The 288,358-nt window shown below is 37.3% G+C and overlaps 6 protein-coding genes across 8 annotated transcripts; 1 reads left to right on the top strand and 5 right to left on the bottom strand.

Annotated features, from left to right (window-relative positions):
* Positions 1-4,035: 4,035 nt before the first annotated feature.
* On the bottom strand, positions 4,036-12,194 carry LOC148837694 (proteinase-activated receptor 1-like). Its single transcript, XM_088912277.1, has 2 exons — positions 12,035-12,194; positions 4,036-5,190 (listed from the first exon to the last, which is right to left on the bottom strand). The coding sequence occupies exons 1-2, from the start codon at positions 12,114-12,116 to the stop codon at positions 4,103-4,105; spliced, it is 1,170 nt and encodes a 389-aa protein (XP_088768403.1). The 5' UTR covers positions 12,117-12,194; the 3' UTR covers positions 4,036-4,102.
* Positions 12,195-14,221: 2,027 nt separating this feature from the next.
* On the bottom strand, positions 14,222-21,832 carry LOC148837693 (proteinase-activated receptor 1-like). The gene is made up of 2 exons (XM_088911722.1): positions 21,660-21,832; positions 14,222-16,351 (listed from the first exon to the last, which is right to left on the bottom strand). The coding sequence occupies exons 1-2, from the start codon at positions 21,730-21,732 to the stop codon at positions 15,315-15,317; spliced, it is 1,110 nt and encodes a 369-aa protein (XP_088767848.1). The 5' UTR covers positions 21,733-21,832; the 3' UTR covers positions 14,222-15,314.
* A 42,854-nt stretch (positions 21,833-64,686) lies between these two features.
* Positions 64,687-71,385, bottom strand: f2r (coagulation factor II (thrombin) receptor). 2 transcript variants are annotated; one of them, XM_088911042.1, is made up of 2 exons: positions 71,245-71,385; positions 64,687-67,295 (listed from the first exon to the last, which is right to left on the bottom strand). In XM_088911042.1, exons 1-2 carry the CDS (start codon positions 71,330-71,332, stop codon positions 66,136-66,138), a joined length of 1,248 nt encoding a protein of 415 aa, XP_088767168.1. In that variant the 5' UTR covers positions 71,333-71,385; the 3' UTR covers positions 64,687-66,135. The 2 variants fall into 2 exon arrangements, with proteins under 2 accessions (XP_088767168.1, XP_088767167.1); XM_088911041.1 differs by having other exon boundaries at positions 70,935-71,293.
* A 2,946-nt stretch (positions 71,386-74,331) lies between these two features.
* iqgap2 (IQ motif containing GTPase activating protein 2) lies at positions 74,332-190,226 on the bottom strand. The gene is made up of 38 exons (XM_088910362.1): positions 189,932-190,226; positions 171,812-171,911; positions 141,678-141,834; positions 138,417-138,494; positions 136,881-136,957; positions 131,311-131,378; positions 130,576-130,689; positions 130,058-130,236; positions 128,942-129,029; positions 128,678-128,841; positions 128,117-128,204; positions 127,162-127,325; positions 125,844-126,004; positions 123,493-123,617; positions 122,965-123,128; positions 109,157-109,247; positions 108,381-108,548; positions 106,996-107,138; positions 106,537-106,707; positions 105,806-105,889; positions 104,727-104,798; positions 103,967-104,036; positions 100,823-101,031; positions 100,406-100,555; positions 99,567-99,730; positions 95,965-96,189; positions 94,637-94,777; positions 94,124-94,208; positions 93,580-93,812; positions 90,921-91,053; positions 88,299-88,401; positions 87,709-87,850; positions 79,295-79,382; positions 78,712-78,924; positions 77,662-77,822; positions 76,628-76,771; positions 75,495-75,603; positions 74,332-75,194 (listed from the first exon to the last, which is right to left on the bottom strand). Exons 1-38 carry the CDS (start codon positions 189,975-189,977, stop codon positions 75,081-75,083), a joined length of 4,986 nt encoding a protein of 1,661 aa, XP_088766488.1. The 5' UTR covers positions 189,978-190,226; the 3' UTR covers positions 74,332-75,080.
* f2rl2 (coagulation factor II (thrombin) receptor-like 2) lies at positions 112,753-120,696 on the top strand. Of its 2 annotated transcripts, XM_088910363.1 has the most exons (5): positions 112,753-113,008; positions 116,108-116,212; positions 117,415-117,525; positions 117,887-117,994; positions 119,101-120,696. In XM_088910363.1, exons 1-5 carry the CDS (start codon positions 112,942-112,944, stop codon positions 120,162-120,164), a joined length of 1,455 nt encoding a protein of 484 aa, XP_088766489.1. In that variant the 5' UTR covers positions 112,753-112,941; the 3' UTR covers positions 120,165-120,696. The 2 variants fall into 2 exon arrangements, with proteins under 2 accessions (XP_088766489.1, XP_088766490.1); XM_088910364.1 differs by lacking the exon at positions 117,415-117,525 and having other exon boundaries at positions 112,898-113,008.
* An 8,274-nt stretch (positions 190,227-198,500) lies between the features above and the next one.
* On the bottom strand, positions 198,501-275,267 carry sv2ca (synaptic vesicle glycoprotein 2Ca). The gene is made up of 12 exons (XM_088912058.1): positions 274,665-275,267; positions 246,062-246,242; positions 235,675-235,826; positions 221,149-221,282; positions 218,941-219,030; positions 217,439-217,549; positions 216,498-216,586; positions 207,308-207,472; positions 205,232-205,365; positions 202,740-202,943; positions 201,838-201,997; positions 198,501-200,617 (listed from the first exon to the last, which is right to left on the bottom strand). Exons 1-12 carry the CDS (start codon positions 275,245-275,247, stop codon positions 200,434-200,436), a joined length of 2,187 nt encoding a protein of 728 aa, XP_088768184.1. The 5' UTR covers positions 275,248-275,267; the 3' UTR covers positions 198,501-200,433.
* Between the last annotated feature and the right edge of the window lie 13,091 nt (positions 275,268-288,358).

The raw sequence follows: 288,358 nt of genomic DNA, 5'->3' as shown, positions 1-288,358 counted from the left end.
GAAACTTTGTGAGTTTGGTCTTCCCCATATAGGCTAGGAAAAAGTCATGCCATGATAAAAAAAAAAATTCAGTAATAGAGTAGTTGATGCTCATCAGTACGGCGAGGGTTACAAAACAATTTTTAGTCATTTGGAGCTCAATTCATCTGCTGTCAGAGACTACAAATGGAAAATATTCAAGACCATGGCAAATATGGTTGTCTTGACCTCTTGTTTTACTATGTTTTCGACAAAAGCAACCCTAAAATCATTCACAAAGTCAATAAAAACTCCCAAGTAACATCTAAGAATCTGCAGGCCTCTTGCTTCAGCTAATGCCAGTGTTCATACTTTAGTCTCCAGGAAAGGATTGAATGGGTATGTTTATCATGGGAGAATAGCCAGAAAGAAACTGGTACATATTGTATCATAATGTTATGAAACACTTTTACACATGACTATGATTATTTATATGTGTTTATCTTAGTGTTCCTTGTCCTGATCATTTAGACCTTCAGTTTAGTTTTATTGCTTTAAACAGCTTCTCTGTTCCCTCAAACAAATGATTGTTGGCAGCTAACTAAATTTCTGATCTAAGACACAGCTATAAAAAGTCTCAAGTCTTAAGAGTCACACTGACATGAAGCTGAAAATGGATTTATTAAGAACTGAACCTGACAAAGTGTGGTTGCATTAGTTGTGGCTTATCTGTAGGTAGTCCACAAAGTGGTGGAGTCAAGAGGGATAAGGATGAACAGGTCCTGCAGAGCGAGACAAAGAGAATAAGAAGAAAAAGGAGGTTTAGTTTAAGGTGATGGGAGAGCATCCAGGTGATGGTTGTAAGACAAAGAAAGGAGGAAACCTGAGCATCATAGGGAAGAAAAGAAAGTTTTGACAATTACCAGAATAAAAACAATATGGAAGGTCAAGAGAGGACCTAGAGAGAATATGCATTGAGAGAACAATATGGAATCCAAGACAGAGCTCTGTGGTCACCTATTGCAAGTGGAGCAGGCAGAAAGTGAGCCCCACTGGAGACCTAATACAGTATGTGTGCCCAGTGTCGTAGAAATGAGAAACTTTGAGAGGCTTGAGCAATGTCAGAATTTCCCTGGTCAGTGACAATGAAAGATATCAGAGAGATTGAGGAGAAATAAGATAGAGAAAAGGGAGGCAACATGAGATAAGTGAAGAGGAGGAACACACTGGTAAGTTCAAGTAAGCTATTAATAAAACCTGCAACTGAAATGTAATGTTTCACATGATGACCAGTTTATTATTTTTGGCATGTTCGATGTTTTTTTATTTACACAATCAAAGAATGAATTACTGTATACACACAAAGGTATTTAAATCTGACATGAAATTTCCTAGTGTAAAAGCAATGAAGTATCCAGTATACACTTGTTATTGCTGTTGTAACAGAAAGAATAAGGTTCTAGATCCCAAGATGAAGTTAAACAGATGAGTTTATTGCATGCAAGGAACAATAAAGCTGAAGTCTTGTTTCCCACAAGAAACAACAAAACCGAAGTATTGTTCGAAGTGCCGGTACAAACTTTCAGTTTATATAGGGTTTTCCTGCCGCTTCTGATGTCACTCGTTATTATGGTAAAAGGGGAAGTTATGGTGTTTGGCCAGTTTACAGCCTTTTGGCCAAATGGTCAGGGATTTAAGTTACCCTCTGGGGTTTCATGGCTGGCATCTGGAACCCTTATCAGTTCTCCCTTTCCTGCCATAAACTCCTGTTGCTTAGAACAATCTTCAGGCAGAACGGACTTAAGTTAACCCTTTTTACATCTTGTATCTTACTTCATTGCCAAGTAGGAAATACTCTTGCATCTGTACACACTACAAGACATACATTGTGAATTAATGTGCCGGTGTTAATAACAGGTAACACATCCCTTTTACCCTTTTATTATTTGCACATAATAATAAGAAACTTTATTATGATACAAAATATTACTAGATATGCAGAATTTTAATAAGTAACAATAAATGAAAAGAAAAAAAAATCTTATCTTGCCAGTAATACTGAAATGAGAGTTTTCTTAAACAGTGAGACTGTAATTCACTGTGATAAACTAACATTTAAGCCAGAACATTAGCATGTAAACAAAGTGCTATGACTGTACAGTTTTCTTCTATGCACGCATAACCCAGAAGTTATGACTAAAAAAAGTAATCTTGCTATTAGTACTTGTATTGAAGAACATTTCAATACAAGCAGAATCCAAAAACATATTTCTAATACCTTCAAACGTAACAATTATAAGTAAAATCTTGAACGGCTTCCAAAGATGAAGCATATCATATAATGACTTTAGGTCCTTTGCAAAAGTATTCACCCCCTTCTAATGAGGTCCCTCATTTATTGAATTACAAAGGTCATTTCTTCAATTATAAATCATGTGTGCACATCTTTTTCAAAGTGACCATTTTTAATAAAACATGAATTCTCATCATGAACACTTTAATGAGTGAAAGAAGATACAAAGAAAGAAGAAACTACACAGAAAAATCCAAAACCAAAAACATCCATTGGTCATTGTCCTGTTGAAAGGTGAACCTTTATCCTAGTTTTCAGACTTCAGAAGACTGAAGCTGATTTTCCTCTCAATTGGCTTGTACTTTGCTCCATCTACTGTATTTCGCCCTCATTCTTGAGCAGACCTAAAAATATACTGCTGCCACCACCATACTTGGCAGCTGGGATGATGTGGATTGGGAGATGTGCAGACTCAACACTTTGAAGTTACATCAGTGGTTCTCAACCTCTACTGCAGCCTGCAACCCTTTGATTCTCAAAATATGTTCTTGCACCCCATATCAAAAAGTGTCAAAGGAGGTCAGTTCTATAAACCTTAGATACATCATAGCTATAGAATGAAAGAGACAGAATTACTGTATATATAATTTTAGATTTGCAGTAAAATTAGGGATACATTAATGATTACATACAGTACTTCTTATGATTACCTTAAAATACATAGATTTGGAGAAAACAAAGTCGTTGTATTCACATACCTGTGCTTAATTTGTTTTAAGTGATTTACCTTCTAAAACAGTCTGGCATGTCTCACACCCCAAAAAAGGAAATGTTGTACCCGCAGAGAGTGTGTGCACCCCAAGTTAAGAACCACTGATTTAGACCAAAAAAGTTCAAATTTTGCTTTGTCTGACCACTAAACCTTTTGACACACTTTTTCAGTATCAATTAATTTTTCTGTTGCAAAATCTAGGTGGGATTTGAGATGCGTTTGCTACTTTGCTATATGAGAATATGACTGAGATAATGTTGACTCATGATTAGTATGTCCCAGAATAATGTAGCTCTTTCAAAGTCAGCATTAACTTCACATCTCCAGCCAGTTTCTTCTTGCATGGCAGCTCAGTTTGGAAGAACAACCTGATCAGCAGTGTCTGTGAGGGATGATACATTTTCAACTTCTTTTTGATAAACTTAACCATACTCAAAGGGATATTCAATGTCTTTGATTTTTTAGACTTTTAACCTGGTTCTGCCTTTCTACATCTTTATGTCTACACACTACCAGAAGCTGTTCAATGAACTGAGTGATTCTTAAAAGTAAATTCTTTACACCTGCACTAATTTAGGTTAGCCACAGTAAAGGGGGTGATTACTTAATATACAGTAGTATACAGTATGAATATGTTGAATTTGACTTTCCAGTGTTTGATGTTTAAAGGGGAACTGCTACACTATTTTTATATTTCAGGGTTATAAAGAATCAGCATTGATAAGTGCTTTTCAAAAAAACAATAAAAGTAAAAGGTACACAGTGACTTCCAATTTACATCACAAAACATACAAAATTTCCACAGTATCTCCAGGTACGCATTCCATTTGAGTGTAATAAAATTATATAACTGAACACATGATTTATTTATCTAAATCATTTTATCCCACCTCCCAGGTCTTCACCGGTAACTTAAAGAGAAATATAAAAGCTGCTAGACCTCCAGAACTCGACAAACACAAGTATATACTACAGTATATATAAACTTTCTTATTACTATTAAGTCTAAAAATAAAAGTAAGACTGTTTTTCATTGTTCAAGTAAAAGATATTTCTTAAACACATAAAGGCATAAAATATTAATCCACCACCTTACTGTATATCAACTGCTCAAGGTTGGATTGCAAGGTTGCCTTTTTACTGTTTTGGTTGCTTCTTGATTGTGAACTGCTGGCCATCCCTCGGTTGCTCTTACACTGCAGGAGACTACAGACCTTCTTCTGATATTGTGAAGACCCAAAGTAGTAAATTACAGGGTCCAGACAGCAGCTCACACTGCCAATACACATGGAGAGAAGATAGACCATGTAGGACTTATCACTGTACCCAGTGGCAAACTGAGCATAGTGAATGAGCAAGACAATGTTAGTTGGCAGGAAACAAACAACAAAAACAGTGAAAACAGTAATGGCCATGAAGATTGCTCTGGACTTCTTGGTCATGTTGGCTGCATTGGAAGCCTTGAGGCACCGAATGATACGGACGTAACAAACAGTGATACAAATCAATGGTATGAAGAAAAAAATGGAGCAGAAAATTGAAAAGAAGTATAGGTAGTAGCCTTTAAACTCTTCGATTTTCAGTGCATCGTGGCAGGTAGTAATCCTCAGCCGTTGTAAATAAACAGTCTGCTCAGATAGGAGAATGGGCATGACTCCACCAATGGCAAGGAGCCACATGGCTAAAGACACAACCAGGGCATTCTGTTGGCTGCGCCAGGTGAGAGACTTCATGGGATAAACCACAGCCAGTAAGCGGTCCACACTCATACACATCACAAGCAGAACAGAACAGTACATGTTGCAGTAGAAGGCAAAAGTTACTATGCGGCACATTGCAGGTCCATATCCCCAGTTATTGCCATTGAAATGGTAAGAAATCTTAAAGGGAAGGAGAAGGACAAACAGCAAGTCGGCAACTGCTAGATTCAGCATGTATATCGCTGCTGGCTTCTTCGGACGAATTTTCAAGATGAACATGATGACTGCAATGGCATTCAAGGGACAGCTGATGATGAACACCAGTGTATAAACAGTAGGGATAAGAATGGTCGTCAGAGGTCCAGTGAGGTATTGTGTGGCTTCTTTTGATGTCGACATGTTGGTGTTGCCATCTGCATTTTGAACAATTGTGTTTGTGAAGACTGGGAAACCTTTGGGAACCAACTCTGACATGGAAAGATCAAATCAACAAATTAAGTTAAAGAGGAGCCTCTTTTGAGGTAGGCAGCAGAAAAGATTAATATTATAACAGAAGTAAATACTAGCTTATTTGCTATGACTTTTTCAAATGTAAAGTTTACATACAGTGCCAGTGGACATTTCTTAGCCTACACAAACTTAATGAGCTTTTTTTTATTTTTGCTCTGTAGATATCAGTACACAGGAATGTCTTTACAGAGTCCTTATAATACTGACAATAATGTTTGAAGCAGTGGCAGTTAGCAAAATTCATGTACAGAAGATGCACTATGATGACGTTTTTGATAGCTGTGGAGCTGTTAGTTCAACTGACAAGGTACTGCCCAGTTACCTACCTTGGTGATGTCTGTTGTAATTAATATAATATCTTTAAATATACTTTAAGTAAAAGACATACTGTGTATATAGTATAATATTAGTATTACATCAAGAAAACATCTAATATGTTCAAACAATATTTTGTCATGTTAATAAAAGGGTTCCTGCTATATAGTGCACTGTATAATCCATCCATAATACTAAACTGCTTTTCCATACAGATGATCAAGGAGCCTAATCTGCCAAACACAGGGCGCAAGGCGACACTGCATTATGGACAATGGACAGTTCATCACAAGGCACACACGTAAACACACATAGGGACAATTTATAGACACAAATTAAACTAGCCACCACATTTTTAGAACAAAGCAGGATAAAGAAACACTAGCAGAAATCCCACATGGACATGTGAAAACATACAAATTCCACAAGAAGGTACATCAGGCTATTATTGAACCTAAGCCCCAAAGGATGTGAGGAAGCCATACCACTGTTGTGTTCTATATCCAATCCCTGATCCAATATCCAATAATAAGTATTTATGCCTCTTATGAATACACAATTTAATAAATTGCTTCTTTGCATATATTACAAAAAGTATGGAACATTTTCTTTATTATAAAAAGAAACACTGTCACTATGTCTTCAATCTCTAACTTCCATCTTCCAAGGTGATTGTGTCTAGATGCCTAGATCCCACTCTTCCACTACATACAGCAAGGCCCTCTCACTTCCGTATGAAGTGTGCACGAAAGTAAACTATTTAGTGACTAGTGAGTCAGAGTTTTTGGCTGAAGTATCTAACCTGGCCTTTCCCTTCCAAACGAACTGCTTTAACCAGATGCTTTAACAAGTGCTGACATGCCCAGCAGTGGCAGAATGGCTGATATGTCCCAGTCTGAGTATGAAAGTAGGCTGCAGCTTCATCTCTAAACTTCACTTAGTTACTTTCTAGCAATGTGAAGGACCTAGAAGAGTGAAGATAGTCCTTCACGGACCTTTACTAATCAATTTGTCATTCCTAATGTGAAAAACTACCTAAGAGCACTGTATTTTGCTGTGGTCTTTCTGTAGTTTCTATTTATCTATTTGTTGGCAGTTCAACAGTGTTGTCGGGTTAAAGCAAAACTTTAGCTCTCTTCTGACATCCATCTGCCACTATATGTAATATCTAATATATATGCAAACACAATTAACAGCTAGAGTCGCTGTCCAAGCAGACAAAGTGACATCATCTTTTTCAGGGGGACTCCTCCATAAATAAGGTGGTGTTCCCAAGTTGTTACCAGGGACACAAGTATAGATGAAACTTGATCTGATGAAAAGGCCTTACTACTAACCATCCTCTTTCAGTGTTGTATCATCTGCTGTCATCTGCTTCCACTCCCACTTGTACTGCTGTAGGACCCATTGACTGACTCTTTCACTTCTTGGTCTGGATCTCTGTCCCCAGCTCACTCTCAATTCCCAGACAAGGACTAGTAACCATCAGGAGATTGTGGATGAACAGAGACTGACTCCAAGTCTCCCAGTCTCTCTCCTGTGCTGTGAAGTCTGGTGATATACTCTCTACCTCTGACCCAGGAGAGCCTGGAATATCTCCCCACTTCAGAGCTGTCTTCACCTCTTAGGTCAGTCACATGGGGAGACCACCAGCATGCTCTCCTCCTCTGGGTCAAAAGTTAGGATGCCCACTCTCTCATGGCTTTGAACAATTACACATTTTTCTCAGAGAAGCTTTCTGGTGGTCTCACCAGAGCTTGAGGCTGCCACACCTCTTCAGGGATGCTGCAAAATCTTCAGGTGTTCTGCTGCCTTCTGACTGGCCAGGATGCACACAGTTACTGCAGGGGGTTATGCCTTCTTGCATGCCTCACTGCTACAGTTACAGTATACCAAGCTCTGTTACTGATGGGCAGTTCAGCCAGTCTGGAGGAAAGTTAGTCCCACATGGGACTCACCCACATCACCACATGTGAAGTCTGACTTCTCCCAGTTCTTCCAACTTGGCTCCTCTGTCCAGCTGACTAGACTCTGTATCTCATGTGGGCATCTCTGTCTCCAGGACTTAATGGTAGGTACTGTACACCTCTCCTAACTGATCTGGCATTTTCCACTTCCAGGAAGCTTCCAGACATCACTTCTGATTGCTTGCCACTCTTTAAACCCAAGCAGTGAGGTCTACTTCTCTCTTGATATACAGTCTTCTCAATGTGAACATCATTGTCACCACCTAAAAGTCCACTACAGTATATATTAGTCTACTCAAGTCAGTCTGGTAAATTTCTAAAGGTGTGCAATTTCATCCAATACATCACTGAGGGAGCAGTTCCTCATTTGCTGAGGTTGCAGGCTTCCGTTTCACTATTTATATCTCCCAATTTTCCATAGATTATCCATTTTAGTATTTTGTTCCATTAAAACTGCTCAGGTAAATGGTCCTGACAGGAACATTTTTCCTAAGACTTACTTTCCTTATCTATTAATACAGTATAAAGCATATGCACAAATACTGTTATAGCAATGGCAATGTGTACATTGCTTTGTACAAATAATGTACCAAAAGAGTCCCTATAAAATCTGGCAACATTTCAGATTCACTTCCATGATAATACCTTGATTCCTACTCCACGGCATATTATATTATATATTACTTGTCCACTTTTTAGTTTTACATTAGTTTTACATAGCTGTGTTGCAGATGATCAGGATTAAAATCAATAATGCGTTAAGTACTTTTGTCTGGCTTTTTCGCCCACGACAAAAGTGTATACACTGTACTTCATCATATGAGGAGTCTACGGTACTAACTTCTACTTGTGCTCTTTCCAGCATTACTTAGCCAGATCTATTAAGTCTTTTAACCAAAACAATCAAAAGCTGGAATTGCTTTTGATACATTGTTGGTTCCTATTATGCGATGTGTTTTAATGCCTGTTTATATGCTTTCAATTTCAGTATGGAAATAACTCTACTTGTACTTCTATTGGAAGATAGCAGGATATGGTGAGCTACTGTAGTATTGTATTGATAACCTGAACCAAGCAATAAATGCACCATATGAACCTATGTGACTTCACTCACAGAATTGGTTTCTTTGCCTATTATTTCTTAATTTAGTTTTGCAATGTATTTTAGATATATTTGGGATATATTATTGCATCTGTTACATTATTTTATTATTAGTCTGCTCAGCATATACATATCCAGGGAAGATTATAATATATACAAAGTTGGCACTTTATGTAAGCACAAGAAAAGCTACCACGCAAGTAAAATAAAAGAACGATCTCACAGTTTAGCTACAAAGATGGTACTGCCACCCACATGCTCGGCAAAACAATACACAAATGTAAGAACTAAAAAATAACAGACAGCATGTACTGTGTACAAAGTAGAAATGTAATCACCCTATTGGTATGTTTTCAATGTTCAATGTTCAATGTTCAATAGGAGAACTGTAAACCATTAGTGTAACACAAAGCAGTCGTTGGGGATATAACTGAGTTCACAGACACTGTCTAAACAAATGAACTGATGCTGTTAGGTGGGCAGGGACTGAGCAGGTCCAGTTTCAGTGGGTAGTTTCTTCCAACGCTGAGGAGCAAGGAAGGACAATGAATGGGCTCCGATGTGGGTGAATGGAGTTTGAGTACATTAGAGATGATGCCGAGCGAGCTGGAGAGGGTTTAAGGAAAGAGGAGGGACAGAAAACAGGCCATTTCAAAGTGACAGACGAGATTTTGTTTGTTCTTGCCTACCACTCGTTCTTTGCCCCAGTTGTGCTAGTTCTTTACGACTGTAGCTCAGATTCAGATGTACTGCATATCAAGGTATCCAGCAGAGAGAGTGAGGAAATGGGGTGAGAAAACCAGGAATAGAAAGGACAGATAGACAGGCAGATAGTGCTGACTAGGAAGCAGGACAAGGGGGAATTTACCACAGCGCAGACCAGTCTTTGCTCAGAATCGTTAATAACCAAGGTGGCGGATTTAGCAAATATTTACTCAAGGAGAAGAAATGACATGTGCACAGCAGTGAAGACACGTGTTGGGAATAGGAGAGGAAGCAGCTGAGAGTGACACTGACGTTCTTGGCAGAGGAGGGGGATAGGGTGGTGGTAGAGTGAAGAGGAAAAGAGATCAGCAAAGGGGAGGCAGAGGAAGGAAAGGAGCGGAAGTCAGATTTTGAGTGGTTTCATTTGGGATGTGAGGGATTCCAGGTGGAAATGGCTAAGAGACAGGAAGAGATATATAAATAGACATCCCAGAGTCCCAAGTATCCCAGAGGAAAGAGAGGAAGAACTGAGCATAAAAATGAATTGAAGAGCTGAAGGAGGTGAGAGGAGTCTATGAGCAAGTGTAGAGAGTGGAAATAGCAGGGAGCCCACTGTGGTAGAGGCCTGTCTACATGTTTTGGGGATCCATGTTGGGGCACATAAAGACCAGTGAGTAAATTTTGAATCCAATGTAGGACATCTAGGAGTTCCAGTGACTTCAATCCTTCAAAGCAATGGACAAGTAGAGTGCATCCTCCTCACTTTTTAGCTCATCGGTGTGCAAGCTTGTATGCTGGTTATCTGGTTGAGTAATCTTGGGCGTAACCCTGGAGCACTGCAGGCCTGTAGACATGCCTCATAAGTGCATTGAAAGTAATGTGTTGAGAAATAAAAGCTTTGTTCCAGACCACATGATTCAAATGGAGTGAGATAAAAAGGCAATTGTGAATACATTTTGAGACTGGAACTTGCTCCTCCTAGATGAAGTACAGCCGAGCATTTTGCACCCATCAGAAGCAAGATCACTGCCTAGGGACTGGCCTTAAATGTGCAGGAAAAGATCTCTGAAGTACTTTATAGCTCGCAAATAAGGGCTTGTCAGAGCTGCACCCTAACCAACAAGCTCACTATATTGTCCATTGCAAAGAGTGGGGAGCAGAAAGAACTGAACTCCGGCTCTTCTGGTTCAGTGTGTGGTGGGGGAGCTGGAGAAGCAAAAGCAGGATTCTGCATCACTGCTCTTAGATGTAAAAGGATGTCATAGCCCCATTGACTAACCAGATTTAGTTGTTGTATGAGCACAATGAAGCAACCATAAAGGAGCAGTGGGCTAATGGTGCAATAAGAACAGATACAATATTTGTGCAGACTCGTGCAAAAATTTGTATAACCTGGAATGCTGTAAATTATGGGTAAGACTGATCTTTTTGTATTCAGATGAGGGGCTAGTGGTTAGTGGTTAGTGCTGCTATGTCACAGCTCTTGACTTCTGTATTTGTGTCTGAGCTGCCTGTCTGTGTAGACGTTGTATGTACTCCCAACAATCATGTGATTTTTCACCAGGTGCTCTGGTTTTCACCCATAGTCTATTATGATGCGGTCTAGGCCGATTGACAAGTCTAAACTGTAATGTGTGTGGGTGCCCTACTTTGGATCCTGCTTGACAAGGGCTCCAGGATATAAAGATGCAAAACAATGCCAAGACACAATGCTTTTCTCCCACAATATTTACAGACGGCATCATTTGTTTTTTCCAAGGTGAGCTGCCTCTAATTTTATGCCAAACATAAGATTGTTTCAGTAACTTTACAGTAAATGGCAAGTTTTAGTCACCTCTTCTTGTGGTTCACCCTCAACAAAGCCTTCTCACTTGAAATCCTGTTGTAAAATTCACATTGAAGTGAATGAGTGAATGGTGGTTTTCTATACTTTATATCCTGGGGATGCCAGTGTGTATTCAAGACATTCAACTGTTGGTTTTGGATTTACAGTATGTTTGCATTGCAAGCCACTTGTTTCAATATGCTTACATCATCTTCCTGGAAAGGTTGTAACTCTACCAGTTTCCTTATATTTCTTAAAATATAAGCACTACAGTAGAAACTTGCAGATTAATCATTCTGAGAATTCTTTTATAGCCTTCTTCCAATTTGTGGAAGTCAATGATCATTTCCCTGCAGTCTTTGAACAGCTCATTGTCCTCAGCCATGAAGATGATCCTACTATTAAAATATTTTTTACTTCCTTTCACATCCCAGTGAAACATGAAACCTTTAGAAGTTTCTACATAGTTGACGACCCATCCATTGCACTTTCAAAGAGCAGAACGAGTTTTTGATTAGCTTTTGTTGAATTTTATTTAAAGTAATACTTAAAGATGTAAATAAATGTGATTCTCTTTTTTTTCTAGAGTTCAGCTAATTGTTTTTTCAGGGCAAATATGATTTTGTTTGATAGTCAATTGAAAATAAAACTGATGGGCACTGTATAGAATTTGAAATTAAAATTGTATATATACAGTATATGCAACAACTCCAAAACGTTAAGGCTTTTAAACACAAGAAAAACGGTTGTGACGACAGACACTCAGTTATATTAATAATTTACTACTGTTAAAATATTAAAACAGTGTTTTAGTTTAAAATAGAAATTTAATAACTCATGCAAGTAATTTTAGTTTGTTAACATAAACTTTGTAAAATAGTACTCACCCTTGTTACTTTCAGTTGTAGCATTATGTGTGATACACGTTGGAAAAAAGGTCGTTGTTTGGAAATCCATGACAGTGGTCATTTTATCAGTCCCCGACAAAAATAAGACGTGAATAAAGAGGCGTCGTTTATAAATAGTCCAGTGGTGAAAATGTAAGAAATAAACCTACCAGCACTATATACTGTATGCTGTAATCTACAAACTGTGCAGCTTCGTAGTGAAGTGTCTTCGCGGACGCTTCGGTTCTCTTAAAAAATTGTGTCGGCTGTAAAACACCCACAGTGCATAAAACAGTGATGTCAGTGTAGAATCTTGAATCAGACTATGATATACGTGACAAATGATATTGCAACTACGAATCTCTAGGAGATAAGAATCAAATTACCAACAAAAGGGGATTTCAATGTATGCAGGGAAATATTAAAGTAATTGCCCTCTCGTTCTCAGATGTTTAAACTCCTTCTTGTTAGCAATCAAACACACTTCTAAAGCCTCACAGATATAATTTATGTCAGTTGTATTTTAAGGTACGTTTCTAGCACTGCGCTAATCAGGGAGGTTCCTTAAATAACCCCCGACTTCATAGGAAAGACACTTTATTTTTTTTCTGCTCATACAGTAAATATTTGCATGGGGTTTGTAATCAATACTGACCTGTTACTAACGTACAGTACGAGTTGCAAAGATACGGTGGTTGCTGAAAATATAGCTTATATAAATATAAGTGGACTTAAGGAAAAAGCAAATGTTCGTTGTGTAAATGTATCGATACGTTGGATTTGCTACGTGTGTCTTTTATCAAGAGTTTTCTAGTCACAAATAAGGGTCCCAATTCTTAGTCATGAGAACATCAAAAACGAGAGGAGTCCGTTTATCCCATCTAGCCCTTTTGGTTATAAAAAAACAGGGCGTTGACTACAGACGCACGGCAGGTTAGTTTAGTCAGCTCTTACACAGCAAGTCAGCAAGTTGAGGACTGTATAATCTTCTGTGTGGCGAAGTTATTAATAAATAAAAATCAAAAAGACACAAGGCCATCCAGAAATTTCTGGAGAGCGTATTTACAGGTTTGTGATCCTTTCTAGTGCTCTCTCAAGATCATCAATCAACACTTCATTGGAGTTAAGGTCAGGGCACTGGTGAAAAGCATGTTTACTTTCAGGTTTACTCTGTTTTTAGAGGCGTTATGTTCATCCATTACTTAAGTGCTGCAGGTGGTTGGGGCGTTACATGATATAGGTTTCCATGTGTTGCAACACCTTATATCATAACAGGATTATAAAAATAGTTTGACTTCTCTTTTAAGTAATTTCCTCCTGCTGCCATGGCCACATTCATTTCCATGGTTATCATTTTTTCTGTAACTACAGGTTGCAGTCTGCACATCATAGGACTTCTTTGACCTTCCAGTCTCAAGAAGGTTTTTGATTTACCAGTGTGAAATAGGATATATAATGAAAACACAAGGTTCATCCATAAAGGGCAAGTATTAGTAAAAGCAAAACAAGATTTCCTCATTCATATTCTTGTAATACACAAGCATAATACACAATGTGATCTAAAGAAGAAGAAATTGTCTCTAGTTTAATCTAAATTTATTAGAAGTTGTTTGTTTCTAAATTCAAAAATGTATATTTTTGCTTTATTACATACCCACCCATTCTAGAATTTTCTATTTTGTCAACATGTCATGGCCTTTTCCGACACACTTAGCAGAACTAAATTAATTGCATACGGCTGCTTGGCGAATCTGTAGGCTGCTGCGGAAATTGGCCTTTGTGTCTATGTGTAGCCTAAATGGACTGGCATCCCATCCTGGATTGGAATACATGAAGCAGATTTTCATCTCTCGACCACCTTTTCATTTCCCCCATACCCCTTCTCTTTCTTTATTTTCTTCCCTGTCTCATTTCTTTGCCTCCTCTTCCTGCTTTGTCCATTTGAGCTCCCCCCTAACCTCTCCAGACTACTACTGTATGTGATATGCAAATGTGAGAGCTTTTAACATTTTCCTTCCCACATTTTATTATCAATGATCAATTTGAAAGTTTTTCAAACTTTAAATAAATACATACACATGTACCTGTAAATGTGCAAGACAGCTAGTGGAAGCAGGGATTTATTTTTCTGGAAACTAATAAACAACACTTACTACATGAATCTGCAAATTGTTTTTTATTGTTTTAAACAATTTAATTTTTCTGTTAAATGATTTATACATAGGAATCTTGCAGAGCTCTCGAAACCACTGTTATCTGAGTAAAGCATTACAGGAGTACATCTTACACAATTCTCCATATGCAATTGTATTCTTTACGGTATAGCAGAATATACAATTCATGAGGCAAACACTGGTATATTACATGCTGAAAAGAGAAGAAAGAAAACACAACGTTTCGGCCGTGTAGCCTTCTTCAGGTGTGAGAAAGACAGGGCAGTAAGCAAAGGTAATGTAGCGGGAGAAGAAAAGCTGGGAGAGAGGAGGAGCGAGAGGCGGGAGCAGGGGACAGAAAGAGAGGCCAATCAGGAGGTGTGAAGTCGGGATAGGTGAAGAGAGGTGTGAAATGAAACCTACAACGAATAGAGAGAATTTAGAAGAAAAGTAGCCTGTCATTAAGAGAAGGGGGAAGGGCGAAATAACATTATGACCTAAGTAATGCCAGCCACACGCTCAGATTTAAAAAAAATATTGTAAATGAACAGAACCATGAAACTGAGGTTTTTACTAATTCCAGAAGGAGACTTGGGCTCAATAATAACCTGTTATCTGGATCATTCAACACAAAATGAAAGTCAAATCAGAGATAATGAAAGTTTTGGGACCAAATTTTTAATTATTTAAAATTTTAATTTGGAAATATTTACCAAAGCCCTCTATTAAGCCCTCTACAAAAATGAAGCAGATCACATTTCTTGTTATGGTAAATAAACACATTACAAATCCATTTGGAAGTCCAGTATTGATTACATTCTATACTTAATATCCATTACTTACACATCATTCTCATTTATAATTAATATTACCATATGTATGGTGAAATTGCATTAAAAGAGACAAGCCCTGTATTTGGAAAGCACAACTCCTTTCACAACATTTGACATTTATAATTATTTACATCAATATGGCTTATAATTTAATTATAATACACCGGAATAAAAGGAGAATATTTCAATTTATCCTTGAAACCATTTACCATGTTTTGGGTGTATCATATTTCTATCAACAAATCCTATCAAGCCGAGGTGTTCAAACAATCACTATCTTATGCTGATCAACCTTTATTTTAAGGTTTTCATTTCACTGCTCCAGGTTCTTTCGGATTGTGTGCTGCTGGTCGTCTGTAGATTACTCTTACACTGCAGGAGACTATGGACTTTCTTCTGGTATTGTGAAGACCCAAAGTAGTAAATTACAGGGTCCAGACAGCAGCTCACACTGCCAATACACATGGAGAGAAGAAAGGCCATGTAGAACTTATCACTGTATCCAGTGGCAAACTGAGCATAGTGAATGAGCAAGACAATGTTAGTTGGCAGGAAACAAACAACAAAAACAGTGAAAACAGTAATGGCCATGAAAATTGCTCTGGACTTCTTGGTTCTGTTGGCTGCATTGGAAGCCTTGAGGCACCGAATGATACGGACGTAACAAACAGTGATACAAATCAACGGTATGAAGAAAAAAATGGAGCAGAAAATTGGAAAGAAGTAAAGGTAGTAACCCTTAAGCTCTTCAAGTTTCAGCACATCATGGCAGGTAATAATGCCCAGTTCCAATACACTGACAGTCTGCTCAGATAGGAGAATGGGCATGACTCCGCCAATGGCCAGCAGCCACATGGTGCAACACACAATCATGGCATTCTTCCGTCTGCGCCAAGTGAGAGACTTCATGGGATAAACCACAGCCAGTAAGCGGTCCACACTTATACACATCACAAGCAGAACAGAGCAGTACATGTTGCAGTAGAAGGCAAAAGTTACTATGCGGCACATTGCAGGTCCATATCCCCAGTTATTGCCATTGAAATGGTAAGAAATCTTAAAGGGAAGGAGAAGGACAAACAGCAAGTCGGCAACTGCCAGATTCAGCATGTATATCGCTGCTGGCTTCTTCGGACGAATTTTCAAGATGAACATGAAGATTGCAATGGAATTCAGGGGACAGCTGATGATGAACACCAGTGTATAAACAGTAGGGATAAGAATGGTTGTCAGAGGTCCAGTAAGATATTCCTTGGCCTCCTTTGTTATGTTCCCACATGTTGTATTATCAACAGGGCTGAAAATCAATGGAAAACTTCGAACTTGGGTCCCTGAAATGGAAAAATACAATTAATGGATTAGTTCAAATTAATTAAAGTAATAAAATGTATTCATTGTCATTACCACTTTAGGAGGCAGGGGTAATGATAATGATGATGAACAAAACTAAGCATTAATAAAAAGCAATTGTCACGAATGTCGGAAGGGACGAACCCATATGCATAACAGCGGAATGGGGGATTAGCCCGGACTCAGCAGTTCAGGAGTCGAATAGAAACTAGGGCTGGGCGATAATTCGATAACGATAATTATCGCAATATAATTTTCCTCGATATAATTTTAACAAAAGTTCGATAAATGTTCGATATATATGTTTATGCTTTGCACATGATATGCGCATGCGCACAAAATACTGCACGAGTGCGCGTGCGTGTTGCAGACCGGGCAGCTAATGTGGTGTTGTTTACCCACACGGTGGTGGCTGACAGGATTGTAGTTAGAGTGGAGAAATGAGTGACACTGAAGCAAATGTAGCGCTGCCAACGACCAGTTCGAAGGACGGTGACATCGTCGACAGAAAAGGTCATTCAACTTCGGTAATTTGGAGATATTTTGGCTTTTTACGATAAGACATAAAACAGAGCACTTTAAACTTTGCAGTCTTTCTGAGCCATCTTCTATGTGTGTTTTATCACACTGCAGTATTTAATTTTTCTATTAAGATATTTATTTTGTAAATTTTACTCATGCATATTTTGACATAAAAAAGACTTGAATACTCTCTACCTCAGATTTGTTTCTGCTGTTTGGCAAGTGTTTGTTGTGTTCTTAAAATAAAGAGTTGTTTAATTTACCAATTAACTGTCTGGTTTCTTCGTTACCACATTTATCGTGGTAATTATCGATATCGACTGATATGAAAATATTTATCGTGATAATGTTTTTGGCCATATCGCCCAGCCCTACTAGAAACCAAAGCCCTCAGGCAGCGTACTCAGGGTCTCAGGACATCCGAACATCAATGCTGAGCGAAGGTGAATCAGTGACCCGGAAATATATAGCCCCAGAAAGAGAGACACCAAAAGGACAGCAAAGCACCGGAAGCTAGGGACAGGACAGAGTAGGAGCGCCCTCTGGCTGCAGAAACATCTTCATGTTAGTTAAGAGATTTGCAAATGCTCAGGTTGCTCAGTGACAACTTTTTTCTTTTTAATTAATTTTTTTCATTTGCTTTTGAAAACACGACTGTTTAAGCAAATTACATTATTGATCCCGCATCACGGTACTGCTATAGTTTTCAAGTTCGTAATGTATAAAAAGTAAAATCAGAACAGTAAAAAAGAACTACTGTATATGTGAGTTTCCTATCTTATGAAATAATTAAATAAACTTCACAACATGGGAAGCACTGCAAGACAGATCATTTTACCTACACATTTGAACTGCGTGACATGAAATATAATGAAGGGAGAGAAGCGTAGAGAATAAAATGAATTAATCTGTCAATATTCTTGAAACTGAGTGAAATGTTACTGGGTGGCATGGTGTACTGTATATATTCATTATATATCTAAGACTAATAAAAAGGAGTCTCATTCTATATTCAAGCGCAACCAGTAGGTTCCTTCACTGTCAATTTTGCATAGAACACATGTGTTCAGAGGGGTGGCAGGGTGGAAAAGTGGTTAGCATTGTCTCCTCGCAGAGCTGGGACCCTGGGTTCATTTCCTGACCTGGGGTACCATCTGAGTGGATTCTATATGTTCTGCCCATGTTTGTGTGAGTTTCCTCTGTTCTCCGGTTTCTGATATACTGTACTGATAGGATTGTTGCCTTCTGAGAAAAAATGTCCCTGGTGTGTGCGTGTATCTGCGTGTTACTCTCCTGTGACCCTGAATTGGGTGAAGGGGCTAGAAAATGGAAGGATGGATGATCAAATGTTTAGCAAGTCATCAAAAGACGAAGAGAACATCTGCACACTCACAGCTTTCACATATTCAATGCTGACCATCCACTGTCCTGCTGCAATCACTGTACTCCACACCAAAGAAGGACAACAGCCATCTCCACAGTCAGAGCTGTATAAGTGCATAGAACTATTTGCATTTCAAACAATGATTATCAACTACTGCAAGCTTCCAGCTACACAACTTGGATTACAGGTCTTGCAGAAATCCCATCCTAATATTTTCAGTAAAAGCAATGAAGCAACAAATCCATGACCATTATAAAGTAGTTAGGAGGAGCTACTGGATGTCTACCGTCTTAATCATGCTCATCAAGTAGCAGCTTAATGTAGTTATACATTTGTGCAATTAAGTAAATGGTTTATCAGGTCTTTTCAGTCAACAGATCTTATGCTCATTGCATCTATCTGGCTCTTTCAGTTGCGAACCTAGGTTTCAGGCTTGGGAAGGCAGGGACAATCTTATTTTTGGAGTGCAACAAGAGCCCTCTTACAGTTTGCTGGTGTGGTCATCTGAAAAGGAAGATCTAGCAGAAGGAACGAATTGCTGGATAGTGAGACATTGGTGGGTAAAATTTCAAAAACTGTTAGAAGCTCTTGCAAAAATGTACTTAATTCTTTTCAGGAAGACACAGTTTAGGGACGTACATCACAGAATGGACACTGATTTTCCAACATACAGTTTATGGCTCTTAACCATTTTGTCTGTGGCCACAAGGCAACCATTATACTGCCTGGAGAAGGGGTTACACCACTACATTCTAAGTGTCAGGACACTTAAACATTAATGTCTTGAAATTAATGATCTGTTCGCACACTATCATGCACAGGCTGCATTCATAGTCCTGCATTATCCTAAATAACCTGTGCTCACTGTCCTGAATATGCTTAGGACTGGACAGATATTCAAGTAATTACCTCCCAGAGGGAACCTGGATGCAAAGGCAACACGAAAGGAAGAGGAAGAGGAGGGAGGAGGATGGAATTCAAAACACTTAGACGTGTGTGTTCGTGGTTAGGGATTAAATAGGAAGGAGAAAATTGAATCACAGAGGAAGGGGTTGAGCACACAGGGAACCAATAGGTAGAACGGGAGGATCCTTATGCGTAGCCTTGAATCCTGCAGAATGTAGAGTAGCGCAGGGACAATATCCAAAACACATAATCCAGGGGCTTGGTTGATTGGAGAAGCAATAAGTGCAGTAACCAGGGAAATCGGAGAAAGACAATCCAAAAAACAAAATCCAAAGAGCGTGGTCAAAAAAGGCAGGAGCAAAGATTAGGAACCAAGAGGTCAGTCAAAAAGGTTGAAACACACACAAGAGAATACTACAGGAAGCTTCTCAATAGTGAGCCTGGGTTGGTGCATGAGGGAACTTTAAATACTGAAGGGAGAGGGACATGGTTGGATAATTAGTCCAGGAGTGAGAATTTGTGGAATCTGGTGCATGTGAGAATGTGATGGGTTCAGTTTAGGAATGAGATTGTGAAACAGTGGGTTTGGGAATGTAACGGTGTTTGAGAGAGAGTGTGCTGGGCATGACACATAATGTATAAGCCTAGTAATGAGTAACACCAAAGAAATATACCCTCTATTTTATAATGTTCTTACAAACCACTTCATCATACTGCAGGCGTCTCCTTTGCTTGAGATGGACTATCTACTTTTAAACACTTTGGGAAAATGTCAAGTTTTGTTTCTTTCAAGGAAAAGAGAAGAAGTTTCATTTCATGAGTTTCAGAGAACCGTGTAGGACTGGGTCATTTGGTGGGCAAGTAATTTGAGAAAGTTACAGATTTGTATTAACTTCACAAGGAGAGAGAAAGGTTGACTTTTGGGAATGAGGCTACCATTAATTGCAGATTATAATAACCTGTCTTCAGTAATACAGAAGAAAGTTATACATGGTAGTATAGTTTACAGGGTGGTGGAGTTGGAGTCTACAACGATAGCTGGGGGGAGGGGTGAGCAGTCAAGTTCAAATGATCTTCAGCTGTCTTAAATCGAAGTAATTTCCTAATTTTCCGTCCATCCATTATCTAACCACTTTATCTAATACTGGGTTGCAGGGTAGCCAGAGCCTACACTGGCAAACAATGGGCACAAAGCAGTTTACACCTCAGATGGGACACCAGTCCATTGCAGGGCACACACAGACACAGACACGAACACGAACACACTCACACCAGGGCCAGCTTTCCCAGAAGCCAGTAAACCTACAGTATGTCTTTGAACTGTGGGAGGAAACCGAGCACCCAGAGCATGGGGACTGAATACAAACTCCACACAGATATTCCATCCCAGGTCTGGAATTGAACCCACTGCCCCAGCACTGCAGGGCAGCAATGTTAACCACTGCACCTCCATGAAGCCCTTTCCTCAGTTTAAAAAAATAATACTCTGTGGAAGTCTTTTTCTCCTTTGTATAAGTCTTCTGCATTCCTGCCGTACTGTATGTACCTGTAATCTCTTCCTTTGCAGCTATCTCTTGGTTCAAACCTCTCTCTGCTTGAGGGTCCCAGTTTCCTCCTTCTACAGCAAACAGGTTGGCCCTCAGTCAAATTTACTATTGTATAAGGAAACACTCAATACACTTTTTTCAGTAAGTGTAATGCTTAGATGTTGCTATGCTTGGCAACATTTGAATTAGTAAAGAAGATTTGAGAAAGCAATGACACAGCAATGCATTTTACTTATTATTAGGCTTTGTTTTTCAGATTCAAAATGACTTGCTTTTTCTCAGAAGGGAAAAAACTATTGGAATCTGAAGTCTTTGTAATATTAAAGATAATTATAATGATATTTATATTATTTTTCAATTATTATTATAAATATTTACCTGTTATATTGCTTTCGGCTCATGCTTTAATTACTGTAGATTTGACTTTTTTTTACCAAACACTATCTCTAAGTATAAAAAAAATTAGAAGGTATTTTCATTGTATGCATATATTATATGTTACTGAAGCCACATAACAGTGCACAACAGCAGCCAAAAAGGCGCTCAGGCCACTTTATGAGTGAAAATGTTGAAAACTGATAAAGAAGAGCTGATAAACGTATTGCAATTTTACTTGTATTCATACTTTGTTGAATTTTATTTTCAGTTTTTATCAAGCATGTTCAGACAAGTCTAAGGCATTTAGATGTCTGTTTCTGAGCTCATTTGAGTAAATTCATATTTACATTGTGTCAACTATAGTTGTTAACTACACTGTACAACATACAGTATGTGAAGAAGAAGCATTTCATTTCCCGTTTCAGTCTACAAGTACTAATTTAGCATATATAAATATAGGCATATGCGATTTGTACAATCCATTTGTTTAATAAAATATGCACGGGAAAGTACTGATTAAATAACAAAAAAATGTTTAAAAAGTTTTCTCACCTTTCAATTGCTGTTCAGTTTTGCCAGAAAGTGTTACAAAAATTAAAAGAAAGATTACTGTATTGAAGCCCATGGTCGTTGTGTTTGCAGTCCTTCTGTTACGTAGTTCTTTGGAAAAGGAAATTATGAAGCCTACACGAGTAATCAACAAAATTATAGCGCGGAGATACTGAAACGCCCTACATCTCTTGCCAGTGCGCTCTGCGAGCTGTCAGTATTACAGTTTCCTTGTATTTATAGCATTACGCAGTGCTGGTTTCTACCTCTGGGATACAAACTGAATTACACGTAGGAAAATAAATGACCATCAATAATGAATAGACCTCAATAGACCGATTTCGTCAAAGTTTCCCATTAAATAGAGTATACAGAACAGTATAGAAAGACCATATGAAAGAAAAAAAGACTTAATTATTCACCTGTGTTCAAATCAGCTGAGAGTAGTAGAAGTTACAGTTAGTAACCACAGTACATATATTCACGTATACAGTAATATTGTAACAATATGCATATTATTAAATATTAATACACAGTACCTTCCAGGGTACTGAGATATTTGATAGAAAGACTAGTTTCTTGAAAAACATAGGTAGAAACAAAATCAGAAAAAAGGAGAAAAAATCATGTTCTAAGTTATGAAGGTTTATCTTGGCTATGATAATTTTTCTGTGGTTGTAAACTTTAGGTTTGGTGTTTCATTAAATATATTGAATTCCGGACCTGGGGTGCTATCTTCATGGGGTTTGTATTTTCTTCCTGTGTTCAAGTACGTTTCATCGGGGTGCCCCAGTTTCTCCCCTCAGTCAAAAAACATTCTACAAGGTTAATTGGGTTCTGGGAAAATTAACCTAGGTGTGAGGTGTGTCTGTGCCAATGTACAGTATGTCCATCTGCCCTGTGATGGACCGGCGTCCAGTCCAAGGTGTATCTCACCTTGCACCTGTTGCTTATATTATTATTATTATTATTATTATTATTATTATTATTAAAATGAGTGGAAGGACGGATACATGTATCATAACCGATTCCTGAGGATAATCAATATTGCCCCTTTCAGCTTTACTATTTCCTTGTTATGCCATAGTTTCTTTTGAGTCCATGTTACCATTAATTTGCTATACAGTACCTATTGATTGGGGTCTGCACTTAACTGTGAAAAACATTGCCTTAATTGCAATTGCTTTCACACAACATCTCCCCTTTTGAGAGATGAATATCATTTTATCTCCTGCCATTAAGCTCTTTCTTGGACATATTTAAAGTGAAGTAATGAATTTCGGTAATGCATGAAGGCACTCCAGAGAGATTCTAAAAGCAGTAGAATGGGAAATGTTGCCCAAAACTAAAACTTTGGGTTTTTAATGTGTTGCATAATGCTATGTCTAAAAACCCCCCACACTAATGGGAAAGGTCCATTTAAGCAGCAAAAACATTATTCAAATTATTTAATTAAAATGAAAAAAAAATAGAATGACATTTACAAGAATAGGTTGAAACTTGTAGCTTGATGTTGATGAAAGAAATCAAATCTTTGTACTGACTGATCATGTAGGTTTAGGTTGCATTAATTTTGGGCGGATGACGAACTTTTATCATAAACAAAATTTTGTGAAAATCCAGTTCCATTATTTATTCAGTCAGGGTTATTTATTGATTATATAGTTCATGGTCACATTTTCCAAACTGTGCTTTCTTGCACATTGTGCTTTGTTGACTGATTTGTCAGAGTTCCTCAGAATTGAAAGTTATAGGAAAATAAATCATAGACTAAGTAAAAGAACTGTATTCGTATTCTCTGCTTTCTGAGTGGGTAAAGAAGGAAGTGTCTTTTCCTTTTACACTTTTTTTTCCTAGAGATTCATAGTCTCTGAATCATAGTGAACATCATAGTAAATGTCAGAAGGTTATCCTCCTGTAAAAAACAGGATATTCTGATATTCTACTTACCATATCAATGTGCACTTAAATAGCTACAGTACAAGTTGTTTAGAAGCATGGTTTGTACATTCCTAAGTGTCAGTAGGTGGGTATATCTAAAGTACTTGTTATTTTTCTTCTCACATCTATCAAACTATTAACACAAAATTTAAGCTCTATCAGTCTGCATGTGTGATGATTGTTGTTGGCATACCGAAATACAGACAGAAAATCTATCTTGTAGGTTTGAGTAGTAAAGAATGGTAGTAATATAAATAATTGTATTGTTAAAACTCTGTACATGCTGCTAGTGCTGAATATTTACCAGCTTGTAGAAATGCCTTTCTTTCTTGTGATATCTCTGTGATCAGCCCACTTTGCTTTGTTTTTCGGTGTTAGTAAGCTCCATTGTGGTTTTTCGTGTTTTTGTTCTATTTGTTTATATGCTGAGAATCTCAAATATCATTCAGTGCAACTTCATAAGTTACAAAAGATAGATACAGCTACAATAAGGAGAGATATTGAGCCAATATATTTTGATGCATTGCACCCATTGTAGAATCTTTGAACACAATAACACAGGGACACGCTAACTAATGATACACCATGGACAAAATAAACCTTGAGTGCCGTGTTCTCTCCTGATTTAGGTTTCATGTAAGAGTAATGACTTAAAGGATCCCAGCAGAGTAAAGAATGAACTGGAGAGACCTGGCCCAGGCTAAACTGGCAGATGCAGGAGATGTAGAAGAAGTTTAGCAACAAGCATTGTAAGAACAAGTAGGTTGCAGTGGTGATGATGAGGAGATCCTCAAAAGGTACAGCATGAGTCAGGGTTGTGTGAAAAACCTCATTACCTGGTTGTGAGACAGCGAACAGCATGTAAAAGCTGCTTCCAAAAGCAAAGGACAAGGAAGACACCAGTACGTGAAACATACTATTTATATATCGTATACAGAGCCTTGTAAATGTATGAGTTAGAAATTATTTACTATATACACATTTTTTAAAGAGAATATGCATCCATCCATTTTTTAACCACTTTATCCAATACAAAGCTGGTGGAGAGCCAGAGCCTATTCCAGCAAGCAGCAGGCGCAAGGCAGGATGCACTCTGGACAGGACACCAGTCCTTCACAGGGCACACATTAACACCTTGGGTCAATTTTCCCAGAAGCCAATTAGCCAATTACCCTACCAGTCCTCTTTGGACTGTGGGAGGAAACTGGAGCATCCAGAGGAAGCCTATGCAAACATGAGGAGAACATATTGTCACATTGCATAGTTTAGGACCCTCTGCAGATGGTATAATCTGGAAGTGACTGGAAAAAGACTTCTAGGGAAACACAGCAGGAGCAGGACAGGAAGACAGAAAGGGAGGCGTGACGGCTGTGATCTCGTGCTCAGGGGGTGTGGTGTAGGCGAACAAGTCCAGTGGGAATCCAAAAGGGAAAAACAGGGCGCAATCCAAAATCCAGGTAGCCGGGAAATCCAATCTGAGACAGACAAGATTAAAACCTGAACAGGATCTGGAACAGGGTCAGGGAACCAGGAGGATGAAAACATTAACAAGGCCAGGCGCTCCGAGCCCTGGACTCAGCAGGTCTGGACACCGATCAGAAGCCTAAGCCCTCAAACTGTGGACGTAGGGCGACTTGATGCTAGGCGGGCCTCCGGGCATCCGTCTTCCAATGCAGAGCCCGCCATAGTGGGAGCACCCGCCTTAAATAAAGACGGACAAATCAGGGGGCAAGCAGGTGCATGAAATCAACTAAAATACGAAAGAGCCGGAGTGCCCTTAAGAGGAGGGATTACTATCATGACACATGGATTCAACGCAGATAACACCTCAGGTTCAGAATTGTACCCAGGGCTGCAGTGCTCTGAGACAGCCCAAAAACCATATTTCAGTTTATGAAGTGTTTTCTAATCCTAGGTTAGTGTGAATATAATGAGTTTGTACCTCAAACAGGAATCTAGATTATTGATACAAATTAGCAAGTGCACTGGTGCCAATACAGGTGCCTGAAATACTCCATTTTAATTAGGTAACCTTAATCTGTAGTCTTTTGGAAACCATCTTCTTACTGTCCATTAAGCAATTCTTAATCCAGGTACAAGTACAGTATATGCATTGCTTTAAGTGCCTGCTGCCTGCAAGATGAAAATCAATCGTATGTGAAGAAAAGCCTTCTGAAAATCTAAATATTCAAAGCCTTATTCCTGTTTGTAAGCATTACTGTTGTCATTGTTTAAAGAATTCCAGCAAATTAGATACAAAACACCTACAGTACCTCTTTTACCTCTTGACTGTCCCGTACAATATTACTGCCGTACAGATGACCCTCTACTGGAGTTCTAATTGTCACCTACATGGCCTTGCTTGTGATAGAAGTAAGACTATACTGTAGGTCTATAATTACATGGTTTGGTTTTGTCACCATTTTTATGGATATGCACTATTTTAGCAATTTTACAGTTTGTGGTTTGCAGTTTTGCCAAAAAAAAGTATTATTTTTTCCTTACTTGAAAGTCAAATTAAAATTTCCAAGTGTTCTATTGTATTTATTTTAGACTCTGTTTTAATATGTAGAGTTTCTCTTTCTATCTTCTATTCTATTCTCTCTCCCCCCGTCTTTGTTATGTTAGATGTTGTCTTTGCTTTCATCTGTTTCCTACTGTATGCTGGTGTGGAGGGTCTTCTGTGGTTTCCTGTGTTACCTTGTGTCTTCTTTACTGACCTTTTCCTGTCTCCTCCATGTTCTCACCAGCTGCTGTGTGATCCAGTTCTCCACTAGAGACAGAATAGAACCTATGTGCTGGGATTTTGTAGTCTCATTGATTGCTTCAACATATAAATAAGGAAGAAACAAAGACAATGTATTTCAGGACACAGAAGTGATTTTATTTCATACACTGCTAGAGTTTTCTGCTCTGTTATCTTCCCTGGTGTTGAAACTCCAGTTGAACAGGTCCCAGGGCTAAATGCAGTGCAATTCCACTTGTTTTACCATACAAATAGTGACAATTTAATACAGCTAAGATGAATACTGAGGGGAAATGGACTTTTAGAAAGCTTGGATTTTACTACTAACAGCTTTTAGATTTCACATTTTACCTTCTTCTGTTTCTTCTTCTTCTTTACCATCATCTATTTTCCTTCTGAACCCAAAATTCAAATCTTTTGAGTGCCCCAGAGAACAAAGAGCTGCCTGAGTTCAGGTACAAGGGTATTCTGTTGATGCCTTGTGTACGTTATGGAGATATAAATAGTCCAGCATTTTGACTTATCTTCGCTCTCTTGAGAAGGTGATGGCCAATTTCCAGGAGAAGGGGAAATGTCATGGATCCTCTTCAGAGCTGCCTCACTGAGTGATAAGGTATATCTCTTCTTCAGAGATACGCTCTGGGCTGCACACTCTCACCGTATTGTGAATCTTGATTATTTTCATTTTAGTGGTACAATCTATGGGTAATAATTGTTTTGAAGTTGAGCCACCATCAGACTGAAACCACCAACATTAGAATTATTGGTTAGAATGGTGGCTGGTTAGAATTGGTTCATCTCAGTACTTTTGCTACTGCTTTGGTACCGTATGTTTTTTTTTCCCCAAACCGTCAAGGTCTTTTAAATTAAAATTAGGTCGAAATGAAGGATGCTGATCTCGTCCAGGTTTTGGCAAAAGACGACATACAACTAGAATGCTGCTCAAACAGGCAGGCTACAAGTAAACTGAGTCAGAAGAGCTCAGCACAGACCTGTCTGCCTGTTAGTGATCTCCCATACCTTCAAAACGTGTGTTCTCTTTCAGTTTGATGTGTGATCCACTGAAAAAAGGTTCACCATCCTGAAATCAATAAATGTAGTATTTGTTTATTTATTTAATGCTCGAAAGCAAATATCCATTTTATTTAAAGTGTGAGAGATGTTGTGTTTCATAACATTAAGAACCACTACTTTTTTTAAATGAGATTTGAGAAAAGTCTACAAAATCTTTAATGCAGTATTTTACAAACTGCTGTAGAATGTAATGTTGTAATACAATACAAACAACATTAAGATTGTTAAAGTGTTCACTGCACAATTTTTCAAGTAACGTCAAAAACCTAATTACACAAATCAAATGAACAGTCTTACTTGCATTTACTGCAAGTATTTTCTCTCTCAGCACCATTAGAAGAATCAGATTAACAGCAACTATTCACTAGCTTTAATGTATAAAATTGAATAAAATGGAAAAGGATTTTTCCCTTTGTGAATAAACTTATTGTAGTAATGATTTCATAAGGAGTTAGTAAATTTAGTGTAGATGTACATTTTCAAGATGAAAAAATGAATGACATTTAACAGGTAATGTACAGTAATACTGCTAAAATGTGCAAGGTCATATTGAAACCAAAACACTTACATTAAATTACAGTTACGCAAAGCATATTATAATGTTCAAACTGATAACATAAAACTTTTTATCATCTATAATAGTAAACAGTTAAGCAAGACATTAAGAGAGCTTTAACCTTCATCAAGCTCTAATCTCTGGCAAATGAAATAATGTGGTCTTGACGAAAATATTGTGTATCACTGAATGCCTTTGTGGACAGAGGTACTGTTCATTTAGAAAAATCAAAAAAGTGCTCATTTACTAAAAAAAAATCTTTTTAGGTCTTTATAAAGAAATAGAAAAGAAAATACTCTGTAATGAAATAACCGTTTTAAGGAATTCCTAATCTTCTATATTGATGATGTTGATGATGATAATGATATTATATGGGGTGGGTGTCACGATCAGGTTCTTTCCGGGCCCTATGTGGACGACACGATCCAGAATTGTGAAGACACAAGGGAAAAAATAGTCATGCAGGAGAAGGATCAGGAGACAGGGGGTGTGTCTGAGGAGTGCAGGTGTCCAGAGGGAGTGAATCCAGGGCGAACAATCCAAGGGTAAATCCAGAGGGGGAATCCAAGACGGGAGGTTTAGTCCAAGACCAGGGGATCCATCCGAAGTTAAAACCAGAACCGGGTCGGGACCAGCAGGGCAGGGAATCAGGAACAAGGAACTAAAACCATAACGGAGCCAGACGCAGCAGGACCCCGGGCTCTCACGAAATGGGATTCAATGAGAAGCCTCGGGCAAACGCCTGCGTCTAGCTTTAAAGGTGGAACTAAAGAGGGGTTGGAATAAGGAACAGGTGTGGGTAATGGGACAGAACGAGGAAGGGCTGGAGCGCCCTTAAGAGGAGAAGTAACGATCGTAACAGTGGGTGATACAGTACCATTGCACAAGTGCACATTTCTTCTGGGGTTTGTGAAATGTCTTGTTTATTCTGATAATATGCAACAAATCTCATCTCCCTTTGTTTCCATGGCAGCCACTTGGCAGCTTGAGGTGCAAGACCAGGCTCAAAAATGACACCAAGATTCCTGATGCAAGTACTGGTTTAAAAACCTTCAATAGTAAAAGTAGACCTGACACAGATGCAGAGTTAATATGAACATCAAACAGTGATTGCAGTATGAACGTTCAGAAGTAGAAACAAATGCTGCATCCATTTTTAATATCTAAGTATGACAAAGCAGATAGTTCATATAAATAGATCAAATCTAGTTGTGCAATTATTAATTTGGGTGCTAATGGCATTGAAATTAAAACCAATACAATATCAATGAAGACTTGAATCCGAGGGTCCATATCCATCCATCCATCTGGCTGATTTTTAAGAGTAAGGAATTATTATTATTATTATTACTGCTACTATTATAGCATGGCCAGGTCCAGAATTGAACACAGGGCCCACAGAGCAATGGTAACCACTGTGTCACCACGCTGCTGCCTTCCAATGGTAACATATACAGTAGCTACTAAAACAAAAAGGACCAAGACCCAAGCCCTGCGGGACACTAGGTGTGACCCACTTTTTCAAGGAGAAGCAATGCCTCAATTGAATAAATTGTTTTTAAGCTGTTTTTTAATAACTAAAATGTTGAAAGCAGTTTTGGTTAAACCAATAAATCTCTCTAATCACAGTGGTTCTCAAACTGTGGTACGCGTACCGGCAGTGGTACGTGGAGTGCCGCCAAGTGGTACGCCAAATGACCCTGGAACTGTGTCGTGTGCGCAGAAAAATAGGGACGGGTTTTCATATTTTGTATTTTAATACGTGTCGAATACGCAGCCTACGTACTACGATACAGTGCGCGTTAATAGTTCAGTGGACACAAGAGATACTCTGTAATTCTATACCACTCTATAGGAATGCCTGCTACAGATGCAAATGACCAATTGTATTTAAAAAAAGCTACTGTATCTCCAGCAAATAGGGAGAAAGGAGAATGTGCGTGATTTTGGAACAATGCTAACGTTGTAAACACAGGAATGCATAGAAATACGTGTTACGAACGCAGGTAATCTTCTGAGCACACGAATGCGTGATAACAGAAAAATATTTCAGAACTGTTCTAATTTGAGAAAAATACACCGAGCGTCTCTGTGTTTCGCTCCCATGCGCATGAAATAAAAACTTTAAATAAATACGGAAATAAAAACGGAAACGCGGAAAAATGCAAGCTTGCGGATTGCTAAAGCAGGTAAGCTACACTATTTTTGAAGAACCTTATTTACCGTTGGCAAAAGAGCTGACACGTATTATGTGTAGAGAAAAAGATGCTAAACAGCTCGACCTGCTGCCCCCCTCCCCCTGAAAGACACAGTCATTCATAGAATTATTGAAATGAAGGATTATATCAAAAGTACACTGATAGAGCGCGTTAAGATGAGCAGATGTTTTTCACTGCAATTAGATGAGTCTGTAGTCGATTTGGCCAATTTGCTCGTTTACGTTAGATACGAGTTTGAGGGCATGTCCCATGAAGACTTTCTGTTCTGTAAACTGCTACCAACAGGAACTACAGGAGAGCACATATTTCAGCTTCTGAATGAATTTATCGAAGAGAATGGCCTCGACTGGATAAAATGCGTCGGAGTTTGTACAGACGGTGCTAGAGCAATGACAAGCCGACATAACGGTGTAGTTGCACGAATTAGATTGGTTGCTCCAGAAATTAATGTACGCATTACAACATCCACCGCGAGATCTTTGCCGTCAAGAAAATGCCTGACGATTTAATATGTTAGACTCCGTTGTGAATTGTATCAAGGCTCGAAAAATTAATTCACATCTGCTTTGCTCAACTAAACAGGCTCACCCCTCTCACTGAAATGGTGCTTTTTTATTAGTTGTTGTTAATGTTTTTTTTCTGTAAAACACTTTGAGAAGCCACCTTTAAAGGCGCTATATCAACTTAAGTTTATTATTATAATATTTATTATATGTATGTGTGAGTGTGTGCACGCGCGCTCATGTTGGTCATTGAGAATTTCTGGGGTTCCTATGAGAAGATGACTTGTAGGTGGTACTTGGATGCTTTGGTTGGATTAGGGGTGGTACTTGGTCCAAAAAGTTTGAGAACCACTGCTCTAATCTATTCAGCATGATGGTATGGACATTAGAAATCACAGTAAACCATTAATGGTCTCGAGCTGTTTCAGTGCTATGCATTGGTTTGAACCCAGACTGAAATGACTCATACTGCTCATTTGCAGATAAGCACAGTCCAAAGACATACTTGGTTAGTTGGCTTCTGGGAAAATCTTTAAACTGTACAGCCTGTCCTAGAATCTTTAAATTCTACGAATCTACAATTAATTTTATAAACTAGATATTGGATGGTAACAACTGTGTTTGAGTTGTTAAAGTTGTTAACGTTTAAGTTCTTAATTGCAAGAGACATTAATTTAGGCTTAACCTTCATCAAGCTCTAATCTCTGGCAAATGAAATAATGTGGTCTTGGTGAACTTATTGAGTATCACTGAATGCCTTTGTGGACAGAGGTACTTTAAATTTAGAAAATTAAAAAGTACTCATTTACAAAAAAAAAATCTTTTTAGGTCTTTATAAATAAACAGAAAAGAAAATACTCTCTAATGAACTAACCGTTTTAAGGAATTCCTAATCTTCTATATTGATGATGTTGTTGATGATGATGATATTATATGCGGTGGGTGATACCATTGCACAAGTGCACATTTCTTCTGGGGTTTGTGAAATGTCTTGTTCATGCTGATAATATGCAACAAATCTTTAATTTCCTTTTGTTCCCATTGCAGCCACTTGTTTTCTGTTGATCTGTTGATCACTGGTGTGTTAGCACTTTATTGTACTTTATAGCCTCAGGAGTTTAAGGGACTGTAATGATCTACTGTAGGACACAATGTGACACTAAAACTTACTGGGAAAAAAGCAGTTAAGAGCTGCAGTGGTTTTTATCAATGATATCATTTCATTGTTTAATTTCGGTAATTTAAATAAATTTCAGTTGGATGTAAAAACTGCACTATAGGTTGAGATGGTGACATCACATGATGCCCCCAAACAACAGCATGTTAAATTTTTAATGTGCTGCACAACAATATTTCCATGACTGCCAGTTCACAATCATTAAATGACAAAAGACATTTTGTCTGGAGCCTTCATTGTAAAGAATGCTTTAACGAATTCAGCAAAATCCATTGCTTAGTTATATTTTCTTTGGATACTTTCATTTTAGAGTGTTATGATCCCTGCCTCCCGGCAACGGAAGAGGCAGAAGAAGGCATAGCCTTACTCCATCAGTTTACCTATCAGTTTTCTTATTCACCACCACACCCCCGTCTCATCCTGTACTTAAACACCTGTCTTTCCCTACCTCCTTGCTCAGTATTGGTTTACCTTTCGAGCTTCCTAGTTGCGCTACTCCTTCTTCTGCCTTGTGTCCTTCTTGGTTTTCGGTTTACGGTTTGTCCCCCTTTTGACGACGGTTTTTCGGATCACGGCTTGTCTTCGGTACTCACGCTCTGTTTTGGATCTCTGGCTTCCCCTGGACTATCGGATTGCTCTATTGTCTACGGTTTCGGATCACGCTTTGGCTTCGGTAACTCGTTCCCTTTTGGATCTCTGGCTTCCCCTGGACTCTCGGCTCGTTTCTCCGACTACGGCTTTCTTTGGATCACGGCTAGGCTTTATCAGCTCCTGCAAGTGGGCTCATTCTCTGGTTTCGGTTTCTCTTACCGAATCCGTAACAAGAGTTTGAGAAAAATGCTCTGAGGATGTCTATTTATGGAAGTAACAATCATATTCTTGAAAATATTTTGGAAATTTATTTTAATCTCCCTATCAGTCATAACAATAGCAACAATAATAATAACCTTTATTTTATCAACTGTAGCACATTTAAAGTTGGCTTCTCAAAGCACTTACTGTATGTTTTATAAAAACATACTGTTGTAAAGAGTGTACCGTTCTGATGAAAACTGAAAAAAACAAATGAGAAATTTTCTAAAAAAATTGTTTTTAAACATTGAAATAAATGTTTAAAAACATTGGAAACTATTGCTTATCTCCTAAGTAAAATCAAAAATGGGAGAATTCAGAGATCTGGGATTCATTTCTAAACTTTCTAGGGAATCATAGGGGTAACATCTAGAGTGAAGGGGAGTAAAGGCTTAAATTAAGGGAACTACTTTATGAAAGGTAATACATTTTAAGCCTTTTATATAACGTGTATTTATGTTAAAAAACGAACACTTACAGTACAGTATGTGACTTGTGTTTTGAATCACTGCCATTGTATGAGCTATTTGTAAGTATGCAAACTGTCTGGATGTTTTATCACATTCTTCCTTTTTATTGGTGTTTTCTTTTTTTGTTGTTTGTACATAGTTCATATTTTCTCATTTCATATTTGATATGGAAAAACCCATAAAAATGTTTTAAAACGTTTTTTAAACATAATCAAGCTGTGATTTCATTTGTATGACTGGCCAGAGCCACAGACAGGACCAACTTCGGCTGTTGGAGAGTGGCAGACTCAGCGGGTTTGAAGGACATAGAAGGGAGCAAGGTGTCTTTCCGGTGTTCCTGGTTTCTCAAATGGTGGGAAGTCCCGGGGGGGGGGTTCTGAAGAGGATACTGTTTGGGTGTTTTTCTCACGCTACCCTTCTTCCCACGCTTCCCCCAAACTTTTTGGTGGAACAGCCCAGATCCCAGAAAATAACAAAAAGTGAGTCTTTAGAACGGAATGTGACAGGAATATGTGATTGGCAGCATTTTAGCATACCATGGAAAAAACATGGAAAAGTTTGTTTCTTTTCTACAAAATATAAACTCATGTTCTGACCCTTTCCGCCTAGGAGGGAAAGAGATCTATGTATGGCTTCTTTTGAGCCATAAATTGTGAGACCCATGCCATTTTTTACACAGCTTGCCCCCAAAGCCACCCCCCCCCCCCCTCCTACAGTGAAGGCTTGTATTTGTACTCTACACTGTATGTATCCATACAATGCTGAAGCCATATGAAAAAGATGGGTGATAGACAAGGAGACACAATTCTGTTAAATCAGGCTTGCCTCCTCGATTACAGCATTTTACACATAATAATAATTAAAAATAATTGCTTACACTTATATAGCGCTTTTCTGGATACTCCATTCAAAGCGCTTTACAGGTAATAGGGACTCCCCTCCACCACCACCAATGTGCAGCATCCACCTGGATGATGCGACAGCAGCCACAGTGCTCCAGAACACTCACAACACATCAGCTCTCAGTGGGGAGGAGAGCAGAGTAATGAAGCCAATTCATAGATGGGGATTATTAGGAAGCCGTCATTGGTAAGGGCCAATGGGAAATTTGGCCAGGACACCGGGGTTACACCCCTACTCTTTTCGAGAAACACTCTGGGATTTTTAATGACCACAGAGAGTCAGGACCTCAGTTTTACGTCTCATTTGAAAGAACGGCGCCTGTTTACAGTATAGTGTCCCTGTCACTATACTGGGGCATTAGACCCACATGGACCACAGGGTGAGTGCCCCCTGCTGGCCCCACTAACACCTCTTCCAGCAACAGCCTTAGTTTTTCCCAGGAGGTCTTTCATCCAGGTACAGGCCAGGCTCACACCTGCTTAGCTTCAGTGGGTTGCCAGTTGTTAGTTGTTAGTGATATGGCTGCTGGCTCATAAAATTGTATGAACTTCCAATCAGGAAGAGGTCCCAGAGAACTAGAAACTAGGTGGAATGATACAGTATTCCTCTGTCGAAGTACAATAATTCATCTACAATGTGTTGAGTGCATTGCGAACAACCTTCCTTTATTTCAGCTGTATTATGTACGTCAGTTTGTACTTAACCTAGTTCTGTGTATGCTATAGCAACAGGGGTATTCAACTTTATTTCACAATAGCCCTCTTCAAAACTTAATCAACTGCTCCACCTCCTGGTTAAATTTTGAGCAGTGATAAAAAGGCAATGCTGATGTTCAGAACTTATTAATTTAGTGCTTATTATTGTTTAGTGCTTATTATTGTTTAATTTATCACATTGATATCAATGTCAAACAAAATACCCTTATTTTAATAAACATTTTTCTCAAGTTAAACATTTCGAATGAAGCCTCAAATGACATTAACTTCTATATCTTCTTAAAAAATTCATCTATGGTAAGTAAAGGCTTGCTGCATCAAAAGGAGTGAGGGTGTTACCCCAGTGTCCTGGAGAAATTTCCCCTCGCCTTTACCTATCATGGCCTCCTAATAATCTCTGTCTATGAATTGGCTTCTTCACTCTTTTCTCCTCTCCACTAATAGCTGATGTGTGGTGAGCGTACTGGTGCACTATGGCTGCCGTCGCATCATCCAGGTGGGGCTACACATTGGTGGTGGTGGAGGGGAGTCCCCATTACCTGGCTGCCGTCGCATCATCCAGGTGGGGCTACACATTGGTGGTGGTGGAGGGGTGTCCCCATTACCTGTAGAGCCCTTTGAGTAAAGTGTCCAGAAAAGAGCCATATACTTTAAGTGTAAGGCATTAATTATTACAAGCTTGAGATGCAAGACCAGGCTCATAAGTGACACCAAGATTCCTGATGCAAGTACTGGTTTAAAAACCTTCAATAGTAAAATTAGACCTGACACAGATGCAGAGTTAATACGAACTCTGTTCAGAAGTAGACGTTCAGAAGAAGAAATAAATGCTGCATCCATTTTTAATATCTAAGTATGACAAAGCAGATAGTTCATATAAATAGATCAAATCTAGTTGTGCAATTATTAATTTGGGTGCTAATGGCATTGAAATTAAAACCAATACAATATCAATGAAGACTTGAATCCGAGGGTCCATATCCATCCATCCATCTGGCTGATTTTTAAGAGTAAGGAATTATTATTATTATTATTACTGCTACTATTATAGCATGGCCAGGTCCAGAATTGAACACAGGGCCCACAGAGCAATGGTAACCACTGTGTCACCACGCTGCTGCCTTCCAATGGTAACATATACAGTAGCTACTAAAACAAAAAGGACCAAGACCCAAGCCCTGCGGGACACTAGGTGTGACCCACTTTTTCAAGGAGAAGCAATGCCTCAATTGAATAAATTGTTTTTAAGCTGTTTTTTAATAACTAAAATGTTGAAAGCAGTTTTGGTTAAACCAATAAATCTCTCTAATCACAGTGGTTCTCAAACTGTGGTACGTGTACCGGCAGTGGTACGTGGAGTGCCGCCAAGTGGTACGCCAAATGACCCTGGAACTGTGTCGTGTGCGCAGAAAAATAGGGACGGGTTTTCATATTTTGTATTTTAATACGTGTCGAATACGCAGCCTACGTACTACGATACAGTGCGCGTTAATAGTTCAGTGGACACAAGAGATACTCTGTAATTCTATACCACTCTATAGGAATGCCTGCTACAGATGCAAATGACCAATTGTATTTAAAAAAAGCTACTGTATCTCCAGCAAATAGGGAGAAAGGAGAATGTGCGTGATTTTGGAACAATGCTAACGTTGTAAACACAGGAATGCATAGAAATACGTGCTACGAACGCAGGTAATCTTCTGAGCACACGAATGCGTGATAACAGAAAAATATTTCAGAACTGTTCTAATTTGAGAAAAATACACCGAGCGTCTCTGTGTTTCGCTCCCATGCGCATGAAATAAAAACTTTAAATAAATACGGAAATAAAAACGGAAACGCGGAAAAATGCAAGCTTGCGGATTGCTAAAGCAGGTGAGCTACACTATTTTTGAAGAACCTTATTTACCGTTGGCAAAAGAGCTGACACGTATTATGTGTAGAGAAAAAGATGCTAAACAGCTCGACCTGCTGCCCCCCTCCCCCTGAAAGACACAGTCATTCATAGAATTATTGAAATGAAGGATTATATCAAAAGTACACTGATAGAGCGCGTTAAGATGAGCAGATGTTTTTCACTGCAATTAGATGAGTCTGTAGTCGATTTGGCCAATTTGCTCGTTTACGTTAGATACGAGTTTGAGGGCATGTCCCATGAAGACTTTCTGTTCTGTAAACTGCTACCAACAGGAACTACAGGAGAGCACATATTTCAGCTTCTGAATGAATTTATCGAAGAGAATGGCCTCGACTGGATAAAATGCGTCGGAGTTTGTACAGACGGTGCTAGAGCAATGACAAGCCGACATAACGGTGTAGTTGCACGAATTAGATTGGTTGCTCCAGAAATTAATGTACGCATTACAACATCCACCGCGAGATCTTTGCCGTCAAGAAAATGCCTGACGATTTAATATGTTAGACTCCGTTGTGAATTGTATCAAGGCTCGAAAAATTAATTCACATCTGCTTTGCTCAACTAAACAGGCTCACCCCTCTCACTGAAATGGTGCTTTTTTATTAGTTGTTGTTAATGTTTTTTTTCTGTAAAACACTTTGAGAAGCCACCTTTAAAGGCGCTATATCAACTTAAGTTTATTATTATAATATTTATTATATGTATGTGTGAGTGTGTGCACGCGCGCTCATGTTGGTCATTGAGAATTTCTGGGGTTCCTATGAGAAGATGACTTGTAGGTGGTACTTGGATGCTTTGGTTGGATTAGGGGTGGTACTTGGTCCAAAAAGTTTGAGAACCACTGCTCTAATCTATTCAGCATGATGGTATGGACATTAGAAATCACAGTAAACCATTAATGGTCTCGAGCTGTTTCAGTGCTATGCATTGGTTTGAACCCAGACTGAAATGACTCATACTGCTCATTTGCAGATAAGCACAGTCCAAAGACATACTTGGTTAGTTGGCTTCTGGGAAAATCTTTAAACTGTACAGCCTGTCCTAGAATCTTTAAATTCTACGAATCTACAATTAATTTTATAAACTAGATATTGGATGGTTACAACTGTGTTTGAGTTGTTAAAGTTGTTAACGTTTAAGTTCTTAATTGCAAGAGACATTAATTTAGGCTTAACCTTCATCAAGCTCTAATCTCTGGCAAATGAAATAATGTGGTCTTGGCGAACTTATTGAGTATCACTGAATGCCTTTGTGGACAGAGGTACTTTAAATTTAGAAAATTAAAAAGTACTCATTTACAAAAAAAAAATCTTTTAAGGTCTTTATAAATAAACAGAAAAGAAAATACTCTCTAATGAACTAACCGTTTTAAGGAATTCCTAATCTTCTATATTGATGATGTTGTTGATGATGATGATATTATATGCGGTGGGTGATACCATTGCACAAGTGCACATTTCTTCTGGGGTTTGTGAAATGTCTTGTTCATGCTGATAATATGCAACAAATCTTTAATCTCCCTTTGTTCCCATGGCAGCCACTTGTTTTCTGTTGATCTGTTGATCACTGGTGTGTTAGCACTTTATTGTACTTTATAGCCTCAGGAGTTTAAGGGACTGTAATGATCTACTGTAGGACACAATGTGACACTAAAACTTACTGGGAAAAAAGCAGTTAAGAGCTGCAGTGGTTTTTATCAATGATATCATTTCATTGTTTAATTTCGGTAATTTAAATAAATTTCAGTTGGATGTAAAAACCGCACTATAGGTTGAGATGGTGACATCACATGATGCCCCCAAACAACAGCATGTTAAATTTTTAATGTGCTGCACAACAATATTTCCATGACTGCCAGTTCACAATCATTAAATGACAAAAGACATTTTGTCTGGAGCCTTCATTGTAAAGAATGCTTTAACGAATTCAGCAAAATCCATTGCTTAGTTATATTTTCTTTGGATACTTTCATTTTAGAGTGTTATGATCCCTGCCTCCCGGCAACGGAAGAGGCAGAAGAAGGCATAGCCTTACTCCATCAGTTTACCTATCAGTTTTCTTATTCACCACCACACCCCCGTCTCATCCTGTACTTAAACACCTGTCTTTCCCTACCTCCTTGCTCAGTATTGGTTTACCTTTCGAGCTTCCTAGTTGCGCTACTCCTTCTTCTGCCTTGTGTCCTTCTTGGTTTTCGGTTTACGGTTTGTCCCCCTTTTGACGACGGTTTTTCGGATCACGGCTTGTCTTCGGTACTCACGCTCTGTTTTGGATCTCTGGCTTCCCCTGGACTATCGGATTGCTCTATTGTCTACGGTTTCGGATCACGCTTTGGCTTCGGTAACTCGTTCCCTTTTGGATCTCTGGCTTCCCCTGGACTCTCGGCTCGTTTCTCCGACTACGGCTTTCTTTGGATCACGGCTAGGCTTTATCAGCTCCTGCAAGTGGGCTCATTCTCTGGTTTCGGTTTCTCTTACCGAATCCGTAACAAGAGTTTGAGAAAAATGCTCTGAGGATGTCTATTTATGGAAGTAACAATCATATTCTTGAAAATATTTTGGAAATTTATTTTAATCTCCCTATCAGTCATAACAATAGCAACAATAATAATAACCTTTATTTTATCAACTGTAGCACATTTAAAGTTGGCTTCTCAAAGCACTTACTGTATGTTTTATAAAAACATACTGTTGTAAAGAGTGTACCGTTCTGATGAAAACTGAAAAAAACAAATGAGAAATTTTCTAAAAAAATTGTTTTTAAACATTGAAATAAATGTTTAAAAACATTGGAAACTATTGCTTATCTCCTAAGTAAAATCAAAAATGGGAGAATTCAGAGATCTGGGATTCATTTCTAAACTTTCTAGGGAATCATAGGGGTAACATCTAGAGTGAAGGGGAGTAAAGGCTTAAATTAAGGGAACTACTTTATGAAAGGTAATACATTTTAAGCCTTTTATATAACGTGTATTTATGTTAAAAAACGAACACTTACAGTACAGTATGTGACTTGTGTTTTGAATCACTGCCATTGTATGAGCTATTTGTAAGTATGCAAACTGTCTGGATGTTTTATCACATTCTTCCTTTTTATTGGTGTTTTCTTTTTTTGTTGTTTGTACATAGTTCATATTTTCTCATTTCATATTTGATATGGAAAAACCCATAAAAATGTTTTAAAACGTTTTTTAAACATAATCAAGCTGTGATTTCATTTGTATGACTGGCCAGAGCCACAGACAGGACCAACTTCGGCTGTTGGAGAGTGGCAGACTCAGCGGGTTTGAAGGACATAGAAGGGAGCAAGGTGTCTTTCCGGTGTTCCTGGTTTCTCAAATGGTGGGAAGTCCCGGGGGGGGGGTTCTGAAGAGGATACTGTTTGGGTGTTTTTCTCACGCTACCCTTCTTCCCACGCTTCCCCCAAACTTTTTGGTGGAACAGCCCAGATCCCAGAAAATAACAAAAAGTGAGTCTTTAGAACGGAATGTGACAGGAATATGTGATTGGCAGCATTTTAGCATACCATGGAAAAAACATGGAAAAGTTTGTTTCTTTTCTACAAAATATAAACTCATGTTCTGACCCTTTCCGCCTAGGAGGGAAAGAGATCTATGTATGGCTTCTTTTGAGCCATAAATTGTGAGACCCATGCCATTTTTTACACAGCTTGCCCCCAAAGCCACCCCCCCCCCCCCCCCTCCTACAGTGAAGGCTTGTATTTGTACTCTACACTGTATGTATCCATACAATGCTGAAGCCATATGAAAAAGATGGGTGATAGACAAGGAGACACAATTCTGTTAAATCAGGCTTGCCTCCTCGATTACAGCATTTTACACATAATAATAATTAAAAATAATTGCTTACACTTATATAGCGCTTTTCTGGATACTCCATTCAAAGCGCTTTACAGGTAATAGGGACTCCCCTCCACCACCACCAATGTGCAGCATCCACCTGGATGATGCGACAGCAGCCACAGTGCTCCAGAACACTCACAACACATCAGCTCTCAGTGGGGAGGAGAGCAGAGTAATGAAGCCAATTCATAGATGGGGATTATTAGGAAGCCGTCATTGGTAAGGGCCAATGGGAAATTTGGCCAGGACACCGGGGTTACACCCCTACTCTTTTCGAGAAACACTCTGGGATTTTTAATGACCACAGAGAGTCAGGACCTCAGTTTTACGTCTCATTTGAAAGAACGGCGCCTGTTTACAGTATAGTGTCCCTGTCACTATACTGGGGCATTAGACCCACATGGACCACAGGGTGAGTGCCCCCTGCTGGCCCCACTAACACCTCTTCCAGCAACAGCCTTAGTTTTTCCCAGGAGGTCTTTCATCCAGGTTCAGGCCAGGCTCACACCTGCTTAGCTTCAGTGGGTTGCCAGTTGTTAGTTGTTAGTGATATGGCTGCTGGCTCATAAAATTGTATGAACTTCCAATCAGGAAGAGGTCCCAGAGAACTAGAAACTAGGTGGAATGATACAGTATTCCTCTGTCGAAGTACAATAATTCATCTACAATGTGTTGAGTGCATTGCGAACAACCTTCCTTTATTTCAGCTGTATTATGTACGTCAGTTTGTACTTAACCTAGTTCTGTGTATGCTATAGCAACAGGGGTATTCAACTTTATTTCACAATAGCCCTCTTCAAAACTTAATCAACTGCTCCACCTCCTGGTTAAATTTTGAGCAGTGATAAAAAGGCAATGCTGATGTTCAGAACTTATTAATTTAGTGCTTATTATTGTTTAGTGCTTATTATTGTTTAATTTATCACATTGATATCAATGTCAAACAAAATACCCTTATTTTAATAAACATTTTTCTCAAGTTAAACATTTCGAATGAAGCCTCAAATGACATTAACTTCTATATCTTCTTAAAAAATTCATCTATGGTAAGTAAAGGCTTGCTGCATCAAAAGGAGTGAGGGTGTTACCCCAGTGTCCTGGAGAAATTTCCCCTCGCCTTTACCTATCATGGCCTCCTAATAATCTCTGTCTATGAATTGGCTTCTTCACTCTTTTCTCCTCTCCACTAATAGCTGATGTGTGGTGAGCGTACTGGTGCACTATGGCTGCCGTCGCATCATCCAGGTGGGGCTACACATTGGTGGTGGTGGAGGGGAGTCCCCATTACCTGGCTGCCGTCGCATCATCCAGGTGGGGCTACACATTGGTGGTGGTGGAGGGGTGTCCCCATTACCTGTAGAGCCCTTTGAGTAAAGTGTCCAGAAAAGAGCCATATACTTTAAGTGTAAGGCATTAATTATTACAAGCTTGAGATGCAAGACCAGGCTCATAAGTGACACCAAGATTCCTGATGCAAGTACTGGTTTAAAAACCTTCAATAGTAAAATTAGACCTGACACAGATGCAGAGTTAATACGAACTCTGTTCAGAAGTAGACGTTCAGAAGAAGAAATAAATGCTGCATCCATTTTTAATATCTAAGTATGACAAAGCAGATAGTTCATATAAATAGATCAAATCTAGTTGTGCAATTATTAATTTGGGTGCTAATGGCATTGAAATTAAAACCAATACAATATCAATGAAGACTTGAATCCGAGGGTCCATATCCATCCATCCATCTGGCTGATTTTTAAGAGTAAGGAATTATTATTATTATTATTACTGCTACTATTATAGCATGGCCAGGTCCAGAATTGAACACAGGGCCCACAGAGCAATGGTAACCACTGTGTCACCACGCTGCTGCCTTCCAATGGTAACATATACAGTAGCTACTAAAACAAAAAGGACCAAGACCCAAGCCCTGCGGGACACTAGGTGTGACCCACTTTTTCAAGGAGAAGCAATGCCTCAATTGAATAAATTGTTTTTAAGCTGTTTTTTAATAACTAAAATGTTGAAAGCAGTTTTGGTTAAACCAATAAATCTCTCTAATCACAGTGGTTCTCAAACTGTGGTACGTGTACCGGCAGTGGTACGTGGAGTGCCGCCAAGTGGTACGCCAAATGACCCTGGAACTGTGTCGTGTGCGCAGAAAAATAGGGACGGGTTTTCATATTTTGTATTTTAATACGTGTCGAATACGCAGCCTACGTACTACGATACAGTGCGCGTTAATAGTTCAGTGGACACAAGAGATACTCTGTAATTCTATACCACTCTATAGGAATGCCTGCTACAGATGCAAATGACCAATTGTATTTAAAAAAAGCTACTGTATCTCCAGCAAATAGGGAGAAAGGAGAATGTGCGTGATTTTGGAACAATGCTAACGTTGTAAACACAGGAATGCATAGAAATACGTGCTACGAACGCAGGTAATCTTCTGAGCACACGAATGCGTGATAACAGAAAAATATTTCAGAACTGTTCTAATTTGAGAAAAATACACCGAGCGTCTCTGTGTTTCGCTCCCATGCGCATGAAATAAAAACTTTAAATAAATACGGAAATAAAAACGGAAACGCGGAAAAATGCAAGCTTGCGGATTGCTAAAGCAGGTGAGCTACACTATTTTTGAAGAACCTTATTTACCGTTGGCAAAAGAGCTGACACGTATTATGTGTAGAGAAAAAGATGCTAAACAGCTCGACCTGCTGCCCCCCTCCCCCTGAAAGACACAGTCATTCATAGAATTATTGAAATGAAGGATTATATCAAAAGTACACTGATAGAGCGCGTTAAGATGAGCAGATGTTTTTCACTGCAATTAGATGAGTCTGTAGTCGATTTGGCCAATTTGCTCGTTTACGTTAGATACGAGTTTGAGGGCATGTCCCATGAAGACTTTCTGTTCTGTAAACTGCTATCAACAGGAACTACAGGAGAGCACATATTTCAGCTTCTGAATGAATTTATCGAAGAGAATGGCCTCGACTGGATAAAATGCGTCGGAGTTTGTACAGACGGTGCTAGAGCAATGACAAGCCGACATAACGGTGTAGTTACACGAATTAGATTGGTTGCTCCAGAAATTAATGTACGCATTACAACATCCACCGCGAGATCTTTGCCGTCAAGAAAATGCCTGACGATTTAATATGTTAGACTCCGTTGTGAATTGTATCAAGGCTCGAAAAATTAATTCACATCTGCTTTGCTCAACTAAACAGGCTCACCCCTCTCACTGAAATGGTGCTTTTTTATTAGTTGTTGTTAATGGTTTTTTTTCTGTAAAACACTTTGAGAAGCCACCTTTAAAGGCGCTATATCAACTTAAGTTTATTATTATAATATTTATTATATGTATGTGTGAGTGTGTGCACGCGCGCTCATGTTGGTCATTGAGAATTTCTGGGGTTCCTATGAGAAGATGACTTGTAGGTGGTACTTGGATGCTTTGGTTGGATTAGGGGTGGTACTTGGTCCAAAAAGTTTGAGAACCACTGCTCTAATCTATTCAGCATGATGGTATGGACATTAGAAATCACAGTAAACCATTAATGGTCTCGAGCTGTTTCAGTGCTATGCATTGGTTTGAACCCAGACTGAAATGACTCATACTGCTCATTTGCAGATAAGCACAGTCCAAAGACATACTTGGTTAGTTGGCTTCTGGGAAAATCTTTAAACTGTACAGCCTGTCCTAGAATCTTTAAATTCTACGAATCTACAATTAATTTTATAAACTAGATATTGGATGGTTACAACTGTGTTTGAGTTGTTAAAGTTGTTAACGTTTAAGTTCTTAATTGCAAGAGACATTAATTTAGGCTTAACCTTCATCAAGCTCTAATCTCTGGCAAATGAAATAATGTGGTCTTGGCGAACTTATTGAGTATCACTGAATGCCTTTGTGGACAGAGGTACTTTAAATTTAGAAAATTAAAAAGTACTCATTTACAAAAAAAAAATCTTTTAAGGTCTTTATAAATAAACAGAAAAGAAAATACTCTCTAATGAACTAACCGTTTTAAGGAATTCCTAATCTTCTATATTGATGATGTTGTTGATGATGATGATATTATATGCGGTGGGTGATACCATTGCACAAGTGCACATTTCTTCTGGGGTTTGTGAAATGTCTTGTTCATGCTGATAATATGCAACAAATCTTTAATCTCCCTTTGTTCCCATGGCAGCCACTTGTTTTCTGTTGATCTGTTGATCACTGGTGTGTTAGCACTTTATTGTACTTTATAGCCTCAGGAGTTTAAGGGACTGTAATGATCTACTGTAGGACACAATGTGACACTAAAACTTACTGGGAAAAAAGCAGTTAAGAGCTGCAGTGGTTTTTATCAATGATATCATTTCATTGTTTAATTTCGGTAATTTAAATAAATTTCAGTTGGATGTAAAAACTGCACTATAGGTTGAGATGGTGACATCACATGATGCCCCCAAACAACAGCATGTTAAATTTTTAATGTGCTGCACAACAATATTTCCATGACTGCCAGTTCACAATCATTAAATGACAAAAGACATTTTGTCTGGAGCCTTCATTGTAAAGAATGCTTTAACGAATTCAGCAAAATCCATTGCTTAGTTATATTTTCTTTGGATACTTTCATTTTAGAGTGTTATGATCCCTGCCTCCCGGCAACGGAAGAGGCAGAAGAAGGCATAGCCTTACTCCATCAGTTTACCTATCAGTTTTCTTATTCACCACCACACCCCCGTCTCATCCTGTACTTAAACACCTGTCTTTCCCTACCTCCTTGCTCAGTATTGGTTTACCTTTCGAGCTTCCTAGTTGCGCTACTCCTTCTTCTGCCTTGTGTCCTTCTTGGTTTTCGGTTTACGGTTTGTCCCCCTTTTGACGACGGTTTTTCGGATCACGGCTTGTCTTCGGTACTCACGCTCTGTTTTGGATCTCTGGCTTCCCCTGGACTATCGGATTGCTCTATTGTCTACGGTTTCGGATCACGCTTTGGCTTCGGTAACTCGTTCCCTTTTGGATCTCTGGCTTCCCCTGGACTCTCGGCTCGTTTCTCCGACTACGGCTTTCTTTGGATCACGGCTAGGCTTTATCAGCTCCTGCAAGTGGGCTCATTCTCTGGTTTCGGTTTCTCTTACCGAATCCGTAACAAGAGTTTGAGAAAAATGCTCTGAGGATGTCTATGTATGGAAGTAACAATCATATTCTTGAAAATATTTTGGAAATTTATTTTAATCTCCCTATCAGTCATAACAATAGCAACAATAATAATAACCTTTATTTTATCAACTGTAGCACATTTAAAGTTGGCTTCTCAAAGCACTTACTGTATGTTTTATAAAAACATACTGTTGTAAAGAGTGTACCGTTCTGATGAAAACTGAAAAAAACAAATGAGAAATTTTCTAAAAAAATTGTTTTTAAACATTGAAATAAATGTTTAAAAACATTGGAAACTATTGCTTATCTCCTAAGTAAAATCAAAAATGGGAGAATTCAGAGATCTGGGATTCATTTCTAAACTTTCTAGGGAATTATAGGGGTAACATCTAGAGTGAAGGGGAGTAAAGGCTTAAATTAAGGGAACTACTTTATGAAAGGTAATACATTTTAAGCCTTTTATATAACGTGTATTTATGTTAAAAAACGAACACTTACAGTACAGTATGTGACTTGTGTTTTGAATCACTGCCATTGTATGAGCTATTTGTAAGTATGCAAACTGTCTGGATGTTTTATCACATTCTTCCTTTTTATTGGTGTTTTCTTTTTTTGTTGTTTGTACATAGTTCATATTTTCTCATTTCATATTTGATATGGAAAAACCCATAAAAATGTTTTAAAACGTTTTTTAAACATAATCAAGCTGTGATTTCATTTGTATGACTGGCCAGAGCCACAGACAGGACCAACTTCGGCTGTTGGAGAGTGGCAGACTCAGCGGGTTTGAAGGACATAGAAGGGAGCAAGGTGTCTTTCCGGTGTTCCTGGTTTCTCAAATGGTGGGAAGTCCCGGGGGGGGGGTTCTGAAGAGGATACTGTTTGGGTGTTTTTCTCACGCTACCCTTCTTCCCACGCTTCCCCCAAACTTTTTGGTGGAACAGCCCAGATCCCAGAAAATAACAAAAAGTGAGTCTTTAGAACGGAATGTGACAGGAATATGTGATTGGCAGCATTTTAGCATACCATGGAAAAAACATGGAAAAGTTTGTCTTTTCTACAAAATATAAACTCATGTTCTGACCCTTTCCGCCTAGGAGGGAAAGAGATCTATGTACAGTATGGCTTCTTTTGAGCCATAAATTGTGAGACCCATGCCATTTTTTACACAGCTTGCCCCCAAAGCCAACCCCCCCCCCGCCCCTCCTACAGTGAAGGCTTGTATTTGTACTGTAATGTTTCATAGCCGTTCAGGGACGCCAAATATGTAATGTAGTGGCTCTCTGAAGGCACCAGTTCTGTAGGGTTTGGGCATTTACTGAGACAATTATTAATTGTAGCAGTAAATCACAAAGTTGATTCTTTTGATGGCTTTAGAATCCAACCATGCGACATAACTCAAACAACGCACACACACAGGTACTAATACACGAGGATACATTTATTAATACATAGAATATGCATGTAAACCTAACAGATCTTATCGAGAGGGTTATCAGAATACAAAAGATATATATTCAATCAGTTACGAAGTGTTACACATATCAAGAGGACATACGTTCAGTATATCATTCATTAAGACCGTTTCATAAATGAATTTGGTTATAACTTCTACATTAGATACTCAAAACAAGTACATAACTCTTAGGAATTAAATTGATATCAACTGGTTGGGATAACAATTGAATTCTCGAGCTGTAATGCATTGAAGTTGAATACTCATCCAATTTCTGGGGATTCAGATCTCCTGCAGGCACAAACAATCAGCTGCAGGCTTGTTGCTGTCCAATCCGCGCTCTCTGGCTCTGTGCCAGGCTGTGCTGTGCGGCTTGCGACGGTGCGCTGTTGATGCTCACTGACCGGCTAGTTAGTGTTGGCTTTAACTAGCAAAGTTTGTGCACAGGAGAAAAGATGACTGTGGATCCCAGCAAGTCAGGAAGGGGACCGGTTCGTTCCTGGTGAAGAGCTAGTTCTGAATAGTGATTCAGCTGTCCACAGTTCCGACCTGTTCACGAGGCTTGCTGCTGGTGCTAACCTCGGGTGGATCCTCTGGTTACTCTCTGGCAACCTCCGCTCTAGACTCTTAGAACAAAGGAAAGTTCTGGCACTCGGACACACTGGCCGTTCCGTGGCTGTCCGGGCTGAGTCTCAGGATGGTCAGGAGGCGCGCTGCGAGAATGTCCTGCCCTTGGGAGCCTTCTGCTCCTGGGCCGTCCTGCCCTGGAATTCTCCTTTGAATTCCCTTTAGAACAGTCCACAGAATCCTCTCCAGAATCTTACTGAATCTCCCCAAATCTCCAGGCCTGTGTTGCCTGTTTTTACCTGGAGGAACTTCAGCTCGTTGATTGGCTGAAAGTTCCATGGGCATCAGAGTCCCACGTGGGTTACTCAGCCCTACCAGTCCCTGATTGGTTGATCAAGGTGAGATATGAGTCACAGTCCTGACACTTAGTAATGCAGTCCAGATGTCCATCTGGCACTCCCTAGACAGATAGGCGCCAATGGATGACCATTGATCATGATAGCCAGACTTAGCTAAGTGCATCCCCCTTTGGGAGCTGTCCTAGGAAACCTTAAATCACCCTGCACTAATGGTCTCTCTGTGGCTGCACCACAGAGATGAACAGAGAAATGGGGCCTCATTTGGGAAGCTCAGAAACACTTAATTCTGCCTTATTATTAAGCCTCGCCGCTACAGTACTCTACACTGTATGTATCCATACAATGCTGAAGCCATATGAAAAAGATGGGTGATAGACAAGGAGACACAATTCTGTTAAATCAGGCTTGCCTCCTCGATTACAGCATTTTACACATAATAATAATTAAAAATAATTGCTTACACTTATATAGCGCTTTTCTGGATACTCCATTCAAAGCGCTTTACAGGTAATAGGGACTCCCCTCCACCACCACCAATGTGCAGCATCCACCTGGATGATGCGACAGCAGCCACAGTGCTCCAGAACACTCACAACACATCAGCTCTCAGTGGGGAGGAGAGCAGAGTAATGAAGCCAATTCATAGATGGGGATTATTAGGAAGCCGTCATTGGTAAGGGCCAATGGGAAATTTGGCCAGGACACCGGGATTACACCCCTACTCTTTTCGAGAAACACTCTGGGATTTTTAATGACCACAGAGAGTCAGGACCTCAGTTTTACGTCTCATTTGAAAGAACGGCGCCTGTTTACAGTATAGTGTCCCTGTCACTATACTGGGGCATTAGACCCACATGGACCACAGGGTGAGTGCCCCCTGCTGGCCCCACTAACACCTCTTCCAGCAACAGCCTTAGTTTTTCCCAGGAGGTCTTTCATCCAGGTACAGGCCAGGCTCACACCTGCTTAGCTTCAGTGGGTTGCCAGTTGTTAGTTGTTAGTGATATGGCTGCTGGCTCATAAAATTGTATGAACTTCCAATCAGGAAGAGGTCCCAGAGAACTAGAAACTAGGTGGAATGATACAGTATTCCTCTGTCGAAGTACAATAATTCATCTACATATGTTGAGTGCATTGCGAACAACCTTCCTTTATTTCAGCTGTATTATGTACGTCAGTTTGTACTTAACCTAGTTCTGTGTATGCTATAGCAACAGGGGTATTCAACTTTATTTCACAATAGCCCTCTTCAAAACTTAATCAACTGCTCCACCTCCTGGTTAAATTTTGAGCAGTGATAAAAAGGCAATGCTGATGTTCAGAACTTATTAATTTAGTGCTTATTATTGTTTAGTGCTTATTATTGTTTAATTTATCACATTGATATCAATGTCAAACAAAAGACCCTTATTTTAATAAACATTTTTCTCAAGTTAAACATTTCGAATGAAGCCTCAAATGACATTAACTTCTATATCTTCTTAAAAAATTCATCTATGGTAAGTAAAGGCTTGCTGCATCAAAAAGAGTGAGGGTGTTACCCCAGTGTCCTGGAGAAATTTCCCCTCACCTTTACCTATCATGGCCTCCTAATAATCTCTGTCTATGAATTGGCTTCTTCACTCTTTTCTCCTCTCCACTAATAGCTGATGTGTGGTGAGCGTACTGGTGCACTATGGCTGCCGTCGCATCATCCAGGTGGGGCTACACATTGGTGGTGGTGGAGGGGAGTCCCCATTACCTGTAGAGCCCTTTGAGTAAAGTGTCCAGAAAAGAGCCATATACTTTAAGTGTAAGGCATTAATTATTACAAGCTTGAGATGCAAGTCCAGGCTCATAAGTGACACCAAGATTCCTGATGCAAGTACTGGTTTAAAAACCTTCAATAGTAAAATTAGACCTGACACAGATGCAGAGTTAATACGAACTCTGTTCAGAAGTAGACGTTCAGAAGTAGAAACAAATGCTGCATCCATTTTTAATATCTAAGTATGACAAAGCAGATAGTTCATATAAATAGATCAAATCTAGTTGTGCAATTATTAATTTGGGTGCTAATGGCATTGAAATTAAAACCAATACAATATCAATGAAGACTTGAATCCGAGGGTCCATATCCATCCATCCATCTGGCTGATTTTTAAGAGTAAGGAATTATTATTATTATTATTACTGCTACTATTATAGCATGGCCAGGTCCAGAATTGAACACAGGGCCCACAGAGCAATGGTAACCACTGTGTCACCACGCTGCTGCCTTCCAATGGTAACATACAGTAGCTACTAAAACAAAAAGGACCAAGACCCAAGCCCTGCGGGACACTAGGTGTGACCCACTTTTTCAAGGAGAAGCAATGCCTCAATTGAATAAATTGTTTTTAAGCTGTTTTTTAATAACTAAAATGTTGAAAGCAGTTTTGGTTAAACCAATAAATCTCTCTAATCACAGTGGTTCTCAAACTGTGGTACGCGTACCGGCAGTGGTACGTGGAGTGCCGCCAAGTGGTACGCCAAATGACCCTGGAACTGTGTCGTGTGCGCAGAAAAATAGGGACGGGTTTTCATATTTTGTATTTTAATACGTGTCGAATACGCAGCCTACGTACTACGATACAGTGCGCGTTAATAGTTCAGTGGACACAAGAGATACTCTGTAATTCTATACCACTCTATAGGAATGCCTGCTACAGATGCAAATGACCAATTGTATTTAAAAAAAGCTACTGTATCTCCAGCAAATAGGGAGAAAGGAGAATGTGCGTGATTTTGGAACAATGCTAACGTTGTAAACACAGGAATGCATAGAAATACGTGCTACGAACGCAGGTAATCTTCTGAGCACACGAATGCGTGATAACAGAAAAATATTTCAGAACTGTTCTAATTTGAGAAAAATACACCGAGCGTCTCTGTGTTTCGCTCCCATGCGCATGAAATAAAAACTTTAAATAAATACGGAAATAAAAACGGAAACGCGGAAAAATGCAAGCTTGCGGATTGCTAAAGCAGGTAAGCTACACTATTTTTGAAGAACCTTATTTACCGTTGGCAAAAGAGCTGACACGTATTATGTGTAGAGAAAAAGATGCTAAACAGCTCGACCTGCTGCCCCCCTCCCCCTGAAAGACACAGTCATTCATAGAATTATTGAAATGAAGGATTATATCAAAAGTACACTGATAGAGCGCGTTAAGATGAGCAGATGTTTTTCACTGCAATTAGATGAGTCTGTAGTCGATTTGGCCAATTTGCTCGTTTACGTTAGATACGAGTTTGAGGGCATGTCCCATGAAGACTTTCTGTTCTGTAAACTGCTATCAACAGGAACTACAGGAGAGCACATATTTCAGCTTCTGAATGAATTTATCGAAGAGAATGGCCTCGACTGGATAAAATGCGTCGGAGTTTGTACAGACGGTGCTAGAGCAATGACAAGCCGACATAACGGTGTTAATTAGATTGGTTGCTCCAGAAATTAATGTACGCATTACAACATCCACCGCGAGATCTTTGCCGTCAAGAAAATGCCTGACGATTTAATATGTTAGACTCCGTTGTGAATTGTATCAAGGCTCGAAAAATTAATTCACATCTGCTTTGCTCAACTAAACAGGCTCACCCCTCTCACTGAAATGGTGCTTTTTTATTAGTTGTTGTTAATGTTTTTTTTTTCTGTAAAACACTTTGAGAAGCCACCTTTAAAGGCGCTATATCAACTTAAGTTTATTATTATAATATTTATTATATGTATGTGTGAGTGTGTGCACGCGCGCTCATGTTGGTCATTGAGAATTTCTGGGGTTCCTATGAGAAGATGACTTGTAGGTGGTACTTGGATGCTTTGGTTGGATTAGGGGTGGTACTTGGTCCAAAAAGTTTGAGAACCACTGCTCTAATCTATTCAGCATGATGGTATGGACATTAGATATCACAGTAAACCATTAATGGTCTCGAGCTGTTTCAGTGCTATGCATTGGTTTGAACCCAGACTGAAATGACTCATACTGCTCATTTGCAGATAAGCACAGTCCAAAGACATACTTGGTTAGTTGGCTTCTGGGAAAATCTTTAAACTGTACAGCCTGTCCTAGAATCTTTAAATTCTACGAATCTACAATTAATTTTATAAACTAGATATTGGATGGTAACAACTGTGTTTGAGTTGTTAAAGTTGTTAACGTTTAAGTTCTTAATTGCAAGAGACATTAATTTAGGCTTAACCTTCATCAAGCTCTAATCTCTGGCAAATGAAATAATGTGGTCTTGGCGAACTTATTGAGTATCACTGAATGCCTTTGTGGACAGAGGTACTTTAAATTTAGAAAATTAAAAAGTACTCATTTACAAAAAAAAAATCTTTTAAGGTCTTTATAAATAAACAGAAAAGAAAATACTCTCTAATGAACTAACCGTTTTAAGGAATTCCTAATCTTCTATATTGATGATGTTGTTGATGATGATGATATTATATGCGGTGGGTGATACCATTGCACAAGTGCACATTTCTTCTGGGGTTTGTGAAATGTCTTGTTCATGCTGATAATATGCAACAAATCTTTAATCTCCCTTTGTTCCCATGGCAGCCACTTGTTTTCTGTTGATCTGTTGATCACTGGTGTGTTAGCACTTTATTGTACTTTATAGCCTCAGGAGTTTAAGGGACTGTAATGATCTACTGTAGGACACAATGTGACACTAAAACTTACTGGGAAAAAAGCAGTTAAGAGCTGCAGTGGTTTTTATCAATGATATCATTTCATTGTTTAATTTCGGTAATTTAAATAAATTTCAGTTGGATGTAAAAACCGCACTATAGGTTGAGATGGTGACATCACATGATGCCCCCAAACAACAGCATGTTAAATTTTTAATGTGCTGCACAACAATATTTCCATGACTGCCAGTTCACAATCATTAAATGACAAAAGACATTTTGTCTGGAGCCTTCATTGTAAAGAATGCTTTAACGAATTCAGCAAAATCCATTGCTTAGTTATATTTTCTTTGGATACTTTCATTTTAGAGTGTTATGATCCCTGCCTCCCGGCAACGGAAGAGGCAGAAGAAGGCATAGCCTTACTCCATCAGTTTACCTATCAGTTTTCTTATTCACCACCACACCCCCGTCTCATCCTGTACTTAAACACCTGTCTTTCCCTACCTCCTTGCTCAGTATTGGTTTACCTTTCGAGCTTCCTAGTTGCGCTACTCCTTCTTCTGCCTTGTGTCCTTCTTGGTTTTCGGTTTACGGTTTGTCCCCCTTTTGACGACGGTTTTTCGGATCACGGCTTGTCTTCGGTACTCACGCTCTGTTTTGGATCTCTGGCTTCCCCTGGACTATCGGATTGCTCTATTGTCTACGGTTTCGGATCACGCTTTGGCTTCGGTAACTCGTTCCCTTTTGGATCTCTGGCTTCCCCTGGACTCTCGGCTCGTTTCTCCGACTACGGCTTTCTTTGGATCACGGCTAGGCTTTATCAGCTCCTGCAAGTGGGCTCATTCTCTGGTTTCGGTTTCTCTTACCGAATCCGTAACAAGAGTTTGAGAAAAATGCTCTGAGGATGTCTATGTATGGAAGTAACAATCATATTCTTGAAAATATTTTGGAAATTTATTTTAATCTCCCTATCAGTCATAACAATAGCAACAATAATAATAACCTTTATTTTATCAACTGTAGCACATTTAAAGTTGGCTTCTCAAAGCACTTACTGTATGTTTTATAAAAACATACTGTTGTAAAGAGTGTACCGTTCTGATGAAAACTGAAAAAAACAAATGAGAAATTTTCTAAAAAAAATGTTTTTAAACATTGAAATAAATGTTTAAAAACATTGGAAACTATTGCTTATCTCCTAAGTAAAATCAAAAATGGGAGAATTCAGAGATCTGGGATGTATGTATGTATCCATACAATGCTGAAGCCATATGAAAAAGATGGGTGATAGACAAGGAGACACAATTCTGTTAAATCAGGCTTGCCTCCTCGATTACAGCATTTTACACATAATAATAATTAAAAATAATTGCTTACACTTATATAGCGCTTTTCTGGATACTCCATTCAAAGCGCTTTACAGGTAATAGGGACTCCCCTCCACCACCACCAATGTGCAGCATCCACCTGGATGATGCGACAGCAGCCACAGTGCTCCAGAACGCTCACAACACATCAGCTCTCAGTGGGGAGGAGAGCAGAGTAATGAAGCCAATTCATAGATGGGGATTATTAGGAAGCCGTCATTGGTAAGGGCCAATGGGAAATTTGGCCAGGACACCGGGGTTACACCCCTACTCTTTTCGAGAAACACTCTGGGATTTTTAATGACCACAGAGAGTCAGGACCTCAGTTTTACGTCTCATTTGAAAGAACGGCGCCTGTTTACAGTATAGTGTCCCTGTCACTATACTGGGGCATTAGACCCACATGGACCACAGGGTGAGTGCCCCCTGCTGGCCCCTCTAACACCTCTTCCAGCAACAGCCTTAGTTTTTTCCAGGAGGTCTTTCATCCAGGTACAGGCCCGGCTCACACCTGCTTAGCTTCAGTGGGTTGCCAGTTGTTAGTTGTTAGTGATATGGCTGCTGGCTCATAATACTGTATGAACTTCCAATCAGGAAGAGGTCCCAGAGAACTAGAAACTAGGTGGAATGATACAGTATTCCTCTGTCGAAGTACAATAATTCATCTACAATGTGTTGAGTGCATTGCGAACAACCTTCCTTTATTTCAGCTGTATTATGTACGTCAGTTTGTACTTAACCTAGTTCTGTGTATGCTATAGCAACAGGGGTATTCAACTTTATTTCACAATAGCCCTCTTCAAAACTTAATCAACTGCTCCACCTCCTGGTTAAATTTTGAGCAGTGATAAAAAGGCAATGCTGATGTTCAGAACTTATTAATTTAGTGCTTATTATTGTTTAGTGCTTATTATTGTTTAATTTATCACATTGATATCAATGTCAAACAAAAGACCCTTATTTTAATAAACATTTTTCTCAAGTTAAACATTTCGAATGAAGCCTCAAATGACATTAACTTCTATATCTTCTTAAAAAATTCATCTATGGTAAGTAAAGGCTTGCTGCATCAAAAAGAGTGAGGGTGTTACCCCAGTGTCCTGGAGAAATTTCCCCTCGCCTTTACCTATCATGGCCTCCTAATAATCTCTGTCTATGAATTGGCTTCTTCACTCTTTTCTCCTCTCCACTAATAGCTGATGTGTGGTGAGCGTACTGGTGCACTATGGCTGCCGTCGCATCATCCAGGTGGGGCTACACATTGGTGGTGGTGGAGGGGAGTCCCCATTACCTGTAGAGCCCTTTGAGTAAAGTGTCCAGAAAAGAGCCATATACTTTAAGTGTAAGGCATTAATTATTACAAGCTTGAGATGCAAGACCAGGCTCATAAGTGACACCAAGATTCCTGATGCAAGTACTGGTTTAAAAACCTTCAATAGTAAAATTAGACCTGACACAGATGCAGAGTTAATACGAACTCTGTTCAGAAGTAGACGTTCAGAAGAAGAAATAAATGCTGCATCCATTTTTAATATCTAAGTATGACAAAGCAGATAGTTCATATAAATAGATCAAATCTAGTTGTGCAATTATTAATTTGGGTGCTAATGGCATTGAAATTAAAACCAATACAATATCAATGAAGACTTGAATCCGAGGGTCCATATCCATCCATCCATCTGGCTGATTTTTAAGAGTAAGGAATTATTATTATTATTATTATTACTGCTACTATTATAGCATGGCCAGGTCCAGAATTGAACACAGGGCCCACAGAGCAATGGTAACCACTGTGTCACCACGCTGCTGCCTTCCAATGGTAACATATACAGTAGCTACTAAAACAAAAAGGACCAAGACCCAAGCCCTGCGGGACACTAGGTGTGACCCACTTTTTCAAGGAGAAGCAATGCCTCAATTGAATAAATTGTTTTTGAGCTGTTTTTTAATAACTAAAATGTTGAAAGCAGTTTTGGTTAAACCAATAAATCTCTCTAATCTATTAAGGTTAATGGTATGGACATTAGAAATCACAGTAAACCATTAATGGTCTCGAGCTGTTTCAGTGCTATGCATTGGTTTGAACCCAGACTGAAATGACTTATACTGCTCATTTGCAGATAAGCACAGTCCAAAGACATACTTGGTTAGTTGGCTTCTGGGAAAATCTTTTAACTGTACAGCCTGTCCTAGAATCTTTAAATTCTTCAAATCTACAATTAAATTTATAAACTAGATATTGGATGGTAACAACTGTGTTTGAGTTGTTAAAGTTGTTAACGTTTAAGTTCTTAATTGCAAGAGACATTAATTTAGGCTTAACCTTCATCAAGCTCTAATCTCTGGCAAATGAAATAATGTGGTCTTGGCGAACTTATTGAGTATCACTGAATGCCTTTGTGGACAGAGGTACTTTAAATTTAGAAAATTAAAAAGTACTCATTTACAAAAAAAAAATCTTTTTAGGTCTTTATAAATAAACAGAAAAGAAAATACTCTCTAATGAACTAACCGTTTTAAGGAATTCCTAATCTTCTATATTGATGATGTTGTTGATGATGATGATATTATATGCGGTGGGTGATACCATTGCACAAGTGCACATTTCTTCTGGGGTTTGTGAAATGTCTTGTTCATGCTGATAATATGCAACAAATCTTTTATCTCCCTTTGTTCCCATGGCAGCCACTTGTTTTCTGTTGATCTGTTGATCACTGGTGTGTTAGCACTTTATTGTACTTTATAGCCTCAGGAGTTTAAGGGACTGTAATGATCTACTGTAGGACACAATGTGACACTAAAACTTACTGGGAAAAAAGCAGTTAAGAGCTGCAGTGGTTTTTATCAATGATATCATTTCATTGTTTAATTTCGGTAATTTAAATAAATTTCAGTTGGATGTAAAAACCGCACTATAGGTTGAGATGGTGACATCACATGATGCCCCCAAACAACAGCATGTTAAATTTTTAATGTGCTGCACAACAATATTTCCATGACTGCCAGTTCACAATCATTAAATGACAAAAGACATTTTGTCTGGAGCCTTCATTGTAAAGAATGCTTTAACGAATTCAGCAAAATCCATTGCTTAGTTATATTTTCTTTGGATACTTTCATTTTAGAGTGTTATGATCCCTGCCTCCCGGCAACGGAAGAGGCAGAAGAAGGCATAGCCTTACTCCATCAGTTTACCTATCAGTTTTCTTATTCACCACCACACCCCCGTCTCATCCTGTACTTAAACACCTGTCTTTCCCTACCTCCTTGCTCAGTATTGGTTTACCTTTCGAGCTTCCTAGTTGCGCTACTCCTTCTTCTGCCTTGTGTCCTTCTTGGTTTTCGGTTTACGGTTTGTCCCCCTTTTGACGACGGTTTTTCGGATCACGGCTTGTCTTCGGTACTCACGCTCTGTTTTGGATCTCTGGCTTCCCCTGGACTATCGGATTGCTCTATTGTCTACGGTTTCGGATCACGCTTTGGCTTCGGTAACTCGTTCCCTTTTGGATCTCTGGCTTCCCCTGGACTCTCGGCTCGTTTCTCCGACTACGGCTTTCTTTGGATCACGGCTAGGCTTTATCAGCTCCTGCAAGTGGGCTCATTCTCTGGTTTCGGTTTCTCTTACCGAATCCGTAACAAGAGTTTGAGAAAAATGCTCTGAGGATGTCTATGTATGGAAGTAACAATCATATTCTTGAAAATATTTTGGAAATTTATTTTAATCTCCCTATCAGTCATAACAATAGCAACAATAATAATAACCTTTATTTTATCAACTGTAGCACATTTAAAGTTGGCTTCTCAAAGCACTTACTGTATGTTTTATAAAAACATACTGTTGTAAAGAGTGTACCGTTCTGATGAAAACTGAAAAAAACAAATGAGAAATTTTCTAAAAAAAATGTTTTTAAACATTGAAATAAATGTTTAAAAACATTGGAAACTATTGCTTATCTCCTAAGTAAAATCAAAAATGGGAGAATTCAGAGATCTGGGATGTATGTATGTATCCATACAATGCTGAAGCCATATGAAAAAGATGGGTGATAGACAAGGAGACACAATTCTGTTAAATCAGGCTTGCCTCCTCGATTACAGCATTTTACACATAATAATAATTAAAAATAATTGCTTACACTTATATAGCGCTTTTCTGGATACTCCATTCAAAGCGCTTTACAGGTAATAGGGACTCCCCTCCACCACCACCAATGTGCAGCATCCACCTGGATGATGCGACAGCAGCCACAGTGCTCCAGAACGCTCACAACACATCAGCTCTCAGTGGGGAGGAGAGCAGAGTAATGAAGCCAATTCATAGATGGGGATTATTAGGAAGCCGTCATTGGTAAGGGCCAATGGGAAATTTGGCCAGGACACCGGGGTTACACCCCTACTCTTTTCGAGAAACACTCTGGGATTTTTAATGACCACAGAGAGTCAGGACCTCAGTTTTACGTCTCATTTGAAAGAACGGCGCCTGTTTACAGTATAGTGTCCCTGTCACTATACTGGGGCATTAGACCCACATGGACCACAGGGTGAGTGCCCCCTGCTGGCCCCACTAACACCTCTTCCAGCAACAGCCTTAGTTTTTCCCAGGAGGTCTTTCATCCAGGTACAGGCCCGGCTCACACCTGCTTAGCTTCAGTGGGTTGCCAGTTGTTAGTTGTTAGTGATATGGCTGCTGGCTCATAATACTGTATGAACTTCCAATCAGGAAGAGGTCCCAGAGAACTAGAAACTAGGTGGAATGATACAGTATTCCTCTGTCGAAGTACAATAATTCATCTACAATGTGTTGAGTGCATTGCGAACAACCTTCCTTTATTTCAGCTGTATTATGTACGTCAGTTTGTACTTAACCTAGTTCTGTGTATGCTATAGCAACAGGGGTATTCAACTTTATTTCACAATAGCCCTCTTCAAAACTTAATCAACTGCTCCACCTCCTGGTTAAATTTTGAGCAGTGATAAAAAGGCAATGCTGATGTTCAGAACTTATTAATTTAGTGCTTATTATTGTTTAGTGCTTATTATTGTTTAATTTATCACATTGATATCAATGTCAAACAAAAGACCCTTATTTTAATAAACATTTTTCTCAAGTTAAACATTTCGAATGAAGCCTCAAATGACATTAACTTCTATATCTTCTTAAAAAATTCATCTATGGTAAGTAAAGGCTTGCTGCATCAAAAAGAGTGAGGGTGTTACCCCAGTGTCCTGGAGAAATTTCCCCTCGCCTTTACCTATCATGGCCTCCTAATAATCTCTGTCTATGAATTGGCTTCTTCACTCTTTTCTCCTCTCCACTAATAGCTGATGTGTGGTGAGCGTACTGGTGCACTATGGCTGCCGTCGCATCATCCAGGTGGGGCTACACATTGGTGGTGGTGGAGGGGAGTCCCCATTACCTGTAGAGCCCTTTGAGTAAAGTGTCCAGAAAAGAGCCATATACTTTAAGTGTAAGGCATTAATTATTACAAGCTTGAGATGCAAGACCAGGCTCATAAGTGACACCAAGATTCCTGATGCAAGTACTGGTTTAAAAACCTTCAATAGTAAAATTAGACCTGACACAGATGCAGAGTTAATACGAACTCTGTTCAGAAGTAGACGTTCAGAAGAAGAAATAAATGCTGCATCCATTTTTAATATCTAAGTATGACAAAGCAGATAGTTCATATAAATAGATCAAATCTAGTTGTGCAATTATTAATTTGGGTGCTAATGGCATTGAAATTAAAACCAATACAATATCAATGAAGACTTGAATCCGAGGGTCCATATCCATCCATCCATCTGGCTGATTTTTAAGAGTAAGGAATTATTATTATTATTATTATTATTATTATTACTGCTACTATTATAGCATGGCCAGGTCCAGAATTGAACACAGGGCCCACAGAGCAATGGTAACCACTGTGTCACCACGCTGCTGCCTTCCAATGGTAACATATACAGTAGCTACTAAAACAAAAAGGACCAAGACCCAAGCCCTGCGGGACACTAGGTGTGACCCACTTTTTCAAGGAGAAGCAATGCCTCAATTGAATAAATTGTTTTTGAGCTGTTTTTTAATAACTAAAATGTTGAAAGCAGTTTTGGTTAAACCAATAAATCTCTCTAATCTATTAAGGTTAATGGTATGGACATTAGAAATCACAGTAAACCATTAATGGTCTCGAGCTGTTTCAGTGCTATGCATTGGTTTGAACCCAGACTGAAATGACTTATACTGCTCATTTGCAGATAAGCACAGTCCAAAGACATACTTGGTTAGTTGGCTTCTGGGAAAATCTTTTAACTGTACAGCCTGTCCTAGAATCTTTAAATTCTTCAAATCTACAATTAAATTTATAAACTAGATATTGGATGGTAACATCTGTGTTTGAGTTGTTAAAGTTTAAATTCTTAACTGCAAGAGGATCAAGACAGAGTCTGATGTTTCAATTTAGAATTGAAAAAAATAATAATCTATTGCACTTGTCAATAGCCAATTGAAGAGTGGCATTCCAAGAGTCATAAGATTCTTATAGTATACAGAACATCCCGCCTTACAGCTGTTACAGGTTTACTGTAAGATTATGTTGCTTGAAGGCAAGTAAATTAACAGACAAGCTGATATTCCTCCAGTTCACTCTAGCCTGGGTCTATGAGATTTCATGGAGGATAACTCCAGAAGTGAGGTGAGAAGAAGAAGTGAGGCCTCTCTAGTTTTTATCCACAACTAAACATGCCACCAAGGGGTGAAATATGAACCATAATGGAGTCTTCACTAGTTACAGTGGTGCTAGAAAGTTTGTGAACCCTTTAGAATGTTCTGAATTTCTGCTTAAAGTTGACCTAAAATGTGATAAAGAGATAAAGAGAACCTAATAAAACAAATATCACACACAAAAGGATATATGTTTTCATTCATTTATTGATCAAAATGATCCAACATTAAATGTCTTTGTCGGAAAAGGTATGTGAACCTACAGTATGCTTTTAGTAACTGATCATATTTTAGGTCAAATTTAAGCAGAAATTCAGAAAATTCTAAAGGGTTCACAAACTTTCTAGCACCACTGTAGCTGAGGGGCAGTTGCAGGAGAATTTAAAATGGATTGGGGAAAAACACATCTGAATTACCAGACCTGATGCAACAAAACCCAATGGTTTGTGCATAGGTACCAGAACCTGTTCTTTATCTGGACTATCTTCTACATCTAATAGGTTATTGAATGTGCAGGGTTCTTACAAACAGATGACACTTCACTTTTCTAACACTTACAGTAAAAAGACCTGTAATTTGAATAAATAATTAAGCGTCTAATCTTACAACATGAATATTCATTTGATTTCAGCCTTGTGTACCTTTTGAAAGAATATACAGTGCTTTTTTTCAACTGTTGTCATATGTTGAGTGCAAAATCAAATGTATCAGAACCAGTTACTGTATGTATTTGCTACTACTAATGTTAACCTCAAATGTATTAGAAATGCAGCACAGTGTCCCTATCATTATACTGGGGTATTAGAACCCACACAGACTGCAAGGTGAGCACTCCCTGCTGGTCCCACTAACACCTCTCCAAGCAGCAACCTTAGTTTTTCCCAGGAGCTCTCCCATCCAGGCACTGGCCAGGCTCATATCCACTTAGCTTCAATGGATTACCACTTGTGAGTTGCAGGCCAATATAGTGGCTGCCTATGGCTTTTGCTTGAAATGCCATTACATATCTTTTTGCATTTTCATAATGTGAGTGTATCATTTTTTTTTCCTGACTGACAAAGAAGAGTTAATGCATGCTTTTGTCTCCTCCAGGTTAAGTTATTGCAATGTAATGCTTGCTTGTGTATTCACACATATTCATTACCCAGCTGATCAGGGTTGAATTGGAACTGAAACTAGCAAGCATTTCTCTCCTGTTTTAGTCTCCCTATGCCTGATCCCTTTGTGAAAAGACACACGCTTAAGTTTAATGACTCTAGGGATCTGAGCACATAAATAACTCATGAGGACGGTTACTTAAGCAGCAGGAGATTTTATTTTGGAGACATAGGAGAGCTAATAAGAACAGACCTTTAACTAAAAACTCCAACAGCCACCCCTAGCTTCCTCATTATATCCCCAATTATCAGCATGCAATCCCTTTTTATATATTACTCTCATGTGAGAATATGCACTTCAAAACCTTTAACCAATAATCAATTAGCATTTAAACTATCAGAGGTCATTTAAACTAGCTACCAGAGTTAGAGGGCCCTTGGCGTCCTCGTGTGGTAGCTTATCTGCTACTGCAGTCCTTCCATGGTCCTGCCACACACTTTGCATTTCAGAGTGAGTCTAGCTTATGCTTCCTACTGTACCTTTAAGGGATGTACGAACGTAAAGTTCACTTTCTAGCTTAATTGGTTTGTTAGTAGTTCATTGATCCGAACATCCCATTCAGCTCTGCATACTCTGGCCTTCTTTCAGTTCCCAAAAACACTAGGAGATTGAACTATCTGTTCTGTCACTCCAAATTGTGGAACAATCTTCCATCCTGATTAGATTTTGCAAGTGATGCAGTACTTTCCAATTCTGTCTTAAAATTTACTTTTACACACCCTGCTAATTCCATTAGGTCCTGGCGTTTTGATGATGATGATGATGATGATGATAATAATCATCATCATCATCCTTGGTAGTGGTCTGTGCCGCCTACTTTGTCACTTTAAATAACCTGTCAAACAAAAGTGAAGATACTAGAAATGCATCAGCTGAGTTATTGAAACTACAGGTACTACTATTAACCCATTAAGTATTTTTATACTTTATGCTTTTTTCATGCTTTATGTATTTTTATGCTTTATACTTCGTGCTTGGTTATCAAATCCAAATATTGAGTGAAGATGGTTCCTTCTGGTTTGTTTTTCTAGCCTTTTCTGGGGGAGAGATTCTTTACCATTATCTGAATCAAAGCTTTCTGCAGGACTGCTTTTGTTTATTCCTGTTTATAGACACTTCCTTGATTCTTTCAGTCTTATCTGATTGTACTTTCCCTTTGGCCCCTAGAGTAATCCTAGAAATTCTAAGGTTTCCCCTGGGATTCCAAAGATTCCAAAAATGGTGGTCCAGCCCATGGGCTGGGAACATCTGTTGATGGTTTTTCTGAGAGAAAAGTAGAAGCCTTATTGGACTTCATTTATTACCTAATAATATTGTCGTACTTTTCTACGCATCAGGCATTCAGAGTAAACCCCTTTTCCATAGAATAGAAATGAACCAATACAGTATGTGCATCTGTGAGTTCTATTTGATATATTTTACACATTGCTGTAGTAGCCCAGGAATAAGTCTGATGCAAAACCATTCTACTCATTATTTTGTCAAATTTCTGGTTTTCTGAGATTAACCTGAAGGAGGGTGGTGCAGTGGTTAGCGCTGATGCCTCCCAGTGCTGGGACCCTGGGTTTAATCCTAGGGTGCTATTTGCATGGAAATTCTATGTTTTCCCTGTGTTTGGCATAGATTTCCTCCGGTTGCCCTGGTTTTCTCCCGCAGTCCAAAGACAATTAATTACGTTTTATGGAAAACTAGTCTTGATGTGTCTGTGCCAGTTTATGCCCTGCACTGGCCCAGGGTGCCATGTGCCCATTGTTTGCCAGGATAGGCCCCCGGCTCCCCAGCCACTCTGAACTGGATGAAGCAGTTAAAAAATGGATGGATGGAAGTCTGAAGAGACATCTCCATTAGTGAAAAAGATTGAAAACTGTGTTTTTTGTATACAAAACGTTCAGAGAACTATAATAGAGTAGTCTTTACTATAGTATAGTATAAGTATATAGTGATATAGTACATAGTAAATATAGTAATCATATTTTGAAAGACAACAAAAACGAAGTGAGTGAAAAGGTTTTCTAGCTTCAGGAAGCTTCATCGACCTGTTTTCCATTTTTATGCTACAGATCTTACAGTGCTCATAACAGTCAGCATAGGTTGAGAGAGTGATACAGCTCTCACCGATAAAAGTGAAAGTTCACAGATGCTAGGAAAGTCAGAAGAGTCTCACCAAACCAATATACAGTATATATATGGTTCTTGAGCATTTGTGCTATCACTGCTTAGTGTAGTCTCATCAGTCTGCCAGTGACACGGATGTGCTAGATGAAAATTCATTTTTTTTCAGATGGAGCATTTGTACAGTCCCATTTGATGGTACATTCCGGTGAAGTCCTGTATATCTATCATAACACACTACCTCTTGTGACTATGTAACTAGAAGAGAAACAGAGGATCAAGCCGAATATTATTCAATGAATGTTTTCAGGGTGGCCATACTGTATGTGGATGAGGCTGCTGAATCCACCTACAGACTGCACTGTAGACATCTATTATCTCTTAAAAAAATAAAATCATTTACAACGCTGTACATTGTGCATTTTTTTCTGTTCTTTTGCGATTTACTGTATTTATACATTTACTGTATATTATTTTAATTATATATCACATTAAAGTAATTCTCCAACATTGTTCCCCAACACCACAATTAAATATGTAGTTTTTATTAAGACCACATCATACACTAAAAACAATCAGTATATAAGAATACAAGGATTTGGCTTGAGAAAAGTATACTGTAGATACAGTATGTTACCAAACAACTGCTCAAGGAAATTTACCATTGAAATATTGTAAGGATATACAGTACATGAAAAACCTGTGTATTAAATACAAGATTAAAAGTAACAGAACAGGTTTTAAAAATACCGCACGAAGAATCATATTACAATACAACAAATGTTAAGAAAATAAAGAAACTAGCAGGTCATATTGGAACACATCAACATAATTTGGTAGCTGAAAACAAAATTTGATTGTTTTATCTAGTGTTCACAAGACAAATATCTTGTGAAGACAAATATCCTATTTCCAAAATTAACAGTCTGGTTTTTCAGGTCATAATACAAATTCATCTTTATCCATATTTAAATGGGAATAAAGGTATGCAAATAGCTTGGTCATGATATATTTTCATCAATATCGCAATATCAATATCACTATTTTAAATGCTGGAAATTGATCAGCCCCTTGTATGCAAAATGAAAATGGTTTTAACAATCAGTATTATTTGACCGCTTCTTGAAACATTAACCAAAATCACGTGTCAAAGAATAGGTAGGTTAGTCTCAGGCCCGCCTGAGGGATACCAACCTTAGAAAGTATGTTGTAAACAATAAAAACATTTTATATACAGTATATATAAAATCACACTGGTATTTTTTTTTATCATAGCGTGACTCCATATTGACAGATATTCCAAAATGTTGATATACACTGGAAGAAGACAATAATTGAGATATTGTTAATTAAAGCCCTCAAATGAAATTGATCTTTACACGAATTTGGAACTGGTTCTTACTTTAGGCATGTAATAACACACATTTCATACAAGAGTACAAATGCATAACCATAATGCTAATGCTTTGATTAAAACACTGTTAAAAGTATACTTCTGAATGTGTTAATAAGCAACATTACATACAGTATGTTTACTTGGTTAATATAAATCATCAGCTTACCATTACATATACAGTATAATTAAAGTAAAGGCCTACACTAGAGGTCGCTTACTCCAATCCTTGAGGGCTACAGCTTCTTTTGAATTTCATTCTACCTGGTTTTGTAATTATGTCATTGCATTACTTGTTTGCTGACACACATATCTCCTTTTCCAGGTCTGAAAATGTCAGAGAATTGAAGAGATCCATCAAACACTCTGGCCTATACAATCAGCAGGATAACACCAACTATTTGAAGATTAATACTGTTTAGGCAAACATTTATATGAGATTTAAGTATAGAAAAATAAAATCTAGAAATATAGCTTAAAACAAGAGTGTATCCAGCTTTGTCCTTCAAAATGTTGTCCTGTATTACTGGTAGAACATACTTTAACTTTCTTGACACCGACCACCAAGCAGACATACGTACCAGTTTAAGCCGTCAGCTTCTTATATTGGCTATTAAGCCTGGATTGGAAGGTTTCCATTTTACTGCTACTTTCAGATTGTGTATTGCTGGTCATCTCTTGATTACTCTTACACTGCAGCAGACTAATCACTTGCTTTTGGCACTGTGAAGATCCAAAATAATAAATCATGGGATCCAGACAGCAGCTCACACTGCCAATACACATGGAGAGCAGATAGGCCATGTAGGACTTATCACTGTACCCGGTGGCAAACTGCACGTAGTGAATGAGCAAAATGATGTTGGTCGGCGTGAAACAAACAACAAAAACAGCAAAGACCGTAATGGCCATGAAAATTGCTCTTGTCTTCTTGCTCCTGTTGGCAACATTGGCAGACCGGAGGCACTGAATGATACGGATGTAACAAACAATGATAAAAATCAGCGGGATGAAGAAAAAAATAGAGCAGAAAATTGGAAAGAAGTATAGGTAGTAGCCTGTAAACTTTTCGATTTCCAGCACATCGTGGCAGGTGGTAATCCCCAGCTGTGGTAAAACGGCAGTCTGATCAGATAGGAGAATGGGCATGACTCCACCAATGGCAAGGAGCCACATGGCTAAAGACACAACCAGGGCATTCTGTTGGCTGCGCCAGGTGAGAGACTTCATGGGATAAACCACAGCCAGTAAGCGGTCCACACTTATACACATCATGAGGAGAATAGAGCAGTACATGTTGCAGTAGAAGGCAGAAGTTACTATGCGGCACATTGTAGGTCCATATCCCCAGTTATTGCCATTGAAATGGTAAGAAATCTTAAAGGGAAGGAGAAGGACAAACAGCAAGTCGGCAACTGCTAGATTCAGCATGTATATCGCTGCTGGCTTCTTCGGACGAATTTTCAAGATGAACATGATGACTGCAATGGCATTCAGGGGACAGCTGATGATGAACACCAGTGTATAAACAGTAGGGATAAAAACCGTCATTAAAGGTCCAGTGAGAAATCGTGTGGCCTCTTGCGACAGCTTTTTGTGGGATCTGGTATGAGGGTGGACGTCTTTTTCAGGCTCTTCAAATCCAGAGCCACTTCCATCCCCGCCGTTAACATCTAAGTAAGTAAAGTCTATAGGTTCATAGGTTGCTTTGAGATCAACCAGGGAGAAACCTCTTGCGATGCTTCCTGAAATGGAAGGATAAAATTTACGGAACCATAGGATTTTTTGCTGTGGTTAATCAAAATAAATAGGTACATTAAATAAATGGTTTAAGCGGGGAGCTACCTCAGCGTGTTTGCTACAACGGAAAAAAGGTAGAAAGAAGTGGAAAAAACAGTTTTTTTCTTCCTTTCTATGTATTTAATATGAAATTCACTTTCACTTATTCCTTGTTAAAGTCTTTGATTGTTATTCAGAAAACTTTAGTTTGCTCAGAGATTCATTTGTACTGTATGCTCACTCACAGAGTTCCTGTAGATGAATGCACCTCAAGGCTAATTTACAGATCATGGAACATTACACATTATTGACCTTTATTGAAGCCTCTTTCTACAGAACGCATAGAGGTAGAACTAAACTATTTATTTCAATCAACTTTGTCCTGTTTTTGTTCCTATGGCTGAGACGATAGAAACACTTTGCATTTCTGAAACCACCTTTCTAGGTATTGGTTTACTAGTTTAAAATGTAAAAAGCAAATGAGAGGAGTAAACCACTGTAGAATGAATTGTGCTGCTTTAACAATAAGTAGAACATTATTCTAACCTCTCCAATACACGGTCATGGGGGAGCCAGAGACTAATCAACTAATGCAAGGCATGATACACTTTGGATGGGATGTCAGTCCATCACAGGGCACACACAGACACAAACAAAGACAAAAAGAGACAAACACTCACAGCAGGGCCAGTTTTCCCAGAAGACAATTAACCTACCAGTATGTCTTTGAATGGTGAAGTAAACTGGAGCATCTAGAGGAAACCCACGCAAACACAGAGAGAACAAACAAACTCCACACAGATAGTACCCCAGGAATTGGGCTTAGGGCCCCAGCACTGTGAAGCAATGCTAACCACTGCAACAGCCATAATTAGACAAGTCCACAGAATTTATTTGTGGCAGGCTGGTCTTTGAAAGGAATTTAATAGCTGCTGACGTACAGTACCAGTAGAGGCAGGTTAAAGGTGTCTATCACTTGCAAATAGGCACAGAGGGTTGTGATTAACCCATGCATTAGCAGACAGACTGATGCTCACATTTGGTGTGAAAATGATCAGTCCATGGAGGCAGTTCAATGGTAACTTTAGTAGCTGAGAGACTAAATCATCTTTTTTTGAAGTAGTGACAGGGAGAGTGGTGGAGTGTTCTTTTATTTCCACCAGAGAGTGCTCTGTTACTATGAGTAATCTAATGGATGACAAAGTGTGTCCTAATGATGGTTACTAAGTGGATTCTTGGTTTGCTTAAGCCAATTAGTGAGGCAGTTTAAGTGTCATGATATGGAGAACAATTTGCTTTAACAGATAAGCACCTCTGAAGGCAACTATACTTCTGTTGAGCTGCTGCAAACAAATCTCAATTGGAAAATGTAAGCCTACACAATACTAGGCTTACAAAGACACAGCCTCAAGAAAACATGTCCAGGTTTTGCCATAACTAGCTGCTTCTTCTGAAGTGTGTGATAGAACATCTGTGGGACCAAAGAACCAACCAGTGAACACCATCAACATCAACAGGATACTATCAAGACCAGCAAGACATGTCCTGCAGTAGACTGCATGAGGATGCTGATCAGATCTGTCAACACTACCAGGGTTGTATTCATTCTCAGGGAGGTCATGCCTGATACTAAGTTTGTAATGTTTTCAATTTGACAGGTCATAATTCATAGCGAAAAGTTGTCATGATGGTTTGATCTTTTCTTTTTGTGTGAGATGATGAATGTTGCAAGTCAAATTCACTTGTGGTATATTTACATTTTGTTTGGTGCATTCATTTACCAGATGGATTTGTAAAACTGGTGATATAAATTAACTCAGACACAAACACAGATTATCTTGACTGAATAGTTAGATCCCTTGTAGTTTCTCTTCAAGGGATGGTTTTAAATCTTCAGATCTTTAAATTTGTAATGGTAACATATTTATTCAGATCTTGTTGTCTTGTTTACACAGTTGAGGCTGTTAGTGAGTTTAAAAAAAGAACACCGTATAACTATATTTCAATCAATTTTTAGTTATTGTTATTGTTATTTCTCAACACAAAGCTAAAAAAAGTATTTGAAGTGTCTTTGAGGATCACAAAAAACATCAACTGTATTACAACTGAAACAATTCAAAAATGAAAAACGGTGCCCATTCTCCAAAGATGGTCCCACGAATTGACTGCATTATCAGGGTATTAGAAGTTTAAGGGTTTTCTCCTTATTGGTCCTCCAGTGCTGGAATACTGGAGTTCTTGCATCAAGTGTAATTTCTATTTATTTTGGCAGCAATGTAGCCTGCTGTATATATCCATCCATTTGGTAATCCAATACTGGGTCACAGGGAAGCCAGAGCCTATACTCGCATGCAAAAAGTGTAAGGCAGGACACACTCTGGGTGGGACACCAGTCTATCGCAGGTCAGACACATACTGTAGACACAGACATGCACTCACTCACACCACGGTCAATTTTCCCACAAGCCAATCAACCTACCAGTATGTTTTTGGACTGTGTGAGGAAACCTGAGTACCTGGAAAAAACCCATGTGAACAAAGGAATATCATAAAAACTCAGATAGCATCACAAGAAGTGAACCCTGGGCCCCAGCACTGTGATGCAGCAATGCTTACCACAGAATCTGCCACCCCCTTAAACACTATGTACTGTATAATTTTTGTTTATTGTTTGTTTTCAATTACTTTCATTTTCTTTGGTACTGATTTTCATTAACATTAATACTACCTTTTACCTTGAAGTTATATACAGAACTGTATTAATCAACATGACATCATCATGAGCCTATCCAACGCAAGGAAGCAACATTGTGGAGCAGTACTTTAGGGCTCTGGACATCTAAAATAAAAGCTGTGGGGAAATGCAGATAAAGACGCTGCTGTTGCTAACTTGAGTACAGTATTTAACTATATCGCTCACATTAAATACCTAGATACAAAAATTGATGTAAATTTAAAACGTTTTTTTTAATAAAATCAACAAATTCAACGAAAAATATTTTTTACCATTACCATGGCTGGATATGAGTACTATAATGTACATGAAGTTGTTGTCACATATTCAGCTATACTGTATATGTATGTACAGCATACATAAGGTATAGTATAGTAATAATATTCATTAATACTATTGTTGAATATATTGTTGAATTATTATACGTTGTATCAATAAACTTCTGAATTCCATTTGGATATTTGTTTTCGATTTTCTGCTGCAAGTTTTGTATTTACTAAGAAATTGCATTTCAGCTACTTTTCAGCAGATTACATTACATTATTTGTAAATTTAAGAACTGTTGCATTCATTTAAATATTTTTCATTTATGGCACAAAATTAAAATGGACTGCAAATGAACATGTTAAAACGTTTCAAAAGAAGAGACTTACAAATACAGGAAAACATGAAGATACGAATAGTATGATACATGTTTTTAAAGCAATAAACGATTCGTTTTACTGTTACGTTCAGGCTCAGAATTAGAAAAGCTGTCTTAACTTTGTTATCACTATCTCTAACATACATACTTTTGAGAACTACAGGAAAAGTATAGTTGATAAAATGGACAGAAAGAAGAAAAATAGTATTAATTAAAACTGTCACTCACCATTATGTCCTTCAGAGCAGGCACTATGTGCGATAAATAGTGTAAAAAAACTAAAAAACACCAGCGCTTTTAGCCCCATTGCTGTAGTGATTGCAACTCTTGTCACCGACTCTTTTAAGTTTGGGAAAAAAATACTTTCACTCAGAGAAATTAAAAATTTTAATTTTAATGTATTTTTATATTACATGAAGCCAAGAACAATCGGTTTTATGAGGCAAAGCAAAGCAGAACACAAGATCTGGAATTCGATTCAAAAGAGAAGACAAAAAGTTCCCAGTTTTTCACCGAGTTTGAAATGTATAGAACAGACCTGTTATTCCTACGCCGTGGTACTGGCGTCTTCTTTCTCTATGGCCTGTCAAGGAATAGTTCAAACTATTAATCAGTCGGCTGCACATTTTTTTCCAGTGATGTCAGCATCCTAATTTGAGAGCTTTACCAAAGAAAGGGTTTAAGGAAGAGCAGCGCTGACAGAATTCCGGAGAGCTTTTTCTCTCGGTGATAAGAGAACAATTATCACAAAGTAGTTTTAAATACACGTACTGTACAGGGGAAATAGAAAGCATTCATTCTGCAGCATGACTTTATTAAGTACTGTACAATAAACCACTGTACATATGTATGAAGCTGTTACATTTATTTATTTGTGCAATATTTATTTCATTATTACACATTTAAGGAAGACAGTCTGTGAAATATTTTATAAAAGAGGACCCACCTACTGTAAACTTCTATCAGTGCTATACCAAGAGCATGATATTTTTTTATTTTAATTACAAATTACCATTTTAAACATTTCTAAAATGTATAAAGAGTTAACAAAGCTAAATGATAAAATATCAAGACATCTGGCTTTAACTATTTCCAAACGAGATGGAACTACTCTTAAAGAGCCAGTGTCTAGACATGAGTAGGTCATGGTGAAAGGAAGTAAGTTAACATGCACACTACATTCCTTAGGTTCATTTCAGAACATAAATTGTCCCAGGGATCAAAGACAGACTGCATTTATTCATGATGTAGGCCAGTCGTTGTAGTGACCAAACAAAGTTGCATATCTTATTTGAGTTTTTGAAAAAATAAGAAAAAGTAACAGAATGCACCTTTTGCGGTTGTCTTACTGATGGGTTTTCTCACTGAAAAAAATAACTCTTGTAATTACTTGTACTAAGTTATACAAACTACAGTTCACTTGCAATTAATGTTTTTTACTCTTTAAACAACACTTCTAGAGAATGTTGTTTCATCAGTCTTTTTCACTGCTCAGCTGAGTTCATCCTCTGGCATTCCAATGAGTGCTGGCGTGATGACCCTCATTCATCACTTAGTCTGTTTAAAAACAACTGCGTTTTCCAGAAGTCATGTCCATAGTGGAGAAGTGAAAATGAAAAATTTGACCCGTCATTAGCTCTATTGTTCTAATATTTCCCAGGTTACCTTACAATGTTGTCAATATACACTCAGAATATACTGTACTCAGACACATATACTTAAGAGATATTAAAAAAAACAAATGCTTTTGATTCCCATTATATATCTCAGTATATATGTCTATTATATTGTAGCACACATGTGGGGCGCTTAACGGCTGCTCAGTCCCCTTTAGCCATGCACACGCAGGGTGGGCTGGCAACAGTGCCTGAGGGGCGGGACTTGGGGGAACCAGACTGTACAGTATATAAGGGGGCGGGAGCTGTGATGCAGCCTCTTCCCTCCCGTGTGTGTGTTAGTGTAGGTGCAGCGCTGTAATCCCTGTCCCTGTGCGTGTACCTTTCCCCAGTTCTGGTTAATAAATGTGTTGTTCAACCCCTTTTCGTGAGTCCTACGTCTGCTCCATTCTGTACCAAACCCCGCTGTCATTACAATATATATATATATCCATCCATTTTCTAACCACTTCATCCAATTCAGGGTCGTAGGGGAGCCAGATACTAGCCCAGCAAGCAACAGGCACAAGGTGGGGTACCGGCCCATCCAAGGATAGACATATATTGTACACTGTCACACCAGGGCCAGTTTTCCCACATGCCAATCAACCTACTATACCATTACAGTATGTTTATGGACTGTGAGAGGAAACCAGAACACCTGGAGGAAACCCATGCAAACACAGGGTAAACATATATATAGCACTTTTCATCCCAAAAGATCCCAAGGCGCACTAAAGTACATACAGGAAGAGATTCCTCGACCGCCCTCTCATCCTCACCACCAAACCTAGACAATGAGTAATGTAGGGTTAGTCTCCACAAAATGAGGTACAGTACTTCAGTTCTTGTACTGTTTCAGTCACCATGAAAACCTGGCATCCTGCATGCTCAAGAAAAGGGGCTCTAGCAACCACGTTCTCAACAGCAGAAGAGAGAGATGCAGTGAAATAAGCTCCAGTGGTGTCCATTGTGCTCCCTCCAAGTGTGGAAGCTGGTGGGCAACAATTTCTCTACAAAAAGCAAGGCCAGGTATTTTTCATCCCTGCCTCATTGAAGTCCTTAGGCAACCAGTTTATGGTGACGAGAGTAGGAGGCAATTGTTGACAGAAGGTTGTCAAGCAATTAGACTGGGGCAGAAACTGATTTCAGCAGCAGTAACTGTGACAGAGCTGCCCTTCTCAGGGTGCTTCCTGCTCATCCTCATAGGGAGATGGTCAATCAAGGTACCCTAAACATGTGGCAGTAACCACCTTTATGTGGCTGAGTATTGTATTGTACTTCAAGATTCTACAAGCCCAGAGTGGAATGAAACCAAGACACAGAGGTAAAAGTGCCAGCAGTGGAGCCAAATCTTCTTTAACTATGATAGCAGGTTTTGTGCAAATCATCCTGATGGCTATTGGCATGTTTGTAACAGATGAATGAACTGCCATTTTCCTGATAATTTCTTTGCAACTGTGTTGTAGTTGTAAGTTAAAACTTGAGAAGTATTGTTGATGTCTAGTATAGAAATAGATTGCCAGGAAGTCCCTCCTTACAATTATCTCAATGAGATGCTCGAGCTTAAAAAAGTAATCGATATACAGACTGCTTTCCAATTTGGTTGTGGAGAAAAAAAAAGTTCTTACTATCAGGATTGACAGCCTTTCAGAAATTAATGCCTCAGTAAACTTTAAAATCTCATGTAAACAAAAAGTATTTGTTTGAAACCATTAAATAAAACACATTCTTCAGCCAGGAAAGAAGTGAGTCACTATGGGAGTGATCAGACAGTGCCCAATTATGAAACAATATTTAAGCCCTCTTGTATTTTCCACTAATGTATCAATTCTACAAGATTAAGGACAGTGATTATTTAAAATCTGACATTTCAGCTGGCAATAACAGGACAATATAGCATAACACCCTTTGTTTGGTGCAATCGATCTGCAGAGTAAACTTTATAATTGGGAAAAAAGAAACCAATGCATGTCAAAACTCTCATTTATTTTAACATTAAACATGTTGGTCAAGTTGTACTGTTTCAATAACCAAGAAAGCTGCAGAACAACCCAGTTATTTTATAGTAAAATGTATAGTAAATATGCATAGACATTTGTTTTACTTTTGCGAAGTTCAAAGGCACAATTTAACACTTAAAAAGCAGAACATATCTGGGCAGACAGTAATGTTCTGTTTTACTACTAATGGCATGACACTCCGCATTCTTTAATGACGGTGAGGCAGTAGTGCATTTTACAATAAGAATTCATTCATTTTTTACATTAAGTGAAAGGAATGGTGTTGTCGCTCATATATCTTTGTATATAACATTTAATTTTTAATAATTTTAAAATATATTCCATATACAATCACCGGTAGAATAAAGAAAATAAGAAACTCTAAATCAAACGATGTGCAGATTTTGGTTGAAATTTCACAATTGTTTCCAGTTAATTAAAAAAACATTAAGGATTTATATTCTTTTCATTACTGACCTATGCATTCACATGGATTCTCTCTCAAACCCATTAGCATTGCATATACTGACAACTCTTCAGTATTAAATCAATATGCTGAAAACCAGTTAAAGTTCTGAAAAAACATTTTCTCTGACAGAAATTAAAGAAGGCACAATCTATTCTTTCCCCCCAACCTTTCTTTACAAATTAAACAGTAAAATATTTAAGACATAAGGTTAAATTAAACCTGGAATCGGGAAGCACAAATGAAAACATCATTTTCCATAGAACTTCTTATTCAGAAGGAATATCAGCAGGTTAACATTGACTTTAGCTTTGTCAAACATCTTCATCACTGATACTCCTTCGTACTGCAGCTGAAGTAAATCCTAAAAATGTAAAAAGACAGCTGTTATAAACCTAGCTAATTGCTCATTCCTTTGTTAGTCTGTTTTAATTTAAGTATACCACAAAAATGCTGGATAATGTTTATACAATAAATACAGAGGCTACCTTAAAATACAATACTAATATTGCTAGCACAGATGTCTTAGGCATTAAAAACAAAATGCTATGATTTCAAATGTACTGCAAGCTCATTGAATTAGCTTTGACTCCTCCTTTCAGATTCACAGGAATTCTTAAAGGGTGAAAATGCGTTTAATTTGGAATTCACTGCTATACTGTACCTGAAAATGCAGCTGGACTTTTTCCATCTCAACCCCCATAAACTTGGCTTTAACTTCGAAGTCACCAACTTCCTCAGTGGGTGAAATGTCAAACATGACATTCTTAAACCTGATAAACAATGGAAATACAGGATATTCGTATTAACACTCGAAGTAACTACAGTGAAACCAACCATGCCAAGCAATATTTTTCCATTACATCAACCCCTGCCGTCTGCACCTGAAAGAACTTCACTGCAACCTGACTTGCTTAAACATGAAAGACTATTAAAGCGAAAGCCAAAAATTGCAATTGTGTTTTCTGTTTTGGTGTTTTCAGTAAAGCTCATAGCTGGAGTTTTAAAATATAATAAACAAAAAGTAAACCTAAAAAAAACATAAATAAAAAGAAAATATTAAAGAAAAAAACAAGAGCACACAAGAAAATATCCATCAAACTCTTTTATTATCAAATAATTCATAAATAACACTTTCACCAATGGCTATTGGTGCAGAGGTTAAGCTCCTATTTTGCAGTCCTGTAATCTGGCTGACTTTAATTCTCTTTTATCCAATATCAAGATTGATTTATTCGTCGATTAGCGATGGCATTCAGAATCTAATATGTGTGGTGAAGTTAAAAATCAAACAAAGACCATTAGAAAGTAGGATACAGTGTCCAGATAATTTAGAAAGTACTCTGAAATGCTCTGGGACTGCACTGCTTCTGTACCAAATTTTCTAATTGCATGTTCTGAAAAAAAAAGGAGCCCCTTTTCAAACAGTATTTATAAAATAGATTCCAACTAAACAAGATGTTTAAAAAAAACTGGCAAAATGATAAAAAGACATTTCACAAATTCACACTGTTTGCAGTACTTTTTGTTGTAATAACATCCACGTCTTTTGGGACTACAGGTAGGTGTGTGATCTACCATATGTATTCTGGTAGACCTGTGGTTAAGTAACTCAAATCCAGGAACTTGGATAAAAATAGGAAATCTCAGACAATAAATGAAATAAGAAAAAGAGGCAATACTCCCAAAACCTGGCTTTGGCTTCACAAAAACCTTTAACAATGAAGCTATGCCTCATGTAAGCGAAAGGCAGTGCCCAGTGAGTATGGCAGAAAGTAGTTTGTGCTCAGCACTTACTGGTTTGTCTGCAGACCTTCTATCTCTAGAACAACTCCTTTCTCATGCAGTCGGGCTGCGGAGTACTTCAAGGACGTCTGCTTAGATTTCCGGCTGCCCTTCTCCTCTCCCTTCCCATCCAGCTTTATGGACCTTCTCACATTCCTGCAATCAAAACAAAGACAGGGATATCTTTCTAAGATACCAGTGGCGAGACGGATCACCATAAATAAAAGTGTATTATGACTACAATTCTGTGACTAGTGCGGTGTTCGACCTGTGCCACTAGTTCAAGCTTGCTCTTGCTGTATTTTAAAGTGCTCCTTGATGTCTACAATCAGAATACTGCAGATTTTCTAGGTCTCTTTCAATACTTCCTCATTTAATTTATCCCTGAGAAGGGATTAATAGATCCAGTTTACAGGATCAATTTACAACTTTTCCTCGGTGACAAACTTTTTAGAATTTTATGAGACCTGCTTAATTCTGCACCAGAGGACTGGAGTGGGGAACTCTTACACATCAAGCCACACAGTGTAAGACCTACAAGGTCCACCCACAAAACCATTTACAGCTGTCTCTCCATTTTGGATAATTGAGATGTGAAGTAAATTCATGCCAAACATTTCCCTTTGCGTTTCTTACATGACAAGTACAAAATGAGTCTGTCTGATTGTCATTCAAACTTCACAATTATAAGAATTGCTGGAGTGTTTGGAAGCTGCTCCTAGAGGTAGAAGTTATTCATAAACAAATCGGTGTACGATACGAGTCATGTGGGGTGGACTCAAACAACTTGTCCATTAATACGATGTTGCAGTTTAGCTTTTTAAATTTTAAATGAATACTAGATTTAAGCCATATACGTAGTGATTCAAACCACCACACTATGTGTGACATAATTCAGCAGGTGACAACACGATGAATGAGAATGCTGCTGAAACAAGGCTATGCAAAAGACTCTACAGCTGTCTAAATTCACAACAAACAAAGCAGGAAAGTGGGGGAAAAAAGTGAAGAGGATTCTCTTGGGAGCAATGAAACAGTGAGCTTACTTTCTATTTAGGTTGTCCAAGCAGGTTTTGATGTACGTGTCATAATAATTGATCTGATCTTGATAGAAGGTCGTCTTTGAGTTGAGTGCGTTCAGTGTCTGCTGCAGCTTCACCAGCTCAGCCTTCCTGCGCTGCCGATACCGTCGCTGGTTTCTTATGTCCTGCAAACCGCAACAACTTCCATTTAACTCCTTAACAGAAACTATTCCAACGTACTGACATCATGGCATCTTTAGGTCAATGCATACTTGATGCAAGTGCAATAACTATAATATACTGTATAACTATTGGTTTTAACCACACAACTGCAGTTTCAATGCACAGTTGCAGTGATGTCCAATGCTGTGAAAATAGCAAGCAAATGTCAGTAGTGCTCTGTTGTTGAGTATCAATACTGAGACAACACATACTGTATAAGCTATGCTAATACTAAGCTTTATATATTGTTACCTTGCAAACATGCAAACATTTTCATATAAGAAATTAGAACAGAATTAAAACTAGTAACTCATATTTCAGCTTAGCTCCAAGATCGTTGTAATATTTGAAGACATCTGAACTAAATTTCTCAGTGAAAATAGGTTGAATTGTTTTTCTTAATTTGTCTCCATAAAAGTCAAGAAGAAATAAAGAATTTCTCCTTGTCTTGCTAATGCTTTTTATTTTACTCAAGTGTGTTTGACTTATTTTGTTCATTGAACATTGTTCTTGAGTTCACTTACGCTTGCATTCAATGGCCTTTTAGTGGAAAGAAAATTACACTTTTAAGTCAGACTGTAGGTCCAACATACGTCAGCCAACAAACTATTTCATACATGTAATAAATACATTATATATTACGAATGGACCTATTAAGCAATTAAACTCTCAACTATGAATCAGTCTATTCTCTTAATGTTTGTTGTAGCTTCTACCAACCATATAATCTCAGTTTAACAGACAATTACTAGCAATGATCCTGGAACTGATTCTTTAAATAAACAAAAAGGATCCAAATCAGAATCTGGTGAGCTCTCAATTAGCTTTTAATGTCTTTTAGAGAGCAGATACCTTTGAGATGTCATTGATGATGTCTTGATACTTGTTCTCTGATGAGACCACACCAGCCTGCTCCAGTGTTCTCAGGTTCCTCAGGATTTTCCGCTTCTTCTGCTCTAATGGGAGCTGTCCATCTTCAAGGATGGACTGACTGATCTTCATTTTATCAGGGGTTTTGGCATCTTGAACAGCACGTTTCTCAATTATTTTTGCGTGTTCAGATTCCTGGAGGAACAAAGCATTTGCCAGCTTTATCGACAGTGGGAACCCTTATATCAAGAAAAAGTGTTTCCCATTCTTGTCTACAGCCACAGATGGAGAATGACAAACTTGAAAATAGTCCTGAAAATGAAAAACCCAAATATTGGCTCAACCTGTAATGTTTTTTGACAATATTCTGGACGTCAGTGAAATGAATTAACGAGGAACACCAAACCACTTCTCCAAAAACCTCAGAGTGCAACCCGTTTTTAATGATTCAAGCAGTATGCTTAAAAAAATCTTTAAGCTTAATAAACAAAGAATGCAGATCACTGCCCTTGTAGAAGCAGCACCATTACTGAAATGCCGTGGTGGCAAAACCACAACACTTCACCTGCTGTGCAGAGGCAGGAGTCTCCAGGATCTCGATCAGTGTTTCTCCCGGCTGGATTCGCACCACATCCACAATCAGCTTCTTTGTCCTGTAAAAACCAAATGCAAAAATGTATTTACTATATAGAGAACCAAATTCAGTTTGATGGTGCACATATGTCCAATTCTGTGCCCTCTTTCACTATTAACCTGTAGACAAAAGGGTAAGTCTATGCCAGCGTGTGAGCTACAGCAGAATTGTAGCTAGGACTTGGGTAGAGGGATGAACTGCAGTCAGACAAGTGGTGCATCTGTGAAATGCACCCATTCTGATCACTCCTACAACCTCCACCACAGCCTCAATCCTATGGTCTTGATTAATCCCATAGTGCACATTAATATTTTGTACATTTAATAATAATAATAATACAAGAAGAGGTCACATGTAAATTAAAAAAAATATTAATGCCCTCCTTACTTACAAAATGCTCACTCAATGCAGAGAAAGTTCTGACTTGGTACATTGGTATATACCAGTCACTCATTTCCATTTTTTATCAGTATACATAATGTTGCTCAATATTTAATCTACAGTTGCATAGCATACTGTATATTATTTTGATGCATAGGATTCTGTGGCTTGTAAATTTAGGCATTTACTATATATTAAATAAGCTTCAATCCTCTTAGCTTAGAATGAAGCTCCACCTTGCACAATTCTAAACTGTTTAGAGGAAACTTTTTTGCCCACATGCTTGAATACTTAAAAATGTCAAAAGTCGGCTTAGCTAGTGAAGGTTATTGGTGCTTTCACCTGTTTAGGTCACACTCAACACTCTGAAACATATCCAGGAGAAAAAAGGAGAGGACAAATGTGTTCTGTCTGTGGTTAATAAATGAATTGCACATACTTGGTTGAAGTGTAGCACCTACTTGGTTTCGCGGGGCAGTCACTGCTCCAGAAGATCGGTTAAAGAATTGAGCAACTGCTTCACCAATTGAATTAATGGGTAACTTTAGGTGGACCAGATGGTGCAAGCCCAGAGCAAAATTTAGTCAGGACTTTGCGATGAACACTCCTACATTTAGAAACACTGAAAATCAGGATGCTCTAGAGGGAAGAGTTCAACCTGGGGATCCACCAACACAACCAGATTGCTGTTGTCTGTGTTGCTTGAAGTTTAACTATCCCAGAACTGAGCAGGTCCAGCATTGCTTTCTAAATCTGATTAGATCAGCCTAGAAAATGGCAACGCTACTGTCATAATGCATTTATAAGACTCTGACAAAGTACTTCCCTGACGCAATCTCTGCTGATCTCTTCCCTTTAAAAAAACCAATGTGAGGGAAAAATGTTTATGCTGTAAATGTAGGCGGAAAATATACAGAAAAACAATTTTAAATGTCTGATGGAGTTATTACTCTACACACTCTAAAACTAGGTCTAGTTAGATACTCCAGATTAAAAAAAGTTAATTGTTTAAACCAAATGACTTTAAAGAACGTTACTCTAGCAGTACTGTATTTAATTGAATCTATACCATATAAGATGGAGATTGAATTATTTATTCACAGTACAGATTGCTCAGAAATCATACAATTTACAAACTTTGGCAGAGGTGACCATATTAAAAGGTTTGGTGAGTTGTAAGCTTACAGGGATTTATATTTGCTCTAGATATTCAAATATCTCTAGCAAATGTTGTGTATTATATTTTGTCCAGTGAGCATACATAATATGCAGTATATCACATCCATTTGTACAGTACACACACATACTGTACATATTCTGTTCACACTAGTTTAAATTTCCCAGGGGAATCTGAATATCCATCACAAATGTTGCATAGGATATTTCGCAAATGTATACCCAAAAAAGTGTATGTCACTACTATAGCTACTCAGATTGCTATGCACTAGCTATAGAAAAGGATATGTGGAGATAGTAATGTGCTCATGGAGACAAAAACATTACTGAATATATGGGCTACAGCAAAATCACACTTACACCATTGGTCAGTATTGTGTACATAGCTCATGGCGTTTCTAAAGTTAGGAATAATGCAATAGATTTATGTTTAAACTACAGTTTTGGTCAGTGAGATTTTGAAATGAAGGGCTTCAGTTTTCTCTGTCACACAACAGTAAATTAATTTCTACACAACAAACTAGAAATAAGAATTTAAACAATATTCCAGTTAGTGGAAACTTTCCCAGAAAGAGCTGTTGCATGTCAGAACAGTAATTTATTCAGCCAGGAAACATCTGACAGAGCATCGTATAACCTGTTATGGGAGTTCTTACTCAAAGGCCGATATCTGCATAATCTTTGCTCCCATGCTCAGTAAATAAACAGAAAAATCACCTGGAAATATCACAAACAGCATACAGAGAAAAATCCCACCTTAAAGAACATTTTTTAATCTAATTTTGATAAGTATTACTGCAAATGGACAATCTATGCTTTGGTTTCAGGATTTTGGAATTGTTATTATTTTTATTTTTTAATTTGAACTTTTGAGCAGAGGGAACTTACATAAAAACTCACAAACAGAAACGCAACCAAAGAGTATCAATATTTCTATTTAAAAACTTGTCAGTGTCAGCTGTTGCTTCAAATGTATAAAGCTGAGAACAGAAGTCAGAGAACTGTACTTGAACTGTAATTGATGGATATGGAGTCCTCCTTGTTCTTTTTAATCTGTGGCGGTTTAGACCTTTTCAAACAGGAAGCAAAAGAAAATTGTGCAGCATTGGATTTAGCACTTTGCCACATCACAAACAATGTGAGAGATCAGCTCTGAGGATACATCAAGCAACAGAGGTTCTCCAAATCTCTGTTAAATGCTGAATGAAAACTATCTCTCAATAAAAAAGTATCCGCATCTCTACGGCTTAGCCTATTTTAAACTAAAGGTAAAATCAAAAGTGTTAGACACAGCAGCATAACATGAAGTTGAAGTCTTTAATATTTGTAGGTATCTGTGACAAACCCATTTTCTGTTCTACTACATATTATATTCCTTTCCAAAAAGAAGCTATCCTGAGCACAAGGTTGTCAGGGAAGTCAATAGTTCAATAACTGAATATACTTAGGCAAATTAGAAAAAAAGGGGTAAAAACAGGCGAAATGCATCTAATGCTAAATTGAATTTCTGAATTTAAGGCCCTGCTAATATAATTTACAAAGCTAATTTAAAATGATCTTGGTAGAAATATAAAATATTTGTATGTTAAAAACACTTGGGACATATATTGTAACATGGAATCACATACATTACATGTAGTGGACAGAAAAAAAAACACCTGCGGAAATAAGAGGCACCAAGTATATTCAAAGCAAACACACCGAACACGTGTGGCTCATGTGTTAATCAAATAATCCCAGCATGTTCAGGACCATGTATGTAACATTGGACAGGCTTAGCATGGCTGCAGGAGGAGACCTCAGTGACAACAAAAAAGGGGTGATTGAGGAGTGTTGGACCAAGACAGCTCAGCATTGAAGTTCAAAGGAATGATATCATCAGTGAAAAGCAATAGTGGGTGAAAGTGCATACTCCAGAATTGTGATATCTATGCACAACTTTGCAGTGAATGGTAAAACAGGTGAGTAACTGTACTGTAGATCAAGTGACTGCAAATTACAACCTGCAGAGTAAGCAGACAGTTTCACCATGACTCCAAGAACAAATCTTGAGATCGATGTGCCTCTTTCCAAGGGTAAGAGCACCGTATGCTTCTTTTGAGAAAAATAATATGTAATAACCTTGTAGTGCTTGTTTTGAAAATGTGCGATGTTGCTCGACAGTAATTGCGTTTCCTGTAAACAAGAAATATCATCTCTGCTCCTAATGAGAAACACTGAGCCTCTAAAACGATAATTGGCCAATTTTCATTCCAGGCTTTAAACCATCATTTATCCCTGATTAAAAAAATAAGATCAGAAGATTTGGAAAAATTAGATATCTCACTTGGCAGCCAACGGACTATGGTGTTATGAAGCCACCACAACACAAAACCCTTACCTGCAAGAAAGCTCCATATTCTCAATAACGAGTCATAATTTCTCACCCCAACATTCTATCTACGCACACCTTTGCACAGCCCTCTTCTTCCCTGGTCCCTAATGCAATCAACCACCATCAAGCACTGAGTGATCACGAAGGGGCTTGTTGTGAGCTTGTTGCCTCTTTTCCAACAGAAATGATATTTAACATGAACTGGTGCCATTATAAAAAACATGTACTAAGTTATTCATATCTGAAAGCTGCCATGAGATTGTCTACTGTAAAAAGTCAATGGGGTTGTTTCCTTCAACACTCTTATTCAACACTTAACTATTCTGACATTACAAGGCCGACTCCAGATTCCAGACTCGCCATCTTGTACTGCAGCACATCAAGGCAGGGGTTGCATTAACCGATACAGACTTTCTGCTGGTGAAATTTGGCACGGCTTTTATCTTGCCTGGCACTGTGCTGCTTCATGACTTCTGCTATAGCAGCAACCTCCTGCTGTAGAAAGCCATATAAAAGCAATATTAAAATGAGCTTGCAGTCTGTCAGACAAGTCTCATCTAGGCCCTCTGTTTTCTTAATGCTCTAACTCTCCAGTGTGGATAGAGGGGAAGAAATTATGCTCTTTACTTGTGGTGGCAACACAAAATGTTAGGCAGAAATCTGAATTAATTTTACTATTGTTGTTTTTCAGTGCATTTCAATGAATATAACAGACCTTTTTGAGATGGGAGCAAAGCTCTTTCAGCAAGCAGCCATTTCTGATTCTGTCATGTGTTCTCATCACTGTTTTTGTCCGTTTACAGAAAAAAAATCAATTAAGAAGGAAAATTCATTTGATAAAAGGTGTTGATATTTCAGTAGTCTGGGAATATCTCCATTCTCAAGGATTGTTATTAGAATCTTAAGAGGAATAAGTGATGAATCAAGGGCTGATTATTGAAAGTAATTAACAGGAAATTAATGGAAGTTAGCTGAGTGCAACACTTCTACTTCATCTTTATGTAAGTTACTTACTGTTCCTTGTAAGAATAATAATATTGTTACCTTGTATGTATAAATGTCTATGTAACACTTTCTAAATAGTAATTTGGACATACTTTGTCTATGCATGCAAGAGAGCAACTCCTCTGAAGGACTGACATCCTTATGCTTCTCGAATAGACTGTCAGAATGTCAGAAGAAATAAGCAGCTTATTCCATCCATTCATCGTGAAAAAAACAAATGGCCCTAGAACACAGTTCAATAGCAAGAGTAGCAGGCAGCATAGGAATTGTCAGGATTTATGTCCCTGTTTAAACTAGACAGCCAAAACTGTGTGGCTGAGCAAGTGAACTCCAATGCTGAAATGTGATGAATGTGATCTTTTAATTGTTAATTTCAGTTATGTTTTTGCACAATGAAAAAAGGTTCTTTAATGTAATAATTTAAGAAACTTTAATTACCGCTTAACTGATGCGTTTCTCCTATGCAAGACTTCACAAAGAGCTCATTCTGGATGATGGAGAAGCATATTTCAAACACTTTGAAGAATATAGGAAGGTATTAGTGATTTTCTTAAAAAGAGTTTTTTCTGAAGAAACTTTCAAGAATATTGTTTTTGAACACTTAAAAACTATTGTGTTCCCAACTAAATGCAATAGTACCTAAGAAAGTTCTTTGTGTTATCATGCTCCTGGGTTTTCCTTCTGTCCTTATCAACAAAGAGCTGGTTACTTGTATGTGCTCTTTAATATGTAAATACAGTGTTTTTCGATGAACTCTCATCTCTTAGTTGATACTTTGTATGAATGAGATTTGCTCAAAAAGCAACATTCGCACAATGGGCAATTATTTCCACCATTTCCTGCCTATTTCCTCTCCTGAAATGACCAAAATGACAAACAAAAATCATGTTTCGTTCTCTCCCCTGGGAAGCTAAGGTCAGCCAATCTGGTATCGATGGTACTTAATAATGATAGACACTAAAATACAATGGTTGATACTTTCTTCATATATTTGTCTTGGTCTGCTCACTTGTATTTTAGTGTAAAACAAAGGTTTATTTGAAGAAACGTGGACATTAATTTTCAGGTATCAACATCTATCTACAATAAATATTCATAATGGGAATAATAAGTGGTTTAAATATACAGGGCTAACGACATGTCAACAAAGTGAACCCAGATGAAGAGCTCTGGGAACGAAATAATAGCATTGTGCACAAACAAAAATACTTACATTTAAAGAAACATTTAAACCAAAGGTGTTATAAACTCTGGAAAATGAATTCTAAAAATCTGAAATCCTTAATTCCTTAAGCCATTTTTAAGGCTGCAGCTTAAAAAAAAAGTTCATTAAACTGGTACATCTATAGTTTAATACAGTTTGTCTTATAAAGGAATTATTTCATTTTAATGTGTATCATATATCTTGTAAGGCCAAGTTTGCACTTTGGATTGCTTATTTCTGTTGAGAGTAACTTTTAATAGTAAATGAAATCCACAGTTTTTGGTAAGTGAGAAATATAAACTGTGAACAAAATGGCAAAATCACTTGTAGGAAGAGCAATAAAAGTTAAATACTGTTTAAAAACGCAACACTTGCAGTTTAAAAACACTCGTTATCTTTGCATATAAATACAATGTGTTAGGCAGCATTGTACATTCTATTAGCATACAAGACGTAAACGTGTTTTTTAAGATGTACTTCTGTTTATCAAGCTCTAGACAGACTCTGAACACCATAAAGGAAGTTAACAGTCCCTTATCAGAGGAAATACTACAATGTCACAATCTGTCATCTCTCTGACCATGCCTATGTTTACAGGACCTTCCTTTTAAAAACGAAACATTACTCAACGTTCAGCCTGCATGTACATTAATTTTCTCTTCTTTGATCTGAGTTTTGGTAAAACATTTAACATTTGTTTCCAGACACTTCGTTTCTTTAACATACTAAGCTTCAATTTCTAAGTCGATTGTAACTTAAAACAAACCCACACAATAAATCTGTATGCACATTCATTTAAAAAGATCATTTAAACTGACATACACAGGTTATTATTGTCACAAAAGTCAATGCAACACTTAATCTGTTTTTTTATCTTAATATTCCCCTTGGTTGTACTTGGTTGCTGGAATCTTGGTTGATTTTCTTGGATTTTACACTTTAGAAATCAATCAGTTGGGAACTAATCTAGATATACTTAACTTCTCTTACGCTGTCATTTCGAGTCTTGTAATTTTAAACTCAAATTATTCCAACATTATATTTTCCTGGAAATGTCCCATGAGCTCAGTCAAAAATTAAACTACATTCTTTTATTCAATTTTCATTAAGCAACCATCATTTGGGCTAGTTAACAGCTGGAAATAGTTAACATTCATTAAAGGGTTTGGGGATTAGTACTGTATTAACACTGTTACAAAATAAGAACTTGTTCCTGCACATATTAGTCTTTTGTGGCAAATATATGTACAAAGTATTTAAATAATATGTAAAAATGAAAAGGAGACATTTCTGAGTTTTGGAAAAAAGCACTAATCTGCCTCTTCTGGTTAATTGATAAACATTCTAAAGGGCTGCTATTGGACTTGCAGGATTAGATGCTGCTAATACTGCACTAAACGTTTATTTACATGTTTATAGTACGATTTAAGATTTCTTTTCCCAGTTTCATAATTTACCAAGTATTTTTCATTTTTCTTATTTTTCTCTCATTTGAAACTGGAAATTTAATAATGAATGCCTTTTATATTGGGAGGTATAAGCACAATTTACTGTATGCATTCTTTTATAAACTTCTGTTCTCAGAGTCATTGGTCATTTTCACACACATACAGCAGCTCTCACTACCCTTACTGCTCATCACCCTCAACACTTCTACAATTAGGATTTACCCTGTTCAGGTTTTCTTAATAACTCTGACTTGCAGTAGAGAACCTTTGCCTTTATGAAACATAATCCAAAGTTAATTTGGGATGACTTTAATTCCTTCATAACAGAAAGAACGGCCAGATATTTTTTATGTTTCACATTTATCAGTGTGGAGAACGTTTCTTAGAAAGCCACCTTAATAATTCCAAACAGCCACAGAAACGTGTGGCCTTTATGTACTTCATACATACAAACTCACTATAACTTAATGCAGCCTGGAACTGGCAACTTCATTCATGAAAAGCATTCTATTGATTTATGTTACTTGACAACACTATCTTGTATTTCTAGTGCCTCAAGCTGAAGGATTTCACCAGAAAATATCTAATGTCATCCTTTTGGTCATGTTCACATTCAGTTATTCATTGAACACAGAAATATTACTGCGGTTTAGTTGTGTTTCTTGGAGTACAAAACCTAATTAAAGAGGCTCTTAAAACCTCTTAAAACACCATTATAGTGGGAATTAGTCAGGGCAGTCAGAAAGTAGACACTTACTTTATCATGAGACTTTTCATATCTTTGTCGTCTCCTTCCCGTAACTCAAACTTGCTGGTGAGGGTGAGAGAGATTTCCGTTTTGGCAAGCTGACTTAGTGCATTCTCTTTGTTGGGGTCACTTGGATCTACCGCTCCCTCCCCTGAAAAAACACACCAAGAGAGCAATTGTTCTGGTTTCCTAACTTATGAGTCAAAGGAACAATACCTTAGTGATGGAAGAGCACCAGAGATCAGGAAACGCCTCAAAGATGTAATAACACACCAAGACAAAATACAACTTTTCCTAGAATTTAACAAAATATCTAAGCAAAGCTTCCTATTTAAAATAGCTGTACACACACACAAAATATGTGCAGGTAATATTTGTCAAAAATAAGGCAGTAATGCATGCTTTCCATTCCAGGTTCCTTTCAACCTTTTAAAGTGAAGTTTATGATGTACAATCAGTGAAACTCCCAAAAACCAGTTTCTAAGATATACCACTAATATTTTAGTCTCCCACCGATATTACGATCAGCATTTTTCTTAAAATTCCAATATATTCAATACAGCAGCTGTCCACAGTACAAGAAAAGGAAAAAATCTTACCCAGCAAAGATTCTACATCAGGAACATCTCCAAGATCTTCCAGTAATTCATGCAGTAGGTCACTGTGATCTGGAGCTATAGCATCTTTGTGTTCTAATACCAGCTACAGATAAAAAACAAGAACCATTTAACTGAATTGAGGCCATGGATATTCGGCCAAATCCAGCTCCAATAATGCAAATTTTGGACTTCATAGAGGCCCATCAGAAGCAGCTGTGTCTTTGACCTTCAGAAATCAATAGTCGCTAGCAATCCATCAGACAGGGGGCTACAAAGGGATTTCTGGAGATTGCCCCTTTAGAGATACAAGGTAAAAGGAAGAGAACCCTTTTCTGAACATGATTCTTATAAAACTGGAAAATGCAAGGTAACTCTGTTAATAGAGAAAATACAGATGCCTCCAAAGGTGAGCAAAAGGAGATACTGGATTTCCAGTTTTCTGAGCCCCTATCTCTGTTTTAAATATTGAATATACTATTTCCCTGACTCAACAAAGAAAGCAGGGACAACATCTGTCAGGTACAGTATATGGCACATATTACGAATACATTAATCTAACTACTATAGTACCGCTATACCGTAACCAAGACAGCGGTCTAATTTCATTCTAGTTTTTGTTTGATGAATGATGTGTGAAAGGACAACATAAGGGTAAAACTCACTGATTATTTGTACAATGCAATCAAATAAAACCTGTGATAGTTACTGCTGCATACTAATTCAGTGAATACAAAAAATTAAGAAAGATGCTTTTTTGCCATGTTTGACAATGTTATCTACCATTTATATCTGTTTTCCCTGATTCCCCCTCCTGCTTACACAGCTCAGACTCATTTGGGTTGAACATACTGTACCATTCATTTTATTTGAAACTATGCCAGTTGAATTTCTTGCGGCAGTGGTGGTGCCTCCTCCGCTGCACAGTGCTACAGGCATTTTGCCTTTGTTAATTACAGTAAAAATCCAATCCCAGAGGAAAATGACCTCATTAAGGGGATGTTAATGATCCTGACGTGGTTTACAGTAAACTAATTTCAGTATATTTCGCTTGTGCTGGGTGGTTCTTCTGCTCAGAATCACTCTCTTGACAAGCAGTTCCCTCCAGAACATGTGTAATGGCTGCCTGTTGCTCTTGCCCCCAGGTTATCAGATCAGGCCTCTTTTCTTTCTGTTTATTCAAGGAATCCATAACTGTCTGTAGGAGCTGCTGACTGGAAATTTGGCATTCTGCCAACAGGTAGTGGAGGTGACAGTTTCATGTCTAGGACAAATTTGGAAGTATATTGTCTTAATGCTTTCTATCAGGTAGTAATGTTCATACAAATTCAGGTTTGTTGTTGAATGTATAACAATACTGATAAGGAGATTAAATTATTATTATTCAAATTGGGTCATGCTACCCATTATGGTTGAGCTTAGATTAAAACAATGCTTTATTAATAACATATAAAGTTTGCAGACTTCTGATGGCAAACTTTTAATTGCTTCTAATTCCTTCCTGGTTCCTTATGATCTCTCAACCAGTGAAACCCTTTGGAAGAGTTTTGAAATCCCACTTATCACCACCACTACACAGGGACAATTTCAGGCTAATGATTTTAAATCACAGAGCTGTGTATAGAACTACAGTATGAATCATAAGCAGCATGAAAAAAGTTTGCCCACACACACAGTCCCATTTTACAGAATCATCTATGGTGACTACAAATGCCTACTAAAAAAACATTAAATCACTGAACAACCTTAAAGCCTCTTAAACTGTTAAAACTACAAACTGTGCAGATTTACAATTTTATTTTGAACATGGAAAATATGCTTGTAAAAACAAGCAGTGCATTCCATTTATGCATGTCCCAGTACAGAATGCCTGTGCTGATGTTTTTCAGTACAAAGTCTGCTACAGACATCAATGGCCTAACAGGAGAGAAGACAGGAGGGGGTGGCGCATATCCTTTGTACTGTGTTTGTGTGGGAGAGAACTGGAATATGTGACTAAAGAGAGCATTAAATCATGTTATCTTTAACTAGGAATATTTTCGGAAATCTGCTTTGTCTGTAGGTCCAGTATTTTTCAACACTTTGACTTCACTTTCAACCTCATCTCAACCATCAACAGCCCTCATTTAAAATAGCTTTTATTCCAGTAAAATGAAAAATATCTAATTTGTTCTTTAAAAATAAAAATGTGGGTTAATACTTGCGGGGCAAAAAAACTAAAAATGCACAATAGCCTTTTCAAAATATTTTCCTGTCTTCTACTATGCATTCTAATGTAAAATATCATCAAGAGAGAGATTACTGAACTATAGAGAGCAATGACACACTATTCAAAATCTCAAAAATTTAAAAAGCTCATGGCTTTTCAGTAGTGATAAACATGTTTTGTAAAGAATAGCACATAAACTTCTGGTTCTTCCAATCACACATGGTAAAAAGAAAAATGTATACCCACACTTACTGTACTTTATGAAAAACAAAATTTCCTCAGAACACAGGCAAAAAAAAACATCCTTGTTTATTATTACATGCAATAAATTATTGCAACTGGCATGGCCTAAAATAGACTGTAGCATAACCATACACTTTCTGCCCACCCACAATCAAGCAATCACCTGATCTTACCGAATGAGTGTTGATAACTTCATCAATTGAGATATAAATAACAGGTTTGCTTAGTGTCACCATGTCAGAGTATTCATCAACATTGAATTTCTCCTCAGGCTCTGGTACATCACATGCAGCCTGGAAAAAAACCCTGTAGAGAAAAAAATAAGCAAAAGAGGGTAAACAAAATGGAACTAAAAAATCACTTTGATTTTTTTCAGTTTCCTATTAATATTCCTCAGCCACAATGTTTTCAACATCCTCCTGAGAAAATACCAGCTCCTTCTGGGTACCTGACATACTTTATCACATCAGACATGTTAATGGGTTAACACAACTGCTATTTCTCACACAGTTTTTAATGTCTTCATCCAGATTGCACAGAAATGCCAATATTACAGACAACCAGAAACATTTGTTGTCTAATGGTTTCCAAATTGCTTGAAAACTATTTCAGTTCATCTTAGGTTTTTGAACAGGAACAGGTTTTTTTTCCCCACATTTACTTTTGTGGGCAGATCTCACTTTTAAAGAAATAATAAACCTGCAAAACAGCAAAGCTTTATTCTTTGTAGAGGACACTGGGAGTATAATTTAGATCCCCTCCTCAGTGTTGACTCTAGGATTACACGCACTGACACATTTCCTTGGCTTTCTGGGCAATCAAGACTGTCTTGATTGATTTGCATAGGCTGTTGAATTATTATAAAATTTGAACACTTTCAGCTGAACCCATTAAAATACCGGTTACAGTAACATTTTCAGGTATGTGAGCTAGGCAGAAGAGCTTCAGCAGTTAATTCGTGGAATAGTAGCTATATCACTGCTGGGAGGAAGGGTGCCACAGTAAATGTGGGAACGACTTCCTCAATGGGTTTGAGTTACAGTAAATGCTGCTCCTGCCCCATTACTTCTTAACCTGTTTAAACTTGTTTGCTACCACAGTGAATTAACTGCTGCACAATTGTGGTGTATTCTTCTAAGAACTTGTAAACAATATACTTTGATCCTTTTGATCTACTTGCACATATATTATGTGGTTTTTTAATTACAATATGAGAAAATGAAAATGAAGTGGGTTTGGACGCAGTTTTATACTGTTACAGCTTTAATATCTCTACATTTAATTGAGCAATATTAATATTATCTAAACAAATGTTAATGATTAACATTATTCACTTTGTGAGCATTTTAAATGTTTATTTTCATACCTGCCAGAAAAAAAGAGTGCTATACTGTATATATTTGACACATAATTTAATTGAGTATAGTCTTAATTTGAAATATATATTATGCAGCCATTTTGGTTTTGTACTTCAGTTATTGGGCAAATGCACCATTTTGCAATGCTGATTTGGAAACGACTGTAGTGTTTGCTAGTATTTGGACTTATTTTCCAAATCTGCATTCTACAGTACCATCAGATATCCTCAAGCAAAGGCATTACATTTCAATAAAAAAGTCTAATGGTCACACATGGCTTATATGACATGCTTTAAACATTTCACCCTTCATGTTTTAATATTGACTCATAGTAATTAGTATTTTGTGGGTGTACTTTTCTTTATGAGACAATGACACATAATCACTAACTGCTGACAGTAATTCAGACCAGAAACAGCTGCCCTGAAAGACCTATTGCAGCCTTTATAAAATATTGTGTCTGCTTGGGTTCACACATTGTTACACAATGTTCCTGAAGATTTTATGTTTATGTCAACAGGGAAAATCATTTCTAAAAGAGGGCCTTTCTACATTTAAATTCTACCCTTTTTAAAACTGATGGAAAGACTCAGCATCTAACTAAACAGAAATTATGTCATGGATTTTTTTTAATGGAAAAAAAGTGCCTAAAACAGAAAATACATATTTACATATAGATTTATCTCACAGTTACAGTATTTGAATGTAAACAGATCTACATTAGAAAAAGCAAACAATGTTAAGATAGCTAATATTGTAAAATATAAAATAAGGGACTTTATGTTAAAACTGTACATTGAGATAAGTGAGACCTCATACAAATTTATTTTCAAAACAAAATTTTTTATCATACATATATATTATATATAAAAAGTTACTGATGCCCTGGAAACAGTACAGAGAAGATTGACCAGACTCAATCTTGGGGTCAAAGGGACAAGCCAAGCTTTCAGATTAAAACTGAACAGAACCCTTTTCATCTCTTAACACAGATGATTATGTGGGAACCGGATTCAAGTATTCAAAATCTTCAAAAGTACTGACAAAATCAACTAAACAGTCACACACATCACAAAACAAAAATGTGAAAACTATGGAGAGGTGTAATTAAAACTGAGGAAGGGGGTACTTTCTTACACAAAGGCTTGCTAGAGACAATAAGGAACAGACTACCCTGACATTTAGTTAAAATCAACACCCTGAGTTTCTTTACCCTGAAAGAGATTCTCATTTCCACTACAAGAAAAAATAAATAGCAAATTAGCTATATGGGCTGAAATGCCCTTTCTTTTTGTAAACATTGTCTACTTACAACTGAGTGGGGCATTCGAATAGTTTTATAGAGGGTGGTCCTTTGGGTTTATATAACTCAGCTACAGTTTGTGTGAGACTGCAGTCAAGGCAACAGCAATAGGAGGATGTGTAGTGATCTGGTACTGTCACAGAGGCTGGGGCCTTCATGTGTGTCTCTTACCTGAATTTCTGATATGTCTGGGAAATGTAGTTGTTCATGGAGGTCATGTGCGCATTCTCTCCTTCAAACAGTTTGTTGGCAGCTGCGTGCTGCAGGACCTTTGCCACCGAGCCCAAGTTCCTCCTCTGGTCTGAGTGCAGCTGTCCTCCAGCAGTGATATCAATTATGTCAAACCCATCAGGAGCAACGATGGCAGGGTTCATGTATCGGTAATACAGCAGGTTACCAACAATCTGCAATGACCAATACAGATATACACTATCCATTTAAACCTGTACTGTCCTTGTATTGTACACAATGTCAATTAAATGCAATAACAGAAAACACATTTTCATGTCTCGAAGAAATTAGTCCTCGCTTAAACACCACAGAAAAAGATCACAAATGCCCACTAATAGTTTGATGAGACTGCTGAAGATAAAAAAGTCCTCTTCATGACAAAACAGAATAGCTATATGATGCGTAACTACACAGTATAATGATCACTCACTACTTAAGAGAACACAGAATGGCCCAACACAAAATATGGTTAAAAACAAAATACCTTTAAAAGCTCATCTTCACTTGCGTCTGGGAATTTCTCATGCAGTGAGTTCTTCAGAACTTTGGCTATGTATCTCATGCCATAACTACATGCAAACAAAAGGCAACAACATGATGAAAAAAAACACTCTAACAAGATGGTTATGATGGAATTTGCTAAGACTTTAAACAAACACTATATTGTATATACAGTATATACACAAACATTTCCAAACATGCACCACACACAAATATGGTACTCACTGTGTTAAGGAAATAAGACAATTTATTAAATGGTTATTAAACCTTTGTATATTAATAACATGAACTGTTTCTGTTAATACAAAGTACAAAACAAAGTGCAAATCATGTTATTCAGTAGAACACCAGTGTCCTCTGCTGGAAACTACAAATATTGTTTGCAGAGTGGATCTAGTGTTTATGAACGGGATATGATCTAGGTCACTGCTTTGAGGATGAACAGATCATCCTTTTACACTGTTCCAGGTTTCTGGCATGGTAAGTATGGACTTACGGAATGTTATCCAAGGAGGACACAATGGAGGTCAGCACTTTATCAGTGGCAGCTCTTAGGCTCCGGTTTGATACTTCAAGTTTTGCCCTCACTTCCTCATGAGATAAGGCCTGTTCCGTTGTGACTTCATAGGGTAGTTTGCTAAAACCACAAATACAACAAAATTAAGTAAAAAGATCTAAGACTTATATCCATCTATAACTAAAATACAAAGATATGAAGATACTCCAGTTCAACTAATCAATTACAAACTGGTTGGAAAATCCAGTAAGAAAAAAAGTTAAAATGCCATTGGTCTTTTAGTAATATGCTCAGATACCAGCCATTTAAATCAGTGAGGTGAAAAGAAGTATGAGGGAAGCAAAATGTCACAGAACAATAACTTATGTCAATAACCTTTTGACAACATTTTCAAAAATCAATGTTGATTTTTGCCACCACTTAGAAATCTTCAGCACTACTATATTGTAAGCTTAAAATTGTAAATGTAGATATGGCTGCTACAGAAATACTTTTGAATAACTTTATAGCAATATATTCAGAATGTACTGAAGCTAAATAAAATGTTCACATATCAAGCCCTCGTGATCTAATTATATACATTGTTGTTGTTGATATCAAAACAGTATTTTTTTCTCCTTTTGATCTATTTATTGGATGCCTTTGCACTGAAACTTCACTGTTTTTCTAAAAATAACAGATGTGCTTTGAGTACGTAATTAGCAGAGCACAAACACACAAGTGAAAATATGCACTTTGTTTCACAAAACATGTTGAACTGTGAGCACTCTGGTACTCTTCCTCTCTCAAGGTGAAGGCACTGTAGTGTGTCACTGGAGTAAGAGAGTCCCTTAATCAAGGGTCCCCAGTCCTGGTTCTGAAGCGCAGGTGTGTCTTCTGGTATTCATCCCAATTCAGCTCTTAAAGAGCTAAACTAGCCAGTTACTGGTAGAACCGGAGGGCCAAAGTTTCTGCTTTAAAGAGATCTTGAAAACCTGTAGACATACTGGCTCTCCAGGACTACAACTGGAGAGCTGTGCCCTAAATGGAGAAGGCAGGCAAACCGAGCCTGACCTCTAATAATGTTGTGTTTTCTTACTAGTCTGACAAAAATTATAATAGGGACATAATAATAATAGGGACATCAACAGCCATTTGAAATAATTGCAAATAGTTGATTTGATCCAAAAAATGTTAAATCTACAAATTCCTTCCCTACTTGTGACTTAACTGCAGAAAGCAGAGATGAGCTTCATATTAGCCAATTCATCCACGCCCAGAGGGGCACTATGACTGCAAAGTGTTTCTCAGCTGGCTGCTACACTGACCTTGCCTCCCCAGTTGCGGTCTCCAGTTGATTCACCCATGCTTTGTACACATCTACTGGATTGGTGTTTATGCCCAAGGATTTGTCATCAATTATCTCTTTAACCACAGGGGCCAAAAGCTGCCGGAGAGCATTCTGGCCACGAGCCCCACGATTGAAGCTGACCACCATCTTAATAACGGTGGGGTTTCCAGTGACAATATCCTGGATTTGGTCCACCTTAGACCTGAAAAGAAAGAGAGTGCTTTAGGAAAGCCTTAAAATTATACACATAAGCAAAATCCTATTACAATGTTGTTGTACGACAATACATTAACTCTATAAAATGCAAACAAAATGTGATATTATTTAATCCATGTTTCAATGAGAGCCACACATTACTGCAGGGGGTGGGTATGGATGCTCAGGGTTTTTTAATATGCTCTAGAACAGTGGTTCTCAAACTGTGGTACGCGTACCGGCAGTGGTACATGGAGTGCCGCCAGGTGGTACGCCAAAAGACCCTGGAACTGTGTCGTGTGCGCTGAAAAATCGGGACGGGTTTTCATATTTTGTATTTTGTATTTTAAACGTGTCGAATACGCAGCCTATGTACTGCGATACAGTGCACGCTAATACTTCAGTGGACACAAGAGATACTCTGTAATTCTATACCACTCGATAGGAATGCGTGCTACGGATGCAAGTGACCAATTGTATTTTAAAAAAGCTACTTTATCTCCAGCAAATAGGGAGGAAGGAGAATGTGCGTGATTTTGGAACAATGCCAAGTTGTAAACACAGGAATGCATAGAAATACGTGCTACGAATGCTGGTTATCTTGTGAGCACAGGAAAGCGTGATAGATAACAGAAAAATATTTAAGAACTGTTCTAAGTTAATTTGAGAAAAATACACCGAGCGTCTCTGTGTTTCGCTCCCATGCGCATGAAATAAAAACTTTAAATAAATACGGAAATAAAAACGGAAACGCGGAAAAATGCAAGCTTGCGGATTGCTAAAGCAGGTAAGCCACACTATTTTTGAAGAACCGTATTTACCGTTGGCAAAAGAGCTGACACGTATTATGTGTGGAGAAAAAGCTGCTAAACAGCTCGACCTGCTGCCCCCCTCCCCCTGAAAGACACAGTCACTCATAGAATTATTGAAATGAAGGATTATATCAAAAGTACACTGATAGAGCGCGTTAAGATGAGAAGATGTTTTTCACTGCAATTAGATGAGTCTGTAGTCGATTTGGCCAATTTGCTCGTTTACGTTAGATACGAGTTTGAGGGCATGTCCCATGAGGACTTTCTGTTCTGTAAGACGCTACCAACAGGAACTACAGGAGAGCACATACAGTATTTCAGCTTCTGAATGAATTTATCGAAGTGAATGGCGTCGACTGGATAAAATGTGTCGGAGTTTGTACAGACGGTGCTAGAGCAATGACAAGCCGACATAACGGTGTAGTTGCACGAATTAGAGAGGTTGCTCCAGAAATTAATGGATGCATCGCAACATCCACCCTCGCGGGATGGATGAATTAATTTTTCGAGCCTTGATACAATTCACAACAGAGTCTAACAGATTTTAAATCGTCAGGCATTTTCTTGACGGCAAAGGTCTGTTGTGAATTGTATCAAGGCTCGAAAAATTAATTCACATCTGCTTTGCTCGACTAAACAGGCTCACCCCTCTCACTGAAATGGTGCTTTTTTATTAGTTGTTGTTACTGTTTTTTTTTTCTGTAAAACACTTTGAGAAGCCACCTTTAAAGGCGCTATATGAAATAAAGTTTATTATTATAATATTTATTATATGTATGTGTGAGTGTGTGTGCACACGCGCTCATGTTGGTCATTAAGAATTACTGGGGTTCCTATGAGATGATGACTTATAGGTGGTACTTGGATGCTTTGGTTGGATTAGGGGTGGTACTTGGTCCAAAAAGTTTGAGAACCACTGCTCTAGAACCTTGGTTCAACAGGATGCCAGTCCATCGCAGCCACACACAGACACAAACAACTGCAATTCACACCAGAAGGCTAATTAACTACCAGTATGTCTTTGGACAGTGGGAGGCAACCAGAGCACCTGGAGGAAACCCATATAAACACAGGGAGAACAAACAAACCAAACACACAGAGCACCTCAGCAATTCAACCCAGGGCTCCAAGCACTATAAGGCAGTAATGCTAACCACTGTGCCACCATGCCAGGCCAATTTTAATATGAATATTAAAAAATGAAAACGGCAATGTAATTACTGGTCTAATTTCTCTAACTGTAAGGATTATTTCTGAAGATTTCTTGATTTTCTTTAACTACAATTTTGTCTTTCTCAGGATAACTGCCCTTCAAGCATATTTACACTATTGATCTTTAAAACCAGCAATTCTCTGATACCAGACTAGAACTCTTCTTACTGCTCTTTTAACCACTAAGCAAATGGGGGTTTCAAGTACAGTTATTTCTTTCCTTGCATGGATGCCAAGAATGGATGATGAAATCAGCTTCCTGTGCTAAGGTTTTGGTGCTGCAGCTACAAGGTACATGATTAAAAATCTAGTGTATTTCCTATGTTATAAGAGTTAGCACATTTCTATAATTAAGCAATTTCTAGAGCTGATTCACAAAAGTAGCGCTCTAATAATATTGGTCACACATGATAATTGTATTTATTTAGAGACCTCTTGCTTTCCTGAATGATATGCAGTCTTTGAATGAAAATCAGAAGAGATTTCAATCTTGGCACATCCATCTTACATCTGAAAGCTACTGCTACTCAAAACTAGGCTACATCCAACACACTACCCACCAAGTCATCTGAAACAAAAGGAACCTTTAGATGTCACAATATTGCTGCTGTAATGTGTTAAATACATGCCAACTGTTATTTAACAGACATTCAACAAGTGTAACAAATGTAGAAGCCAAACGGTAAGTTACACAAGTGAGTGAACAGAGCATCAGAAAAGTTGCAAGCAAACATACATTTAAATGTAAGTGCTTAATTATAAGCATTTAATTTGGTTTGTACATTTGACAAATAAACTGAACTCTGAACTCTGTACTGTATTAGAGCCAATATAATATGGTGGTTATTCAAAAAATTCAAAACATCTTAAGTATTCAGTTTCCTGTCACTACAACCATGTTCAATTATCAGGACAGCCTTCAATTAATCTTGTCATTTTGTAGGTGGGGAAAAAAACAAAAAACAAATGAAGAATTTAAAATGTTCTGAAAATTGGAGGTAATGCTAAAGGAAGAGAAACAAGATGCATACAACTAAGATGATAGCAATGCCAGTCTATAACCCATCTGGAGGGAGGCATACTGTATGTTAAAAACTAGTTCCTCCAGACATTTAGAATGGGACAACTTTCTGAGAACTAATTAAAAAAATACATATGGATAAGTTTAAAATAAATTCTGTTTATCTTAAATTCTCTACAGCTTAATTCTATAATGTTTAAGTGTTGTTCCGGAAAACCTGGATGGTGGATTGAATTGCACTTATGAATTTTACAGTCTTAAATACGCTTAAGCACACTGGAAGTCTTATGTGTTGAAGATGATTTCTACAATAAACTGATTGTGTTGTTTGATACCTACTTTATCTCCTCCTCCAGGGCAGTTTTGAAGAGCTTCAGCAGCAGATATTCCTCTCGCTGATTAGAGGCATAGTTGTACAGTGTGAAAATTACAGTGTCCATGAATTTAGTGGACTTGTTCTGTGGCATTTGGAAGATCAGCTTGGCTAAATATGTAGGATTCGTCTGTGGAAAAATAATATCGCCAACCATAACATACAACGGTTACTTACAGTAGGTGATGTTTGTAAATTTCTAACCAGCAGTCCATCTTCTGAAACTTACAGAGCTCCTTTCAATGATGTCCCATACAATACACGTTTTAAAGTGAACACTTTTAATTAAAACTTGCATGCTCAAACTGCATACTGTACTTGATATGGGTGAAAGAGGTTAAATACTGTATCTGCCAAAAACTTGCAAAGAAAAACCCCAAACTAATATACACTGAGTGCAAAGGTGTTCACCCGTTTACTATGGCAAATCTAAATTAGTTCAAGTGCACAAAACTAATCTGACAAGTTACACTGTTACTTGAAAGGCCTATTTTACCTTGTTTTGGTCATTTTAAGTGAATTCAGAGAGCAAATACTGAGCATGGGGCATTCTCATACAATCACACGGCTGAGACGCTCTTTTTTAAATATGTATTAGAACAATATTACTCCAATTAACAGATCTCAGCTGCTCACTACATGGAAATCATACAATGTATTCCAATAAGTTATTGATATACTACAAAATGTATACTGTTGAATTTTCACTGTGTATCAATATATTACTCTACAATTCCTGCTCTGTAGAGGTCTTTGACTCTGCAGTAGGACTGATTTAATTCTGGTTAAGGACAACTGGTATTACCTGCAGCAGGTAGAAGAAATGCTGATAGGCCTCCAGCTTCTTTCTCTTCTCCTTGCTCAGTCCTTTGATACCCTGCTTGTCCCCCATGACTATATCCTCCATCTGCCCTTTGCCTTTTTTATTTAGCTTTTTGCTGTGCGACACTACATCCTGATGTGGGAAGCAGAAAGATTTACGGCATTAGTGAGGCGCGTTTTCAAACTAGAGGATTTTAATAACGGCAAAATCTTGTAAATCTAAAGTGTAGCTGATCATGGCAGTTCCCTGCCCTTTACAGTTTCCATTAGCTTGCCTTTCCAATATGAATATTGCTACAACAAACTAACGCATAATGGAGTGGCTGATAACTGAATAGGCAATCCTTTCAATACGTTGTCCCGTTGCATATAGAAAAAAAAGTAATTTCAAGACCGTGACCTGCAGAGTAATCCTGTTCTTCACTAGCAGCCCGATCTTAATGTCCATCAGATTGAGGTCCTTCTCCATCTGCTGGTTAGACCTGATCTTGGTGACGACCTCTTCCCGCAGGCGGGTCACCTCCAGCTCTTCCTGGAAGTCGAGGTTGCTCTGGTCCAGCAGGTGAACAAACTTTCGCACCACGTTCAGGGGAGGGTTCTCCGAGCCCGCTGCAGAACACAGCAGGGTATGTTATTGCAGATGCCCTCTTGGAACAAGTAAAGCACACTCCAGGGGAGGGATATTGTTTCAGCAACGCTATTATCCTTATGTTTAGAACGCAGTGTTCAGAAAGAATGTGATAACAGTTCTCTTTCCTTGAAAGGATAATCAACCTGGCACTGCTTAACTCCTGTGAGTCAGTTTCTTAGGAATGTTGGGGAGACGGGATGCTTATAATTAGGATGGACTGGATCATTAACACAAACCGGGACATCGTAAATTGGACTCATCCTGACACTTGATGGAAGTGTCCACTACCACAATTCTTAATCCACCCCTTATAAAAGGGAGAGACATCTGAACTTGAACCTCAAATGGAGGCCATCTGTCATAAATCCACCATGAGGGCTAAAGTTATCCACCAATGAGAAATATGCCATATGTTGTCTGAACTAAAGCAGGAACTAAATTAGCTCAAAGCATGCACTCGATGAATATCAATGTTGAAGTAATTGTATGAGACTGACTAATATATATGTAATTATTAGAATAAAAGAGTTTTAAATCTGATACTATTATCTTTACAAACTATGAATTACTAATCAGCAATTTGTGTATCACGGCAGACTGCGTAATATGCAGTATGTATTCATTATATTAGTTTATTGTGTATGTTTTATTAATTTATGTAAAATAGCATATTGTATTCTTGAAATCTATACGCATACTGTATATTGCCATTATGTGATTCATTCCTAGCAACCATAACATACTCTCTATGTTTATTGTCATATTGTCTGTTATTGTCTTATTAAATATGTAAATAAATTCAAGCAATCTAAACACTGCTAAATACCGAACCACATTTTAATGAAAGTAATTTTGAGTATTCATTGTCTACTGGGTCACAGTAAACAAAAATCATGACAAGTCATTCCTGCTCTGAAATGTACAGATTGCATGTTCATGTCTTTTGGGAACCAACAGCAACATTAATGGAAGACTAATTTCTATTTAAAAAAACAATAAAAAGAAAAGCTTTAAAATTTTTATCAGAGAATTTAGAAGCTAAAAGCTTTGATCTGAACAAAATCAGGAGACTGTTTTACGAAGCACAAAGTTACACAAATTAACTAATTCTAGATAGACTTAACCCGATAATAGAGTTCAGGTTAACTTCAGGTTTAAGTTATCCTGCTAAATCAGGTTTAAACAAGCTGATGAAACGTGCAGTTACAGTAATTAGACTAGAGAGTCAAGCATTAAATCCTTAATCCACGCCAACAAAACTTTGGTGAAAGAAGCTCTTTATGGCAAAGTATGAGGATAAAATCTGTTGTCGTAACAAAGAGCTACTGTATACTGTAACTGCTGCAAAAGCTACAGAAACAACTGGCAAAGGATTGCAGATAAACTGAAAGTGTAATTATTAATTATGAAATCTGATTAAATATACCAAGTTAAAAGAAAAGATTAATTTGCACAAGAACACATTTGTTAATTTTATGTAATTAACGTTATTATGTCATTGAAGTGGAGCTTCTCTTTAAGCTTTTGTGTTGTTGTACAATATTGTTTTTATGCAGCAGTAATTTATGCATTTCAGTAGCTGGACTACAAAGTAAGGCCCTGGCAGCAGGTCAAGACAAAATACAGGAGTATCTTCCACAGTGGTCATCAACACAATAAATAAATGTATTCCCTGTTGGGAAATCATCTTTTTTTCCAGCATTTTTGTGGTATGAATCAAGTAGTATAGGTGATGCTCACACTGCAGAAAGACTTAAGTACTGTAAAAATTATTAGACAAGGGTTTTGTTATTTCATGAAACCCCTGTTTCATGGTGTCCACTACTGCATGGCTGGGAAAAATTAAACATTATAAGCTGTGATGAGCAGTATTAACAATTCACTGTACGTATGGGTATAAGGTACTGCAAATGTAAATATAAAGTATAAAGTAAGGTGACTGTTTTTTTAAGGGGACTGATTGGTCTGTGAGTCAAGCTTTTAACTTCAAAGTCAGGAGTGGATTAATAATAGAGGCTACATTGCTATTTCTACTTAATCAGAAACAATTCAACCCTGTTTTGTGAAACCGAAAATCCTGTATTTTGTCAACATGTTTACAAAAGCTATCCGGTTAACTGAGTAACCTAACTTGATGAAACAGCAAAAGCAATAATATCAACAACATTGGCTAAGGAATAGCTGCATACATCATATGCAGGATATTACCAATGGCCAGAAATGACTGTTACACACACAGATTCACCAAGTTTGTGCAAGACACATCAGAAAAACACATCATGGTGCTTCAGAACAATATCAATGAACCCACATAACCTATAAAAAAAGACTTCACATTTCACAATGAGATTTACTTTAGTAAGCAAGGATACAAGCACTATCATGTTTTGTACTGATGATGGTGATGCTATGTGTGTTCCACTGCCAAAAGCACTGAACATTTCAGTAAAGTGAGGTAACAGAATTTATTCTTGATAAAACTTTGAAAAACTCAAGACAGGACAGTTATGTACTGTAGGTCATTGTGGCCTTCAAGATCGTGTTTGTGAACACAAATTAAAAATGTAAGAGTTCAAATGATAGTATTTCTTGAAAGGCCTGATAAAATGAAATTAAGGTGTAACACAGTTTAACAGTCCTGGAATATTACTTAAATTCTAAAACCATAAGTAGTTAGCTGTTTTGCATTTGAAAAATGCTGTGAGAAAGGTTCTGAAAAAGGGTTAAAGGTCTATGAAATTAGTCATGAACATTATTATTCCTTTTCTAGTGCTTGTAGAAGGCAGACAAGTCTGCTAACAGTGGCAACTATCAAAAGGTGTAAGATACCATTAACATACAGTATATCCTCCAGGATATAATCAAGCTTGAACTGGATTCCCTGAACAAGAAAGAGGTTTTAAAATCACTTACTCAGTGTTCTATAATCATCTCTTGCTTTATTTGCCCTCAGGAAGGCCTGGATTTTAACAATCTCCTTTTCCTGTAAATAAAAGCAACAAATTACAAAATAATAATAAATAACATCACTTTATTAACCCTTTACAATTTCTTGCATTAGGAATGATCTTTTCGCATACCCCAGCTTGCTCTCCATGAGACACACAGACACACAGATAGGGAGAGAGCCTGGGGTCAGAGCACAGGGTCTGCCATTGTACGGCGCCCCTGGAGCAGTTGGGGTTAAGGGCCTTGCTCAGGGGCCCAACGGAGTAGGATTCCTCTGTCGGTTGCGGGATTTGAACCGACAACCTTCTAGCCACAGGCGCAGATCCTTATCCACAGAGCCACTGCTCCGCCCTATTTGACAACTATTTGTCAAAAGCAAATAGTTGCTTTTGACAACATTCCCACTCACTCTTGATGTTCTAATGTTCTAATCCATTACCTTGACTGATCAGTTAATATGCTTAAAAAGAAAGTTTTAATTCTTCACAGAAAAACATTAAAAGCAATGTGATGAACAAAAATGCTTCATGCTTAGAAAAAGATGGTTACGATTGTGAAATGGTTAAATAATGAGTTGGACTGTACTAAAGAGAGGGCACAATATTTTAAAATAAATGCTTTTGTTTTTGGCTCTATTGTCCCATTACCAAATTAACGCATGTACCTTGATCTCTTTTTTGTCACTGAATATCCTGGTATATTTTGAAGTGATACTTTAACTTACATGTTCTTTAAAATACTGTAACCTTTGAGAATATCTGTGTCTTGCTCTCCACATTTTCACCCAGGACTGAATCTGAAACAGAAAAATGTATATTTACCTCAACCTCAAAGGTGGTCATTATCATATTTCATTCAGGACATTAATGGAACAAATGCCAATTTGCTGCGTAGTATTTGGTTATCAAATATTGCAGTGTTAACGTAGTTTAATGTGAATCCAGACAGAAGCTTTTTTGCAGTTTTACTGTAAATAGGGACCAAGACGAACAGACAAACAACTACATGAGTACTTTGAAACATTAGAACTTGGCCCCAATTCATTACAATTCCATCAAAGACTTCATTTTTCATTCCAAGGTAGTTGCCTTATTGAAATGCTGTATTGTGGAAACTGAACTCTGAAGCAATGATGTTCAGTACACATACAAGTGAGATTATGACATTAATGTTCTCGTAGATCAAGAAAAAAAAATCAAAGAAGCATAAAACTAACAGGTAGGCTGGTGGTTTTAGAATCTAGACATGCGCAGTGCACATTCAAGTGGACAGACATTATATCAGTGCTCTTTTGACCAAGTTCTTAAGAGAATGCGTTTCTTAAGATCAAGCAGGATCGTAGGCCATAGTCTACGTGTCCAAACCGTACTGCTCAGCCTTGTTTAGCTTTACAACAATTGGTTAAATATACCAATTCATTTCGGAACACCCTTGTGAACAATCACCCATTCCTCCAACATGAACGTACATTAAATAACACCTTAGGAAAAATAGTCTAGCACCACGTTACCATGTCAATAACAGTTATGCCAAGAAGGCTATAGTGCGCAGTGATGGAATTGCATTGATGTCTGGAATGAGAGGAATCATTTGAAATCTTTTTGAGTAAAGGAAATAAACATGAAGGTAGTTTTTGGAGACCATTTGAATGCAACGTAAAAAAAAATCTGAACTTTGTTTTTCCTTGGGAAAGGAAATTTGGGAATTTTTAAAATTACTTCAATTATATTTTTTTATCATGCACTGTTCAAAAAGCTATTTTCACATTTGGATATGCATTTGGTTCAAAATCAAAGTAACTACCTTGATGATGGCAACTATGTTATCTTGCAGCACTTTCAGCCTGTCCTTGTAGATCTTCCTTTGTTTATAACCTTTCCAGGAAGCCTACCAAAACAAGAGGCAAACTGTTAACAGTTACAGTAAACCCATCTACTTTGACCTTAGATCTTTTTCCCAACTGGATGTGAATTCTACTGTTTCCCATAGGATTTTCAGTATCATGTAGACTGAACAGACTGGTATGTACTACGTATGTATACTTCCTGAAAATATTTACTCAAAAAACATTCTACTTCCTAATATTTTCCCAGCATATCAGAAAAGGCCCACTAAACAATATGTGGTCAAAACAGATGTGACTGGGTTTATCCTTCTGAACACAAAACTAGTTGTGTTCAGACTTTGCAATGGAAACAGGCAACCCCTTTCTGAAAAACAAGTAACCCCCCCACTGAGAACAGAGTTTCTGAAAACACAACCTCAGCATTATTTTTGTCAACTTGTATAAGCAGGCTGAAAATAGGATTTCACGAGAGAAAACATAAGATGTTTGTGAGTTAAGCTTCCTCATCAATCGGCATAACCTGTTGATGTCATTGAAGACCTGTTTTTGGCCGGCAAAACAAAACAGGAAAAGAAAAGCCACCTTCATGACACACATGGGAAAACTAAAACAAACTGACACCAAATGACAGTGCTGAAGTTCTCAGCGCACAACACCAAACCAAGCTGAAAGTGAAGCAGACAGTCACCTGCAGCCTGATGACCATGGGCACTTGTTTTCTTAAGTACTCCTGTCTTCCCTTATGAGCTTTCCTCACCAGGTACCCCCTGGCCCAGGCCTGCAGCTGAATGACAAGGTGCTCTTGGGCTAGCCACAGCTGCTCGCGGTTGTAATCTGCAGTGATGCCTCCAATAATACTCTGAATTCAGGATAAACAACAACAAAAACAATAACAATAAATGATATTTTAACATGAATTTAGAACTGATCTAATTACTGTTTTAATAGTTGTTTGCTAAGGAAAGAGTTTATTTGCTAAGGTTTGCTAAGAGGGAACACTTCTTTAAATTGGCATAAGACCTGCAACTTTCTGATACTTTAGTATACTGTATATATGGAACATGACTTAAAATAGAAAATAACACTGTTTTTTTAGGCTTCGCATGAATTTGTATCTTTCCACCTTTTGCAAAAATATGCTACACACCTGTATTTCCTCCTTGGAAAGCTGAGTGCTGTTTTGAATGAAGCCTTCTGGTTCAACCCAGGTGCCCTCTCCACTTTGCAAATTGTAGAAGTAATAAAACTTGTCCCTGATGCGGTGTTTCACCCATGCACTGTCATTAGATCCTAAAAGAGCAAAGAAAAAGCAAGTTCTCTGAAGCAATTTATATACAAAAGGGCCAAATTCACTTGATATGAAGGAGTTACGTGGGATAAGAGACTATAAATTGCCTTCAACAACATCACAGCCAATGCTCATGGTTAACAGTAAAATGTGAGAAACACTTGGAAGACATACTGTATACATTAGAGTCTCAACATCAGCAAATGTAACTTTCGTTAAATTTTCTTATTCGTGATTCGGTCTAGCTGAAGGTGTCTTGAATGGGAGAAGAGCAGAGCGGGATGAAACCAATCCAAAGGTTGTTAAGTGTAGCTTTCAAATTAGTGGTGCAACAGACTACAATCATCACATGAATCTAGATAGTGAGTGAGCCTATTCCTGCCCTCTGCCAAAGAACTCGGTAACCAGCATCCAAACATGGCCTTGTTTTTGTAGTGTATCAAACACTTCCAGTTCTGTACTGGCGGCATGGGGAATGACAGGCTGGAGACAACTTCACAGACACTGTAAAAGTGTCTCTGATACTTTTATTGCTTGTTTCATTACAGTGGAGTGTGTTAGTCATGCAGAGAAAAGAAAGTTCAGGCATGCGTTGGATGCTGAGGAGGGATTCATGTTGTTTATTTTAGCTGATTATTATACGTTTGTGATTACTGTTGTTAGTTTTCCTTGATCCTTGTTATTTTAATTAAGGTAAAGCCACCTCATTAATATTTTAATTAATTATCATACAAGGGAGGGTTACTTATATCTTTTAATCATACATATTATAAAGCATAGTGGGTTATGTGACTGTTTAGGAGTGAAATTGCTTATTTGTGAATTTGGCCTTTTGCGACAATTCTCTGCACCAAACCCTTGCAAATGTCGAGACCCTACTGTACTGTATTCAGGAAGGGCATCCAAGGGGTGCGGCTACTGACATATAAATCTCCATGTACACCAGCTTTTCTCATCACACACAGTCCTGACCTTCTCCCAGCATTGCCAAGAAAACCCTTCTTAGTGGGCGAAGTGTGAGCAGGTAGACTCCACTCCCTATTCAATGGGGTAAATGATAGGGAGCACTTTTCTCACGGTCAGCTCCAACTCAAAGCAAAGCTATGCATATTTTTGTGGTGTGTCAACAGGCAGCAGAAGGATAGAGAGGGAAAAATAACAAATACAACAAGCAGAGTAATTCACAGGACTTCAAATCTGCTTCAACATTTTTAGAGGAGGCCACACACTGCTGAGCTCTCTACCTTCTGCAGCCTTGAGAGCCTGTTTTTCTGAGAGGTCTTTGAAGTAGGTCTCCGAGCATTCAAGCAGCACTCCTCTCAGACCAGCACCAGGGGACATCAGTGACGCCAGCGTCTTTTGTACATCTCCTCCCGCTACCTCCCTGTTGATGTCCGCTAGAGCCACAGCCACTAGGAAAAAAAAAACACCCTTCCATAATGTTTTTGTTCTGTATTTGATAATACAATTCACTCCTTTTCTTTCACACACAGCTATTAATGTAAGGTATAAAGGTTAAAATGATACTTTGATTATACACCTTTTCCTTTCCTGGCCCTCAAAATAAGTCTAGGATTTCTTAGAATCTGCCATGAATATACTTGCAGTGAAAGAAAACAATTTGCATTTCTTCTTTTGAATTTTTAATTTATTCATTCATGGCTCTTCACAAAGCAAAAAAAGGGAGAATATTCTTTAAAAAATCATTTCTGTCAATAAATCATATGGAATTGCTTTAAATAAAACCGTAAATGCAAAATGAACCAAAGTAACAGTGGATGTTGTTAAAATAAAACAAATATAGTTATAAAATTTATACTTCCAGTAAATCCATCCTTCCAGTATAAAGTTGTTTTTCATTATTTCATTAAAATTGTTACTTTCAGTTGGGGATATATTCTAAATATAATGATCTGATTCTAGGAAAAAATCTGATTCACACAAAAAAGAAAAATGAAATGTAATTTTGCCATCTTGGAGTGAATAGTTCAAAAGACTCTCTTGAATGCAGCACACATACATCTCAAAGCCTCCTCTTCATTCTTGTTGGCGTTATGTATTCCTTCTTGAATCTGGTCCACCCACAGCACAGCTGAGTCATCTCCAGAGCTCTGAAACACAGAATAACTGGAGGCTCACATTTAGGTTCAGATTTCTGTGTTACCCAAGGGTTCCATTTTATATGAGTCTTTCCCTCTTGAGCTCTACAATTGTACATTCATAAAACTTGTCACGGTATAAAACAAACACATCAACCAACTAGAAAAAAACTGCTCTGTCTAACATGACATAAGGCCCAAGACACCCAACAAAATGTTAATCAAAGTAGTAACAAAAGGTCTGCATTCCAGTCTTTTATTATAATTTCTAAAGCTGGAAACATCCCATCGTGTGAATGACTGAGGCTAAAGAAATTAATTGAACATTGTTTTTTAAACAAATACTTAACAAATACATATTCTAACCTTTTAACTGCAATATATTTCAGAAAACTGAGAATTCCAGAAGATAAGTTTAATATGACCCAGGTACAGCAGAATGTACACAGAAAATAAATATAACAGCTTCTCTAAAAGGTTATTTCAATTTATGTAAACGGCAAAAACTGCAAATACATTTTTTATCTGAAACAGTTACAGAAACTTTTAAGGCATAACCAACACTATTTGTAGGCTATCCTAGAAACAAAACTTTAACTCAAGGGTGTTAAGATAAACATGGTACCATTAAATATCTTGTGCACATCACCTCATATTTTAAAAAGGTCCAACAGGATTTTATACTTTTTAATATGCAAAATCTCAAATGTAAACCACCCCTTAAGATGTAAGACATCAACCTCTCCCTCCTGTCAGATTGGTCTTCCCATTTCTAGACAGTATGACCCTTCCAGGGTTCAATAAATTAACACATACAGTTAACACATTAAGAAAAATACAGTTACTATTTCATTTCAGCTAGATTGGGGTGTTCAAGGATATATTGATAAATTAAAAATGTAGACAAATTCTAAACAGCAACATATACTGATGCACAAATTAAAAGTAACAATGAATGCTAATGGATTAATTTAAACAAAAAAAATATTGTCGTAAATGTGAGAGAAATATGAATTAAATATTATGATATTCACTATAAAAGACTGTTAAAAATGTGAAAATATTTCAATTAGTATTAAATACTACCTCTCTGAGCATTAACAATCCTAGCAGAACTGATTCACAAATCTGATCAGTCTCAGGATGGACCTGCTGTAGATTCTTCTATCATTCTTGCCCTGCATGCTAGTCAAGAGGAAAATCAGCTTTATGCTACAGTCTGGCCATCTTGAATCATGCCAGCAGCAACCAGACAACTTTCATTACTCAAGAGAAGTGTAGAGTTATCTTTCACTTGCTTCGATTAAAATCACTTTTTTAATCGCTATTTAAACATTCTCTTAAATTTTGTTAATGTTAACTCAGGTCAAATACTAAACACAGAACAACTGATGTTTTTATGAAACATGCTCAATAATTATACCAAGTACTTCATGTATACTACACATTATTAATTATAATTATAATATTATTAATTATACTACAGTACTATGCGTATATCCAATGAGCTACTGAGGTCAAAATTTCATCTGAGTTTCATTGCTGCACTTTCATTTGAAATAGAATCCATCTGTGTCTGTTAGCAGAGCTGTTTTTAAGAACATAAGAATAGTTACAAACGAGAGGAGGCCATTCAACCCAGCTAGTTCATGTGGTTTTGTCTATTTAACATTTAGAACTTCATACATCAGACAAAATTTAGACAGATGCTTATTTTACTTAATGTCTCAAACCAGGAAACAATGATCCCCCAGGAAACAATGATCAAAGTGTTCCTTAGAAATTAACTTCTAACTTGTGTGTCCTGTTGTAGTTTAACTTTTTTACGTTGCGACACTCACATTTCTGATTGAGTAAACATTTACAGCGGACCCAAAGGAAGAAGCGTATAATGACACATTCTCTTTGCTACGAGACGGCTTCAAGTGATACTTAAAACATGTCAGGGCGAGTGTGTGACGCCAAATAACTTTTAATACCATCTTCGCGGTTGCTGACAGCTGAGAAGGAAATTCACGGAAAACAGCAAAGAGGATTTAACCAGGTGGCAATCCATTTCAGTCATTTTCCTGTATCCTGAGAGACTGCTCTCCTCACATCTTCACATGGTTCGGTATCTTATCAATACACATAATGCAAAACAACTTACAAGTAAATAAAAATCTATTAATTAAGAGTTAATAACAGGTAACAGAGATCATGGCAGTCTTGCTAGATAAAGTTACGAAAATACTTTAGGAAATGCTGTAATGATTGAGTAACAAAGTTACTCAAAAGTCAAGACAACTTTTCCATCACTTCATCAAGACAGAGATAGAATCCATGGACTGGAGGACTGCTGTTGCACCCATATAAAGAGACGACCTTAATGTACTATACATAGAGTATCACATGCAGCTATCAAAACAAATTACAAATACAAATAGGAAACACAGAGCGTGAAGAGGACACACATGAAAAAGACTTTGGTCTTTACGTTGACACATAATTCTTACCTGCTTGACAACATGGGGAAGTAATGAAAAATCAAACAATGTTAAATGTAGAAAAAGTGTAGAGTTTAAATCCTGATTTAAATTGCACAATGTGCCTTTGTGAAGCACAATACCACACACTGTGTAGTCACCATGATACAAAAAAAAATATTGCTGCTCTGAAACCACTCCAGAGAAAAGCAATCAGATGCAATCCCAAGTCTGAAGGAATATCATAAACAGAAAGGCTAAATGAATTGAACGTCTTAAACTGAGAAGATTACAGATTGCCTGAATCAAGTATTCAGAACTGTCAAAGGCATTTACTGTACAAACTCAAAACTATGGACTCCTTCCGAAGAAACAGTCAAAAAAGAAGACAACTACGTGGAAAGTGCATAGGAGAGACATTCATAAAGGAATATAGAACAAGAATGTTGTCAAGGCTGATACCCTGGCTTCTTTTAGGAAACGACTGAACAAGATCCTTGGATCAATTTGCTACTAACCACCAAACGGGCTTGATAAGTGAAATGGCCTCCTCTCATTTGCAGGTTTGTAATGACTTTACAAACGAAAGTAATGACTTTCGAAACAAAACTCATTTAAGTTGTATTATCATAACATTCAGTTGGATCTGGGTGAGGTATAACAAAAGAGATTAAACAGAGAACTATTATTAAAATTGTCTTTATTATTTGACTTACAATTAGAATTCATCTTATTTATTTTTGACAGATTCATGTTTGACACTTTTACCCTCAGCCTCCTAAGGCTGAATAGTTCAATCCATCCTCATAGTAATCAAATGATTGCACTTCACCAATCCTTTACAGAAGTGCACTCAAATATCATTCTTTTCAAATAAATACAGATAGCCTAAGTAAGCCTTTTCCCAATAATGAAATACATTACAATTAGCTGTAAAATTTACTGTAATACAAGGAAAAAAACAAGAATTCTGAAAACTCCACTCCCCCTAAAATGACTAATGATTAATTTCAAGTAATGTGATCAAGCTCCATGCAGTGACTAACCCTGATCATTTTGAACACCCCAGTGAAACAGGATACAGCTTTGTCTTTGAGCCAAGCTCACACCTACTTGAAATCGACTGCTGAGAAGATGAAGGAGCTACACAGTGTTTGGATTACTTCGGCATTTGAAAGATTCTAACAGGGTAAAGAAATAAACAAACTTTGTATCAACCTGCAAAAGACTTCAAAACAACGATGACAAAACTGTTGATTTTAACAGTGATGTTTTTAATATTCAAGGTCTCTGATCAACAGAAAAACGGTAAGTAACTAATACCTATAATAATCTGCAAAGTAGACCTCACAGTATTTTATTTAGTGGTTTAAATGATCAAAATTCTTTATGAGGATTTGATTTGAGGATTCAAGGATGTTTTAAGCTCTAGGTTTTTTTAGTCTAATAAAATACTGTTTAGCTGTCATACAGAAACAAAAATAAACTTGTACACCTAGCAAATTCACAAGCAGGAGGAGAAAAGGAAACTTCTGTTACAGTTGGTTAGGTTTTCAGTAATGGCAATACATTTAGATTTGACTTAATTCAAGTTAAATGTTCAATCTCAGGAGGCTCATTAAATTTATCTACTGGACATAGAAGTCTAGGTAAAAAAAAAATAAAAAGACAGTCCCATTCTTGTTAGCTTTTTTATGTAAATGAAAATACAGAGAATAAAGAAAACGAACAAAAGAGTAGATAGCTGATTTAAAGAGCTCATCCAAACCTTTCTTGAAAGAATCCAGGGTAATCTCTTCAACAACATGGTTGAGTAGTTTGTTCCAAACTTTCACAATTTTTTTGTATAAAATCTTTTGTTTTGTCAAAGTTTCCCTTGTAATATGAGTCTATCAAAGGATGCAACTCCATCATTAAGTCCAACCAGCGGGTAAAGAAATTACTGACTGATCCAGGTGTGCAAAATCTGCTTGCAAAAAGAGATCTATATGTTGTGCATGATTAAAGTACTAACGTATAGATGAATGATTACTTATTAAACACTTTCTTGAGACAGTGTCTGTCAATCAGTGTGGGCTTCAGTAGCTTAAAATTAAGACAGTTAACCAGTTAAGATATTTGTCTCAATTAACTGATTAACTGATGGGAAAGACATTAATATTGTCAGAACAATGTTCGCACACTATGCATTTCTGACAGACCAACAAAAAAAGTTACATTCTTTGAAAGACTAATTATAACGTTAGTCAAAGACTAATTATATTACATTTTAGTAATGTATTGAAAGAGAAAGAAAATGTTCAGAGAAGACAAATTTCCAAAAAGAAATAATGCTAACAATACTTTCCCATTTGTAGTTTGGAACAGTAATACTCCCACCCTCAGTTGAAGCTACTGAGAACAAGACACTCCCAGTACAGAGTATATCTTCCTCAGTTCCTTAGTCAAAGATAACAGTACAACTGGATACCCCTTCTCTGCTTCCTAGAGCTAAATACAAAAGGTTTAACTGGAATTTCTAAGTGTAGGTTATGCCACAGAAAATGAAAACACGGTTGAAGAACTTATGACAGAATTTTGCTTGCTTTCCTCCAAGCTTTTAAGATCTTATTACAGAACTTTTCTTGCTTTCCTGCAAACTTTTAAGGTGATTCAGGGCTTGTTGAATCAGGTTTGCTTCTTGATGTTTTTGTGTCCCAGAAAGTCACATTAACAATTAAAATTGTAAGTGACACTATTTTATATATGAGCAGCAAATTAAAATGTTTAAATGCATAAAAGACAAGCTATCAAGAGTAATTGATCAAGTAAAACATTGACATTTGAAAAACTCAGTTTTGTTTAGAAAAATGTATCGAACAGGGATCCACTAGTTCACAACTTTAATTTATCAATATATGCTAATTTATCAAGATTGCATTAATGGTCTGCTGACCTATTACAGGTTATGATGAATGTATTATGAGGAATTGTCATTTTTATTAAATGGAATTTAATTAAATATCAGTCTTGTAGTAGACTATATAATATATGTTTTATAGTAGAAAGAGCTATGATTTTGACACATTCGTAACCGTAGATGTTCAAAAAATCTCAGGAATATTTTGGAAGGTAAATTTGTAAATAATTTGCATTTCAGATATTTTTAAATCCTAAAGGAAATTATTTCTCAGAATGGCATCTGCTAATGGTTCAATTTGTTCTTTATATTTCTTTCTTGCTTAGAGGGATTACTAATGCAGCATTCTTATGAAGTCAAAGAGCCAATGTAATTGAAATGTAATTGCAATAAAAATTTAAAACCAGCTTATGAAAAGTTTCTATTAACTAGGTGTTACTGAATTAAACTCACTGGCATAGGTAGAGATAAGATTCTTTCCTTGATCAAGCTGTAGTTCTTTCATCAGAGAAAGTTGCACAGCCAAAACAAAAAGTAGGGGACAAAGTCTGCAAACAAATTGTTTAAAGATTGTTTAAAATAAAACATTGTTTAATTAATAACATACAGAGAAAGAAATATGGAAGTGATTCAGTCTGCAAACATTCATTAGCATATACAGAATTCCATTTATTTAAGGTGCAGAGAATTAGGTCAGGGTTCATTTAAGGTTTTGTTCTGCATTTATATATTGAGCATAAAATTAAAATAATCACTTTCTATGCATGTTTTCAGCAATATATGCAGACTTTAAATGTTCTTGGCATTATTTTGACTGGTTGATCATTCATGATTGATCTTGATACGCTCAAGATAATCTTGATAAGCGCTTTGAGAAGCCACCTGTAAAGGCGCTATATAAAATAAAGTTTATTATTATTATTATTATTATATTGATACGCTCAAGTTACTTTATTATATAAGCACTCATTACTGACTGAGTCTTGATGACTCTTCAGGACAACGTGAAGCAGCCATCTGATTTTTTGGATGATGGATCAATTATCAAGTTATACTGAAGCTAAAAAATCCTTATAGAACAGGTCACAGAATTTCAAATAAACTCAATAATTCATTATTAAAAAGTGATTTCACATTTGTTATAGGAACAGGTAGATTGGAATCCTATGGTTTATAGATCTTTTTTTCTTAACATTTAACAGCATTGTTTTCTGAATTTGTGAAACCTTCTAAACAAGAGACTGGTGGTGGTCTGTGCTAAGTTATTTTCTAGTTTTGGCCAGGATTATGTGACACATACAGTAGCATGAAAAACAGCAGCAGACTGTGACAAGCGCTTGTTTCAGAGAAAGACATTCGCAGTTCTTTTACCACCAAGACTGTACAAGCCTCCACTGGTATTTCCATTTCCTGAAATGGGGGGTATGAAAATAAAATAATTGCTCAATCTAAACTTAAAAATCTGTAACTTATTTGTTCAAAAACTAATTTTCTAATTTTATTTTCAGGTAGACGAAATTGTAAACTACAGAACACAGCTGGAAATGACACTGCCAACCTTCAAACAATCAAGAGACACTGCTCCTTTGGCACTTTAACGAATAACTTCTCAGGTGAAAACACTACTGAATATTTTCTTGCTAAATGGGTAGCAGCAATGTCAAAACAAAAAGCCTATTCAAAGTCTGTGAACAAAAAGCTTTTAGATCCTATTTTAAAAATGTTTTGTTTTATTAAATACAAAGAAAGAAATATGGAAGTGTGCCATTCTGCAGACCTTCATCTGCATATAATGAATTCATTATATAGTAAATGCTGAGGATTAGGTTATAGTTTGGTTTATATTGTGTTTTGCATTTATATATTGAGCATCAAATTAAAATAATCACTTTGCATGTTTTTAGTAATGTATGCAGATTCAGACGTTTCAAATGTTTTTGGCATTGTTTTGACTGATTGATCATTCATGACCGATCTTGATATACATAAGTTACTTTATTACAGTACAGTATATAAGCACTCATCACTGACTGAGTCTCGAGGACACTTCAGTTTGGCTTAGTCTTCTGAGCTATTGTATGGGGCATGAATTATCAAATATACCATATATATTCTTAAAATAAATCTTCTGAAACAGGTCATTGAGTTGAGAATTAACTTGATGATCCATTATTAAAGACTGATTTAACACTTGCTATAGCAACAGCTCGATTGGGATCCTGTGGTTTGTACAGTAGATCTTTTAACAGCTGTGTATTTTGAACCTGTTAAACATTATAATATAAGGGTTCTCTCAGGCTGCTCAACCATTAAATGAACTAAAGTGCTTAGTACTGTAGGAACAAGTAATAGGTTTAAATCCATGCTGAAAAGAGAAGAAAGAAAACACGACATTTCGGCTGTGGAACCTTCTTCGGGTGTGAGCCACACCCTATTACTTATTCCTTTGCAGCCTACGCATGCTGACGCAGCTACCCACCTGATCTACTATAGTGCTTAGTGCCAGGTAGATCTTCTAAACAAGAGACTGGTGGTGGTCTGTGCTAAGTAATTTTCTAATTTTGACCAGGATTATGTTAGTCAAAGCTAACTCTCCTGTTGACAATGTGGTACATACTGTATCATGAAAAACAGTCCAAGACAGTGACAAGCGCTTGTTTTAGAGAAGTTCTTTCTCCACCAAGATGGTACAACTGGCAATTCCAATTTCCAAAACTGGAGATATAAAAATAAAATAATTTTACAATCCAAACTTAAGATTTAAAAAAATATATCAGTAAGGCATTTGTTTTAAAACTTATTTCCTAACTTTCAGGAAGACGAAATCGTAAACTACATAACACACCTGGAAATGACACCGCCAATCTTCAGACAATCAAGAGACACGGCTCACATGATCAAACCATTTTAACGAAAAAAGGCTCAGGTGAAAACACTACTGAATATTTTCTTGCTAAATGGGTAGTTTATCAGACAAATCTGCACTGTCAAAACAAAAAGCCTTATCAAAGTCTGTAAACAAAATGTTTTTAGATCCTATTTTAAAAATGGTTTTGTTTTATTAAATACAAAGACAGAAAGACATATGGAAGTGTGCCATTCTGCAGACCTTCATCTGCATATAATAAATTCATTAGAAGGGCTGAGGATTAGGTTATAGTTTGGTTTACATTGTGTTTTGCATTTATATATTGAGCATCAAATTAAAATAATCACTATCTATGCATATTTGTAGCAATGTATGCTTTTCTGTTGTTTCAAAACTAATTTCGGAATTTTATTTTCAGGAAGAAGAAATCGTAAAGTACAGGAAACACCTGCAAGTAAGACTGACAACTTTAAATCATCCAACGGACAGAGGTCTCATCATCAAAGAACTTTAATGAACATCTCAGGTGAAAACACTACTGAACCTTTCCTTGCTGAAGGGGTAGTTTCTATCAGACAAAATTGCAAAGTCAAAACAAAAAGCCTGTTCAAAGTCAAAATGTTTTTTAATTTAAAAAATTAAAAAAATGCCTTAATACTAAATACAAAGACATTATTAAATACGGAAGTGTTTCAGTTTTCAGACCTTGATCAGCATATAATAAATCCATTTAAGGTGCTGAGAACCAGGTTAGGGTTAGATTTAAAATGCTTTGTGTTTATATCTTGAGAATCAAAAAAAGTAGAAGAGTTGGAGAGTTGACTGGGTACAACAAATTTACCAACTTAGCCAGAATCACAAACATGGTGACTGATGGCCACCTGACTGGCTTGTCCAGCAAAACAGTGCATGTACTCACGCTGTCAGATGAGAATGAAAGTTACCTATGTCCTGAATGACCTGCGCTCTACAATTTGAGACTCATATAAAATACGTAGGATGAACTGGGATGATGTGGGGCATCTTGGGCCCAAAGACCAGTGAACAGGCACATCTTACCAATATCAATTCTTCTCCTACGATATGTGGAAAATCCTTGGAAAAAAATGAGCACAGACGTGCTTGACGATGTCTTACAACAGGCAAGCTACGATCTTGAGCTTGCCATACAACTTCTTCACATTTATGAGTCTTAAGCTGTCTATTCATCTCAAGGCACCACAATAATCCTCTGCACACAAAAGTATTTATTTTTTACCTTGAACGATGCCAAAAGGACATTCAGTGGAAATATCCCGACCACACTACTGAAGCAGCACCCACCTGGATGACCTGCAGCAAGAATCTTGAATGCTTCGCCAACGTGTGGGTGTGAAATTGTCATAGACTGAATCACGTGTTACACAGAACCTGCGGGTGACGTATAAATTTCCCAATCTGGTGTAAACCTGGAATAACAGGTGCCTGCTCTTGATATTTTCTCTCAATTCCAATATTGGGAATACAAAGCTTTGAATCCCTAGTGATCTGTAGTATATTCTTGCATTATTAAACATAACATTAACATAATAACACAAAGAATTGTCTTTAGGGTATTTGTTTTACAACAAATGTTCCTTATTTCAATTTCAGGAGGAAAACAAGATGCACAGCAGAACACAAATGGAAATGACACTGCCAACCCTAGAACATTCATGGGACAGCCCTCGCACGATCAAAGAAGCTTAATGGAAAACATCACCGTTGAAAGCATTCCTGAATCTATCCAGACAAAACTGAAGGTTGAGAGGAAAGTAGTTGAATACTTCACTGGTCAGCTAAGTACTCAGATTATCCCAGCCACCTACATCTTTACCATGATAGTAGGAATTCCCACACACCTTGTTACTTTGTGGATACTTGGCAGCAAAATCAGCACTTCCTCTACAGCCATCTTCTACTTCAGCTTGGCCCTATCTGACTTCCTGTTGTTAGTCATGCTGAGTTTTAAAGTACACTACCATCTCAATGGCAACAACTGGATATTTGGTGAAGTCATGTGCAAGGTGGTGACTGCCAGCTTTTACGGAAATATCTATTGCTCCATTCACAATCTCATGTGCATCAGCATAAATCGCTACTTGGCCATAGTTCAACCTTTTACCTACAGAAGCCTATCAAAAAGAGCGTGCACTATTTGGAGCTGCGTGCTGGTGTGGATCGTGGTCTCTTTTGCCACTGTGCCAGAATTGCTTGTCACACAAAGCTACAGTGTATCAGAAGTCAATATTACCACCTGCCATGACGTACATCCTTCTGAGGACAGATCTCAAACCTTCCTGTTTTACTACTACCTGAGCTTGATTTCTTTCGGGTTTTTCATACCCTTTGTAATCACTACATTCTGCTATATTTCAATAATCAACGAGCTTCACAAATCCAATCAAGAGTATTGTTATTACATTAAAACAAGCACTTTGGTTTTTATCATTTTCACAGTTTGTTTCACACCAAGCAATGTCATTTATTTCCTTCACTACATCAAGCTCTACTTTACCAGCCAAGATTATTTTTACATGTATTATAGTATTGCAGCTTGCTTGTGCAGCTTTCATAGCTGTCTGGATCCTTTTCTTTTCTTCTTCATGTCACAATCCAAACACCTGCACCTCACTTCTGTCAGGCAAAAATGGAAAGATTTCAGCAACTCTACTTAAGAACTGTCTCTGAAACGCAGAACCTACAGTATATACAGAGCTGAAAAAAAGGTTCTAAACTCATAGTGAGTTTAATTCAATTTCAGTCTCAATTTACTTCCATTTTAAATTCTTCACAGCAAAATAATGTGAGCATGTTTTGCTTATGTGGACATGGTTTATTCTATGAAGAACGAAGACCCTTGTGTTAAAATCTACCTTGCACTTTATTTTGCAACCAGGAAATGAAAAGAGTTTTAGTATATAAGTATTTTTAATTTAATTTTGTATAATCTTTTATGAAGAATGTGACTGTTGTGAAAAAAATAAAAAACTCATCCAGTATTTGCTTAAATACATCTTTAGGATATTTTTTTCCTGTTGAATTTTTATTTGGGTAGAAGAAGTTATCAAAATATGTTCCTTGTAATTTCCTGTAATTGTGTGTTCTCAAAATATCTGATGCTGAAGTTTGATTGTTTTCACGTTGTGGACCATAACGTTTAATGGTGAGCTACAGCTGTTCCTCTGTAAATATATCTTCTTTGTTTCTGAACATCGTCTTTCTCTGATATCACCCAAACAAAAAAGATCTGGGCTCATGTGACCAAATGACTGTTCATCTTGAGGTGTCTGGTAATAATTTCTTCTTGTTCACCATGATGAAAAGTTTATTGAATATATAGTTAAATCTTTAGAATTTTCTGTTGCCTATATTATTTACATTTAATACATAAGCTTCCAAGAAAATAACCAAAGTATTGCTATCTGAATGTTTACGCATTGAAAATAATGTAAATATGCTTCATGATTCTTTACAAAATATTTTAATTATAAGGTAACTCAAATTTATTTTTCAAAGAATGCCAATGAACTTTGTAGCATTAAGTCAGTAAATACTAGTAATCAACCTAGCCATAACTAAAAAAAACCCATCAGAATTAGACATTGATGGACAGTAAAACAATAAGACCTTATTTAAAATTAAAAAAATAATTTAAAAAAAGTTTTTAATTTAATCTGCTTTATGAAAGGACATATTCCACCACAGATACATGCTATAATCTTAACAAAGGTTGGTCTCAGAAGCTTAGTTTAACAACTGGGAGATGCACTCCAAGTAAGGCTCTATGCACAAGACTATCAAAAATGAGTTTCAACACAAGACAATTCCAAACACCATTTCACTTCTACCCAGTTACAGTACCTACCTAAAGAAAATAAGCCAGTAAAAACCGCTTTGATCAATGCATTGCCCTGAAGCTACAGTGTAGTGCAAACATTGCGTGAATATGTCAGAGGAAAGCTTCAGACGGGCATGCACATATTCATATCTACTAGAATGTGAGTAATCTAGTTGATACAGTGTCTCAGTCTTTACAATTAAACTGAATTCAGAATTAGTTGATTAGAACTCCACTACTATAACTGAAACATTGTTGGATCTTAATAAACACTTTTTGAAACATCAGGAATATACAGTACTGTACTTCAAATACAGGGGTTACAAAATAAAGAATACCAGAAATGACCAAGCAGGTTAGTCAATAAGTAAAATAATCATAACTCCCAAATTGTAAAACTTATGCCAAAAATGTACTCCAGTGGTTGGTATAACTAGAGGCACTTCTTTGTTCTCTGGCACAGCTTTGATAAAAAGAGTAATAAATCGGGCATTCTGGGTTAATTTTTTTTTTATTAATGACAACGCACAACTAAACAACACACAGCGTAAACATAAAATATGCGACATCTACTGTATGTGTCTTGAAGGGCTATATCCTGACCAACCAGAAAAACCCCAGACTGCTATGAAGTATCTGAATCCTATATGACTCCTAACAGGCTCAAAAATAGCCTTCTGCACCAAACAGAATATAACCTAGAGTTAAATATAAACCTAGATGCTACAAAATCAATGGGAAACCTATCTCTCTATTCTAAAAATGCAGCAACTAAAATTTATTCTTTACAAAGGAAATCAGAGTTTCTGACGAGCGTGCTCTTTTAACGATCTTCAAACACCTACTGTAACTCAAATCCTTTCTTAAAGGCTGATTACAACAAAGACTTTCTGCCTACACTGTCTCTACTCCTCTCTCTGCTCCTTCCCTCTATTTCTGTGTCCTCCCCCCTTCCTCTCCCTGTCTAGCTCCCTGCCTGTTCTTATCCTCTGTTCCTCAACTGTTGATGACTCTCATTCACTGACCCTGAACTTAATTAACCAAGTTAAACCAGAAGACTCCTTTGATCAGACCCTCTCCCACTCAGCAAACACCCCAGTTCCCCATTTGCTTTGAAGCTCCTAAGAACTACAAAAGTTGTCACTAGCCAGGTATTAATTACTGTCTCTATATTCTTAAGACACCTCAACTGCCACTTCCAGTAACCATAACAACATATCGTTTAAAAACAATAACATGTATTTTCATCTTACATCCATCCTGGAAATTATGGAAAAATGATCATTGCAAATACTGTACCTCCCACTTTTGCACTGTTACTGTAGGTCTTTTCTTTCTAAATAAATGGCAAAATAGTAATTTGATAATTAAATCAAAAGATTAAATTCCTTTGTGGCCATCTTTGAATAACCACCAAAGAATGTCACAAAATTACAGTGTTTAGTACTGTCTGCCTTTTCATGATACATGATAGGGATAAATTAGCATTCTTTTTAATACTTCCAGAAACATGAGAGACAAACTGAAATGGAGCACTTCAGCTAGCTCAACAGAACAGTTTTCAGTATTCACTAATCAGAACTAACACCATATGAACAGCTAATTCTAGCAGAACCAGATTTAGTCATATAACCTACCTTGCATATCTCAGCTTTAGCATCCTGAAGGACATCATGATAATGCCTGGCTGTTTTTGGATTCACTCCCTGTAGTTTGGCTGTAGGTAACAGTAATGCTTCCAGAGTCTTTTCTGGGTCACCAGCATTAAGGGCATCATTAATCTGACCGATAGCAATAATTCCTAAGGCAAAAGAAATCCAGTCATCAGAATATTGGTGAATCATCTCTTTGTATTGACAAAAATACTGTAAAACCACAGAGGTGTTTATTACATTTCAATAATATGTAACTTGATTTGTGAATTGTAGCTCAGAAACAAAGGTATGTTTGTAGGAAATATCTCAATCACAGATGAGGTAAAGGATGACAGACAGCAAATCACAAACTGTTTTTCCCATGATCAAAACTGCTTTCTAAAATTATTTAAGACATTTTTACTCTTAAAGCTGATTTCTTATATAATTCATGCTACTTATACTATTTATGCTACTGATACAGTATCTTCAAAAATAAAATCTAACATAAGATGGCATAGGGACACTTACTCTCGTGCTCCTCTTGAACCTGAATATTGACCATGTCGATGCACTTCTGCACATCATTCCAAGTCAGGAACTCCTGTCCCTGGGAAGCTGCTTCAGCCTTGAGAGAGATCAGCGTATCAGCGTACCTGTCTCAGGAGAGCACGTCAATGTAAAGAAGAGATTTGAATTACACATCAATGAAGGGTGCATGAATACCAAACACACACACACAAATGGAAAACCTCATTTTTGCAACTCCTTTAAACCCCACTGTTATTAAGGAATGCACAAATTCATGTACTTGTACTGAATAATGAGTTTTAGCCAACATCATGGCCAGAAAAGTATACACAGCTTAATATCGCCACCTTCTGGTATACCTGAGCAATCACCAGCCAGTAAATAAAGAATATTGAGTTTCAGCTTTAACAAGCAAGTCTGCAATACGTTTTAACCAAATAATACAGTGGTGTGAAAACGTGTTTGCCCCCTTCCTGATTTCTTATTTTTTTGCATGTTTGTCACACTGAAATGTTTCAAATTGAAATATTAGACAAAGATAACACAAGTTAACACAAAATGCAGTTTTTAAATGAAGGTTTTTATTATTAAGGGAAAAAAAAAATCCAAACCTACATGGCCCTGTGTGAAAAAGTGATTGCCCCCTCTGTTAAAACATAAATCAACTGTGGTTTATCACATCTTTGGAAAGCTGAGTTCAATTTCTTTAGTCACACCCAGGCCTGATTACTGCCACACCTGTTCTCAATCAAGAAATCACTTAAATAGGACCTGCCTGACAAAGTGAAGTAGACCAAAAGATCCTCAAAAGCTAGACATCATGCTGCGATCCAAACAAATTCAGGAGCAAATGAGAAACAGAGTAATTGAGATTTATCAGTCTGGAAAAGGTTATAAAGCCATTTCTAAAGCTTTGGGACTCCAGTGGACCACAGTGAGAGCCATTATCCACAAATGGCGAAAACATGGAACAGTGGTGAACCTTCCCAGGAGTGGCCGGCCGACCAAAATTACCCCAAGAGCGTAGCGACGACTCATCCAAGAGGTCACAAAAAACCCCACAACAACATCCAAAGAACTGCAGGCTTCACTTGTCTCAGTTAAGGTCAGTGTTCATGACTCCACCATAAGAAAGAGACTGGGCAAAAATGGCCTGCATGGCAGAGTTCCAAGACGAAAACCACTGCTGAGCAAAAAGAACATAAAGGCTCGTCTCAGTTTTGCCAGAAAGCATCTTGATGATCCCCAAGACTTTTGGGAAAATACTCTGTGGACTGACGAGACAAAAGTTGAACTTTTTGGAAGGTGTGTACCATTACATCTGGCATAAAAGTAACACAGCATTTCAGAAAAGGAACATCATACCAACAGTAAAATATGGTGGTGGTAGTGTGATGGTCTGGGGCTGTTTTGCTGCTTCAGGACCTGGAAGACTTGCTGTGGTAAATGGAACCATGAATTCTGCTGTCTACCAAAAAATCCTGAAGGAGAATGTCCGGCCATCTGTTCGTGACTTCAAGCTGAAGCGCACTTGGGTTCTGCAGCAGGACAATGATCCAAAACACACCAGCAAGTCCACCTCTGAATGGCTTAAGAAAAACAAAATGAAGACTTTGGAGTGGCCTAGTCAAAGTCCTGACCTGAATCCGATTGAGATGTTGTGGCATGACCTTAAAAAAGCGGTTAAGGCTCGAAAACCCTCCAATGTGGCTGAATTACAACAATTCTGCAAAGATGAGTGGGCCAAAATTCTTCCACAGCGCTGTAAAAGACTCATTGCCAGTTATCGCAAACACTTGATTGCAGTTGTTGCTGCTAAGGGTGGCCCAACCAGTTATTAGGTTTAGGGGGCAATCACTTTTTCACACAGGGCCATGTAGGTTTGGATTTTTTTTTCCCTTAATAATAAAAACCTTCATTTAAAAACTGCATTTTGTGTTTACTTGTGTTATCTTTGTCTAATATTTCAATTTGTTTGATGATCTGAAACATTTCAGTGTGACAAACATGCAAAAAAATAAGAAATCAGGAAGGGGGCAAACACTTTTTCACACCACTGTATACATTTAGGGGTAAGGATATGTATATGTTCATAATGGTTCAAGCAGCAATGTTTTATTAAGATAATACAAACTAATTCTTACTTTGTAATTTTCACCTAATTAAAAGTAGTCCACTTCCCTGAGTTACAAGGAACTTTTAGTAAAAGTATAAGTAATGCCAAACTGCATGTCATGTTGGTTTACATTATGCAAATGTAATGGGTTCAGAGCCACTGTTACACACAGACTGCATCTCAAGAAGGGTGACCAAAAGAGGCCAGGAATGAAACTAAAGACGGTGAAACACACCTCTGCAGGTTTTCCTCATCCATATTGCTGAAGCCCATGGGGGACTCCCTCAGGTGATTAGTCACGGCCTGCGAGTCCTTGGTATCTAACACCTGGTTCAGGATGGCCACAGCTGACAGCATCTCCACAGCAACAGAGAGCTCCTCATGTCCCAGGTCCACCTGCACCAAGGCAATTTTAAATGGCTCAAGAATTAAGAAGGTAATAATATTCCTCGATGCCAAAATAATTGATGTGAAAACAATGCCCCTCTATCCTGAAAGGAGAAGAAAATACAGTAAAATAGGAAGTAATAGCAAAAAAAACTTTTTGATTGTCCATCTTATAATGGACAAATGTAATATAAACATTTTACATTTTATATCTCAAACAAAGATCAAGGTCCTATAAACCTTCAGAAGCTATTTAATCCACACGGTCTCTGAGATCAGCCAAGACTGATTGTACCAAAGACCAAAGTTGGAATGTTTTGCTGTTACATTTCATTTCTATTTATCTCTGTTCTGTTTGATGTTGGAAAGGTCAAAACTAGTTCTTCCTCGTCAAGTCATAAATTGTTTTGATTTGAATATGATCCGACTCATAATTTATTTATTTTTTCTGTGGTTGAATGCTTAAACTACAATTCTATGCTGTACTCTGCATGCTTTGGAGTGCAGAGAATTACACTGAGACAAATTTGACGACTTTTTCTAAAAAAAAACATCTGACTGACCTGCATAGGGAAATTGTTTAATATATAAAAAAATAAAATTTTGTACGCTGCAAAATACAACGATGACAAGAAAGTCAAAGTTTTGGTGAGAGACCCATCAAAGCACTGGTGAAGACCCAAAGCTCTGATGAAGGTCAGATTTTTTTTTGCAATAAAATGTGATTTTTGCATCATGTATTGTGCAGAAGTTTCTTCTTTTTATGCTTGACTTTATGAAAACTGGACACATTGAAATTTGTGCAACTGTACATCTAAAAGTTGAGTTCACCAAACATTTGTGCTATGTCAATAAGGATTTTCAAGTTAAATGTTCTGTCAGAACAGTGCTTTAAACTGTTGTATACATTATATAAGCAGTTGATGTGCAATAGTAAAGGACTATTTCAAACTTTTTTTTCCCCAACAAGGACACACTAGCCCAATCACTTCTGAACAGTTCATTCCCTCCCAGTGTAGAAATCCCTAGTGCTGGGTTTGAGCTTTCTGCAGTGTCTGTTAATACCAAAACTGTATCAGGTCTTGGACCTTACAGCCACATGTTGATTATGCAAACAAAAACACTGCACTTCGGGTGTTGGAGTGCACAGGTACGGAGATGCTTACACCAGCGCTCTGTTTCTGCAGGGTAAAGAGCTCAGACTGGTAGAGGTCAGCTGCAGATTCGTACACAATTGGAAGCTGAGCCTCAGGATTCATCAGCTCTCGCACAGTGTGGGCAGAGTTGCCTTCACGGATGGCAGCATTGATTGCAGCAACAGACTCCAGCTCTGTGAAGAGGCCAAACAAGTCAAACTCAAAACAAATGACCAAGCTAGCGTTACCCAAAGGTCTCTTTTATACACAGCAAAATGGGTGTAGTTATTTGGCTAATGGCATCTTTGGTTGGCTTTTTGTTTTGTTTAACGCTGGATCGGAAAAGATTTATTTTTATTTCATGTTGTGACTGACAACTTTAGCTACCCTGTCCTAGTCAATGAATTTTGAAACAGGTCAGTCTGTTGCAATAAGGATCACATTACTTTATCTACAAAGGCATCAAAGTAAATCTTAATGAAGGTTGTTCTATTAAAAACATTCTGAATAACATTCTGACAAGTACTGAAACAAAGATTTTGTTAAAACTATGAGATATCTGCAGTACAATATTTACAACATATTTTACCAAAACAAGGACATCATATTTTGTATTGAACAACCACAACATCAGAATCACTAAACGTGTAATTGGAGCTTATAAAATAAAATAAAAATGAGGAAACAAACGTAAAATTACAAAGCCGGCTCTTATTACATTTAACTTTCAGAAAGCCTTGATAGAAAATACATCAAATTGTGATCTTCTTTTCCCTCAAAACATATTTAACAAAGCAGATCTTAAGAGGGGTGTCATCCTCAGCATATACATCTGGTATTTCAAGGAATGTGGTCCCAAGCAATTTTGTGATTTTTTTCAAAACATGTTATATTATAATAGTTGCATATTCTTTAAATAACAACAATTCTAAGAAGCTGTTTGAATGTGGTGTTAAGATTAAAAAAACACACAATCCCTACATACTTCGTTTATGAGCTTCAGCAAAATCATTGCAGGAGCTCACAATTTGCTGAATGTCGTCCTTTTCCAGCTGCACAGGGGCTCTTGCGCTCTGCACATAGAAGAAGAAACAAAGCTGTACATTTTGCTTGCTCTTAATTTTTAACTTAAGTAAAAATGTGACAACTGCAGAATCTCTTTATTTAGCTCAGAAAGCTAGCAGTTACTGTACAAGAACACAAAGGGGATGATGGTTTTGTGGTAAAGCTACATAGATAGACACTTATTCTGTATTCATCTTATTTGTGAGGCTTATCTGTATATTTTTTTTTCTTGCATAAGTGTTTTTAGAGAAGGATAGGAGCAAAGCAGAGAAAAATAAGAGAAGTAGAGCTTGAAAACCACTCACGCTGGAAAGAACATCTCCATAATTTGGCAAGTTTGTATCTTTTTTCACAGTCTAACTTGAGCGCACATTAATACAGTGCTGCTACAACAAGATACCAAAGCCGATTACATTATAAACTGCATTTGAGAGAATAATGCCGTCAATACCTGGCTGCTGTTTCAGGCTCTGCCACTTACTTCATATTTCTGGTCCTTGTAGGTGCAGAAGTGTTCTAGGTACCAGGATGAATTGCTATTCAGGACTCCCAGCAACCCCAGAGCTGGAAGCTTCAGGCTTGTCAATAGGGCATCTTCATCCTTTCTGCTGACTGCATCATTCACAGCTGTCACTGCTGCTTGTGCTGACAGCAAACCAAAAAAAGAGTGTTTCAGTGTTTGTACCTTTTTGCATTTAACCCTCAAGACATGGTTGACCCATTCTTTTTCACAGGAAACACTTACTGTTCACAAAGTTAAGACAATTCTGGATCTCTAATTGGGTCAGCAACTCCTCATAAACATCTCTTTCTTCAGATGAAACAGAAGAACGCTAAGAACAGATAAAACAAAGGAAAATAAACGTTAACCTTTCCATAAAATCCTCAGTTTTGGTATTGTAGCTTAGTTATACTGGTTTTATCTAAGAGTTTTTTAGGCAACATACTGTATGGAGTAGAGTTTAGTTTTTCACTAAGTAATCACTGAAAGTTTTTATTCAGAAATCAATGGGTCAGCTAAATTTCTGCTGAAGCCTTATGACAGATGCCTAGAACAACAACTGTTCCCTCATAAAGGGAGTCAAATACTGAAGAGGAGTTTCTTTCCTGGACTTTTGCTTTGCTGAGACAGCAGCCATTAGAATGGTCCTTAAATAACAAAGGAAAAACATACCAGTCATTCTGCATACATGTGCAGACCTGAATTAATTACATAAATAGCACAGAAAAGGCTATAAACCAAGGGCAAGCAAATTTCTATACACCATTAACTGACCAGTTTAACAGAATAATCTAAAGAAAAATGTGTACGCAGTTTACATTAAAAAATGCAAACAAAAATTAGATCCTATTATTTCCAAGTTGAATTTATAATCAGATGTGACCTGAGCCAGATGTGATTGGACATGCATGCACCTTTTCCCCTAAATTAAAGTCTGGAAAAATATTAAATATATAATTTACCATGAAAGGCATGTTAACAAGTAAAGGTTATTACATTATAAGATATTACTGTCTTCATAAATACAAGGCTGATGTATATACAGTACAACATATCACATATTATGTACGAAAAAGGTAAGTGAATTCCCAAAATATGGTACATGAAATTCAATATAACCCTTGATAGGTTCCACACCCTGAGATAATGAGGTCCCCTTGTGTAGAAGTTGATTTAAAGTCCGTTTGTACATACTGTACACTTCAGTTGAGTTAGTGGCTGCTCCAGTTTGTCAAGTTTTTAGACTATTAAGGTCCAGCTCTGTTTCCACTAGTGAAACATAGTTAAGCAGGCTTAAAGCTGCACAGAAAATAACTTTATGAACTGTAATAAGGGAATTATTTGCACAATAAAAAATACCCTGCTTGCAGTGTTTTCCTCTTTGACCTTCTTGGATTGACTGAGCTTATCCTGGTATTCCCGAGCAAGATTTGTCTCAGTGTTCCTCAGCATTGCATTTGGGTTCATAAGGGCACTCAGGGTTTGCTCAGCAACTCCTTTGTCTATGGCTTCATTGATGGCAATAACAGCAGCGTGCACTGGAAAACAGGAAGCATTAGAAGCTAATTTCATGAAAATGTCAACGCCCAATTTTACAAAATCTTGCCAAAGGTTAAAGGAATTTTCATCTTGGAAAGACCCATCATTTTCTTCAACAATGTTATACAAAAAGTAGACAATCCTGACAAACGCAAAACTGCAGACTTCTGGGGGAAAAAACATTTGGAACTACTGTGGAAAATACGAAAATGTAAACCAATTTAGTTGTTTGAAATCCAGTTGTGAGTCTTTTCAAAACTATTTAGTAATGTGCAATAGAAATGAAACAGAATCCCATCCCCATTCCTCCAACCTCAAATATATTAAAATGTATTTACACGCAGCTTCATCCACAGAAAGCTCATTAGCGAGGATTCCTCCAATCTTACTGAACGCTGGCATCTGTATTCCATACTTCTCCAATTCTTTCCGCATGTTACTGATCTCCTCCTCTGTGGATATCAATAAATACATACACAATGCAGGTCTCTGTGCTTTGTTATCAATGCACTGCAAATGCTACTGCATATAACTTATTACGCTTCAAAGTTCCAGCAATTTATACAAAAAAAAAGTCTTCAGTGCACATTAAACTCTGCCTGGATTTATTTGGTATTTATCCATTTTTGTGGGCAGTTTCTTTTAAAACAAGAAATAATGTTTTAGCATTGAAATAATAATTTAGGTTCTGTACTATCACTCTCAAGTCAAGTGAAATGAAAAGGAGATCTTTTCAATATTCTCAGGCAGACATTGATAATCAACAATTGGATAAGTACAATCACAGACATGTTGACAGTACAGTTAAGTTTGCAAATAGAGCTGGTGCTATCATAGGTCAAACCACAAGTAGTATTCAGTGTTACATATTACATTTTGACAAAGAAGGTTACAATATCTGTTTTTATTATTAAACTTACTGTAACAGACCACACAACACTTACTATTTGTATGTCAATTATCTTCGCTGTGCTTAAATGTTATTGTATGCTGGCTGTGCACAGAGAGTTCCTCAGATAACAGTTCTAAATGAGCAATGCTATTACATGACCAAACATGCGAGCACATTTTACCTGTGAAATCCACTTTTCCCAACAAGTCTTGGATCTGAGGAGCTATTCCCAGCTTGTAAAGGTATAAACTGAAACAAATCCAGAAGGAAAAGGTCACACATCCTAGACTTCAGAGATCCTTAATTCAGACATTCCCTGTCTTAAATTCAAAAGTAACATGACTGAGGTGGCATAAACATTTTGGTATTTATTGCAATTATCTTGATGCTTCATAAAAAAAAAGTTCAAGGTACAATTTAGGGTATGTGAATCAAACTTATTTACTATGGCATCTTATTTTCTTCTAAATACACTCCTGTCAACCTAGATCTCTGGAAACTATGGGGTCAAATATGGGGTCTGTTATTATGTAGAGGTAGAGAACCACACGGAGAGCTGTGTATTCATGACCAATACAGTAACATCACCAAGAGTGACTGCACGGCATGCAGTATGCAGGCAAAGACAAGCTGAGAACTGAACCACTTGGCAGGCCATATATTCGACACCCCTGCTTTAAGGAATGATTAAGAAGTAGTGCTGGGCGATAATTCGATAATGATAATTATCGCGATATAATCTTCCTCAATATATTTTTAACAAAAGTTCGATAAATGTTCGATATATATGTTTATGCTTTGCGCATGATATGCGCATGCGCACAAAATACTGCGCGAGTGCGCGTGCGTGTTGCAGACCGGGCAGCTAACCTGGTGTTGTTGACCCACACGGTGGTGGCTGACAGGATTGGAGTTAGAGTGGAGAAATGAGCGACACTGAAGCAAATGTAGTGCTGCCAACGACCAGCTCGAAGGACGGTGACATCGTCGACAGAAAAGGTCATTCAACTTTATCACACTGCTGAATTTAATTTTTATATTAAGATATTTATTTTGTAAATTTTACTCATGCATATTTTGACATAAAAAAGACTTGAATACTCTCTACCTCTGTTTAGATCTGTTTAATGTTTCTGCTGTTTGGGAAATGCTTGTTGTGTTCTTAAAATAAAGAGTTGTTTAATTTACCAATTAACTGTCTGGTTTCTTCAACTTTCACTCAGGAGAAAAAATCTGCCTTTAAACTTGAAAGAAATAATGATTTGACATTTATTGTGATATTATCGATATCGACTGATATGAACATTTTTATCGTGATAATGTTTTTGGCCATATCGCCCAGCCCTATTTAGAAGCACATGTTTTCAGATTCTTATACAGTGTTCAACCTTCTCTTCCCCCAAAAAAATCCAACTTTCCCTTAAAAACTCACTTACATTATACATATGTGTTGTACTATCTAACAATCAAACTCACTTAACATCTCTCAAACATTTTCTTTTATAAGCAATATAGAAATGGGATTGGTACATTTGAGCAAGCAAAGAATGTGTGAATAGACAAGCTGAGGACTGGACCCGTCTCATTACAACTTCAACATTACTGTATTCACAGTATCTTAGCTCTATAGAACTAAGGTTTGGGAGGGCAAAGGCCTCAGTCACACCCAACTCGGTACAAATATGATTAACAAACACTTCTTCCCCGAGCTTGTCACTGTGCACTCCTCCCTTCAATCAGTCATCTCCTGACAGCCACAGCCTTGGCTCATTCACCCCAGCAGGGTGCTGTGATTGCCGCAGCCTCCTGAATGCGCTGTTGTTCCAGTTCTGCATGCTGCCGAACATCTCATATTGCTCATCCACTGAACCACTCAATATCATGGGATTGAATGAGAATTAGGGTGCGTTATTAAAAGCACTGCTTTCTTTTTCACATGCAGTCTCTAGATTTTGCTTTGTAACTGGACTGTATCAGCTGAAAGATATTACAAGACAACATAGCTAAGAAAGAAAACACTCGAAAAATGTTGCATTTTGTATTCTGCAGTTGTTAGGTTTTTAGTCTCTGTTTTATTTTGTGTGGATTCAATATTTTAGTCTCACAGATTACATGTGGAACTAAACTTAAGAATAAGGACAGATTCCTACTGCAATAGGAATTAGGACAATAACAAAGGCTTCAATTTGGTCACCGCACTTCCAAACTCCCAACAAATTTACTAATTCTTATATTGAATCAAAAATGTCGGAAATGTCACAAAAAGGTCAGTCAGTCCATTTTATGACCCTCATAAAATACTGTTTGGATAAGTCAAGGTTTGCTTGTAAAAGTGGTGCAGTAAAACTTCAGAAAATACACAAGGATCTTTTGAGTGGCTACAATCAATAACTATCTGGGTTAATTCTATTTAGGAGAATGAAGGCTTTTTTATGTTAAGACTTAGACTTATCTACCAGTAGGTGGCATTATTTACTCACTACAACTCAGAAACAATAGCTTTAAAAACAGCAAAACCACAATTATAACTCAGAGGTCCTGCTTATAACTTGGAGCAAGTAAGTGGAAACTACATTAACATTTCATGGTAATGTCTGTCAGCAGGTCTAAATTATTAAAGGGGTGGCTGCCTCTGGTCTCTGTTCAGTACCAGGCACTGGCTAGCAGGGTGGAGCAGTACCTTTAACCTGGCTGGCATTAAAGAAGAAAGCACTAGAACACTGAAGCTTACCCTCAGCTCTGGCTGCTGTGGAGGGCAAAAGCTTAATCACTTAATTGTAAACAATCCTCAGCCATAATGAGCAAATGACTGACTGCACAGGGTTTAATTAAGATAAATGTACTTCTCTGACCCAGCTAAAAATAAAAAAAACATCCAAAATAAACCTTTCAGCACCTTTGGAAAGAGGGCAACAAAGACAACGTGATGTTTGTTTTATTTTTCATTTTCTACCATATGGTGGTCTTTGTTATTTTGTTCTATGCTCATCGTTTCGTAGGTACTACAAGTTAAAAGACAGTATAGATGCTATTGTTGCATCTACAATGGTACTGTAACCAAATGACAGTTGCTTTCCTGAGACTGCCTTGTCTTCTAAGTGATCTATTTTCGGAAAACGGTGTAGTGAAATGTTTGTCATGTGTGCATGGGGAGTGCTGCTCAAGGGGAAGGAAATGTCCTATCCAAAGCTCAACAAAGCTCAGAAACACATTTAAAATTAGGTAGAAGAGCTTTGTTTCACATTCAGAAGGGTGGGGGGGGGGGCACAGTACAAACTGTAATAAGAAATTCTAAATAAAAATAAGCTCTTGTGAAAAGTGGCAGATATCCATCACCAAAAATCACATCATGACTGAGTAGAAACAGCAGGCATTATGTCAAAGTGCAGCATTTCAAGTTTATTTTAAAATTCTAATAAATGTCTTAACATCTTACTTTGTTAAACTTTAAACAATGTGTTTTGTGGTAGTTTTAATCATTAGAATCATCCTTTTTTAAATTCTTATATTTCATAAAATACATTATAAGAATATAATAAGATGCTGAAAGTTGTGCATTGTAACTTAAAATACTGCTACAGTACTATTTGAAAAATCCTCTTTAATACTAAAACTGTCAAAGTTGTGCTGTATCTATATGAAGTATGCCTTTAAAGATAATGCTGATAGTGATAAATTCTAAATGTGTTAAAGTATTTTGTGATAAATTATACATAGGGGATTTACCCATTCCAGACTATGACTATACTACGTTTCCCACTGAAGGTTAACGCAAGTAAAATAATAATAATAATAAAATGTGATCAGATATCAATAGGTCAATAGATTCAGAATACCTGTTTTGACCACAACTGCTTTAAAAGTGAGGACTTTTATATTAGTGTAAATTCCAATGTAATAATGTATTAAAAAAGGCTAGTCTGTGCATGCATTCACTTTCAACATACAATGGCTGGAATACACTCAGAAAAGTCAACTAGGAAATACAAAAATCTTACATCGTACTTTTTTTTCCCTTTTATTTTTAATCCCAGGAAGGTCTCTTAGTACTTTTAAAGAAGGTCAGAGTAAATCGAAACAAAAATACTTGTTTCTGTGTTTAAAATAATGTTTTCCTTTCACATTTACATTCTTTACCCGCACAAAGACAGTAACTGTGATTATGCTTGCAGCTTTGTTAAAATAAAAAGGCATATCTATCGATTCATGCCTTAGCTTGAGATCTATGTATACGGTGTTAAACAAGCAGAACACTTTTCAATGAAGTCCTGCAGTTCTCATTTAACGCTTTTTTAAATGTGTCTGTTTGAAATGAAAGTAATAATACAGTTTAGTATCTTGCAAGTGCTCGCATTTGTGAAAAATATTATCTTTTAATTTGTGGTTTAAACCACTTTGATTACATGAGAGCAGAACGCCGCTTTCTGCTCAGTGTCAGCTCTGCTTAATTGGAGATGCCACACCCTACCTAGACCAACCGAGCTGACTCGGGAGATGGCCAAGCAAAAGGCAAAATACTGACAGCTGTAGTTAGCACCAAAAACAAGATGTTACAAGAACTAAGGAAACAACAGATGTCAGGAACTGAAACAAGAGTGACATAGTGAAGACCTCAGAAATCAACATGAGCAATGTACAACATCATGAACCACTTTTGCTCTCAAGCAAACATTTAAAATTCAGTTGATAAAATACCAGCTTCCACACTGGGGTCAGACACAGCTGATAACATTTTATTTTTTCACTGTCTACCAGTGTGGTATATACATTAGAAGAGAAGTTGTCAAATAATGTCTAGTTTTTACCAATAGAAAAACATTAGGTAAGACTGTGAACTGCATTAAAAGACCTCTGTCTCTGTCTGGATTTCTTTATGATAACAGATGATACATAAAATAGCCATTTGGCTTCTCCTAAGACGGTTATAAACCGCTGATGTTACTTAACAGAATGGGAGACAAAACCCTCCAGATTTAACTTTGTGATAAAAAGGCAAAAGGAAAAGGTATCTGTTGTCAGGAAGTGACTTAGAGCAGACAGGAAGTGGCTTACCATTACGGCTGGTCTAAAGATCTATGCCCATCGTTATTACCAAAAGAGGGGGAAAAACAATATGAAAGATTCTTTGATGAAAAGTAAAGTTTATTAGAGGTGTATGAAAGATCTGCCTATTTTCAGTGCATACCTTGGATTAAGAATCAAAATACAGCACTACATTTTAAACGTTCTGTACTGAGAGGCATTAAAAAGCAAAAAAATAGTATCCTTTGTTGCATTTTTTTATGCCTCTCGGCACATAAAATACTGTAAAAATGTTTTTTCCATTTGTAAGTCTCACAATAAAAGTCTCCTTTTTTTTAATATTACAATATTACTACATTATTGTCAAGATTGTCAAGCAATTTTATACAACTATGTAACTCTGCATGAATACAAGGAACTCCTATTTACTAGGTGTAGCAAACTCTAAAGAATAGGGCTTATCCCTACAAATTAAAGAAAGATGCAATGCATTTGCAAGTTTGTCATGACAGAACTGTTAAAATGTGTAAGATTGTCTCATATATTATACAGACAACAAAATGCTGAGAACAACTGACTGAAGATTCTGTTCTTTTGTTCCAGGTAATGAATGAAGTCCCAGTATAAAATAATGATATATTTTAAGTGACCAAGTAATTTCAAAATGGTTTAGCAACTGCTGTAATTTTGAAAAGAAAGGCTACTATTAGACTGTAATGTTTCTCTTACCTTAATGCATGTATACAATAAATCACCCGGGGCATATTCTTTCTATCATAAACATCCGTTGTCTCAGGATAAAAGATCTGAAAAGAATGAGAACAAGACTCAACAAGAATGTTTTGTATCGCTTTTTTAGAGCATGCAATCTTCTGGTAGTTAATAATCTTAATAGCATACTGACAGATTATTTTTCAGAATAAAATGTAGGGGACTATATAACACCCAACTTTTAATCGATATATGTCTATGGCATTTTAGAGATGTGGTGCATAAAATCATTATCCAATGGCAAAGTAGATTCTGAACAGCAGGCTGGATTGGCTTACTGTACATTTGTGTTTTGAGTAACACTGGATATCCCAATTGAACCATAAAAGTAATAATTTCCAACAGTTAAAGGACACACTGCAGTTGTACATTGAATATACTGCTATTCAGGCATACTTTAAAACTGCCTTTGAACAAATGAACAAAAACTCTAACTTTTAATATTAATATATTAGTTGATATTAAGAGATTCCAATCATTTCTTACATAAGATAAAATAACAATTATGACATTCATCTTATTAACAAAACTCACAAATTCATAATGATCTCTGATCAACCTGTGCTCATTAGCCAAAAGAGGTCCAAAGTTTTAAAACTGCCTTTCCTCCTTTTCTCAATCTAAAATTTTATACAAATTTGTAAAATAAAGCCCTGCAGCTGCAGCTTTTCAATATGTCAGCAGAACCAGTACATTTTTTTCCCTCTAAATCATGAGAACAGGATTCAAACCAGGAGTCTCTACAACCACACACTTAACACACACATCGCTTAGCTATAAAACATGGTGTCATATTTACGTTTACCAGACACCAGGTTAACGAATACCAGGCCCCGCTTACAACATGATCCTGTCATAATGCAAATTTGGGCATTATTTATTTTATATATAGTTCTTAAAACCTGCATTCCATTTGGTTTTTGTATCAGCAAAAGACCAATTTTCCATTTGTCAGCTAAACACTAACATACTGCTTCTGGCTACAGGAAGTGCTGATGTGGGACATGGTTATCAACATGCCAGTGTCACATGTGAATGTCAAAGCTGATGTACAGATTAAACAAACTGATAGTGGTTTTTGAAACAAATGAAGCTCTTACTGATGCACATTTCCCAATACAGTATATGAAATACAGTCCCACTGTGTTTTAGAATTTGTCTAATCTTTTCTTTCTTAATCCTCCTCCTCCATCATATTGTCTATTCCTATGGAAGCCATAGGATTTACCATTAAAGAAAATGACAATGAACTTTTTGGTCAGAGTGCAAAATGCTAAGGAACAATTACTGTATATATTAATCTGCATTGAAAAAACATAGAAACATTGTGGTTGTGAAGCCTTCTTCATGTTTATCAATGAATGGTTTCATTTATTAAAGTGAAAGATTAAACTCTCTCTTGAAGGTTGGTTGAAGTACTGGACTGAAGGCAATTTCATTGATAAGGTGGAGTGAATTCTTGAATTTGGCTCAGTTCACAAACAAGATCCTTACCTTAGGCAACCCTATTGACTCCATAGCTCTAAGCCACTGCACAGTGTTGTCTGTATGTCGAAAATGAAGTCCAGATCGCTGCAACAAGAGAAAAAAAAGAGATTTATCCAGCACTTAGTCTTTCAAAACATATCTTAATTTTCTTCAAATTAGATGTGAATTTTGGAAAGTCATATAAAGTTCAGAATTTTTTATGCGTCGGGGGTAAAGAAGATATAACAATATAGTTCATGCATAGCTCACTTGACAGCGCACTGCACTTACGTACACTGAACATATTCCCTTTAAGCAGGAAGTACAAAGAGATGAAGATGTGTTTGAAAAGCGTTCATACACAGCAACAATATCTCAAGCTAAGAGGATCAATGAGCAGTCTAAAAGACCAGCTCTGAATATCATAACTTGTAATACTCTCTTCGGTACTGAAAAAGCAAGAATGATGTGTGGAGCTACAGCGTTCTACAGGCCAAAGCTCCAGCACAGTGGGCCAACTCAAGGACTGAACAGTAACAGGCATTGTTGAAGACTAACGAGACCAACAATAATTTTAGGGTAAGGGAGCTATATTTTTATATTTCAAGGAACATTTCCTTTTAACACCCAGACAGACCATCTCTGTTTTTCTGGTTTAAAGAATTGGATCTCCCAGCTAAACATCACTTTTAGAAATGATTTTTGTTCTATACAAGGGACTGGAGAAGGCCTTGACCACGGATTGGTTCCAGACTCCTGGGTCTTTGTAAAGAATAGTTTGCATGTCTTGTGTTTAGCTTGTCATTATTGTAAATTATTGTAAATGAACCTGTATTCTTAAGTTTCTCTTTTTAATCAAAGTGTCAATAAAGTGCCAGAAACAAAGAAACCATGTGGTCATACAGTCATTCACATAATCAGTCCTGACTGTATGGTGGGTAATTAACTTTAATTTACACATCTCCCCCCATTTGTATAATTTTATATTAATGTGGGATATCATAATCTGTATTTACTAGATGCATCATCTACAGTCATATATAAACTGAAAATTGGAAGAAGTACAAGTGCGTATGTTTAGAAACATAAACATACAGGTTTTGGATTGTTATTGGGCTCATTTTAATTTTTGATCCTTCATGACTAATTTGAATACACTGAAATGACTTTGGAAGCTGTAACCATACATTCTAGCTGGCTGTGATTTTTATAGCACATTCTTGATTGATTACCAACATTAATAAACATAATGAATTTGTTCAACAAAATGTAAGTGTACCTGCTAAAAAATGTCATTACCTGAAAACACTGTGAATATCAAGTTTCTTTTGACTCAAATATTACACATTTGATTCAGTACTTTTACAGTATTTTCAAGCTGATATCCTTGATCCTTGACAGTTTTTGAGTGAGAATCTGAGAGTCTGGTGTCATTACTGCTGTTCTGTTTAACAAGAGGAATGGCTCATTTATCGCCTGTGTGAACAGTCTAAAGGAAATAGGATGTCTGTAACAGAGTTGGAGTTAAGCACAGCACTTCCTTTGTTGAGAGTATGCAGCGTGGGGTTAATAAAAGCTATCCAGATACTAATTACCTTTAAATAATTCTGCCTACATTGGTCAATATGTGAATATACTGTACAGGTAGTGAAAAAAAAATGGAAACACCTGGGTAAATGAGGGAATATATTGTATATTAATACTGTATATAGAAAACAAGGGCTTTAATACAGGTACAGGTTTGGCTTGTGTGTTAAGCAAATAATATTTCTTAACTTAGGGTCATGTATAAAAATACTGGACAGGCCTGAATGCCTATAATTATGGTCACCATAGCTAACCATAAAGAAAAGTAGAAGATTTTCAGTTGCACAACTAACCACTTGCTATAGCAGCCCTAATCAGTTTAGGAGAAAAAGAATAATCTGAAAGGTCAATACATTGTTGTGTGTAAATGCATGTCTCTGTAAGTTCCCTACGATAGACTGATTTTCAAGCCACAACTTACATGGTGATATAACAAGTCAACCATGAATACAAATTAAGTGGTAAATAGCCACAGATCAGGAAAATATCAGTTTTCCCTATGAGTACAAAGATGTCCATCATTAAGAAGTGGAAAGATCACCAAATCACCCAGACAGTACCTAGAGTACATCAGGCCTCGCTCGTACACTTACTGTAGCTGATAGTCAAGCAGGCAAGTGTTTAGAGATGTGACTTTGAAAGACTTGCAAAATTCTATTTTTAAGATGGGAAGCATTGTTCATACATCTGCAGTAATCCTGTCCCTACTCAAAGCTGACCTGTACAGCTGAACAGCAAGATAAATGCTTTTACAGAAAAAGACTAAACTTAAGTCTCATATGAAATATACCGCAAAGGGATGGGTTAATATTATGATTTATCATTTTAACGGAAGAAAGGCCTGCACCACAGGGCCAAAGTCAAACTGGAGTGGGTCTGACTAGAAGACAGTTAATGTTAATGTTCTTGAGCTGCCCAAAATTCTCACTTAAATCCTACAGAAAAGTTATGCTGAGGTTTGATGATGGCAGATCATAAACTTTCCCCAAAAGATTTCTTACTACTAGGGCAATTGTGCCAGGAAGAATGGACTAAATTACATCATCCCACAATGTTGGTAGAGTCCTAAAAGTACCAATAGAAGTAATTAGTGTCTAAGGTCTTTCCAGTACTAAGTACTAAGTACTAACCTAAAACATATGCTAAGTTAAATTTACCGATTGCACTTCTTCTATGCAATGTTTTCCGACATTCAGCCTCCTTTGTGTGTAACTGTTCAGTTTGGTCATAAAATTTAACCAAAACCATTGATGTTAAAAAAATGGATGCACTACTTGTAATTCACCAAAATGTGATATTATTGGCAGGGGGAAATACATTTTCGAGAAACAATAGTAAAATGGCAGAATGCACAGGTTCAGAGCCACTCTTCCTTTGGCCTAGAAATAAGGTGGGCAGCCAAGACATCCTTCTCATTGGAAGCCTGCAGGTATCCTCGAGCCTGAAGGTAACAGCACAATGCTAAAGGCTGCAGCGCTCATCCATTTTATGATAATTCTGCTGCCAGGCTGTGGGGCTCACAGTGAGGGAAAAAAAAAGAGGTCTCAACCTCAACAGTGCATATTTCAGAGCATGACGTGCACTGACCTCGGCCCTACTGGTAATGGGGGGAAGAGGAAGTACTAAAAAATGGTGATTCACATATACATTGGACAAAAACAAAACAGTGGTGTAATTTGAATTAATACAGAAATAAACTACCTTATAACGAGCTTGGTCTCGGTCGTATATCCTTTTCTCCGACACCATTTTTGGAGCAAAGAACCTGGCGAGTTTCCCCAGGAAGACTCCATTGCGAAGACCCTCTTCCAGCTCTGTAGTTGGGGGTAGCTCTTCCTCCAGGCAGGCTTCCATCCACCTGAGAACACCAAACAAAATCACTCCCTTCAATCTACAGTCCACACCGTTTAACTGCTGTTAGCCTACAAGCGTGCTTCATCCATCACTATTGCACCAACTCTGATTCTTAGATAATATCTTTCACCCAGCCATTTTATAAAGAAAACTCCCTGGGATGCTTCGAGAAACTGCTGGATGAGATTCTAGGGTCATTACTAATTCGACAACCACCCAAGACAGACGGGCCTAGTGATTTAACTTCTCTGGGCTGCATCATGAATACTATGTGCACAGAGAGGCACTCAGTGAAAATATGGTGGCTTGAAAAAACATGGTGTCTAAGAAATCTACTAACATCTGTTAGTGGGATCATGCTTGGCTGTAATTCCTGAAATGATACAGCTGTGAATTTATTAACCACTCTCCAGATCTTCAACACAGCTTATTATCTTATTACAGAATTATTTTCCAAAGAAACACAGGATTTGAAAAAAGTCAACAGGCAAGGATACTTACAAGTGTTCTGGCATTTGATATATGGACACTTTCATGTATACATACTCATGCTGAAGGATGCTTTTAAAGAATCCAGTGTTATTTTTGTAAAATGATTGGAGCCAGTCAATTAAAGGTATAGCTTTCTCCTACTTCACAAAAAGCTGACTATACAAAAATAATAAATATTCATGCCAAGCTAAAACATATTACCATTACAATAATTAAATGAAAAAGTGGAATGTGGTTTATGTAAACCTCCTCCACACTCAACCTGTGACCTCTGCAGTCCAGTCCATTAGCTAACAACGGAGAAATCCTATTGCTCATTTCTTTAATGATTACTAACAGGACCAACACAATAATGAAGATGCTTGTTGTACAGAAATACTGTAAATATCCAGCGCTGCTGTAAAGCATGCGATTCTAAAAACCTTTTTACTGTCATGTAAACGTAAAGATGGCTCTGAAAGACTCTGAATGCTTATGCGTTTTACAGAGCAATGGACACCTGCATCCAGAGCAAACACAACCTCATTTGCAGATAAGCCGTGATGAGGACAAAAAAACAACAACCCTGGACTGTCTTTAACCTACAGTAGGATCCTACAAGCTGCCATGGTTGAATTATATAAGAATGACAAAGAGAGGAACCCCATATTCAGACATCTGATGTTTGTGCTTGGCTGAGGAGCCAGTGGTGTAAAGCTACAATCTCTACAATTGGATTATGACTGAATGCCTTTAAGAGAATCCCCTCTAAAAAGTGGGATATTTTGCAGAATCCTCATTGACACAGAGAAAACATGAAAATCATTTTATTCTATTCACCATCTTGTTTCAGAGCTTGAATATCACATTTTAATTTGTAAGAGAAGATAAGGGTAGATACTGTATATTAAAAGTCAGTTACACTAAAATTATTTTTAGTGCATAAAAGATAGCATGATTATTTGCTTTTTCTATAGGTTTGTAGGCATTAGTTTAGAAATCCCGGTAGTCCAATTTACAAATAGTAAATCAAATATTACTGATTTTTAAGGACTTTTAACGTTGAACATGTTTGTGTGGGAATTTAAAAAATAATGCATCCACTCATTTTCTAACTTGACTTATCTAAAAACCCAGACAGGACACCAGTCCACTGCAAGGCAGACACAGACACAAACACATGCACACTGATACCATGGCCCAATTTTCCCAGAAGCCAGTCTACTGTAGCAGAATATCTTTGGACTTTTGGAGGAAAACAGAGCACCCAGTGGAATCTCCAACACAGGGAGAACATTCCATCTTCATGAGGATCACAACCCAGGAACTGAACCAAGGGCCCAAGCGCAAGGCAGTAATGTTAACCACTGCGCCATCAAGAAAAAACATTTTTCTCATTATTTTGGAAGTTAATTTGTTCCTGGAAAGGTCTTAAAACAAAATTCTGTATCGATTTAAAAGAACACAAATATGTTTCTGGGAGATATAAAGGCAATTTTAGAATTTGTAGAAACTTGGATAGTGACAATAGTGACAACAGAAAGAAGATGTATAGGTCTGAGCATATTTTTTTTTATTTTTTGGATGAAGATTTAAAATCATGACTGCAGCCGGATAGAGCCAAGCTATTGCATACCTTAGTGAAACTCTAAACCATCTGTATCCTTACATAAATAAGAAGGGGCTCCATTCATGCTGATGATTTGTGACATATCATGTAACCTCTGAAAAACAGCTTGGTTCTTGTCACAATCTACAGTATATATTTTTACAGAATTCTCTATTCTGGCAGGGATCAATTATTCAAAATGACTTGTATAGTTCTTCAATGTTGAAATAATGCCTAAATACGTATTCTGTAGGTTAGTCACTGTCAGGAGCACAAGCTATATTGTGAATACTGACAAATTACCACTTTAAATATAACATTATCTGAACTGCTGATACACCATGACCATGTATACAATTAAGCCTTGTTACAGAAAAGGAAAAGTTAACAATACAGGTCCACCAGTATCAGTGCTATTATCTTAGGTTTGAAAACCACTATAAGACAACCTACATAATACTATCTGTTTTGCACATATTTCAATTCACTAATAACAATATGATGTGCATCTACTGTCATATTTACAGGATTTAACATTGTTCATCAATTTGGTTCTAACTAAACTTATCCTCTGCAGGTTTGAATGTACATGGATTGCTTACAGCTACTTTTAATAATGTTGGTTTATCTCAGACGTCCAACTGACCTGGGTATAAAAGAAACAAACAAGTTCCTGTTGTGCAGTTCTTCATAGGCTGTAAAGAAAGTAACCTATGGGGGCAGGTACACATTTTTGCAGCGCAATTTGTTTAGTAGGGAGCACAACAACAGTTAGCAATTAAGGAACAACTAAAGCCATCACTGCTATAACACAGCCAGAAAAACATCTGTCCGGTTCCTCTAGGAGCCATATTAATCACAGTTGTCTCTCCAAAAAATCAGAACAATAGTGGACTTCTTGTGGAAAGCAAGAAGTTTGCTGTGTTACATGGTAGGCTTTCCAGTAACCTTTCAGTAACTGCAAAGGCAGTGCAGCTGAATAAAATAATTATTAAAATCCAGACAAGTCTAAAGGGTACCACACAAAAGTATACCATAATGTGTGACTCATATGAGAAAAATATAAAATCTTTAACGAATTCATAAAGTGAGGTTTGAACTAACAAATATTACACTGTCATAATTTATTTTAAATACAGACTAGACAATTCAGATTTTAGTCATAACTTGAACAGAAATAGCATTAACAACTCACACCTGAATTGGCTGTTGAATTAAATCGGCATTATCAACTGACACCTTAAGAAGGCTCCACAACCCAAACATTGTCTCTTTTCTTTTCCTTTAAGCATGGAATAAACGTTTACCTGTTCCTTTGCAGCCTATGCATGCTGACGCAGCTACCTGCTTATCGATTCATTACCTGACAAGGCTCCTTTCCCTTTTCTTGTTTCTTTCTCCCTTGTTCCCAGGGAGATGAAGAATCCATGTTACTACTAAGCAAAATGACTTTGCTAAAAAAATGTTGTACTTACTGGAAGATAAAATATCTAACTCTGAAGATTATTTTTTCTACTCCTAGAAGAAAAGAATCTGAATACAGTATATTTAACTCCCAAACTTTTCTCAAGCTGGTTTATATTCTGAGCAAACTAAATCCAAGTTCTGACAGCAGGAGTCCAATAAGTCTAAATGCAGTAGGCCTCACCTGTCAGAGTATAAAATTCTGTAACCCCTTCAGTATTACTTATTCCATCACCTCATTATATACAGGTGTTAGGCATAAGTACATCATCTAACAGGACATGGCAGTGGTTTGAGTTGGAACATCTGATGGGATTTTTAAGTGTTGTGGTGTGGAGTGATTTATCAAGTGAAATGACTCATTTAGCACCACAAGCCAAGCCATGCAATGTGTAACTGCACAACAATATGATGGAATTGAATCAATAAAACACAGATCGTCCCTAGCCCTTTTTATATTCAATGTATAAATTCACTAAAAATAATGATCACTTATTTTCTGTTCCCTGAGGTCACCCTTAAAAAGTGGGAAATTCAAATCCCTTACACAAATTCCTCTCCAATACTTCACTGACTCAGAAGGGCTTTGGAAAATGAAATTTGGGAACTGCTCAATGACCTTTCATTTCCTGAAACAAAGAAGCATTGTTGAGGCACCTACTCTTGTACAGTTTTTCACATGCTTGTGTAGGGGCATGATGCTATAGGCCCTGGCCTGCCTTTTTTTATTGAATCTCTGACTGGAGTCCAACCCCTTTACTTTTTTTTTATCAACCTGCTTCAGGTCAGCCAAACAGAAAACCAAGCTAAGTTGTATTTTCAAATGTATTCTAACTTGGGATACTATCTGGAAAGCAAGTTTCAACACGTAGGCGGCTGTAACCAAATTAAGCGAGGATCACATTGCAGAACTCCATGCATGTAGTGGACAATGTCTGTCAGAACAAGGATCAGCCGGGAGGAAAGTTTTTCTTTTCTACAGACAGCATTACAATTCTAGAATTCAACACCACCCAACCAAAGCAGCCACACATTTTCCATTACTAAGTAAGGCATTTGTGATGTAGTCCAAAAAGGTTGTATTTGCAGACAGCCCCAATCCAATAACAGAGAATGCGCATGTAGATCTGATATTTACTTTATTACAGTACATCACTGCCAGGTATGTCGTTGAATGAGCACTACGTGGAGAAGTACTGGAATGCTATGAGAGATTTTTAGTCAATAGTCATTTCTAGTATATAACAGCCTAGAAAAATCACACAGCATGTTACTGATTTATGATCTAGCCTCCACATGGAATAGGAATTACATAGTTAAGAATATTTTTTCGTAAATCCAACAGCAGTGTGAAGAGCCAGCACACTCAACACCAAAAATCTAACACTGCCATCGTGTTACTTTTAATCTGTATTTTAATAAGTCTGTCCTTGTCATTCGGACTACCTCCAGTCTTCTAGTTCTTAACCACTAGTCCCGTTGTCCAATTCTCAGTCTTCATTTTAATAAACAATTCACTACAGCTCTTTTTTCTTGTTTATCAGCAAACACCGGATCTCCACTCACAATTGTCAATCACATTTCTGATTGCTAATCTTGTTTGGCCAGAGACTCCCCCCTCTAAGCAAAACTGACACAGCAGCAGCCCATTTATTGTTCTCTCTCATCTTACTCTCTCCGAGACCACCCATCTGTCTGCTGATGTTGAGGCTCTTCATTACAGAAAGCAAGTACACTGCTACATGGCCAAGGGATGCCCAACTCCTCCAGAGAGCCATGGTTCTGCTGGCCGACACTGATCCTTATTAGGGCACTTGATCCCTGTTAAGCCTAGCAAACTAACTGCCAAACGGACACTTTTTTCAGCACCTGCAATGTCCTCAGTACTGTCTAAGCCCTAGCTCGCTGAGTCCCAAAGGTCTGTAAGCCAGTTCAATCCATATAAAATTTCACTCTATTCAAGTACAAATTACTCCTTCACATGAGTTGCATTTCCCTCCAAAGAATAACCCAATTAATAGATGGTCACCCAAACTCAAGGCCATTCCATGCAGCCGGCAATTTAAGCCCACCATACAATAATACAGGGTTTTTTTTTCATATCTGTACCTGAAGTGGTTAGACAGTGATGAATCGCATACATCCTACTGATCTTATATTCAGCTTCCTCCTTTTCCTGAAAAGGGGGGTGAATAAAATTTTAAAATTGAATGGTGTTCATAAAAAGTGTCCAAATGCAAGGGACTACGAGATTTTGTTTTATTTTACTAGGAAGCAAACAATAAAAAAATCACAGCTTCTGATTTTCCAAACTCTTTGTCTTTCAAAAGTGTTAATACTCCCTTATAATTCTTTAGCCTATCCTGCTAAGAAAACATGCAACGGAAGTAAAAAAAATAGTTTCACTGTATTGTACCTCATAATTTATACCTCTATGATTTTAAACTCGGGGTGACACAGAGATGGTTAGCATTGCTGCCTTGCACTGGGGTTCTAGGTTCAATTACAATCTTTTTGGAGTTTGTGTGTTCTCCATGTGTTCCTGTGGGTTTCCTCTGGGTGCTCTGCTTTCCTCCCACAGTCCACAGACATACTGGTAGGTTAATTGGCTTTTGGAGAAATTGGCCCTGGTGTGAGGGTTTTTGTGTTTGTGCCCTGTGATGGACTGGTATCCCATCCAAGATATATCCACACCTTACACCTGTTTCTTGCCAAGACTCTGGTACCACCACCATCCGCAATTGGGTAAAGCAGTCGGAAAAAAGTTGGATGAATTTTAACACAAAATCCAAGTCCTCAACAGGCCACCCATTTCACTTTCACTATCACAGGACTAGAAGGGGGAAAGAAGTGATCAGACCCCTTTCTTTCAAGTTCTCATCTGTCTAATGATTTGAATAGGCAAGAGTATTAATGAATACTAGATTTTAAAGACAGTCTGAAGTGAGGTGCATTAGGTCTCAGTAGACTTTGAACAAGTCAGAGACGCATGTGGTAGGCAGACTTAACACCCCAACCACTCTGCTCATGTTGACACTTGACCACAATGATCTAGGTCCTCACGCCAGTGTTGTGTGGTTAACAGTGCTTTCATTTAAAATAAGACTACTGCTCTAAGAACAAATAAATGATCTGGTTTAGACTCTTGCTCTATCACTTTAGAGTGCCAAAGCAAGAATGATTTTGTTCTGCATTAGTCTGTACTTCTGCAATGGAAATAATTTAAGATCCAGGACAAAGTTAAGTCCCATGATACAGTGCTTTTTAAGTCTGTTCAAGACTAAAGATATCCATTTTTTGGCTTAATTATTTATGTGTATGTGCATTATATATGTAAAAATGCATACAGAAAATCAATCCAACCAAAAAACTATCACTCATTGTTAAGCAGATAGTCTTAGCATATTGGAACTAATCATGACTAGGGTTTAGTGTGTGGGAGAAAAAGTATAACATTTATTTTTTTAATATCTCCTATTATCAGAAACCCTGTACAAAGGGAACATCAAAAGAAACATGGCACTGCCTCAAGCTGCTTTTTAAGGGATTATAAACCTCCAAACATCAGAGGAAGACGCAGAAGCCAAGTATTCTATGTTATTAAGAAAAGAGACAGAAATGATTGTACTCAGCACTTATTTATTAAACATTTGGAAACTGATACAAAACTTACATTGTTATTACAAACAAAGAGTGCATGTGAAGGTGGAAGTCTTAATTTCTGTGTTTATGGTCATGCTACAACTATTTTTAGCAAACCACTGTTTTTGCAATTTACATTATCCCACAATCATATAATTTAGATCTGTTGTTCAAATCAACAATTTGCCCTTTTCATTTAAAAGGTGCTAAAATTATAATTTTATCCCAGTATGAAGTCGGTATAAGTGGGTAAATTATAATAGCTGGAATATACTCCACAACTGTGCATCTAGCCTAAATCCAGAAAACCCCAACTGAAGTACGGTACAGTTTTCTAGTGAATGTTTCTCATTGGATTAATCATTTGTAATTAAACAAAATGAAAAGTCATTGGATGGGAGTGAAGTTTTGCGAGGTACCTGAAGTAGGCTGTTGGGTTTGTTTTCTGCAAACCTCAGCTAAAAATGAAAAAAAAAAGTTCAGACCGAATTCCAATTGAGAATAGTGTGGTCTAGAGGATTAACAGACTGAGGAACTGCAAACATGGTGGAAATCATCTGTATTTTATAGCTGTATTAAAACAAAACATATTAAGAAATCCTAGACTACAAAGACAGCAGTTTACTATAGCACCTTATTAAGACACTCCAGCACACAATACAATGTCACAGAGGTTGATTAATCAAGGCTAAAAAATCCATTCTCCCAAATTTACACTGCATGGCTTCATGGAATGCTAATAAAATTAACTTGAAAGAAAAAGCAATAAAATATGGCTTACAAAAATCTTTATATTCCTTATTGAAAATTATCAAAGCAGTGAAATATTGAACCAACAAGATTAATTACTATGAATGATTCTTAAGATGTTCCTCACAATCACAGTCTTTAACAATGACATTAATGATCGTTCCCTTACAAATTCCATCCCCTTTTCTCTGGTTAGACATTTCTGGAAACCAGAAACAAGTTACTCATTAAACTCCAGCCTAATAAGAATGCTTAGCTACTGTATAATGTTCCATATAAACGGTATCAATGGAGAAGTGGAAACAACATTTAAGATAAGGGTTTAAATAAAAATGAGACATAGTAAAGAGTGACAGCTCATACTCTTGGTTCTACTATTTACAGTATATTATTGAAATACAGTTTCATGGGTGTTTCAGTTCACTGACTTTTAGTTGAACTAAAATTTTCATGCAACATTTCTCCTTCAGCCTTTTAACAGACTCTTAATCCATTCACACTAATTTTAACAGACACGTACTCCCCTTTTTGGATGACAGGGCATGTAAACTGAATTTTCAAAGAAATCCATTAACTTTTAGCTCTGCAGACTTTTTCATATAATCAATTGGACACTGCTTATACAGCATGGCACCCAATGTCAGGCTTGTTAAGAGCCCTAAAGTTATGTGCAATACAACATTACAGACCATCACAAAACCCTGTTTCATTCAGGCTTAGAATTTGTAATTGCTTTGCTTGAATTCTGCTTTGAAACAAAATACATCATGTAACGCATACAAGCAGCAGTGAAGATGGCACTGCCCAGGGTGAAACGGTAATTTCTCTTTGTTTTTTGTTTACCAAGTTCTCTGTACAGTATGTGTGTTTCAATATGACAGACTAGATTTATTGCATCTCCCCACTGTTAGTTATCTCACTTTTATTTATTTTATTGCTGCTGTGGATTTAGGATGGTGTGTGAATGTGTTCGGTGGATGCATTCTATTATTGGCTTTATGCTGTATATTTATATTGTGTGTCTTTAATTGAATGAGCTCACCAAACCAAACTCCATCAAACTGGTTGTAATGGCAATAAAGCATTGAACTTGAAATTTGATGAAGACAATGGAAAAGCTTTTCATAAAATAAAACGTGTGAGAGTTTTAGTTGGTTCTAGTTGAACTGAAATATTAGTCCTCTACAATACTGTGACACATTATTCCGAAGACTCATACTCAGTCATTTGTCTTTTATTAAACACTCTATAATTTATTTCATGTAATTTCTTGTATTAGTGTGCATTACCTGGTATGTCTTGGAACAACAGACTGCCTCAAAAATGTATGTCTAGATGGAAGTCGAGCAGAGATACTGAAATACAAGTATCTGGATACTAAGCTGTTTAAGATCAAATTACTTTACAGCTGTGCAATAATGCAACAAGCTCTGACAAACTCTTTTCAGTCACTGTTGGCAAAAAATACAGACCTTGGCGATCCACATATCGAACACTTAAATCTACCGCCAGTCTCCGGTATACTAGACTGATGAAATCCATAGCAACTGACAGCTGGAGCAGAATGAAAGGACAACAAGCAAGAAGTTGTTTCTGAAGAATTAAGATAAATCAGTAAAAAATTCTTAATTCAATACTTTTACACACATGCTCCATTAAATTATGTCAAGATTTAAGAATTTTTTGTCCTTTACTCACACCTTCAATAAATAACTCACTCCAACTATGAATTATGAATTACTGTGCTAACAGTAAAGATTTATTTATAAGTTTACAACATTTCAATATATTACTTTGAACAAAACAATTGCAAGAAATCTACTTAATTTGTTGAAGGTACAAGCTGGAAGACCTAAGGACCTGTACTTATTACGTGTACTATAGTGACAGGTCAGCGAAGAGAGGCCCTGTGGGGCTGAATAAAGAGTATAACATCCAGGCCATTCACGCCTTTCTGATCTGATGAAAAAATGAAAACAAGGGAATGACAGCCAGTGACCATATCTTAATTCTCATATTAATACAGTATAGCATTATATCCCACCACAGCATACAACAAGTTCAATAGTGGCTTCTTTGGTCTAAGAAGCAATCCAACATTAAACAGGATTTACGAAGTACACAAAGAATACAAATACAAGAATACAAAAGGCTGGTTTTAACTTCAGGAACTTTACTTGATCACTATTTTTCTGAAACAAAAAATATAGTACTGTTCTCCACATGGCATAAATCAATTTACAAAACACTTAAACTTCATGGAATCTATATCTAATGTTAAACAACATGTTTTGTTAATCCCCTTTAAATCTGGACAATAGCACGCACAATGCCATTGCCAAGACTAGAATCAAAATGCAACTATTTTAACTGTGGAGTATAAAATGCTAGAACCTTATTTAAACCAAGACAATTACAGAAAATGTGACTGTCTGCAGACAACACATTTATCTTGCTAAGAAATGCCAGACTCCTCAAGGCACCCTTTGTGTGTGTGAAGAAAAAAGAAGACAATTACCCACTGTGAAAAGAGTGGACACAGGCATCGCAGGCACTGCAAAAGGATTTCAAAAGGGGGGGAAAGACTAAGAAATTTAACATCTTGCGTTTCGATGGACTTCATTTACTGTTTTGGATTCTTCAGTAGGTATTAAAATGACATGCAGAACCTTTGAGAAAATGAAATTTAAAAAACCCACAGAAGAAAAACAACACCAAATAGAGTACTACTAATGGAGACACTGTACACAGACTTTCTTTTCCAATTTATCAATAATTTCTGATAGCAATTTGACAATTTTAAGTCCAAATAAAGATTGCAATATGCACTTGACGAGACAAATCAAATTTTAATGTAAACTGAGCATCGCAAGGAAAGTTCTACACTTAAAGGAGTAGAATTAATTCAATTCAACAGAAATGGGATTTGCATGGAAGAAAGGCATGACAGTCAAAAATAGATTTCACAGGTTGTCATCTCATAAAATTAGACAAACTTTGAAAAAGGAGATGGTCCTGAAATTTTGTACTAGTATTAAAAAAAAATGGAAATGCTACCTGCATATACTTTCTTAAGGATTCTTTTCAGAGTCTGAACTATTTTGATGAAAGAAGCTGGTCGAAGTAAAATTGGCCATCTGTGAGCCCCAGACAGACATGATGAGCGGTATGTGCTGTACATCACTGACTGAGAATGCACTGCTCAGGCTCCCTTGAGTGTGAGCAAACACGTTTCACTTCTGCTAGACCATAAAATGTGGATACTGGGGAATTAACTGTTGAATACATAAAATGCCGTCTATCACAACCACAAGAATTAGAATTCGTACGGTCATGTGAGCACGGGTCAGAAGTTCTCACAGCATAAAAGGAGACAATATTACAGCAGAATGGTTTACATCTAAGAGTAATAATCATTTAACAGGCTATTACACAAATGTTTTGAGCAGAAATCTTGCTGCATAATAGTTTTGTAACTGACAAGGTACTGCAAATGACCAACCATGCTTAAGTCCACTGAATCAGAGGAATATTGAAATAAAATTCTCTTCAAATCAAAATTCTCTTAAAAAAATTATATCCTGCTGATAAATTCTTATTTTTTTCAACTAATCACAAGATAACACAACAGTAAAATCTATTTGAATCATTTTAGTTAAGGTGGTAAAATTGTACTAGTTTGTATGTCACCCATACAGTAGAGAAAACAGAACTTGGTTTTTCCCTATAATTGGAAATGCATTCCAAAGCAGCAAATTCTCACTAATTTTGTAAATATCAAAAGTACCTCAGGAGAATGTGCGCTCAATATAAAAGGTCTTTTAGAAGTGCACAACTACTGCATACTTATGAAACACTCCGCCAGAAAACATTTGGTTGTTTAGGCCCATGTCTAAAAAAGCCACTTGTCTTGAAAATTAGTAAACGTAACCTCCTGCACCAAGTTTCCAAAATAATTAAGGACACCATAGCTTTGTCATGTTGGTATGGAGCACGATGGCTTTATCAGAACACTATCAAAATTAATTGAGTATACTCTGTTCCCATGGAACTCAATGCATTAGATTTAATCCTAACCCTAAAATGATGGGCCCTTATAAATGCTTTGAACAATAGCTGGTTCTTTTACACTGCAGAACAACGTCATTGGCCTATAACACAGAGATACAGAATATTATTAAAATATACTGTACATCAACTTAACTTTACTCAGCAATATATTCTCATCCTACAACACCCAATGCCTCTATAGATGTTGAACATGACCCTCATTTTCTAATGTTTTTTAGAGGATCTACAACCCATATATATATTAATAATGCTTCTAAATTAAGCAGATTGTGTCCAGTAGCTAAACTCATCCTCTTAACAAGGTGTTAGAAGGCTGAGTATAAGATCTTAATACTGCAACTAATTTAAGACACAGTAGTCCATCACAGCTTTCCTTAGTTACTATGAAATTCTGTACAAAGGATGGATACTTCCTGTTTACCATACTTGCAGAGTCTTGGACAAAACATTTTAACTTGTATCTTTCAAGGCTGCTTATCCCCACTCAACCATTCTAAAATACAACTTAAAAGTTTGTCTCCAGCTACTACGCAGTAACAGAAGACCTAAGACTAAAAAATGTAAAGAAATGTACACAAAAACATTTTAAAATAATGAGCAAAGATTACAGACCAAAGCCCCAGAGTGCATAGGATTCAGCATTTAATCTCCTTGATTACAGCATCGTAAGGGAGGTTTCTAATTAATTCTGACAACAGTGTACAATTAGAGATGAGCTCCCCCCACTCATTATTCTAATTGCTTTACAGTCAGATTGAATTCCAAAAAGATGTTTAATTAAATCTCCCATCTGCCAAACCACCACAACCCAGGTCTATACTACATCAGCACATTTTTGTCTAAATAACTAAATTCAAAGACCCTCCTTTCACAGCGTTAATGTAAACAGTAGAAATGACTATCTTAAACCAAAATACTCAATACAATCCTACTCCCTATTCACACAACTTGACTAAATCTCAGAGAAAAAAAAATCTCTCTCAAAGAGAAGGCAGTTTCATGTGGCTTAAAGTTAAAAGTCTGAGGAGCATAGTTTTACGTTAAGAAGTATATCCCAAACAATGCTTACAAACCTGAGCACTGGTAGGACTAGAAGATATCAGCACTGTAAACTTTCTAAAAAGAAAGGAGCATTTATCGAAGGAAAACCGCAAACTAATGTTAGGACATGGAGGACCAATATTAAGCATGTAAATGATACTGGAAAAAAACAGTCACTGGCTGCCCTAGCCATACTTTCACAGTCCTAATTCTGATCTCCATTCCCATCAGTTTAGTTTATCAATTATCTTTTCCTGCTCCACATGGAATGAGTGTTCAGCTTAAGTTCTCTACGAAGCTTTAAATAGTGCTGATTATGTAAGACAAAGAAGAAAATGACCTTCAATTTTTTCCCATCCTTCAGGGAGTGTTAATGTGCAACACTGTAGCAGGCAGAAAGCATGTCTTTCCACGTGGATACTTAATACACTTCTGCTGTCACATTTTATCCATCATCTTTGCTAAACAAAGATATCAATATTTTAAACTAGTTACAACAAAAGTGCATCAGGCAGCAGTGCAAGATACAAATGTGCACAAAATCACTGCTTCAGGAAGAGACTACAAAGGACAAGACAAACGGGTACAATAAAGGCTTTGTTTAGTTTTATCAGGAAACAGCTGGAAAAGAAGATAAACAGCAGACAGTTGTAGGAAGTAGAATAGGAATGAACCAGAAGTAAGGAAAGGCAATCTAACAGCTGATGGCAACAGCAAAGGTGTCAAGTAGCAGGTAGATCACTGCCACAGAAAAGGGAATTGAGCTGACGGATGACCAACTCAGGCTGAAGAAAAGATCAATCCATCCAGCCACGTTCTAAGCGCTTTATCCAGTACAGAGGCACAGGTGAGCCAGACCCTAACCTGGCAAGCAAAGGCCGGATATACTCTAGTCTGGGACACAAGTTCATCACAGGGCACACAAACCCATGCTTATACAGGGTGAATGTACAGTACAGTACTAGCTCCACATCCCTGTAGATAGCACAACAGGTCCAGAATTGAACCCAGGGCCCCAACACTGTGAGGCAGCAATGCTAACCACAGTGCTGCCCAAGATCAAGACCAAACATTTAAATTAATCTAAGACAATCCATCCCATAACACTCCTTTTTCCAAAACAAGTCTAAATTAAAACATAAAAGGCTGTTTTTATGACTCTGTGCTAAACAAAACAACTGACACATTTTTTTTTTTAATATTCAAATTCAACAAGAAAAAACGAATAATTCATAAACCAGTCCCCCCCCAAGTATTTGCATTGTAAATCCCCATGATGATCTATGCTGGTGTTAAGGGGTAGTGCAACAGAAATACTTTACATGGAAATGCATATTTACATTATGGTTTCTAGTCGGAGATTTGTTATAGTTCATTTTTAATTTTAAATTAGGGAGAGGCTTACAGAATGTAAACAGAACATTACAGCATAAATGTGTTCAAGATGAAAGGCTTGATGCACAGTGACAATGAAGAGGAAGACTGTAGATTATCAGGTAAACTCACACGGATGAACAACTAAAGTTTGCTAATGCGTCAGAGTATGTTGTGGTGTGGAATTAATAAAGAACACAGCAACTCTGTACAATGCCACAGTGAACCTCTATGAAGCAATCAAAATGTTTCAAGGTGTGTCCAAGAAAATTAAGGCTTATTTTTAATAATTTTAAAAATGATTGTTAGTGTAGCACTTCAATGTGGTGAGCATTATATGCCAGCAGGGGCTCCTTTCAGCAGAGAAGTGAGATTATTTATCAAATTCAGCTACACAAGAATTTTAGAGAGGCTACACCGAGCAAGCCCAGAGTTGATCTTGGTCAGGGAGTTGGTGTTAACAGTGCCACAGGTTCTATTACAACCAAGTATTCAGGACCCGTAGATGCCAGTTTCACTCAGTACCACTTTGGCTGAAACCATGACTGATCTGAGTTAAATTACACATAACAGACCAAAGCTAATATTTATTTTTAAATAAATTTAAACTAAATAAACTAAAAAGAAATACAACCAATGATGTACTGGTCCAACACTGAAGAGAGTATTTACAGATTCTTATCAGTTTCCTAGAGTAAGTTATCCTCACTTTGTGTGTTGAGCATATGTTGTAACTATCATGAAGGCTGGCTCTTTATACAATAAGAAGGGTTCGATTTCTTTGAGATGTTGATGTTTGGATAAAAATGCAGTTTAGAGAATAATACATTGTTTCCAGTAGCTTTTCTCTATTCTAGCTAAGCTGGGCATTCTGGCCAAGCTATAGTGAAATACAGTACTGTATGTCTGCAATATGGCCCATGAAGTGTCAGTTAAAGATCAAGAAAATACTAAGGTGAGAAATAGAACCTAGTAAAGATCAATGAAGTGGAACAAACGTTTGCTATCATTTCTATTTTTGTTGGCTATATGGTTGATGTTAACCTTATTAGAGCTTTTTGTTTCGAAAGAGAAAAATCTTTGAAGATGACTTAGAAGTGAAACATCCGACAAATATTTTGAACATGTTAAATTCACCTGTCTCACATGTGCTATTTGTTTGTGTGTACTGAAATCACAAAATATCTCACTGATACTGTTTAAAACAGTGTTTTGTCAGATTCAGCACAGACCTTGTATAATTTATTTTCAGCCAACACTGCTGGATTTGGCTGGGGATGAGATACTGAAGTGTAGTGTCCGAGCTAATATTGGGGTATAGATGAATCAAATTGGAAACACCTTCCAGCTTCAACTTGTTTAGACCATCCAACTTTGGTATAGGGGATATAACAGAAAACCACTAGTAGAATGAGGGAATCTGCCCAACTAGTCTGATCGGTCAAACTTACACCCATTCTAACACAGTTTCTTGTGTGCTCTGGACACATTTAGTTATAACCTCATGTTAAATCCAAGAAAAGACCCTTCATAATCAAGACAACCAATCTGATAATGCAGAACACAGCAGGAAAAATTAATTTGACTTAATGGTCAACAATACTGATGCTATGCATGGACCTATTTGAGTTCCATCTGTCTGCCTCTCTCATTGTAACCTTCCCTTCCTTGAATCATAATCTTCCTCTAACTAAAATGTCAATGTTTTCAATTCAGATTTTACATTAAATCTTGATTTCATGGCTAACGATCAGCTCAAAATATCCTTGTCTGGATTGGACTGTCTTGCAAAATGAGTATAGTCACTCTCAAGATAAATCTTGGCGACTACTGTACAGTACCTGTAACTCTCAGCTCTAGCATAATAAAGGCTTTATAGTGGGACTCAATAACCTGATAGGCTTCTTCTTCTAAAGGAAATATGAGAATCCTGCAATTGAATTTATCCTCAATAGTGGAGATTAGACAGCTTTCTTAAAGTGAGGTTGGGAAATCCAGCAGATCAATGTGATGAAGTCTTCAAATGGTACTTTTTTCTATAGTATGGAATGCCAGGCCACAAACTATAATGTGAAATCTATCAAAGACCCATACTGCACCACAAGGAAAAAGGACTACATTTTTTTTTTCAAGAAATGAAAGCAAGTATGCACTACACCCAGACATACTTTACCCAACTTGACAATAAGTATTAGGATTTCATAAGCTGTTCACAATTTTACAACATTAGATTGAAGAAAAAAAATTCCACATTTATTTCTGGGAATTATTCATTAGTCATTCCAGTCATTAGACATTACTGGTAATGACCATTGCAAAAAAACAGACAATTGCTCCTGCCTACATCAGCAGTGTGCAGATTTCATGCAGGAATCACAATGTGTAGCAATGTGGAGGAGTGACTAGGGACTGGACTCCTCTGAGTTTAGATTTGCAGTGGAAACACTGTTGCTATACACTGAGCTCAAATCAATATCACTCCAGCAAACCAGTAGCACAAATTGTATGCAATAAAACCAGCTATGGATCACTTTTAAAGAAAGCACCAGCTCAACAATTTAACAGTATTACTTTGCCAATACTATTAGTAGTATATATTATGCCTCATCCTCAGGAAGATACTGTAAAGCACAAATAATGTATTAATCAGTGGATTGGTTCTGTTCATATGGTCTAATCCAGGGGTCTCCACATTCTGCTCCGAGATCCAATATGTTTTCCAAGTCCCCCATTTTTGAAGACTGGAAACGCTAGAGTTCTGCAGCACATAAATGGTTCAATGACAAGAAACCCATTTTTTGTTTCTTAAAGTAATTTAACAAATAACCTGCCAAAGTCAACTGTTCCAAGTTTTTGAGAAACGATGAATCAATGGTTACCTATAAAACATGTTGGATTTATGCAAAACGCCTAAATTCCACCAAGTGTTAATGATATGCAGAATGCTGTGATGAAAGACGATGCCAGGTCTCATTTCACATGAACAAATGTCAAGGACAATGTACTACCAAATGCAGTGGGGGTTAAATAAATCTTAAAAGCCCAGATCCGCATCCGCAAAAGCTCTATTTTTCATAGAGCTTTGTGTTATGTATACAAAATAATTAGGCTGAAGTCTGATGTTGATTTGGTTTGCTGTTCAAGGTTTAAATGCTCAACTGCTTAGTTCATAGAATTAAACCAACATTATTTCACACCTTACTGTAGCACGTATTATACAACTGAAATTAATTCCACTCCTATCAAAGATTGCAGTTTCCCAGGTTCTGCTCTGCTTTCATTACTCTGCATTCTGAACATGTGCACCTTGCAGGAACAATAATGAGTGACTGTTTCACTAAGCCAGCCTTCTTAGACTTTGCTGGAAAGTCCAGGTTTGCGTCACCTTAGAACCCTCTAACTGCACAGATACCATGGCAACTATTTAACTCGGCACTGTGTGGGGAAGAGAGGCTTCACAGAGGGTAGTTATTTAAAACTGAATAAGGAGAAATTAAGAGCCAAGAGCAGCTTGGATACCACAGGGATGCACTGCTGTGATGACGACAGTCAACTTTCAGCTGCTCATGAGGAATCTTAAAAGAAGATTATACAGTAGTTAACAAAACATTACATTTTGATTTTGAGATGTCATTTGTATTCTAAATACAGTACCTGGGTTAAGCAGGTTATGTAGTTTTAAACAAATCAAGACCAGTTATGTTCTTTTATCTTCCATCGAGGAATGTGATTTTTCAATCCAGTAATAATTAACTGGGATGGACAAAACCTCCTCACAGACAGCACTCTAATCCAGTATAGCCTTTAAAATGTGCAGATCGAACATAAAATGCTAAAGCTGAAAGAGCTGAAGTAAAAATCTTGTTTACAAAAATACGTGCTAAGAGTTATACATTTATATAAATGAGAAAATAGCACCTTATAAAAATGTAAGATCCCACTAGAGCTAATCTTCATGGCATTATTATGAACAAACCAAAACCAGTAATGTGTAACAGGAAAACGGCTGGCTATCACAAAAATGCTCAGAATCTTGAGCTGGTCTTAAGTGCTGATCGAGAGACTGCACCTTACAGAAGTTTCAAATAAAGTCAACTGTTGATGTGCTGTATTAGAATGACCACATTAAACTAACAACACTGTTTATTTATCTAACCTTATTTCCCGCAATTGTTGAAGCTGTAGGTAACATATACAAACAAGTTTTCTCAAGTGCCACAGATGGCTGACGTGCACAACCTGGCTGAAGATAAACTATACTATATGGAATCACGGCCTTGTGCATAGTCTGCCCTTTACAGTACATAGCCTCTCCCTCACTAAGACTCCTGTTGAGCCTCCTTGTGGCAATACAGTAGTAACTGGGATATGAGTGAACTATGACTGACTCAATAGCCAGGTTGAGAAACTTTCTACAAGCCAGAATGGGTGTCTTTTGTTGTTTCCCCTCAGTAAAGGCTTAACAGTAAAGGGACATGAGTCTGGTGACATGCTGGTTTTGAAAGAGGCATAACAATGACGGGTTGAAAACCATCAAAAGAATCAGAGAAGAAATGCTATTCATCCCCAAGTAGCCTGTGGATCTCACCATGGCAGTCGAAATTCTGAGTACTATTTACCTGCTTATACTCTCCGGGATGCCCAGATATGAGGAACAAACCTCTTCAGCTTTTAACAGGCAGAGCAAACAACTCAGTCCACTTTTGGATTCACAAAGCCATAGCAGCCAAATGACTTTATTTAAAGAACCAACACTCCACACAACCCAGAAAAGATCTAGAACTGCACACTTCAATCAAGCACTGCAGTCATATAGCGTATAGCACCAATCTTGGCCTCCTAATAATCCCCATCTATGAACTGGGTTCATCACTCTGTTCTCTTCCTTAATAATAGCTGGTGTGTGGTGAACATACTGGCGCACTATGGCTGCCACTGTATTATCCAGGTGGATACTGCACATTGGTGGTGGTGGAGGGGAGTCCCCATTGCTGTATTATTATAGTATTCAGTTTATAAAAGGCTATTAAGAAAGTGAATCAGAAGATGCATAAGAGTATAGGAAAATATTTGGTGTTACGGGCAGGTAAATTAAATAACTGGTCTTCAATTATCTGACTTGGTATTTTGCAGAGCACTGTACTAAGCTAAGGAATATTGCATTACTCTTCTAGTTTTAAAATAAAAAATGCAAAATGTCACAAGAATATTTTAAATGAATCCTTATCAGTGCTAAAAGACATTTTTATGTTATCAAAAAGGCAGTCATTTGTTACTTGCTGTAACGCTACAGTATGTGAAGCCAATGCAGTTTCAATTAGGATTTAAATGCCACTGTGATGTACTCATCCTCGCAGATATTCAGGGATCAATAAATGTTTGATTGTTGCTTTTGGCACAAGCCAAGTCAAATAGTGTAATATGGCTGTGACATAAAGATACTGGTTCTGAATGAGCAAAACGTCTTATACTCTTGGTTCTGTCCCTCAATGGCAGAACAAGAAAAAAAGAAAAGATGAAGACTGTATTGCAATGAGATCTTAAGGAGACCAAGACAGAACATTTTCATTTGAACACTTCAGTGGTAACAAAATGAAACAGCTGCAAAGTCCTAAATATTTATTTAAATTAACACCAGGCAACATTTAAATACACAAATAGCCTGTTGGCTATCTACAGCTAAGTGCTCACTTTACCTTCCATCTATCCAACTAGAGGAAACCTACATGAACACTGGAAGAACATACCGTACAAACTCCATGCAGATAGCACCTCAAGAGTTGAACCCAGGGCACCAGTGCTGCAAGGCCCATACTGAATGAAGTTATTCATCAACTCCTATGAAGCTCGGGTCTGTCATGTCATTTACCAAACCACTTTATACCATTCGGTGTCATGGGAAGTTGGAGCCTACCCAGCAAGCAATGAGCGCAAGGCAAGGTACAGTACACCCTGGACAGGGCGCCAGTACATCACAGGGCAAGTGCAAGCCAATCATAAGTGGGGACGATTTGGAGGCCAAGGTAAAGGAAGAGGGGGCTCGGACACCGGGATAATTCCCTACTCTTATCGAGAAATGCCTGGGGATCTTTAATGACCAATGAGAGTCAGGACCTAATCCGAAAAATGGTGCCCACTACAGTATTGTGTCCCCTCCACTATACTGGGGCATTAGGACCCTCACAGACAGCAGGGTGGGAGCCCCCAAATGGTCCCACTAACACCACTTCCAGCAGCAACTATGCAGGAACCCGGGAGGTCTCCCATCCAGGTACTGACCGGGTTCAACCCTGCTTAGCTTCAGTGGGTTGCCAGTTGAGAGCTGCAGGGCGATGTGCCTGCTGGCTAATATAAGTCTGCATACTGATAATTTAAACAGCCTGACTGTGAACCACTTGGTTTTAAAAATGCCACCATGACTTATTTTCAAGATGCCATTCACCTAAGAAAAAAAAATCTCTTGCTATTTTCTTCCTAAACACAATTTACTTTTAACCACTAGCCTGTTTTTTTTTTCTGTCACAGTCACGGGTTAGTATGTCCTTGTGGGGTCAGAAAGCAGTTTTTTGTATTGTGCAGTAAGCTAACTGAAAGGACACGTGTACTTAATGCGTTTGCTTTGTGCCACTGGTTCAAAGTCTAATTCTCCCAACATTCAGGGTGAAAAAACAGGTGTGGCTCACAACTGGCACTACAGTTTTAAACACTGGCATAGCAATACATACTGTAAATCAGCCACAATAACACCTGATCAAATCAAATGGATTCTTAAACACCATCTACTCATGTAGGTCTCTTAATTGAAACTAGGACATAAACTGCATTTACAACAGGTTAACTATAACAATAGTCCTATTTAATTTCATATTTTTTTATCCCTAATAAAAGGAACATCTGGTAACTTCCCTTGTGCATCACCTGTTTAGTACTGTACATCAAAAACAAAATAGCGTAATAGCTGTTTTAATAGTGCTCTTTAAATTGTAGCTCCTCTACATTTTTTAAATGCACTTCTATCACAAATATTTTTAAAATGCCCAGAAACAACCAAAACTTTTGTATCTTCTGTGACTGCTGCTTGATTGTTGTGTTCTGCACTCGCTACTGAGACCTGCCAAAACAATCAAGAATAAGTCTATTCAGACATGTACTGTATAGGCTTAATAACCACCAATGTGAAACTCTTAAATCTCTACTGAGGATTCTTGTAATGAGACTTTGCTTCTCTGCTGTGCCACTAACAGCGCTTGTGATATTTGTGCTATATTTTCACACTGCAAAAGGCATAATTTGGCCCCACAAGGAAGACAGGACTACAAATAAAATTTAGAACTTCTCCAAATGTCAAGCTAAAGCATAACCTTCCTGAAAGAAATAAAAACTACATAAAATGAGGACTGATTAACGAACAATGTGGTTTAGACATTAAGGAACAAATTACAGAAGAATTCTTACGAATTCTTTAATTCACACCCACAGAGCAAATGATTAACCCCTTGAGGGTGTATCACTGCTTTTAAAGGGAGTTTAACAGCTCACATTAGCTAGTGAGGGGTTTAATGTTTAATTTTAAGAAAACTTATTAATCTTATCTGAGTAACTAAAACAGAATGTGGTCAAGGAGTGAAACTGAAAAAAGTTGGTTCCTAAGGTTCCTAAGAACCACGCTTCCTCTTGCAAAGGTGTTTTTCCACACATTCAGTCAGGCTACATTAAACATGACATAGACACCTGAAAAATACTGATGTACAGCAAATTTTAAAACCTCTCCAAATAACATTCAATGAAAACTGCATCCCTACTTCCAGGCAAGACTAAACTTACTGCATGGATTGGATTAGATTTGGGGGGGTTTGCTTGACAAATCAGGTGTATGCTTTTTATTTATTTTATTTTTATTTATAATAAATGAACTTGGTAAGGATACTTTGCATGGATGACTACACAGACACAGAAAAGGTGAGGTCCGTTCTGAAGCTGAAAATTCAAGTAGTTCATTGCAACTTACAAAAAAATAAAAAATACATAATAAAGACCAGATGGGTAAAATCTTTGTATCACTAAAATTTGAAAAACATTAACATTCTTAATTTTTTGTTGACCTTTTCATATGTTGAAATAAGAATGCAGAACACAACAGTCTTAAAAATGGCACTAACTAGTAAAGTGCAGGATATTTTCAACTCAAGAGGAAAAATAGTTAATGAATTCATTACTGAAATTAGAACCATGCCTAATATGAATCCTACTACAACATTTGATTAATATAGATAAATTATTAATCTATTCTATTGGAAATTCCAATTTCCAAAAGTACCTATTAAATATTTTACAACATAGTATTAGCTACCATGTTTCCTAGTGGAACAGCTTGCCTATAGATACTTAGGTTTATTCCCTCTGGCCCAAAAATACTAAGAGCACCCTGGAGGAGGCCAGAAACAAACATTCGCATCACATACACACAAGTCCCTTACATCAGCCGCTTACAAGTGTTGTGGTACATTTTAATGAGGATAGAAACTGCAATAGCTCCATACAGCTCAATGTTTTAAGAACCGCTTAACTCTGCATTATCACATACATCTCATAAAAACTTTTCCTGCAATAGTAAGGAGGGGGAAAAATATTGCACAGAACTAAAAAAACTTTCTTAAAGATGCTTTTTGATTGTAAATGTGGGAGCAGCAAATTGCTTACAGCTGACATTCTTCAAAATGTGCCACAGGTGCCCTTTTCCCATTTTTGGGTGAAAGCAACACCTTCGTCCCATTTTCTGTGTCTTGATTTGCACTGCTTTTGTTTGTTCTTGCACCGTTTTATTTTTTGCAATTTCAGCTGACCTTCTTCAACATGCACAGAATTCACCTTTCTTTTTTTAAGCTGAGGGATCCTAAAAGTATGGTCAATACTGAGTTACAAAGCACCTCGAGTAACAGAAAAAACTCTGATCATTCTTATGGCATACAAGAATTATTTCAAATGGAAAAATATCTAAATGTTCTCTGTAGTGAGCCTTCACATGATCATCTCCATTGTGCCTCCTAAGATCTTTGTCTCTGTGGGACAAAAGGGTTTAATGAGGAGAAAGAAAGCCAATTAGCTGTACTTTGTTCTTTATAGTTATCTTTCACTTCCATGTTTTATAAGAATATATACATTACTGCAGTAGAAAAGGTGGGGTTTCCCATCAGTTTTTTTTTGCAGTGACTATTTCTCTTTTCTGTATGGAAATAACTTGTGGTTCTCCCAGAATTGGTTTGACTGAGCACAGCAAACTAGAGTAAATCTTGCAATGATTTGTTAGTTTGCAGACACAGTGTATTTACATTCCTCATATCAAATAAAAAAACAGAAAAACAATGAAAAAATACACGGTCCCCTTTGTTAAAGTCGATGTCATGGTCTTAATTACTTAAACCTAAGCTAAAAGCCTGGACTAGCACAATACTTTAGCATAAAACTAAAATTATAAATAATTTTAATCATTATATTTTATAATATGAATGACTAACAGAAGCCTCCCTTTAGACACTATTATTTCTTGATGAAGCTTTCAAATATCAGGAACTGAAGGACAGAGAAAATAATAAACTCTCAAATTGAGCCAACAAATCACTCTACTATCTGTTGTGTCATACAAGTGAAAAATACAAAAACCAAGAAATTATATTATTATCTCACTTCCCAGGTGGCTCTCTTATCTCATCATATCTAGTAATACAGTAACTATTAGAATTCTGAAAACGCTGGAGAAAAGTTATGCAGGTGACCTCTTAAAATTTCATGGAAGGTGTTTTACAGGACCATCAGTAAATGTTATAAGATCCTTAAAAGAAATGTGCTTTCAGTCTCCATGATGTTAACATTTAAATTTACCTCAGAAGACTTCTGAAGCCATTCCATTTGCAAATACAAAGAATATAGACAAAACATACAATATACACTGCTTATTACTATAACATAAGTTGCCAAAGCTCTTTCAGAAAGATTTCAGAAAAAAACATACAAGCATGTTAAATAACCCAGCTAAGTTCTGTTTATTTAAGTGAAGAATACAAATGCAGTTACATTACAGAACTGTGTGAATTGTAAGTTGACAGGATACTAAAAATTGCTGATGTAAAGCAGAACACAAAATTACAACTGATGTAAAACATCTATTATTTATGCTTGTGGGTTCAGCATCACCTTTTCTCATTTTAAACAAAAACTGCAATGCAACGTCTTTACCTGAGAGAAAGACAGAAAACACTAAACATTTTAAATTACATTTTCTAGGATACTACTTGTAAGTAAACCACTGAGGTCTTTGGTTGTACAAGCAAACAGGAAGTTATAATACAGTAAGACCTGGCAGTGAAGTAGAAATTTAAGTATATTAAAAAACCCGGGAAGACATGTGTGCAAGACATATTATTAAAACATATAAACAACAGAATGAAAAAAAAAGCTGAGCATATTTGTTTATCTATATTTAACTCTATTTGATTTCCAGATCAGATATGCAAAGAGCTCGAGATGATAATACATGTGCTTCAATGACCCTCTGTCTCTCCTACTGTATTGCACGGTGTAAACAGTTTAGTTAATAATTCACAATTCAGTATTAGTACACAACGCTCTTACTAAAAAAGGGTTAAAAGTTAAATGAAAAGGTATATATATAAAAGCAGTGGTATATACAATCCTGTTCCTGGAGAGCTCCAGGTCAGGAGGTCTCATAGGTCACCTTAAATGACCTTTTTTCTAAAAACTGGATGCACTTGTTATAAATGTAACAAGTAATGAATACAAGTAACGGTACCTTAGTCCCCGAGGACTAGATTTCCACACAAAATAATTGCTGAATTAATTCATGAAATAATCTGAAATAGACCCCGGTTAAATTGTTCCAGGTATTTAGAAATTAATTATTTAATAATTGCCTATACTGTAAATCCTATGAACTGAAGGTCTCAAGTAGCGGGTTTGGAAATGCCTGATCTACAGACAACAGCACCTTCAAGGAAAAATAAATAGAATTGTATTAAATACAGTAGCTTCTGTTCATTCTCTTTTCACCAAAAGAATTGTATCTCTTTGTAAGAAAACAACGGCCATTGTAAAAACTGCACAGCATCCTAGAGAAAGAGGGCACACAGCAACAAATCACAAAAGATCTTCATTTGGTTTGCCTCCCTTTTTAATGTTTCTCATTTCAAAATGCTTGTAGTGTCAGGATGAAACTATAATTCAGATAAATATGAGCCAGCATCTTTCCATTGTTTCTAATTAGCACTACTGAGAAAAACAACCAAAGTCGATAACATCTATTCTAGAATAACCTACTGTGTTGTGGGAAGGATCCAGATGTCACAGGCTTGTTTAAAATGTAGTTTCCTACTCAAGATATCGTTTAACGCAGCCACTGCTGCAAGCAAAGAAAGACAATGAGCACAGCCCGGTGTTTACATCAAAGCAGCTTACTAAAGGTTCCACTCATTTGTCTTTCACTGAGACGATTCTCGGCAATGCAGTTTATAAAATGTTTTTTTGTAAACAAAAACTAGTAAATCTGTCTTCAGTACCAGATGACTGAAATGCCTAAACAAAGTTTAAAATGTATCGGATTTAAGCTGAAGTTCTCTATTGGTGTTTTCTATAGATGCCAAGTTAAACAGAGTATTCATCAAAAGCAGTTACGTTCCAGAAGTGCTTGATAGACTTAATAGCCAAATTAACCAGAATGAATATAGCTTCAGCAAGTCCAATGTATAAAACCTTTCAGTCCACCTCTGAATGAGCACCAGGGTGAAAACAAAAGGGCATGAGGGAATATGTGGAAAGTTATTTAGCTGTGATCATAATGCAGGCATTACATTATTCTTCCTGCACGAAATATGCAAAACTAACTTTTAATTAATAATATAATAATGGAAAAACACCATAAAACCACAAGAAAATTTGTACAATGTGCATTCATTTCCCTTCTATTGTAGAACAAAAAGCAAATATTTATTTATAACTCTTTATGAGCTGTAGGCATTAATTCTGTGAAACAAACAATTTTGAATTTATTTAAATTGGTGGGTAAAAAGAAACCAGAACTCTACAGTTTTGGCTGACTACAAGGCTGACGTTCGAGTTCTCTGTTGTGTGCTTGAACTTTTTTGCATCTCCAAGACTGACTCTAAAATAACTTTTACACTAAAAGGTCAACCTATGTTCAATAAGCCCACAAAAATCACATAATTTCTGCCACTAGTTATGTCTTGCCTCTTGCTGCTCTGGAAAAAAACATTCAAGTTTCCATCCAAAAGAGAGAGACAGCACATTAAAACTGCCACCATGTCTGACTCTTGGTGCTTGGACAATTTCGTTATCAGCATCTCCTTTTCTTTTTCTAACGCACATTGGTTTCTACAGACGGAAACAGGTCCATACAGTTTATAAGGCATCTCTATGAACATCAGAATACACTGTACCTGAACCAATTACATTTTTAGTGTTATTTCCACAACACTAAATGCTTACATTCCTATTAACCGATACTGTATACTTTGGAGATTTAGTCTTACTCTTTTCCTGAATTTCTAAGGTTTGTACTGTATGTAGCTCTCAGTTTGTTTTCCTGCTTCTATGAATACCTCAGGGCTAGATCAAGACAGAATTTCTGCACTACCATAGCCAATGTTGTGCTGGTTGTATTTAGAAAGTCTATATATGGAGTACATTAAGTTTTAAGTAGCTAAAGACACTGTATATGAGAATATGGCACTATTATACACAGCAAATTACCTAGCAAAAGATCTACACAGGTGGGCAAGGCAATTACTGTACCTCCAGGTTCGGAACTTCAGTGATGACAAGAAGGTCTAAAAGCCAACACAACGACGACTCAGCAACTAACCAACATCATTTTATGGCAAGGACGTTTATAACCTTGAAGAGGTTCCTGGATGTAAGTGTACTACAATGAGAAATAAAACTGTAGCCTACTCCTTTAAAGAGTATTTAGTGGATAAAACACAAATTCACTTTGCACTTTGCCTTTGTATTTACTTTTCTAAAGTAAATATCCCTTAGGGTTGGTAACAAAGAACAGGGCATTTTACTAAGAAGAAAACAGATGAAGTATAAATCAAAACAGGATAGTTTTGTGTGGCATTCCAGATGTAGGCCATGTCCTCTCCAGAATCCTGTCTTCCACTAGTAAAAACATACCATTTATTATGTAAACAGCAACAAGACAACCTTTTAAAAACCTGCAGTGCTCTCTCCACACTTTCAATGGAAAATGGCCAAATTAAAAAAGAGAAAAAAAAACCTATCTGCAAAGTTTTCTGAAATCTTAATAAAGGAGTAGCCTTTTTTTGCAAAACAAATGCAATCCGATTTAAATGAATTTGCTGAATAATATTAACTGTAGTAAATTTGTTTCTCACTCATGCTGGCCACAGCTATAATTAAAACTTTCATCATAAAATACGGATTTCTGACACTTCTCACACTGTAAGTAAGCCTTGGCTTGCTAGGCCTGTGTACTGGCCTAGTTGTAATTATTCACTTCTTGATTATCCATTCTGCTCCCAGGAATATTAAACTTTTCTGTCATCTTTGTCAAATGGTCTTCTTCATAGGGGTGTGCTGTAGCTTTGCATTGCATTGCATTGCAGCTTTTAGTCCAAATTTACTCCCCAGATAAAAACAGATACTTGGACAACAGTAAGTGAGAATGAAATGAAACCATTTGCATTTTTAGTCAGGTTTTCATTAAGATTGGCATTACCTTCTTCACTCTTAATTACTATATTTCATGAGACTTGCAAAAAACTTACAAAAACTTGCTTTTTCCCTGGACACATTACTTCTGTGCCTTTACCCATAGAGATTTTTCAATCAGTGAAAGACTAAAATTTCTTCAAATAATTCACCTGCAACATTGCTTTCAGGTTTTGCCCTTTTGAAAATGTTTTGCTGAAATCACTCATTTTTCATTTTATTTAGTCTTGTACTGCACAGTAGTATTCTTTCATCACTTTCAAACCATCCTTACAAATGAGGCATGTAGTCTTTTCTCTCTGTTCAACAAAAACAAAATATGCCCAATTCCACATTTTCCTGAATCCTTCCTGGTCAATTTTCTTTTTGTGGCAATTTTCTGTTACAGATGCTTTTTAGAAGAGTGCTGAAAAAACAGCAATACTCTGTGCTTCTTTCTGTTATAATTGTAAAAGGATTTACAGTTTTCATATACAATTTCCCGTAGCCACAGGCCAAATTATTTTATGATAAATCATTCTCACAAGGGTCACGTTAAAACAATTAGGGAACTATATTCGGCCCCTGGGCCCCGAGTTTGACATTCCTAGGCTCAGTCATAATTAGGATTTGTAGACACAGCCATATAACAGCACAATCCACCTTTAAGTGCATGATTTCACAAATTAATACAGTATATCACAGTAGTATATTGTATTGATGTTTTTATATGCTACGAAATCCTTACTAATAAGTAAAGAACATTATTGACATTTATTGCACTACATACTGCTCAAGCCATTTAATTTATAGAGCAGAGCAAATCCCTTTTTCCCCCCCGAGACTGAACGAGAGCTGTACAGAGGGAGCAGCTGTTCTCAAATACAGCCAGTATTTATTCTATCTTATTTTAAAAGGAAAACCTTCATGCAATGATTGTCCAAAACGTAGTAAAAAGGAAATTTACATGTCTCTCCAGGATTTTTTTTCTTTTATTTATCACCAGGTAAGTTAATTCAGAATGGGGCTCGTGAGCCTGGAGACCCATCTATAAAGCAGGGCATTTGCTGGAGCAATGTGAAAAAAAAAGCCTTGCTCAAGAGTACAGCAGCACACTTTTACCTTACGAAGACCAGAAAAGGGTTTTCATCTAAAGAAAACTCTTACAGTATATCTGGAGGACAGTCTTTAAAACAAAAGAATTAAGAAACACTGGTACTCCGATTCAGCATTACAGCACAAACTAGGTCAGTAAATATTAGATTTCCTTTAGCTAGGTACCTAGAGCTACCACACAGTAGCCAGACAGCAGATATGGATACCGTGTAGTTCTCAGCTGTACAGTATGTTCTGTGCAAACCAAACTGTGGTTTCAAAGCAAAGTTTTGCTATTTAAAATTATATCAATGATTCAACTTGTATAACATCCTCTCACTTCCTGCTTAGACTGGTGTATGTGTAACCTGGTAAAACCTCTTGATAGAGATGGTCATTTATAAACAAAAAAATACAAAATGTCTTATATTTCTTAGAAGAACATCAGATACATTCAGCACTGAAGAGTAAAGAATCACATGTTGTAAAACAAACTATGACTACTGTAAAAAAAAAAAACTTAATAATTAGAACTTCTGTGAAAATGAATTAAAAATGACTACAGTATCAATTCTGCTTTGACAGAGGATTTGATAGAGGAGCACCAGTTACTGAGAAGAAGCTTAAGAGAAATCTGATTCTGGGAAACCCTTACCCAGCATATAATGGCAGAGGTTACAGCAACAGATATTTCCGCTAATCAGGTTTCTCTACAACTTACTGTTTAGCTTCCTCTAGGTGACACAAATATTCATACGCAATGTTTTGTCGCCTTCTCTCATCCATTTCCTCTGCTGTGAGCCTCTCATCATCAACAATAGCTGAAAAGATAAAAAAAAAGGGACACAGCATTCAGCAGGATCAAAATAAAAGTCTACAAAGAAACAAGATTGATTTTAATAACATTTCACCAAATTATTCTTAACATCGGCAAGTGCTCATCTTCTTACAGGTTTAAGTCAGTAGGAGTCATTTCCAAGGACGTTAAGTGCAAGGCACTGCTGCATCTGTATTCAGCAAAAACTGAGAACTTTGTGCAAACTTTGGCTGTCATTGCTTTGCTGTTCAAATACTGTATATACAGTAGTTACAGTATACCTGGGTCTGAATTAAAGTGGGAGAGGAAAAAAACACTTCTGTTAAAGTCATCTTGTCTTTCACATACAACCAAGTTAATGAACTAAAGTGGACAAACAAGAGACTACATACAGTATATGTTGCTAAAATGAAATCCAGTCTGCATGACAAGAAGGGAATGTTTAATGGAAATGACTGCAATAACTAAATATATTCATTTAAAAACAATAGCCAATTATTCAATTCCAGTATTTAGGGTTGGGAACACAGGAATGTACTGTAGATGTGTAAGAAATGCAGATAAACACTTGCAACTTCCCTTGAGTCTTTCTGTACATTCAGTCACCTGTTACAACTCTCTTAAATATACCCGGTCTTGTAATTTTCTTCAAAGGTGTTTATAACTAACACAGCACCAACTGGAAACTACTTGGGAAATGTAATGTGACACATACTGTATACTGAACATGCAAAAAAGAAAATAAACTGCAATAAATTTACAATATTTTTAAGGAAATCATTAGCACTTGCAGCAGTGTACTATAACTCTGTTAGACAGGAATAATAATAAAAAAAATGTTTTACTGATTAACATCTGATAATAAAAATTTTACTTATAAAGGGCCTTTCTAAACCCAAGGATGATGTACATTGTGAACAGAGAAAAAGGACAAAAGTACAATAAAAGGTAAAAGAAGAAAAAAATTAACCGGAGCATACAGGTTTTTACAGATGTAAGGCAATCAGACGTAGACCTAGGAAAAAAGTTAAGTTTTGAGTTTGGATTAGAACAGAGTCAAAGAAGTTTGAGCCTAAAGAAAGGTCATTCCATAACACTGGAGCAGCAACAGAAAAGGCAGTCACCACAAGTCCTTGATTTAACCCTGGGGACTGTGAGCAGAGGACCAACATCAACTGACTGGAGCCTATAGGAGGGAGTGTAAACCTGGAGGAGCTCACAGATGTATGACAGAGCCAGATTGTTTAGAGCCTTGAAAGTCCATAACAAGATCTTATATTGAATATGACTTTATAAGCAACCAATGTAGAGACTTAAGTGTAGGAGTGATGTGCTGCCAGGGTCTGGTGTGATTTAGTAGTTGAGCTGCAGAGTTTTGGACAAATTGCAACTTGTTGAGAACAGAGTTCGGGAGCCCAGAGAGTAAAGACTTGGAGAAATCAAGCCTTGATGTTATAAATGCATGAATCAGGCACTCAGCATCGGACACTGATAAAAATTGCTTTATGTGGACAATATTTCTATGGTGAAAGAAAGATGGTCTTAGTCAAATTCTTCACATGAGGCTCAAAAGATAGGAGAGGATCAAGTGCGACTCCCAGATTCCTGACTATGGCTGACGCGTGAAATGGGAAGCCATCAACCATTATAGTGCAGCCCTTGAGTTTTTCCAGTTGAGAATCACTACCCACCAGTAAAAGTTCTGTTTTGTCACTATTTAGCTTCAGGGAATTTGATGTCAACCAGAGTCTAATGCCTCACAAACTAAGTGATAGAGACAACAGGGGGAAGTAGTTTTAAAATAAATCCGAGTATCATCTGCAGAGAAGTGAAACTGAAGACCATGTTTGTATATAACTTGGCAGAGAGGTACAGTATCATATAAATATAAAAAGTAAAGGGCCCAAAACTGAACCCAGAAGCACACCGTGAATGACTGGGGCCATGGGGGACTTGAGGACCAAGAACACAAAACGTGCCCATCAGATAAGAGCAAAAACAAAGACAGTACCACTGACAAATTAATTTGCAAGCGATTTACAGTAGTAACACAAACATTTACTGCATCAAAAGCAGCATAAGGATACTTATAGCCCCTGAGTCAGAGGCAATAAGTAAATCACTCACACCCCTGACATCTGTCATGAGGGCGTCTATTGTGAAAATCACACACTAGCAGCATGTGTGGCCACCATAAGAAACGGTATGAACTGCTGTTGTCTACCAGGAAGCAGATGCTGTGTTTTTGTGATCTTGTAGAGCCTGGGCAAACGAGCCTGTTCTCTCATCTCCAGTTCCTAGAACTTGATATCATCTCAGCCCACCCACCAAAACTTCAGTGAGGCTCAAATCTGGTGAACAGGGCTTCCATGGCATAACTGTTACATTCTCATCTCTCAAGCCATTGTTACAGGAACAGCAATGAAAACCATCCTGCTGATAATAAAATGGCAGCGAGTGAGGCTCCAGGACTGATCAATGTAGTGCTGTGCATTCATACTTGAGAGGTGGGGTTCTAGAGAGACAGGGCACTCCACCCAGAGCACCACACTCATCAGAGTCAGGGAGACCATGAGTCATGACATCTCCCTGACTGTGCTTTGTCACTGATGGACTATGTATGGCTGCAATGTCTTGCCAAATTAGAAACTGCTGGAAGTGAATACCCCAGACTAAGAGCCGCAGCTCAACGTCCAACATAAAGGAACCAATATCACCATTTTCCTTCCTTAAATTTCACCAGACCTCACATTATAAAGGTTAAATCACCTCACCGCCTGTGCTCAATCAATTCTCACAACATTAGGGTGGTTAAGCTCTTATGCAACACTGTCAGAAGTGATTTGCAATCTTCTATGATTCATTAATCAAAATGAAGCCAAATCCATTGATAACCAAAATGTGTGCATTTTATTTTTCTAAAAACACAAATTTCCCATGCTGCTCAGTACATTTAATCTATGAATGCCATTGAAAATGCAGTACAAATCATGAAAGCCTGAAAGCCCCGCAACAAGCAAGGGAACAGTTCTGCAGCTCCATGTAGAAACAACAGGATTAAAAGAGTTGAAGGTGTCAGAAAACTCAATTGCTTCTGAACAGCACTGACCTTCACCCTTCTAATAAACCGCCCATCCCCCACAATTTACACACAGCTAAATCCAGCAAAATCCTTTTATTTCTGGCTGACTGATACTTTGGCTATACTTGAGAACTTGGTTTTGAGCAAGTCTCATGATTCAGTTCACACTCTACAGAAGACAGGTTTTATTTATAATTTAGACTTTTCAGTTGCAGCCATTTGCAATTACAAATCACCTTTTGTCTTGGACACATGGTGCTAATGGCAACCCACACTGCAGAAGGTCACAGAGCAACCCTTATGGGACTGTCTGCTGTGTGTGACCTTTGAAAACAGGCTGTCTCTGGATTAGCCCAAAAGAAAGGACGTCTAGTCTGCTTTAATAACTTAGAATGTCATGAAACAGCATTATTTTTTATATAAAAGTAATGACTGCTCTAGCATCTGGCACTTTTTATACAATGACTCAGCACAGGGACATTGTGCAGTATTATATTCTGACCTCCTGAACTGAACTTAACCCCTTAGTAGTTCACAAGAATGTTACACAAATACAAGAACACAGAAAGTGATTTTGTTGACCAGATTTATACCGTTTCTTTCTCACACATCATCAATTGCTATTTTCAACCATCCTATAGGTGAATTTTTTATCCTCCCGATGTGATTTATTTCAACTGGAACTTAAGAAGTTTTATTTATCAATTTTTGGAGGATTTGATCATAAGATTTATAAACCAATACTCGCATTTTTACACCTCCGAGGTAAAGAACTAGGCTGAACTTTAGAAACAAAACTGTTATTAACCCCCCCTCCAGTTTTGAGACTAATGTGTAATTGTCTGATGTTAATTTACAATCTCAGGAACTAAAAGAAATAAACCATATAAGATATCTAACACAAAGGTTATGTAAGAAGATATAGGAAGCGAGTCTCGTAAGATTTTGGAGTGCCTTAACAGAAAAAAACATAAGCAGATCATTGGTTCCAATCAATACAATAATGATAACTGTAACAAATCGACTGTCTATTGCTATATGGAAAGGGTAAAAAACTACTTTCTGAGAGTCCTTACATCGAGACTTAAGCTATAATATTACCAAATCATAAATGTCCCAAGGCAAGGAATATAGTTTACAGATTTACTGTACTCTCTGAACCAGATAATGTCCTTCATTGTATTGTAAAGATCTAGAAAGTTTAGATTCTAATCTAAAATCAAGCCATATCACCGGAAGCCTAATGAAATTAAAAAAAAATTAAAACTGTTTAACCATCTAAAATAAAGCCCTACATGGGCCAATATTTTAATTATCCCAGATTTACTACCTACATCTTAAATTTACACATACTGTATATGATAAGCAGAGTTATGTACAGTATATAAGTACTCTTTTCCGATAGCATCTATTATTACTCAAATAACCGTGCTTTTGAGGAACAAGTAATGGTTTACGCCATGCTGAAAAGAGAAAAAAAGAAACGCAATGTTTCGGCTGTGGAGCCTTCTTCGGGTGTGAGCCATTTCCATAGCCGGAATAAACCTCAACTTGTTCCTTTGCAGCCTACACATGCTGACGCAGTTTTTGTCTAGACGTGTGTAAGTTACACCTGCGTGGACTTCATATGCTCTCCTAATGTTCCTTTGAGCTTCCTCAAAGGATGGTTAATTGGTTTCTGGGAAAACTGCCCTCAGTGTGAGTGTGCGCATGATTGTGTCTGCTCTGTGATGGACTGGTGTCCTGCCAGGGTGTATCCTGCTTGACACCCATTGCTTTTGGAGGTAGGCTCCACTTTCTGGTTGGAAAATGGAAGGAAGTTGTGTATATATAAAGACAAAATTCACAAAATGTGTTCCAACTCTGCATAAAAAAACACTTTTGTTCTACAGGAACAAAAGTAGTGTATTTAATCATTCAATTGTATTTACCGCTCACAGAAATAATCCTTTCCATAAGTACTGTACATCTTAAGTGATGCTTACAACTGCAGATAATAGAAGCTTCCAGATGCATTCAAACCACAAAGCAAAGAGCACACGATTGTGTCACCTGATTCTGCTCTGCCTCTAAGGATAAGAACAAGGACAGCTTCTCTTGAATTGATGTATATTTTTAAGTGGTAATATAATCAGCATGAAATATTACATTTTGCTTTGAAAACAAGTGGGCACATACTGTAACTCCTCAACTGTCATAGAAAAGTGTTAGCTTCCAAAGAAGGTCTAAAGTTTTATCTTCAGAAGGGTTCATACTAAATTTTTATTACTGAAACAAATATCAAATTGTATTCCCTTACAACAAACAAATAGTTAAGATCTTAATGTTCCCAAATTGTATAACCTGAGGTTAAAAAATCAATATATCAAAAACACTGACTGCACAAACTACTCAGTTTGCACAATCTTTTAACCTTTAAGCTTCATATTGTGGTCATGAAGCACGTGAAGTAATGACTCAAGCCTTTGTAAATAATGTTGCCCTTACGCAGTCATTATTAGTGATGTTAAGTGACTTTCAAAGAAAAGGCTTTCTCTCGATGATCAACAGCAGTCTGGAAACAGATTTGAAGCTCATGATATTTAGATTAGCTCTAAGCCAGAACAGAATTTGATTTCTGCATTCTAAACAAGCTGTTTAAGAATACTGTTTACATACTGTGTACAGTACAAAGTAAATAAAGTAATATTCAGAGATTCACAACCCTTCTCACCCTGTATATACTGTATTTACAAACATCAGTGCAGGTAGGTATATGGGATCTTCATATCATGCACAAAACATAAGATTTACATTTTACATTTACATTTTTGAATGCAGACTGATTGCTTAATGTGTCATGTACAGACTTTAAAACCAGATTTTTAAAACCAGGGGTTGGCAGGATCAGGAGTTAAGCAGGACAGATTTCAGATACAGAAGTGTGACAGAAAGTTACCATCCAACTATCAGTCCCTGACATCCAGGAGCAATGTCTACGAGATGTAGAGATGTAGAAAATGTCGACAAATTAAAAATTTTAAAAGTAAACAATTTTAACTATTAAACATCTGCTGATTTTTGAAGGCTGATGTACAATGTAGTTTTAATAATACTTTTCCAGGCTCTCCCGTGTTTACTGTCAATGATAAATGAGGCTGCCTGGCTGCACTGTCAGCGCTATTTGTCACTTACACAGCAGAAAGACCTGTTGCTTCTCCCACAGGTGATTATTTAAAAACAGTCCTTGAGGACACAGCTACTGCCAACAAGAAATAGGATAGACAGCGTCTCTGAATAGAACTGAAAGGATAACTAGTCATGTGAATCGAGGAGTGTGTGGAGGCGGGGTGGGTGTAAGCGTAGTGACTCATCGTTTCACACAAGCCGAACATCCGTTTTCTCTTAAATCTGTTACACACATGAATGAGGCGCGAACACAACCCTTCCTCAGCCACAAGATTCACATTTTAGCGCCACTGTGGCGAATGGAATCCCAAGATTTCCCCAGATCAAAAAAAATATGAAAAGGAACCCGAGCAAGGAGAAAAAAAGGGATAACGTTGCACATCTAAAACTTGTCATCAGGAAAAGGTTAAATACTAGTGTACATACTGTATCTGTGTGTACATCTGTTAATAAGAGCATGCAGACAGGCTTTCTTTTACGCATCAGTCACTTAACACACAACTGCATCATCACATAAATCTTATGCATGCTACTCCAGCAAGATTTGGCAAGTAAAATGCGGCAGATCAGCTTTACCTACCCAATTTTTACACATTTATATTTCTATATGAAACAGAAAGGTCCACCTTTAAAACACAACAACCGGGCCAACACCTAACTGAACAAACTCAGCCACTCTTTAACAAAGACCCGCCCACTTATCAGAAGAACTGAAATGTACTTATCCATTTTAAAGGCTCGCCCTCTACTCATTCACTCAAATGTGCTGACAAATTTCAGCAGGGAAGAGTTTAATGGTTTATGAATGATTGTATTGCCCCATAGCTTGGCACATTGGTTTGGAAATATGAAAAAGGCTAATGAACCACACAGAAAACGTCATGGTAAATCTTAGTTTGCCCTTATCGGTAGACTAGAAAAATGTACAAGTAGGGAACTGTCACCATGCGTAGGCTGCAAAAGGAACAGGTCAAGGTTAATTCTATGCAGGAAGGCAAAAAAAAACATTTCAGGTGTGAAGGACAGATGTAGAGTAACAAATGGACATACAGGAGGAGAACCAAAAACAACAGTTAAGAAGGAGCAGGGAGAAATGAGGAAATGGGCATAAAGCAAGTGAGAATTAGTGTCCAAACTCATGGAGAACAGGAGGAGGGGTATGGAAAGATTAAATCTGCAAATGAACAGAGAGGATTTTAAAAGGAGATGAACCGGTCATTGAGAGAAGGGGAAAGGTGTGATCCAAGTTTAAGGGTGATTTTGGTTTTGGATGTCTTCCCAATTAAATCTTCAATCTAAAGATCATCCGTTAGAGGTGAAGTGGGGAACTATCGCGTCGGATAGATCCTTGATCCTCAGAGCTATGACATGTTCTCAACAATGTACTGTAAATGGCCGGGCATTTTCTGTATGAGATGTGTTAAATAGATTGCTAGAAATACATGATGCCATTTGGATGACATGGACCTGTCCAGAGAGGCCTTGAACGTACGTTGCATTGGATATATAATTGCAGGTGATACAGTGGATTCTGTTGCAGGGGAAAGTGCCTGGTGTGGATGGTTACTGTGGGCAGTTAAGGGATCAGTGAACTAGAAGGTGGCACAGATTAGGTGGACGGCAATATGAGATGGTGGGGTGGTCATGAAAGAGAGTTCCAGTGGAAGAGTCATCTTGTATGATGACCTAGAAACATCCATGACTCGTATTTGCTTGAAAATTAAAGGAGGCTTTGATTGAAAGAAACACTTTACTTTAAAAAAATGTTTTTGAAAAAAAATATTCCAACAGCACAATGTTTTAATTGTTTTTAGCACAACACCTTATCAGAAAGGTATTAATAAAATGCCATACGTTCCGAACACTAGGAGGATGTCTGGCCTAGTTATGAAGTATGTGGTTTTTCAGTCAAACACTGTACAGGTCTTTTCTCGACCACCCCCAGGAAGGCAAAGCATATATTTGACTATTTGCATTTAGTACACTTCTCTGCAGTTTTCAACTTAAATAAAATTGCAAAACACTATTTACTGAGAACTCCACTTTCCAGGGAAGTGCTGGAAAGATGCCCCTTGTTTTGTTTTCCAGTTCAGGAAAGTCGATGTCAATATAAAATCCAGGGAAGTTCAGATGATTCCCTATAGAATACAGTCCCAAGAAAAAGCTGGTCAGTCAGTATTCTGTTATAATTAAACAATTAAATTTTCAGGAAAGTCTTAATAAACATATAACACAGAAACATAAAATATATTCGGATTAATTAACAATAAGATACAACAGTAAATATGCTCATAGGAATAAGCATGCAAACCCTTAGATTCAATAACTGGTGGTGCCTCATTGAGCAGAAATTACTTAAACTTTCCTGTAACTGTTTATCAATCGGTCGCATCACCTTTTATTTTGGAATTTTGCACCAGTTTTCCTAATAGCAGTGTTTAAGGTTGGTGACTTTTCAGGATTTCCTTGCATGAACGACTCCTGCCACACCATTTCAAAGGGATATAGTTCCAGAATTTAATTTGGCCAATCTGAAATGCTAAATTCCTTCTTCTTTAGCCACTCTGTTATAGAGCTGCTTATATGTTTAGGATGACCGCCTTCCTGCATGACACACTTTTGGCTCGGCTCAGCTTCAGCTGAGGAAGGGGTGGCCTGACTTTCTTCTCCTGGATTTGCCGATACATTGTTGGTTCTGTCAATAGTGGCAATCTGTCCAGCTCCTGAGGATGCAAAGCACCCCATAACCATGATACTCCCACCATATTTGACTGACGGGATTTGGCTCTTCTGTTGAAAGGCAGTGTTTTGTTTTCATCATATTTTCTCATTGAGACCAAGAGGTTTAAGTTAAGGCTTGTCTGTCCAGAGAAAATTCTTCCACAAGTCTTGTGGATGGTTCAGATGCTCTTTGGAAAACTCAAAGAGGAGCAGCAAGGTTCTTTTGCAATGGTTACTTCCTGGCTATTTTTTCCCCATGAAAACCATTCCCATTCAGTCTTTTTCTGATTGCTGAGGGATGAACAGCAGTGAGAAAGGCCTACAGATGTGTAGATGTTACCCTAGGGCTCTTTGTCACTTCCTGGATGATTTTCCAGGTTTCTCTTGGGAAGATCTTAGTGAGACAACTAGTCAAGATGATCAGAATCACCACAGGTAAAAAGAGCCCCAAATGCTTAAAATGGTTTTCAGACTGATGAGCATTAACTACACTTTCCTGAAATCTTTCTTGGTCATGGCATGATGTGTTTTCTTCCTAACCCGTATGGTAAACACCAAACTTGCAGTTTCTGTCCATAATATAGGACAGGGCTAACCAAACCCCATCCTTGTTAACTTGGTTACCATTTAATTATCCACATGCTTGTAATTAAACCCCTTAATTGGACTAAGTATAACCAGGTGTTCACTTATAAATTCATATACACCGATTCTTATCCCCCCCCCCATATCACTGTGTCTCAAAAAACACTGAACTGGTAAATATAAACCATTTTGGTTACTTAACAAAAGGCCTGATTAAACTAGAGTATCTTGGGAAGAACTGAAATTCCCATAATTATACTGGGGACTTTCTTGGTACTGTATCTCTTGTTTTGTTCCATCATCTTCCATAACTTGGCTCCAAAACAATGACCGAAGAGTTATACTGGCTTCAGTGGTCATTCTGTTTCTGGCATCTGTGGCACATCAGTGTACACAATGGCTAAGAATGCTGCCTTCAGGGCACCAACCAAACCCAGACTTCTCTAGAGTATCAGTATGAAGCTTGTCTCTACTGAGAAGGGCAGAGCACTTTTATAGACATTATCAGGTGGGTATCCCACTTTCTGCACTCGGGACTCCAATTATAATGATCCTTTTTTAAAAAGAATGGTGACAATAGCCTTGGAGGCAGAGTTTAAATCCACATAAATCATGTTAGCAACTGGAGATCAGATCATGCAGTGATTTCTCAATGCTGTCTAGTGTTCTTTGTGTAGGCACTGTAATATAACTAAACTGAAGTAAATGTTAGAAATTAAAAGCAGTGTGCCTTTTTGTAAACTTCTACATAATACCTCTACATGTGTTTGCTTTATCTAACATTAACATTTATGCCTCTTGCACACTAATCATTTATGGTGACTTTTTATGCATTTCCATCCTCCCAAAACATGTAATTAATGATAAGGTGAAATTCTTAAAACATACATCAAACATGCAGAGAAAGGAGACTCAATATGAGCTAAAATGACTACCCTCAATGAAAAAAAAATCAATGCACTCTTGACTTTTTCCAATCCTAGTTTTCTCCTCACATAATCAGTATCTCTGCTACTGTTTTTTTAATTCTCTTGTTTATTAATGATTGTTCAGCTGAACTGGGATGACCCCACCACCACCAACATTTCACTGCAAGTAGCTATGTTATTGGACCAAACTCCCTACTGAGCACCATGTATACACACACACCCCCTAACCACTGCACACATACCCAGAGTGGACAGCAGGGTCACAGCGAAGTCTGCATCCACACTGAGCTACTGCAGTGCAGCCAGCACTCTGTAAACACTCTGAAGCGTCACTACAGGACACACAGCACTTAGTACGGTCACACTTCCTCTCGATTCTATATTAAGCTGTCTTTTGAAATGGTTTATTGTTCTGTTGTTCCGTGCCTTCTTCCAGCAGAGAAGCATATGCCAGTGCTAATTCAACAATAAACAATGGGCCCACAGCTCCTGTTTAACTGTATGATTTCAGCCTTGTTAATTATTATGAAGCTGCATGTAAACCTACACACTTTACCTCCTTATTGGATTTTGTTTTAATGATCAAGTCTGATATTGGATCTAATACCAGGTCTCACATATGGTTCATAAATCCTACTAGATGAGCTCCAGGAAGCCAGCAAATCAAAGCCAAACATTTGGTCTGAGCAAATGGGATAAAGTCTTTTACAAGCTAAATGAAGCACTATAAGCCTTGGAGACCTGTACCAAATCCTAAATGTTAAATTGATACACTGACTACTTTGACCAACAAAAAAGCCTTTATTTCATATATATGGAGAGAGGGCCTACATATAAGGATTTCCTGCACTACTGAACTACTATACTCCTACCTGATAAAGGTGGGAAATAATAAAAAAGCGATTAGATTTCAGTGGAATAAAGCTCAAATCTTTTAATATTGTGAAAGCTTTAAAATTATGAAATTGTGCTAGGGTTAAAGAAGAGGCAAGAGCACTTCCATACTTTGTTTTGCATCCTCAAATCAAAATCCTCTGAGCTCCCCGAGACCAGAAGACGCCCCTGCCACAGCACAGATGGAGCTCTATGAACACAGGTTCACTAGCTGACTATGACTGGGATTCCCCAAGCAGTGGTGCACAGTTGGCTGAGACCCACCAGGGGCAGGATGGGATTAGTCAGCCAGGAATCTATTGGCTCTCAGTGAACCCAGGAGCTTCTCAGATCAGTGAGAGATGCACCTCTCCTCTTATTAGTACTGAACCTTCAGTAGTGGTGAATCTCTGGTATGAGTCTATGGCATCTGTGACGTATTAAAAGACAAATAGCTGAAAGAGGAGTAGTAGGTCTGCCTATACCTCCTCATTCTTCCCCAATGGCAGTCTGAGTGTTTGAACAGGTAGCTACAAAAAACAGAGATGCGAAAAATGCACAATCAGCTTTTCCAAAATTGTAAGGGATCAACAAAACATATTGCAGATTCTAAACTGAAAGAAAATTAGAAATGACCTCTTGGAGGTTTAATTATTTTTCAGAGCTGTGTCCTTAAAAAGTGATGGAATTTAAATACAACCAAAATCAATCTCTACTGAAAACAGCAGGTCTGAGAAAAAAAATTTAAATGTAGAAGAAAATGAAATTAGAAGAAAAGGTTTAATTTTCTAAAGGTTTAATTTCAGCTGTAAGGTCACATATGAATTACCTGCACCTGCACCCATTTCATGGCACAAAAACCTTAGTGAGTACGAGCTCACGTTAGAACCATAATGAATTACACAGTAATTCTTTGGGAAAACTTTGACCTCTCTGGCACCTTTAGTAGAGTATGCTGATAACTGATGCTCTCAGGTTGAAAAGATAATTCCATTACTATCTAATCTATTCCTACAAAACAGACAATAACTTTATCAGAGTTAGGGTTTATCGCAATAGGATCAAAGCTACTAGCAAAGTTTAAGTCTGATAAACTCTGCAAACTGGGCAATATCTATTATCACATGTTTACAAGAAATGCCACAGTGCATTGGAATTGCACTTTTTATATAGAAAGACTCTAAACGTTTGTAGAATTGTAGAAACACATTACACAACAGTATTCAAAAATGAAGCAATTGTACCCTCTCCAGGCACTTTTATTATTTAAGAACAAAGGAAACCTGCAGACATAAATACAGTAGCTAGGGAAAGTAAAAATCAATAAAGATGAACTGCTCTAGTTGCTGAAGATTTAAGAAAAGCCTACATCATGTGCTTACATGCCCAAACTACTGGACATCCAGTGTTCACCATCAGAAGTCCAAATGCTTTCGACATCCACTGAAACTGTGCAACTCTCATATGATAGCATTTGGAAATGCAAAACAAACAGGCAATGGTGACTTGTGTCATATTTATCTATCAGGTTAGAGGCAAGCACTGAGGTTCCAACCACAAAGCTAAAACAAAAATTCTTTAAGGAACAAAATCAGAAACCAAACAAATTAACACCTGGAGCAAAAACAACATTAAGCATTTCATTTATCGGTTAACAGCACTGTTTTCTTTCAGCCTAAAATATTTGTCACCTTTGTTTTTGAATATACAGTATTCTGGAAAACATTTTCCATGCTCCGTATTTGTCAATATTATAATAGTATGATGGCACTACCAGCTACTGCAATTGAATATTCCTATATTCTCCAAACCCAAATAATGATGTGCTTGTCCACTGGTGTCTGAGCTCCAGATGCCACAACTAATGTAAACACTTCCCACAGATCTGGTGAGTAGGCCATCCCACTGCATAAAGGTCGCACTCCTTTCTCCAGAAAGCCATTATTAGTCCTGCTGCTTGTGTAAGTTTATGTCAGAATGAGCCCACAGGAAAGTCAGCATGTTGGAATCAATCAATTTTATTTTTTATACAGTGCCTTTCAATCCAGAGCACCTCCAGGCATTTTATATAAATATACATGTAAAACATGTACAGCAAACAGAAATTACAAAAAGATGCATAAATATTAAATTAAAAGAAAGAATTAGGTTAAGTTTCAGTAGCTGATGAAAGTAGTGCCGCACAGGTAGGCCTAATCTCTACAAGTGGACTTCTGCAGCAATTAGACAGTCCTGTCCAGACTTTCACACTTTGTCCTGCCCATGGACTGGTCTGTTGTGTGGAATTTACTGCTCTGCACACATCACAGAGCTCTACACAAAAGTGACACACAACGGTGATGAACAGTGCTGAGCATTGGACCTTTGTGCAGTGTTCTGACTCACATCTAATCACATCTCAATGGCTTGTACTGTAAATGGGCTGTTGCAAAGCTGTCCTTTCAGATGCTATGGAACAGGTAGAGTGAAAATGACCGTGAAGATGGAGAAAGGCAACAGTCTCTTGATAAAGAGGGCAAAATGCATTTTCACCCGGTTTGACATTCAAGAGGTTACTGTAAATCTTAGCCGCACAGTGGCTAGCATTACAGCATAACAGCAAAGATGGGGCTCTGTACTCAATTTTTGAGGTGATATTGGTGTGGAGTTTGTATGCTCTCCCTATGTTTGCTTGGGATCCCTCCAGGTGTTCTGGTTTAATAATAATAAAACTATTTTATAGAGCGTTTAAAAGCAGCTTCTTAAAGCACTTTGCAGAAAAAAAGTAAAAATTAAACAGTTAAAACAACACAAATGACAACAAAGATAGGACGTAACAGCACAAGGAAACAAAGGTTTAGGATGCAGCAGAAGATGCACAGGGGTAGACACAGACATCAAATTAAATACTTTAGATTGATAAAAATTATTTCTGAGTCTGGATTTGCAAGTGCTCAGGGAAAGCAACTCTCCGATATCTTTGGGGATAGAACTGCAGAGCTTAGAGGCACAGCAAGAGAACACCCATAGAGTGTAGACGAGCTTGGGGACAGACGGGGGACCACAGTCAGATGACCGAAGGCTGAGAGCTGGGGTGTAGGAAGTCAGACAGGCACTGAGGTGCCAAGCCATGTAGAACCTTATAGGTTTCCTCCCACAGTCCAAAAACATACTTATAAAGTTAACTGGCTTCTGGGAAAACTGGCCCTAGTGTGAGTGCATGTCTCTGTGTCTGTGTGTGCCCTGCGATGGACCAGTGTCCCATCCAGGGTGTAACCTTTCTCGCGTTCGCAGATTGCTAGGACAGGTTCCAGCTCCCCCACAACCCTATATAGGCTCTGGCTTAACCATGATGCTTTATTGGGAAAAGATAGATAATGGACGGATGGATAGTAGTTAAATCACCTCATTACTTGAGGCCATCAACTCTCCCTCACTTAGTAATTACATAACATGATATGTAATGATTGTAAAGTTTTTGCACATACAGTACAGTAGGTGTAATGTTTGCAGAATGTTTTTTAATTATAATCTTTCATTATTTTGTCTAATTGGGTCACACATGAGATAGAGAGGAGACGTGACTAAATGAAGCATTTCCTTTTTATGGTGAAACACTGATGCCATTTCTTGAGAAACTATGCATTTATTTATACAAATAGATGACATCATACCTTGCAACGGTCTTACTGTATTTTCCACTGTCTGTGCAAGGCTAATATAGAAAACAATGACATACGAATGCTAATATAGTACAAAAAAAAGGTATAAATACCAGTATTAGCCAGCATTGGAACTCACTCAAAACAAAGTGGAAAAGAAAATAAACATTTAAGTTCCTGGCTATTTTACATGTCCTGTTCATGTTTTAGTTTTATACAGTTCTTAAAAGTGAAATAATATAACACAGTATTAAAGGTAAAACTTCAAATCCCGCTTGGTTTAATATTGTGGATGCACGGCAAATAAACATGCAACTAGCTTAAATTTCTAGACGGGGGAGGGGACAGTTTGTTTATGCAGCTGAGAATGCTTACAGAAGAACCACAAACAAAACAAGGACTTTGCACCATTATAGTACTGAGAAAGAATAGCAAATTGAGTCAGAGCTTGAAAGCAAAAAATCTCCCAGCACACCCCATCTTTTAGCAACTATATCAACTACAATGCATTTTACTGAGTAAATGATAAAAAAAAGATGCTTTCAGATTCAGGTTATGTCACTACCTATAGAAATATGGAATATATAAAGGTCCTATAAAAAGAACCATGACAAATTTGCCCCAGGTTCACTGCATTGCTGCCTGGCCTTCTGGAACAAAGAAATGTTCAGCCTTAACTTGAAGTACCATTACAGCCCCTGAAGCACTGTAACAAAATGTCTAATAACCGAAAAACATTTCTAATGTTTACAAAAATATCACAGAAGAAAAAAACAGTTCACATGAAAATCTGCAGCTAGGTTGTTCACTGGGAAGAACAGTAACAGTGTATTTTGTAGAACTAAAAGAAAAACAAATAAACTAACAATTCTTACATTGTAACTTTTCCCTAGAGTACCTCTTAGAACATCTGAAATCCCGATTGAACCTTACATAGTACAGCATATTTCTTTCAAGTGTAGTTCAACAAGTCAGTTTTTTTTTCTGATACTACTTTTTTTTACCAGTAGAATAAAAAAAAACGTAACCTTAAATTATCGGCTTTGCTATCACTGACATCACTTTAGTAATCTAAAAAAATAGTTTTAATGTTGTGCATATACTGTACATGTGAAAAAAGGTCACTAAGACTTCTCTTCTCTATGTAGTATTTTACTATGCTTAAAATAAATGTCTGAAAATCCTAGCACAACAACAATCCTCAACACCATTCATTTCAAATCTGTGTAAATTATCCCACACCAAAGCACAATCTCATAGACAGAACATAGGCCGCTCACTGGACAAAAAAACTGTAGCTGCCTAAGAGCTTACAGTAGATGCCATAAAAGACTGCTCCAAGGTGAGTGTGAATCAGGTATGAAAGGTGAAAGCACCTGACAATTCTTGTCAGACTGGGAAAAGAATGACCGAAAATCGATACTGTAATTATTTAGTGGTAAAAACCTTGTAAATCCACCCAGCTTAATATTTCAAGTTGCAGGAGCAATGAATCATTTCTCATGTTCTTTGGTGGCACCACCTCAAACCATGCTAAATCACACAACACTGGGAAAATAGAGAAGCACAAAAGTAGGCCTACACAGAGCTCAAAGCCTACTGCACTTTTAAAACATTGCATAACGGAGCTTTAACAGCTGGACAACAACCTGTCCTTGCACAAACACTCTCTCAGAGCTCACACAGCGGACTTGTTTGAAAAAGTCCAAAAGGCAGGAGGGCAAGGTAACACATGCTCTCTGCTGCATGGCGCAAAGGGGTTTGTCTCTAGCTGTGCTTCCTCTGTACACCAATGATGTGAAGACAATGTCATCCATACACCTGCTTTTGCGCATGCACATGATCCTGACACCTGTGCTGCTGAATCTTACTACAGTCTGGCTCTCCTCTGTCCCATTCTATGCTTTCAGATACTGTATATGGGATCCACAAGTAGCTGATAAAACTGCGTGGCTCTTTCAAAATCCATCACTTCTTACGAGTTCCCAGATTGCTGCATGCAAGTTTAGGTTTCGCTCTAGCTTCTTACAGTACCTGATCTAGTAAATGAAAGTCCTAATGCTTACCAGATGAAAGGCCTGGCCTGTTTTAACCTTGGAAGGCGTCTACTGATTTACGCCAGTAACGCTTAATGCCAACTCAAAACTACGCCAGTTGTAAAGAATAATTGTTCACAGTAACGACCAATTAATATGTCCATTCCATTGTGAGCGTTGAACGGAGGCTTCGTACTTTATTTAACCCACACTCTGGTCTCTTGTAACCCTGTCACTCACGACCTTTCTGCAGAAAACTAAACTTTTTTTTTTCATTACTGCAGCTTCTGCTGCCTTAACCCACAGTCGGAATTGGCATTCTTACAGGATAGCTAAGTGATATTAAGCAATAGGTGAGATCAAAACACGACTCAAAAGCATGGTGCAAACATTTAATGCAAATTTTCTCCAAACAGTAGCGACACTCAAAAGAAAACGTGAAGATCAGGTTGTTTTAATTAAATTACATTACAAATTTGCTCTGTGTTAAACAGGATGTGCACCTCCGCTGCTCTGAATAAGTTACAATGTTAGCAACCCCTCACGTAAAATAATTCTGCATTTACGCCAGGAAAGGCAGCCAATTAAAAGTAATTATTAAACACTACACGATTAAAAATAAAATTAGTCTGAAGACATTTACGTTTCCAGAACGATGTTTACAAACTGTATTATACCTTCTACAAACACCTGTTTTCACCTTGTCACCTTCCCGCTTCTCAAAGTTCTTCCAAAATTGAAAATAACTTGCTTCAATAACTGCACACTAGAGTAAGAAGCAAAAGAATAACGTGTGCGCTGTCCCCAATGGCCTGTAAAAACTTAGAAAAGCTATGCGAAACGACACCACACCTACGAAACTACCTGCGCTCCATTTCCTAACATAAAACGATGTTGTCGCTTTAAAATATGCATGCAAATCTCTCTCATGCCGTTCGTATGGATTGTTCAGTAAAGCAGAACCTAATGGAAAAGAATAAAGTACTTACATCCATAACGTGGTCTGAGTAAGTTCGTGTTTTCTTCATAGTACATCCTGTTTCAGTTACTCCAGTGTAACGTTCTTAAAAGTTGATGAAGGAAATAATTGTTTTCTGTAGATGTAACTGATGGCAGGTTACACAGCCTGTCTTTTCCGGACCCTGCACTATTTTGGGATTGAACTTTATGTTGAAAGTTTGTACGCTTACAGCTACACGCTCCCGAGCCCTCTGCACCTTCTCCTCTCTCATTCACAAACCCCTTCTTCCCTTCTGTACGCACCTTTGCTTCGCTCTTGTCACAGAGCTGAGCATACCAATCGTTTCCTCTCCCTGCCCCGTTAGCTATTGCACGTTTTGCTCTGTTACCACAAAAGAGAATACCCCCTAGCAACCCCTGGTGGTACATTTAAAAATACTTCTGTATATTTTATCTGCCGAGGGCCTGGCACACAAAGGCGGGAACCACTACTCCACGTGACAGCACATGGTTAAATATTATACATCATGCGGTTAGCAGAAAGGAGCGGAAAGCAGGCTTGTTCTGTGTTTTAAGAAACGGGTGTTTCGAGAGACGCATGCGTTGACACATGTTTTTGTTTTGAAAAGGCATGACAACCTTAATGAAAGGAAATGCATGCAAATAGTGCATGCTGGGTTATGGTTGAGGGGCTGTGAAAGGTTTTAGGCGGATGGAGCATAAGCTATACTTTCCTTTAATCCTCATTTTGATTAAGGTAAAAAAATAAACATTTCATAAAGTTACATATTAAAAACCAAGGTACTCTGTTACAGAGACTGGAATAAACCACTGTACATGTTTGATAATTAGAAAAGCCAGATGAGAATTTGCCCCGAAGTACAAAAATGAAGGTTTCCATGCTGTTTTAAAGGTCTTAAGCAGTTGTCTAGGCTTCTGGTTTTTTTTGCACAAAAACAAAAAATCTGTGTAATATACACTAATTCTGGAATTCCGAGTATAATTGAAAGACTTCTAACTAGGCTCCAAGGTGATTTGTAGGTGACTACTTTTAAAGAAATGAATGTTGATGTGTAATTGTTTAATTAAGTTCTCAATTTTTTAACAAAACCAAGATGACACATATCTCTAAATCAGGATGTCACTTTAATTTGGGCAATAAACTTTGGATTGCATGTGCAATAATTGCCACCAAATGTGCTTCCACCAATTACTGAATTTGTGGGTACTCTCTATAGGTTTTGTTGACATTGTCTATAACTTATCTCACCCTTAGAATCTCCAGTTTAAGCATTCCTGGTTTAAATAAAATATTAAGTTTTAAAATGTGTATGCATCGTTTTGTTATTTTACACAGACACAGCTTGTATTGAATAGTCCAAGAATTTAACATATTATACTGTATCTATTATTTACATTTATCTCACGATCACAAATAGAAATTGCTTGGCTGCTAAGCAAAATAAATATAGACTTTGCTGTCGCAATAGTTTTGGAGGACACAGTAAGCATATGATTCTAGACTTTTAATAGTCTTGGTGAAATCAGTTTCTTACAAAATGTCTCTATTATTATTTGTGAGGGCCATCTGACACCAGGGCCTAACTCAGTATCCAAGACATCTAAACGTCTGTCATCCCCCACTGCCAAGATATTTAAAACAACTCCATCAGTGGGAACAGCCCTGCTAACTGTGTTTTGGATCCATCAGCATGTGTTTGTTGCTTGTTGATGTCCTGTTCAAGGTGATAATGTGAAAAGGAGGCCATTCATCATCAAAAACAGCCTGGGTGGCTGCATCAGGGTGTAATCTGAAAGCACAATAGCGCCAGGCTACACACTATCACCACACCCTTGAGCATCTGTGCTGTTGTGAATGGGAGAGGCTGGCATCTATATCTCCCATCCCTTAAAGAAGCACTTGCTTTGTCTATCAGGTGATACGCATTTAATGACAAAAGGTCAGCAGATACTTAATCCTTGTCTCTTGGAGCTTGACACAGATCATGAAGCCAGATTCAGTGTATTCATGTAACAGTTGGACATGATTAAATGGATCTGGAAACTATGTGTAAAAGACGCATGTACTGTGGCCTTATTACTGGATATTTGTTTAGCTGTGTATCAATGCATGCAGCACAGGAGCTCTTGTCTTAAAGACCTTTGTATACATCCTTATATTGAAATGCACCACTTTCCCTCACACATGTAACTGCACTTTATCAGTTAGCTTTATCTTCTAAAATTATTCTAGATTCTAGACAGTGCATCAAGACAATATACAAACAAACAGTAGACAATGTACAAGTAAACAAGTAAACAGTTAGAATGTAAATGCAATACATACATACAGTACATACACCGCAGATGTGCAATAAAATAAAATTGTAATGAAGTAGATGGTGTAGGTGTAGTCCGAGGGGCATGGCCAAATGTGTTCGCCAATCACATTGCTTGTGGGTAGAAGCTATTGAAGAATCTGGTGGTACAGTAAGAGTCCCTATGCTTTTGTATCTCTTGCCTGAGGGCAGTGGGGTGAAGAGCTCATGCCTGGGGTGGTGACTGTCCTCTGTAATGGCCAAAATTCTACTACGGCAGCGGTCCTCAATGATGCGGTTGTTTCTGTGTCTTGCTGTGCAGTTGTGAGTGAATAGGAAGTACAACCTTGGACTCAGGCAGCAGGCATGTGGGGTGCCAGTGCTCAGGTGAATGGTGTTGATGTTTTATTACCTATCCGCACCACCTGTGGTCTCTGGATTAGGAAGTCTAGCAGCCAGTTGCAGACAGAGTTGCATAGTCCTAGTTCCCTGAGCTTTGTCACCAGTTGGCTGGGTATGATTGGATTGAATGCTGAAATTCTTAACGTTCAGGTGTTCCAAGGCTGTATGTAGAGCTAGAGAGACAGCATCATTCACTGATTTGCTGTTCTGCTGTGTACAGTACATAACTTGCTGTATCAGTAGAAGGTGTAGCTTGGAGTGGGAATCTGTCCTCTATCTCAACAGTGAGAAAGAATATTTCTCCTGAAACAGAACCATGTTTTTTTTTTTAACTGAGCTCTAAAATTTGAAACAGCACAAGGACCTTACCAACTATGCCAAGAAATATGGGCAGGAGTGATGTCATTCATTCTGACATTTATGTTGAAAATAACTCACTTTTCCATTATGAGGTTTTTAACAGATTAGGGATAAATGGATTTCCCTTCATTATTTTGAATGATGGTAGTGTTGTTGGCTGTAATTTAAATGCTTTTTAATGGACTGTACTGTAGTTTTCCTATTCCAGTAAAAAAAGGACAAAATATCACAGCTCTGCTTCCTGTTAATATGAAAAATGTATGGTGGGCATAGATAGAATTGTTTTATTTTCTTGCTATTTTGTCTGATTCATCTTTAGAACTATAAATAACTTTGCTTCACTATTGTACTGCTAAATCTAATTTTAGCTGTCTTAAAATATCTCTATAAAACAAGCAAGCAAAAACATTTACTATAGGTATTTCTGAAGCTTTTTTATCCTCCATGAAATTTGTATATAAAAAAAATTGTTATTCTTTTTATTTTCAGGAAGAGCCAAGATCTCAGAACACTGCAGTCATGCTTAAACATCCACCCACAATTTGAAAATCTTTTATTCTTTCCGGTCCTTGTAAAAGCTTATCAAGATGAATTTTAAAGATGTAAAATGATTTTATATTACACTTTCAATCAGCATGTTTGAGTGGAAAGATTTAATGTAATTTTATTCTTGAGTTTGGAGGGACTTCATCATCCATTTTGATCCATTAGCATTAAAGGGTAAAGGTACCATTTATTTTTCAGACCTGTGCATTCTTTAAATTCAGCTTTATTACAGGTACTGTGCCTTATAAAGTTAATCAGCCTTTTCTAATGATGTCCCATTTTGTTGAATTACAACTGATGTCTATATATTTTCAAGTGAATATTTTTATTTGAAATCTGTACGCTTAAACTGAACACTTTAATGGGCCAAAGAAGTAAAATGTCTCTAAAAACATCACCGCTCAAAGGGATATTCATTTATATCTTTGAGACTCATTTATACCATAGTTTTGTCATATTAATGTTGTGCTCAAATTCACATTTGCCATAGCTAAGTGGTGAATACTTGTACAATTAGTATTTTCTCTTTTTTTATTATTTTTGAAAGTATTCAGTTTGAACATTCAAGCTTGAATTTCTGGTTTCATTGCGTTTCTGGTTTAAGAAATTAATTCATTTTCTGTATTTCACTTGATCACTACAAAGTTTACCGTGAAATATTTTATTGGTTACAATCTTAATCTTTTTCTTTAATAATGATAATCATACACTAAGAACAGGTGAAGGTTTATTCCATGCTGAAAGGAAAAGAAAAGAAACAGATTTCAGCTGTGGAGCCTTCATCGGGTGTGAAGAACTACTAATCAAACTTAACCTTACACTAGTTCTTTGTTTTACAGTATAAGCAGTGATCTTCAGTGAATGAACATTCCAAAGTTCTACCTATTATGGAAGCAAGAAAATAATATAGAGTGGGTGTGTGGAACTTCTTGTCAAATTTACACATGGAGGGTGTTACTCAGGATGAAAGTGTTTGGGGTCTGCTCTGTGGTTTTTATGAATGTAAAAATGTGGAGGAGGATAGTATTTTGAGTTTCCCTTACACTAAACTCTGTGTGCTCCAATCAAGAACATAAAGAAGAAAAAAGAGACTCACCTACAGATGCTTCTGAGGTAATTCATCTGCTAACTGTACTATGTGATTAAATGCACCACTAGGTGGGGATATTGGGATACAAAATGTTAAAAGAACTGCCTGTCTTAAATTTCCTAAAGGAGAAAGTGAACAGAACAGTTTACCTACAACTGTAGGCAGTAGAGACAAAACACAAGTGACTCTGAAGTGACATTAACAATTTCAGTGTCAGTCTATAATATTCGAGCGAGAACATGTGCAATCATAAGATATTTGTTTCTCATTAATAAATTTGTTGTTTCCCTTAAACACTGACTAATAAAGAGTTGTATTCCTTGCAGCCTTTGCGAAGTAGAAATTATCCCTCTGTCCACCTAAAAATCACCCACCTTTAGACTAAATAAGTTCACTATTAACATGTCAACATTCCTTGAGATTCCAAATTGTTGCTAGCAGCCATATCACCCTGCAGCTCACAACTGGCAACCCACTGAAGCTAAGCAGGTGTGAGCCTGGCCAGTACCTGGATGGGAGACCTTCTAGGAAAAACTAAGGTTGCTGCTGGAAGAGGTGTTAGTGGGGCCAGCAGGGGATGCTCACCCTGTGGTCCATGTGGGTCCTAATGCCCCAGTATAGTGACAGGGACTTGGGTGCTGTCCTTCGGATGAGACGTAAAACCGAAGTCCTGACTCTCTGTGGTCATTAAAAATCCCGGGGTGTTTCTTGAAAAGAGTATTGGCCCTTACCAATCATGGCATCCTAATCATTCCCCTCTGTGAATTGGCTACATTACTCTGCTCTTCTCCCCACTGATAGCTGATGTGTGGTGAGCGTTCTGGCGCACTATGGCTGCCATCACATCATCCAGGTGGATGCTGCACATTGGTGGTGGTGGAGGGGAGTCCCCATTACCTGTAAAGCACTTTGAGTGGAGTGTCCAGAAAAGCACTATATAAGTGTAAGCAATTATTATTAAAATATTAAATTGTATGTTGATGTACACAATATACCTTAAAAACTCCAATCAAAGCCTTCCTAAGACTAAAAGCTTTTGTGTGGATGTATAATAAATAAATGGTTAATAAACTTTATTTTATATAGCACCTTTAAGGGTGGTTTCTCAAAGTGCTTTACAGAATCACAACAACAAAAAATACATAAAATATACACAGTGAAAATACACAGTGAGTGGAGACAGTAGATCGGGATACTGAATACAGAAGGAGCAGAGGTGTAAATAACAGAACCAGCTACAGGTATGTACTGTAAAGGCCCTTCTAAAGAAGAAGGTTTTAGGTTTAGATTTGAAAGAGGTTAGGGAAGGTGACTCTGTGATATCCTTAGGGAGAGAGTTCCAGAGCTTTGGGGCAAACAGGAGAAGGCCCTGTTACCCATAGAGTGTAGACGGACTTGGCTGGACAGATGGGAGACCAGAATTATAAGAACAAAGGTTGTGAGGTGGGGAGTAGGACAACAGTAGCTCGGGCAGGTACTGAGGTGGCAAGCCATGCAGAGCCTTATACAGTAGGTGAGCAAGAGGATATTGAAGTTGACACGAAACCTGACAGGAATCCTGTGCAAAGATTCCAGGATAGGAGGGAGAGGAGTAATGTAATCACTTTCACTAGACCTAGTCAAGATGCCGGCTGCCGAATTGCGGACATTATAGAGTTTGTTCAATGTGGATTTAGAAACTCCAGTGAGTAGAGCATTCGGGAGAAGACAAATGTGTTTTTCACCTTTTCAGCACCAGTTAGCATTAACATTGGATGTAGTTTGGTGATATTTCTGAGGTGAAAGCATGGTGTTTTGTTGCATTCAGAATGTCAAGTCTGAATCAAGTATCTCCCCCCATTTTGTTATTGTTGTTTTTACTTTTATCATTACTTTAACATTGTAAACATTGGACAAAAATGGGTTTTACTGCTACAGGATGCTTCCCATTTTATGAATTAAAATAATTTGTCACTATACGTTCAACGCAAAGCAAGAAAGTAGTCAGTGTACTTTAAAACTATCAGTTAAATTATCTTTCTTCTAAGGAATCCCCAAAATATATACTGTAGTTTCCTCACCATACCTCCCCCACCCACCCACAATATAGAACAACACACAGAGTAGTGATATTATTTTATCATGTACAGTACTTCACAGAAACATGAGTATTTTATTCTGTTATTGTGTGATTGTGATTAGAATCTGCTTAGTATTGTCGTGCTTGTAGTGCAGGAAAGCAGCAAGAGGAAGATTTGTTTTTCTAACAGGCAATGATGATCCTTGGTAACTTATCCATAAAACAATTACAAAGATGTGTTGGACAATTTGTGGCATAAGAACATAAATGTATGCCTCATCAAACAGCTTAATTGTATAAGTCAAACAGTAGGCACACCGTATTTATTATATAGAACATAACTCTTTATTTTAATACTTGAGGATGCACAAATGCATCCACCTCTATGTGATTTACAGTACATTGCACCTTCTGCTTTCTTTAGACGTTAGTTGAAGTACAGGTATTTGGCAAATACTTTTATACACACCTTCACGTATTTTATAGATCTGTACCGTACATACAGTCATCCCACGATTGGCATGCCCTTTCACAACGATAGACACAGCTTTTTTTCTGTTTTCTATATTTTTTTAATTCCAACAAAATGGATCAAAATAAATACAGTACATAAGTTAAAGTAAAGCCCACAAACCTGACACCAAGGAGCTTACGAGAATGATACATCCACATGTTGTGAAATCCGTGTATTTCTAAAGAATACAAAATCAAAGGCAAAGTGGAAGAATTCGCTACACACATGCAAGCACACATAATAGCCGAGAGTGTCTTGCACTTCTAGGATACACAGCAGTGTGAAAATGTGCAGGGGCATTGCCGAGACTGATGTCCCACAAAGCAGTCACAAGTTAATAAGAAAAGAAGTGAGATACTTCAGTAAATGAAGCAAATAAATACACAAATTCCAGACTGTAAATAACATAATAGCAATGTGATAACATCTATTGATATATACATTCTGTCCATAAAAAAAGCAAATAATATTCTTTCTAAAAAAATCAAAATCAAAATATACTGCAATACACTTGGTTAAGACATAGGTCTTAAAACAAACCAAAATTATAGCACTACTCTAACCATTGTGATTCAAAGATTAAACACACCTCATTTATTATAGACTTTTATAAACTTTAAAGATATCAGTAACCCACAGAGGTGGTGGCTGCAGTATATGTACCTTTTGTTTAACTCAGTCCTAATTGCAATGTTTTTTTTTCAGTAGGATCCGTTCTAATTGGTGTTTGTTTTCCTTTGATCTTTAAATGGTTGGTGTAGATTTTTACATCACTGAACTACAGTAAAACAGAAATTTAAAAAAACCTTCCAAAAATGCACATTGTTTATTCACGTACTTTGAAGAATCCTGGCAATGGGAGTTTACAGTATACAAGCAAACTGATGGACGTCATGAGGTTGAAGGTTCACACAGTGGTATGGATATTGCACTAGCCACAGTTATACAGTGTAGAAGCAGCAAACACATTGGAGGACAAAGACATTACTGTTGAATTGTATAGGGAGGTACATACTGTATGTTACACAGAAATATCAATAACAGAGACATAAAAACTCGACTTGGATTAGTAGTCATGAAGATGGCTGTCTTTATATAACTGAAGCCATTATGGGAATGGATCAAGTACACAGCATGTTATATTGAGAGAAATTAACATTCAAAATTTGTCAGTCACTCTCTGAGATTCTAGCCACTGTCTTTCCAGTGCCAGATACTGTATATTACATTGTTTTTTTCCTTTCTTGAAAACATTTGCACAAAAAGCTTTAAAGTAAATAATGATTTTCTTATTTTCTTATTTTCTTACTTTTTGGAGTCTATAATTGAAAATAATTATGCAACATGATTATTTATTTTATTTCCAATAATATTTGGATTTTAAAAATGAATGGCTCTTACAGGCAGCAATGAGAGGAAATCATGCCACTCAACACTGAATAATCTATTCTTTTAGAATACAGAAAGTATTCCAACCTACTTCACTTTTTAGTGGCTTAAAATTGCTGTTATTTATGTTATGAAACAATGCGAAATCAGTGTTGTCCACAATTTAAATCAGAATTCTCCTTATATACAGTACATGTAGTAATTAAAACTGATGGAAATTACAGCATTTATTATGAATTAATTCTGTTAATTCATTTTGACTGACTTAAAAAAAACCTGATTTGATAAAACACAAACAATGGTAGCAAAAAAAAACAGAACTATTGGACAAAGGACTGAAGGAGAGGCACAACATTTAAAAAGGCCATTCAGTGCTTTAAAGGATGTGTTTGGAGGAGTAGCATGAACAATTAGTACTGCCACAGAGGAGGCATTTAGTCTATTCACAACAAAATCCAACGAGAACGAAGCCCTTAACATTGAGCTTGGTGAAATACTGTAAAGGAACCATATGAAAACACAATGTTTTTGTGTGATTCAGGTCTCCGTTGACCTCTTTTTCAAAATGCAGAAAATGGGAACTACAGTAATTGTTAAAACTGAAGCTGTAGACAAAGTAGCCATGAATGTTTACTACACTTATTATTACTATTAATATTTTGTATGGCCTTTTATTCATATATCTGAAAAAATGTGCAAAAGGCTTAGATATTCACAACTATAGTGTTTTACAATATACTGAACAGCAATAGCAAGAGATCACTGTAAATGTGATGGGGGAGTCATCATGTATAGTAGCAGCATTACATTCAATGGTATAGTATGTGCTTTAAAAATATATAAAGAGACAGAGAAAGTAACAACTAAAAATACACAACCTTACTGTACATATGGGGAGGTACAGTCTTACAAATTTTGTGACATTACTTTACAAAAACAATAGGTCCAGTACAGGATGTTTCATCTATTAGTCCCGATCATTAAAAAGGCAAAAGCCTTCACTCAGCCCTGGAATAGCAATATATTCCAATGGGAGGGAATTCAGAAACTTTAAGGATACATGCTAGTTCAAGTGTTAAAAATCTAACGGTGCATTTCCTTTTTATTAACAGTCAAACTGTTAATACAGATGTATTTTGAAACCATGTAAAATTCAATTGTAGGTTCACACTAACTCTTAAAAGGGCCTATACTGTAGATATTTCGATTTTGACATTCTAATGATATTGCAATTATTTAGTGATTGGAACCTGAAGAACTGAGTGATGCAGCTCAGTAGAATAGTTCTATGCTCATAATTAACAGCATACGAACTGTTATAATAATAGTTTGTTATAATGTAATAATAGTTTATTATTGGTCAAGTTTCTCCAATAATAATTATTACACCACTCTGTAACAACTAATACAAATGTTTTTAAGTATGTTGAGTTCCTGTACTTTGTTTAGGGTTACAATGCTGATAAAATCAGTTCTAAATAATAGTTATGCAATGTAGACAGGTGGAAATGGTGATCTGTCTGTCTTTGGGTCTTATGCCAAGTGTTTAATCCATGCGAGACCGATGGAAATACTGAAGGGGCTAACTGAAAGATGAATAATGCAACAAGGATGCACCTAGCTTACAATTCCTTGTTTAAGAAAGCTAACATATTCCAAATTCATTCAGCATGTTTACGTTACTGCTGTCTCAGAAGCATACATGTAGAAATAAGGGACTAATAAAATTCCACTTAACGCTGACTGTGAATTGTTCATAAAAGCAAAATAAACAAACCCATGGAAAATTCTAAAATATCTAAGCCTTTTGCACCTCTTAAGTTCCCCACTTAGGCACCTGGAAATGTGCTTTTTCACATGAGGACGTTGGATCTCGTGTCAGGTAGTCGAAGTCCAACAAGTCCACCACAGACCAGCACTGTGGATGCCAGAAGAATGGGGATGGCTTTTGTGATGCCAACTAAGGAGCCAAAGATAAGGTTACCAAGAACTGCAGCTAATTTACACAGTGCATTGCAGAATCCAAAACCTGTTGCCCTGAAACACACAAAGAGAAAAAGAATAGCTCATCAATAAAAAACATCAATTTGCCACTGTTTCTAAATGAAATATGGAATGTCAACAAATCACACCTAAAACTGTACTTATTTGCAATAAAGCAGGGCTTGTGAAATGATCCAGACTAAAGCTATTTCATCATTTTGTTTTCAAAACTCTTTATTACCGGCCTTTCCAGTAATTTATACACTATCATCAGTTCACCACTATCAAAGACACGTGACACATCACTAAAAAGCATTCAACATGTTCTAAAACTTTACTACTCTGTGAGATAGAGATAGTGATGGGCATCCTTTGTGATTAATGACTTATACAACAAGGACAGGAGAAATAGAATGCCTACATAATGTTAAAAAACAAACCGTAACACCTAGACAAAATGAAGTAAACAAACATAATCAACTCAATTGCTAGAGGTGATTATGTATGCCATTACAGGAATGGATTATGACATTATTGGTATTACAGAAACCTGGATAAATAAAGAAGATCAGGTCGAGTACAATGTGAGTAGATACAGTATCAACTAAGAATGCTTAAGGTTGGTAAAAGAGGAGGAATTACGCTGCAATAAGTGAATCACCATCTCAGTTATGGATATTTTACTTAATAAATTGTATATATATACCCCTTTCTCACTGCAAAGCACTATATAAGTAAATTGTGGATATTTGGTTCAGAATACAATATAATGTCACAAATATTAGTGAGTAAAATCATGTAGCTGTGCTGAAACCCTGTAGAGACGCAGGTGTCTATGAGTTCTGTGAAGAGGTTCAACAGCTCCCTGATCAAATCAGAAACGCCTAAGATCAAGGTTTTTAAATACCTATCTAGTTAAAGGTACAATGAAAACATGATTAATGGATCTGTAAATGATTGATTTTAGCATTATATATTAGCTTGACAAGTGACTCTGTGGTTAACTATACAGTACAGTAACACTTTTAAAGTAGAAACTTAACACTTAGACATATTCCATAAGTGGGAGATCCATTGAATTTCAATTTCTGAAGTGATTAGAATATTGATATTGTTAAATGAAAGTTTAATTTTATACTTAAATTCAGTCTTTCATATTCCCATAAATCACTTTTACTCAGACAAAATAAATAAGAAAAAAAATAGGCAGTGATCTGTCAAAATGGTACACTTTACACTTGCAGTCATCTTTACTGTATATCTGTTACCCTTACCTCCTGTCTGTTGGATAGAGTTCCACAGTGATGACATCAAGAGAATTCCAAGCAGAAATAGTAAGGCCATTGTAAAGGCACAGCATTCCTATCATCATTGATTCACTGTTTCCAAACCACAAAAAAAAGCAGCTTATTCCTGACAGAACCATGGACCCACCTGCACAACATAACAGAGACAGACATAGCCTTTACAGACTTTTTGGAGACAACAAACACTTGCATTTATAGACTTTCTGTTCAAATGTCATATTCTTTTACATGGGAGAGAGGTTGCTCAGCTCTCTTTTACCTATTGTATAATTTCTAGGCCTAGAAAAAAATATATTGCAGAGCTCTGCAAACAATCTCTATGCTTCCCACAAGACTGCAACCAGTTGAAGTGCTCATCTTTTCCCGTGATTTTTTTTCTTTTACCTTCATTAAGGAAATCATTAGAGACAAGTGCCCTCATCTAGACATTTATTAATATCGCAATTAGCATAAGACCCTGACTGACCAACTTGACTGCAAGCACAGCTACCAGTAATTTGGTTAATGTTGCACCACAAATAAGAGTAATAAGTAAGTTTCCTTTATCCCCTGTATATTCATGCTTGTGATTTGTATGAAAAATAATATTTAAGAAACATTGTGTCTAACCATGTCTTTGGATTCATGTTGATAAGGATTCTACATTAAACCAAGTAGTGTTTTAGTGTAGTAGTTTAGTTTCACAATTAGTAAAAAGTTTTTTTTTAGTTACAGGAGATGTTTATGTTCTGAGGGCAGCAACATACAGTAAAACACCTTGTTTAGCTAAAATGTGTTTGTGTTTACTTCCAAGACGTAAAGAGAAAGAACTGAACGGAGCACTTAATATTTGGAAGCCTTGTTAGTTCCAAAATAGCCTCCTCCCTTACCTAGCATTGTCAAGCGTCCAATTTTATCCATGAGCAGCGCAGATACTATGTTCCCTGGCAACACAGCCAATGTCCCCAAAAAGTTGACAAAATATACCCAGTAGGCACTGTAGTCGTCATCGAACGTCATCTGACAGCCAGTCTTGTTTTGATGAAATGTGTTGTTTATTGTCTCAGTGTTGATAAACTTGGAGTCATCAATGTCTGATGAGAAATAAAACCTCTGATTAGAGGAGGCACAAACAATTCCGCTTCATATTAAGTGCATGTGCACGTATCCACTGGTAAAACCTTTAGCTTCAGTTCTAAATATGCTCTACTTTTTTAATCTTCAGATTACCCGCAAATTGTTTTCCAAAGCAATATTAAGACAATAATGTGATGCAATTATGCTGTATGACATTTTATTAGTGTTCTGATGCCAGTGGAAAGTGCCTTTTCTCCCTTGAGTTTCACTTTCACTTGCATCATACGTTCTTGGTTTCCCTGTTTTATCTTCCATATATCAGCTGCATTAAGTATGGAATACCTCTAAAAAGCATCTCCCCCTGCTGCAAAGCACACACTCAGCTGTCATACAATAGTATTCCTTTGCTCTGCAAGAACACTTTTTCTCTTTTCACTCTTACACACCTACTGCAAATGTGACTTTGGAACACTGTGCTCTAGGTTAGACCAAAGCAAAAGCTGATGTGAAATGTAACACTATACATTTTCCATAAAGCAAAATAACTACTAAAAACTCAGCTTGTAGAGATTCACTGAACTCAGCAGTATGTGTTTTGCATAATCTATTAAATTCCTTGTACAGCGTCTCTGAAAAGTAAGCCTTCAGGCAAAGGTTGTTCCTTTGAAACACTTCCATTATGACACACTTGCACTTTGCTTTATGCTCATGTTGTGTTACTTTGTTTTTAACTCGGGCTGGAGTCTGAGTCAGCCAAAATCTACAGTGCCCTTCGATTCTGCACTTTCCCAGATGACTTCACTTTGAGCTGTGTGGATTGCAGTTTGTTGATTGTCAGCATGCAGGCTTCCAGAATCCAATCTATACTTTCTTTAAACCCCTCTGGTGCATTGAAACTATTTATCATGTGTCACTTGGTGTGATTGCAGTTCTTCGGTAAGCATAATGGTAAGCAAATGCATTTATGTGAAAGCATTTTCCTTTTTTCTATGTTGATGCAAATATATTTCCAAACTTCTAAAAAAACTTTTAGTTAATCAGCTGTTTTCCTCAAACTGTTAAGCTTAGGAGTACATGGTTACTTAAGTCACTGATTTAATATAAGTTTATGATAGGGGCAATGCCTACTTGTGTACGTGTTATTTTCATGGTACTGTATATTCAGGCTTATGCAGTATGTACTGCATAATTGCATTTCTTTTTTATTTGTCTTCACACCTGCTTAATATTTTTATTGTCTTTCTTTCTTCAGTAAATTATGTTATCACAAATTGCAAGTACCAATAGCTGTAGACCTGAGTATGTACAATAACATCTCCAGTATTAGAGATACTGTAATGCTGATTCTAGTGTTTGCCACCTGAAACTTCACAATGAGCTCTGTACACTGAAGATAAAAACAACACATAAAATCCTCCTGTGACAGAATGTGATAATTTTTAGGAGCTGTCTATTATGGACCATAAATCTAGTATAGTCTTTACCCCATGTAACTTTTCCTATTTTCTGTTTATAGCAAAAGGATCTCATAGGAAGGGACAGGTACTACATGGGCCACTAGATAAGTAAGAGCAACTGTAAGATTTTTTGAGTTAACTGAGCAGAGGTGTTGTCAATGAAGGGCTGTGCTCTCTGTATATAAGGGTGTGGCAAAAATAAAACTTGTTATTTTATATCAAACTGACTAACAAGAAGAAAAGAGAAAGCATTTTTGATGATAATATTGAGCTGAAAAGAAGTTAAAGTTTCTTTTCCTGGGATTAATTTATATGGTGGGGTGGAGAAGTCAAATGCAGGTTATTTAGGATTCAGTTAATGTTTTCACAAATGCTATTTGCTATGGTGTATTGTTGGAAGTTTTTGAAAATCTTTAGTGGTCATGAAAATGTCAAACCTTCATAGTTTGTACTAGCAGAGACATGGACTCTTCCATAAACCAGAGAACAAGCCAAAAAGAGCCCAGATGTGGTGACCAGTGTCCCCAGTTTTTCACATTACCTCTTTCTGTTTATTAATTGAGTTAGTAACTAACATTTGAAAAGTACAATACAGATTTAACACTAGTCTTGTATCATAAATTAACAAAAAATCTTTAAACAAGATTTGGTTTAAAGAACAAATCTTTATCATTTTTCTGATCCCTCACCTGACACACGATGTCCTTTTTAAACAGCATTTTCTGAATCAATTGCCTTTCTTACCAGCAAACTTTGCACCTACGAAACTTTGCACCTCTAAGAAAGAGGTTGGTGTCCTGGCATGGTGAAGGAAGAACAGTACCAATCCAATACCAGGAATGGCTTACCAGTGTTGAAGAAGAAGTTTTCAATAAAAACACAGCTCCTGAAGTAAGTGCCCAGGGAAGTAACATTATCAAAGCTGCAGTTTTGAAAGGTGCAGTTGATGAAAGTAACTGATTTGAATTTCATACTATTAAACCTGTTAAAGAGAAGAGAGGACTTATTTCAGTAGAGGATATGTAATTTGCAAACAGATCTGTACTCATATAATATCATGCACAGTGTTTATGCACATGTGTGTTAAGCACAAACCAACTGGTAACTTGTGATTGATTGGGTAATAATAAATAATAAACCTTATTTTTATGTAGCACCTGTAAAAGTGGCTTCTCAAAGCCACAGTACAAATCTTTAAAGCTTTACAGCACAACAACAAAACAAAAGAAAAATACATAAAACATTTGCAATGAACATACTGTACAAATTGGAGGAGGTAGTAGAAGGTATGGACTAAAGTAGGAGCAAAGGGACACACAGAACCAGTTAAGTAAAACCCCTTCTAAAAAAGGTATTGAGTCCTGATTTGAAACAGCTTAGAAAGGTGACTCTCTGATATCCTTAGGGACAGAATTCCAGAGCTTTGAGATATAGCAGAAGAAGGCCCTGTCTTCTGTCTAGAGTGTAGACGGGCTTGGGAAACAGATAGAAGACCAAAATTTGATGAAGGCTGCGAGGTGGGGAATAGAATGAAAGTAACTCAGACAAGGTCTAAGCTATAAAGACCCTTATAGGTGAGCATGAGGATTTTGAAGTCAACATGAAACCTGAAAGGAAATAAAGCCAGTGCAAGGATTCCAGGATAGCAGCAATGTAATCACCTGTACTAGTCCTGGTCAGGATTCAGGCTCCCAATCCTGAATACTGTAGTTTACTCTATGTTAATTTAGATACCTCAGAGAGTAGAGCATTACAGCAGTCAATTTGGGAAAAGACGGGCTTGGGAAACAGATAGAAGACCAAAATTTGATGAAGGCTGCGAGGTGGGGAATAGAATGAAAGTAACTCAGACAAGGTCTAAGCTATAAAGACCCTTATAGGTGAGCATGAGGATTTTGAAGTCAACATGAAACCTGAAAGGAAATAAAGCCAGTGCAAGGATTCCAGGATAGCAGCAATGTAATCACCTGTACTAGTCCTGGTCAGGATTCAGGCTCCCAATCCTGAATACTGTAGTTTACTCTATGTTAATTTAGATACCTCAGAGAGTAGAGCATTACAGCAGTCAATTTGGGAAAAGACGAAAGTGTTGACCAGGTTTTCAGCAACAGCAACAGTTAGTGGCGTCATGGGATGTTAGGATGTTAACAACAAATGCAATACTAAGAAAAGCAGATGAACGGGATACAATGCAGAACATTAATTTCATTTTACTGATTAAAAACATACATGAAAGAAAATGATCCATTCAGTCAGTGCTTCCAACATTAAGGATTCACATCTTATCTGGCAGTGAGAATTTTCTCTGTACTGCTCAGGAATCAATGCAGATATCATTAACCAATATAAGCGTAAATCCTAAAGGTGTGATTCAAAGTACCATGTACAAAGAACGCTACGATGTGGGCAACACTTTATTGTGTAAAAATACACAATATAGTTTGAATTTATAGTTTCAAACTTTATAATTTGAGTTCTTTTAGAAGAATACAGAGCATTTCTTAATTGAATTCTTAAACCAAAGTTAAGCCAACTGGTTATGCATCCATTTCAGGATCCTTTGTTCAACAAAATTAACAGGGTAAATAGTGCATTGTGCTGGGCTTCCATTGGAACCTTAAAATAAAATGTAACTTTGTAAAAAAATTGAATGTCTTCCCAAATGTTTATGACTGTAATATGTCACATTACTAAATCTACTCCCATGCTGAAAAGTAGATGGACAAGAATTCATTTTAATATTCAGGAAAGATACTCTGTAGCGTGATATTTGGACTGCAAGATTTTTTCAGTCTTCAAAAAAATGTAATACAAAGCCAGGAGCTGCAGAAGAGGAGCATGTAGAGATAACAGTTTCTAATTTCCTGTCCTAGGAGCCGATAAGGTAGACAGTATAAATTACAGGCCACAAAGCCATTCCCTACCTGTCATTGATGAATTCCCCATTAGTGTGGATCTGGTTCTCCAAAGTAAAGTTGAAAGTCGAATTCTCAACCCTCTCTGTGTTAAAGGTTTTAACCTTCAATGCGTACTCATCAGACTGGAGATGTTTGATGACATCAGGAAACCAAACAGACAGGCCATAGTATCTGTTCCCAGACAAACAGAATAACAACAACAGAGGCAATAGGAAATTAAATGTTCAGACTGGCACTGATATCAGACAATTTTCTAGCAAATATTAGTTTCTAGGATTTGTTTTCTTGCTGTGGGCTTGAATAGCTTAATATTTTTATGAAAAAAACAACAATGAATATATAAACACAACTCTATATTAAAAATACATATGTAACCAATTATTTAAAAAATGAAAAATAATTCAGATGGAGAATATGGTGTTATAAGTACTAATACAGAACACAAACACATTTTGTAATTATACTCATATACAGTACCTTAGTCTCTTTAACACGCTCTTCATTACATTATAAGCCTGTTGTGTAACAGTGAATGCATACATAAGCAATCTAAAAGATAAATTTTAATATGTATTTCTCTGTTAAACTGTAGAAACACAAATTACATGTTTTTGATTCATGAAACTGAAACTGTATACAGTTATTATTTTTTATGTTCTGTGAAAGTGATACCATATCTACAATATGTATTAATTTGAACTAAAGTAAAAGCTAAAAAAACATTAAAATCTTTAACAATATACTCATGTATTTTTTTTTAATTGAACCCCAGTTGGAGGTGTTTATTATATATTTATAAAATATATATTAAAGTTAAAGTTTATTATATATAATAAAATATATATTTACACACTAATAATAGTGTCTACTAATTCTGTACATGTATAGTTTTTGTATGCATTATGCAGTACTGTGCAAATGTCTGGGTTATTTCAGAGAACAATAATTGGCTTTTCTATGTACTGACTATGTCATCAACCATCATATGTAACCAATAACAATAATGAACAGGCCTCTATATTATTCAATTATGTGACATTGAATGAATTTGCTTAGTTTTTGCTTGGTGCCATCTTTTGCTTTTCTGGGTGTCTTTATACTCATGTCATCTGAGTCATCTGAGTGACTTTATACTGAGTGTCTTTATAGTGTACACATACTGTGTAAACACACTGGCTGTGTTAGACTGGAAGTAATATTATGAGAACCTTTATTTCAGATATCTTACAAAGATATTCCATATTCCATTCCAGAAGGCTACTACGTTTCTTACATTTATTAAGACTTGGAGTTAATTTCTCAGCATCATTCATATGAAGGCTTTGTGTGGTGGCCATTCAGGCACTTTCAGAATAGCATTTTCTGCATTCATTTTACTTAAATTCCAAACACGTTTGCATTATACATTATCTCAAATTACTGTCCAGGTATTATTGTACATTTGTAGTAGACATTTTGCACTGTATAACACGTTCGTTTATGGAACTATGATTAATGTGTGAATTTCCATTAACAAAAGGAGGTGTAGTGACATGATCACATACTTTTCCATTCATGATGTGAAAACCAAACAATTTCTCCCAGACATTCCCGGAATTTAAAAGACCAAACAATTATGCTGCCAAACTACTTGAGTTTCACCTTGCCATAGTATGGAGGTCATACTTGATTCCATTTATTATTTCCTTTGCCCTGTGTTCGTAAGTTCTTCATTGCCATTGTTCCTGAGATCAGCTTTGTGCTATTCAACAAATTATTTCGGCAAGAAGGAGAAAGGCTTCTGATAATATTTCCAAGGGCAGGACTAGGGAGTTGCAAGTATAAAGACAATCATTGACAATATCCCCGCACTGTATGAACACAAAAGAAGGTTATGAGCGCAGGTGTGTAGTTTACGTGACAACAGGAACTTAATTTGTGCAGATTAACTGCCAGAGTCTTTGGGCCACACATAGAGCAGGTTCAAAGTGACACAAAGTGACACAGTTGCTGGCCGTGCAGCAGTGCAATCTTGCCTGTGCTATTGCTGCACAGGCTTGGCCAGCCATTTTCTTGATGGCTTCATAAATCACTCCCGCAGAGTGGTTTAGGCCAAAACCACAGATCACACCACCTCTTAGGCACAGAGGAATAGAAAAATTACATTGCTTTAAAGAAGAGCAAGAGGAGCTGCTAACTGTGTTTCTACCACTATAGCTACTATACCAGTACCTCTGCAGTAATGATCGTTTCAGAAAAAAATAATTTATACTTGCTGAATTTGTGAATGATCAAAAGAAGCACAATTTTATTTTAACCTTATGCAAAATTAATATGAAATCCTCTTCATGTGACAGACTATTATGTGCAATGATTTGAGTTGTCTGCTTGCACATAGTGGCTTTATAAATATACTGTATAACCTTTAGATATCCCTGTATACCATACATGTGGCATACCCAGGAATATTTTAAAGCAGGGAATTTAACACACTCAGTGAAGTCTATTACTTGGTTAAAGCTGCTGACTGAGAAAGGAACATAGTTATTACAAAATACCAACTACTTCCTTAAGAGAAAGTTGTCTCAATAGATTATATATCCTTGCTTAGGTGCTTACTTTATTTTCTAAACTTGTATAGATGTGTTCTTGTATAACCATATCTGGACTGTGTTTTTAATAATTTCTACATGCAGTGTAGACATGTAACAATTTTATGAATATCTTACAGATATGTGATAGAGCGCTTATTATAATAATACATTATTTCACACCTTTTCACCACAACATATTTCTTTTAATTGATTATTTTGTTGATTAATTGATTCATTTACTTATTTCTCTTAATTAAACTTTTAATTGATGTATCAACATTAATTAACACCCACATATCTAAAAAGCTAAACACCTTCTACTTGGAATGTGTAATCTGAGTGTGCCTGTACAGGATTTGTCCTATGCTCCAGTTTCCTCCCATCTTCCAAAAGTACATTGGCTTGTAAATGATCCCTTTTTCATTCTATGTGCATGTCCTTCAATGGACCTGGGTTTATAGTGTTGTCCTGTCTTTTGTGTGTGCTAAGATGTGTCTTTGGGATAGGTTCCTGTTTGCCATTACCCTTATCTGATAAGAGATGGAGAGAAACAAAGGAACACCAAAAGTTAGATTCTACACACCAGACATTACATGTGTCTGTGGCACAACACACATTCATAAGAGCACACGTTATAGGGGGGTTTGTCTGCATGCAAAATGGGAAAGACGAAATTCATTATGTGCCACAGGCTGATGCTTGAGTAAGAAAAAATAAAATGAATTGAGTCATTCTATGTTAATTCATTTATTTGATTTGTGTAAAATGCTCAAAATGGGTTTTCTATTTATTTTCTATCTAACGACAACATTTGCAAATGATACTTAAAAGCATTACTTGCATTTCCAATTATACCAGGTACTATGAATACAACAACATCTTGTTTTTTACCATAAATGTATCTCCAGGGCCCTATGCTAAGAATACAGCTAAAAATAACACTCACTTGTCATAGATTTGTCATTAACAGTAAGTGTAAGTTAAGTGTAAGTAAGTTTTTTATATACTGTTCATATATAAAATAGCTAAATGAGCAATTGTGAAACAGAATATTTTCACGTGTGCTTTTGATCCTCAGATGAATGCAACCTGATAACTAAGGACAGCTAAGGTAACTAAGGATTTCATCATAGCAACAAGATCCACAAGAAACAGTATGTGTTGAAGATGATCATGCTTTAGTTGTGAGTGTACACTTTCAATTTGGTAGGACTAACAGGACAGCTTTAAACTTTTAATCTTTGTAAGGAGCCTTTGTAACAACAGTAGAATTACAGGTTCTGATAATCTACAGTATGTGGATGTCTGTACGAGTGGTGGATAATGACTATTTATGTGTTGATGTACTGTATTTTGTGTAATGTATGTTATATTTATGTTTAATGTAATGTTTATTTGTACTGTTTGTGTGTTTTTGTAAGTCTTTCTGAGTGTAAAACATACTGTAGCTGCTTGGATGCAAAAAAAAATTCTGAGAAATCAAAGTATTACTGCATCATACTGTGCAGTATAACGAGCAGCACACAAATACAGGACTCCTCTGGGAATTTTTAGCACTGCTTTTTAAACAATCTCATTTACCAAGTACCCTGCCATTTATATTGTTAAACAGAAGAGTGGCAGATCGTTCCAGACAACATGTCAGTGAGGAATAAAGCTTTCTACAAGTTCCTCATTTTCTCTCGCCCAGCCATGATTACACAGACACTTCTGCGTCTCTTCACAAGGATTCCAGGACAGTACAGTACTTCAAAAAGACAACGTACAGTAAGCCACAATTACCCTTAAACTAGTTTCACACCTACCTCCAGCTCTCATTGATCAATTAATTTCTCCATTAATTTACAAATGTTGGCTTTTCACAACTCTCTTGGAGTCTCCCAGATTTTCCTTTGGACACTCCCAGCTATTGTACCCTTTCTTACATTTTCTTTGTTTTGTCCTTCTTCCCAAATTCTTCGCTTCATATCCCTGCTCTCTCTCTCATTCTCCCCCACACCTGAAGAAGGGTCAACTTATGAAATATTGTGTATTTTATTCTTTCTATTTTTCTTTGTGAAATGAACCTCAACTTGTTTCTCACCATTTGGCTTGTCAGTATCTTGTGTTTTTTTGGTAATACTGCATTGTTGTTTACGTCTGACTGATGGACTGAACACAACTCTTTCTCAGTTATTTCCTGTCTTAAGATAGTACCCTGTGTCCTGCAACAATAGTTTTACATACTGTACATAAGTTGAAGAAAAGAATGACTGGTTTATTGTTGAATGTCCTTTTGGTATACAACATACACATTGCACATTACACCATAGTTAGCATAGTAAAAAAATCTTTCTTATGATCTTAATGCTTAAGAGCAAATCACAGACACCATGCTTGAAATGACTATGCAGATGGTCACATTCAAAACCAGATTCAGAGAAGAACATTCAACACACACAATAGGCATCTGCTACAAATTTAATTGCCTGTATTTCATCTCTCCAAGGGATTGTCACTGGGGCAGCAGTTACAGTTTATTAATTTCAGGGAATTTATAAATTGTAGGTCACATTGGAACAGTTTGTAAAGGTCGGTGTTGTGTGATTTATCATTACATATTGTTTGAACTGCTCTGCAGTAAGCCATGGGACTCTTCCAAAGTGTGAATAAAGACTATGAATCCAACCAGCCTGGACCTGTCTGCAACTGAAGCTTTACTTACGTTAGTAAACAGGTAGAATTAACACAGAAACAGGTTTTCAGGACTCTTACAGGGTCATACAGATCCCAAACTACATAACTGCAGAATTTCAATGATATAGGAGTAATTATTCTTTTTTGCAATTCTGTATTACAAATAAATCACACCAAATCTGTGAAAGGGAATAGAAAATGTTAACTTTGATGCACATAGTGTAAAATGAACATAAGATGGAAATGTATCTTTGATAGTAAGGTTTTTAAAATAGTATACAGTATATAAAATGTATTGCTATTGCTTTTTTATAGAGCACCATGACATTGCAGATCAGTAATTATCACAGTCACCTTGGAAGATGGCCTTTAGAATTATACAAGCAATATTAATTTAACAAAATTGTCTAGTGAGCCAGGAGAGCAATATTGTTAGGCACTGATCCAAGCCGGTTTTGCTCCTTATACAAACTGTTCAGACAACTACTTACAATCAGCAGGAACTGGGAAGCTTTCTAATGTACTGTACCTGCACAAGTGATTTTGTAAATCAATGTATCCCAAACACACCGACCTTGTACTCAGCTCCTGAAGCCTTTAAAGAGTTATAGATATATCTGTATCTCAAATGATACAAGTCTTGACTGATACAGTCTTCTTTGACAAACTCAACTAATGTATTAAATGTTGCTCAGATGACCCAAAATCTTTCTACTCACTGCTTATCTCTAAAAGAAGAAAACATCACACAAGCAAGTTGTCACGGACATCCAAAGGGACTAACCGTGGGGAGCAGGAGAGCGGAAAAAGACCCATATGCGTAGCGGCGAGACGGGAAAAAGGCCCGGGCTCATTAGTGCAAAGAGTTCAGGAATGCCGTATAGAAACCAATGCCCTCAGGGAGCGGACGTGGGGCGCCCTGGTGCTAGGCGGGTCTCAGGACATCCGAACGTCAATGCTGAGCGAGGGCAGAGTGCAAGACCCGGAAATATATAGCCCAAGGGAAAGAGAGGGACAGGAAGGACAGCAGACCGGAAACTAGGGACAGGACAGAGAAGGAGCGCCCTCTGGCTGCAGAGGGCGTGACAGTACCCCCCCCTTCATGGGCGGCTCCTGACGCCCATACAAATGAATGAGCTGCCCAGCACTGGGGGGAGGAAAAACCTCATTTAACTGAAAGGAAACCTCCGGGAGTCCACGGCTGAGAGCTACCCCCTCCTCTGGGGTATAAACCTTTATTGGGTGGAGGAAGGGGGGGTAGAGAAGAGCTCCGGAGACTTAAAACAAAAAAGTACACAAGCACAAACACAACAGACAAAAACCTGGGAAAGGCCAGGGAGACAAACCACAAAAAACATATAGGAACCAAAAACAGGTAGGAACCAAAGTTCCAAAACACAGGGAGCAGGGGGGACCAAAAAGGAGGGGAAACCAGGAAGAAGAAAAAAAATCAAAACAAAAGGCAAAAAACAAGAAAAAACAGCAAAAACCCCAGGGAAAAATACCGCAGACTGGGCAATGGGCACGTTCACATTCTAACGCTGATATCGGAGTGGACAACCTGAGGAAAGCCAGACCGTAGTCCGCTCACAGACACAGATGCCCGGAGTGATATCCAGCGAAAAGAATGGAGGAACGGCAGAAAGCTTACCATTCTATCACTGATATCGGAGAGAGCCAGAACAGGAAGAGCCAGGCACGAAAAACCCGCTCCAGACACAGAAGCTCGAGTGATATCCAGTAATAAGAATAGGAAAGCCAGCTCAACATTCAATCACTGATATCGGAGTGATCTACCCGAGGAAAAGCCAGGTGCAGGACCCGCTCACAGGCACGGAAGATCGGAGTGATATCCAGTGATTAGAATAGAGGAACTGAAAAAAAAAACAGCCCAGAAAACAAGAAAAAACTGCGGCAAGACAAAAAGCGCCGCTCGCGGGGTCAGTAAGTGGCTCAGCATTCTGTCACGGACGTCCAAAGGGACTAACCGTGGAGAGCAGGAGAGCGGAAAAAGACCCATATGCGTAGCGGCGAGACGGGAAAAAGGCCCGGGCTCATTAGTGCAAAGAGTTCAGGAATGCCGTATAGAAACCAATGCCCTCAGGGAGTGGACGTGGGGCGCCCTGGTGCTAGGCGGGTCTCAGAACATCCGAACGTCAATGCTGAGCGAGGGCAGAGTGCAAGACCCGGAAATATATAGCCCAAGGGAAAGAGAGGGACCGGAAGGACAGCAGACCGGAAACTAGGGACAGGACAGAGAAGGAGCGCCCTCTGGCTGCAGAGGGCGTGACACAAGTTGGTTGATTATATGACTAGACTCCGTCATTACTAGGAATTTAAATGATTAAATTATGTTAGAAAGCATGGCGATCTCTAGGCAGAGGTTGTTAGTTTAATAGTCACACAGAAACCTGGAATCCTTCCAGTCTGAAAGGGAATTTAGTACTGATCACTAGAATTCAGCACTACAAGCTGAACTACAAAGACTGGGCAGAAACCTTATATATTTTGCTAAAGTGCTGTTTTCAATTGATACATTACTCAAACACTTAATTCAAATAATTACGTGTAAAACTGAACATCAATACGGGTACCAACACTACCATAGAGTATGACAAAAACAAGCTTATTCCATCAGCAAATGAGAGACTTATTCAACCATTTTTGGCAAACCTGATGACACCTGATGAAAAACTGTGTTTTCGGACTTTGACGATAAACTGCACCAGAATGAAAGTGGATCATATGTGTAGCTAATTGCATTATTACCTTCTTCCTGCATGGCATTCAGGGTAAAGCAGGAATTACCAGGGAAATGATAGGTTTTACATGTAAATTCAAAGGGGAACCAACTTCACATTTCACAAGAAATTAAATATCAAATGGAATATGCATATGCGTGTTCTTGGCTGGCTTCTCTGTCATTTTAAAGTTATTGCTGAAAAAATAATTGTGTTAATATTTCTAGGACCAAGCTTCATTTGAAGTAAAAGTGCACCTCAATTAAAATTAACTACTGGATTATTTAGGTCTTTAGGGCACAGTGCCTTCATTTATTCATCAGAAGTGATTTCAATATGTTTAAAAAACACATTATACTATTCATATCTGCATAATAAGCTGTGTCTGTAAAGCACAATCTACTATAAAAAAAAACTTGATAGAAAGCTGAAAAGCCTTAGGGGTAAATGTAACTGAGCATGGTGGTGCACCAAGAAAATATAATGCACTAAAAGCTACGTCTATGCTATAATTTGAAATTAATTGCTACGTGAACTACTATTTTAGAAAGAGGAGAGCTTTTTAAACCTTTATTATTTTCCTAAGAGAACAGGTGACAAATGTATCATACATACAGTATACAGTCTCCTTGATTAATAACATTTAATCAACTTCCTTTATGATTTATTAATAATATATGTGACTTTGGTTGTGGAACAGAATTTGGCACTGCATTAAAGTGATTGGTCTTTGCATCATTTGGTTCTGCTTTTTATTTGATGATGGAACAAATTCTTGCAAAAATAATTTTCTATATGTGTTACAGGCAATGAAAATATTTATGCAGTCAACTAATAACTATGTAGATTTTCTTGTTGGATTTTTTTTTAATACAAGGTCAGGCGCTGTCCTTATTTTATTGGACTTGACGTTAACAGCTTCTAGAACTTGACAAAACAAGAAATGTTTTAGAAATGGAAGAGGTCACTCTAGAAACATTATACATAACTGAAATTAATTTAACAAATCAACGCTTTATTGGATTCAGAGTTGTTCAGTTTGCAAATAAGCTGTGATTATGTTTCATTTGTATGAGAAAAAAATGTTAAAGAGAAATTTTGATTTCATCTATATTAGAAGATGGTAGATGTTGCTCTTCTCAGAAAACATTTTGATCCAATTTGCAAATTTAAGGACAACAAACCAAAGGTAACAACTAATCTTACCCAAAGGAAAGTGTGAACCAGACAATGGCCAGCTTAATGGTGTTGTCTTTCACAGGGTAGTTGAAACACCTCATAAAGGTTAACCATATCTGTCAAGGAAGAAATATGCAGTAAAGTTAGAAGAATATCCAAATTAATAAAGAAATCTTGATTAACAAAAATCTTGAAATGACAAGCAAATCTCAAAAAACATTCAAAACAAGTCAAAACAGCATTGGTGCTGCTAGATTGGCTCTGTGAACTGTTCTGACAATTTAAAGGTAATATTTGATTTTCCACTTCAAACCTTTAGTTGCAAAGTGAAATGTATTACAAAGGCAGGCCTTTTCATTTGTTTTTGTAAAAAGAATTGAAATATCCAGACACAAAAGGAGCTTTTGATTAAGACTATCCAATTATTTACCATTTTATACTTATTTTTAAAAAATGACAGTAAATCATCTTATGCCTACAGCATGCCTCCTCCATTTCAGTTAATGGGAAGTGACACAAATCTCTTTGAGTTTGTAAAATTAGGAGTTTCTGATTCCTAAAACTTGTAGTGAACAGACATTTTATGTCCATTCTTCCTTAGTCTATGTAAGCAGAATCAGAAATAGGCTTCTGTATCCATAAGGAACATTTAAGAAAGAAAATGATTTAAATGTCCAGTACTGTATGTTCTCAAGCTCCAGTTTATATCAGATGAAAACTGCAGTCTTGTTTTGGTGCCAACTGGTAATGTGATGCACAAAAATATTATATTTATCATATAAAATAAGAGTTGTACTTTTTTGGAGTATCCTATCATCCGTATGTAAAGCACTCAAAGTAGTACTATAGTACTCAATGAACTACATGTGGGCCAAAAGCTATTTTAGATGCCTCTCATAATGGTTAGGTTCTCTATTAAAATGATAATGGATAGAAACTGGCTGAAATTCATGTGCTTTTAGACTCACCCCATAGAATTCAGTGCGAATCCTGACCACACACCTCAAAAACCAATTTCCTGTGCCTGACTGGATCTCAATCAGCTCATCAATCTGTTTGGGAGTCTTGATCCTGTTCACCTGTGGATATGCACAGTCTCAGTTTGACTTTCTAGCACTACAATTAAAAAAGAAAAACTTGCAGTTTATCATTACTGGGTCTACTCCTGTGCAGGACAAATTATGGTAAACAAAGCAGCAAAATATATCGTATTCTTTTTCTAGCCACATATTGCAGTATTATTGTTAGTGTAATGATTTCTTTTGAAACTAAAGCACAAGCTTGTTTTTTTTATCTTGCTCTTTATTCCTGACTAAATTAGTATCAGGCAATGATAACGGCAAGGTTAATGGCATCAGATTTCTAACCCAAAATCGTTAGTTTGTTGGTTGTAACATTTGTTTTTTCAGGAGTTTTATTAGAAAATTAAGGATAACTGAAAAGGAAAGTGTGGAAAAGCCACAGAGATACTCATGTACTGTAACAAGAAAAGTGGTGCATTGCAACTATAGACTATATTTTACTTCCCATACAATAAGGTCAGATGATAAAATGGCTAAGTGATCAAGGTTGGAAAAAGGTACTCAATACCTATCCCGTAATCAAACAGGGAAATATGATAAATATGAAATGCTGATGTTGATGGTCACCACAACTCTTTTAGGCTTTTGAGCAACCTCTTTTAAGCTTGTCGTCTTGCAAAAAAGATCTACAGTATCCATACATGATGCTTCAAAAAAAGCTCCATAGGCTTTATTTACAAGTTTCTTTAACCTACAAAGTTTTACACTGAACAATCAACCTCTGAACCTCTCAGACATTCACTGGTTTGCTCAAAATCATCTTCTCTATCACACATTCTAAAAGCTGGCCTTGCCTCCCCAAAGAAACTGTTTTTCAAAAAGGCCTTGTCTATCCCTGAGGCCCATAGACAATGGAGCTGTCTCCGAACTGCCATACCCTCATTTAAAAAGTGAGGCACACTAAAAAGGTAACGGCTGTTAATTTTAGAAAATTAAAAGGCCATCTTGGCAATCAGCCTTTTAGCATCCTGCATGTTGTAGTCATTCTCATTCCTGCTGAGCCAAGAGGAACTGCAATCCTCCCAGAAAAGGTTTTCATGTCAGTTTTCTTGTTTCACCCAGGGTTCCGTCACTGATGTCAGTCAAGATGCTCTTTAAACATTAAATGAAATCTTTAGATCTTTAGATCTGCCCACCTCACATGAAACTCTGTATTAATTAAATTTCCCTTGATTTATCTGCATGCAGTCAGGGAGAAAAATATTAATATTAGCTTTTCTAAAAATATATTATTAATATTAACATTTAATTCAGACCCACACATGACAGCAGACAATCCCTGTTGAAATTAGCTGCAGACAGAAATCTGATTTAGAACCTGACTCACAGTGTGGATTAGGATGTATAATGGGAAAAACATCTAAAATTCTGCTCTGAGAAGTACTCACAGTGAAAACCTTCTCAGGCTGCCCACGTGCTCTCATGTTGGTGTCGTGAATCTGTTTCAGAATCATCCAAGCCTCATCGTGTTTCCCAACCTGTTTAATGAAAGGCAGCAATTATATGGATTAACAATGACTGTGAAGATCATGAACACATACTGCAGGCAATCGCTAGAGACACAGTCAAACAGTGAAAGATATTTCCTATCTGATTTTTTCATTGCTATGTGATGGGGTGACAGGGTGTTTTTTGCCCAGTTCTGCACCAAGTCATCTTGGACAGGCTCCAAGTTACCATGACCCTTATCAGATATAAGCAACTACTGTATCTGTAAATAAACGGATGAGTTGTCCTTTGTCATGTAGATTTGCTTTGAACTTAGTTTAATGACTCCCTTGATAGAAAAGAAAAATAAAATGAAAAGGTTTATTTTACTCTATACAATGCTTATTTACTGTACAGTAAAAATTGGTTATAGACCTTTGCTTTGTACATTTTTGTCTTTTGCATGATGGAATGCAATAATGGACTAAAACAGTAAGTATGTGCAAGGCTGACAATTTTGAAAATGGTGGTCACTGTATAACAAATTATATAATAAAATCACCATATATCTAGGTTAATTGTAATAAATAAAAGGACCACTCATGTACAACACAAGAGTAAACTGCATAAAGTGAAAAAAAGCATTCAGCTTTTTGTTTTGATATTGTGTTACCTCAACCAAGCAAAAATAGTGGCTTACAGCAACACAGACCCATACTGTATACTGTAAGACTAAAGCTGCTCCTATTTACATCTACAGTATGTTAACAGCTCAACCCCTGTCTTTGTAAACTTGCATTTACTGCTGAAAAATCTTCAGCTGCTACAATATATAACTCTCATGCATATTTTACATCATTACCTCAGTGACTTTTTAACTTCCTTATTTTGCACCAGTAATACCACAGAAATGACAATGCCATCACATTGAAAACCTTATTGATAAGACAGATTGCTCTGAATGAGTCTAAACCACATATGATTATCTACTGTACAGGCCAGAACAAAGGCTGCATATAACTAATCTCCCCAGTTAGAATACTAGATTGTGATTTAAAGGTCACATCAATTAATATAATTTAGAAATAAATATTGAATAACGAGACTGAGATACTGTACAGTATATCAAGGTTTACAAGCATAGTCTTTGAGGTGCTAGTGTCTTTAAGAACTTGCTTCACAATTGATTCTTAAGTTTTACTAATACTTTATTTTTTTCTTGCTACTTGCTACTTTTCTGTTTTTGGGACTATTAAATGTGGTTTCCAGTACTGACCATGCTTTTTTTTAGATCTAGTTTAATTGCCAAGAATTTGAAAATGTTTTAACTAGGTAAACAATTCAGTTAAGTCATTATGAATTCAGTACCAGTACTGGGGAGGCCTCTGTTAACTGGTCCACTGAAGAGATGACTTTGTTTGACATGAGTGAATCACGCAAGGAACACCTAGTGGAGTATCTTAATGGAGCCAAAAGAAAAAAAAATAAATGTATGAAAATGAAAGAAAATAGCATACCCTTAGGGTGCTTGCTTAAAAATCTAAATAAACCTAGGTAAATTATAAATGTAAGACACAAAACTGAAAATTAAAGTTTACTGTATATGAATGCATTATACTACTTTAGAATTTCATCATTTAAATGCAGTATTGTCTCTTTAGATGCTAGACAGTCTTTCACTTCACATTATCTAAAGCCTATAATTTAGATTTTACTTTTCTTTTCTTTAATAGCGCATTTAAAAAAACTTTTTGCCAAGATACAAAAGTTTGTAAGCTGGTTAAATTGTATGTTACTTAACTACTCTTGAGTCCTCCACATACAGTATCTAAAGCATTTTGTCTACTGCTTTCATCTTCTCTTGCAGTGGAAATTATTTTGCTTCAGAAAATGTGGCAACAAAAGATAATAATAATAATAAAAAATAATTAATAGGCTTTGTTGTGCCTTCTTGTATTTCTGGACCATTTCATCAGTGTGGAGATGTGTTCTTCTGAAATGAGTAAAATAATCTAATCTTACAGTACATGCACTTACGAGCATATCTCTGGCATCAGCTTCAAAGCACCAGTGGAAGGGTATCTCATCTAAAAAGTCCTGGATTTAGGAACACAAAGTTCCATTGTTTTCTGCTTGTTCTTACTCTTCAATATTAAATGTCTCCTTACCTCCAGAAAGAATCTGGGACTTTCGGGCATGAAGGTGAGAGCCACTACTGCAGAAACACAGGGCAGGGCGCACACCACCACGAATACCCTCCAGCTGTGAAACTGGTATGCCGAGCCCATGCTGAAACTCCAGCCTGCAAAATGTGATGCAAAGATCTGAAACACCTGATAAGTCAAATGACAATAACATTTGCACACATCCACTCAAAGCCTAAAAACTACCATGCTCCCTCCCACGCTCCTCAGTGTTTCCTGGGGGTGATTTGATCACGTCGTGTTCAATTGGAAGACACAAGATGCACTAAAAGAATTCATAAAAGTTTTTTTTTCAATGCTTTCACAGTAATTACAGTCACTGGCAGTGTGGATATGGCTGGAAACCATGATGAGCAGTTTTATTTACCTAAAGCTTTGGGCAAACCACATTACCAATCCTGTTGCAAATGAAGTGTGATTTTATGAGATTTTTCTCCATAGTGATTAATGTGTGAATATTATTTTTTATTAAAAAAATTGTAGATTATATTCTGTGAGTGGGGGTGTTACAGTATATAAAAGAATGGCTTTGTGTAGAGGATAAGCTTTTTGGTCTTAGTTGTCACAGATTCAAACCTATGTCACTACCAATGCTGAGTGCAGGGTAGGAATTGTCAACCAGCTCTTTCAGCGCTCGGTCTCCCAGCGCCCTGTGATTAGGGCTGTCTGTGAGAAATGTGCATCCCCTCCAATCAGCACTGAACCTTCTCTTCAGAGCTCTGTTGCCCCTGAAGTGTTAAAGACAAGCAGCTCAAACACGGGGGGCTTCGGGAGCATAAACTCTTGTTTTCTCGAGCCTGAGGTTGCGTAGTTGTGTAGCCATGATCGAAGGTTGAGTGGGTGAAACAAAAAATAAGTAGTGACTCTTAATTTCAAAGGTAGAATGCCATTCATTAAAAAACAAAAATCCTGGTCTAGACTTTCCCAGGAGCCATTTTTGACCAGCTATTGCACTTGTCTATGATTTCAGTTTGTCATGCCCACTTCCAGTACCATCTTTCTGTTATGACACACATCTGACCTGAAAGAACAGAAAGCACATAACCTGCATCATGTACATTACTGTACCACACTGTCTACCAGCAAGTGACTGGATACTCTGGAGCTCTGAGATCATTTTGATTTCCACCTTAAGAAGAACATTGGGCGGATAACTCTCATGTCAGAGGCCCAGCACAAATTAAGGTACCCACAACCAAAATGTGATTGGTAAGACACACAATTAAAGTTTTAATCAGTATTCCTGATGCTATTTAAATGGACTGAAAAGGTATTAAACTGAATGAACAGAAACACTGACCAATGTAGAGAATATATACATGGGAGACAATTCAGTTTCAATAGCCAATGGAAAAAAAAGTAGTCAGGTAGAGTTTGATGTTGTTTCCCATGACAGGCGCTAGACTAAATAAGCTGGTTCACAGGACCTTACCAAGCAATGTCCTAAAGAAGGCATTAACATAGCATGATATTCATACAGCCATTTTATTCCAAAACTCAACAACATCCGTTCTCCTGCCACTGAAGCCCTTTATATGCAATATGGCTTAATTATTCCTGTGTGACAATGTGTAATTCTTACCCTTATCTAATTAACTAGTTGCCTAATTTACCTGAAGTGTGCCTATTTACAAATATATTGTAAGAGGCCTAATCTGGCCTCTAGTGGCAGGTCAGCTGAAATAAATATTAAAACATTAAGATCACTTTATTAACTGCATACAATTTCTTGCATTAGGAATTTGTCTTTTCACATACCCCCACTTGCTCTCCATGAGACACACAGACACAGAGAGAAGCTTGGGGTCAGAGCACAGGGTCAGCCATTGTACAGCACCCCTGGAACAGTTGTGGTTAAGGGCCTTGCTCAGGGGCCCAACAGAATAGGTTTCTCTGCCAGCTGTGGGATTCGAACCAGCAACCTTCCAGCCACAGGCACAGATCCTCAGCCACAGAACCACTGCTCTGCCCACTTTTGCGTAACTGACTGGTTTGTCTTATATCTCATTTGAATATTTTGTTTGAAATAAAAATTAAAAGATTTAGCAAAAAGAGGTATGTCATGTACAGTACATGAGATAACTATGACAAAATAAACCATGTGAAAATGTTGTGGATTTTCTCTGACACCTGTCAGATAATTATATCAAGCATTAAACAACATGACTGGAATAAAAACTATTTGAAATTGTACAGAAACTGTTTGAATATTTATTGCACCCTTTTAGCAACAATTGATTTGCGTAGAAGGTGTCATTGATGTTTACTACTGAACATTTTTCAGTTATTTCATTCTTGAAAACTTGGTGGTTATAAGTTGGTGTATTATCTGCAATACCTGTTTACACTTTTATTTGCAATTACTGTATGTTTCACAGCTTAATTTGTAAAAATGTGTAACCACCCTGAGGGCCAAAGAATGGCAATATTCTACTTGTGAACTTCACAAACAGGTAACAACACACCATACAGCAGAATGTTCTCATTGCTGACCTTAAGAAGTCTTTTGGAAATTCTGAAATACTAAATAATTAATTATCATGGTAAACAGTGCCTGTGCAGAAAAGCAATATATCCAGCATTTGTATGCTTTCAAACTAAACTCATATTGCTCAGCTTAATGATCTGATATTTCAGTCAAATACTCTTGTTCACAGAAAACAATTTAAAAAATAGGAGGAAAATCTCTATAAAAATGCCACACAATAATCTTTTTTCCTTTCAAGGTTCTATTAATTTTTCATACACCGAAGCAACGCAGCACTGAGCTTTGGAGCACAGAAAATGTGTTTGGTTTTGTAGACATGAGAAGGGAAAAGTAATATATTTATTCGTTCTTTCAGAGAGTTATCTAACAGCATGTTGCTAAAGAGTGAGCACCTAACAGAATTCATATCAAATATTCATATGGATAAACGAGAACACTTAATTTTTTTTTCTGTAGAACATTACATCAAGCACAGAAGCCTTCAAGCTTTGAGGGAAGACAATTTAATTGAACATGCTTACAAACTATTGCACTCTGGCTTCTTCAAGTTAAACGTCACCTCCAAGCCCTTCCAGTGTAACAGTCCCTCGTCATCAATCTTCCTACTGGCAGCAAGTTTCCCTGGTGTCACAGACCGTTAAAATTTGCACCCAGCTGTGTCCCGGGAGCACTTGCTTACAGACCATTGCACAGCACAAAAATCTTATTGCCCTCAGAAACTGCAGAATCCCCCCCTCCTGTTCAATATCACCTTCTCACTCTACTGACTGCTAAAAATGACCCCATGAATCACAGACAAAGCCTGCAATGCTGGGTTTGAAGTGGCTACAAGGAAAGAAGCATGTTTTGGAATAATATGTTTTATTGTTTAAGTTAGGAAGTAATCAACAAGCAGTTGAGGCTTTAACGTTCATATCCAGAAAGGCTTTCAGCTTCAGTTCTCGCTTTTTGGTTAAAGACAATTAACAATTATCACATGTTTTAAAGTCCAATATTATTCTTAAATTTGAACAGAAATGACAGAATGAACCAGTAAGGAATATTTTTATGACCACCAGGGGGTACTGTCTACCTTTGAGGAGCTGTGTGATACTACAACTCAATGCATCACGCTCCTTTTAATTAGACATTCCCTAGTAATTATATCATTAATTTTTCCATCTTATTTTAAAACTATTTGCTGACGCATCCAAATGAACTTTGAGCTAACTATTCCATTAAGAGGCTGTGTTTATTTCAAAATTAATATACATTTCTGAAAAGACTTAAGAAATGTATTCATTTCTTAAATGTCTACTTAAAAGATGTGATTATATTGTATTAAATGTGATTCCAATTTTAAGGAAATATTTGACTTGATGCCCCACCTTCAGTATTGTATTAAAATGACCACTTTAATGGGCTTAAAATACAGACTGGTCTGATATTATTGTAAATGCAACATGAGCAAATCCCTATGTCTTTCAATAAATGTACTGTACTTAATTTAAATGTATTAATTATTAAATTAATTTACATATTTACGAACATGAGATACAGATGAAATTATGAATAAATACTAATTGATATTAAATGTGAAGAAATGCATTTTTAGTTCTCTGAAGATTGTAGGAAGGCTACAGAATTCTTGATTAAAAAATGAATGAAACTAAATGAAGCTGACATTCATTATTTGCACAATAATGTCACAAATTATTTGCTGACTAACTAATCACCTCACCTCACTCTTGTTCCACTGTCCTTGATCTTCCTGTCTGGAAATGATAGACATATTTTTTTCTTTTCCACAGAAACAGAACTACAGTACTTTATATAGCTGAAGTGTTGGCTCATTCTCCTTTTCTTTCCTAATTCACACTGAGCACATTTTGTTTCTATGCGCACAATAGAAATGTAACTGAAAATATAATATAGTTATCCACTGACTAAGCTTGAAGGGGAGACCACTACCCGGAAATGCATTTAATGAACCTAATTAAAAATGCAAAGACCTTCTTAGCCAGGTTGTCCATTAGACTGGTTTTAGTCTGGCTTAAAGTACTTTGAGTCTTCAGGCTAAATGGCATGAAAGGCAATGGATGGTCATTGTCATAAAAAAGAAAGTGTGTTCAGATCAAAGTGCATGAGGTCAGTCTACAATCATCTTCATGAACTTTCACTTTCACCAGGCTCTTTTAGGAATATGATATTTGCCAGCAGCTATACCACCCTGCAACTCACCACTGGCAACCTACTGAAGCTTAGAAAGTGTGAACTTGGTCCGTTCCTGGATAGGACATCTCCTGGGAAAGCCAAGGTTGCTGCTGGAAAATGTATTAGTGGGGGCCAGTAGGGGACACTCATCTTGCAGTCTGTGTGGGTCTCAATGCCCCATTATACTGATGGGGACACTATACTGTAAAAAGGTGCTGTCCTTCATATGAGATATATAACAATGGTCCTGACTCTCCATGGTCAGTTATAATCCCAGGGTGTTTCTTGAAAAGAGTATGAGTGTTACGCCAGTGTCCTGGCTAGATTTCCAATTGGCCTTTACCAATCATGGCCTCCTAGTAATCCCCATCTATGAACTTTCTTCATCACTCTGTTCTGCTCCCTACTGGTAGCTGGTGTGTGGTGAGCGTACTTGTGCACTATGGCTGCAGTCGCATCATCCAGGTGCACATTGGAACTCAATGAAACTCAATATTTTTCTTTATTCACAGATGTTAAAAATAATACACTTTCAATTTAACTGGGAGGAGTAAAATATTTTTTTCTTTTTTTTTCATTTTGAATAAACTTTGCTGGACCAATTTTTGTGCCTGTTTGCTTGAATGCCAAGTTTATTTCAATTTTTTATTCTAACTTGGGATACATTTAGAAAGATCAACATTAAATGGCAAGGGACATTTTGTAAATTGGCTGTTTTTTCACATTCACAATGTTTTTGGGAAAGATTCATTTTTGAAAGCCACATACGGTGTCTTGCAAAAGCATTCATCTCCCTCTGATGTCTCCCATTGTGTCGAACTAGTTGAATAACAAAGGATTTATACACATTTTTTAATCCAAACTTGTTAAAATGAACACTTTTATGGTGCAAAAAACAGCACAAAAAACAGTACATACTTTAAAACATGTATGAAATGCACTTTAAAAATATATGTGCAAATACATTCATAAATATACATACAGTACCTATGTTGAAAAGAGGTGAATACTTTTGCAAGGCAATGCACATACTGTATTAAAATTCTATATATAATATGTACAATATATATAATGTATGTATGAATAGTATGTTTAATCCCTCCCCAATGTTCTCCATTTTGCTGCCTTAGAAATACTTTCGAATGTAGTGCACTTCTGATGGTATAATTAATCATAGAACATCATTCCGTTTTTACCCATCATTAAACAAGAACTGTGTAGCTGCTGCTGTAAATCTTGGGAAAGGATCAATATTGTGCCGTCTCTGTCTAAGACTGAGAGAAGAAAGAAGGTGAACTCTTTTTACCACAGAGATCAGATACAGCCTAAGTGCTTGATTTCTCAAGAACTGAAATTGTGTTCCTGTCACACCCGGATATTTCACTCTTTCATTTAAAAAAAGCTGCATCCTTTAGGAAGGAAATGTCAAGCAAACTACATAGCAAAATACATTTGCTCAGAAAAATAATAGAATCAGTTCCCTTCCCAATGTGAATTTTCTATACCTTCCTTCAATAACTTGCATAATCTATAATGAATAAATAAGATAACATCGTTTGTAACCATTACTGACACATACTAGCTGGGTCACATGGCTTTTTGGCATTTTTAATGGCCTGATGCTGCATATTTATACATATATTCAGGTCTTTCCCCTTCTCTTCTCAGAATACAGGAATAGAGTGTTCTGCACAGTTAACTTGATGACACCCACACTTTCTTGCTCTTTCACCAGGCATAGGACTAAACATTTCATCTCACTCCTTAGCTCCCGGTTTACTTCTTTTTTTATTCTCTTCACTGGGCATTTGACTTTTCCTCCTGACATACTCTATGATTCCCAGTATAGTTAAAATACTGTATTTTAAGAATCCTCACTAAAACTCTCCTTCTCTAAGTCTATGCTTTATCTGTCTCACTCACCACTATCTCTGCTTATTTTTCAAACTTCTTGTGTACTCACAGTCTTCTGTTACCTTTCTCAGTCGGCCTGTTCATCTAAAACTCTTATGGCACAAAGTGTTCATTGTGATCCCTGGTCCAACAAATCACTTAAACTCCCTTAGCAGCACATGTCTTGTAAAACACATTTTCACACACCCACATGTCTACAACATGTGACCTACCCTGGTACAACATTAACTATTTCTTCTCACACTGTTTCATATCTTACTGTGACCTGGCCAGCTATCCAGTCCAATCAGACCTTATCTATACACTCAGTTATTCAAAAGGGTTTGCATTAATTCAGGTGTGTTTAAATTTATAGCTTTCTCATTACTCAACAGCCATCTTAGCTCAAGGCAACACCGCAGCCCAGGTTTTGAGCCAGAATGGTGGCTTCACAATGGACCTCTCCTTCCATTACAGGAAGGTTAAAAAGCAGCATCCTGGGGAGTTACCGAAACCATCTTATGGTACACTAAAGACCTGTCACACGCTCCTCTTGTTAATTCCATCTCCAAATTGTGTACCAACCTCAGTGAAAAGTGGGTGTCATGTTCAGTGATTAGTGTGATGACATCAATGTAAAGTGTGCACTTGGGCAAAGGTATTTTCAAGCCCCTTTGAGAGCCCAAGTCTAAGCATGCAGAAGACAAGCCTGCAAAAACTGAAACCCAAGTCATATATTATATATTATAGTCCATAATAGTCTCATCTTATACTATGAGACCTACTGTATTACACAGGGGTGAAAATATTTTATATTGTTTAATTTAATGTCTAATCACATGTCTGTTTAATCTGCAGTAGCTCTCATCTGCATATTTATTTACAGGTTAATATACAGAATCTCATATCAAGGTCTTGCGCATGGAAAGAAAACAATGGAGACACATAAACATCCCTGGACACAGTGGCAGCTAATTTAAGGGGGTTTCGAATTATTCTCCCCCTTAAACACATCTAAACATGGCAGATAACAATTAAAACAATGAAGAAACTGTGAAAATGCGTTAATTGCAAGGTTACATTCTGTGCCTTTTGCCTTAAATTTCCATCTTAAGTACATGTTGTTTCAATGTGTAAAGAGAAAAGCATCCTGTGACAACCAGAACCTTCACTGACAATGAGGGCTGTCAATGTCTGCTTCTGCAAAACATGATTGATGACTGCACTAAATTGTACAGGTGTGCTGTGGCTGCAGAAATCGGAATCTCCATACTTAAATATAGAACTCTATAAATGATTTACTCCATAGTAACATATGTTGAATAAAATACCACATGTAAACAATAAGGAAAGAAGTTACCCTAGATAAATGTGCTCTTTTGCTGTCTGAGTAAGACTGTTAGAAGAATTCTGCCCATTATTCAATGGTTTTCATCAGACTGAACAGTAACCATCAATGGATATGATCTCTAGATCTGTGGTTGTGTGCGTGTAGGATGCTTGGAAACAACCCCCAAATTAACGTTTAGAAAACACACACATCACAGCCTCCTACACATTCAAAAGCTTCACAGATTAATCCGACAAGAAATCCCTGCGGACGGGAGTATTTGCCTTTTGTTCTCCCACAAAGGTAGCATGCTGGGTTGAGTGACAAATGGAAAATCCAAAGCAGTGTGTGTGTATGTTTTGCGAGTTGGGGTCAAAAGCGATAAAGTAATTGTCTGTTCTAAATCATGAAAAAATCAAATGCCCTTGACACATGACATGCCAATGTCTGTAGTCATAAAACCAAGCAAGCATCTAATGCACAAATAATAAAAGGAAGCCACATATAAACTGCTTCTGAGGCAAAACTGGGAAGAGGGAAAGAATTGCTTCTAATTGCATAAGTCTGTGACAGTTTCTAATCCAATTTTATATTATGAGAGGAGCAGCATATCTCACGTTTTTCTCTATTCGGTATATATTTAGATATTTAACATTTCTTGACTCTTTGTGAAAAATAACAAATTTACAGATTCAAATTCTGTGTAGTTCTAGGTCCATGTCAATTAAGCCAACATTTATGATCTCTGAGAGATTTAGTTTTTTCAACAAATTACAGTCTTGATTTGAGTACTGTATTTAAAATCCTAAATGGTATTCTAAGTCAAAGTCAAAGTCAAACTAAAAAACCTTCAGGATCGACAACAAAACAAAGAACAAGTGACTCAAAAAAGATGTGGCACAGTGGTCAGCACTGCTGTCTTGCAACATTGCGGCCATGGGTTCAGTTACTGGGATGCTATGCCCCCCTGTTCATGGAGTTCGAATGTACTCTTCATGCTCACGAGACATACTGGTTAACTGGTTTCTGGGAAAATTAGCTTTGATGTGAATATGCACCTGCTCATTGCCAAAATAGGCTCTGGCTCCCCGACAACCCTGTATCTGATAAAGTGGTTAGAAAATGGATGGATGGATAACTCCAGAGGAAATGCCTTTATATTAAAAGGGTGAGCCTTTATAACTGAACACAAGAGGTGTATCCGTAAACAAAGGATTATGAGTGTTTGGAACAAGTTGTCCTGCCAAGTCCCTGTCAATGCATTACTAACAACTAAATGAGAAATACAGGCAGAGTGGTCTTGTGTTGTAAGCAGTCTTTCTTTTATTCTTATGTTCTAACTCATTGTATGCTAGAGAGCTTCTGAAATGGTAGAGAGAGTAAAAAATTTTAACCATATTGATTCCAGGCATTAGAAAGATTCTATTTTTTCTATCATTATGACAGCATTGAATCTCACTTCAACTAAATTGGAATATAACTTCTAGGGATCAAGGACTCAGATGATTTATGGCTCATATGATATACAGTACAGTGTGTCAGTAAGATATGATTGATCACAGTCTTGACACCCCTAAAGATATGGCAAATTGCAGCAGGGATCCCTTTGATTTCTAAACTAGAAGAGGCTGGTGTTAGTGGAAAAAGCAATGAAAATAATGTTCCTATCAAGTGCCACAAATATTTCATTTTATAATAATGTATGATCAATTCATTTTCGCCAAAATAATTGATTTTGCTAGATCTGCACTGCCTAACCACACTCTCTTGAGTTATACTTCATATTTGTTCAGGCTACCATTTGCTACAAAACAATACCTTACAAAAACATGGAGGATCTTTGCAATGTACTATAAGGGCCAGTGAGAGATCTTCAGAGATACAGACAAAAACCACTCCTTGAACTAAAAAACATGGTAGAGAAACAGTGGTTTTAAAATACTGGTTTAATGGTTTATGTGTGTGGCACATTTCAAGAAAATGACTCCAACTTTGTCAAATTTGAAAAACCAAACAGAAGCCAATCGTTTGTACGTGGGAGATGTTATGGTGTGTGGGCATCAGTGCGTGTGTGTATCGTGGGTGGGTGCATGTATTTTGTGTGTGTGAGAGAGGGCACATTTGTTTTAGATGAGGGTCCCAATACTGATGACAGTGTGTATGACTATGAGTCAAGGAACCCTGGAGCCACACCACTGGGAAGTGAAGGATATCAGGATTCTTAACACAGACACAAAGACGTGATGCTATAATTGCATTTTCTGTAGGACTGCAGTGGAGAAACCCAGAGGGTTAATGTTTAATGCTTAGCTGATGCCATTGAAAATCTCATTACGAGGATTATGTATGTAATTGGCTAAAGTGTATAACTGACTGAGAAGCAGCCCCAGAGATTTATGTACCTACACAGAGCTGCAGAGTCCTTGGCCAGAACTCAGAGTCAGTTCTGCCAGCACAACCTCAAATTATACAGAGCTTGAAAAAGAAAAAAAAAAGAAAAGACAAGAATGGGAATGAAAACAAGTCTCTGTAATGAATCTGGAGCTGATGGCTAGTCAATAAGGAAAGCAATGCAGCAGAACCAATCATCTCTGAGTGGTGTTACAGAAAAAAAAGTGTTAAAAAACTAGAAGTGATCAATTGACCTCAATTATAAGCTGCAGCTCTTAAAAGCTAAAGGAAGCTAATGCAACCAAAGCAGAGTGCTTTTTTATGACAGTTTGCTCAATAAAGTTTTTTTTTTTAATATTAATACTCTCATATGGGGGATCAATGACTACTAGTGAAAAGCCTTTGTGTAGCTCGCTACTGTATAAATGTCTTTGTGCAAAGGATCAGCGACAGGAATGACAATGTGATAGTAAGTAGGACAATTTTTAAATGCAGTGGGTGAGTTGTAAAATATGGAGTTTTGAGAGGTTTTGCAGTTTCAGTAAACTTTGGCCCATATAGTGTCAATGGAATGAAGGAGCTTTCTTACAAAAAGCAGGATCGTTAGTAAAGATGGAGGAAGACAGTGTGGATTGATCCAGGGAGGTTTTCAAAACACTTTTACAGGGAAAAAAGGTTAACAGTTCATTGCTATTAGCTGTCTGGTACACATACAGTATAAGTCTCACTTGCATATCATTATTTGCATACAGCATGGGTGCAGGTATTTCAATGTACTGCCAGTATGTTTCTGATCACAGTACCAAAGAAACAGAGACATTTTCCAGCCAGCTGAACAATAAAGTGCCTTAAAGTTTCTAGTTTAGGTTATCATTCTTAAAGAGGACAGAATTTCTTTTGAATTTACAAACTGTAACCTGTAACTGTGAAGTTCAATCTAAAATTCTAGAAACATCTTGCTTTTCATGTTTTGTGCTGTGCCTGAGATCTGGCTCTAAAGTAGCAAGACCAATGAAACTCATCACCCTACGGTACCTTCACCACTGTACTGGGGCTCTGTTTGGCACTGTTTGTAGTCGGAGTTTGAGGTAGGTAGTTTCTTTCCTGAAAACCCATTATGTTCTGGTGTTTCAGTGCTCCTTTGCAAATAACACACTATTCATTATTGACAGGATGTTCAATTTTGTAGAGCAAGGAGAAAAACTAATTAGCCTTGATCAAGAGAAATAAAATATGTAGCATAGCTGGCAAACCAGGCTGCTTTTATATCATTTCCATTATGTTATTTCTTTCCTTTATTGATGAGTGCAGCTTATTTGCTTCATACTAAGTGATAAATCACTGTGCTATGTCTCCCTCTCCCTTCTATGCTGCAGTAGTTGTTTTGTCCTTTGAATAACCCCAGTTCAGCCTCACATTAATCATCTAACCTACACCTCACAAACTCCAGTCACTTAGAGAAATTACACGTCATAAGTCATTATGGGTACAGCAAACCAGCTACCCATTTGAGTTTGGAAAGACACACATTGTCTAACTTCCCCTTTTCTCATTTTCTTTTTCCTGTAGTGACCACTGTGAAGGAACGTTTGTTTAATAAAATCCCCAGCAGGAGAAAATTAATCATAAAGTCAAGACTTTTCCCTCATATAAAATAGTGTACGTGTAGTTTAAACTGAGTTTCTATTTTCAATTAGAAACATTAACATTTATATTAATTTTAATCATTCACAAAAATAGTCTTTCTTGTTATTGTCATCCATAATAACACTCTTTTTTAAATTTTGTTTTTCTACCACCCATATTCTTGCTGCTTCATAGTTTCTGTTGCTAAACAAACCTTACAATAAATACAGTGGATTTTATTCATTAATAAATGGCTAATCAATGAAAGAAAAAACAACCTCACTGAGGTCTATTTCCTTTAAATTTACAATGTATGGCATATTATTCTCCCAGATATCTCACTTCAGATATTTCTGTTATAACATTGTATCTTCATTCTCAAAAATTATAGCTCAGGTCATATAGCTATAGGTCAATAATATTTCAGGATTTTTTTTGCCTCTGCTACCTTTAACCTCTAAAAACATGATTCTGTACTGATATCTGGATGAAAAAGCAGTGCTTGAAAATGGGTACTTTGTTTTACATTTTTTTCTTCATGAACCACTTTATCTTTGACTAGGGGAGCATAATTAATCAAATAGAACATTGAAGTGTGAAATGACAGGCATTAGGCAGAAGAATTAATTAATGACTTTTAGTGTAATATTACATGTTTCTACAAAAATATCCTCCAGCTGTTCAAACATATTAGATACAGTATGCATAGAACACAGGGATGACTAATATGGGAATTAGTATACCTTATAATATATAAGTAAATTATTATGATCATTCCACAATGTTAGAAACAGAAACATCTTAAAATACATTTAATCATGCTTTGTGTGTCTTTTGTCAAGGCAGTCAACTAAATACTGCAATTGTTTGTAATTGATTTCAAAGAGATGACCTTTCTCAGATTAGACATAATTGATAACCACTACCTTCAACCTTCAACCACAGACCCCTGTTTAACCCCTATTTGGGAATTAGTGTAATTATAGCTTTAGTGTTTAAATGCGCTTAAGGTCAAAATGATGAATATGTTTAAGGTAGGGAGGTAGATTGTCCAAGCAAATATTCAATGGATTTATGGAAATATTTAAAATTGCGATGACTGTCTATAGATCTCTGGCCATTTCAAAATGCAAGGAAGCAGAACCATCAAACTGCCTTTTTAATTCCATTTTTGCATAAAAAAACAAAGTCAGCAGCATTGGACAGCTGTTTTATCAGATGGAATATCGTTGACTGAAACCAGCACACGTATGCCTTTTGCAGGGAACACTTTTCAATGCCAGTAAGCAGTTGCTTTCCATGTTCGAACAAACACCATTCCAGGTTAGTGTTGGACTTAAAAGCAGCGGTGAATTGTGGGTATGAATATTATCTGTTTTTCTTCTGTTTGTCATAACTCATTATTTATCAGTCACCATCTTCCAAAACTTTACATACACATGCAGGTGAGTAATAAGCTTCTGCATTTAATTCACCTGTTAAAATTGCAACCAGCAACACACTGGAAAAACTGAGCGATCACTTTGTGGAACATATTTACAGTACAAATAGTTCAAATTAATACTACAGCATTTCCACTTGTCTGACACTTCAGGAGCAACGATCAGACTGCTGAAGGCATCACCACCTGTGGAGTGTATCAGTGTTAAGGAACAAATGTTTCCTCGCAAACAAAAGGAAGGAGAACTGATCTTCAAACCTGGGGACTTTGGAAGCATTTGGATTGAAAAATTCATTTTGAATTAATCACAATATTGTGCTCAGAACTTTTACTGAATAAAAACATAATTACAGCACTGTAGTTACATTTCCTAAATATTAGATTTTTAGCTTAACCTCAGAGCAAGCAGATGCTGCTATGAATACCAAGATATATGAATATTAAATAGCTCTGTCTGATAATGCTTAAAAGCAGAAATGTCTAAACACACTGGGGTTAAAAAATCTATATTCATTGTGGGAAATGTGAAAATTAAGTTGCTATAACTATCTGTCTCACTTTGTTCATTTCGCAATCCAAGGAAAAAGGACCATCAAACTATGACTGTACAGTATCAGTTTAGCAATGTTGTAATAAACATAAATGATCAATATGAACAATATTTGACTGATTTGTGGTATTAACTAAGTATTGATTATAATGGTCAGAAATATTTAACAAAATACATGAAACACGATTAATTATATATTTTGGAATTTGAAAGTTGAAAATGAGCACAGCAGAAGATCTTAAAATATTAATAACTACTTGTACATGAAATTCATTTCATTGCTTTGAATACCTGCACTTCCTGCAAAGCAACTATTACAATATCATAATATGAAATAAACTCAAGCAATTCATTTCAGTACATTGGCTCCTTGCAGAATGAAAATTGTTTCCTTGTTTATTCACGATAGCGAAAAAATCATTGTTTCGGCTAAAAAACACTACAAGGTTTCTGATGTTTTGAGAATGTGTCCACATGTGTGAGAAGCTTAGTTCAGAGCCAACAGGACATTTCCAAGTTGAATGGTACTGACTCCATCAGTAGGGAAAGCAAGGGGCTCTTGTGGGTTAATCACTCACCATAATGTGGGATGATGGCCCAGGCCATGGCTGAAGCATAAATTCCCCCAATCATCCAGAACATGCACAGCCAGCTGAGGTGCTCACCCCTCTTCTCCCTGGCCAGGACCTCCGAGAAAAAGGAAAAGACGATGGGCACTGCTCCGCCAATCCTGCAGGGACAGGACACATTGTCAGCTGGGCCAGTGACCATAGAGCCTAGAAAGCATAGAGCCTGGTCATACTGTATAGCATTGTTGTGGCATTATAACATTATTGTTTGATTTACATGCAATAACCTTGGACACAAAATGGACTTTGCTAAACATACTGTATGAAAGTCGATTAATAGCCTGGATTCCAAACAGTTAGCAACTGAGCCTGTAAAAGATATGAACAAGTAAAGGTTTATTCGATGCTGAAAAGAGAAGAAACGAAAAACAACATTTCAGCAGTGGAGCCTTCTTCAGGTGTGAAAGAAGGCTCACACCCGAAGAAGGCTCCACAGCCGAAACATTGTGTTTTCTTTCTTCTTTTTACAGCATGGAATAAACCTTTACTTGTTCCTTTGCAGCCTACGCATGTAGACGCAGCTACCTACCTGAACTAAAGATATGAATACAGCTGGTCTGTAGAAAAGCAATGTTAGCCAAGTACTGCAGTGCAGTCACTCCTCTCGGAATCCATTCGGGGCCAGCACACCAGAGAAATATCTGAACTACTGCAGGAGGACAACTTTTTATGATGCAGAGCACCAACACACAACTTTTGGCTCACTAATTTTACACAATTGCTAAGATGAGTTATGTCTTGGTCCTTAATTATGGAATTGAATATTCGCAGGAAAGTGCTATGGTGTATTGCATGTGCTGATATTATTCTATAGCAATGGAGTCACATCTCCTCAAAGCTGTCAGAAAACACATTTCATTGGTAGGAACAGGAGACAGCTCCAACCAAAATGAAGCAACTAAATTACTTCACTCACACAATTGACCAGAGTGAAAACCATCAGAGGCTAAATATCTTCTAAATTGCCACAAAAAAAAATTGTCTTAAGAAATTACCTAAGTTTGTAACATACAGAGAATGCTGATGATTGGTCATTTCTTCTCTGATATTCTATGCATCAACTAATCAGGATAAAGCAATTGGTTAATGTACAATAAGAATAAACTGCCTTGCTTAGAATCCACCAATGTGTTTTTTGTGATGATTTGTAGAAAATATCTTGTTGAAACTATCAGTCAATTCCAAAGTATGAGAGGAATAGTCAGCATCACAGTTGTTAATACCAATGGAGAAACTCTCAAGTCTTTACTAGGAAAAGGAACAAACACCAGGATTAATACTTACAGTATTCTTAAGAAACACAGTAAATGCAATCAGAAGCAGATCCTTTGCCTGCGGTTCTGTCTAACATTCACAAAGCTGAATATTTACAGTAGGAAAGTGGTTTCACAATCAATGATGCTCACCACAACAATTTCTTGAGTGCACTTAAAGTGTTATTACAAGTACATTTATGATACCTGCTTCATGAGCCACTGAAATACATCAACCACAAGGCTTAACAATAGCTTTTACCCCATGGCAGTACAGATCATTAGCAGCTAACTGCGTAATGCCTCAGAATTCAGCGCACCTCTGCACTCTGCACTTCTTAGTTGGCTACCATGTATCTATTGTTCTGTGTGTTTATTGGACAATTGCGGTATCTGTAATGACTCTAATGAATATCTGAAGTTTAGGACCCTCTAAGAGTACAAAAGTAATATAGATAATGTTAAGTTTTTATTTTAATTTGTGATATTTTTGGCAACCATTAAAATCATCAAAGATGCAAAGAAATTGTGACCACTGAAAATATACATTAGAAAGCCTAAATGAAGAAGTTTGGCAATTTCAAGACTGCCTGTCTTCCCCAGGTGCATACATTTAATATTAGATACTACTGCTTCACTAAGACATTTTGTGTCTCAAAAAATGTTCACATATTTTTAATATGTTTTCAAGAATTTTGTCCTTTTAGTGTATACCTATTTAAAAAATATATCACTGTCTGTAAATGCATGCTTTTCAGTTTATCTTCCTAAACTCATCCTTAAATGAGCTATATGCCCTATTTATAACTCTTCAGGTAAATATCCATCTGTTTTCTAGCCACTTCATATACTATAATTCAGAGTCACAAGGAAGCCAGAGCCTGTCCTGGCAGGCAACGGACACAAGACAGGATACACTTGGGACAAGGATGCCAGTCCATCTCAGGGCAGACACACAGACATACTGTAAATACATATGGTCACTCTCACACCAGGGTCAATTTTCCCAGAAGCCAACTGACCTACAGTTATGTGGCCTCCAATATGTCTCCAGAGGAAACCAGAGCACTAGGCGAAAAGCACCCCAGGTCTGACATTGAACCGCGAGTCCCAGGTCTCCAGGACAACAGTGCTTACCACTAGGCCTCCATGTCATCCCTTCAGATAGCATAAGGTAGTTTATTCCATAAAGATAGTAAATTATTTAATATGGTGAATAGTTAAACTATTGATTAGGGGTAAATGGGAAAAATGTAAAACAGACATAAAATGGTAAAAAAAAAATAAAAATGACTGCAATCTACATACTTATTAGAGTCTACGTACTGTAGATCTGTATTTTATTAGTCACATTGCACTGCAGTGCAGCAGAAAGAACAAAAAATCTGTCTCATGCTTTAGACCATGAAACATATTAATTAGGACATTTATTGAGTTAATTACAGGCTTGCAGGTACTTCAGTGTTCGTTTGCTATTGGAAGAAAGCCAGGAGGTAAAGTGAAATGAGCACTGCAATACAGACTGATCAAGGTAAATTAATGTATCTTCTGTCAGGTGAAGACTGTTATCTAAAGAAGGAGAAGAGGCACTTTGTTTAAAGCTGACATGATAAAAAAATGACTGCAATTTTTCTATTGGTATGGGAACTCTGTCGTCTTAGTCCTTCAATGGGCTATTGCATTTAGCTGATTTAGAATCAGGACAGCCAGTAGTATATTAAATAAATTGACTGGCTTTACCATTTTGGGACTGTGACAAAAATAGGGCCAATAAATTGGTTTTAGTTTAATTTATTTATGCAAAATTGATATTTCCCATAACTAAGCAATGCAAGGATTTTATTTTCTGACAGGACAAATGGAATTTAAGAGATGAGTCCTGGACACTTCCCAACACTTCATAATATGGAAGCATTTTGATTTTATAAGCTGTTAACCCATGACAACCAAACAACAGCAACAATTCCTTTTCATTGAAAGCTTAGCATTTTTGGTGGCACGGTAATGCAGTGGTCAGGATGGCTAACCTGCAGCATTGGGGCCCTGGGTTGAATTCCCAGGATGTTATCTGCGTGGATATGATCTCTCTCTGTTCATGTGGGATTTCTCTGGATACTCCTGTTTCCCCCATAGTCCAAAAACATACTGGTTGGGTAATTAGTTTCTGGTAAAAAAGGTCCTGGTATGAGTACTGTATGTGTGTGTTAATATTGGAGTGTGCCCTTCAATTGACTGGCATCCCATCCAGGCTAATAAATTGACTACTACTTTACTTTGATCAGACCAATTTTGCTACATAATATAAATTGACTACTACTTTACTTTGATCAGATCAATTTTGCTACATAATATATAATAAGTATCATTTACTGAATATGAATGTATTCAGTATATTCAATTATATACGGCCTTATGAACAATATAAGGTTCTTCCAACAGAAAAATAGGAAGATAAGAAAGGTTAGAAACAAGAGAAGTTGCGTGGCCCATTATCTGTATCAGCTCACTGGAAGACTATTGATGACAAAACCTTATGTTCTAGAAAGATTAAGTTAAAGATCCCAGAGGACCAGCTTGTTTGACATGACAGGTTAGGTTATTTATTCTGCTGCATATAATATGTGTAAAAGCATTCATCTTACATCACAGGATAAATTATGTCAGATGATGATGTCTCCGGGGACAGGGTGGAGTTTAGAACTGTATATATTAAATTGTGCTACATGCAAAGTATCCTGGAAATAATGCCACTCGTTACATGGGCAAACCTGAGTGGGCCCTTGGTAGGTTTAAAACTTTTTTTACTGTTTAATCATTCAAAATGATGCTACAAAATGAGATAGCAAAAAGGATATCAATGCTAACTAGGAAACTGAATGATTAACGTGAAAATTTAAAGATGTATGATTTGAGACATGTGACATAAACAGAACGCCATTACATGTGTAACAGCATCAAGTGTTTGTTGCCTTGTCTTGATGCTGTGACTCAATGTGACTTGAGTTAAGACAGGGTACACAGTCCAGATGGGGTCTGGGGGAAAATTGGTCCAAATAGGCCAATCATCAGTTGATGTGCTGTACTACAGGCAAACACTAACAGTATGTGAATAACATATAATGGTGATTTAGAGAACATTAGTGGTGCCTTCATAGGAGATATATATTGTACCATCAGTTTCATTGATTAAACTCTTATTTGAAATGTTCATAAAAGAAGACTATTTATCTACTGTATACAGCAACATCAAAGTCAACAATTTACTGTACCTGCATGATGTGAAAAAACTGAGAAGCTAAACCAGTGTATAAGTGTTTGATAATTGTGCTATTCAATAATAACATCATCACTTTATTAACCCTTTACAATTTCTTGCATTAGGAATTTGTCTTTTCACATACCCCAGCTTGCTCTCCATGAGACAGACTGATAGGGAGAGAGCATGGGGGTAAGAGTGCAGGGTCAACCATTGTACAGCACCCCTAGTGCAGTTGGGGTTAAGGGCCTTGTTCAGGGGCCCAATGGAGTAGGATTCCTCTGTCAGCCGCAGGATTTGAACCAGCAACCTTCCAACCACAGGTGTAGATCCTTAGCCACAGAGTCACCACACCACCCCAATTCACTTATTCACTCACTCTTTCTCACCCTATTATTAATCAAAACAGACACGTGTTTTTGATGATAAGGATTCCAGTATCATTTTTAATATTTGACCACATGGATGTTTATATGTACAGTAGCGCATGACCATCAAGATTACAAATACCATGCCATCTTGTAAAAAGGCATTCAATTAACATGAAAATTGTGAGAACACTGAACCCTGTTCAATCAGTGTACAATCAGAATGTAATGGTCAGCATGTTGAAGTTTTCATAAAAGAAAGAAGCACAAATGAATCCTCATTCTTTTCTAGTTATGTTTTAAGGTAATGCAAAAAACTGCTTCCACCAACTACAAATTGTGTTGACCACCTGAGCTACAAGTACATTTACCTGCTCTGTGAAAACTGATTTTATTGCGTTAATAGCTTACAGTATGTTTAGTTTAAACTGCTGTGAGAATATACAGTAAGTAAGAGAGCAGACAACACACATTTATTAATGTCCCCATGTACACTGCTGGGCAAAGGTCTTTTTGCACTATGGAAACAAACCAATATTATTTTGTTCCTAGAGGATCAAATTGCATTATATTTCAGCTTGTTTCACAGAAACAATTCTTTTATGAGCTTCTACTGAAATTGTATCCACTTTTATTTTATTTTATTTTATTATACATCTGTATTTTAGAAGAAATAATGTTAATGGTGAAGAACAGGTGTCAATATCCCAATTATATTTAATTAATAAATGTGATGGATTAGCTTCTATAATATTTCACATTTGCCTTCATCTATAGTTTGCCTATATTGAGCTTTTTAAATAGTCTGATAATTTTTTTGTTCAGGATTACTACGTATATAACTTAAGCTGTATTACAGTAACAGAATTCAATTTTTATAGTAGTAGAAAACACTAGTGGAGGCTGAGCAAATTGTTTATGCTCATAAAATGCACATATTGTAAGTCCTGATTGTGTTGAAGACTTGTGCACAACTGGATATGTTAATATTCTATATGTTTATACAGACACATTCATCAATTAAGTGTATAAAACCAGGACACCTTTCTGTAACATGGAACACCACACAGCTAGAAATGAAACAGTCTGTTTTAACATTTAATGGTTAAATTACTGAACCATCAAAGCTATCGTGTACATATGTGATAATTTTCACACAAGTACATGATCAATATTTGTTTCCAAAATACAAGATGAAAATATTCATTTAAAAATTACTTGAAAAGAATGATTTTTGCTTTAGACTAAGTGCACTGCTTTGCAAGATGGGAATCAGGCTGATTTGGATAAACATACCAAATTGATTGTACTGGTCAAGGATATTTCAAGATGTATGACCTTTGCCCCCCGCCTGCCCAGCAAGATTGACACGGGAGCTTTTGTATTTTCTTCACTGTGAGCACATCTTTATTCATTCACAGGCAGAGCTTCAGTGGTTAACACAGGCTGCCATCCTAGGGCAGCAGAAATTGATAAGCTGCCAAAAATGGGACATGTTCAGACTGAAAGTATTACTTTCATAAACTGGGCAGTATCCTGTGTCTACCACATTTAGTGGAGAATAAATCAAGGATTATCTGAAGTGGAGAATAAATTAAGGATGATCTGACTCCATACTTCAACACGGATGGCAATGACTTCCTTTGCCAAACCTTACTTCTCTCTGGAAGATTTGCTGGACTCCACTTCTTACAGTATATACTGTACATTTTTGCAATCACCAACAAAAGATGCACCAAATAGAAAGGCAAAAAAAAACAGACCTGGAAATGCCAGAACTGAACAGATATAATAACCTTTTTAATCATCACAGACACATGCTCAAGATATGCTGTAGAGCGAAGAGCATGCAAATGTTTCAGCTTTCCTTTGTGCTGCCAAGTGATTGCATCAGTATAGTTCATATAACCATATTCAGCAGAACCAATGTCAGGCAAGTCCATCGTCTAGTAATTAATCAAGGCATTCAATGAAATAGCACAGCTACAAATATACAGTACAAAGTACATGAGACAATTATGGAATCATAAAACTAGACATATATAACAAGGATAAATTTCTATTAGTAGTTGACTTCACAGACGAATACACAGTTAAATCTCTATGTAAACAGTTTATATTGCATTATAAGAATGCATCCATCATCAATTTTGGCCACTAACAGTATAGTGCATGATAATAGTACAAAACTACGAAGGTAAGACAAGTCAATGTTTCCTTGTAACTTTTGTATTTCCAAAGAATATGTAATGAGGTAAACACAAGCAGGATTAGTCTTCATAGTTTTTATGAAAGGATTTATATTTGAATGCATTTCCTTTGGGTCTCATTTAGGCAGCCTCTAGGATGTACTGTATTTTGTTTAGTATATACTGTATACCGGTAATTTGTTAGCTCCTAATTCAAAATAATCATATTATGTACAAATATGTTTCACTCCAGGGATCTGAGTGAGCAGTAGTCCTTTTTTAAAGACATGACATGATAGCTTGCAGCAAGTAAAAAAAAGCTATTTGTACTGTATCAGTAGGTCTAATAGAATGGTTATTATGTTTCTCACTTTGATACTATGTAACCCTAGAGTCTAAAAATGGACCTAGCCCATCATGAGCAAACACAGTTTGTGTAATTAAACATTGTTTTCATATAGCAATTAATTTTTTGTAAGAATACAAATCCCAAAACATTAATGGGAAGATTATAAGTATCACCAATTTTGATTAATGACTCATTATGTTAAACTGATGCTAAACCTTTATTATGGGGAAATGTAAATAATGACCTCTAGTACAACCAAAAGCATATAGTGCCCTTCTAACTTTAAGTTAAATGAACAAGAACATCCACAGTATCCTTAAGATAAGAAGTCAAATTTTTCACTAATGGTGTTAAATTCATATCTATATAAACAGAGAATTGTTCCATTAAAGAGCTGTCTGTAAGACTGTAATAAGACTTCCTGGTGGATCTACTAATATTTCTTGTACATTGGGCACAACATTCAATATGGATTTAGGTTATTCAAGTATTTATGTCCAATCTCTGAATGACAACCAGTTCAAACTGTAGAGAAATAATTTCTGACTTAAGGTTAGGAAAAGAATCACCTTGTAGTTTTGTATAAAGCATAGGATCGAATAATGTTTTAGTCATTAAGAGCACAGTCACCATCTTTATTCACTGGCTAGAAAATAATGCATGTATTGTTTGTAATGGATTTAAAGGCATCCCGTTCATTATTACTGTAACGGTAGTGTTTATGGCTTTTTGATGTCTCAATCAAGTTGTCAATATCTCTTCCTGTGCAAAAGGCATCAATAGGTGCATTATGAAGCTGAAGCCAAGACCTACTCTTGGTATTGTCAGAACTTTGTCCTCCTTTGTGCAAAACATAGCTACATTCTTCACATTAGCTCCATCTTGACTTAAGTAGCAAGTTCCTTGTGGTTTTATGCCCTTGCCACTCCCAGCTCATCCCCTGCCTCAGGATCAAACCCGAGTCTCTGGCATCACTCAATTGGGATATTGCCAGCTGAGCTAATAAGGCCTTGGCGGCCAACATCCCTGTTCTGTGCAGGGGAGTAGAGGGCGATGCCATCACCACGCTGTAACTGGCTAGTACAAACTGTACAGTATGTCAGCCGTTCGTTACAGTATAGCACCAAATTACTTATATTAGACTGATAATAGAACTTAAACTGTTCCATTTTCTTTACTTTGTCAACCCTAAAGTACAGATTGTAATGTACTTAATGTAACAATTAATATAACTAGCCTTAGGAGAAAGCATGAATAACATTTATTACAGCAAATTAATACAATTATGGAAGAATGAATGCACTATGATGTAGAGTGGAAAACTTCTATTTTTTTGTTCCTCATTGTAGTTTGGAAATACAAAGTTTCCAACAGCTTTAATTGTAATAGTCATTTATTTTTTTTCAGTGAACAGCTAAGGTAAAAAAAAAAGAAAGATAATCTACAAGTGTATAAAGTGTCATGCCCTGTCTTCTGCTGAAAATCCGTGCAAATGATAATTTCAACAATTACACTGACAGACATTACAGGGTGTCCAGATGGGCAGAGAAGAGAAAAAACTTAAATTGACAGTTACAAAATAATATAAGAATATGTACTGTATGAGTTGGACCTATGAAACTGAGAGGGTTCTTGTTTTAAATTTAAGTATATTTTGTTTGGTAAAGCATTACCTTTTTCAGACAGCTACTATCTTTTAGATTGCCTTATTTGTATAATCCTTTCTTTATGGAGTGCTTTAGAATGCTTTGCTTGCTTTAAGGAGTTTCATTTCTAACATGGTTCCTACTTTTCTGAATGAGGAATTGCATTATGCTAATGAGGCTGGATTTGCTTTGTTTACTGTATGTACAGTGCATATTGAAGAAAGATTGAAGACTTTTAAAAAGTGTCCAAGAATTACTTTCTGTCCTTGACAGTTGCTACGAACTCTCTTAATTGCCCTCATGCTATCACTGCCATAAGTCAGAGGGTTGGCAGGTCCTGTTTTGGCAAGCAAAAACCATTTAGAAGCAAGGACAAGAACAGTCAAATGAATTAAATTAATATTGAAATGCAGTGACGCACATTTACTTAGCTATGCAGACTTTTTTTATTTCCCATTTTAGCTATGGTCTTGTGCCAGACAGCAAAAATAGGCACTGCTTGTTCCTTAACCTCAAATAAATGACAGGCAGTAACTGGGGAAAAGTTATGAAGGCAAAGGAAATTTGCACTGAAAGCAATTCTTGACTTATTGTAAGACTGAGGCCACTCTAGCAGTCTTTTTAAGTAGTTCCTCTCAGAAACTAAGAACCACACATCATCCAAAAACATAATTTCTAATGCTTGTCGTTTATTATTTTAAATTATTCTCCTTTTTGAATTTAATTTCTTTCTTTTTTTTAGCTTCAGAACCGCAAGTATTTGGATTTGACTAGCCCAAGACCGGATTAGGCCTGTGCACAAATCAAGAACCATCTCTTCAAGTGAGCTACTGTATAATGCTGAGCAAATATAAATATTCTGAATTTGAGGTAAGTAACAACAATTTCTATCGTGTGAGTGCTGAAAGCTTGTATAATAACATCTTATACATACTGTAATATGGCCAATGCATGTTAAAACAGAGTTTCAAAACAAATAAAATGAAAATATTAATAGTGGTATCATTGCAGAATTCCTCACAAGTCAATAATATTTACACCTTGTAATTCCTTGTGCAGGAAACAATATCTTGTCTTGTTTTTGTTTGTTTACAATATTCTCCTCTGTCTTAAGCTAAAGTTCAAATTTTTCTAATTATCGAAGAAGTCCACACATTACAAATAGCATTGGAATAATTATTCATTGCTGTTTGTACAGCACTTCATTCATTCTCCCATGACAACACTCAAGTACAAAGTATCTTGGGGCAAAAGGTGATAGGCAAAAACACTTACCCAAATCCTGAAATTGAGCGACAGAGGAGGAAAAATCCGTAGCCCTGAACGAAGGAGGAAAGGAAAGCGAAGAATCCATTGACAGACATACAGATTAGAAGTGACTGCCTCCGGCCCACTTTGTCAGCCAGGCCGCCCCAGAAGAATGCCCCTACCATCATTCCCAAGTACACGATGCTACCTGCAGAGACAGAAAAGGGACAACATTTCTATTGGGAAACCAACCAATTCACTACAGCTATGATATTATCTTTGAAAGATCCCATATTTTCATTAGACAGAATAATTCAAAGAAAATTCTAAAGGTAGCTGGAAACATTTTTGGACATTTTGGGTTGTTCAGTAGCTCAGAATTACAACCTCCAAAGAAACTTTTAGAAACACATTTAATCGAGGACTGTGACTTAGATAAGCTGTTTTGACACTAACATGAATAACATAAAAAATAAGAATATTCAGTTCCATGGCAAATTAAAAATTAGTGGTGGATCCATAATCAACACAAGGTAAAGGCTACTTCTCCTTTTAACACCAAGTTTTGCTTACTTCCATTCTGAAACCATTGTAAGGCAGGTGTCTTCCCACTGTATATTCTCAGAGAGGGATCCCTATCTGAACATATGTAATGGAAAGATATCTTCACATGCCTCAAAAAAGGAAAACTAAGCTGTATCTTATTTGATCTTGGAATCATGGTATAATGAAGCTGTCATATTTGGACAGGTTGAGGGAGATAAATCTTTTTAGTCTGGAACAGAGGAGATTAACAGAAAATACTAATGAGTTTAAACCTCGAGGACTATTTCACAGACAGCAGTGAATCAAGATCGAGAAGACAATATTGGAAACTTAAAGGGTAAATGCAATGCTATTGTTATATTTAAGGGATAGAAAGAATCACTGTTGATGAATGAATTTAAAGCCATAATAAAAGTAAAATGTACTGTACACAGTAACTTATAAAACTTCCAATGTCAAGACCAATGGTTTGCCACAACATTTTGACCATATTCTGTAGTACCTTCACAAAATTCACAATCTTGTACTTAATTCAGAATTCGTACATTTTGCAATACTGTCAATTAATTTTGTTTGTAATTTTAATAATCGGTCTGAGAAATTGAGACTCAATTAACCTTTAAGGGGAATTCATTTTGGGTGGAAACACTTTGTTACACAAATAGTTGTGGGTATCTGGAATAGGCACCCCAGCCAGCTGCTTGAGGCACAAACTCTGGGCACAAATGGCTGGATGTAATTTAAGATTTTCTACTAATCGGGCAACAAGCAAGATTGGCCGAATATCCCGAACTCCTCGTTTCTAGATCTTTCTTATGTTTTTATTATTAATCCAATCTAAAGGATTATTTAATAACTATTTATAATAATATGCAACTTCAGTGAGAGACTTCAAAAGGATGGGATGGTACATTTTTACAAGTACTTGTCAATAACACCTAATATGTCATATGCTACTTTCACATACAATTTAAACAATTTATAATTTAATAATAATAGAAGAATAGGACCATTTTATTCTGTACATTTGCTGTCATGGTACAGGTTTAAATTAACACATTTCCTTAGAAGAGAAATCTGCACTCTTGCTACCCAGATGTGATACTATTATGAAAGGAAAGGAATTAAATGCAATGTTTTCCTGCCTTACTTCTCTGTGACATTAAGATGTTTAATATTTTCTTCCTGCACACTCTACTTTTACTACATTATGTGGAAAACCTATCAATGAGTGCAGTAATCAATGAGTGTACTAATCCAAAATCCCGAGGAATGATTAATTGATTCATCTTCAATTGATCATAACCCCTTTTAATTTATTTTATTAAAAGCTTCAGCCATTCTATAAATGTTTTACAGTAGGTTCAGATATATGTAATAGTTGATTGTCTCTAGCAAATCATTTTCTGTTACATTAATAAGACAGCAAATATTACAAAAAATCTGATTGCAAAATCTGGGATCAAAACAATTACCATGCTACTTTGTCAACTTGTCCCCATAAATATTAACCTTTAGTCCTAATGTAATTCTTTATTGAAATGCAGCATGTTTCATTATATGCATAAGTAATTGTATTTAAAAATATAGAAAATGATAGTATGAGACTATTAGAAGCTGATAAGGTTTTTGGCTGTTACAGTATGTTAAGATATACTTGCTGAGTGCATTCTAAAGCAGACATTGGAGTGAGCAATGACTTTGCACTACAGTTTGAACATGAAACTGGTGATTTAAAAATAAAACTTAAACAATAGAACACCAGCAACACTATAGCTTAGGTTGTAAACTCAGTTGTTTTATTTTTTAAATTCCTCTGGTCTGTCGGTAGGACTTCAAGATTTCTCCTGTAAAAATAATGAGTTTGTTCTTTGTTGTTCCATTTGAATGACAGGAAGCAAGCACATGTGAAAATGTGCTTTCACTGGTTTAAAGGCTTTGCTTTGTGTCAGTGCCATACATTCCACTAATTCTCCTGTTCACTGACCATAAAGAGTTTCCAGATGAAAACTAAGGCTTGTGAAAGGGAAAACTGACCCCACTATGATGCCAAGTCAAAAGGTCAGAAATCCACGACATTACAGAAGAAATTACAGAAAGCTTCTGCCACACCCCTCATTGATGAAACATTATTGTGGAATCTTACATTAAGTGACGGGTGTTTGCAGTCGGAAGTAAACATTATCTTGTTCATGTGTCATTTTAGATACATGCACACTACATGTTCACCTGGAAAGTGAGGCAATCTAAAATATTAATATCCTATGTGTGACTTAGAGAGAGGAAAAGAGGGTTTTGAAAACAGTGGTTTCATCCCACTCATCTGCTAGGAGATCAAAGAGTAACTGTGTGTGCACAGTGGCTGACAGCCAAAGTAGCTCTTAGTGGGATTATGTTATAATACAGGGACACATTTGCTGAAAGAAATGCAGTGTATTAAATCTGTTTATATTGTAGGTAACTGAATGAAATGTTACAGTGGACCAAACTCTTGTGAAAGCAGTTATAATTGTGGAACAAAATGTGATGAATATTGTTTTTTCAAAAGATAAAAGCCACAGTCTCCGAATGACGAAACAGCTTTTGCACTCATTAATATACTGCGTCCTTGTAATGAAACTGGAGGACCATCTAATTCCGGGCTCAGGTTACTAAAGGCAGACTTTTAAAGGAACCCAAATGATAACATGATTAATAAGATGTACAGTATAATTCTTTAACTAGAATAAAATCTGAGTAAAGAACGTACCTGGAACGGCCATTTCTTCGTAATCTTACCTGTATATTAAGTCAGCTATAACGTTTTACTTTAAAAGAATCTAAATTTCCTGTAAAAAAGTGTACATCACTTTAGAATAAAAGCAAATCCAACTAACCTCGAAATACTGCTATAGCTTAAGTAAATATAACAAATTGCCCCCTTGGGGATAATAAAGACTCCCACACTGTACTAAATGCAGTATTTTTTAAACTTTTTAAGCACTTGTGACAAAAACATGAAAGAAAAATAATATTGTAACTAAAAAGGAAATATGATATCTAACTATGTGGATAGAGATGGGAAACCACATGTTACAGCTGTTTCATTTTTTTAATGAGTTAGAAATGTTTTAGGAAAAATACAGTACATGACCCTGACATGACTTGTCCATTTACTTTTTATAAATGATATTGCCTGGACTTTTCTATACCTATTGAAAGTTTTAAGCACTAATACTTCTCTTCAATTACTCTACTGGCAACCAAGTTCATTTGGAAGACAATAAGTCCTTCGTAAAAAGTAGTAGCCAGTATCATGGAGTAAACAATGTATCTACAGTACTGTAATGTAAGCCTGAAACCATCCAACAATAGTAGAACACTTGTGAAAATATAGAATTTTACTCTTGGTTGGTACGTTCTCTTTCGTTTGGTGTGTTTGTTTAACCATTTCTGACACATATTTTGTTTCAGTGAAGTACTGTATATTTTGCACTCCAATGAGTGGAAGGTTGCATTAATTCTTTGAAGAAATTCTGAACCCTAGCCCTAACCTAGCGCAAACCCAAAGCTAGGGTTAGGGTTAGGATTCCTGCAAAACATAGATAGTTTTTGATGGCATGGCTGTGTTTTAGGGCAGAAATGATATTTAGGAAAAGTGTTATTTCAGTGATATCTTCAGAATTTGTTTTCTTCCATTTTTACTTACACTGCATTGCTCCAAAAGGGAAAGTTGCCTAAATTGCCCTAAACGGCACTGATAACTGATAATACATTTCAAAATCTTACCTTAGAAATTGAATGCACATGCATATTAACAAAGAAAGCCCAGATCTTGGGGGTTTTGCTGACCCCAGTTGCTGTACAGTATATCCTCTTACCTAAATCAAAATTTGCTAATAAATATGCAGTTTTTTTTCTTGTAAGAGAATAGCTCCACACCTTCCATTCCCAGCAAGAACACTAGCCCTTTATTTTTCTGTTCTGATGTGAAAGATACTCACAACTTGGTTTCATTATCATAGCGTGCAGATGTGATGAGGCAGCTACTTGACTAACCCTGCAATCCATTACACATGACAGCTGTAGGAGTTTAAATGCACTCCACCAGAAATGTGCCAGTGCAGCAGGAATGAATAAAGCAAACAAGCTCTTTACCACTCAATTACTTTTAATCTCCCATTTGATTAAAAAAGTACATTAACTTAGAAAATTTACCATTTCTCAAACTGGGGTTGATTATATAGTATGCATTGACGCTGATACAGTCATTTAATTGCAATTAACAGTTTTGAACAGTTATATGTCAAGAAAGCAGAAATGTCATGTGTGTAAAAATAAGGATAATTTGCTTTATCAATACCATCAACCAAGACCAAATCTCAAACTAAAGCGGAAAAAGTGTTTTCTTTTAATTGAATGAAACACTTTAATGTCTTAAATGCTGCATCGAACAGTACAAATAAACAAACATTCCAAACTCTTTTAGGAAAACAGCTATGGAATGTAATTTGTAGTAGTGTGTGTCTGTGCTGTCTGATCCTGTTTTCTCAAAAAAGGGTTGGTGCAGCCATTTCTGTAATTGAATTTCTGACCTTCTGACATGGTCATACTGAAGTCAATCTGTCCTGTAGAAGGCCTTGGATTTTCTTTAGGATTCTGTGTTCAATCAGCAAGAGTATTAATAAGAAGAGTGACGCAGAAATGCTATTAAATCTTTGGCAGTTTATTTTACAAAAAGCACCAGCTGAACTTTAATTAAAAGAGGAGTCAACATACTCACTTTGTTGATTAAAAAAACACCTACAGTACAGTACCTGTAGTAAAAGAAAAACATTATTTTTACCTCACATGCCTTTAGGTTCCGAAAATATCAGGTCCCACAAAACACGACCTTTTTCAGTACATTTTCTACAATAACCAGGGTCAAATGGAGTCAATATAATTCATATTTCCTTGCTGTTTCTTTGCTATTTCTCAAACATATTTATTTCTAACCCAGGTACCCTCATCCCTGAACAGTTATTTCTTTTACTAAACATTGCAAAACATTGCATTTACCTTAAACACCAGCACCATTCCCATTAATCAACATGTACATATTTTCCCTACTGGATACTGCACTTCTTCCGAAACTCTGACTAGGCGATAAAATGTGAGCAAGGTTTATTTGAACAGTGTCTAATATAGCCAGCACAACAGTTTCACAGAAAGCATATATGATACTATAATAACTATTGTTCAAAAACAGGTACATACAATACGTTTTCATTATAATACTATGAGGGTATAGCTGTTCCAAACAAAATGGCTGCCTTGTCTGCATCACCAGATAAACCACAGAAGCTTTTGGGGAATGAGTTGATGGTGCACTTAACCTGGCGAGCCCAAAAAAGGGAATTGGACAGGAGAACATTTATTAACCAGGAAGGTGAGGCTTCCAGGGTCAGGCAGTGCAGGTGGCCAAGTTGGGGGGGGGGGGAGAAACTGTGTGAGATTCTGACCAAGTTCTTGGCATTCAAGAACAGCAGAGAAACTGTGAATACTTGACTGTAGGGAGTCTGTGTGGCTCCTAAGCTTTGATAATATTAAAGCAAGTAAACAGCTAACTGCTGAGCTGCATAGTAAGGGACTTAAGAAGTTTAGCCAGGAATACAGTGAAGGGTGAGGCTTTCTTTTAGTTTTTTTTTCATGGTAATGAAAGCCTGCACTATAAATAAAATGTATAATTTGAACCTTACTGCTTGCTTGGGTTATGTCTGTTGGCCAGAGACCCGCCTAGATCAAGTGGCCTATTGTGACCCTCCTTTCACAGTATCACAATACTTGACTTGGCAGATGTTGTCATGAAGCATTAATCAGGACCCTATGCAGACGGCAGAAACTGGAAAGGGAGTGAAACAAACACGGGGGAGAGAAGACTAGAAACGGGGCTGGTAGACGAACAGGAGCTTGTGTCGATGATGCACTGGTGCTCGGGGGAGTGTGGTCCAGGCGAAAGTCCAAAGGGAGACAAAGGGAAATCCAGAGTGGGAGCAAAAGTCCAGAACTGGGTAATCCATCCTCGACAGAAATGACAACAGTTAAAAACCAGAGCGGGATCCAGTGCAGGGACGGGGAGATAAAAAGGGGTAACAGGGCCAGGCACTCCAAGCCCCGTACCCAGATGGTCAGGACGCTCTTGTGAAGCCCGCTGGTAGGCTGGCTTCCAGGCATCCATCTTCTAAAGCTGGACACAAAATGGTAGGAGCGTCTGGCTGGAACAGGAGGCAGGTGCAAAAAATCAACAGAAACAAGAAAGAGCCAGAGCACCCTTAATAGGAGGGACTTACAATAGGACGGACAGATGTCATGGATGTTTAGGGTTAGAGGTGGAACTAAAGTTAGAGTCTGGGACATCATGAATAACGTCTTTGGAAAAATGGTTCTGAACATTGTTCCTTTTCCTTCATAGGAAGGTGTCAGGTTATCTAAGATCACGTAAATTAAGCAAGTGTTAATTGCTTTATTTTCAAAGCTGTAGAGGTGAGAAGGCATAAAAAGACAATAGTATGCTTATCCTTGCAAAGTGGCCAAACTGAGAAGGCAAACAGAGAAGATACACAATCCAATAAGAGAAGTATGATGTTGATGCTGCAGTGCCAGGGGGTGAAAGGCTACATTTTTCCCAGTTTCCCATGTTCACAATCAAAATTGTGGAATTATGCTATTATCAAGTCATCTATTTAGTCTTTTCTGAAAATTAAAAAGGGATGTCTCATTTCTCTTTAAAAAAGTGTATTTCAATTTTAGGATTATAAAGTAAAATACTGTGTAAGAATATTCTTGTTTGAAGAGTCTTCCGTCCATCTGCTCCCTGTGATTGAACTGTGACAAACTATATACTGTATACAGGATGTTTTTGTATCAATGCAGGATGTTACCACTGAGTAGATTAAGTATTCAGTATGACATTCACACAAGAATCATGTACAGTAAATGTACCATATCAATTGGCATCCTGAAATGATGCTTTATTATTTAGACAGATAAAGGAATTACAGACAATACTAAGAAACCGTTGATTCATTCTGTTGGTAATGAAGCTGAGCATATCCTGCTATTCAGGATTTTGCTTAATCCAATTGCTCCCGAAGGTATTACAATGAAAACACTCATTGGCAAGCCTTTGATAAAGCAGGATCAGTGAATTCTCACTAATAATGATATTTCATGGTCTTGTCTTGGCCTCCTTTATCCTACAGCTTCATTGTGCAGTGTAAACACTTTTAAAAGAAGTAACTATTCATATATGAAATACACTGAACCAAACCTCAAAATGATCTTATCATTTCTAAATACATAATAAAAGTGTCACAGTCATAGACCTTTGTTTGGCAATCCGTTGGAAGAAAGAAAAGCTGTACATCTGTAACACACACTATGCACCCAGCTGCAGGAGCCATCTTCTGCTCCATACGGCTCGAAGAAACTTGACAAGTATGTTGTCTGTTTCACCTGTCTCTGAGCCCAAGATGCCACGTGTCAACCCAGCTGAATGGTGCCTATGTTTGGTATGTAAAGCATACTCACCTTGCAAGAAAGCTGTTGTTGCATGAGGAACATGAGGACATGTCCTGCTAGAATGTTGTCACTTCAGGATGACCTAGCAAGAAGGGCAATGAGTCCCACCTCTTGATTAGTGTAGTGTTATACAATAAGGATGTCATCCTACTACTAGAAGTAGAGTGTAGTTTTGCAGCAACTACATACACCTGCCCAGACCATCTGTCCTGAATCTCACTCCAGCGTGGACATGCCGGCGCACACACCGGCGTTGCTGTTAGCAATTAGCACGGCACTCCCCGCTTTCAAATACTGTATAAACCCCTTCACTCCATTCTCTCCTCGCTCACTGTTGAGTCAGCTTTTGCTTTACTCCAGTGCGCTTTCCTTCTATTACTGTTTTCTGGATACTGACTTCGCTCTGCCTTCGAACTCGACTCCGTCTCTCCCTGGCATCTCTTGGATTACTTTGCCTCGCTACCTCGACCATTGGACTCCCGACCCCGCTCAGCCTTCTACCTCGACTCCGCTTCTGCCTCGCGTCTTTTGGATTTGTTTGCCTCGCTAACTCGACCGCTGGACTCCCGACCTGGCCAGGCTACCCCGACTTCGAACATCGTCTCTCGTCCCTTGGAAATCTAACCTGATTCTCACTGGTACCGCATAGGGTCCACAGTTCTCTGTTTGTCCCCTCTCACCTGTGTGACACCATTACACTTGAACCTCCCGATCAATTGGTCTGCCAGACACAACATTAAGTATTATTATGTAAACCTGCACATTGCTGACACTCATCAGGGTTGTATACAATAAACCTTGTTTCATTGCTAAAGCTGGTGAGTCCTGCTGACATGTTGCTCATACCTGTATAGCCTTGTTAATGTTAATTAACCTTGTTATTTAACCTTGTTAACCTAAACATTGAATCCTCTATTGGTGTTGATAATCTTGCATTTCTGATTAATTGGAGCTAATACTCTGAAAATGGTGACAAAGACAGAACAAGGGTGGTGACTGGTGGTCTCCTAGACTAGTCATTGTAGATTATGTGGTTGAACCACAACCTAATTACCTGTGCCCAAGGAACTCTTGCATTAATAAGGTAATTACTAAGTGCTGACACAGAAGTCAAAGCTAATTTTATATATATCATCAATGTCCAGAAAATGTCCCATATTTATATCTATATATTTTTTCAAATATATATATTTTTAATGATCAGTGTGGGTACACTCCATGTACAGTACCAAGACAAAACAAAGCTAAAAACCTATTCTTTTAAACCAAGTGATGTCTTCTTCTAAGCGATATCTTAAATTTTCTGTTTGACGAAGGAGAATAAGACCTACTGAAAAGATACTAATATGCTATTGTTGTTATTGTGAAAGACTTTTACTAATCATTTCTCAATGAAGAATAAGTTTTTCATTAATAATGAGCTCGACAGTTGTAGGCATCCTCTCACGAAGCACCAATAAATGTGTGGGTTTTGTGCATTTACTGGGACAATTAATAATTGTAGCAGTAAGTCACAAAATTTATTCTTTGATGGCTAATAAAAAACTGACCTTGCGGGATAACTCAGCAATGCACACACACGGATACTAATACACGACAATACATTTATTAATACATAAAATGTGCATAAACATAACAGATCTTATCAGTGAGGGTTAGCAGAATATAAAAGGTATATATTCAATCATGAAGAGTTACAAACCAAGAGGGACATACATTCAGTATACCATTCATTTATACCGTTTCATAAATGAACTTAGATTACAACTTCTACACATTAGATACTCAAAGGCAAGTACATCACTCATAGTGTCATGATCATTACTCCTCCTCTTAAGGGTGCTCCAGCCCTTCCTCGTTCTGTCCCATTACCCACACCTGTTCTTTATTCCAGCCCCTCTTCTGTTCCACCTTATAAGCCAGATGCAGACGTCATCCGGGGCTTCTCATTGATTTCCGCATCGTGAGAGCCCGGGTCCTGCTGCATCTGGCTCCGTTATGTTTTTAACCTTCAGTTCCTGATTCCCCTCCCTTTGCCGGTCCCGACCCTGTTCATGGTTTTAACCCCCAGATGGATCGCCTGGTTAAGGACTCTTGCTTTTGTGTTGGATTCCCCGTTTGGACTTTACATGGATTGTTTGCCTCGGCCACACCTCCCCGGATCACCAGCACTCCCCGGACACGCCCCCATCTCCAGACCCTTTTCCTGCATGACCATTTTTCCCCTTGTGTCTTCACAATTCTGGATCGTGTCGTCCGCATAGGGCCCGGAAAGAACCGGATCGTGACACATAGGAATTAAATTGATATCAACTTGGGTTGAGGTAACAATTGAATTCTCGAGCTGTAATGCAGAAGGTTGAATACTCATCCAATCTGTGTGGATTCAGATCTCCCGCAGAAACAGCGGCAGGCTTGACACACTGGCCATTATGTGATTGTCCAAGATGAGTCTGAGAATGTCCTGGAGGAGCACCCTCTGGGCCCTGTGCTGCCTGTTTTACCTGGGGAACTACGGTCGTACATTAGTTGAAAGTTTCGTGGGTATTCGAGACCCACGTGGGGTCACCCTGCCCTACCAGTTCCTTATTGGCTGATCGAGTAACAATGCACTCTGACTTTAGGGTTGTAAACCACCTGGGATGAGACTCTCCCTTGGAATCTCCCAGTTAGTAAGGCACCAGAGATGACCATTTATTAGGATAGCTGGTGAGTCTCAGCATTGGGAGTTGTTCCTTATCAGGAAACATTATCAGCTAGTAAAACACCTTAAATGTTAACCAAATGGAATGGCCTCTCTGTATCCAGCACCACTGAGATGAGAGACAGAGGGACTGACAAGGGAGAAGAAAACTTAATTTCTCTGTTTTTAATAAGCCTTGCCGCTACACAGTACAGGAGTGTGCGATTTGTACTGAGTTAGGGGTTTTTCAACAACTGCTCCATTTCACTGCAGAAGTGCTGTGAGCACTGAATTCTCTAATTGCTCAGACACACTTTTATTCTGCCAACTTTCTTTATGACCAAGGAAATTGCTTAGCTCCATCTCCAAGCCAAAAAGTCCTTCATCTGGAACAATGCAGAGGGGCAATTATGTGACAGAAATTGCTTCATTAGTATTCACTTGCACGTTTAGCTGTCAACAACGTTTTTATAACCAAAAGAGAAGACAGCCTCACTATTTGTACCTGTATTTTCTCTGAGGAGAAGTAATAGTCATTGTTTTGCACATGTGAACATGAGCAAGGAATAAGGATCACCCGAACATTTTGTTATCCAGAACATCACTATGAAATTAGCACCACATAATGAACCATTTGTATAATAATATCCCACCTGTAGTGTAGAACATCATCCAAACATCAAAAAACAAATCTCTGCTGCCCACGTTCCTCAATGGGAATTCCTTACATCAAGACTGATGCATTCCTGGGGGGGGCAGGTGGTCTTAGATATTTTAATTGCAATACATTAGCCATTATCACAATCAGCCTTTCAATCTGTTCTATTGATTCAATATGCCTGGCAATATATTATTGCACACAAATGATTACAAAAGAAAGCTGTTCACTCCTGCTAGGGATTGCGGCAACCCAGAGTTTATCTCAAGTGTAGGGGACCAGGCAGGAGTACACCCTAGACAAGATTTCAGGCCATTGCTGGAACTCATGGGGAGAATTCAGACACCAATTACCTCAGCTAACAGCTGAGAAACTCCACAAGAAAAACATGCATCTTCTGCGCAGTGGGGGCCCCAGACCAGAAGCAAACCCAAGACCCAAAAACTGTGGGTCAGCAGAACTAACCCCCCTCAGCCGCAAAAGGAATAGATTAACAATAAATGAAAATGTGCTCCTGGTATTTACTCATTATACAAATTTTGTAATGAGTGAGTGGATTTATTTGAGCAGGGACAGCTTGTCTGGGTTTGGAGAGCTTTCCCAACACTTCGAATAAGAATGAGAATAAGAATGAGAATGAGAATACACTTTATTTTATCTTGTGCATTTAAAGGTGGCTCCTCAAATACTTTACAGAATGACAACAACAAAAATACACAAGCCATGCAGAGCTTTATAGGTGACTTTAAAAGTCAACACGAAACTTGACAGGAAGCCAGTGAAAGGACTCCAGGATAGGAGTAATGTGATCACTTCACAAGACCTTGTTAGGATTCTGGCTGCTGAATTTTGGATGTATTGGAGTTTGTTCAATGTCGATTTAGAAAACCCAGCAAGAAGAGCATTACAGTAATTAATTCGGGAGAAGACAAATGTGTGGTCAGTTTTTCAGCAACAGTTAGCAGTAACATTGAACATAGTCTGGCAATATTTCAGACAATACTCAGACAATAGAATTATGTTTTGACAATACTCATATTCTTATTTATTATATTCTTTAGTATTTTATTCTATATTAGTACATTCTTTATGATATTTTTCTATATTATATTTATATTTATTATATTCTTTATGCAATGCAGTTATCTCCTGAGTGAGCTTCTGATTATGCAGGCTTGTCTTATCATCTGTCTGGGATTTCAAAAGTGTGTTCTGCAACAATATGTTTATTAATAATGAGAAGCCAACAACCCTATGAGCATAATGCAAGGAAGGCTCTTCACTTGTTTACTAATCTCTGTTGAAATATGCTTATTGCTTCCTCAAAGAAAACATTGTGCATGCAGAGCGGGAGGAAACCAGAGCACCTGGAGGAAACCCAAATGAACAAAAGGAAAATATACAAAGTCCACACACACTGAACCCCCAGATCCAAACCCTGGGCCACACAGATGAAAAGCAGCAATGCTAACCACTGCGCCACTATCACCCCCCTTGTCCCCTTACTTTTACACTAGCAAAAAAAAATACAGTGTACTTCATTCAACCGTAATTGTCCATAAATTAGTGGATGTTCAGCCCATGCAATTTGTGGCACCAAAAACAACAACAAAGCATTAACATACAGTAGATGCCTGGATCTGTGTTTTCACAATTAGTGAAAAATCTAAACCTTATGCTTAATAATAATAATAATAATAATAATTGCTTACATTTATATAGCACTTTTCTGGACACTCCACTCAAAGCGCTTTACAGGTAATGAGGACTCTCCTCCACCACCACCAATGTGCAGCATCCACCTGGATGTTGCGACGGCAGCCATAGTGCGCCAGAACACTCACCACACATCAGCTATCAGTGGGGAGGAGAGCAGAGTAATGAAGCCAATTCATAGATGGGGATTATTGGGAGGCCATGATTGGTAAGGGCCAACCCCTACACTTTTCGAGAAACGCCCTGGGATTTTTAATGACCACAGAGAGTCAGGACCTCAGTTTTACGTCTCATCCGAAGGACTTGTAATTGGATCCTGGACTTCTTGACAGAACGTCCGCAGGTGGTGAGGGTGGGCACCAACATATCCTCTACCCTGACTCTAAACACTGGAGCCCCCCAAGGCTGCGTGCTTAGCCCTGTCCTCTACTCCTTATTTACCCATGACTGTGTCACCAGGCATAACTCAAACTCCATCATTAAGTTTGCAGACGATACAACAGTCATTGGCCTGATCACAGATGGTGAGGAGTCTGCATACAGGGAGGAGGTTGAAACCCTGACAGCATGGTGCCAGGAGAACAACCTCTCTCTTAACATCAGTAAGACAAAGGAGATGATTGTGGACTATAGGAAACATCAGGGAGAAGACCACACACCTATTTACATCAATGGGACTGCAGTGGAGAGGGTCAGCAGTTTTAAGTTCCTGGGAGTTAACATCTCAGAGGACTTAACCTGGACCCACCACACCAACATCGTGGTCAAGACAGCACGGCAGCGCCTGTTCTTTCTCTGCAGGTTAAAGAAGTTCGGCATGCCATCACATATCCAGGCCAACTTCTTCAGGTGCACTATTGAGAGCATCCTGACTGGTTGCATCACTGCCTGGTATGGGAACTGCTCCTCCCGGGATCGCAAAGTACTGCAGAAGGTGGTGAAGTCAGCGCAGCTTATCACCAGCTGTGAGCTACCAAGCATCCAGGAAATCTACTGAGCTAGATGTCTGAAGAAAGCAAGGTCTATTCTCAAGGACCCCAGTCATCCCAGTCATAAACTGTTTTCCCTCCTACCGTCCGGTAAACGGTACCAAAGCATTCGGTCCAAATCCAACAGACTACGGAACAGCTTCTACCTCCAGGCAATAAGACTGCTAAATAGCCAACCTGCAGCTTCTTTAGCAAATCACCTGTAATAGCTACATGGACACACAGTTTTCACTGTATTCAGCATAACTGCACTACATGTATATATTGCACACACCATGGACACATAACAGCTCTACTCATATTGAGTTTTATTCAATTTCAAAAATGTAACCTCAGTTTTGTGATTTTTGTGTTTTTGTGAATTTTGTGATTTTTGTGATTCTTGTGATTTTTGTGAGCTCGCAGAAAAATACATTTCATTGCCAGCAACTACTGCTGCACGCCGTATTGTTGTACATTTGATAAATAAACTTTGACTTTGACTTTGTAATGTCAATGTTAAAAAAATATGATGTGAAAAGAATTACTTTGTATTGCACTACGCAACAGTTTAGGCTACAGAACGTTTGTAAGAAAATATGAAGTCTTATTAGAAACTAAAAAATGAGAACACTTTTTTATCTATGGAAAATAAAAAAGGTCCTGAAAAGATTTGCTACCATCCACTTAAGTTTTAACTTATATTAGCCATGTTCTAAGCAATTTAAATGATACAAACTGAATCAGAATGGACTTGTAAATATATGCTTATAGTAAAAAGAATAAACAATCAGATTGACTTCTTTGAAATGAAGAGTAGCAGCTGAAATATCAACAGATGGAGACAAATTCACCTTTAACCCTGAGTCCCAGCATGTCATGTCCAGAAAGAAAAGGTCTGCTATTATGACGTTTCAACAGACTCCCTTTTGGGAAGTCACTGAGGTTAGAGGTGGAGTGCCCACTGCTCTTTTCACAGATGTTGTTTCTGTTTTCTGTCTGATAGTATGTTAAACACCAGCCCCTGAATGGCCTGTCAGGAATGAGTGATTTTGTAATGATTAAGACCTTCTTTAATTGCTCTTTGGGAGCTGTCAAAACCCTGTAGGGGACCTTTACAGTGATGAAAGTCCAGGATGCAGTGCAGTGCAGATGGGGATTCATCTTTTTCCATATTGTCCATATCCCATTCTTTAACCAGTGATCTTTGTTGTATACACAGGTATACAGTACATAAAAAATAATAAAAACCTCACTGACATTGTTTCACTCAGTACAGAATGAATCTCTCAGCACATTTGATGACTGTTACTGAAACAGAAACATACAGTACATCCATACATTGTAGGTAAGTATTCATCCTGGGAGAGGGTCTCTGGGAGGTGATGCCGAGCTGGACCACACCTTTAATGTCACCCAATGCCACAATTAAACCCATGACCCAAGAAATGTGACGCTGCAGCACTAGCCACCACACCACCATGTCACCTGGAAATATGCATATTCACAGACATGCACTGTAGCGTTATGTTTTGTGCCATAGCAATGATCTTTTAATAGGTGGAAGTCAGTAAACAGACATACAAAAGCAGGTGTTAGGAAACAAATATGGTTTATTACAGTATTAATACTATAATAGTGTGAGGAAAAATAAAACAAAACCAAATAAAACCCAGCTATCTCCAAGTTATAAGCTCTAAGCTCTAACTCCCACTCTGAAGTTCCCTTCTACAAAGCATTGCCAGGTACCTAAGGTCCTTAATGTCTTCACAAAATGTCCCTTGGAGACCAAAGTCTCCACAACACTTTAAAAAAACTCACTTTTTGGCTATTGCTTCCCTTGTCCTATCTTCTAATGATGCAGTGCATTAGAGAGGCTCTGCTCTCTTCCTAAAGCCAACCTCTGCTTCCTGGTTTTATCTGTCACCAGACCTGTTGTGGTCCTCCAATAGGTCAGGTGACTGAGTATGTCAGGTCACTCACTATTGCTCTCTGGGAAATGTGGTTCAGACAAGTGTGGTGCTTTCAAGTAAGGTACAACTGTGTAACTGATTTTGTGTCATATGGACTGATAGAGAAAGACCACATTGACTACAGAGATCTGCCAGAGGCGTGACACAATTGGATGTAGTTGTGACCTACTGTACATGTGCTTTGCCCCACGTGGGTGATTTGCTTGCCCCAGGTGGCTGATGAAGCAATGGTCCATATATAAAGTAGCAAGTGCATGCCATCAGTTAATCCCGTAGGTACTCTATGTAGTTACCCTGGATGTGTAGTAACGAGTGTTGTAATTTTGAAAAATTAAGGCTTGCTGAAATTGCTGACATTGCTGTTACTATAACAACAAGTTAACAAGTAGAGCAGTTTTCAAAATGTTCTCAACATTATGCTGAACTGTTCCCACAGTTTTCATCGGGAATGCAATGTTGTTCCCTTTACACAGACCTCAGTGAACCGTTCATGGTTTTGGTTGTAAATATGCACTCATATGCTGGTGACTAAGATACAGAACTGGGATTCATCAGAAAACACTACCTTTTGGCAAAATCTTGGGTGTTGTCATCTGTTTTCATGCTCACACCATTGAATCATGATGTTATGATGTTTTGATGATCGTTATTGTGGTTTATGAATGTTCTATCTTGTGTAGCTGTGCTGGCGCTCATATTTGTGACTATGCACAAACAATGAGTCTGTGTCTTAAAATTGTATTATTGGATTATGGTATGTATTTAATAAAGTTTAATTCAGATATATATAAAGAATTTATGTATTTATATAGTATATAATGCATGGAATTTATTGAGATTCATGGGATGCTTACATTACATACAGTATAGCCACACGATATAGTATTTATGAACCTGAAACAATGGCACTTTTATTGGGTCTGTCTGAAAATAGCATTTTACTTTAAGGATATGTAAAATATGTCACAGAGCATGATGGTTAAATTAAGAGTAGTGGGGAAGGTGCTTTAAACTGTCTGTTGGTTTGATTAATGAGCCCTGTCTAGTTTGTGGAACAGGTGAGAGGTAACTAATCCGGGATTGCAAGAGCCTCAGCTCAGAATACAACGCAGCTATTCTTAGAACAGGGACACTATTTTTAAATTAGAGCAATAAAGTGCCTGTCTCACCAAACCTGGGTTGCAACTTTACATTCTAATTAAATTACGTAATCTACTGACATTATGTCAGTCTGTTTCTTTTCGAACCATGAAAAATGAACACAAACAACAGAGATGAACCGAACCAAGGGGCAGACACTATTCCCTCAGACAGTGTCCACACCTCTAAGCACCATTTCAGCTGCAGTGACTGTACTCCTTATGCTCCTCCTGCTAGCTCTATACAAACAAATTCTCAGTGTCATTCCAATTTTTTTGTATGCACTTATGCTGTACAGTAAATGTAACATTTCAATTCCTGTCTACTTCTTAACTGACGTTTCAAAATATTCAATATTTTTCATTCACCGTAACAAACTTCCATCACTGTAGCCTTGAAAATAGACATTTGTCTTTTATCTGGGTTTAAGAAATGTCAAACAGTGATGTATGTCAAGCATGCGGTAGTCATACTTTATACATTAACAGTATTGATTAATAATGAATGATCATTAAGAAAATTGACATTTACAGTATATAGTACTTTTCATATACAGGAGAGGGTCCTCTTGATGCACTTCTGAAGTGCAGTACTCTCCTCCACTCTCACATACAGTATGGCAGCCAGCAGGCCCGCTACACCACAGACCAGGTCGAGATCACCAGCTGATTCAAGGGGGAACTTTAGGGAGGCCAGACTGTTGAAGGCCAGAGTGCCATGTGCCATGAGAAGATCTTGTAAGACGCCCATCTCTTTCAGAAAGCGTCATGGGATCTTTCACCAAGTAGTCAGGATTTTCTGATTGACATCTAATCGGAAGAAAGGTACCTCCTACAGCACAACGTCCCCAGAACATGAATAGACGGAAGGGTGAGGGGTTTATGGCTCTGCACAGTGGGACCTGAGGGGGGACACTGTGATCTACAGTACAATGACAGAACACTTTGAATTCAAGCGAAAGGGGACTTTTGTGAGCTGAACAGCAATAGAGCATCAGCCCCAGGGTGCCCAAAGCAATCAGAAACAGAGTGAAGTGCTGAACATTCTGAACAGAAATTGAACAGATATCAATTTCTCAGTGATCTGCTAGTCTTTTTCCATTTGCTTGTATTCCCTCTCCTGTCTCCTCTGAAATGACAAACTTATGCAGGAGGACTCACAAGGAAGATAAGAGTATATTTTTCCAGGGAGGTTGTGTGGTGGATTCTGAACATATGTCAAAGTACTGTATCTACCTAAAACATTTTAAATGTAAAGTACAAATTACACTAAAATGAGACTGACAGGCATTTGAATCAAAGCTGTGATATTTAAATTAAAACAGTTTTGAATGAAAAGGTCAGAACTGTAAAAATGCTGAAAAGACGGGCTTATTTGTGCCCAGTTTCTGTATAGCACCATATTTTAATATGAAGCATCTATCAATAATGATTTAAACAAAACTGATCTTACCAAAGAGTGAAAATGTACACAGAAAATGAAACTACAAAAGTTGAAAATCAAGAATATGTGACGAGAATTGTATAGAATATCTGCTGAACTGGATGATAATGTTATAGCCTGTAGCAAATCTAGAGCTTGGATTGTATACGATATCACTAGCAATTTATGTCAAACAATAACATAAATCTTGAATTGTTTTAAAAAATACTTTGTTAACTGAAGAATAAAACAAGAAGAAGAAAAGCATTAGAGCAAAATTGCACTGGTATTATTATTACTGTGAAAAAATAGTTCAGTATTTGTGACGTTTTTGGTCTTAGGCAGACTGAATCTTTTTTTCCCCGTATCAGCATTTTTTTAAAGTACCGAGGTTAAGAAATGAAACACAGGGAGAATGGAACAAATTCTTTGTGCTGTCAGATTCTCTGAATGGACCCCAGAGACTAACAACCAACAGAAGCATTCAGCTGCATCATGGAGTCTTTTCTGATTTCACGCTTTGATGCTTCCTCTGAGAGGGAGAAAATTATATTAGCTGCACATAAACCAGTTCTGTTTTATTCATTTTACCTGCGCCTGGTGTAAAATGCTCAGTCACCTGTTATATGGAAAGAGCAATTTTCTGCAGTGGAAATTTAATATTCGTCTACCCTTCTTTCTGAATTGATTCAGTATGTAATTAAATTTGTTAAATATTATGTCAAGCTTTGCTGAATTCAATGATCTCTGTGCAAATAAACCCCATTGTGATTTTTGAAGAAAAGTGCTAGGAGTGACAAGAAAACATCTTGTGTCATTCACATACGTCAAAATAATTGCAATATTTGTTTTAATCTAAAAGAATCAGTAAAGACCGCCTACAGCTACATAAATCAGACATCTTTGCAAGTCCTTCAGCTGCAGAATGTATATTAAACATACCATTGCAAAGACATCTGTAATACTAGAATAAGCAAAGACTAGCACATTAATGCTTAAAAAAGTCCGCAAGGAGGAAAATACAGTTGGTCTACACCACATTTACAGGAGTGCTACGTAAACACCTGATTGCTTTGGATTTCTGATTGCTCTTCATATTCAGCATCGCTGTGAGTTTCACTGTAGTTTTGATATTCTTGATTACTTCAGGAGTATGCTTTAAGTAGATGTCATAAAATGGACTTAAAAGAAATGATTACAGTAAGGTAAAAGAGATGAGGTTTTAGGTGACTGAAGGAAATGAAAAGAGATGGATATTCCTAGGTTAGGGTTGTGACAATGCTCAACGGTTTTCTGCAAATCCCCCTATTTTGAGGCTCCGCAGCCAAAAAATATTTTGGCATCTCATATAATTAAATCCTGGACTGCTGTTGTTTATCACTGGATTCACATCTTTTCACTGCCTGGTGGTGAGGTAAGGATGGAAGTTATGCCTGAGAAGCTTTCTGACATATGTTCCACAAGATTTGCTTCAAATTTCCCGACAGGCGTCTGTGCATATTTATAAATCATAATTGAACTCTGTGATGTGAGCATGTGCACGCATGGCACAGGATGTGAAAACAACACAAGGTAATAAAATGTAAACATATTATAATTATAATAATTAATAATAATAATTGCTTACACTTATATAGCGCTTTTCTGGACACTCCACTCAAAGCGCTTTACGGGTAATGGGGACTCCCCTCCACCACCACCAATGTCCAGCATCCACTGTTCATTTGAAAGATTTACACCAATTGAAAAATACTATATCCGTAAGCTGACAAAGGGAGGGTTGCTGGGATTCTGTAGAATTTCAACTGACCAGTAAGATGAATTGACGTGGCTTTTACCTTTACTTAGAAATAGTCCCAGTTTAACTGCTTCTAGCTTAGCTCCTGGTACCCAGTTGAACTCTGCAACAAATCCCTTTTCTCAAAGCCTATGTGGCTGTGAGGCTTTAGTACAGTTTTTTCTACTTAGTCCATTAGATCAGAGCTCATGTCCCGTGACAACAACACAAAAAGTTTTCATGCTACAAATAAACGAAACATCAGCACCTCGCTACCTTCCCAGACTTTAAAGTACCTACTGTACAGTATGTGTCATATTGCAGGAACAGGCAGCTCAGGGGCTACTATAATCTTTTTGTTACATCTCTGTTCTAGGGTATTTAATTGAAATATGTCATGCTGGAACTATAATAAATGCTTCTGTTTTGCTTTCCTTTAATATTTTCTCCTGTATTCCAATGTCTTGATGCCTGAATATCAGTAAAAGAGCATTCCAGTGAATATTATTGAAAAGTAAAAAAACGATACAGGTGAGAGGTGACGGAAGTATCAGGAGTACCTGAGATTCAGGAGTACCGGGAGATTCATATTCAGTTTCACACCTTTGGATGGATATATAACACAACAGCTGTTTCAAAGGAAAATGTTCCCCTTTAATTGGTTAAATGTAAAAAAGAGTTAAAGGCATATGATTTGCAATCAGTTTTAAACCCACGATTGTCCCAAACATAAAACAGAACACATAAGGACAAATCGTGTTTTGAGATCTTATGGGTTCTTTACCAAACATACTGTACATTAATGAGCAGCTCTTTATAGGGATGCCCTAATCACTTGACTTCAAGTACGCAGAATTTTTCCATTCACCCTCTATACCTTGGGTAGCAATGGGCCCCGTGCTGACAATGATGCATCTAATTCTAGCTAATCTAGAGGTATGCCTACTGGTTCTGGTTCTTGTTTTCCTTTTTTCAATCATTTCCAGTTACTGTACAGTACATGTTACTGTGCCAAAGATGAAAAAGCGGTTTCTCTGTACTTGATGTACTGAATTGTAAAGAGTAGCATCTGCTATAATAGAAAGTGCAGGCTAGATGAATTCCACCAGTTGTGCAACAAGATCTCTCTGGACCCCTTTGGATGCTCCACACGCTATGCTCACAAGTCCGTGAAGCTTCAGGGACCCTTTGTCTAATACACTTTAGCTTGGTGCATTCTGGAGCAGAGAAACAGTTATTTATATACTTGCAATATAAAAGCGAAACAACAAATTTTTGCTGAAATATTTTCAGCTCCAGTAGTACAGCTTATTGCAGCAGGTCTCTAATTTTTGTAGTTTTCATTTACAAAGTTTGTTTTTACAATTGAGTATATACAATATTACCTCTTTTATTGTATTCTTATTATCAATACCTCCATTCGATTTTGTATGCCTTTGCATTTCTGTATTTCATTTTTTATATATATCGTAGTATTTTCCTATTCATCTTCTTGATTTACTTCAAAAATCCCAGATGGCTTAAACAGATTCTGTTAACATTAAATATGATATTCCTCTTGTTGGATTTTGAAGCTCATACAGTAGTTAAGATTCTTAGTATTACAAAATTGTGTTTCAAATGCAATCAAATTAAGGACACTTTGAAACTATATCATTCTGAAGTCTTCATCCATCTAAGTTAATTAATAGCATAAAATAATGTTCACGCCTCTGAAATAGAGAATTCAAAACGGATCACTTTGTAGTTTTCTTAGCTCGACACAAGACTGTACTGTAGGACTGAGTCACTGAATGTGTGAAGCCTTCTGAGTAAAACCAGTGACTCAACAAAAACAAAGCATTTAATTGTATGACTTAATTAACATTTGTTAATAGAATTTTTATTAAATTACGTTTCTATAAAACCACATGAACTGGACTAAACTGTTCTTCTTAACTATTCCAACAAAAATCCTGAAAACACCTTATGAGACTACATGTGACTGAGATTCTGTTCCAAAGCAATTGTAGAATAATTCTATTTTATTTATCTTTCTCAACAGTAGGTAAGAGTATGAAATTGTGCTTGGTAAAACACCATTGACGTAAACATTTTTCAGTTAACGCTTCGCTGCACATCAGACCTTAAGGGGGAGAACATTTGTTCCCATATGTCCAGTATAAAGTGTGTTATGTTCTGAGGTCAGTCAAGACACAATCAGATGCTAATTTGCAGAAAAGATGTGCTAAATATGGATTTGTCTCTATGGGTTCAATGACCTTGTATGATTCCCTAGGACTCGGTATCCTGATTTTTGTTTCATTTTATTTGATGCACCACATCCACATTAATGAACCCTGTTGATGCAAGAAAAGCAGTCATGGAAACCTGTGAGAAATCACTGATTCTGTGAAGCGGAACAACAATGAAACTTCACAGTGATATTCTAAGTGCTGTTGAATAGGTAAACAGGTAAAAAGTGTGGCAGGTGTCAAAGTGTAGAAAGACTGAAAAGGCTTATGCTCAAGGCATTTGTTTAGTTGTATTTCATTTATCTGATTTTAATTTAATGCATGTTTTTCAAGTTTTTTTCTAGTCAGTCCATATAAATCTACAGTTGTGTACTGTGAGAAGTATACTGCTTCCATAATTATATACTGCATACTGTGTTAAGAATGATGTTTCTGTGGTCAGTCTGTGTAAATATACTGAAGCCACTTGTTTCTATTCAGCTGCTGCACCAGACTATGTTATACAAGAAGAATGGTGTTTCTTATTAATGTATCACAGAATCACAGAATATGTCACTTTAGAGCACATACTGTACGATCTTCAGAGCACAGAGCTCAGCCTGCAGTATGTGCCTTTAATAGTGGAAGACATCTTTGTTTTTATTCTGGACAACAGGACAAGGGCATGAACTACCTCTCTTCCCAGGGAAGGCTTGTACAGGAGATATCATGAGTCCTTCGCTGCTCACCCTGTGTTGATCATCATTTCTGCCAGAAGGGTTGGACTCATACCCCTCATGACCACATACCCTTCAGACCAGGTACTCTTAAGAGGGAAACTAAGAGGGTGTGAAAAGAAGAGGTCAATGGAGAGAAATGCAGCACAGTGTCTGCAAGGCAGAATGAAAGTACCTGAATCGCCCTGACTAGATCCAATTGGGCACCTTCTCAAGAAAGACCAGAGCAGGAGTACAGTAGGTCAGGGAGAAGACAAGATGACAAGTTTAAAGGCTGGATTTCACTGAGGGGGAATATTTTAGAATGATGTGTGAACCCATATAATATGGTTCTATTTAACTAATAGGTTCCAAAGGTTTTGCACAGTTTTTTGAGACATCACCGAAGAAGGCTCCACAGCCAAAACATTGTGTTTTCTTTCATCTCTTTTCAGCATGGAATAAACCTATTACTTGTTCCATCATAATACTCTTTTCAGACAATGTGTTTCTATATTTATATATACATTAAAATGGTTTATTATTGTAGATTTATTATTGATTTATTTATTTGAATGGCTTTATTTAGGAAAAAACACAAAGAGAACAATTATCAGTCAAACAAGTGTTATGAAGTACAGTTGGGCTGTTCTTCAAATGGCTATATTGCTAGATTGTTAGCACAATTATAACCAGGGTTTAAAGTTACTAACTTTTGATATTGTAGTAACTGTGTGCTGGTATAAAATTCAACAAGAAGCCTTCTGTATATTCAAATATTTTGTATTTTATTTGTTTTATGGTTATATTAATGTCACGATTGTAAACCCCTCCTCTTAAGGTCGCTACAGCCCTTCCTTGTTTTATACTCATCTCCCGCACCTGCCTCCGGTTCCAGCCCTGTGCTATAAAAGCCAGATGTTCCTGCCAATATGGGCTCAGCTTTGGAAGATGGACACCCGGAAGGCCGCCTACCCGCGAGTCCAGGAGAGACTCGACAGCATAGGCTTCACAATGGCGTCCTGACCATCTGGGTCCCATTACCCCCTTTTTATTTCCCCGACCCTCCGCCGGATCCTGCTCTGGCTTTTAACTCTGTTTTTCTGTCAAGATGGATTACTCGGTCTTGGACATTTGCTTCACTCATGGATTTGCCTCGGACTCTCTTAGACTGTTTGCCTCGGCCACACCTCCCCCGAACACCAGCGCACCATGGACACACCCCCTGTTGTCCTTCCAGCCCCCTTGCATGCCCTTTCCCCGTGTTTTTTTCACTCCCCCCGGATTGTGTTGTCTGCATAGGGTCCTGAAAGAATGCTTTGTGACAATTAAAGTACAGCAGCTTATTAGCACAGTGAAAAGATTATTTTGTGTTTAATCAAAACCATTTTTGTGTTTAAATGAGATAACATTGTATTAAAATGTGATAATTTCTTTGTGAATAATTTAGCTTAATATATTAATATCTTTCAATGATTGTGAAAATTTGCCATATATTACAATAATATTGTCCCTTGCAAAGTAGCATTGTCTATAATAACAGAAGAATATTGTCACACTCCTCTTTGTGCATGTGTACTGTCTTTTGTATACATTTAGTAGAACACCTTGTGAGTGAGCATTCCTGGGTTAAATGTGTGTCTTTCTTTTCTGTGAAAAGCAGAAAAGACATTGCTTTACAAATCTTCAGCTGATACTGCAGAAATACATACTGTTTTGGACCAATCTTTAAACATGAACAAAATACTTGACAGTAAAACTTAGAATTACTGTCTGTGTATCATACAGCTACAGACAGGAATGTAAAGATATTGGGTGAGATGTTATTCACAACATGCAAAACAATTCTAGATCAGCATACAAACTGTAGCCAACAGAGTAAAGGATTAATTTTGGCGATGGCGATGTTTTAAGAGTACTATCACATGTACTATAAAAATGTCATTTAAATGCAAAATGTTCTCATTTAAAAGAAAAAAGTATGTTGTTTAAACAAAACTATCAAATTTAAATGCTTTGCTGTTATTATTGTCTGTCATTAATATTTCTTACAAACTCCGCAAATTAAAGTCATTAACTGTTTTTAACAGTTAAACCATTGACAATGGTTTATACAGTAAATACTTCTGCCCTTCGTCTTTGTGAATACTGTACATATGTACTATATAAACAACTGATACCACTCATTTTCATATTTTTGTGATTTTTTATGTTGTTGGCAACACATATCTGACCAATGTAAGCATTTTTCCAAGGAATTTACAATAAATAATAAAACTCACTATATTTCACATTCACATATCATAATATACCTCATTAATGATAATTAGAGTGAAAGTGTAAAATAACAGAACTCCTTTTTCATGTTAATTATTCTCTCCATTCTTTCAAATAGATCTCTTCAGCCTGTCAAGTGTTTCTGTAAATGATGCCCAACAGAGGACTGAACTGACTAGAAAACAATTCAAACTGAGTTACCTAACTGGATGCAATTATCCTTCATTGTTTAACAGGTGTGAAGCTTCTTCCTGTTTTCCTACCTACAACACACTGCAGTCGGCTATCTGAATTACTTCTGATTGTCATGCAGGTTCTTTGAGAAAATTGCCTCACTTTCTTTTTCCCCATATATACAGTACAGTGTTTGAATGAGTGACACTGTGGCATAGTGGTTAGCACTGCTTCCTCATGGTGCTGTGACACTGGGTTTAATTCTTGAGGTGCTATCTGCACATAATTTGTGTGCTTTCCCTGTGTTTGCATGGGTCTCCACCCCATGGTCCAAAGACATACGGGTAGGTTAATTGACTTTTGGGAGAATTGGCCCTGGTGTGTTTGTGTCCATGTGTGCTCACTGATGGAGTGGTGTTCCATCCAGTGTGTGCATGCCAGTTTCTGCTGCAGCTCCCCCAGCAACCCTGTATTGTTACGATTGTCATCCCTCCTCTTAAGGGCGCTCCAACTCTTTCGTGTTTTAGTTGATTATGTGCCCCTGCCTCCTGTTTTGTCTCACTATTTAAGCCTGGTGCTCTTGCTATTCCTGGCTCAGCATTGGGAGATGGACACCCAGAAGCCTGCCTACCTGCGGGTCCAGGAGAGACCCAATGGCATAGGCTTCATCACGGCATCTTGACCATCTGAGTCTGAGGCTTGGAGCGCCTGGCCTCGTTCCCTTGGTTTTATTACCTGTCCCTGTCCCTGTTTCGGATCTCGTTCCGGATTTTCACCTTGTCTTGGATGGATCACCCGGTTTTGTACCTTGGACCATACCCTGGATTTTCCCCTTGGACTGTCTGAATTTGTTTACCAGAGCCACGCCCCCCGACCACTGGATCACCGACGCCACGCCCCCCTGTCTATCAACCGGCACTAATCCTGCTGTACCTTCCCCTGATGTCCTTCTCCACTTACTTCTGGATTATACTGTCTGCATAGGGGAAAAACTAAGGTTGCTGCTGGAAGCGGTGTTAGTGGGGCCAGCAGGGGGTGCTCACCCTGCGGTCTGTGTGGGTCCTAATGCCCCAGTATAGTGACGGGGATACTATACTGTAAACAGGCGCCGTCCTTCAGATGAGATGTAAAACCGAGGTCCTGACTCTCTGTGGTCATTAAAAATCCCAGGGCGTTTCTCAAAAAGAGTAGGGGTGTAACCCCGGCATCCTGGTCAAATTTCCCATTGGCTCTTACCAATCATGGCCTCCTAATGATCCCCATCTATGAATTGGCTTCATTAGTCTGCTCTCCTCCCCACTAACAGCTGATGTGTGGTGAGGGTTCTGAAGCACTATGGCTGCCGTCACATCATCCAGGTGGATGCTGCACATTGGTGGTGGTGGAGGGGAGTCCCCATTACCTGTGAAGCGCTTTGAGTGGAGTGTCCAGAAAAGCGCTATATAAGTGTAAGCAATTATTATTAATTATTAAATAATTCCAGATATTACCAACAACACTTTATGAAACCTGAATCTCTCTTGATAACCCTGAAACTGAATCATGAACTGTATACAGCATTTCATGTAAAACTAAGTCCAGGATATCCATCCTCAAATCAAACAATTATTTTCCATGACATTTTCATGTTTTGCATCCAGCCTACAACCATTTGATTTTATTTTACATAAACATGCACACCCTACTGTCATAAAAAAAATATGCAGATGATTTACTCATGTGGCCTCCTACTACTGTCTGGCAATGCTTGGTGCCATGACAACGAATGACCTGTACAAAACCCAATGCAAATACACATTAAAAATGTCATCTGCAAAGCTCAGCTTAACCATTTGAAGAAGCAGCTGTGAAAAAAATTTAGCTATAAGCTCCATGATACTACAAAAGAAAAAGTATTTCTGATTTCCTCTGCTTAAAGTACAGTTATTTCTTGGTTACTTGATGTATGAGATGGTTAAAAACTGAATAGTTTACTATCCACTTCATTTCATTTTCTACTGTTTTATTCTAGAAGAAAAGTCCAGTAAGAGGGCTGAATCCCTGTGTCAATATTAGTTTAGATTCATAACAAGGAAGCAAAAAACTGAATCAAAGAAAAAGGAGACTGTGTACAATCAGTTACTATCAGTATAAAAAAGTGTCATATTATTTATTTTCTTAAGGTAAAAGATCAGAATGGAGCAAAGCATAAAAAACATACTGCTTTTGATATACTGATATACTGTGTGCTGACACTGTCATTTACCTTGGCTTCTTTTAGAGTGAATATTTTTATTCAAAATAATTTAACTGAGTGCTGAATGCTCAAACTGAGCACTTAGCAAAAACGTTAAATGTCAGAAAATACTGCAGAGTAAGTAAAATATGATGATTGCATAAGTATTCATCCCTTGAGTCATCCATCCCACCTTGAGTCACCACTGAACGCACTTTTGGAACCACCGGTGAAAATATTTCTAGTTGTCTTTTTGGATTTCCAGCTTTGCGCACCGAGAAGGTGAAACTTGCATTTATTATTTTTTGTAAACTTGCTCAAGCTCTATCTTTTGCAAAGTCTATTGCAAGGCACCATATGTGAGAGACCTTTATAATCTACCTGGGAGTTGAACTTCATGTAATTATTTCATTATTCTGAATAAAACCTCTGCACAAACTGCATATACACAAAACCAACATATATGCTAAACTGCAGAAAAGTGTAAACATTTTTTAAAAATGCCACTTAGCAATGGTTAACTGTTCAGCTAAGGCAGATACATGGGACTATGTCATGGCACACTGACAAATACTGCTGTTCCAACACAAGGTTTGAGAAAGTCACTTACCTAGCCAACCTGATCCTGAGTTAGGGATGCACATGTCGGTCTCTGCACTGGGCAACACAAACCCCACCACAAACACCTCCACCCCATCGGCCATGAGTGCCATGCCAAGCACGAAGAACAGCTGCCACTGGAAGCGCCCATGGCCACATTCCTGGATGATGAGCTCATACTGCTGTGCCAGCTCCTCCTCATCGGCTTTACGCTCGGTCTCCAGCTCCAGGCGGTCTTTGTACTCATTTGGCACTGGCTGCCCAAGAGCCACCTGGTTCTCCTTGGTTTGCCCCGTGGTGGGGATACCCTGGTACTCGCCCTCATAAATCTCGTCCTCCTCATCGTGGCCCTCGGTGGCATCACTGGAGCCCTCCTCGTCATTGGCTGCTCCAGAGTAGTTTCCATCCTGCCGGTAGTAGTAGTCATCATCTTCCTCTTCGTCTTGGAATCGGCTGTAGGAACGCTGGGTATATTCGTCCTGGGCTTTGTCCACGGCCCGGCTCACTTTTTTCACTGCCTGCCTCTTAGCCGCTTTGGCAATGTCCTTTGCCCCCTTAACCAGTGAAGTCCTGTCTCTGTATGTATCATCCATCGTGCTAGAGCAAAACCCAGCTGTAGAGTTCCTACAGGAATGGACTAGGGATCAAGCTAGAGTTCTGGCCAAGGGATTACGAAGCAAGTCTGTCCTCTTCTGCAGTGCCAGTCACCAGTCTGCAAGAGGAAACAAAATAAGCAAACTATGAGATATTTCCATGTTTCATTCCAAGTAATAATTGTTGATTTAATGATTGAACTTTAATAAACTGTTATAAATGAGATGACTAATTCTAATTAATAAACAATTGTGGGTAGACAAGAGAGAAGTAACAAACAAGACCAGGCCCTTCAGACCATTTAACTCATTTGGTTGTTAGATGCTACTGTAAGTGATCTGAAGATGTCATTCAGGAGCGTTTTGGGAGAAACTTGCAAATCAGCTTTGAATATATGCCTGGGCGTTTTTTTCCATACTCCTACAATTCTGCATGTACCAAAGTGCCTCCTATTCACAATGTTTAAGTGCACTTAATGTATGTATTCTGGTTTTAGTTTAACTGTTGATTCTGACAAAAACCGTTGGGTTGATTTTGGCTATGCACTTAAATATTTTGAATCAGCCCATTTTCTAGTTTTCTGTGCTCAAGACTAATACAAATCAGTTCTTCTTTTAGCCTCTCACATTCTTTAATTCCATTAATATGTCTGTTCTCTCTTCTCTAGAGCAGAGCAGCTATATCTTTTTGTAACATGGTGATTAAACTTGCACACTTTATTCTAATTGAGGTCGAGGACAATGTACAATTTTCATTGATTTTAATTCAGCACTTTGAACTTTAATATTGCTTACCAACATAAACATAACATAAACACCTACTGTAACTCTTTATCACAGCTGGCTTAATCAAAATTCAGTGTTTTCCATCTTATATCTACAGTATGTGCTGGTCTGTTTTACCCTTTTAATAGTGATAACAAAACGGGCTATCCAATTTGTGGAACATAGTCTTTCTAGGCCTCTTTTATAAATACAATTGTAAGAAACTGCAAACTGAAATGTACCAAATCATGTTTGCTTCTCTCTCAAATGTGAAGCTTCAGGATAGAAGTATCCCAATCAATCTCTACTCATATTTCAAAACATCGAAGCCTGGCATGGAAAATCAGAAATGACTGGCTGATACTTGAATCCTTCTGGGACAAAGTAAAAGATAAAGACAGAACTTACAATGCATGCTTGTCTCAGAACTATTCAGTTCAGTTAAAATTCAATTTACCATAATGTGCCCTCATACAGCCTATGGAGACTGATAACAGGATATGTCTTGAACTTGCTGAGGTAAACGACGTTATGTCGGGTTATGCCAATGGGTATCAAGTGGCATTCTGGGTGTAAATACTGAGATGAATAACCATACTCTCTCACATACTCCAGTTTTAGAAGCAAAGGGTGTACAGTATGTCAGGATGACACCACAGTGTTACATTTCTGGGTCTTAAATGTATTGTGAAAATGTAGAAGCCTCTGTTTTTATTGATGGGGTGAGTTGCATTGCCTCTGTGTCAGGTAAATTAGTTTTGAACTTGGTTTAGAAGAAATTTGTGATGGAAGACCTTTCACTTAGTGCTCATTATTTTTGTGACTTGCATTTGAGACACTCACAAGTCACATTTTTGTGTGCCTCCACGTCTCAGTGTTAAACATGAAATTGTATTTACAGCAGGTTTCTTCATTAAAATGGAACTGTCCTGCTACATAACAAGGTTTAATAAAAAAAAGTATTGTTTCATCAACCATTGCTTCTCTGGCCCAACAAAATAGAATGAACCAGCAAAATCTTGAACATCCCTTACATTCGTCGATATAAAAACAGCATTGTTGCTAATTTCATATGACACATGAAATTATGTATATTAAATAAAAATGGCCATTTTAAAAATCTCTAATATTGCTCCATCACCACCTCTCCCCCTTTAAATGTACTTGATACATTTCATCACAGATAAATGACATGGTTTAAGTTAACCCATTGTAAATAAGTTAACCATATTTCATATTGATATTGATAAGTAGCATGCTTCTCTTGAAAGAAGGAGAAGTAACGGTTATGATTATAAAAAAATGAAGAAAACCTAAGTTAACTTGAAAACCTTTTTTGGGGAATACTGTAGCAACTTCAGTGCATCTCATTTGAAAAGACAAGTACTTCATGGAATACACTGTTGCGAGATTTTTTTTTCAATTTTTTTGTCACAGGATGCGTTTTTTGGAAAAATTGAAATTCCCAAACATTCCAATTTACCTACACAAGTTGATTAAGCATCTCTAGAAACAGCCATGTTAAGAAAAGCATTATTATAATTAACACAGGAAATGCAAAAGATATGATCACAGTCTGCTTGAGTAGTGAAAATCTCCTTGTTACTGTCAACAGAATTTAAGGCAGCCTGTGAGATTTTTTACGAGGAGAATGAGCTGAGAATTAGAATCAGCAGACAACTCCAGAGGCACCAAGGAACTGGCTTAGTGTGAAATAGGTCATATCCTGGAATGCAGAGAGTCAACACACCTGACATGGACCTCTGCATTATTTTCAGACCGCTGTGGCAACAACATATACTGTAAATTTCCAAGGTGAAGTCATCTGCACAGTAGCTCACAATCTGAATGAAGACAATGCCCCTTTGAAGGCTGTTCAGGGGTAATATGTTGACATCTGGTAGACACAATTGCCATCTTCTGTGTGTCAGGGAATATGTAAGTTGGCAGTGGTAAAAGAGAGAGCGGTAATAGCATTTATATCACTGCCGAATATCGTTTTCCCTTGACACACCTGGAGGTAGCCAACATGTGAGAAGCATGTTATCATGAGCATTTTTCTGGCTGTTCAGTTGTTCAGCCACAGGGTATTTGGAGCTCAGGGAGATCACATACTTTGCTAAAAAAGATTTTAATTTTTGCAGTGTGTCACTTCTAATATTGGAAACTTAGTATAGATCTTGTATCTATTGCTCACGTTTTACTTGCTATTTAGATTTGACATATTTGGCCAAATCAATAACATTGCAGTATGGCATTTATGGATACAATATAAAGGATATATGAGGTTCTGTCTTTAAATATATGCCAATATAGTAACACTTATTTATCTCTCACAGACAGAGAAAACAAAATGTTTAATTTCTGGAGGGACGGTAAGGGAGGTCAGGGATTTCAATTCAAGCTTTATTATGCCCCGGGGAAAATTTGTTTCACAGCACAGTCCTATACAGCAATACAACAAAGACAGATAAATGTTACCAACAAAGAAGACAGTGCAGCAGTGTTTCAGGAGATAAGAGAGTTACTTTACATTGTTTGAGATTGATATTGCAGAGGGGATGAAAGATTTCCTGAGACCATTACCATTACATCAGGGAACACAGAGGCTTCTCCCAGATGGGAGTAGCGTCAGCTTACAGTGCAGGGGGAGAACCGCACACTCCATAATGCTCTTAGCCTTCTTTACAACACTCTGTTTGTAAAGGATATTTAGGTTAATTCGATATGCTCCAACTCTGCTAGTTATCGTCACAAAGTTTCCCAACATATTGCAATGGTTGCAATGTTTGCGATTACATCATACAGCAGTCCATGACTGCAATGAAATCTTGGAAGACTACTAAGACTACTGGTCACTGAATAATCAATAATTTACAGTATCACATGGTCACAAGACATGTTTCAGACCTGGAATGCATCCAGGAAGAAAAAACACAAAGATGTAAATGTAGACATTTCCCACTTCTTATTTTTATGATTGAATGGCAGCCTGATAGAAAACCTGATGAGAGCCACAGCTGGGATTCATTGCTTTTTTGTTAGCTGGCTTTCTGAATGCACATCTGCTGCAATAAAATGGTTTTGTGAGAAGCAAGCTACTGCTGTTCCCCGAGTAAATTTCAACAAGTTTTCATCACTAGATGTGAGGCCCAGATGACGGCGACGACAACATCAATCTGTCTCCCAAGCTTCAGTGAACTTGAAACATGAAGACAGAATGTAGTGTATTCAAGAAATGGCTTACTGAAGAAATACCGATTTCATGCCTTGTCTCAGTTTTTAAAACTATCCCTAGCAGGTCTTTTTTTCAGCAATATACAGTGGAAACCTTCTGAGCAATTTTACTGTGCTAGTGATTAAAAAGATTTTGACTTGACTTCCTTGTTTCTATGTTTCATACTGGAATTCTTTTAATCCAAAAACACTAAACTTCCTATCAACTCTTCTAAATGTTGACAGGAAAGGCTAAAACAACCATTTCAAGAGTAATACATACAGGTGCAAGGAGAGAACCGCATTCTGAGCATAATAATATGTTTGTAAATACCTTAAAATTATATATGCTTCTTTTAAAATCATTGCATTTATGTAGACCAGTGCAGTACCATGCAGTGAAAGCACAGTGTTACAGCAAATCTTAATATCCATCCATACTAGGGTTTCATAAGGGACATATTAAACCTACAAAAGTTGCAAGTTGTGTCATCACAATAAATAGTTTTACTTTACTAAAACATATCATTATCAACAAAGAACACTCGAGTGTAATCATGACACTTAATTTCCACTTACAGTACTACTGTATGAGCATCATCACTGGTACCAGTGGTCAGGAAAGGTAAACATCAATGACTTGTAGAGTTGAGTAATGTGAATGGTGAGCACCAAGATCAATAATACAATGAAATATAATTCTTTTGATGAGGAATTTGGAAGGAATGCGACCAGGTTCTGCTTCACCTCAGCTGCTGTAACATGTAGTCCTTCATGGCATCATTTCCTGGAGTGCTATAAATAACAACAGTAAGTCCATCTCTCTTCCTCACAATTGTTTTATTTTTTGTATCTCTCCTCCACCTCCATCTCATCTCCACCTTTGCAGCAACCCCTTGTTTAACTCTTCGCCTCCTCACGTGGAGTCCAAACTTTCTCATCCTGTGACCAAGCCGGTTATGACAAAGTTTTGAATAAACAGTCAGAACTAATTTTCTGATGTTGCTATTACTTGTGAAACATGATGTTTAATAATAACAACATATTGTATTTTACAAGTATTCTTCTGGAGCCCAAAACATTTTTTTTCTTCTGATTAAACCTGTCAAACATTTGAAGAATGTCAAATTGTCAAAACAGTTGAAGAATGACTTCTAGGTCACACAGAGTTTGTCTATGGAGTTCTGTAATGAGAAAAGATATTACTGTTTGTCTCTGATTAAATGTTTTAAACAGGCTGGGTCAAGAGCTTTCAATATAAAAGGATAAAATGCTAGGCAGGCAGGATTGTTAATGCTTGAATATGTGACTGTGCCCTGGATATCCATTCCTATTGTTCATATCTATTCCCTTGGAACTATTCCATAGACAGTGTTGAGTGGAATGGGCCTGAGGAATATGCACAAAATAGTGGAAAATGCCTCAAAAGTAGTATAGAATATCAGCAACCTGGGCTACCAATTAGAGATTTTAATTTGCATGTCAAGAATATAGGGATTTTGCTTAATAATTCTCCTTTGTGGTTTTTGATAAAGTTATAGGACAACTCTAAGATTTCTATTCAATATTATCTTAGTAAAGCTAGCTGAGTGAGAAACAGTAGCAACATTTCAGAGACACTCTGGCTAGCAAGTGCTGTTTAACGTATGCAGTAACAAAATGGAGCTTTTCAAGCGCCTGTGTTGTTACAAGTTTTTGTCCTTGATAATGTAGCATGCTTGAATTAAGACTGCTCAATATGTAACCCTGGGTTCCTGCTGAGGAATACGTTCAGCTGGATTGACAAACCAAAGCCCCAACCCCTGATTCAGCCAATTCAGCATTGTCAAAACTCTGCATTTCTTAAGAATTCTTAAATATCTCTCAGACCTAGCTGTGAAGTACCACTTAGATGTATCACGCTGTGTACATTTCGCTATATACTGTAATGCTTACTGCCTGAGTATAAGAAAATAGCTTAGCTCCGTGGAGCAGTCTACTTCATTATGAATGAATGCCTTTCTTCTGAAAAAAGTTAATGTATTCAATACATACTTGACTGCCTTTCATGAGACAGCTCAGAAATATGAATTTCAGTGTGATTCTGAAAGGGGTTTCGGGAGCGGTGAAGACATGATGTGGGGGATATAAAGTAAATTTCACTTCAGCAGGGATAGCAAAACCAGCTGGCCCCTTCATAAGGATACCATACCTGGGTGTGGTTTGTCAACCTTTAGGCAATTATCAGGAGTAATATGACATAAAATCACATGAATATGATGGCTAACTTGAGCACATGCAGCACCTAGTATCTTCTTCAGTATATTTCAATATTTGGTTTTGGGAGCAATGCTTTTTATTTGTAAGATCCCTTTGAGGTGATTTACATCACATTTCAACATTACACCATTTCACAAATTATAAACATCACGATGATTCATGGCAATGTTCATCATCACGTACATCAGATCTTCAGCCACAGAGTTTTAGTTGCTGTCCTTCCTCCATGCAAAACATTGTGTTTTCTTACAAGTGGCTTTAAATTCTTTGACCCTGCATGTATCTCAGTATTGTAGTGCTCTCTTCTTCCTTTCATTCTGCCTTCAATCATCTTCAATCTACAGCTCTGAGCTACTGATTGATGAGCAGAATGCCGCCAGTCCAGCTTTTCTGTTTTTGTCTTTCAGTGTCCATTAACTTCCTTTTTCATATATACTTCCTCATTTGTCATAATATTTATTCAGCCAGTGTTTTTAACATTCTTTGCCATATCTATATTTCAAATTTCTCCCATCTTGTCTTTGTTTCTTAAGAGTACACTTTCCTACAGTGCAAAAACACACACTCCAGATCAATGTCTTGTCCATCTTTTTCTTCAGTTATGTGTTTATCATTATGGTAATTCCTTCTTCCTGGAAAATGTTGCTTTTGTCATTGCTAATCTTGATTTAATTGCATTTGTACTATACAGTATATTCCCAATTAAGATTTTCCATGTTGTTAATCTTATCTAAAAAAAGGCTGTGGAATTAAAGTGAAGTATTTATCTAAATCATGTAGGTTTGTTGAGAAAAGCTGTACAATCAAAATACTGCTAATTCCCAGTTAGGGTTGCAGCAGTCCCAATTCTACCTCAGAAGGTGAGGCTACAACCCTGATGAGCCACCAGACCATCACAGGGTGCGTATGCACAAGCACACATGGACAGTTCAGAGACATCAGTTAACCTAGCCAGCATATCTTTAAAAGGTAGGAGGAAACCCATATAATCTCCAGAGCAGAACCAGAACCAAAACACCAATCCAGAATGAAACCTAGGATCCAAAAGCTCTGAATTAGCAGCAGTGTTAAAATAGGGAATGGAATGCATAATTTAATGTCAATCTTAATGCGCATATTTGTTCACACAATAATAATTTTACAGCAACATAAATGTGATATCTTTATGCCATTAGGCTTTTAATCAAATTATAGTTTGACTTTGACTTGTCAACAATGATTGAGTACCATTTAACCAAAAATAAAGATTAATAGTTTATTACAGTACTATTCACTATAAAGTGAGAATCAGGAGGTTATGATGCTGTGAGGGGCACAGTCCTTGAGGAGCTGTACATCCTGAAGCATCTTACCATGTATGGAAGTTTTTTTTCTTGCCCAGGAAGGCGACTGGAGCTGCCGATAATCACAGGTGCAGGGATCAGCCATGCACCATGCTCCAACCCACATAAAGAGAGACTGCTTGGAGAGAGTGATCACAGGAACAGTGTACATACCTCTGTTCTACATTCCTACAATTCCAGCAACAGAGGACCTACTGTAACAATTCAAGTCACTCAACTACAAAACAAGCCTTTGGACTCGAGATGTGTGTGGTCAGGCACAAGCAGCTATAATAGTCTATAAGCTGCTGACCTACACCCAGCAGCAGCTACAGTAACTGATGGAATAGAAAACCTTTCTGTGCCAGATCTGAAGCCCGCAATGTAAATATCTCACTTTGGACTTCAGACATGTCTCGGGCTGCATCTTTGATTAGAGACCCACGCAGAACCTGTGTGCCTCTGCAATGAGCCACCCCACGCGGCATCACAAGGTATACAGGTTTATAGACTCATTTGTATATCAGTCTAACATGAATCAATCCGAACATATGAAGATGAATTGCTGAGTCATTCTGGGATGTTATGGATAAATAATGTGGTGCAGCAAAATGAAAGAAGACCTTAATGTTAGTGGAGTTAGTAGAGTGTTAGAGCTCCAATGTTAAAATATGAAAAGAATATAATATGTTGTTAAAGTGTCACAAGTCCATCTATACATTTTCTAGACCACTTCATCCAGTACAGAGTTGTAGGAGTATGATCTAGAGCCTAGCCCAGCAAGCTGCTACTCCATAAATTGAACCCAGGGCCACAGTGCTGCAAGGCAGCAATGGTAACCACTGCACCAGTACCACTGTAGTGCAATGGAAATAACCCTACAGAATAATGAATAAAGCCAATGAAGAGTTATCTTTTTTTTGTTATTTAAAACAACACAAGTGTTTCTGCGCCTCTGTCCTGAATAACAAAGATAGCTTGAGGATTCTGCTTAAATACAATGAATCTGGAACTCACATTCATTGCAATCCATTGAGAAAACAAAATAAACAAAAAGCTGATTGCTTACTCGTGCTGACCTTAATTTTGTGGGAATTCTCTAAGGTATACTTATGCCTCCTTCATTAGTTAAAATCACTGTTAATAGCTATACACTCTTGGGTGCACTTAATGAAATTAGAACAACAATTGCATTAAAAACTGAATACAGCACCCAACTTTTAATTCAAGTATGTAAAGAACAACAAAAGAAGAATGTGTTACACCTAGCCCAATGAGGACCCGACGCTCTCTGCATTCCAGTGTAGTTTCAATTAAGTAATCAGACACACCCCCTCCTCCTGGCTACTTTAACCTGCCTCACAGACAGTATTGTGTTTACACTTGTCAGATCCTTGTCTTCCCTAAGCCCTCTCTGTTTTTTTCTTCTCCTGAACCCTGCCTGTTTCCTTGGTCTATGAGTCTCTTAGCCTCTCTCTACCTCTCGGACTCTAGCCTGGCCATGACCTCTATCTCTCAATTGTTTTCTGCTCGGGGTCCTCAGCTAATATCTTTCGTAACAGAATATTCTTGGACAGACCCATCAAGAGTGAATAAAAAAATTATAGGACTTAACTGATATTAAACTTACAAGTTTACTTTTTAGTGCTTTCCTAGTTGCCAGCAGAGGATTATTACAAAAGTTAAGTTAAAGCCAATCACTTTCTCAAAAGGGAGATTGCTTGTGAATCCAAAATAGAATCAATTGTAGTTCTAGTTATACTACTTGCAATTAACAAAACAAACTTAACTGTATCGAATTTCAGGACCGCTTTGCATTAATAGTTAATGTATTGTCCTAAACAAACTGTTATAATATTATGATTGTTTGCTTTTGCATGTTCTATGCAGTAGGAATGTAATGAATGAGTGTTAGCAAAATCAATATCTTGTGTAGCTCCTACATGCATTATGCTTCATGCAGTAAAATTACCTATGAGCATCCAGCCTTTAATGCCTGAAAAACAAAATATTTATAACACTGTTACTGTCCTGCATACTTTATTAGTGCATCTCCTCTAACCAGCTGGATTTCCTGATGCCTTGAGAATGTTATGCAATTTATGAATCACCCTGGATAGCCACGAAAAGCAAGGAACTAAAAAACAGTTGAACAAGAGGACAAAGGTATCCATTTTCTGCAGCATTTGTCTCAACTATTTTTTACAAAAACAAAGATTTAAACAGCATGGTAGGTGAAGACAAGATGGGAATTCTTGTATGAATTGTATTCCCCAGCAAGCAATGAGGAATGGTCCTGTCATCCACAGTCGGCCAACAAACTGGTGGAAGATAATTAATTGATCGGGTGACATTTAAAAACAAAGAAGCAGATGCTACTAGGAACCATTGGCATCTGCTATCCAAGAGGAGAGCAGAGTCTGTGCAATGTGAAGCATCAGAGGGAGATGTGGTTAAGTGACCAAATGACTGACTGACCAATGGATGTGTTTTGAGTTTTTGATTTGAGAGAACGAGCCTAGTTTATTATCCATAAAGTTAATAATCCATCAAAGGTAAGCAAAGGAAAACAAGGAGAAAACCTTGGATCCATAACACAGTTATGGAAATATCCTATGTATCTGTATAAACAAGAGAAATTTATATGGCAGATTTATAAAAAGAAGGCTTAAATTTGGAAGATTTCCCTTCAGTGCTTTGCAGGCTTTGAGTCATTAAGGAGGTGTCTAGTGCTGAAGTTGAATGGTTGACTGTAACTCTCTCACACCTGTCTCCTGCTCTCCCTGTTCTGTTTTGCTGTTCAGGTTCTCTGCACACTACCTTTCCCTATTCTTATGTACTATCTCTCTAGGTATTGCACAACACGCACTCATATAAGCCATCGGTCGTCTCCAGAAGGTTATTTTTTACATTTTTCTGAGCTGATGTCTGGTCTGGTATGTTGCTCCATAAGATCAGCTTGTATAAATACTTTAGTATCCACTTTATTTTACCCCAAACAGGCTGGAGCCTTGGATAAGGATAAGGACAATAAGGAGGAAGTCCATTTCTAAAGTAATTGGCACTAATTATCATTAACAGTTTAATGGTGACTTACAGTAATTCTCTATGATATTAACACAAATCTTTAAAATTCTGATTATTTTTTCAAGAATTTAAAAGTGAAAAATGGACTTGGACAACTTAATAAATTCTACATTGTGAAGAAATAACACTATTCTTCATACTGTACCTTTTGTTTTGAGGGGCTTTTCAGAAATGTTTCACCTGACTATTGTTTATTACAATACATCCTCAAGTACAACTGACAGGCTATACAAACACTGAATTTTTAAAATTACAATTATTATTACAATTTTTAGTATTATAATTAGAAACCATAATGTTACCGTTTTGTTATAGTATATCATAACTACAATTTGTGTTGAAAACTGCTTCAATCAGAACTGTATAATTATTTTCATACATAAACTATACAGTATCTGTATTGGAGAAATAGTTTGTCTACTTAGATAGAACCCCTACTATTTTACTGTAAATTACTGTAAACATTAGGTTATTCATTATCAATGAATAAACCTTTTCAGTTTGTCAGAGTCATGTACTCATACTAAAACATTGAGAACATCACCACTAGCCTCTCAAATTCATGTACTGGCTAAAAGGTAGACTTAAATCTCTACAGTAATGCAGTCTTTTTGCTTGTCTGTTATGGAAATATCCTATGTATTTTTTTTCAAAACCACAGTTGTGACATTATAACCCAAACAATTCTGCAATTCTGTCAAAATATTACACATCATCATTAGAGAATAGACAAAACTTCCTGCCCTTCATATTCTGTAAGACACACTCTAAATATTTAATTAGCAGCAGTCTGAAGCTTCTCTTTCAATACAAAATGTAAAATATAGACACCACCTTCTAAAGCCATGCCCTGCAGACATGTTTAGCAGATCACGATGAGCTACTGTATATCAAAAACTAAGGACAATTTTTGACAATGACATGAAAATCAATACTTCCAACAGCATGTTAGAATTTTAACATTGAAATCTATTCTGGCTGCCTCTGCAATTTCCAATTGGATTGATTGTCTTGGCTGTAGATTTCAAGATACAGTAATTTCATACTTACCACAAATGTACAGCGTGCTTTTGACAACTATCTTCATAAAGGGAAGGGAATATGCTTTTTAGACCCACCAACTTTACTAAGTGTATCATTACATAAAATAATAAAATATTGTTTTATGAGGTAATTCTGAACAAACCTTTGTTATAAAACTGAGAGATCTAGCATGTCATTATGTGAATAGATTACACTAGAAGTACAAGATTATTGGCTATACTAAGTTTTTTCTTTAAGGGTTGCTGGTGGGTGTCACTGTTAAGGGTGAAGGCAAACATGAGCCCTACCCCCAGTGTCCGCACTGCTTAACAGGAGGTTTCAGTTGCCTGAGTTTTTAGATTTTGTGGCTATAGTATTTCTGCTTGGGTGCATAAATCCCACAGTTGGAGTAAAAAAATGAATTTCACTTATTTTAATCTGTAGCTTTGCAGGTTTTATACATTCAATTTGTACAGAACACTAACACAAAAATAACATTCTATGCATACAGTATGATGCAATTTTGAGGTGAGTATGAATAGAAATTGCTAGTTAAATCAATGTATTGTACCATTTCTATGAGTAGGATGAACACTATTTCAGGCAGCTACTTTCATTCAAAATATTTAGCACCGATTCTTCCTCCCAGTATGAATATTTTTAAATGCCTGTTAAAATAATTAAAAAGATTCATGCTTGCTTCTTTTTTTAGAATTAATTTTGTGAGAGATTTTTGTGAGAGTGTAAGAGTCCATGAGCCCCTTTAAGTTCATGTGTTGTTTAGTAGCTACTGTAATTAGTCCTAAAATGTCATCCAGCCACTTCATGATACAAGTTAGGGTAGTACGTTACTTCTGTTACTTGTTACTGCCACTTTCACAACTCCCCTTCTCCCATATTCTTGGTTTCACACTTTGACGTAGTTTCCATTTGTTCTATGGATTGTGTTTTACTGTTTATTCTGAAAAACAAAATCTGTTGGGTTGACTTTGTCATTGTCTAGGAATCTGAAAACTTATATCAAGTCCCTTTGTAGTCTGCTCTGTTAAAAATTAAAAAGGTTCAGCTGCTGCAGTCTGACAGTAAAGAACATTACCTTAAGTCCTGTAATGTATCTGGTTGCTCTTCTCTGGACTGATTCCAGAGCAGCAATATCTTTTCAACCATGTGGTGATCAAAATGGTACACAGTATTCTAAACAAAGCCTTATTAGCATGTTATACAATTTTAAAATAAACAGTAAATTCCTTTGATTTGAGTTCTATGTTGTTAACTGTGTACCCTAACATTAACATTTTATCTGCCATTTCACTGTAATTGCTTTTCCATAGTCAAGAAGATGTACAGTAAATGATGTGTCAACATACAGTAAACACCTACAGTAAGTATTTTTCATAAGTAGCCTCTTCTATATCTGTTTCCCATTTTGTAATTATATT

This window comes from Atractosteus spatula, chromosome 3, assembly GCF_055471065.1.
Source record: "Atractosteus spatula isolate fAtrSpa1 chromosome 3, fAtrSpa1.hap1, whole genome shotgun sequence".
Lineage (NCBI taxonomy): Eukaryota > Metazoa > Chordata > Actinopteri > Semionotiformes > Lepisosteidae > Atractosteus > Atractosteus spatula.
Note: the sequence above shows the minus strand (reverse complement) of the source record. Positions and strands in the feature narration are given on the sequence as shown.

Bases quoted from the DNA above. Each gene is read 5' to 3' on its own strand.
- LOC148837694 (XM_088912277.1), bottom strand. From the start codon at position 12,116: ATGACCACTGTCATGGATTTCCAAACAACGACCTTTTTTCCAACGTGT. The intron at 5,191-12,034 runs GTGAGTACTATT...TTTCCATGTCAG, and splicing joins TACAACTGAAAGTAACAAGG to AGTTGGTTCCCAAAGGTTTC.
- LOC148837693 (XM_088911722.1), bottom strand. From the start codon at position 21,732: ATGGGCTTCAATACAGTAATCTTTCTTTTAATTTTTGTAACACTTTCT. The intron at 16,352-21,659 runs GTGAGAAAACTT...TTTCCATTTCAG, and splicing joins AACTGAACAGCAATTGAAAG to GGACCCAAGTTCGAAGTTTT.
- f2r (XM_088911042.1), bottom strand. From the start codon at position 71,332: ATGTGCAGCCGACTGATTAATAGTTTGAACTATTCCTTGACAGGCCAT. The intron at 67,296-71,244 runs GTCTGTTCTATA...CTTCCATTTCAG, and splicing joins CCACGGCGTAGGAATAACAG to GAAGCATCGCAAGAGGTTTC.
- f2rl2 (XM_088910363.1), top strand. From the start codon at position 112,942: ATGACAAAACTGTTGATTTTAACAGTGATGTTTTTAATATTCAAGGTC. The intron at 117,526-117,886 runs GTGAAAACACTA...TTTTATTTTCAG, and splicing joins TTTAACGAAAAAAGGCTCAG to GAAGAAGAAATCGTAAAGTA. The intron at 117,995-119,100 runs GTGAAAACACTA...TTTCAATTTCAG, and splicing joins AACTTTAATGAACATCTCAG to GAGGAAAACAAGATGCACAG.
- iqgap2 (XM_088910362.1), bottom strand. From the start codon at position 189,977: ATGTACTATGAAGAAAACACGAACTTACTCAGACCACGTTATGGAT. The intron at 91,054-93,579 runs GTAAGAGACACA...TTTTCTCTACAG, and splicing joins CAGACATATCAGAAATTCAG to GGTTTTTTTCCAGGCTGCAT. The intron at 87,851-88,298 runs GTAAGATTTTTT...GTGTTTTTTCAG, and splicing joins TGATGTAGAATCTTTGCTGG to GGGAGGGAGCGGTAGATCCA.
- sv2ca (XM_088912058.1), bottom strand. From the start codon at position 275,247: ATGGATGATACATACAGAGACAGGACTTCACTGGTTAAGGGGGCAAAG. The intron at 221,283-235,674 runs GTGAGTGATTAA...CACATTTTGCAG, and splicing joins GGCCATCATCCCACATTATG to GCTGGAGTTTCAGCATGGGC. The intron at 200,618-201,837 runs GTAAGGGTAACA...TGTGTGTTTCAG, and splicing joins CTCTATCCAACAGACAGGAG to GGCAACAGGTTTTGGATTCT.